This window comes from Adiantum capillus-veneris, chromosome 17, assembly GCF_014529385.1.
Source record: "Adiantum capillus-veneris isolate H3 chromosome 17, ASM1452938v2, whole genome shotgun sequence".
In the NCBI taxonomy this organism is placed as follows: domain Eukaryota; kingdom Viridiplantae; phylum Streptophyta; class Polypodiopsida; order Polypodiales; family Pteridaceae; genus Adiantum; species Adiantum capillus-veneris.
In genome coordinates, this window is record NC_140947.1 from 8,183,205 (window position 1) to 8,471,562 (window position 288,358).

The window sequence follows — 288,358 nt, forward strand, 5'->3', positions numbered from 1 at the left end:
TCAATTAGAGTGCGCCTCTCATCGGCGATCACTCTTACCCTTTTCCTATTGGACCGACAAGCTCGGTACTTGACTCTACAATAAATAATACGGTGTCCGTCTTAGGTGATAGGAATGTGCGTGAGGGTTAACATTTAGACATGAAGCTTCAACTTCCCAATCAAGGGAGTAACAGAGGCTTGTTGTCCTTTGAAAGCTGTGCCATCAATTACAATATCTCCCATCTCAAAAGCTTGAATGCCCAACTTGGTGGCCAACTCCATTGATATGAAGTTGTGAGTAGAGCAAGGGTCAAACAAGATGAAGCCATCATTCTCCCTCACTTTTTCCCAAGCATAGGAGAGGAATGAGCCTTTGCAATGAGTATTCTCTTTTGGAGTTTCAACCATGGAAGCTCTAGGAGTGTCATTGGGTACATTTCTTTTGGGGCAAGAACAATAACCATGTCCTTGCTCCCCACACTTAAAGCATTTATGGTCTTTATGAAAGGCCTCTAATTCTTTGAGAGAGAGCTTATTTTTACCTTTGTAAGCTCCCTTCTCCTTGGACCTATGTTATTGTAGTTGTTGTTGTAGGAAGTGCCTTGGGAAGACTTTTGGACATTGGATTTCCAAAATGATAAACAAAGTGAAAAACTACATCATAACCTGAGTGTATAGGCTCCCAATGTTAGCTATGTGCTAACATTTGCACCCCTCCTAGACTGGGTCGTTCGTGACTTAGCTTTGAGGGATTAGGTAGTGCTCTGGCATGCGGGCCTGTCTTTGCTTCTTTAGGGCTTCAAGAGCATCATAGTACTTGATTCTAAATTTCTTGTCTACTTTGGCTGGGAACTGCAAGTCAATAGGAGTGTTGAGCTCCATTGTTGTGTAGCCCACAAACTTGGCGCGAAGGTTTTCCACCATAGGGCCGAAGATCTTTGATCTAAAAGTGAAGAATCCTGTGTAGAAGCCTCCTCAAAGGTTTGCATATAATAGGAGGGTAGAAACATGATGCGAGCATAAAATCCATAGAGTACTTCGTCTGGCATCCGATCTAATAGATCATAACAGAGCCCTTGATTTCTCTCGAGGAAGGCCATCCACGGCACATTAGTCTGCTCTCCGTGATGAAAGGTCTGGATGCATGTCACGAGCATCTTGGCAATTTTTATAAACATGATACATGATAGGTCTGAAATCCTCCTATAGATTGCGACTACTTTTGAGAGTGTCTCGACCACGTAGTCCTGTGTAGGTCTGCCTTTGGGTGGACTTAGTCATGGGTAATTCAGTCATGTTGGATGTTTCCTTAAGATTGGATGATGGCTACCCCAACTCTGCACTCTAGGCACTGGATAAAAGGTGGGGTCCTTTTGGATTTTTGGTGGAGCCTAGATGTAGAGGAGTAGATTCTTCGGATGGCGTTTTAGCCAATACATCCTCCAAGCTGGGTGTGGATTGATGTTGTCCGCAAGCTTGATCTTTGACAAGTCTCTCCTTTACTTTGAGGATTTTGTAATTGATAAGTGGAAGTCGGAGGGACTGTTGGTGCCAGTTTCTATGATTTTCTTGGATGTGAGTTGGGCAACATTCTTAGAGTGGTGAATCCTCTGTTCCCACACCATAGCTTCTTTCTAAATATCTTAAGTTTTTGCCTCTATGTTGACTTTGAGTGCTTTTTTGCCTTCAACAGTAAAATGTTCTAGCTCCACTGTAGAGGACTCTGGGGCCATTGTAGCTAAATCTGTCTCTTCCTCTAGCTATAAGAAGTCTAGTGCCACAGTATCCTTTGGCAGTATGCTAGGAATTTCTTCTTCCTGGAGCTTCTGCTTTCCTTTGAGTTGCTCATGAGTTTCTGCCAATGATGCTTGTAGATCAGCCACTTGCTTTTGGTATTGTTCTTCCTTGGTTATGAATGAGAGAGATAGTTCACTCCGTTGCATTTGTTCCAGCTTCAGCTCTGTTTCTAGGTCTTTGGTCCCTTCTAAAGTGATTGGTAGGCAAGGTCAGAGCCTTGCAGTGTCAATACTGATGGATTAGCTTTCAACTTGTCCAAGAGCTCATTTTGGTCTTTTAATATAGCCTTAGCTTGCATGACTTGTGAAGATTAGCAACTTCAAGTTGGGTTTGCAACCACTGAGCATGTGCATTTGTACCTAAGATGGTGGCTTGGGCCTCCTGTAGCTTATTTTCTTGAGCTTCACTTGCAGTTGTCAATTGTTCCAGAAGCTCTGTCATGGTCTTCAATTCTTCCAACTATTGCTTGTTGGTCGTATTGGACCAACAAAGTCTATACCCCACTTAGCGAATGCGCATGCTCCCATCATAGGTCGCAACATCATAGTTGGCATTATTTCTCGTTGACAAGAATCGCATCGTCAAACAAATTCCTTCGCATCAGAAAACAGAGTTGGCCACTAAATACTTGCCATCAATATAGCTATGGTTGTGGTTTCGAGGGGGATCAAACTTGAGAATGAGGTATTCATGTAGTTAGCAATAACACTCATCTTAGGGGAAGTAGTCGATGGCTGTGCTCGATCATAATTGGGGAAAAGGCACCGGTGACCTTGAAGCAAGGATGACTATAGAACTCCCATCGGTTGACCCTGGAAGATTGAGTTCAAATTTAGCCTGATGACTTTGAATTGAAAAGTCGATTTGATAAGGAAGTATTTCTTGGGTTTGAGGGATCCTTGTAGGAAAAGTGAATGTTAGCACCCCCTTGAGCTGGCTTTCTTCTTTAGTCGAATGCACACAAAGTGTGAGGCGAGCTGGAGCATGTGTGAGTGCGAGTGTAGAAGGAGGAGCGTGGCATTGTGGTGGATCTCTGAGTGGATAATCATCCACAACCCCTTATTCCTTTTTATGTATTATAGAATGAATAAGGTAAAGTTAGTAATGGGTGGCGCCCAGCCAGTATGGCCTTCACCTTGGACCATCTCGCACTTGAAGGCCATAGTGACCCAAGTGGCCTATGTTAGTACAAAAATATACAAATGTGAAGCATCATGAGGCTTCACCTTATGCCCATCATCTCAATGCAAACCGCTCTATGTCGAAGCTCTTCATAAGAGCATCTGCATGGTTGTCATTCCTGTGAACTTTGGATAACTCAATGCGTTTGCTAGCCAAAATATCCCATATCACATAATACCTGACCTCGATGTGTTTTGACTTGGAATGAAACACGAGGTTCTTTGCTAATGCAATTGCACTCTCGTTGTCACATTGTAACATTGGAGTCTACTGTTTACCAAGGTCTCCAACTAGATGAGATATCCATACAACTTCCTTGTAGCACTGGAAACTACAACATACTCAACCTCAGTGGTGGTGAAAGACAAAGTGCAATGTTGGAGACATGATCTCCAAGAGAGTGTCGCTCCAGCAAACAAGAAAACATAGCGAGATGTGGGTCTTCTAGTGTCCATACAACCCACATAATCAGAATTAGTGTATCCAAATATCTGGTCGTGTGCTAACCATGGTGAATACGAGACTACCAACTATCAAAGAATATGTCACCTCCACCTCTGCCTTTTCAACATCCAATTTGGGGCAATCATTCTTGCTAAATTTTACATATGAGATCCATTGGGGCACTCAATGTCCCCCCCCTCCCCCTTGCATGTCAAAATGTTGCAAGACCTCGTGAATAGACTCTTCTAGTGATAGTTCAAGTATTCCACGCTTACAATCTCTCTTGATACGTATACCAAGAAAATGATGTGCATCAACCAAATCTTTCATTGCAAACTACTTGGTTAAGGCATCCTTGAGAAGTGCAATCTCATCTTTGGACTTCTCGGCTATAAGCATATAATCCACGTACAAGATGAGAATGATGAGGGAACCATCATTCAACTTCCTTGCGTATAAGCAATGATTTTCTTGGCTCCGTACATAATATTGGGATTGAATGTACTTATCAAACTTGATGTACCATTGCCTTGAACCTTGCTTAGTCCATACAAAGCTTTCTTGAGTCTACACACCATTTATGCCCTTGTTTGCTTTTCAAGCTTGATCTCAAAACCTTCTGGTACTTCATGTAGACATCCTCTTCAAGATCCCCATGGAGAAATCATGCCTTCACATCCATTTGGACAAATTCCATGTCCTCAATGGCTACTAAACCAAGCACAAGATGTAGTGTAGTCATCTTGACTATTGGAGAAAAAATCTGGTTGAATTCTATGCCTTTTTTATGCTTGAAGCCTTTTAAAGCAACCAATCTAGCCTTATTTCTTAGGCTCGAGATCTTTTGCCATGTACAAGGAACCCATTTGCAAGGCAATGCTTGTTTACTGTCTAGTAAGTCTGTCAATTCCCAAGTCTCATTGGCTAAAATCTAGTTATACTCAGATTGCATAGCTTGCTCCCACTTCACATTATCTTCCATTTAAATGGATTCTTTGTACAAGTGGGCTCATCGTAATCAGTGACTAACACATAGTCCAATCCTAGCTCAAAACTCTCACTGCACGAGATACATGCGTAGATCTCCTCATTGCCTGACTGCTGGATTCTATTCTCTCTGGAGCACTACTAGTGGTAGGACCTTCACATAGACTGAGTTGGGCTTCCCAAATTTGTGGAGGCTACATCCTCAAATTTGACTTTTTTATGTTCGGCCTCTTTAAGGGTTGTCTATGCATTTTAGACTCATTGAATATTACTTGTGAGCTGCAAATAACCTTTCTAGATTTTGGGTGGCAAAGACAATATCCCATCTCTCCATCTGCACCATTTCCAATGAAGATGTACTTGTGTGACTTGGGATCTAGCTTCTTGCAAAGTTCTTTGGGAATGTGTGAGAATGCTTCACAAACACACATAATATATCATAATTTGGATTCTTGCCAGTACATCTCCTACGAAATATTAAAATTCAATGGAGTACTAGGCGATCTATTGATGATGTGTACAGCTATCATAACAGTCTCTCCTCAATACTAAGGATGTAAATTCGCCATACATAACATGGTTGTGACTCTTTCTTGAATCGTGTGATTCATATGCTCAAACAATTCCATTCTAAGCAGATGTGTGCGGCACATTAAATTGTTGTTGAATCCCACGTTTGTTACAAAAAAGTCTTGAATTCTGTGGAGACATACTCTCCACCATTGTTAGTTTGAAAGCTTTTAGCTTTCTACCATGTTGGTTCTTAACCATGGCTAAGAATTTCTAGAATGTAGCAAACACTTTGTCTTTTCCCTTCAAGGGGTAGACCCATACCTTTCAAGTAGAGTCACCTATGAATGTCAGGAAATATAGTGCCCCCCCTAGAGATTTGTGTGGCATAGGCCCACATAAATCGCTATGAACCAAAACTAGAGGGTTTCCCAACTCTCGATGTAATGGCAAGGAAGTTTGTTTAATTTGCTTGCCATAGATGCAATGCTCACATAAATTGAAAACAAAATATTTTAACACATGTAAGTAGACTAAAAATTGAAGGATTTTCATTCCTTTCTGGCTCATATGGCCTAGCCGGCTATGCCACAACTCAGTAGAAGGCTACTCAGCTACATAGTTAGAACTCTCTTTGACTGAAGAGACGTATAAAGAGTACCATGAACCAGATTTGTGACCTTTTATGACAACCAAATTGCTTTATGCACCATCCAAGAACCATTGCCAAAAACAATAGTATAGCCTACTCCATCAAGCTGACCAACTGACACCAGACTCTTAGTCAATTTAGGAAGATGTCTGACTTCGCGAAGCATAAATTTAGTGTCATTTGTCATGCATAACTTGACATCTCCCATACCGCATATATCAAGCTGATAGGAAGCTCCTAGCTAGACTGAACCATAGATAGCTGTATATGTGGAGAACCATTCCCTATGGGGAGTAACATGGAAATTGGCACCTGAATCAATGATCCAATTTTGGCATAGCACTCATCAAGAGCCAATAACACATTTGGACTCAAATTGGCAGTAAAAGCAAGCACATCTGACGACTGCTCCATGTCAAAAAAAACCCTCTGGAGGTGGAGATTCAACCACATTGATCTCCTCTATCTTTACAATGCTCTTGGGACCGTCAGACTTCACAATAGCCTTGCCCTTTTCACGCTAGAAAACACGGCAATCTTCTTTGAATGGCCTTTCTTACCACAATGATAGCATTCTACATTTCTCAAATCACGGCCTCAACTCTTGCTACGATTATGGTGATCCTTACAATCCTGTGAACAACCGCAGTTGCGACTATGTCCACCTCTTTGCGTATGGCGATTATGGCCACTTGCCATATATGCATCTCCATGCCCATCGCTATCGAGAGACTAACATCTAGTCTCCTCAATGAGCAATGCACTAGTAACTTCACCAAATTTCAGTTTACCTCTTGGTGTGGAGTTACTAATCGCAGTATTGAATGTGTCCCAAGAAGAAGGCAAAGACCATAGCAAGAAAATGGCCTTTGTTTCATCATCAAAATTCAACGCTTTTGATGTCAGCTAAGAAAAGATGCTATTCAACTCATTCAAGTGTGAACTAGCACCGCTACCTTCTTTCATATTCAAATGCATAAGTTTATTCATCAAAAAAACTTTGTTAGAAGCACTTTTTCCATCCCAAGTTGCGCATAGAGAGTCCCAAAGCTCTCATGTTGTTGTCTTGTCCATAATTGTGAAGAATATGGTTTTGCCAAGATGTAATCTAATCGTGGCCATAGCACGGACATCTAACTCTTCCCCCTGATCATCAGTGTGAGAATTCTCTCTACGCTCTTTCAATGGCGCTACCAGGCCCTTGTTGACCAAGACATTACGCATATATTGCTTCCAAATCATAAATTTTGTGCCATCAAACTTCTTGTAGTCATCCCTTTTTGAAGCACTACTAGCAGCCATAACTCAAGAGAATGTGACCAAAGATTTATGGCAAAGTGTCTGGGAGAATTTTGACAGAGTTTTCCCTAAAACAGGAGCAATAACTCAAGACAAAATGCAGTAGAATCACTGGTTGTAAGCAGTCAAGTGAACCAAGAATGCACATGGTCGACTTGCGAGAAAAATCCAATAGAGTCTCCTCTACACAGGAAGCAAAATCTCAAAAACCGAACATGACAAAATCAATGCATAAACTGACAAAAGCAACCACTAGGCATAAGGTTAACGTAAAATGCTCAAAACAAATTGTCGTCTGACTACCAACTCAGTATCAAAAGCAAAAATGTCCATCCAGATATATAGCCTATGGCAAGCAACATGTGTCATCAAAAGTGTCTCAAAATTTGAGAACACCTCTGCTCAAGAAAACCTCACGCAAACGACCCTCATAAGGCTAAGCAGACTCAAACAGTCTTAGAAAGGGGTCTTGTGATACGAGTCTCAGAAACGACCAGGCAACTACTAAAAATCAAGTCAAATTGGCTCCACACACAACATACATAGGTAGTAACCTCAATTCAACATACATGAGTAATTGCACACAAACAGGAACCAAGAACTACTGCATGCAGTAAACAAAGTCCCTATGGAGATAATCTCTCAAGAGAGCTCACATTAAAACACATATGCTGTCAAACAACGCATAAATCTGATATGCAAAACTTCCACTAAAATTGAGTAACACTGCAACGTGTACATGTATACCTATGAAACATGTAGGAAACTCCACCTGTAGTGTCGATGCAGAATGTGACGCCTTGATTGAAAAACGATCTACGGTCGAATCTCCAACGCTAACTCCACCTATAGTGTCAATGCCGAATCTACGTCTCCAAGTAGTGTGCTCAAGAAACAGTGTCTCTCTCGAGATCGCTAGCATAGAGAGTACCTGCTCTTTGTGTCCCACTAATCAAGAAAATGTCTGTCTCGCAATGGAAATCATGGACTTGAGCAATATCACTGGTGTATACATAAAAAATGACAAATAATAAATAAATATCCAATCTCTGTGTGTATCTGAGTGTGATGTCGATGTCCAAAAAACAATGTCAGAGATGTCAAAGCTAGAGAGGATGATGCTAATGTCAAAAAACCAAATGCGCGTGCACACACACACACACACACACATCCATGTCGATGTCGAAGTCCGAGTCAAAATTGAAGAGGTTGGAGACAATGTCGTAGAAGCAGGAGAATCGCACAAGAAGCCGGAGATGTCGAAGAAATTGGAGAAGAATCTGGAGATGCACACACGCTATGTGTGTTATTGACTCTCTCTCTCTCTCTCTCTCTCTCTCTCTCTCTCTCTCTCTCTCTCTCTCTCTCTAGTTGTTGTACTGCTACAGTTGGAGCCCAAGGACTCCAACATTTTTCACCTTTTGCTATTTCTGTACGTTGCAATAAAATCTTCCGAGCTATGTAGCAATATAGCCAGCGTAAAAAATTATAACGCTAATCTTTGATCTTCTAGCATTATCTCCTAAGGCCTTTAACACTATGCTCTTTTGACATAAAAACTTCAGTGTTGCCATCGTTGCTACAAAAACACTTTTTTGTTGCAAAGTGTCGAGCTCCCCCAAAACTTAGTGAATGTCACCTTCTTCTGCTAAAGCTCTGAGCCTTAGCTCAAATCAAAGCTCATGCACACATCGAGAGCGGGTCGAGGAGGCACCATGGCTCTGATACCACTTGTGAGGCGAGCGGGAGCGGGCATGAGTGCGAGTGTAGAAGCAAGAAAGCAGTTTGTGGGTGGAGCTCTGAGTGGATAATCATCCATAGCCCCCTATTCTTTTTTATGTACTGTAGAATGAATAAGGTAAAGCTAGTAATGGGCGACGCCCAGCCAGTATGGCCTGCACCCTTACACAAAGATCACCCATGTAAACTTTTAGAAAATCTCATAGATACTCCTTGAATGCATGGCTCATTAGCTGTTGGAATGTTGCTGGTGCATTGGTCACTCCAAAAGGCACGACCATGTTTGAAAAAAAATTCCATTCTGTGGCAAAAGCAGTTTTATGTTGATCTTTTGGATCTATGGCTAACTGATTATAGGTCGAGAATCTTGTTACCATATACATGTGGTAGTGATGTGTGTGAACACACTAGGACCGCCGGGGCATTTTTTCCCTCTTCAGGAGGTTTTTTCCCCTGAGCATTGTATATACGCCCATCACTCTAGGGCTATCTATCTTTCCATTGCACACTAAGTAATACACTCTCTATTGTGTGCCTTGAGGTTCCTTCGTCTTCTCCAAGCTATGTGTGTTTCTCTGCAACCCTAATTCCAACAATTGGTATCAGAGCAGGTTGTGTCCTCCCGGGCTTAGTCGCCAGCTGCTCCAGTACACGCCTGCTTACTTTCTCCAATTTCAGTGAGCTTTGGCGAGCGTTCGGAGGTCGACCTTCGTTTCCACTACAGGCAGGTCTGCACAGGCAATTTTGTCAATTTGTGCAGAATTTCTGTCAGTGCCGTTTTCTGCATAACAGGTGCCTTATAGTCTTCTACGGTTTGTGCTATATAGCACGTGTTGTTCCCACTCCATTTCTCCTATTTTCGGGCAGTTTTCACATCAGGTGCAACATTTACCATGGCTGACAACAACAACACAGATGTGTTCAAGATGTTTGCTGCTGAGGACAGGTTGGATGGGGACAACTACCCTATGTGGGCTTATATGATGCAACATGTTCTTGTATCAAAAGGCGTCTGGAACATTGTGCAGGGCATTGATGTACGTCCTGGTTTTGAGGATGTAGGCGATGTTGAGGATGTTGCAGCTCTTGCTGCAAGGATTGTTGCTGTTAGAGTTGTTTTGCCTATGGTAGAACAAGCTTGTTGGGATGTTAAGGATGTGTAGGCTCATGCATTAATTGCGTTGTCTTTGAAGCACACCATTGTTACTCACATCCGTTCAGCAAAATCTGCAAAACAGGCTTGGGATCTTTTGGCTGGTCTTAATACAAGTCGCAATGAGGCTAAAATTGCTTTGCTGAGTAAAGAGCTGGAGTCGAAGATTATACATGAGGAAGATGATATGGACACTTTCCTTGCTAGTGTCAATGATATCAATGAGCAACTTATTTCTGCAGGTGAAGTTATTTCAGACAGTTTCCTTGTGCAGACTGTTCTTGATGCCTTACCAGATTCTTACCAGACTTTTGCTAGACTTAGAGACTTATGACCCAAGGAAATCCAGAAGTTGTCAAGTTTGATGCATTATGCACATTGCTGTTGCAAGAGTCACTTTCCAAAAAAAACAGGACTAGACAACATGCAGTTGAACAGGGTTTTATTGCTTCTCAAAGAAAGGGTGGTAACAGCAATGCAGCCACTTCTTATGGTTCTGCTGGGAGTGGCAAAAATTCTATTCCTAATGCTTCTGCTGGCAACAATTCGTTTGGAAAATTCTGGTGATAAGGGCAAAAAGAAGATGCGTTGCCATTATTGTAAAGCCAATGATCACTTGATCAAGTCGTGTCCTAAGTTGAAGGCCAAAGAGGCTAAGAAGAAAGAGGGTGGTTCCACTGCAAATGTTGGTTCCACTATAAATGCAGCCATTGTTGAGTCTTCTGTGAAAGGAGACTGTAATGCTGATGTTGATGCAGAATGGGCTTTGAGCGCAGAGTGCACTTACAATCCTGTTGTCCATGATGCATGCTTGTCAGTTGCTGCAGGTTCACATGTGTGGTATTTCGACAGTGGTGCTACAAAGCACATTACCTCACATCGTGAATTGTTTACCTCTCTCAAGTCTGTCCCTCATGGGAATTCAGTCACTTGTGCCAACAACGCCTCTTATCCAGTTCAAGGAGTTGGAAAGATTGTGCTCACTGCTGCTAATGGTAGCTCCTTCACACTTGTTGATGCACTTTATGTACCTGGGATCAAGAAGAATCTCTTGTATGTATCCGCACTTGCTACACTTGGAATTGTAGTCAAATTTGTGGATGACAGATGCACAGTTCATGATCTCGGGTTTGGTGATGAAATTGTTGCATTTGGCCTTTTGTGTCGTGGGCTGTATAAGCTCACTTTGTATGACAAGTGTGGATAAAATTTTGCAAATGCTGTTGCAGATTCAAGGGCTATTTCAGATGCAAAACTTTGGCATGCACGTTTTGGTCATCTGAATTTTGCAAGTTTGCTGCGTTTGCAGAAATCTAATATGGTTGCTTCTTTGCTGCCTCTTGAAGCACCTGTCAAACATGTTTGTGAAGGCTGTATTTTGGGAAAGATGCAGCGTTCTAATTTTCCAAAGGATGGTTCAGTTCGGGCCACATGCAGGTTGCGGCTTGTGCATAGTGATGTTTGTGGACCCATGCAAACTCCGTCCTTGGGCAATTACCTGTACTTCGTGACTTTCATTGATGATTACTCCAAGCATGCATGGGTATTTCCGCTTAAAGCGAAGTCTGAAGTTTTTATGTGCTTCAAACAATTTTTGGCTATGGCTGAAAATGTCTCGAAATGTACTATGGGCACCCTCCGTTCCGATCGAAGGGGGGAGTATATGTCTCATGAATTTAATGCATTTCTGGCTAGTCATGGGATAAAACACCAATGTACAGTGCCTTATACACCTCAGCAAAATGGTGTTGTTAAGAGGAAAAACATGTCACTGACGGAAATGGCACGATGTATGGTCAAAAGTCAAGCTTTGCCACATTCTTTTTGGCTTGAGGCCATCATGTGTGCCACTTATGTACTTAACAGGTGTCCTACGAAATCTTTGCAGTCTATTAGTCCATATGAAGCATGGCATGATAGAAAGCTTTCTATATAGCACATGCGTGTTTTTGGTTGTTTGGCATATGCTTTGGTGCCACAAGTGCAACGCAAAAAATTGGATGATAAGGCTGTCAAATGTATTTTTGTTGGTTATAGTGCTGAAAGCAAAGGTTACATGTTGTATCAGCCGCAAACAAAACGTATTCTAGTTTCATGTTTGTGGAAGATTCTGTTCAGCCCTTGCTGTCATGTACTATAGACAGTAATGTAAGCTCACAGGACATTTATGAGACTTTGTTGCCTCTCTTCAGTGGTGGAAATACGAATGTAAGTTCCAATGAGGCAAATGTACAGCCTATGGGGGTTTCTGAAAATGTTTTAGATCAGCCTATTACTGATGTAGATGTACATGATGTAATTGATGAGGAAAGGGCTGAAAATGAGGAGGCTAGAGGTATGCCAAAATGGCTGGTGCACACTTTGTGTGACAGTAAATTGGATGCACCTTTGTCTAGTCGTACTCATTCAGGCTCTCGCCATGCATCTTATGCATTAGATTGTTATGCTTTGGCTGTGTCTAGCTTACATGATGTTGAGGAGCCTCTGTCTTTTGATGAAGCACATAATTCAGAAAATTGGATGGCTGCCATGCAATCAGAATATGATGCACTTATAGAAAATGACACATGAACTTTATGTGATTTGCCTCCTGGAAAAAAGGCCATTGGTACGAAGTGGGTTTACAAGTTGAAACGCAAGCCGGATGGTGAGATCGATCGCCATATGGCTCGACTTGTTGCAAAGGGTTATGCACGGCAAAAAGGCATAGATTATGAAGAGACTTTTGCTCCCACTTGTCGTATGACTACTGTGTGTTTTCTATGTGCATTGGCAGCTCATTTTGGTTGGGATGTACATCAATTAAACATTGTTACTGCTTTCTTGAATGGTGATATATTTGAGGAAGTTTATGTAACGCAGCCTCACGGTTTTGTCATCAAGAAAGGACTAGATGACCAAGTGTGCAAATGTAAGAAGGCTTTGTATGGGTTGAAGCATTCTCCTCGTGCTTGGTATGAGAAAGTTGACACTCATTTGGTCAAACAAGGCTTTCATAACAGCCCAACAGAAAGCACATTGTATGTAAAGCGTGAGGGTGATGTACTTCTCATTGTGGTTCTTTATGTAGATGATTTGCTAATCAATGGACCAAATGAGAGACATATTGTTGAATTTAAGGCTGATTTGGATGCTACTTTCAAGATGAAAGATTTGGGACTGTTGCATCATTACTTGGGTATACAGTTTAAGTAGTGTGATGGTGGTATTGACTTGTGTCAGAAAAGTTACATATAGACATTCCCATGTAAGTTTGGACTTGAGGATTGCAAACCTATTGCCAGTCCCATGGAAACAGGTTTGAAATTGAGTCTTTATGATGATGGTGATCCTGCTGCCAGATATTCAGTTTGCAATCTCACAGGTCAGCAGATTTATGCATAGCCCATGGTCTAAGCATTGGCAGGCTGACAAGAGGATTTTTCGCTATCTTAGTGGCACTTTACATCTTGGCTTGTTTTATCCCAATGGGGGATCATTGCCGCCAAACTTACATGCTTTTTCGGACTCAGATTGGGCTGGTTGTTTTGACACGAGAGTGTCCACAAGTGATTTTTGTTTCATGCTTGGCAGTTCATGTATATCATGGTTGAGCAAGAAGCAACCTACTATGGCCACTTCGAGTTGTGAGGCTGAGTGCAAGGCAGTCTTCACAGCTACGGTTGAGTGTGTATGGCTTAGACGCCTTATGGCTGATTTGGGTGTTGGACAAGACACTGCCAACACTATCTACACTGACAGTCCGGGCGCATTGGCAGTTGCGAGGAACCCAGTTTTTCATGCTCGCACAAAGCACATTGAGGTGCATTACCACTATGTCAGGGAGAGGCTCTCAGTAGGAGAGATCAGCTTGGCTTATGTGCCAACACAGGACAACCTTGCAATCTTTTCACAAAGGCATTGTCTCGTGAGAAGCTTGAAGGTTTCCTCAAAGCTTTGGGCTTACTCCCCTTTATGGACTGATCATGTCCTTAGGGCGTGGCACTTCCCTTTACTCATGTGCCAGCTCTCGTTCACCGCATCACTCCAGGGGGGATTTGTTACCATATACATGTGGTAGTGATGTGTGTGAACACACTAGGACCGCCGGGGCATTTTTTCCCTCTTTAGGAGGTTTTTTCCCCCGAGCATTGGATATACACCCATCACTCTAGGGCTATCTATCTTTCCATTGCACACTAAGTAATACACTCTCTATTGTGTGCCTTGAGCTTCCTTCGTCTTCTCCAAGCTGTGTGTGTTCTCTGCAACCCTCCCTAATTCCAACAAATCTGTCCAAGAAGCGATAAGCCTCTTTCATGACCCGTTCTAGAACCTGATCGAAGATAGGAAGAGGATAGTTATCTCGTCTGGTAGCTGCATTCACCTTCTTGAGGTTTACACACACTCTGAGTTTCCTGTTCTTTTTTGGTACTACCACAGTAGGTGATACCCAATCAGTGTGTTCAATGTCATAGATGAACATGACTTGTTTGAGTTTCTCAATCTCTTCCTTGATCTTCTTAGTAAATGTCTCATTGTAGGTGTACGGTCTTTGTCTTCTTAGCTTAACATCATCTCTCTTAGGGATAGTATGCTGACATATTTCAAGATTCACTCCCTTAAGATCTTTGTAAGACCAAGCAAAGATATCCTGTACTCCTTTAATTTCCTAATAGGGATCTCTTCTTCTTCTTGAGACAAATATGTAGCCATGTATGCTAGCTTTGATTCTTCTCCACGCTCTGTGAGGTCAATTTGTTTGGAATTTTCAGGACTCTCATGGGATTTTCCTGGTTCCTTGGGTTGTCTCATCGTTGCTCTATTATAATCTGTTGATCTTGCAGAGTGTACTTTTTGTAGTGCAAAGGAACATTGATTGCCCCTCGTTTATTGCTCTCTGATTCCATTTTAGTTGTCCAAACCTTCTTTAAGGTTTGTTTCAACTCCCTGTACTTCGATTTCCGTTTCATTTTTTGTCATTGGAGGTTCCTTCCCTGGTTTCCTATGGCTTGCTAAGTTTTTGTTTGGTTTTGTTCCATTGATCATATTTTTCTTTTTCTTCGAGGTAGGATATCTCCCTGTTATCTTGTCCTTGACGCAATCTTTTGCATCCACCATCATTAAAAAATAAGTTTTGTCCCCTATCTCCCATTTTGATTGTTTCCTTCTCAATTTTTTTTCTCGTTTTCTGCAATATCTCTATTGGCGTCTACGATACTGATTTGAAAACTAAAAAAAATCTTTCCCTCCCTTGAGTAGTTGTTTGGCCTTTACATGTTCCTTTTTATAGTTTGATTCCTCAATCGTGAATGTTTCCTCTTCTAATTCATAAGTTGTGTCATAGTAGTGATCAAAGAAAATTTGTTATTCCTCAATCATTTCTATAGATACCATTTGAATAGATATTATGTCGTATTCCTCCTCATTATAAAATTGGGTGGGTGTGGATTCATTAACACATTTGTCCATATTGGCCAAAATCTGAGTCCACTCAAATGGTTCAAACAAATGTTTTGCAAAGGGTTCTAGTACATATTCTGCATCGTTTAACTCTCTCTCTAATACACAATCTTCTCTTTGTAAACTACCACTCTCAGAGGCTCCACACATCCAAATTGGCATGCCTTTGCGTAACCATGATGGCATTTTAGTTTTTGCTGAGGTTTTTGAATCCAATTTCTGGATTGGTATTTTCAAAACATCCTTGTAGAAATGATCCTTCAAGTTTACCCCTGTAATTGAATTAACTTGTTTCAAGTAAAGATAGTCATTTCTCTAATCTTAGATCAATCGTATTTGTCTCATAAAAGGTCTTTTCAAAATGATTTCATAGTTCAATTTTTTTTCCAAAATCTACAATGGGAAAAGTGTCTTGGTAGTCAAATCCACAAGAGATAACTATCACATTTTCCAACAACCCCATTGGTTTCTCAATATGCCCATCTACCAATTGCGATTTCATTTGTGTTTGCTTGATTGTTGGCTTTCCCTAGGCTTCCCATACCGCTTTTTGTTGCTATGGCTATACCTGCCCCGCTGTCTAGAATAGCCATGGTTGTCACATCATTGTAATGTACTTGGAAGGGTCATGCTTCCTTCGTTTCCTTCACAGTAATCTCCGACTTTATTCATGGGCGCGTATTTGACAATCTTTGCCCGCAATTCTTCCCTATGCAATTCTTCAAGGTTTTTCTTGGTTATTCCCATTAAGCCCATCTTTTCCATGGTTTTTTGCATATCTCTCCATCGATGTGGTCTTATCTTGACCAACTCACCCATTGTGATGGTACATTAGATAAGAGTCGACATTATTGATTGCAAATTCTCCACATCCAAAGTCCATCTCATTGCATATAATGAGATGGCACTTTGGCCTATGTATGGAGGTTTGACATGCTTACCACATGGAGTCATAGACGCGGGGGGAGGGAGGGGAGGGGGCAGAGTACTGTGGATTATAACTCATTGAACTTAATCCCAAGGCCCTAAAAACCTCACAAGTTATAGGATCTATGGGGATTAAGCAAGAATTGGGTTGGAAAGAAGATATGTAAGCATTTAGGAAGTAATCACCTCTATATTTAACTATGCATGAGCTTGAGTAGCCACATATATGGAGACTTGTGTGGGGAGGAGAGAGAAGGAGAGAGAGAGAGAGAGAGAGAGAGAGAGAGAGAGAGAGGAGATGGAGAGCTTTAGCATGCAAATAATTGGCTATGATGGAAATGACAGTTAGCCATTCACGGTGTGATTAGTGATATAATCATAAGAGATTAGAGAGAGAGAGAGAGAGAGAGAGATTTTATTATTGTCCTCGGAGGTCAAATATGACCTATGGACCAAAATTACATGTGCTGTAGTATGTGTATGGCTGATGATTGACTCCCGATGCTCCAAAATTGTGGTGATGAGAGTCGCAATGGAGAGGAAAGTGTGTAGGTCTAAGTCATGGCTGAAAATGTGAGAGAAGCAAGTTCGGATGTGACCAAAAGCTGAGGACTCTAGTAGTGTGTGATACTCAGACTCTCAAACTTGCACTGAACATAATCTACACAGTCGATTTGACTTTTCTCCATTGCCCCAACGCCCTGTCTCGCATTGAAGGAAATAGGAGCTAAGTCGAATGGCTGCGATAGTGCATATCGCCGACAAGGGGATAGGCTCAAGCATGTAAGTGTGAGTACGGTTTCCTCTTTCTACAAAGAACATCGTTTTGTAGGCAATATGGGTGGTGTAATGTATAAAGCGTGACCCATCGAATTTCTCCCAAGCCGTACTACATTGGCATTGTAGAAAAGCTTCATTCACTTGGGAGTCAGTTGAAGCATTATGTAGCAAGTGTAATGCATCCCATCTCCCAAACCACTTCTTTATGTCTTGCATCTATCCCGTGCTCAAGATCTTGATTTTATGCGTCTTTTGAACTTTGTTGCTTGCTTCCCATGCAATTGTAGGAAGTCGATGTGAGGCATTTTGATGCATCTTTATCATGTACTCCACAACCCTTTGTATGCACATAACCTCAATTGGAAGAGATCCCGACTAAAGAAGTAGGAGCGTATATCGTGTTTGTGTCTTAACTTGGAGAAAGTTTGTAAGAAAATGCTTTTGGACATTCTCAAACTCTTTCCAAGTAGACTTTGAATTGCTCCCGCCCCACACTTCAACTCCATAAAGAAGAACCAGTGTCACCAATGCATCAAAAAGATACTTCTTGAGAACCCAACACTTGATGTTTCCCGCATTACACATGTTCTCAAATGCATAATATGCTCTCTTTCCCGCTTCCAAATGACGCATAGCACATTCATGCCGCTTGTGATTGGACGGAACCTCAAGGCCAAGGTACTTAAAGCTCTCAACAACTTTAAGTGTCTCATTGTTGTACACAATGCATGGCTTCTCCAATGAGAGACGCACCACTTATCTTATTTTTGCAGTAGTTTTGCAACGATCGGTCACTGTGGGCGCTCATGTGTGAATGGGTCAAACTCTTATAAAAGGTCCATTTGACCTAACAGTCCTCATTCTATGAGGGTAAGCTAAGAAGTGCTCTTGCTCCATCTTTATCTCCTTCTCCTTTGTGTTCCACAGGTGTGTGTGTGTGTGTGTGTATGCTTGAGAGAGAGAGAGAGAGAGAGTGATCGAGCATTGTGATGGCATCGACAGTGAGGCGAGGTGGTGAGCGTGACATCGATGGCAACTCCTTCTTCTTTGCAGCACACGATCCTTCACGACGGATGCATTGAGCGGTGAGTGACACACCCCTGTCCCTTTGAGCTTGCTAGGCTCTTCTAGTTGTGTGTTTGCAGCCTTTCGAAGCTCACACAGTGCAAAGGCATGTTCCCAGCTTCGACACGTACGATAAAGGGTACATTTTTGGCGCTGCTGGGGAAAGCCTTGCATTAAGCTCTCGAGGAGCACTCAGTGCTACCTCTGGAAGCCTTTCTTCCATCTGTTTTTTGTTTTTGCTGAGTTCTGTGAGAACTCTTAAGTGGTCATAATGGGCAGATTAGCAGGTTTCTGCTAGATTTTGTTAAGTAATTGTAATGCACAATTTTGGCATCTTTTTGCCAGATTCTGTCAGTGGCTGTAAGCTCTGTTAGTGCTGCATTGTACTAGTTTTTGTTAGTTTTGCAAGATCTGTAATGTGCAGGTGTTAGTAAATCTGTTATTGAGTGTAGACAGCAAGAAGTACAGTAGACAATGAGCAGTAGACAATGAACAGTAGAGTTGACTGTCTGTGAGTGTGCAATTCTGTGTTAAACAATTAATTCGCTGTTAATTAGTTGCAAGGAGGTTAGACAGAGCTCCTAGGAGCTATTGTGTGCACGTGGGAGCTCGGCTTTCACACGGCAACATTATCCTCAGAAAATTAAAAAAAACACTTGAGAATATTGAGACCAAAATGAAATTCAAAAATTAAATTAAAAAAAACCTTATCCTTAGAGGAAGGATCGGGATCATTCCCCAAGTCCAAGCCCAAACAAGCCCAAGTCCAGGCCCAGGCCTCAGTCCTCAGTCTTATGATATACTATATACTCCACTTTATATATAAAGACTAGGACCTCAAGTGAAGGGAGGGCATACCGTAGTATCTAACCCAGGCATGGGAGATGGGATCAAAGGCTCCCATCACTTTTAGGCCATGACATTAGGCGCGCACCGTAGGTCTTGTCGCATAAGTAATCTCGAGCACCTGAGTTTACAAAAATACCCGAGTTTACTTTTTCTCGCCCCGATGCTTTTGCACTTCAAAACTCCATGGAAACGTGTACATTCTAGAGGTGATGGGCGCGGGCGAGATGGATAGGCCACATGGCCCTCAAGCCCTAGGTTGTGGGTTCAATCCCGTGGGTGGGGGGAAGGGGCGAAGTAAATTCGGGTACCCGAGTTTACATTTTTTCTGAGTTTACATTGCCCAAGATCTACGGTCCTCAATCACGAGGGAGGGCATGTGGAACAAGTTCCTCAAGTCCTCCACCATCCCCTTCACACTCACCCTTTGGACTTACTAATTCTAGCCCTCTCCCCACCTAGGAAAAGACTAGTTTTAGGATTCCAAGGGTTGTACGTAACCGAATCGGGGGTTGTAAAGCACGACACATCTCACACACCATATTTCATTGCTTGGTTTAAAAAAGGGACCAAAAATACAAAAAAATTAGGCTGTAACACCTACAAAACTAGGTGAGCGGCCTTCACGGACACTCACCAACACCTATAGAGTGTTGATGTCACATGCACCTATGCTCTGGTTGTGTACTAGAGCACGAGCACATTGAGAGTGTCTTCGTTTACGCAAGCACTCATTATTCCTCTACCTTAGGCTCTTGGCCCTCAGCAGGAACCCGAGGTAGTACCACTCAGGACCCACATATTGCATCTAGTGACTCTTCCTCTGACTACGACATCATGGAGGGTTACCCAATGCCTAATCCCGATAGCTCAAAGCCAGACATGCATGCCATGGGCCCACGGTCCGGGCTGTGTGTGCTTAGCCGCTTGAAGGAAACCGTTAGTAGAGCCACTCGCTCCGAACATGAGCTAATGATGTAAATGAGGGGGGTGGGGAAGTAAATTCGCCATTCATGACCAACGTAGACACCATGCTCCTAGAGAGTGTGCATGTGAATACTCAATTCATTGCACCCCCTGACTCTTCAGATCTATTCCCCTCAGAGGTTATATTACCTGATGGTAGAAGCCTTACCGAAGTGCAAGAGGTTGAGTAGTATATCATTACGGTGATAAACCACTTTTGGTATGTACAAAGTAGTGTATATATGCATGGTCATATGTACAAAAATATGTAATACATGCATTTAGGAGATTTACAAAGTGGTTTCAAGATTTAAAAATGGGGCAACGTGTGCACATTGTAAATATTCATGTTTGCGTGTCGGCAGTCGAGCATACGTACATGCCTAGATAGGGTATCGGGGCCTTGGATATGGTTAAAGGTGGATTATTTTGGCTCTAGATAATGTGTTTGAGCTTTCTAGAATGTAAATAATTCAAGTGAAAAGTGTGGGTACTCTCATCCTGCTCGAGAAGTTTGACACATGCGATAACTGTCTATTTGCGGCGCCTGATCTGCGGTGATATGTGCATCGCCCTAGAAGTGGTCAAAAATGTAATGTGGGGATGCGGAAATGTGCTTTGGGTATCGAGGATCAAGCGTACAAAATTTGGTGAATTTTGGAGTCCGTTTAGGGTTTTTCCTGCGAAAAATGCTCACCAGGGGTCAAAATTGCTAGCCAAAACTGGGCCAAAAAGGGTCAAAAAATGGTCAAAACAGGTGTGAAATGGCTTCAAATTGCCACATCACTCACGGTGGCGTGAGTGTTCCAGCGGAGGGATTACTTTTGAAGAGCAATATCAACACTTTCACCCCTCTATGTGTGGGAGGAAGCAGGGTTCCTACAGGTGGTCTAGTGCAGTCCCATTGCGTTCCCGTCCTGTTTTCGAGTGCATGGAGGAGTGAATGAGAGCTTTCTCTCTTCAATTTTGCACTTGGGAGAGTCTATGGAAGTTATGAGGTTTCCATGGATGTGTGTGTGCAAGGAATTGAGGGAAGAAGGTGCGGCTTTCTGCAAGACTATGTGACCCTATATCGGTGCCATTAGGGTTGGCGCTACTCCAAAGAGTCCAACAGAGTGGAGTTTGGTGAAGCTTTTGCAATGTTTTGAGCGTGGCTTTTTGTGGCTGGAGTTTTTGTTTTTTTGATGGTTTTTCTTGTATATTTTGGTCACCATCAAGCGTGATTTCAAGTGTTGATCACCTCGACTCACCTTGTAGTGTCTGCGGGTAGGCAAGGGCTTGTAGGTCGAGGCGTTTGGAGTTTGAATTGAGCTTGTGGGTAGAGTTTTCAGGAATCTTTTGAGTGGTAGTGAGTGAGGTGAGGAATTTAAGTAAATTCCTTGTGTTGTGTTGAATTGTCTGGGTGTGTGAGTGTGCGCACGACATCTTTTGCTCCATCAACGGCTAGGGAAAAGGAAACCGAGACCTTACGTAGAGTAGAGCAAAGGAGAGAGTTAGCAGTGAAAGCCCCTATGTCAACATCCATGCCAGGTGAGCAATCTAGTGCTCCTGAATTAGCGACCACTCAGGGTCAACCGATAGAGAGTCACATTGCACCTAGTTCAAAGAGGACACGCCTAGCACCTCAATCCTAGATGGAGCCTTCCTAAATGAGAACTGTGAGTACGAACTACAAACGGAAACTCTAACCGACCTATACACATGTCGCACCTATCACATGGGTTGGTTAGATGTCCTACAATCCACAATGGGTGCTACTAGTGTAGAGGATCAACAACAAAGAGTTTGTGAGATCATCCATTGGGTTATTGAGCTAGAGAGACAGAACAAGGGGATCCACATGCCTTCAACGCGTCTGATGAGATTCTTGGATATAGGGAAGGCTAAACAACCAACCTTATTGCAAATGGAGACTCCTTCGATAAGTTTGATGGATCCTCCATATATTGTTTCGCCAGGGGTCCCAATGCAATCTGAGCCCACAAGTGATAGCTTTACCTTTTCAAGTCTAGCTCATCTTTCCCTTGATGACACCACGGCTACCATGCCTAGCCCAATGATGGGCATGCCAAGGAACACGCCATGGACCTTATTTGTTAGTAAAGCACCGCTACATGGTAGCTCAATGCCGATAATAATACCTACAAGTGTGTGTCAATCATATGCACCTATAGATCCTCGTACTCATATAGCTCCTACCCCTCCCATTGTTTAATAACTTATGCTCCACAACCACAACACCCAAGCTCTTATTTCAATGGGACCATACCGGCTAGCATTAGCATGTCACATCCGACGTCTGCTATGCCTAGGGCCACACATATGAACTTTGGACCGCCACATGGCACAACACCGTACCAAACTTGGAACTCAAGGGCTTCCTATGCGCCAAGCCCAATGCCAATACCTACTCCACATGTAGTCTCTGGAGCGCCTTCACCCACGATGCCTACTCACTTAGGTGACTTGGAAACATTTGCTCAAGTTATTGGTCGACCTATTGCTGAGAATATGTGTTACACACGTGATAGGGAGCCTAGAAGTAATGTAGTACAAATAGCCAAGATCGTACAAAAATTTAGTGGAGAAGGGGATGTGAGAAAGCATATCAAAGTTTCTGAACAAATATACAATTCTCTAGGAGAAGACAATGACCTGCACCACTAGAGAGAGGGAAGGCTTAGCTATGATTTACGCAATGAAGAAATTTTGCTACTACCTTCTTGCCAACAAGTTCTTTTTAATGTGGATCATCAAGCATTGTTGTAACTAGTAAATAAACCTTGTTCCAAAGGAAAGAATTACACGATGGTTGATAATTCTTCTTGAGTTTGATTTTACCATTGTGGTGAGACCAGGTAAAAGACATGTCATGGTGGATCATTTGTCTCGCATACCCAATGGTGAAGCCCCTACAGGAGTAGATGATGAATTGGCCCGATACTTTCCTAATCCTAGTCGAGACCATGCTTGAATGGAGTGAGAAGATTGTAAACTTTTTTGTTAACTGTTTTTCACCCAAAGAGCTTCGTAAGGATATAGCTTGAAAACTGTTAAAAGAATGTGAACCTTATTCTCTAATTGTAGGAACTCTCTACAAGTTAGGGAAGGACGATATTTTTAGACGTTGTGCTTGTGAGGATGAGTATTTATACATACTACAAGAAGCCCACATGGGTATAGCCAGAGGACATTTCTCAGGGGAACTAACTGTTAGAAAGGTGTTGCAATCAGGCTATTGGTGGCCTACCTTATTCAAGGATGCATCTTTTTTTACAAAAGGATGTGATGAATGCCAACGTTACAAGATCACACAATGAAAGGATAAGATTCCCTTACATCCTATTAAAGTGACTCAACCATTTGAAAAATGGGGTTTAGACTTTGTAGACCCAGTTAGTTTGGCAGCTCGTAACACTTAATCTGGATATATTATCGTTGCCACTGACTATGTGACAAATGGGCGGAAGCCAAGGTGACACGTAAGGCTGATGCAAGGTCAACTGCCAAGTTTCTCTTTGAGAACAATATTACAAGTTTTGGTTGTCCCTTTGGGATTGTGAATGACAATGGTACTCATTTTATAAATGGAGTGATAAAGGAACTCACAAAAAACTTCATGATAGCTCACAATAAGTCTACATCATATTACCCACAAGCAAATGGCCAAGCTGAGAGCACTAACAAGACCTTAATTTCCATCTTGACCATATCAATCGAAGCTCATCGCACAGATTGGGATTTGAAGCTGACATCAGCTCTATGGGCTTATCGTACTTCTTACAAAGTGGCTATGAATTGTACACCATTCAAAATGGTATATGGCCAAGAAGCACTTATACCATGGGAGTTTGTAATCACTAGTCTGCATGTAGCTTCGCAAGAAGGTTGGGATGGTAACCCTTTAGTTGAGCGCTTATATATCCTTGAGAGGTTAGATGAAGAAAGGCAATTGATTGTGCAAAACGCACTTGTGGAGAAAGATAGGAAGAAGAAATGGTTTGGCCGTCATCTAAAGAACAAAGGTATCAATGTTGGTGATAAAGTCCTTATGTATGGAGTGCGAAACGAAAAGAAAAAGTTGAAATATGCTGGAAACGAACCATATAGAGTATGTGAAATCACCCCACAAGGTACCATTCATGTGGAGACGCTTGATGGAGTTGAAACCATTGGATTTCTCAATGGGAGTAAATTCAAAAGATATTATGATCCTTTAAGCCAAGAGGAGCTATGTGCCATCTATTAAAAAAAAGCAGCCAAGGCACAAACAGAATTGAAGAAGATACAAGCTCAAGCTGAGGCAAAGGAGCGACAACAACGTATAAGACACAAACGAGAGGCCAACCTTGGAATTACACATGCATTCCACATTGAAATAGAGGATGATTGGTTGGACTATGGTACACTTCTAAGATACCCTGTTGAACTAAATAGTGCCTATGGAAAAGTGCTATATAATGCCTTGTTAGACACATGTGCTAAATATAATATATTGTCATACGGAGTATGGTGTCATTTGGGAAAGCCATCCCTATCTAAGAGAACTATCCAACTCAAGGGTGTCAACAAGAAAAAAACTGTGATTTTTGGCATATGGCACACTTCTGTCAGTTATGACAACGGGGTTGTAGCTCAAGAATTTTTGGTCATGCCTATTGGAACTATGGAAGGTCATATAAACCTAGGATGCACATGGATGATAGCCACCAAATGCACTATTGATTGGGGGATTTGGAGTGTTACAACAAAGAAACCAACTCTTAGACTTGCCACCCAAGCCATAGTCCCTGAGATATTACCTCTTTAGGAAATTAAACCCAAAACCTTGCATGTCTAGGAGGTTGAACCATATATTCCCTATAGCCCAACTCTCTAGAGCTTCAACTTCTGTAGTTGAAACAAAGCTTGAGACACACAAGACGCGTCATAATATAGCAAAGAAAACATGCAAGCGGGTCCTTGAAGCTTCTTTAGCGACCATGGCTGATGTTAAAAAATAGGAGCCTTCTAAGAAATGCCCCACTCGCTCCCAGAAATGTAAGAAAATGTGGCGTTGGATTCCTAAACGAGTATTGGAAGCCCAAGGCTACTATCAAGGAAATAATCAAATCTAGGTGCCAAAACATAAATTGTGTTCTTATGTGTCACTTGACCCATGTGAGACAAATCCTGTGATGACAAAGCTGATGGAAGATCGTGGAAAAATAAAAATCACAGAACACTATACACCGGATCCGGAGCTAGTATGGGTTCCCAAGCGACAAAGGCTTGTTTCGCTCAGCTCAACCATATAAAAAACGTATGAAGCTTCTTGCTCTTCATGTAGTTCCTGTACGAAAATAGAATCTTTGACACAACCTCTATCTACCATTGTACATATCCATACAAACAAGAAAGAGTTTTCACCTCCTGTTGTAAATTCACCACCTACAACAATGTTGCAAATAAAATTAAGGGAAAGTATCTTACCACCCTTGCAACTAGATGAAATGCCTAGGGCGGTCGAAAACTATTGGTCAAAGTCTTCACCCAAGACAACTTGGGACAATTGGTTTCAAAAGGTGACAACATCATTCCAAAAGGTATGATCTACCCAAGGAAGGGGAGAGTGTTTGCTAAAATTCATCATTCACTTACTCCCCTCTTAACCTTCCTCCCTGACCTCTCAATTTTCCAATCTTAGGGAACGTATCTAAATAGCCTTATACTCACAAGAACAAAAATAAAAAATTAAAAGAGCAAGAGCCACCAAACAAAAATCTGGAAACCTACAAGTTCTAGTACATGACCCAAAATCATAAAAACACATTATGCACAAGGACACGACCTTTTGACACGACCATTATAATATTTGCACTCTAACCATCATCTATGCATGTGTACAGACATGGCTAGTACAATAGAGTCATCCAATCCTACCTTGGGTGAGAGGTACCCTCTTTACTTTGCATAGGTGTTTCACATAGTCTACCCGATGCTTGCATGTGAACGGGATTCGGTAGATACGTTAGCGTGTGAGAGGAATTTCGAGGAGTTAGAATGGCTAATACGTCTCTTGACCACGACTGATCCATACTCAGTAGAAGACGTCTCTCCGATTGCACAAACTTATCCTCTTGACCAAGTTGATTATAGACGTATAGTGATGTTTTTAATGAACATTTGTGTCTCTAATGATGAGAAAGAGTTACATGATTACACGGACGGCACATATGGTTTCACGAATGATGACTTCGTTTTTCTTGATGATGATGAGGATAGGGGTTTAGCCTTAGGTTTCCAATATCATGTTTCCTTGACTCTCTAGGAGGAGTGCAAATAATTAGGTTTGTGTTCCTTATGTTGTTTGATTGTGTTCAATGAGGGTTGGTACCTCTTCCCGTTGATGTGCCTCCTAGAGGTATTCTTTGTGTTTCCTAGTGTGTACAGGAACGTGTTGCTGTTGTTAGGATTTGGACCTTCATGGAATCTTTCTCTCGTTCACTCTTCAAATCAAGCGCAATCATCAACACAAACAAGTGTTTCTTGACCATTAGCATTGCCCCTTGTCTTTGTTTTTGCATTCATGTTTGTCTGCTTTAAATGTGATAGGTAGCACAATATTTTGCACATTTGCTTAGATTAAACATTAGATTCTATATAATTTTCCGTCATAATCCCTTGTCTAGGTTTTAGAATAAAGCAGTCTGACTAAGCTAGTTTGACCAAGTTAGGAGTTAGAGATCTTTTCTTAATACCATGGGGAATGCCTTCCTAATAATCAATGGTTACTTTAGGTTCTTAATCCGATTTAGGCAGCATTGTGTGCAATGTACTACGGCTTTCTAGTGGGCTTAGTCTCTATTGACCTTTAGCTTAAGTATTATAAAGGTAGTTTACTAGTGTGATGAGCCTGGGGAGGGTAACAGTGTTATATGACCCCTCAAAGTTACAAAATTAAAATGCTAAAAATGAACAAACAAAAAAATCAAAGTGCCACAATGTAAAATCTTAATTTGGAACTTCACTCACATGTATTACCTATGGTATTAGAGCCCTAGAGGTTCCCAGTGTGGGTGCTTTTCCTTGAAAAGCAAAAAACCCAAGGCATACAAAATAAGCATTCCCATCGTATTAATAGTTAACTTCTAGTGCCTTTCAACCCCAAACTTGTTTAATTTTCTACCTGTACAATTGTTTATGCGTTGATTATATTACAGTTTAATGTTTATTGCTGACAAATTGTTTAATATTATGTTACCAATCAATTTGTCTGCCTACAACTGCATATGCTTTTTAATTGTATATGAGAATGTAGTTACTGTGCTAATTTTGGTTGATTTTGTAGTGATTGAAGAAGGCTAAGGACATTCAATCTCAGATGCTCTTCCACCTCGACGAACGGGCTTCATCTCAATAGCTTTTGAGGATGGAATCTACATCAGGTAGGGGGGCATGTTAACCCTCACGGACACCCTATCACCTTTGATGGACGCATAATATTTATTTGATTGAGTCATGGACCGGAATTGTTAGTCCAATATGTGTGTAGGTGATTGCCAATGAGAGGCGCACCACTTATCTTATTTTTACGGTAGTTTTGCAACGACCGGCCACTGTGGGCGTCCATGTGTGAATGGGTCAAACTCTTATAAAAGGTCTATTTGACCTAAAAATCCTCATTCTCTGAGGGTAAGCTAAGAAGTACTCTTGCTCCATCTCTATCTCCTTCTCCTCCGTGTGCTCACAGGTGTGTGTGTGTGTGTGTGTGTGTGTGTGTGTGTGCGTGTGTGTGTGTGTGAGAGAGAGAGAGAGAGAGCATTGCGGTAGCATCGATGACGGCGAGGGGGTTGAGCGCAGCATCAACGGTGGCTCCTTCTTCTTTGCAGCACAGGATCCTTCATGACGGAAGCATTGGGGGATGAGTGATACACCCCTATCCATTTGAGCTTGCTAGGCTCTTCTAGTTGTGTGTTTGCAGTCTTTTCGAGGCTCACATGCAATGCATAGGCAAGTTTCCAGCTTCGACATGTACGGCAAAGCGTACAAATGCTTAGTTGCTTCTTCACATGAAAGTTCAATATATAAGGTCCAATTGTCGGATTTCGGGATCCATTGGCCAAACATAAAACTCTTTATGCGATACATGATGGCTTTGGAGAGTAGCATATAGTCAATCACACTATCCCCATTATATTTCCTACATGTAAATCCATTGGTTCCACTCCACAAAGATACAACATTGGCCATGAGCATACTTGTGCTATTACACATGTGTAAAAGTAACTTTCCATAATGATCCGGCTCCTTCTCATCCATTGAAGTACAAGCATACAAGTGAACTTCCTCCAACTCCCTTGAAATGTATGGCATATCAAATTGTTGAGTATCATGTTGCAATGTTTTTGTGCGAGCATTCATATCCCCAAATACAATAACATCACCTTCGCCTTTGAAATAAGCAATGTTCTCTTCTAAATCAAAAAATGGATGATCTCTATCCATGCAAGCATAAAAGGGGGAATCATGATGAGGAATGTAGCAACCGGCTACAAAAATGGGTGCTCTTTTTGGTGTCATAATTTTCAGCCATACATAACGTTTGTACTTGTCATCTTTCATAATTGATACAAAATCTTCCAATCCTTTCTTAGCCATACATGCTACCCCTCCTTGCCCTCTTTGTTGCTTGAGATTCTTTGACCACATCAATGAATGTACGTTGTAATCCTCCAAGCCGTTAATCCTTTGTGTATCATGCTCCCAAGTTTCAACAAGAAGGACAACATCGGCTTTGCATGTTAGTTCATCAATGCCAACCCCCGCATTCCATGTGTATCCATTACAATTCCAAAAGCATATTTTCAAATGTAACTCGGTCTCATAGGTCACGCATTCCTATTTTCTCGATGGACTTGTTTCCTCTTTGGGCACATTTTCTTCGTGAGTTTCTTATTCTTTTCCTCATATACCTTCCGATGCATATTTTGTTGCTTAATAGTGCAATCTTCACATACGAAACATTTTGCATCCCTCAAATAGATCCAACTATTATTAAGGATAATATTTTGTTTGGTCTCATCCAACCTTGTGCATACAATTGGCCGTTCTCTTGAGCGAGGACTCCTTGCTTACCCACTCTATGTGCTCCATAGACCATAACTCAGACATGCCAAAGTGGGTTTTGAAAAAATCTTTGATAACAATCGCAACAGGAGGGGTCTGTAACTTCTCTTCGGGAATTCCACAATTAACAATGTCCTTGGAACCTCGCTCCCATTCCTTCAACTCCTCCACATCCACACTCTCAACATTCTTTGTTTGAATCATAGCTTGCATGAGTGAGGAATTAGGAACCATATTGTTACCACATACATCAGCCGAAGAGCATGTTTACATTCCTTGACTTCCTCTTCAAGTTTTATCAAACATGTTGTTTGCATCTCAAGTTTCCTCTCGAGATTCTCATTCTCAACCACAAGTACCCTTAGTGTGCCATTCTCCATTACAAGTGCTCGTAAGTCTTCGCCTTGTTTGTTTACAGTCTCTTGCAACGATACCAAGTATGCTATGATCATGGTTTTTGATGTCGTTGGTTGGGTGGTTGTGTTTCTATCTCCACACTTAGGAGATTTTGGACCATTTTTCACAATGGTTGTGGAACTTGTTGAAGAAGAAGAACCCTTGCGAGTGCCGGAAGACATTGTAAGTAAAATAAGAGATGAGAGTCAAGTTTCTTGAACCTGGTCACTTCGGAAATTCTGCTACAGAAACGCCTTTCATAACTCTAAATTTTTGTCTTTACATCAATGGATAGTGCTCTTCAATTGAGGCTATAGATCATCCAAATTGGAGTTCGCATGAAGAAGTTATGATCAAAATAGTGAATTGTTGTCTACTAGGTCAAAAAATGGTTGTCGTTTTTGTTGAGGTCAGAGAGAGAGAGAGAGAGAGATTGACAATAAAAGAAATAACAAAACATGGATTTGATTAATGATGGATACAAATGGGCTCAAATGATGGGGCAAATGCTTGGATATATAGTGTGTAGCTAGGGCTTCCTATATAGGAGTAGAGAGAGAGAATTTAGTGGCATAAGCGATGATATCAAAGTTGTAGGCTTTCAAAGTATAGGGGTTTCCACAAGGTGATGGTGCAAAAAATGGGGTCAAATTATGGGACAAATGCTTGGATACAAAGTGTGTAGCTAGGGCTTCTTATATAGGAGTAGGGAGAGAGCATTTAGTGGCATAAGCGATGATGTCATAGTTGTAGGCTTTCAAAGTAGAGGGGGTTTCCACTAGGTGATGGTGGGAACGTCACACACATTAACAAGCCTCCCTGTGCGTGTCATAGTAGCACCCAAATAATCCAAAGTGTCTTCCTCTTGAGAATTCAACAATAGGGTGTGGAAGAAAAGTCAAAATATCCTTGCTAGAGATTGTCAATTGGGTATAGGATTAAAATGCTTATCCCTAAAGAATTTAATAGTAGGGTATAGGCCAAAATACACCTCCCCTAGGAAACTAGGTGGTTGGTCAGAAACACAAATGGTGCTTTCTCGGATGTTGAAGGTCAAAAGGTGAATGCCTACTTCACATCTTCAAGACATGTTTTCATTGTTGCCGATGTTAGCTGCAAAGTGTTTGTGTTGTTGATACTTGTTGTGGTAGATGCTTCTCCTCCCCTCAAATATGTGTGCAAAGTCATCAAAGTGGTCAAAGTAGATGCTGATGGCAGCATGGCATACAAAACAAAACACCCAGATTTTTGTCTTTGTCTTTGTTGTGGCTAGAGTTTGTTGGAGTTAGGGTTGCAAAGAAACGCACACAGCTTGGAGAAGACGAAGGAAGCTCAATGCACACAATAGAGAGTGTGTTACTTAGTGTGTAATGGAAAGATAGATAGCCCTAGAGGGATGGGCGTATATATCATGCACGGGGGGAAAAACCTCTTAAAGAGGGAAAAAATGCCCCGACAGTCCTAATGTGTTCACACACATCACTACCACATGTATATGGTAACAGATCCCCCCTGGAGTGATGCGGTGAACAAGAGCTGGCACATGAGTAAAGGGAAGTTCCATGCCCTGAGGATATGATCAGTCCACAAAGGGGAGCAAGCCCAAAGCTTTGCAGAAAGCTACAAGCTTCTCACGAGATGATGCCTTTGTGAAAAGATCTGCAAGGTTGTCCTGTGTTGGCACATAAGCCAAGCTGATCTCTCATGCTGAGAGCCTCTCCCTGACATAGTGGTAATGCACCTCAATGTGCTTTGTGCGAGCATGAAAAACTGGGTTCCTTGCAACTGCCAATGCGCTCTGACTGTCAGTGTAGATAATGTTGGCGGTGTCCTGTCCAACACCCAAATCATCCATAAGGCGTCTGAGCCATACACACTCAATCGTAGTTGTGAAGACTGCCCTGTACTTAGCCTCACAACTCGAAGTGGCCACAGTAGGTTGCTTCTTGCTCAACCATGATATACATTAACTGCCAAGCATGAAACAAAAACCACTTGTGGACACTTGCGTGTAAAAACAACCAGCCCAATCTGAGTCCGAAAAAACATGTAAGTCTGGTGGCAATGATCCCTGCTTGGGATAAAACAAGCCAAGATGTAAAGTGCCACTAAGGTAGCAAAAAATCCTCTTGACAGCCTGCCAATGCTTAGACCGTGGGCTATGCATAAATCTGCTGACCTGTGAGATTGCAAACTGAATATCTGGCCTCTTGTCGCATACATAAATGAGGCGTCCAACAGCAGTTTGGTAAAGAGTGACATCAGCAGGATCACCATCATCATAAAGACTCAATTTCAAACCTGTTTCCATGGGAGTGGCAATAGGTTTGCAATCCTCAAGTCCAAACTTACATGGGAATGTTTGTATGTAACTTTTCTGACACAAGGCAATACCACCATCACACTACTTAAACTGTATACCCAAGTAATGATGCAACAGCCCAAATCTTTCATCTTGAAAGTAGCATCCAAATCAGCCTTAAATTCAACAATATGTCTCTCATTTGGTCCAGTGATTAGCAAATCATCTACATAAAGAACCACAATGAGAAGTACATCACCCTCACGCTTTACATACAATGTGCTTTCTGTTGGACTGTTATGAAAGCCTTGTTTGACCAAATGAGTGTCAACTTTCTCATACCAAGCACGAGGAGAATGCTTCAACCCATACAAAGCCTTCTTACATTTGCACACTTGGTCATCTAGTCCTTTCTTGATGACAAAACCGTGAGGCTGCGTTACATAAACTTCCTCAAATATGTCACCATTCAAGAAAGCAGTAACAATGTTTAATTGATGTACATCCCAACCAAAATGAGCTGCCAATGCACATAGAAAACGCACAGTAGTCATACGACAAGTGGGAGCAAAAGTCTCTTCATAGTCTATGCCTTTTTGTTGTGCATAACCCTTTGCAACCAGTCGCGCCTTATGGCGATCGATCTCACCATCGGGCTTGCATTTCAACTTGTGAACCCACTTTGTACCAATGTCCTTTTTGCCAGGAGGCAAATCACATAAAGTCCATGTGTCATTTTCTATTAGTGCATCATATTCTTATTGCATGGCAGCCATCCAATTTTTTGAATTCTGTGCTTCATCAAAAGACAGAGGCTCCTCAACATCATGTAAGCTAGACACAGCCAAAGCATAACAATCTAATGCATAAGATGCATGGCAAAAGCCTGAACGAGTATGACTAGACAAAGGTGCATCCAATTTACTGTCACGCAAAGTGTGCACCAGCCATTTTGCATACCTCTAGCCTACTCGTTTTCAGGCCTTTCCTCATCAAGTACATCATGTACATCTGCATCAGTAATTGGCTGATCTGTAACATTTTCGAAAACCCCCATTGGTTGTACATTTGCCTCATTGGAATTGACATTTGTATTTCCACCACTGTCATAAATGTCCTGTGAGCTTACATGAATGTCTCTAGTACATGACAACAAGGGTTGAACTGAATCTTCCACAAACACTACATCCCGTGAAACCAGAATACGCTTTGTTTGCGGATGATACAACCTGTAATCTTTGCTTTCAACACTATAACCAACAAAAATATATTTGACAGCCTTCTCATCCAATTTTCTGCACTATGTTTGTAGCACCAAAGCATATGCCAAACAGCCAAAAACATGCATGTGCTCAATAGAAGGCTTTCTATCATGCGATGCTTCATATGGAGTAATAGACTACAGAGATTTCGTAGGACACCTATTTAGTACATAAGTGGCACACATGATGGCCTCAAGCCAAAAAGAATGCGGCAAAGCTTGACTTTTGACCATACTTCGTGCCATTTTCATAAGTGACCCGTTTTTCCTCTCAGCAACACCATTTTGCTGAGGTGTATAAGGCACTATACATTGGTGTTTTATCCAGAAATGCATTAAATTCATGAGACATATACTCCCCCCTCGATCGGAACGCAGGGTGCCCATAGTACATTTCGATACATTTTTAGCCATAGCGAGAAATTGTTTGAAGCACATAAAAACTTCGAAACTTGCTTTAAGCGGAAATACCCATGGATGCCTGGAGTAATCATCAATGAAAGTCACAAAGTAAAGGTAATTGCCCAAGGACGGAGTTTGCATGGGTCCACAAACATCACTATGCACAAGCTGCAACCTGCATGTGGCCCGAACTGAACCATGCTTTGGAAACTTACAACGCTACATCTTACCCAAATTACAGCCTTCACAAACATGTTTGACATGTGCTTCAAGACGCGGCAAAGAAGCAACCATATTAGATTTTTGCAAACGCAGCAAACTAGTAAAATTCAGATGACCAAAACGTGTATGCCAATGTTTTGCATCTGAAATAGCCCTTGAATCTACAACTGCATTTGCAAAATTTTGTCCACACTTGTCATATAGAGTGAGCTTATACAGCCCACGGCACAAAAGCCCATATGCAACGATTTCATCACCAAAATTGAGATCATGACCTATACATCTGTCATCCACAAATTTGACTACAAGTCCAAGTCTAGCAAGTGCAGATACATACAAAATATTCTTCTTGATCCCAGGTACATAAAGTGCATCAACAAGTGTGAAAGAACTGCTATTAGCAGCAGTAGGCACAATCTTTCCAACTCCCTGAACCGGATAAGAGGCATTGTTGGCACAAGTGACTGAATTCCCATGAGGGACAGACTCGAGAGAGGTGAACAATTCACGATGTGAGGTAATGTGCTTTGTAGCACCACTGTCGAAATACCACACATGTGAATCTGCAACAACTGACATGCATGCATCATGGACAACAGGATTTTAAGTGGACTCTGCACTAAAAGCCCATTCTTCATCAACATCAGCATTATAGTTTCCTTTCACAGAAGACTCAACAATGGCTACATTTATAGTGGAACCAACATTTGCAGTGGAACCACCCTCTTTCTTCTTAGCCTATTTTGCCTTCAACTTAGGAAACTGCTTGATCAAGTGATCATTAGCTTTACAATAATGGCAATGCATCTTCTTTTTGCCCTTATCACCAGAATTGCCAAACGAAGTGCTGCCAGCAAAAGCATTGAGAGCAGAAGTTTTGCCACTTGCAGTAGAACCATAAGAAGTGGTTGCATTGCTGTTACCACCCTTTCTTTGAGAAGCGATAAAAGCCTATTCAACTGCACGCTGTCTAGTCCTGTTTTTTCTGGAAAGTGACTGTTGCAACAGCAATGTGCATGATGCATCAAACTTGACAACTTCTGGATTTCCTTGGGTCATAATCCTCCAAGTACTAGTAAAAGTCTGGTAAGGCATCAAGAATAGTCTGCACAAGAGAACTGTCTGAAATGACTTCACCTGCAGAAATAAGTTGCTCATTGATATCCTTGACACCAGCAAGAAAAGTGTCCATATCATCTTCCTCATGCATAATCTTCGACTCTAGCTCTTTATGGAGCAAAGCAATTTTAGCTTCATTGCGGCTTGCATAAAGACCTGCTAGAATATCCCAAGCATGTTTTGCTGATTTTGCTGAACGAATGTGAGAAACAATGGTGCGCTTCACAAACAACCCAATCAATGCATGAGCCTGCACATCCTTTACATCCCAACGAGCTTGTTCTGTCGTAGACAAGAAAACTCTAATAGCAGCAATCCTTGCAGCAAGACCTGCAACATCCTCAACATCGCCTACATCCTCAGAACCAGGATGTACATCAATGCCTTGCACAATATTCCAGATGCCCTTTGACACAATAACGTGTTGCATCATATAAGCCCACATAGGGTAATTGTCCCCATCCAACTTGTCCTGAGCAGACATATATCTTGACCACATATGTGTTGTTGTCAGCCATGGTAAATGCTGCACCTGATGTGAAAACTGCCCAAAAAGAGGAGAAACGGAGTGGAAACAACACGTGCTATAGTACAAACTAGAGAAGATTGTAAGGCACTTGTTATGCACAAAACGGCACTAACAGAAATTCTGCACAAAATGACAAATTTGCCTGTGTAGACCTGCCTGTAGTGGAAACGGAGGCCGAAATGAGCCTGAAATGAGCCCGAATCAGAAAGCTAAGTAGACTAAGCTCTACGAGCATTCCCAAAATATTTTTCGACCTGCGAACGCTTGCCAAACCTCACTGTAATCGGAGAAAGTGAGTAGGCGTGTGCTGAAGCAGCTGGCGAATAAGCCTGAGAGGACGCAACCTGCTCTGATACCAATTGTTGGAGTTAGGGTTGCAGAGAAATGCACACAACTTGGAGAAGATGAAGGAAGCTCAAGGCACACATAGAGAGTGTGTTACTTAGTGTGCAATGGAAAGATAGATAGCCCTAGAGTGATGGACGTATATATCATGCACGGGAGGAAAAATCTCTTAAAGAGGGAAAAAATGCCGCGGCAGTCATAGTATGTTCACACACATCACTACCACATGTATATGGTAATAGAGTTTTCTTCTTGTTGTTGTTGATAACCCCTCTATGTGCTTGAGGTTCTTGCAATGATTCGGTCTTCTTGTATTTCATTATTGCTCCCAATTCTAAAGGGAGAAAATTCATTTAAGTAGACCAAAAATGAAATTTGATGACATAAGAAAGCCGAACTTGACCTTGGATATGGAAAGAAGTAATGCAAGAGCTCTCCAAACAAGAAATGATGTGAAGCATCCCCAAAGGCAATGGCTGGGTGTCTCCACAATCCTATCTATACAACAATGCATACATGATCAAAGCCCAGTTGAGCACTCCAGAGCCAATTGAAAGGCCACCATGAGTAAGCACGCAATGGGAATAAGAAATCCTCTAAGCCACACACAAATCCCACAACACAGTCCAAAATTGATATATAAAAGCATGTGATACACCTGCATGTAACTGCTCTCTTTGTCATTTGGGCATTTGAGACTGTTTATGCATAAGCAATGTGCGACCTATCTTGATAGAATACTCAGAAAAGGTGACTAGTACATGTCCTTGTACATACGTTGGCCACTGCCAATAGAGCTGAGATAAAGGCTGAATCTCTCTCTCTCTCTCTCTCACACACACACACACACACACACATGGATGTAAAATTTTGGTCTCATAGGTCATTTTTTCCTTTTGAAGATGTTAATATAACATTTCATTTCATTTCTCTCTCTCTCTCTCTCTCTCTCTCTCTCTCTCTCTCTCTCTCTCTAGATGTGCAACCCTAGCCTTCTCTCTATTCAGGAGTCTCCCCAAGGGAGAGGGAGAGCCCTATGGGGGGGTGTTAAGGCTCAGACTTGTCATGCCCATGCCCTAGACCTCGCATGCTTCAACAAGTTCTTCTCCAATACAGGACCTCAATCGGTCTGTCAAAGGGCACCTTGATGGTGTTGTGCCTCCATGCTCTACCACAAATCAATGGTGTTGTGTTGTCCTTGTGGGCGCACCTCCCATAGATCGACACCTTGTTGCTTGTGGTCGATAGAGTTGTGTGCCTCATTCGACTTCAATTCAAAAGATTGAAAGGTCACAAGAGTAGTGTCTCAAAGCTTTACACACAGCAAAGCTTCAAAGGTTTTCAAATAATTCACACACCAATATCAAGGTTTACCCGAGTCATGTCTTCCTTCAACACACTGATTAAGAGCACACACAAGAGTTTTCTTGTTGTGGTAGCTACGCTCAGGAAGGATTCCGTCGCTCACCAAGACGTGAGGATCACGACCCTAGAAGCTCAGATCCAAGCACTTGTTTTGGAGAATGTTGAACTCAAAGAACGTTTGAGTAAGCTCAAGGATGCGGCAAAGGAGAATGAAAATCTCCTCGCAAAAAAACACGAAGTCAAAGCTTCTCTCACTGAGACTATCAAGGCAGCTCAGAAAGAAGCCAATGAGGCAGCACGTTAGAAGATCGACAACAAAATACAAGCAGACTTACCAGAATGCCGGCTACAAGAATCCCTTGCCCTCAAGATTAGGATTGGAGGACTCTCCCCACATGGTGCACTAAGGAGGACACCCTCGAAGAAGCCATCACCAAGCTCAATGGCATTCTTCAACCAATCAACATCAAGCCTGACATTGTCTCTTGGATCAACGACAGCATAGGCATGTGCCACCTGGTCAATGCATCCTCACTTTCAAGAACAAAGAAGAACGAACAAGGCTGCCAGGCCAATCCTATTGCCTTAAGGGGACAAAGCTTTGGATCATCGAGGAATTGACTACAAACCAACTCAAGCGTAAACCAAGCGAGCTCATGAAGATGCATGAAGCTCGTAAACAAGGTAAATGGGTAGTCTATTGTGGAGTGTGATGTTTTATTTTGGTCCCATGGGTCATATTTGGCCTCCGTGGATGTTATTAAATCTATCTATCCCCCCCCCCCCCCCCCCCCCCCCTCTCTCTCTCTCTCTCTCTCTCTCTCTCTCTCTCTCTCTCACACACACACACACACACACATGGATGTAACCTTTTGGTCTTCATAGGTCATTTTGACCTTTTGAGGATGTTAATATAACATTCATTTCTTTCTTTCTCTCTCTCTCTCTAGATATATATATATATATATATATATATATATATATATATATATATATATATATATATATATATATATATATATATGCATATGTCTCTCTCTCTCTCTCTCTCTCTCTCTCTCTCACCTTTTCTCAATGTGTGTGTGTGTGTGGAGGAGGGGAGGGAGCTTACTGCATGCAGGCTTTCTTCTCTTCTCTGTGGAAGAACCCGTGGGAGCAAATGGCTCCCTGCGGCTTCTTCGTGAAATTTTTTCCAAATTGCAGGCATCACTTATACAATGCCAAGTAGTTTGCGAACGTCACTACAAACATCGCAAAAACTACATGGCAGAAGCGATGCCATTTGCGATGTCGCTAAGACGAGATTAGTGACATTTTTATTCATTTAGTTGGGAAATTATCTTCATCTAAATCTTCATAGGAGCCATTGATGAAGGCAATTACAACACAAGCAATCTCTAAAAAATTGCCATCAATTTCAAGAGCTATAGATTCAGTATTCATTTGTATTAAATTGCCCAAAACATGATCCTTTAGGATTAGGTTTGCGACTTTAAGGTTGTAATTTCCTTCTTCCTTGGCTTTAAGGTTTGCACAAATTTGTTCCCAAATTTCTTCATACCACCCCGATTTTTGCAATAGCCCTTGATCTTCTTGTTCATATTGAACATTTGAATAACAAAGTCTTATCCTATTTATGAAACCATATGTCGATCACCAACTTGTACAACAACTTGCTCAAAAAAATTCAGCTATCTCTATGTGTGCTGATAAGTTTTTATTTCTGCTCACACAATCATGGACATACTAGCTGTTCAAATTCTTTGATCAGGCACTCAATCAAAACGCCTTGAAGTTCCATCTCTGACCTATAGCATGTAAGATATCCCTCACCATCATACCCATCAAACATACCTCTTTCAACATAAACCTTATCTAATGCTTACTGCTTTGTTCACATTTTCCAATGTTGTCTTGGCTTCATCATACCCTTCAAACATACCTCTTTCAACATAAACCTTATCCAATGCTTACTACTTTAAGCATATTCCTTGGATTTCCTAGACTATCTTTACAAATATTTGACAACATTGAGTATTTAATCAAACTTGTTTTTCCAAATCCTTGCAATTACTCCATCCACTCTGCTTGTATGTGCTCATTCAAATGGATTGGCTAGTGAATAACCTGTTGTTGTTGCTTCAGGAAAGCAACAAATTGATGCATCATCTCCTGCATCACTACCATCTTCTTAATCAAGCATTCCCACCCCAAATCATTTCACATCGGGGTCCCCAAAGATGTCGTGGGATTAGGGGGTTGGAGAGGTGAGCCTGGAAGGCACGGAGCGTCTTGCTGTGGAAAAAGAGAGAGAGAGAAGATGCTCGACACAAGAAAGTTTGCACATAAGACACTTTGAAACCCCAAAAATTAGCATACTAAACAAATTTTGAAACCGAATACAAAAACTAGCCACAAACAAGTATTGTGCGATCTTTAACTTCTTTGTGATCGACACTGAAAATGAGAGAATCTAAGTTGCTTGGCAAAGGAGAGCGTGGGCCTTTCTCTTCTTTTTTTTTAATACAGTAGTTCTCTCTTTTCTCTTCCATGCTTGCCATACTTACCTTTTGCATGCCTTTTTACTTCTTTTTTAAGCCCTTTACCTAGTCACTCAAGGCAACATGGTGGGAGGGCAAGGCAATAAAGGTACCGTAGTTGCCCTCTCTTGATCTTTTATTTGCCCCAAAATTGCTTTGCTTGGCTCTCTTTCTTTTAAGCCCCAAAATTTCCACTTCACCGAAATATTTATCATTTGCAAAAAAAATACTATTTCCCCCAATGGACCGTGAATTGGCCCCATAAAAACCAATCAAGCCCTCTTTTTGCGACCTACTTCTGAAGACCAACTTTGGACCCGTAAATCATAATCCACTTCATCATATTGCATGCTTTTTGGACCTATGAAACCCCATTGCTAGTAAATCAAAATTTACCATATCTTTACCAGTGTAGATTGAACTAAGCCCGGTAAAGCCTGGCTAGTACCCGATCTTATCGTCCACATCCAAATCCTCAAGCTAGTCACAAATCTTTAGCTTGTACACCCTTGCACTACTTGTTTCCTTGTTAATGAAACCCAATATCCACAATGATCACACAATGTCAACTTAGAATGAGCATAACTGACTCAATTGGAATCTGATTTAAGAGTTCTAAAGCACATCCCGTAGCTCATACTTGCTATCAACGGAAATCCGATAAAATTCAAATCAATCACCCGAAACACATCTCGAGGCCAATCCAAAAATTGTAGATCTAGACTTCGAGAAATTTTTAAGTGCCGAAAAAACTCATTTGCTAGCCCCAAAACCCCCATCATTGCACAAATAACACATAAATTCAAAACATGCATAATTTGAATTCACAATTACATTTGCCTCTCATCATGCCCCATCATTGCACAAATAATACATACACTTCAAATAGACATGTTTTGCATTTTTTTACCCTTGTTCCCATCATGGAAGTAGAGAGACATGACACCGCGATGGACGTCTATAGCATAGCTATGTGGCACTAATAACCGAATGTTAGTACCTAGGGAAGCAACCAAGATTCATCGGGCTATCAAGCACAATGGAGTTACTGCTGCAAGAAGATGCACTCATGAAGAAAACACAAAATATCTCCAATAGTCCATCTATAAGCATACAATTGATCCTCACTCCTGCTAACTACTTGATAATTCCTCAACTAAATGAGCTCGAAATGTTGAAAATTTTGTGGATACTTTAAGCAAGGGCTCATGGAACCTATCTGAACCCTGACTCCTCATTTTTGAGAGGCACATGAATCATGACCCATCATTTTGCATTCATCCAAACATGAACAAAATTGGTCTAATACCATCTTTTAAGGCCTAGGATCAATCTCCTATCAAAAAGTTGGCATTATCACTTGAAAATATAATCAAACACTAGATTTAAGCTTAGATAGCATAGAAGCAAACTTTAGCCAAATTGACAATGTACATGCTCAATAGAAAAAGCAAGAGGAGAGAAATGCAATGCACTAGTTGGAACTTGGTTTGGAGTACTAGAGAGAAAGATACGATGATTACAAAATATCTATGTGTTGTTGTAGCTTCTCCCATACATGCTTATCCAAAAAACGCTCTCACTTTAATTTGACCTTTAAACCTAAGTTTTCTTAAAAATAGCCGTGAGCTCTAGTTCCCATGGGATTATACAATTACAATGAGAGAAAAATCCAACGCTTACAACTCTAGAGAAGAGCTTCTGCAATATCTTTAGACAATAGGGGTTTTCACATCAGCATCTGCAAATAGTTAAAGTACTCCACCACCCACACATCTTAGAATTGAGGTATAGAGGGCTCATTAGCACATACATAGAGCTTACACCCAAGAGGGTAGAAATGCTAGTGATTATTTTTTTTGTATACACATCATGGCATATTCTCATACAAATAGCATATTGGTTATCCACAAACACCCGTCACACCATCGCTTCTCCTATCAAAATATATCAAAGGCAAATTTATGGACAAGGATGGTAGAATAGTGAAAATGAAAATCTTCCCTCATGACCTATTTGCAACCACAACTGCTCGAACACTTGAAGCACCTACACATACATAAGTAATTCCAATTGCCATTTGCTATTGCTAGACATCAAAGTGGACAACTAGATCTGCAAGCACTTCATCCAAAGGCAACAAGTAGGATTTAGAACTATAAGCACATTACCTGATAAAGAAAAGGAAAATGACTCTTTGGAGCCTTTTGAATGCGAGAATAGTAATACTGAAGAAGAATCCAACAAATCTAAGGATCAAATTCTTTGTAGTGAGAAACAATGCAAGCTAGAAGCACCTATGGAAAGATTTGAAGAAAGGAAAAAGAAGACCATAGATAAAGCAAAACACCCAAATGAAGATGAAAAGGAAGAAGATGAAGGTGATACCTTAGTCACCCAGGTGCAAAAGAGAAGAGAGCATTAGGAAAAGAAGCAAATTGTAGAGGCTACCATGGCTTGGGGGCATCAAGAGGAGGGGCTAATTGAAGAACTTAAGAGGGAGGCTAATGCCGTTGGGAAAGAATCCCAAAAGAAGCAGGAAGATGACAATTGAAGGACCCCTACCCTACACAACACCCCACCACCTTCTCCTCATAGAGGTTTATGTACTCCAAAAACTGTTGTGCCAAGAGATTAACCAAAAGCTTATGTGATTATGGAAGAGCCAAAGTAAAAGGAAGATGTGGCTACTAAACATCTGATGAAAGATTGGCTCCAAAGATAGTGTGGATGTTGGAATTAGGGTTGCAAGGAAACACACAGTTTGGAGAAGATGAAAGAAGCCCAAGGCACACAATAGAGAGTATATTTAGTGTGCAATGGAAATATAGATAGCCCTAGAGTGATGGGCGTATATACAATGCACGGGGAAAAGAACCTCCTATCAAGTGAAAAAATGCCCCGACGGTCGTAAGTGTGTTCATGCACGTCACTACCACATGTATATGGTAAGAAATCCCCCTTGGAAGTGATGCGGTGAACAAGAGCTGGCACATAGAGTATAGGGAAGTGCCATGCCTTAAGGACATGATCAATCCACAAAGGGGAGTAAGCCCAAAGCTTTGTAGAAAGCTTCCAACTTCTCACAAGAAAATGCCTCTGTGAAAAGATTTGCAAGGTTGTCCTGTGTTGGCACATAAGCCAAGCCGATCTCTCCTGCTGAGAGCCTCTCTGTAATATAGTGGTAAGGCACCTCAATGTGCTTTGTGCGAGCATAAAAAACTCGGTTCCTCGCAACTTCCAATGCTCTCTGATTGTCAGTGTAGATGGTGTTGGCAGTGTAGATGGTGTTGCCAGTGTCCTTTCCAACACCCAAATCAGCCATAAGGAGTATGAGCCATACACACGCAATCGTAGCTGTGAAGATATCGCTGTACTCAACCTCACAACTAGAAGCGGCCACGATAGGTTGCTTCTTGCTCAACCATGATATGCATGAAACAAAAACCAATTATGGACACTCGTGTGTCAAGACAACCAGCCCAATCTGAGTCCAAAAAAGCATGTAAGTCTGGCGGCAATGATCCCTCCTTGGGATAAAACAAGCCAAGATGGAAAGTGCCACTCAAGTAGAAAAAACTCCTCTTGACAACCTACCAATGATTAGAACCTGGGCTATGTATGAATCTGCTAACTTGTGAGACTGCGAACAAAATATCCAGCCTCATGTTGCATACATAAATAAGGCAGCCAACAGCAATTTGGTAAAGAGTGACATCGGATCACCAACATCATGAAGATTCAATTTCAAACCTGTTTCCATGGGAGTGGCAATAGATTTGCAATCCTCAAGTCCAAACTTACATAGCAATATCTCCATGTAACTTGTCTGACACAAGGCAATACGAACCATCACATAGCTTAAACTATATACACAAGTAATGATGCAACAACCCGAAATCCTTCATCTTGAAAGTAGCATTCAAATCAGACTTAAATTCAGCAATATGTCTCTCATTTGGTCCACTGATAATCAAATCATCCACATATAGAACGACAATGAGAAGCACATCACCCTCATGCTTTTCATACAATGTGCTTCTATTGGACTGTTGCAAAAGCCTCCTTTGACCAAATGAGTGTCAACCTTCTCATACCAAGCACGAGGAGATTTCTTCAACCCATACAAAGCTTTCTTAGTTTATCTTCCTAGTCTTTAATGACAAAATCGTGAGGCTGCATCACATAAACTTCCTCAAATATATCACCATTCAAGAAAGCAGTAACAATGTATGACTGATATACATCCCAACCAAAATGAGATGCCAATGCACATAGAAAATGCACAGTAGTCATACGACAAGTGGGAGCAAATGTCTCTTCATAATCTATGCCTTTTGTTGTGCATAACCCTTTGCAACAAGTCGAGCCTTATATCAATCAATCTCACCATCTGGCTTGCGTTTCAACTTGTAAACCCACTTTGTACCAATGGCCATTTTGCCAAGAAGCAAATCGCATACAGCCCATGTGTCATTTTCTATAAGTGCCATCATATTCTGATTGCATGGGAACTATCCAATTTTTTGAAATTTTTGCGTCATCAAAAGACCTAGGTTCCTCAACATCACATAAGCTAGACACAGCCAAAGCATAACAATCTGATGCATAAGATGCATGGTGAGAACCGGAACGAGTATGACTAGACAAAGATGCATCCAATTTACTGTCACGCAAAGTATGCACCATCCATTTTGGCATACCTCTAGCCTGCTCATTCTCAGTCTTTTCCTCATCAAGTACATCATGTACATCTGCATCAGTAATAGGTTGATCTGTAACATTTTTTGAAACCCCCATAGGTGGTACATTTGCCTCATTTGAATTTACATTCAGACTTCCACCACTGAAAAGAGGCAACAAAGTGTCATAAATGTCATGTGAGCTTACATTATTGTCTCTAGTACATGACAACAAGGGCTGAATAGAATCTTCCACAAACACAACATTCGCAAGATACGCTTTGTTTGCGGATGATACGACCCGTAACCCTTTCAACACTACAACAAAAAAATGCATTTGACAGCCTCATCCATTTTTTTGTGCTACGTTTGTGGCACCAAAGCATAAGCCAAACAACCAAAAATGCGCATGTGCTCAATAGAAGGCTTTCTATCATGCCATGCTTCGTAAGGAGTTACAGATTGTAAAGCTTTTGTAGGACACCTGTTAAATACATAAGTGCACACATAATAGCCTCAAGCCAAAATGATTGTGGTAAAGCTTGACTTTTGAACATACATCGTGCCATTTCTGTAAGAAACTTGTTTTTCCTCTTAGCAATACTATTTTGTTGAGGTGTATATGACAATGTACACTGGTGTTTTATCCCACGACTAGCCAAAAATGCATTAAATTCATGAGATATATACTCTTGATCGAAACAGAGGGTGCCCATAGTACATTTCGAGACATTTTCAGCCATAGCTAGAAATTTCTTAAAGCACAAAAACACTTTAGACTTTGACTTAAGCATATACACCCATGCATAGCTGGAGTAATCATCAATGAAAGTCACGAAGTAAAGGTAATTGCCCGAGAATGGAGTTTGCATGGGCCCATAAACATCACTATGCACAAGCTGCAACTTGCATGTGGCCCTAACTGAACCATCCTTTGGAAACTTCGAACGTTGCATCTTACCCAAAATACAGCCTTCACAAACATGTTTGACATGTGCTTCAAGATGTGGCAAAGAAGCAACAAAATCAGATTTCTGCAAACGCAACAATCTGGCAAAATTCAGATGCCCAAAACGTGCATGCCAAAGTTTTTCATCTAAAATAGAATGAGAATCCACAATTGCATTTGCAAAATTATGCCCACACTTGTCATACAGAGTGAGCTTATACAACCCACGACATAAAATGCCTGATGCAACTGTCTCATCACCAAAACTGAGATCATGAACTGTACATTTGTCATCCACAAATTTCACAACAAGACCAAGTCTAGCAAGTGCAGACACAGACAAAAGGTTTTTCTTGATCCCAAATACATACAAGGCAACAACAAGTGTGAAAGAACTACCATTTGTAATAGTTAGCACAATCTTTCTAACTCCCTTGACCGGATAAGAGGCATTGTTAGCACAAGTGACTGAATTTCCATGAGGGACATCCTCGAGAGAGGTAAACAAATCAACATGTGAGGTGATGTGCTTACCACACATGTGAATCTACAACAACTAACATGCATGCATCATGGACAACAAGGTCATAAGTGCACTCTACATTAAAATCCCACTCTGCATCTACATCAACATCACAACCTCCTTTCACACAAGACTCTACAATAGCTGCATTTGTATTGGACAATCTTTCTAACTCCCTTGACCGGATAAGAGGCATTGTTAGCACAAGTGACTGAATTTCCATGAGGGACATCCTCGAGAGAGGTAAACAAATCAACATGTGAGGTGATGTGCTTACCACACATGTGAATCTACAACAACTAACATGCATGCATCATGAACAACAAGGTCATAAGTGCACTCTACATTAAAATCCCACTCTGCATCTACATCAACATCACAATCTCCTTTCACACAAGACTCTACAATAGCTGCATTTGTATTGGACCCTGTAGTTGATCCAACCTCTTTCTTCTTAACCTCTTTTGTCGTCAATTTTCGACGAATTACTACAGGTAGAAGCATTAGGAACATGTGATTTACCACTTGCGGAAGAGCCATGAGAAGTTGCTGTTACCACCTTTTCTTTGAGCAACAATAAAGGCTTGCTCAACTGCACGCTGTTTAGCCCTTTTTTTTTTTCTAGAAAGTCACCCTTACAATAACAATGTGCATAATACATCAAACTTGACAACTTCTGGATTTTCTTGGGTCATAAGTGTCCAAGTACTAGCAAAAGTCTGGTAAGAATCTGGCAAAGCATCAAGAACAGTCTGCACAAGGGAGCAATCGGAAATGACTTCGTCTGCAGAAATAAGTTGATCATTGATATCCTTGACACCAACAAGGAAAGTGTCCATCTCATCTTCCTCATGCATAATCTTTGACTCCAACTCTTTACGTAGCAATGCAATTTTAGTCTCATTGTGCAACTTGCATAAAGACCATCCAGAATATCCCAAGCCTGTTTTGCAAATTTTGTTAAACAAATATGAGGAGTACTAGTACGCTTCACAGACAACGCAATCAAAGCATGAGCCTCCGCATATTTTATATCCCAATGAGCTTGCTAAGCTGTAGGCAAAACAGATCTGGCAGCAGAAATACTGCCACCAAAACTTGAAACATCCTCAACATCGCTTATCCCAAGCCTGTTTTGCAGATTTTGCTGAACAAATATGAGTACTAGTATACTTCACAGACAACGCAATTAAAGAATGAGCTTGTGCATCTTTTACATCCCAAAACAACTATGCCAACAACAATCCTGCCACCAAAACCTGCAACATCCTCAACATCGCCTACATCCTCAGAACCAGGACGTACATCAATGCCTTGCACAATATTCTAAATGCCCTTTGACACAAGGACATGTTGCATCATATAAGCACACATAGGGTAATTGTCCCCATCCAATCTATCCTCAACAACAAACATCTTGAACACATCTGTGTTGTTGTCAGCCATGGCAATTGCTCGACTTAATGTGAAAACTGCCTGAAAAGAGGAGAAACAAAGAGTGAACAACAAGTGCTACATAGCACAAACCGTAGAAGACTGTAAGGGACCTGTAATGCAAAAAATGGCACTAACAAAAATTTTGCACAAAATGACTAAATAGCTTGTGTATTGCCTGTAGTGGAAACGAGGGCCGAAATGAGTCCAAATGAAAATTTTGAGCAGATCAAGCTCTACGAGCTTTCCAAAGTATTTGTTAACCTGCCGACGCTCGCCAAAGCTCACAAAAATTGAAGAAAGCGAGCATGCATGTGATGGAGTTGGTGGCGACTAAGCTTGGGAGGACGCAACCTACTCTCATACCAATTGTTGGAATTAGGGTTGCAGGGAACCACACACAACTTGGAAAAGATGAAGAAAGCTCAATGCACACAATAGAGAGTGTATTACTTAGTGTGCAATGGAAAGATAGATAGTCCTAGAGTGATGGACGTATATTTGTAAAATGCACAGGGGGAAAAACCTCATAGTGAGGGAAGAAATGCCCCGACGGTCCTAAGTGTGTTCACACACATCACTACCACATGTATATAGTAACATTGGAAGACAAAGGTGATCATGGAGAACAATACAGGAACGATGGCGGTGAAAATCACGGAGGGGGGAGTTTGCATAGTAACAAGGACAAAGCGAGGGAAAAACTCAAGAGATCAAGGCAAAGAGGTTAAGAAAAGGGAAAAGACAGATGATAAAAACACTAGGGAGAGAGACAAAGGAAAGAAGCCTATCGAAGAGCCAAACTTATTTGGGAATTCAATATGATGGTATCTTAGCAAGGCATGATCCATTACAGATTGTAGCAAGTTTATGGAGTAAGAGGTAAAGATCCATAGCCTAACCAAGACACTAGAGGCCAAGGAAAAGAGTGAGAGGGAGATAAATGCAACCAATGAGCAATTGCAACAAGAGCTAGAATATAACTAGGCAAAATCACAAATGTCCATTGAAGCTAATGTTGAGGTCTCCATTGAAATGTCAAGAGTGGAAGACAAATTAGAAGCATATTCAAATCTTAGAGACTTCATACGATTCTCTCAAAAGAACTCTCTCTATTGTGCTTGCTAACCCCATATATTTTGCCGCATCATCTACATAAAGGGGGTCATGAGCATCGTAGGTAGAGCTTACAAAGCTTCAACACATCTGGAGGAGGAAAGGGTAAAAAGAGAGGCTAGAGTCACGCACTATGAAGACGATGAAGTGGCTGTTATGAATACTTAATTGGCTCTTATTAAAGCTCAAGAGGTTGACTTTGCTAAGCTGAGAAGACCAGAGCCACTGGAGTGACCTTCACCTATAAATTTGGGCCTAAACATGTATGACTCTCAACTACATGATACGAGTGTGGGTGACACCTCTATAGGAGCCAAAAAAAATTCCTCAACATCCACTCTTCTCACCACAGCAATAGACACAACACTTACAAATCTAGAGAGATGAATTGAGCAAGAGGAAAGCCATACTTTTAAGAAATATCAAAAAAGGGCTCATCAGTTGTTTTGAAGTACTTAAAGCGTGGAAATTCCATCACAGCCTTCAAAGAGCTTACTGCCGATGAAGATGAAGAGTCGGATGATCAACATGTTTGCAATGCCCTTGTGCCTGTACCTTTTGCCCCATTTTCTCAAAGTCAACAACAATAGCACAATAATCAGTCTACACAAGATTTTGAAGAAATGCTTGAGGGGCATCAACAAAATACTAAAAATAATTATGAGCCCCCTCTACATACCTGGCAATGTAGAGCATGTCATTTCTCAGAGCCCCCAAAAAGAAAATCGTTGGCAAGATGAATATTGTTCGAGATTTTCTCACACGAATTCGTTATAATGCTTATGTCCCCACTCAACCGGTAGAATCTAGAATGTGCACCTCGGTACATAGTCTATTTCCTCAAGGGATAATAGCATCTCGTCCTTGTAGAGTAGGACCTCAAGCTTTAGCAATGTCAGAGGAAAGATGGGGTGTTTGGGATGGAGGCAAGACATCAAGAAGTGGCTTGGAAGATGGGATGCATTCCAGTTGCTTCATGACGCCTTGATAGACTCCACAGTGAATGAGGCTTTTTTACAGCGCATATGTTGCCTGTAACTACAAAACCATCTTGTTCTTCGAACAAGGGAACCACACCCACCTTTATATGCTCGAGCCCATCCCCCTAAGTGCGAATTACAATATCGTTTCTATCTATCTCATCCCTCGTTCTCTACGATGCGAGACACGACATTGGAGCACCTGAGAGCAGTCTCATCGACTATGCACATAATGCCCCTAGAAAGTTACGAGTCTGCGCACCTCACGCTACTTGAGTGCTCAAAATTTGATCACATAAGAGCTTGCTTTCTCCACATTTTCAGCCATGTGCTCTCCCTCACACACTCCTCACGATGTGAACTCTCAATTGCGACACTCGTTTCTATAATTCGTGAGCATCGAGAGTCACTTATCAGCTCCACGCATGATAATGAAATCTCTCTTCCCCCCCCCCCCCCCCTCCAGCTCACGCACCTCATGAAACAATGTGCTGCACTCGCTTCTCAAGGTTTGCATGTTTGATTGCTCGTGCATATGCTATTTTGCAGGGTTGCTATGTTCTTGCTTATTACAACCCTCGTCCATGTCAAGGTACACTATCATAGTTTATGCCTAATCCTCGCTTTCTGCCGAGCCCAGCAACGTAATAAAAATTCTAGCGGCGCGCTCGCGCGCGCACACGCACTCTCTCTCTCTCTCTCTCTCTCTCTCACACACACACACACACACACACAGCACACGCACGCGATCGCGCTTGAAAGAATGAGATGAACTTTGAAGATGAGGAAGAATGGGACCTGGAGCTGCTGGACAAGCTGGTGCAATCAGAGGAGCAGGCCATTGCGGCTCGACGTTCGGTCTCTGCTACTCCCCTGCCTTGCTTACCCTCCCCTGCTCGGCCTCCTCCTCTGTCTCACACGTTGAGACGAGGTGCACCTCAGACTCCTTGCAAGCAGGATGACCGTCGTCCTTCCGTGTTTGAGCTTCAGCAGCGCTTGTTTCAGGTTCTTTTCTCGACTCTTCCTATGAAAGAGGTGATGTAGGCTCCAGTTTGTTAGCTGTGGCTTATGCCATAAGATTTTCCCACGGGTATTCAAAAATGTCAAGCTGCGAATGCCCAGGATTTTGCCGCATGTCGGGATGCCAAACCCACTAAAAACAAGTGCATAATTCAGGATTCTGCAACTTGTTTTTTGAAGCAATCGTATGAGGAGGTGGGCGATTTGCCAACTCTTCCCCAGCAACAACTCAGTGGCACATGGCACACTGAATGCCATGCCATCAGTGTGAGATTTGGCCCAAATGCCACAAAATTGTAAGAAGTGACAGTGGAGGATGCCTGTGGGTGAGGCAAAACAGGCTGCAAGTTGGAAACAATATTCTCAATGGACAGCCAACCAACTCTCGGTGGGAGCCCGTTGGTGTTACTGTCTACCTCTCTACGTGGGAGCCCGTTGGTGTTACTGTCTACCTCTCTACAAAAGCCCGTGTCTCCTTTGCCTTCAGCCAAACAAAACCATCCAAGAGTCTGCCTACAATAGGAGGGAAAGAAAGATAGAGGGGGTCGCAAGATAGAGAAAGAAAGAACTCGTCAAAATGGCAGCAAAAAACTCGAATTGGATGATGAATGGGGCAGCAATCAATGATGACAACCCTACTCTACAAATGGATAGCCACCTTGCCTCGAACGTCTTGCTGTAGATCTCTCTTTGAATCAGCCAGAAGCAATGGGCAATCGCACGTTGGTGTAGATCTTTTGCAAGGAATGGGTAGGCAACCCAAAGACATCACGTCACCAGGAGACAAAACTGGCTCGTACATCCTCTGTCACCTAGTCCCAACTTGCAAAGATAGAAAATGTAAGGGGAGAGAGAGGGCAATCTGCCAAAGGGAGTGATCATAGGGGACAAAGAGACAAAGATGTGGTGCGTGGATGCATGCTGAAGGCGTTGCTAAGGCAAATACATATTTATAGACGCCCCATTGTCCTTTTCTCACTGCTCACCCTTCATTCGTTGTTTGTAGAGGATTTGGGTGAAAATGAGGAAAGGCCTAGTTCGACAGCTACCTCGGACCTTAGAGGAATTTGACATCAGTCATTGATATGGAACCCTCTTTTTGTGACTTGGGACTCACTTTGATTGGGTTGGTTGGGATAGAGAGCTTGCAGCATCCCTTATTGAGTGGTCAAATTCTCTGGATGTAAAGTTCATTGTTGATGAGTTTGCTCCTTCCTTTGGTTTTGTGAATCAGGCAGTGTATCCTTTATGTGGTTGATGGTTCTTGCTGGTTTGCTAGTGGAGACATGGGTTGGCAATGTTGGCTATGAAATTATGAATGGACTTGTTCACGCTCCACCTTACATGTAATGGGACTGTTAGCCACTGCCTTTCAGTCTGCCCACATGCGCATATGGTCTTGTGTGTGGAGCGGGCTCTATCGACAAGAGAGTCACCAATCACATCATGCATACTACCAGAATCAAACAAGACCACCATGTGTTGACCATTCACATGACCATAACACTTCATGAGAGACTCATCAATGAGAGGATCATGAGAAACTTGGGGCACGCAAGTGTTCTCATTTATGGCATTTATAGAGGATGTGAGTTCTGTGGGTTCTTAGGTTCGTTGGATGGGTGCTTAAGACATGTGCTCTTTATATGATCTTGGACGTGACATTGATAACGACGACCTTTCTTCGCATAAATGACTTGTTCTTCTGCAGTTATGTATCCTCCTATAATTCTTTTGTGCCTTTTTCTTCCGGGGTTAGCTTAGGTTTAGCAGGTGTTTTAGCTTTACCCTTAGATTCATTTTGAGAGTTCTTTTCCGAAGGACTAGAGGAAGATTGGCTAGAAGAGTTACCATTCTTACCGTTCTGAGGAGTCTGAGAGGTACTGTGAGAAGACTTGTTCTCCTTGGGCTTTCCTTTGTTGTGCTTTCTCTCTTGTGCGAGACCAATTGCTACCGCCTTGTTGAGATCTACGGGGTCGAAGACTTCTACATCAAACTCGATATATTCGTCCAACCCGAAAAGAAATACCTCTTTGCGCTCATGATCCGATTTGCGTAATTGGGTGCCGAGCTGCAAAACACGGTTAGAAAAAGACATGACTGGCATAGCATTTTGCTTGAGACCGCACCAATCGTCTCTCAACTGTGCTAGGTACTGAGGTGGCATAAAGCGTGCCTTGAGCGTATCTTGGAAGTCGGCCCAATTGAAGGAAAGGGGCCTGCCTTCTTGGGCTTCCTCTAGGTGTGCGGTCCACTGTGCCGCTTGCCATGCGTGGTACCAATTAATGGTATCATTGGCAAGGTACATGTCTGTCGTCAAAACCTTGCTATTTTTTGTCTTCTTAGTTGTCGCAAAGTAAGCTTTAAGTTGATGCAACCAAGAATGAATAATAGTAGCATCTATCTTACGGTCATACTTACTGAACGTCAACTTCTCAGTGAGGGGGTTGTTGGAGTGCGAATCTCTGCTTGTGCTACTTGATGAACTATCAACATCTTTGACCGGCTCGGGCTTCGAGGTGAGTACCTGTAGGACCAACTCTTGCATGCGTTGGTCTCTCTTCGCCTCACGCTCTAACTCCAAGGTCGCTCGTCTTTCTTCGGCCGCCTAGCGTGCTTGCTCAAGCTCACGCTCCAAGGCTACCCTTCTGTCTTCGGCCGCCAAGCATGCTTGCTCACGCTTGCGATCCAAGATTGCCTTTCTTTCCTTGGCCGCCAAGCGCGCTTGATCACGCTTGCGATCCAAGGCGGCGCGTTGCGCCTCTTGTTGTAGCATGATGTCCATCGTCGTCTTGATCAAAGCCTCCATACGATTTGATGCAAACCGTGGCGTAGATAGAGAAGGCGGAGGGTCGGAAAAACCTCCTGGTGGGGAAAATTCTTCTTCGCCACTTCCATGCTCATCACCTCCATGCAAAGTATCCAATCCACTTCGGGTGATGATCATACACTGAGAGCTTGGGTGCTTAAGTTCACGAGGCACTAAGGTTCTTGAGGTTCTTGAGTCCTTGAAGTTCTTGAGTTCTTGAGGTTCTTCATTAGTTTGCAACTTGTGTCAGAGAAGGCTTTTCTCTTACGTGAGCTCGACTCTTCCCTGCGGGCGCACCCCTTGGCGGCCTTGCGCTCACACCAAGGTTGCTTTTTCCCACCTCACGTCGATTGGCCGGCCGCTAAGTGCAGGGTACGCTCTCAATGAGTGAGAGGAACAAGGGGAGGCTGGCCAAGCCCTTCTTTCTTGGGTTACCTGTCACTCTTCAAAAACATGATCAGGAATTGACACGCCCAAGTGGACTTGGGTTACGTGCGACCGCAACAAGCAAAAAAATTTCTTGTGGTTCTTTCCTTGAGTGATAAAGAACACTGCAAAAGCTGTGATACCAATGTAAGGTGCAGCGGAAGTGAATGTTGAACTTTGCTCAAGAGGTGCTCCGAACTGTGCTCAAGGGTTCCTTTTACTTACGAAAGGGAGAGCCTTCCGTTCCTTTAGTGAGAGAGTGCAAATGATCACAACAAGGTGAATGTGTCACATGACACATCTAACCCTATGCGCACGTGGACAAGCTGCTTCACGACATGGGTTGAGTTCAATCAGTTAGCCTAGCTTAGGAAGTGATGGAAGGTGCAACGGACTGAGTGTTTGAACTTCGCTCAAGATGAGTGCTCTGAACTGTGCTCAAGGTTCCTTTTTATTCTTATGGAAGGGAGAGCCTTCCGTTCTTAATGAGAGAGTGCAATGGAAACGAACAAAGTGAATGGACACTGTGTGTGAAAGTGTATGAGACTGAGAGATAGAGAGAGAAGAGAATACGACACCAGACGACGTAAAACCCTCCTCCGAAGGCCCCACTCTCGTTGGCGAGAGTGGTCTACTATTGATTGCACAAACTCGTACAAGTGGATGACTGTGAACTGATGCAATTCTAGGCTATGTCGAGGTCGACGCTAAGGCTGAAAACTGATGCAAATTCCGTGCCGTCCCAAAACGCTAATGGGCTGAAACCTGATGCGACCTTCCTGCTGTCCAAAAAATGCTAATGGCTGAAATCTGCTAGGACCAAAAACGCTGATTTGGGCTGATTTCTGCTGGCTGAAAATCGCTGGTTTTTAGGCTGTCAAACCGCTGAAACCGCTGATGCTAGGCGATGCTGAAAACGCTAGACAAGAGGGGGGGCGATTTGGGGTTTTTGCTAACGCTAGGGCTGAGGTTGTCTGGCGATGAAGTCTTGATGAAAAACGCTAGCACTAGGGAGGCTATGGCGATGGGTACTGCTGAAAACGCCAAGGCTTGGGAGGTCTTGCTTGAGAGGAAATCACCATCCAAGGGAGGATATCATGCTTGAGAGAGGGGGGGGAACTGGCTGCCTGTGGCCTGTGTTCTCCTTCCTTTTCTGCCAAATAGTGCTAGCCTTGGTTTGCTTATATGTTATCTTACCCAATTTGCCCTACTCAGTTCCCAACAAAAGTCACTTAAAATAATAAGTGGAAAATGTCAAAAATAGGGAAAATAGGTAAAATACACTGGAAAATTCCCCTGAAGGATTCTGATGGGAATGCTTATGATCATGCTGTGTGCAACCAGAGGATATGCATCTATACTAAGTGCTTGGGCATGCAGGGTCTGCGAACAGACTCACAAAAGTGTCGCAACACTTGCTAATCTAGACTGACTAGACTGACGGAACCCTTTTTATGAAGTAGCTTGTCTACGGACACATAGGGTTGGATGTGTCACGTGACATCCCCTCCTTTTTAAAGTGAGGTACTGGTACCGAGCTGCATGGCTTCCTTGTAGTTGGCCAACAACTCTGGATAGTCCTTGAAAAACTTTTCTGTAAGGTGCAGCGGAATGAATGTTTGCGCTTTGCTCAAGATGAGTGCTCCGAACTGTGCTCAAGGTTCCTTTTGTTCTTATGGAAGGTAGAGCCTTCCGTTCTTAATGAGAGAGTGCTATGATCACAAACAAAGTGAGCTGACACTATGCGTGCAAGTGAATGAGACTGAGAGATAGAGAGATAGGACACCAAAGACGTTGTAAAACCCTCCTTCGAAGGCCCTGTTCTTGTCGGCGAGAGTGGTCTACTTATGATTGCACAAACTGGTACAATGGGAATGCATGTGACTGATGCAAGTCTAGGCTATGTCGGCGATGACGATGGGGATAACGAAGTCGACCTAAGGGCTGAAATCTGCAATTTTTTTACTGCTGTCCAAAAACGCTATGGGCTGAAATCTGCTGCAGGTCCAAAAACGCTGATTTGGGGGCTGTTTTCGGTGGGGGTCTGTCGCTGAAAATCTGCAGGTTTAGGGCTGAAAACAGAGGTTTTTTAAGGCTGAAAACAGATGGTCTTTCCGGGCTGAATTTGCTACCTTCTTAGGGCTGAATCTTGCCGGTCTTCTATTGCTGAAAATGGCGATGTCTGCAACCGATGGGATCTTCAAAAACGCTAGGCTGGTGTGTTTGTGAAAAACGCTAGAGAAGGTTCCTAAAAATCGCTAGCTGGTTGGGTCTGTTGGCGAGGATGTTGATGCAAAAACGCTATGCACTGGGGTCTTCTGGCGATGGTGTTGAGTGAAAACGCTAAGGGATGTTGCTTGCTTCTGTTGGCGATCCTTGCTTATGCAAAACGCTAGGTAAGGCTTGTTGAAGAAAACGCTAGCATGGGGGGAATCTGCTGCTTGGAGGGAAAGTCCACCAAGGGGTCTTGCTGAGAAGTTGCCTGTTCAGCTTGGCTCCTGTTGCCTCTTCTGCCATTTAGTGCTAACTTTGGTTTGCTTATATGTTTTCTTACCCAAATTGCCCTACCTACTTTTGTTGGAAAGTCACTTAAATTAATAAGTGAAAAATGTCAAAAATAGGGAAAATAGGCTAAAATCACTGGAAATTTTCCCTGACTGATTCTGAGAATGCTTATGATCATGCTGTGTGCAACCAGAGGATATGCATCTACACTAAGTGACTAGGCATGCACGGTCTACGAATAGACTCACAAAAAGTGCCAGACCACTTCTAATCTAGATTGACTGGACTGACTGAACCCTGATCATGCTGTAGCTTGTCCACGGACACATAGGGTTGGATGTGTCACGTGACATCTTCGTCGATCCACACCGCTTCGTGGGTCCCTCGATCCTTGAACTTTCAAAAAGTATTGTCTCACTTGCTTCGAACCATGTCGAAACCGATGCAACAACACCTGCTTCGGCTTCATGACTTCAGCTTCATCGATGATCTCCGGTTCTTCTTCTTCCGAAATGTCCTTTGGAGGTGTTCCCTGAAACTCTTTCAACCAAGAAACATGGAAAATGTTGTGCATTGACCACGAGTTAGGCAACTGTAATTTCATTGAAACCTCATTTATCTTTTGAATGACTGGAAATGGACCATACATACGAAAAGACAACTTGGGACACTTCTTTCCAACTTGCTTAAGACGTTGCTTCATGATTCTTAAATACAGCCAATCCCCTATCTTGATCGAAACATCCCGACGATGCTTATTAGCCTGTCGTGAATAAGATTCCTTAGCGTTGCTTAGCCGAAGCTTCACACTCTCAGAGATCTCATCCAATGATTGACTTTCAACATTGGCATCAGGCATTTGACTGATAGAGCGAGTCAAAAGTGACTGGAACGGACGGCCAAAAGTTGTCTCATACGGAGTTCGACCAATGGCAGACGAAAAAGAGTTAGCCTGAACCAATGGGAGATAGAGCTCCCACCGAGACTGCTGATCATGCACATATGACTTTAACACATCAAAAGCCAATTGATTGTAAATCTCTGTCTGACCATCTAATTGTGGATGAAAAGCCGATGAAAAATTCAACTTAGTGCCAAAATTTTCAAAGAGTGTGCGCCAAAAAATGATGTGAACTTAACATCCCTATCTGAAACAATTGATTTTTGCAAACCACAGAGGGGGTACCAATGCTTAATAAACAACCGTGCTACATCTTGTGCAGTGACTGTGGCTTTACAAGGAATCAACATGCAAAACTTGCTGAACGATCAACAATTGTTTAACATTGAGTGTTCCTTGAATGCAAACTTGGTGGAAGGTTAGTCACAAAATCCATGGAAATATCTTGAAAAGGTTCATCGGGAATAGGCAGCGGAAGCAAGAGGCCTTGCTGCTTACCCCGAGGAGCTTTTACCTTTTGACCCATAGTGCATTGAGTGACATAACGAAACACATCCTTTCGCATTTTAGGCCAATAAAAGAATCTTTCAAATTTTTCCAAAATGGTGTTCATTCCCCTGTGCCCACCCGTGAGAGAATCATGTGCATCATGCAATATGGTTGGCCTGAGAGAGGGCAACACACATAAACGTTGACGAAAATACAACAAACCATCACGAATGAGATAGTTGCTAGGCCTTTGGGAAGCAAGAGCCTGCAACCAATGCTTACCAAACTCGGAATCCACATACTGATTCTTCATGCTGTCGAAAGACACACCCTGTATAGAAAATGTTGATCTTGACTCAAGAGCCAAAATCTGTCCTTTGCGACTCAACGCATCTGCAACAAGGTTAGCTTTGCCAGTCATGTCACGTGACACATCCCAACCCTATGTGTCCGTGGACAAGCTACACCACAGCAGGGTTCAGTCAGTCTGATCAAGTTAGATTAGCAGTGATCTGGCACTTTTGTGAGTCTATTCGTAGACCGTGCATGCCCAGTCACTTAGCATAGATGCATATCCTCCGGTTGCACACAGTATGATCATTAGAATTCCCATCAGAATCCATTCGCATCAGTTAGGGGAATTTTCCAGTGCATTTAGCCTATTTTCCTATTTATTGGTATTTTCACTTTTTATTTTTAAGTGACTTTCCAACAAAAGTAGGTAGGGCAATTTTGCTAAGTTAATATATAAGCAAACCCAAGTTAGCACTTTCTGGCAGAAGAGGCAGCAGGAGCACCTTGCTCAACAGGCAACTTCTCAGCAAGACCAACCCCCGCGACTACTCTGGCGTTTTCTCCACAGAAGACCTAGCGTTTTTGCATCAGATCAGCCTTGGCGATTTGTGCACAGCAGATCGGCCCCGGCGTCATCACGACACAGCAGATCAGCCTAGCGTTTTTGCATTTGTAGAACCCCGACGATAGAAGGACCAATTTCAGCCCCTGGCGTTTTTGGATTTCAGCAGCAAATTAAGACCGGCATCATTCACCTAAAGTGTAGCAGATTCAGCCCGTAAAGACCATCAGTTTTCAGCCCTAAGAAACCTCATTTTTCAGCCAAGAAAACGCAGCCAAAACAGTCATCTTCAGCCACCGAAACAGTCCCGAAATTCAGCGATTGGAAGATCTCAGATTTCAGCCATCGTCGTCGTCGTCGTCGTCATCGTCATCGTCATCGGCATAGACCAAGTTGCATAGTCCATTGCATACGCATTGTACACCTTTGTGCAATCAAAGTAGACCACTCTCGCCGACGAGAGTGGGGCCTTCGGAGGAGGGTTTTACAAACCTCTTGGTGTCGTATCTCTTCCCTCTCCTTGTCTCAGTCTCATTCATTTGCACGCACAATCCACTCACTTTGTTCGTGACCACAACACTCTACAAGACGGAAAGCTCTCTCTTTCCCTAAAGAACTAAAAGGAACCTTGGGCAATAAAGATCACTAATCTTGAGAAAATACAACATTCATTCTGCTGCACCTAACATTGGTATTAGAGCTTTGGAAGTGTTCTGCATTACTCAAGGAAAGAACCACAAGAATTTGTTTGCTTGTGATCGCACGAATCCAAGTTTACTTTGGGTGTGGCGATTCCTAATCGTGTTTTGTTGAAGAGTGACAGGAATTCCAATAAAGAAGGGCTTGTCCAGCCTCCCCTTGTGTCTCTTTTCACTCATTGAGAGCGGACCGTGCACTTAGCGGCCGGCCAATCGACGTGAGGTGGGAAAAAGCAACCTTGGTGTGAGCGCAAGGCCGCCAAGGGGTGCATCCGCAGAAAGGAGTAGAACTCGGGTGAAGAGAAGATCCTTCTCCAACGCGATTTGCGAGCGAAAGAAAACCTCAAGAACCTCAAAGATCCTCAAGAACCCAAGATTCTCACGAATCAAGGACCTCAAGAACCAAGACCCCCAAGAACCCACGTTCCTCGTGAACTTAAGAACCCAAGACCCGTAAGAACCCAAGTTCCTCGTGGACTTAAGAACCCAAGACCACCCAAGAACCCACAAGAACCTACGATTGCAGAATGATCATCACTCGAAGCGGATTGGATACTTCGCTTGGAAGTGATGAGCATGAGAGAGGCGAAGAAGAATTTTCCCCACCAGGAGGTTTTTCTGACCCTTCCCCATCTACAACACTGATTGCACTAACTCCAATGGAGGAGTTGGAACTGTTGTTTATGGAACAGACTTTACAACGCAAAGCAAGAAATGCCAAACGAAAAGCAGAAATAGAGCGTGACTACGAAGAAAAGATGGCAGCCATAGAGCGTCAGTCCCAAGAAAGAATGGCAGCCATAGCACGTAAGAGCGATCAAGCATGCTTGGTAGCCAAAGCAAGAGAAGCAGAAATGGAGCGCAGACACGCAGAAAGCAGAGTAGAAATAAAAGCACTACAAGAACAGAGCGACCGACAAAACAAAGAGTTCTTGCGACTTTTTTCTCAAGTACAGGCGTACTTTGCACAGAGTCACGGAAAGGAGGATACACAGGATTTGCATGATTATGTGAAGCATGATGATGATTTGATTGATAATGATTTGCATGATGATGAGAAGCATGATGATTTGGATGCCAATGATTTGCATAATGATTTGGATGACAATGACAAGCATGATGAGTTGCATGAAGAAGATGTGATTGTTCACAAGAATGATGTGTTAGTCGATGCTTTTTCTCGCGAAGCTAACCTCGTTGTAGATTCGCTCAATCACCAAGAATCGATCTTGGCTTTCGAGTCGAGGTCTACAGATCCCCCACAAGAAGATGCGATAGATCCCGAAGAACCGATCTTGGCTTTCGAGCCTTGGTCCAAAGAACCATCACAGGAAGTATTATGTGTTCGCATGATTGATATGCACGCATTGTTCGAATGTTTCATTCGTGAAGGTTTCCTGTATTTTAGTCAACATTGTTATGTGATCCCTTTTCCTAGGCATGACATATGGTATGTTGAGCACGTTTCTCTCATGGATGAGCACGAATGTATGTGGATTGTTCATGAAAAGTTGAAAAGTTTGTATGTAAGGAAGTCACATTCCATGTCTCTTCCTTGGCATGACACAGTTTTCGAAAGAGCACATGATTGTATGAGCACCAAGCATGGGCATTTCCATTGTGATTTGCCACAGTTGATTGATCTCGATCAAACAGAAAAGATTCGATCTCATTGTTTGCATGTGTTTGATGAATGGGTTGTCACTCCGTCTCTATGTTCATCAACATTGCATACACAGTCTTTAGAGAAGACAAGATTTTTTTCCTTCACTTTACATGGAATAGGTATGTTCATGGTTTTGTGTTGGAGATTGTTTTAGGAATTTTCAGCCATGGAGATTCTTGAAGACGAAAGAAGCAGATCTCTAGACGAACTTGAAGCAAGGAAGGAGATTCAGAAGACTTTGTGTCGCTTTCGGCGTGGCCCAAAGAAGCAAGCATTGCAGACCTTTATGAAGTTCAAGTACCGCACGACCCACACATCAGAGTGGGCTGGCGAAGAGTCCCTTCCAGGATTCCGGATGCTGTTGGCGATCTCCCTCGACGCCATACAGTTCGGTACCAGTACCTCACTTTGAAAAGGAGGGGATGTCACGTGACACATCCCAACCCTATGTGTCCGTGGACAAGCTACACCACAGCAGGGTTCAGTCAGTCTGATCAAGTTAGATTAGCAGTGATCTAGCACTTTTGTGAGTCTATTCGTAGACCGTGCATGCCCAGTCACTTAGCATAGATGCATATTCTCCGGTTGCACACAGCATGATCATCGGAATTCCCATCAGAATCCATTTGCATCAGTTAGGGGAATTTTCCAGTGCATTTAGCCTATTTTCCTATTTATTGGTATTTTCACTTTTTATTTTTAAGTGACTTTCCAACAAAAGTAGGTAGGGTAATTTTGCTAAGTTAATATATAAGCAAACCCAAGTTAGCACTTTCTGGCAGAAGAGGCAGCAGGAGCACCTTGCTCAACAGGCAACTTCTCAGCAAGACCAACCCCCGCGACTACTTTGGCGTTTTCTCCATAGAAGACCTAGCGTTTTTGCATCAGATCAGCCTTGGCGATTTGTGCACAGCAAATCAGCCCCGGGGTCATCACGACACAGCAGATCAGCCTAGCGTTTTTGCATTTGTAGAACCCCGACGATAGAAGGACCAATTTCAGCCCCTGGCGTTTTTGGATTTCAGCAGCAAATTAAGACCGGTAGAACCCCGACGATAGAAGGACCAATTTCAGCCCCTGGCGTTTTTGGATTTCAGCAGCAAATTAAGACCGGCATCATTCACCTAAAGTGTAGCAGATTCAGCCCGTAAAGACCATCAATTTTCAGCCCTAAGAAACCTCATTTTTCAGCCAAGAAAACGCAGCCAAAACAGTCATTTTCAGCCACCGAAACAGTCCCGAAATTCAGCGATTAGAAGATCTCAGATTTCAGCCATCATCGTCGTCGTCGTCGTCATCGTCATCGGCATAGACCAAGTTGCACAGTCCATTGCATACGCATTGTACACCTTTGTGCAATCAAAGTAGACCACTCTCGCCGACGAGAGTGGGGCCTTCGGAGGAGGGTTTTACAAACCTCTCGGTGTCGTATCTCTTCTCTCTCCTTGTCTCAGTCTCATTCATTTGCATGCACAATCCACTCACTTTGTTCGTGACCACAGCACTCTACAAGACGGAAAGCTCTCTCTTTCCCTAAAGAACTAAAAGGAACCTTGAGCAATAAAGATTACTAATCTTGAGAAAATACAACATTCATTCCGCTGCATCTAACAAGTCACATACTCAATCAAACCTCCAAATTGCTCAAAAAATTGTGACCACCGTGCTTGGCGATCACTCCAATGTGCACTAGACATAGACTGAAGCCACTTGAGGGCTTGATGATCTGTGGGTACTGTAAACTCTCTACCATAAAGAAAATGCTTTCAATGCTTAAGAGAGTGAATGACAGACAAAAGTTCTTTATTATTTCTTTTCCGCACTATTGAGCTTCCGGCTAAGGAAAGCTACTGGACGACCATGTTGCTGAAGCACAACGCCTATGGCGACATTGGTGACATCCGTCCATACCTCAAAGGGATCATGCCAAGAGGCAAGGATAAAACACGGTGCTTCTGTCACACCGCAACCTTGAGAGCTGCGAAAGCCTCAATGGCTGCTTCGGGCAAGTCTACGTGCTGACGACGAGTCTTGATCCCCTTTCAAAACATCAGTCATAGGTGCAACAATGCGTGCAAAATTCTCTATGTGCGAACTATATGCTTGACATAACCCAAGAAAAGAACGCACATCATATGCAGTTTTGGGCAAATCCCAATTACGAACTTGTTCCACCTTCGCGGGATCTAGCTTGATGCCTTCTGCAGAAATGATATAATCCAGATAAGTGACTTTAGTACGAAAAAATTCAGACTTCTTAGTTGCAATGTACAACTGACACTCATCCAAACGGGTTAGTACCCTTTCGACATCCCTTTCATGTTGTTCCACGATGTAGAAAAAATGAGAATATCATCCAAAAAGATGAACACACATACACCGACCATATCGCCGAAACGACCTACCATGAGACGATTAAATGTACCCACGGCACCTGTCAATCCAAAAGGCATAACAATATACTCCCATTGCCCTCGCTCGGTGCGAAAGGCGGTTTTGAAGATGTCGCCTTTGAATACCCGTACCTGATGGTATCCACTCTTGAGATCGAGCTTGCTGAAAACCTTTGCCCCATTGAGCCTATCAAGGATATACTCAATGCGAGGCATTGGAAACTTGTTCTTGACGATCATCTTGTTTAATGCCTTGTAATCAACACATAAACGAGACGAACCATCCTTCTTGCGAACAAACAAAATAGGAGCAGCAAAAGGACTTACACTAGGACGTATGAATCCTCTAGCCACCAACTCCGTGAGTTGTCGCTCTAACTCTTCCTCCTGTGTCTTGTTCAAACGATAGGGAGCCTTACTGACAGGCTGTGCCCCCTCCATAAGCTCGATGCAATGGTCCTACGGCCGCTCGGGTGGGAGACGAGGTGGAAGATCATCCTGCAAAAAGAGATATTTAAACTTGGTAAACAAATCTAAATACTTAGCTGGAGCCTGAATGCTTTGGGAAACTGGAGCAGCATAGATGAATGCCGCTTGCGCTCCTCGTCATAATTCACGCTTTACCTGCACATGAGAGATGAGAGGCAAAGAATGCAAGCCCTCCTCGGCACGAATGATGAGGGGGAATCAATTTTGGCGTTTAAAGTGAGAGTGTTAGCCTCCCAATCAATGAGAGGGTTATGCTCACGAAACCATCTTATGCCCAAAAGCATATCACATCCTGAAAGAGGAGACACAAGAAATTTCCTAAGGAAAGCAGCTTGTTGAACTGTAAGCATCACATCAAGACACTCTTTCGTGATGAGAGAGTCCATAGCAGGAGCGAAGCCAGAAACCTCGAGAGGAGATTTTTGACTAACCTCTAGACGGGCTCTCTCAACAAGAGAGACACTAATCACATCATGCATACTGCCTGGATCAAACAATATGATAAAACGCTGACCCTTTACATGACCATAACACTTCATGAGAGACTCATCAATGTGTGTGTCAGAGACATGAGAAGATTCAGCTTGGTTCATTAAAGTGCTTGTGGTTGCTGTGGGTGTCTTTGGTTCTTTCGGTGGGGCTGTCTTAGGACAAGCCTTCTTAATGTGACCCTTGACGTGACATTGAAAACATCTACCTTCCTTAGCATAAATCACTTGTTCTTCAGCCGTGATGTATCCTCCTATAATTCCTTGTGCAGCTTTTTCATCCGGGGTTAGCTTAGGTTTTGCAGGTGCTTTAGCTTTACCCTTAGATTCATTTTGAGAGTTCTTTTTCAAAGCATTAGAGGAAGATGGGCTAGAAGAGTTACCATTCTTACCATTCTGCGTGTTTTGAGAATTCTGAGAGGTTCCTTGAGAAGTCTTGTTCTCCTTAGGCTTTCCCTTGTTGTGCTTCATCTCTTGGGAGAGAGCAATCGCTACCGCCTTGTTGAGATCTGCGGGGTCAAAGACTTCTACATCAAACTGGATATATTCGTTTAACCCAAAACGAAAAGCCTCTTTGCGCTCATCATCCGATTTGCGTAATTGAGTGCCAAGGTGCAAAACACGGTTAGAAAAACACATGACTGGCATACCATGTTGCTTGAGATTGCGCCAATCTTCTTTCAATCGTGCTAGGTACTGAGGAGGCATAAACCGCGCCTTGAGCTTGTCTTGGAAGTCGGCCCAATTGAAGGAAAGGGGCGCGTCTCCGTCGGCTTCCTCTAGGTGCGCGGCTAGCTGTGTCTCTTGCCATGCGTGGTATCAATTGATGTCATCACCGGCAAGGTATGTAGCTGCCGTCAAAACCTTTTGCTATTTCCTGTCTTCTTAGTTGTCTCAAAATAAGCATTAAATTGATGCAACCAAGAATGAATAACACTAGCATCCATCTTACTATCATACTTACTGAACGTCAACTTCTCGGTGACGGGGTTGTTGGAGTCCGAATCTCGGCTTGCGCCACTTGATGAACCACCAACTTCTTTGGCCGGTTCGGATTTCGAGGTGAGGACATGTAGTACCAAGTCGTTCATGCGTTGTTCTCTCTGGGCCTCACCCTCTAACTCCAAGGTAGCCCTTCTTTCTTCGGCCGCTTCCCTTCTTGTGTCGGCCGCTAAGCGCGCTTGCGCAAGCTCACGCTCCATAGTAGCCTTTCTTTCTTCGGCCGCTTCCCTTCTTGCGTCGGCCACCAAGTGAGCTTGCTCCAAGTCGCCTTTCTTGCCGCTTTTTTTTCTTTCCAGCCTCGGCCGCCACGCGATCGCGATCCTGTTTTTCTTGGAGGTCACGTTCCGCGGCATCGTGTTTGTCTTGGCGGTCACGCTTCGTGGCATCCTGTTTGTCTTGGCGGTCATGCTCCGCGGCAATGCGAGTCGCCTCTTGCTTTGCCATCATGTCCATCATTGTCTTAACCAAAGCTTCCATGGAGTTTGGTGCAATTCCTGGCGTAGATGGCGAAGGGGGAGGGTCAGGAAAACCTCCCTGTTTACTGAAATTCTTCTTCACTACTTTCTTGCCCATTACTCTCATGCCCGGTATCCATTCCGCTTCGGGTGATGACCATGCACTGAAGTTGTGGGTTCTTAAGTTCTCGTGAACTTAAGAGGAACTTGGGTTCTTGTGGGTCTTGGGTACTTGGGTTCTTGAGGGTCTTGAGGTTCTTCTTTTGCTTGCAATCTGTGTTAAAGAAGGATCTTCTCTTCATCCGAGTTCTGCTCTTTTCCGCGGGCGCACCCCTTGGCGGCCTTGCGCTCACACCAAGGTTGCTTTTTCCCACCTCACGTCGATTGGCTGGCCGCTAAGTGCACGGTCCGCTCTCAATGAGTGAAAAGAGGCACAAGGGGAGGCTGTACAAGCCCTTCTTTCTTGGGATTCCTGTCACTCTTCAAAAACACAATTAGAAATCGACACGCCCAAGTGAACTTGGGTTCATGCGACCGCAACAAGCAAAAAAAATATTCTGTGGTTCTTTCCTTGAGTGATACAGAACATTGCCAAAGCTCTGATACCAATGTAAGGTGCAGCGGAGTGAGTGTTTGAACTTTGCTCAAGATGAGTGCTCCGAACTGTGCTCAAGGTTCCTTTTTATTCTTATGGAAAGGAGAGCCTTCCGTTCTTAATGAGAGAGTGCAATGGATACGAACAAAGTGAATGGACACTGTGTGTGAAAGTGTATGAGATTGAGAGAGAGAGAGAGAAGAGAATACGACACCATAGACGCTGTAAAACCCTCCTCCAAAGGCCCCACTCTCGTTGGCGAGAGTGGTCTACTATTGATTGCACAAACGCGTACAAGTGGATGACTGTGTACTGATGCAATTCTAGGCTATGTCGAGGTCGACGCTAAGGCTGAAAACTGATGCAAATTCCCTGCTGTTCTAAAACGCTAATGGGCTGAAATCTGATGCGACCTTCTTGCTGTCCAAAAAACGCTAATGGCTGAAATCTGTTGGGACCAAAAACGCTGATTTGGGCTGATTTCTACTGGCTGAAAATCGCTGGTTTTTAGGCTGTCAAACCGCTGATGCTAGGCGATGCTGAAAACGCTAGACAAGAGGGGTGGCGATTTGGGGTTTCTGCTAACGCCAGGGCTGAGGTTGTCTGGCGATGAAGTCTTGATGAAAAACGTTAGCACTGGGGAGGCTATGGCGATGGGTACTGCTGAAAACGCCAAGGCTTGGGAGGTCTTGCTTGAGAGGAAATCACTCCTGCTTAAGAGGGGGGGCGGGGGGGGGGGGGATTTGCTGCCTGTGGCCTGTGTTCTCCTTCCTTTTTTGCCAAATAGTGCTAGCCTTGGTTTGCTTATATATTATGTTACCCAATTTGCCCTACTCAGTTCCCAACAAAAGTCACTTAAAATAATAAGTGAAAAATGTCAAAAATAGGGAAAATAGGTAAAATACACTGGAAAATTCCCTTGAAGGCTATGATGGATTCTGATGGGAATGCTTATGATCATGCTGTGTGCAACTAGAGGATATTGTATCTATACTAAGTGCCTGGGCATGCACGGTCTGCGAACAGACTCACAAAAGTACCAGAACACTTGCTAATCTGGACTGATTGGACTGACGGAACCCTTGTTATGAAGTAGCTTGTCCACAGACACATAGGATTGGATGTGTTACGTGACAAGTGCTCTGGCACTTTTGTGAGTCTGTTCGTAGACCGTGCATGCATGATCATCAGATTTCTATCAGAACCCATCAGGAGCATTTTTAGAGTGCATAGACCTATTTTCCCTATTTTTGACATTTTTCACTTATTATTTTCAAGTGACTTTTGTTGGGAACTAGGTAGGGCAATTGGCATAAGGCAATATATAAGCAAACCCTAGCTCTAACATTTCAGGCAGAAGCAGGAAGGAGAGCACAGGCACCCAGTGCAACAGGCCCTATGGAGCATCTTCTCAACAAGAACCAAGACCAAAGAACCTCAGCGCTTTCAGCATAGGTGCATTAGCGTTTTCAGCCCATAGACCCGACGTTTTTAGCATTGAAGACGTCAGCCAATTCAGCGATTCAAAAGACCAACAAACCATCGTTTTTTTGCATGATAAAATAGCGTTTTTTCAGCAGGTCAATCAGCATTTTCCAGCCCTGCATTGCAGCGTTTTTGAAGACAACAACCAACGTTTTTCATAGACAGCAGTCAGCGTTTTTCATAACCAACGACCATCATTTCAAGACAGCAAGACCAGCGTTTTAAGGACAGCAAGGATAACGTTTTGTTGCAGCAGATCAGCCCCGTCATCGTTGACAATTGCAGATTTGCAAAGCATTTCCAAGCATTCAGTTATCAGCCCTAGTCTCGTCATCGTCGGTACCACCGTCGGCCTCGACATAACATCGCTTAGATTTGCATCAGCATCTTGTACCAGATTGTGCAATCAATAGCATATACTGCTCTCGCCATCGAGAATCGGGCCCTTGGAGGAGGGTTTGACAACTTATTTGGTGTCGTATTCTTCTCTCTCTATCTCTCAGACTCATGCACCTTCATTCATTGTGTCTATTTAGTTAAGGAACGGAAGGCTCTCCCTTGCGTAAGTAAAAGGAACCTTGAGCACAGTTCGGAGCACTCATCTTGAGCAAAATTCAACATTCACTTCCGCTGCACCTCACATTGGTATCAGAGCTTTGACAGTGTTCCATATCACTCAAGGAAAGAACCACAAGAACCACATAATTTTTTTGCTTGTTGCGGTTGGATGTAACCCAAGTTCTCTTGGGCGTGTCGATTGTTTTTGAAGAGTGACAGGAAAAAGAAAGAAGGGCTTGTCCAACCTCCCCTTGTGCCTCTTTTCACTCATTGAGAGCGGATCGTGCACTTAGCGGTTGGCCAATCGACGTGAGGTGGGAAAAAGCAACCTTGGTGTGAGCGCAAGACCGCCAAAGGGTGCGCTCGCGGGAAAGAGAAGAACTCGGGTGAAGAGAAGATCCTTCTCTAACACAGATTGCAAGCGAAAGAAGAACCTCAAGACCCTCAAGAACCACAAGCACCCAAGTTCCTTGTGAACTTAAGAACCGAAGGCTTCAGTGGATGGTCATCACCCGAAGCGGAATGGATACTTCGCATGAAGGTGGTGAGCATGGGAGTGGCGAAGAAGAGTTTTCCCCACCAGGAGGTTTTTCCGACCTTCCCCCTTCCCCATCTACGCCAAGGATTGCACTAACTCCTATGGGGGCTTTGGATCAGATGTTTATGGCCAGGAAGTTAGAACGCGAAGCACGACAAGCAGAAAGAAAGGCCGACTTTGAGCATGAGCGCGAGCAAGCACGCTTAGAGGCCGCAGAAAGAAAAGCAGAAATACAACGTTAACACGAAGAAAGAATGGCAGCCATAGAGCATGAGCACAACGAAAGAAAAGCCGCCTTGTTTCGATTTTTTTCTCAAGTGCAGGCATAGATGCAAAAGATTCGGAAAAAGGACTCTCTCGCAGTCTCTCTCCAAAGCATGACACACAGGATTTGCATGATGATAAGCACGATGAATTGAATGATAATGATAAGCATGCTGATTGGGTTGACAATGACAAGCATGATGATTTGCATGATGATCAAGATGTGATTTCTCACGAGCATGATGATTTGCATGATCAAGATGTGATTTCTCACAAGCATGATGATTTGCAAGATAAAGATGATGTGATTGTTCACAAGGATGATGTGTTAGTTGATACTTTTACTAGTGAAGCTAACCTCATTGCAGATTCGATCAATCACGAAGAACTGATCTTGGCTCTCGAGTCGAGGTCCAAAGAACCCCCTCATGAAGAACCCTCTTAAAAAGAACCCCCTCAGGAAGAATCGATCTTGGCCCTCGAGCCTAGGTCTCAAGAATCCCCACAGGAAGTATTGTGTGTTCGAATGATTAGTCAGCATGCATTGTTCGAGTATTACATTCGTGATGCTTTCCTGTATTTTAGTCACCGTCCTTATGTGATCCCTTTTCACAGGCATGACATATTGTATGATGAGCACCATTCACTCATGAATGAGCACGGACATATGCGGATTACTCATGAAAAGATGAAATGTTTACATTCAAGGAATTCACATCCCATGTCTCTTTCTTGGCATGACACAGTATCTGAAAGAGCACAAGAAGGATTGAGCATCAAGCATCGGCATTTCCATTGTGATTTGCCATAGTTGATTGATTTAGATCAAAAAGTCAAGATTCGATCTCATTGTTTGCGTGTGTTTGATGAACGATTTGACACTCCGTCTCTATGTTCATCTACATTGCATGCACAGAGTTTACAGAAGACTAGAATTTTTCCAGTCACTTTACATGGAATGGGTATGTTCATGTTTTTGTGTTGGAAGTGGTTTCAGGAATTTTCATCCTCGGACATTCTTGAAGAAGGTAGAGGCATGACTCTAGACGAAGTGGAAGCATTGAAGATGACTTTGTGTCGCTTTCGGTGCGGCCCAAAGAAGAAGACCTTGCAGACCTTTATGAAGTTCAAGTATCGCACGACCCACACATCAGAGTGGGCTAGCGAAGAGTCCTTTCGAGGATTCCGGATGTTGTAGGCGATCTCGCTCGACGCCATACAGTTCGGTACCAGTACCTCACTTTGAAAAGGAGGGGATGTCACGTGACACATCTAACCCTATGTGCACGTGGACAAGCTACTGTTGGGGTATAGGCGTCTGTGCCTTGCCTGGCCGCCCAGAGTCTGGGCGCCCACTGACTTGTATACCTTATACATAGCATAAGTGTATAGGGGGCTGCTCACTCTTTGAGTCTCCCCAACCACATCGTGTCTGTCTCCTTCTCTCTCTCTCTCACTCTCCGTCTGTGGTGCTCCCCGATCCCCTTCAATTGGTATCAGAGCGTAGGTGCGGAGGGAGCGCGTGTGTGCACAGTCACGACGATAGCGGAGGGCCAGTTTCATTCCCGAAATCGCGTCCGCGCGCGCGCACTTTCAAGAGTGCAAACAGGGTTTCGACTTCGGCATCGGAAAATTCAGCTTTCCGAGAGTGTTTCCGCTAGGTGTCCTGGCGTTTTACCCCCCTTTCGAAGCCATTCGAGCCATCAAAAACTTCATTCGAGCTACAGTTGAGGAGCTGCATTTTTCAGCCCTCTTTTGGCAGTTTATGTTGTGTTTTTGGGTCGAAACGAAGGTTTTTTGGCATAGCTTTCACACCCGGACTCGGATACATGTGATCCAGGAGTCTACCTTGGGGTTTTGGAATGCTCCGGATGCGATCGTCATATCAGAATTTTAAAATTCTGAACGCTGAATTTTATGCAGCAGCAATTGTTTATTGTGTGTCGAGGATTCCACACATGGTTTGCTCTCAGATATGAGAGTGATATTTGCTGCAAGTTTCCTCACAGGTGGGAGGATACGATGTATGCCTTATGTGGTTTGATGCTCAGGGAGACTAATGTGATTGCATTTTGAGCTCGGCAATGTATGCCTCGAGTATGTTTTTTGGCAGTCACATGTAGAGCAGATATTTGTGTACTAGATTTGCAGGTGTTTGCAATGATGTATGCAAAGTGTGGAGATTTGGTGCATGCATTTGGAGTACGGTTTGATGCGCTTTGGTTGCTCATGTTTTTGAGCGTGCAGTCAGTTTGGTTACTGGTTTTGTGGCCGTTTTACTGACGAAACTCTGACGAAATTTTCCCAGGAGTTTTATGCGCATCGTTTATGCGATCTAGGTAGAGATTGCGGGTTGCACTCAGCATTTGCGTGCGGTGTTCTCTGCAGGTGGGAGATTTGTGCGTGTGTATGCATCGATACCGCACATTGTGGGCTTGGTGATTAGCTCACGGGTTTGACAGGCGTACAGTTATCTTGGCACACTCACAGGAGTGAGTATTGTGATGTATGCTTGTGTGGCTACGAGCTAGGTAGTCGGATTCGAGCACTAATGGCTTGAGGTTTTTCAGCAGGTTTCAGCTACAGGTTTACAAGTTTACAGGCAGGTTTGAGGGCTTATTTGGGTGCTGAATTTTCAGCCATTGTTTCCTCTTTGCAGGTGTCCATGTATGGCTCAGTTGTAGGCTGATCTGGGACACGTTTGTGACTTGTTTATGCAGCTGTTTAAGAGCTGAATTTTGGGGCTGATTTGCAGCCATATCTTACAGCCATATTTGCAGACTTTTGTTGATGCGATTCGAGCCAGTTTAGGGCTGATTTGGTTGACATTTGCTACTCATTGTTGGTTGCTCTTTTGCGAGCATTATGGTTGATTTTTCATTTGACTTCTAGCGTTATGGTCTGACACAGTTTGATGGTGTAGATTTTGTTGCTTGGAAGGAACATATGCTTGTTGCATTGGTGGATTTGGGGCAGGATAAACCCTTGCGTGGTTTATCGGCGAAGCCCAATTCTATGCGTGATGATGATTGGCAGGATCTTGATGAGTTAGCCATGTCTACGATTTGTTTGCATCTGGTTGAGTCTGTTTACTGGCAGGTCTCGAGGGAGACTACAACTCATGCTTTATGGCAGAGTTTACATGCTATATACGCGACATCCATGTCTACAGGGAAGTCTAGTCCCACTTCTATGTCCATGGGAGAGATTGATCCCACACGTAAGTCTCGACGGCATAGAGACTTGACATGTTGGATCAATCTCTCCCATGGACATAGAAGTGGGACTAGACTTCCCTGTAGACATGGATGTCGCGTACATAGCATGTTAACTCTGCCTGTAGACATGGAAGTCGCGTACATAGCATGTAAACTCTGCATTGTGGACATAGAGGTCACATTAGGCGTCGATGTTTCAGGCGTTTGAGACAACGGAGGCGACAGATGCGTGATGCAGATTTTGGCATGACAGATGCTAGTGAGATCAGTACGGTGGTTACTGAGTATGATTGCGACGGCGATGTCACATTTACATCTAGCTTGTCTTCAGACGATCTTATGTCTACGGATTGCATATCGGATTGCACATTGTCTTCACATTGGTTACTAGATTCAGATGCTACTTTCCATGTCACGTCACATCGTGAGTGGTTTAGCACGTTTTCTAGTGGGAGACTTGGTTGTGTGCACATGGCTGATGGTGCTGTGTATGACATTGAGGGTGCAGGAGACGTATGTTTGTCCTTGCCCAGTGGTATGAGATTTACCCTGCGTCATGTGTGTTATGTGCCAGATCCGAGACGGGATTTGATCTCAGTCAGACAGTTACGGGATAGTGGATGTCAGATTTTGCTACGAGAGCGAGATTTTGTGATGCATTTGGGTTCGCTAGTGATTGCGAGAGGTGCCAGGAGTGGTACAGGTTACCCATTGCATGTCGATCACGGGAGAGACGGTGTTGTCTCTGTGATCATGCAGCCAGGTAGAGAGCGAGAGAGCAGGCGAGTCTCTTTTGCTCATGGGTTGCAGGGTACTTTGCATGGAGTGTAGAGTAGTGAGCTCGTTGTGCACACAGTTGGGGCACGACTTGAGCAGTCACATAGAGAGGTGACAGAGTCAGACATGCATGCTTTGCTAGTGACTGAGCAAAGCAGAGAGTCAGTTGTGCGAGATACTTCTATGCAGGATAGATAGGTAGAGCGGTCTTGCTCTAGTGAGTCACAATAGAAGGACGTTGTGCAAGAGTCTATGCATACGGAGTTAGAGCATGAGAGCTCTAGTGAGTCACAACAAATTGAGTGGTCATGTTTGCAGTGGATGATTGCAGAGGAGACTGAGATGTCAGCGATTATGCAGTCATTCCTTTCTATGCTCGACAGTGAGCATGGGGATATAGTTGTGCAGGATATGTCTTCTAGCAGACACCTAGAGCAGCTGGTTTGCTCTGAGGTTGCACGACATGTTGATGCGTCTTTTGCGGACAGTCAGGAGATGCATGTGGTTGACACGCCTTGTCAGTCAGAGATGCCTATTGCCAGGGATATATATGTTGATGCATGCTCCGTAGAGCTAGTAGGGCCCGCTAGCATTGCATCAGCATTCGGTGGTCTCATGTATGAGATGTTGATCTTGAGACCGGATATCGCAGCTGCAGTGGGAGCATTTGCAGTTGGGGTTGTCAGTCGTTTGTTGACTAATGATGGCATAGTGCACGAGGGAGATATGCAGGTATTGCGTACATACTTGTAGTACGTGTGCGGTACGTCTGGTGGTGTATGGACTTACACGGGAGCAGGACAGCCGGATGCACACGATCACAGCCAGCCAGTGGGCATCGGTTGAGAGCGGTTTTCTCTTGCCTTTTGTAGTCTTTAGACTAGGTTCTCTTGCTTAAAGGCACAGTCGCCTTTAAGTGGGAGGTTGTTGGGGTATAGGCGTCTGTGCCTTGCCCGACCGCCCAGAGTCTGGGCGTCCACTGACTTGTATACCTTATACATAGCATAAGTGTATAAGGGGCTGCTCACTCTTTTGAGTCTCCCCAACCACATCGTGTCTGTCTCCTTCTCTCTCTCTCTCACTCTCCGTCTGTGGTGCTCCTCGATCCCCTTCAGCTACTGCACGACATGGATTCAGTTCAGTCAGTTAGCCTAGCTTAGGAAGCGATCTGGCACTTTTGTGAGTCTGTTCGCAGATCGTGTATGTCCATACACTTAGAGTAGATGCATATCCTCTGGTTGCACACAGCATGATCATCAAATTTCCATCAGAACCCATCAAGAGCATTTTTACAGTGCATAGACCTATTTTCTCTATTTTTGAGATTTTTCACTTATTATTTGTAAGTGACTTTTGTTGGGAATTGGGTCGGGCAATTTGCATAAGGCAATATATAAGCAAACCCTAGCGCTAGCATTTCTGGCAGAAGCAGGAAGGAGAGCACAGGCACCTAGTGGAGCAGGCCCTCTGGAGCATCTTCTCAACAAGAACCAAGACCAAAGAACCTCAGCGTTTTCAACATAGGTGCATTAGCGTTTTCAGCCCATAGACGTGGCGTTTTCAACATTGAAGAACCACTAGACATCAGCCAATTCATCGATTCCAAAGACCAACAAACCAACGTTTTTTTGCATGATAACCCAACGTTTTTTCACCAGGTCGATCAGCGTTTTCCAGCCGTGCATTGCAGCGTTTTTCATAGACAGCAGCCAGTGTTTTTCATAACCAGCGACCAACATTTAAAGACAGCAAGACCAGCGTTTTAAGGACAGCAAGGACAACGTTGTGCGGCAGCAGATCAGTCCCGTCATCGTCGACAGTTGCAGATTCGCAAAGCATTTCCAAGCATTCAGTTTTCAGCCCTAGTCTTGTCATCTCGGCACCACCGTCGGCCTCGACATAACATTGCTTAGATTTGCAAGAGCATCTTGTACCAGATTTTGCAATCAATAGCATAGATCGCTCTCGCCATCGAGAGTGGGGCCCTTGGAGGAGGGTTTGACAACTTATTTGGTGTCGTATTCTTCTCTCTCTATCTCTCAGACTCATGCACCTTCATTCACAGTGTCTATTCACTTAAGGAACGGAAGGCTCTCCCTTGCGTAAGTAAAAGGAACCTTGAGCACAGTTCGGAGCACTCATCTTGAGCAAAGTTCAACATTCACTTCCGCTGCACCTTACAGAATGACACTGTGAATGCAGGTGCTGAGACTGAGGGAGAGAGAGAAAAGAATATGACACCAGACGGTTGTCAGACCCTCCTCCAAGGGCCCCCCTCTCTATAGCGAGAGAGGTCTATGCTATTGATTGCACAAATCTGGTACAATGGTCTAGATGCAATGGACTTGCCGACGATGTCGAGGACAATGATGACGACGACGGGCTGAAATCTGAAAACGCTAGGGGCTGAAATCTGCAAATCTGCTAACTGCTGAATTCTGACACTACGTTGGCGAGGACGGCGATGGCGACGATGTGACGACGATGCGCTGAAAACGTAGATGCTAAAATCTGCGGACATCGGGCTGAAACTGAAAACGCTAGCTGATCTGACCGTGGGGCGAGGATCTGTTGCGGGTAGGTGAGATCTGCGAGGCTAGGGGCGGGATCTGTTTTGTCTAAGTGCTGAAAACTGAAAACGCTGATGCTAGGGCTGATCTGACGCCGGGAATCTTCAAAATGCTAGAGCAATCTGCAAGCTGTAAAAACGCCAGGGTACCTGCAACAAAAACGCTGGTCTTGATCTGCAACTGCTAACGCCAGGGCTGGTCTGGTACTATTGAAAACGCTAGGCTGAAACTGTAGCCAAAACGTTGGTCTTGATCTACTGTTGGCTGGAAACGCTAGGCCTCCTGCTGGTCTTGCTGAAAAGGTGCATTGTAAAGTTGGTGGACTTCTGTTGCCTCTTCTGCGAGATAGTGCTAGCGCTAGGTTTCTTTTATAGAACTTAGCAAATTTTGCCCTACCTAGTTTCCCAACGAAGTCACTTATTAATATTAAGTGAAAAATGGATAAAATAGGGAAAATGGGTTGTGTGCACTATAAAATGCTCATGATGGGTACTGACTGTCATGCTGATGATCATGCTGTGTGCAACCAGAGGATATGCAACTACTCTAAGTGCCTGGACATACACGGCCTGCGCACAGGCTCACAAAGGTGCCATAACACTTCATAAGCCGACCTGATCCCTAGACCTGAGATAGCTTGTCTATATGCACATAGGGTTAGATGTGCACGTGACACTTCCACTTCTGGTTGTTCCTCATCAAGCATATTCTCTGGCACATCACCAACAAAGGGCCTTAGAAGGCTGACATGAAAAGCATTATGTATTTTCTAGCCTTCTGGTAGCTTGAACCTATAAGCTACATTGCTGATCTTTTCTGAAATCTGAAAAGGATCATAATATTGCATATTGAGCTCAGGAAACAAATGTTCCTTGCCTTTCCTTATGCGGACTCAGGAGTCAAATTGTCATAAACAGGTGCTCGCAAGAATGGTGACAGGATATCTATGCGTCGTACGAGCCATGGAGTCGACAATCTTGTTTTTTCAATCTAGCACTTGTACACCTTCACTCTCCCTGCATAATTGGAGCCTCGACTATTGATTAACTGTTTTAAGGTGGGTGTGTGTGTAGCATTCATGATGTGTGCATATTGTAGGTGATTAGCACTAATCACACACACCACAAGCAATGGAGAATGAGCAATTGAGCATACGCAATAGAGAGATGCAAACTAGAATACTAGGATTGTTTGCTTCAGCCAAATTGTGAGTACAAGAGGGGCTCTTTTATAGAGCAGATCAAAGGGTATCTTGGTGACATCATCGGTGATATGTTGGGCAACCTCTAGAGGTGTTAATCAACCAGGTAGCTCATGGATGCTCATATGGGGGTGTTTATGGTGGAGACAAGGGTCAAAAGGTAGTGTATGCAAGCATATACTAAGGCTAGTCAAAGTAGGTAGTCACAGGCTCAATGTATCTGGTCATAGTGTGCAAGAGATGTCTCCCATGAGGAGGTGTAATCAAGGCACAAATCCTAACAAGCCTCCCCTTTTGTGTCTGAGAACACCCAAGTCGAATGTCCTTCTAGTGGGGTCTAAGTCTCGCATCTAGATAGGCTCACATAGTAGCGTACCTCCCCTCGAGAACTAGTACTAGTAGGGTGTAGGTAGGTCAAATATCCTCCCTGGAGCATTGTCAACCAAGCTGAGTTTCCTCCCCTTGAGATTAGTGGTCAACAAGGTGGTAGGACAGAGCAAAGTCAAATGTGGTGACAAATACAAAAGTCAAACGTTGTGTTTGGAGAACATATTTAGTGCCAAATGGTGCTAGTGTATTTGTGTAGTAGGAGGGTTGGTCCCCCTTTGCTTGCTTTCTTGTTGTTATCAAATTTGCCATTGTAGTCAAATGTATCTTCTTGGTCTTTATGAACTTCATTTTTGTAGTATCTCTACCCTTGACTTGGAGCTATCCAAGCGAGTTGTTTGTGTTGATGCCTGTGGTGTAGGCATGGCATTCATATCAATGACTGTGCTACTGATGAAAGCCGACAAGAGAGGTCTTGCCATGTTTTCAATGGCATTGTCTAGCTCTTTTTCAAAAGGCATACGCATTGTGTCCATAGTGCACAAATAACTAGATTTTGTGTATTTACAAGGAATTGTTATGATATGTGAGTTCATTTTACACACAAATCTTTACCCGATGATGGCACTTGAGTAGCTCGAATGGGAAGCCGTTGAGCGAAATTTTGGTTGTCTTTTTCTAATGCCCAAAAGTTGCTTGCTGCCTACAAACTCCTGTGGGAATGAGCCCTCTACTGAGCCGAGGGAAGGAGGTAGAGCTGATGCCGTGGGAGTGGTAGCTTTGTTGAGCCGAGCTTCGCTACCAAATGCTTTTAGCGTGGGATGCAGTGCCTACAGAGCCGAATTTTCAAAAAAATTGGGCTTCACAGCCTTTTGAAGTCCGCCCGCATCTACACACAGTGGGAGTGCCCCTTTATCGGACCCGGTCGCCTTTATGTGCTCCAATTGAGCGCCTCACTAGAGATTCACCCAAGACTCCCAAAATGGAGCGCAAGGTTTGACCCACCACCTCCCCTATCCAAAGATAGGTGTGTAACCACCTAGCCAACCCGCCTTTCTCGCTTGCTTTTCAGGAGAGCTAACTTTGCAACTATTAAGCTCTGTATAGCAGTGAACCCGAGACCATAAGAGCTCAAAAGAGCTCCAAATTAAGCATGAAAGGGCTCTTATGAAAGCTATGGGAAGGGGCTTTCCAAACATGCATTTTTTTTTGCAAAGAATCAAGTACACACTCAACTAATCAATCCTAGGATTATTATGCAAAAATTCTTTATGCAAATGGAAGAGTTATGGATAACAATCATCCAAGCAAGAGAGAGAGTGCTTAGATGATATAGCAGTGAGGATTATGCACCCACACACACACACACACACACACACACACTTTTTTTTGTAAATCTGCTTTGATTAATTTACAAGTGGGAAACCTCAAAGCGAGGAAAACCCACGAAAAGAAATGGATACAAAACACGGAGCACTATGAGGCTCCGAAGGCTAGAAACAGTCAAAGTAAATCATGTAGGTATCAAGAGTGATGTCTCCAACGTCATAGGCAAAATGCAGCACTTGACCAAGAGATAATTTGAAATAGGGAAAGGGGTCAACAAAAGTGCCCTGGAACATTAAGGCGTTTTTTTTTTTTCCGAGAAAAAGATCCTTCTATTAGTTACTGAAAACTGCCCATAGGGCTACATCCACCTCTGCAAGAGAGGGCTACAACAAGCATGATGGGGAGACTCTCCCAATGAAAAAACAACATATATACAATGAGGCTAAATCAAGAGATGGGAGGAGGGAAGAGCCACACAGGTGGACTGTAGTGCCATCTGGGCACCCCCTGGACTATGGTGTAGAAAGGCCCAGGGCGCCAGAGTCGAAGGAAAGCCTCGCGGCGCTCCTGCATGCGGTCGGAGCTGCCCTATAGTCCCTCGAGCTGTCCTCTGAGAGTATGGATCAGCTCTAGCCAAAAGTCACGAACAGTCTTTGCTGGTGGCACAGGGCGAGCCTCAAAGATGCGGAAACAGCGGGCCCGCCAGATGAACCAGAGAGCTAGGCCACTGATGAGCTCCCAACACTCCTCTCTCTCACTGCACCACTCCTGTGGAGTAAGCTCTGTAGCAGGCTGGAGTGTAGGTCGCCCCCCCTGCATCACTATCATCCTGCTGGTGGAAGATAGCTCAAACTGAAGTGCCGGGCCCGTGAGGGTGGACCAAGCCGCTGCCCCCCAAGTGTACTGTCGAGCCGTGGAGAGGGCAGGCATCAACGGAAGAACTCGTAGCCACACCTGCTGGGCCGAGGGAGTCCCAAAGACAGTGACGCTGACTCTCCACCAACTGGTCACAGGCTGCACATGCGGCCGAGAGACCACTATGCACAAGCCAGCTCCCTACTGCTGTGGCTCTGTGTGCAACCAGCCACTAGAACAAAGTGACGCGCCTCGGCTGTTTGGAGTCCCACAGCCTCTGCCAAAAGGCTGCCAAGAACTCGACTGTGAAGCCCTCCTCCTGCCAATGACGTGCTGCAGCGGGGCGGGCCTCTCTCTGTGCTGCAAGTATATGACGTCCAAGCCGAACAGTGTACTGAAAGAAGGGGACTCCTGGGCGGTCTGCAGAAGAGAAAGGGTCCCTCCATAGCCACTCACCAGGATCCCACTGTACTCGTGCCAGTGGACAACACTCCCAAGCCCATAGCCTCCAGTGTCCAGTCTCAAGAGCTGCTGGGTCAGGGTCTATGATGCAAGTCCTCCCACAGATGCCGGAAACAGCACTCTGCTACCTGCGGGGCCTCTATTGCAACTCGCTGTAATCGTCCCCCACTCTGAAGCTCGAAGAACAGGGCTGGGACAGTCTCTGAGCAGGCCCTGACTGAAATGAGAACCTCCAGTCGTGTGAAGGCTCCCATCCACCGGGGTGCTACAGGCTCGAGAGGTGTGAGCCACTGAGATGTCCTGACACATGCTCTGGACCCCTCTCATGCCCTGTAGCTGGACACCTTGCGCCTCCGCAGACAAACCTGTGAACTCAAGCCAGTCACCTAGAGAACGCGCTGGACCTGCTGCCATGGGACCCCAAGAAACATGAGGCCGACTCCCAACCAAGTGGCCTCTCTGAGTGCTAACCATGGGGTTCCAGACGAGGGGCTGCCGTAGGCGCTTCTCCGTGCACGTCGGCTGTCTCTGCTCTAGGCCACGCCATAAGGGCTCCCAAGATCGAAGCAGACTCACAGCGAATCGGTCCTCCAGTCTCCTGCTCAAACGAACTTGGCGCAACTCTGTAAAGATCCATCTGGTCGAAGGTTGCCAAGGGCCTCCTGACTGAGGCACCCTGGCACGAAGCCTCTGCAGCAAGAACTCCTTCGAGGGCTCCTCGCTTGGAAGAAGTCCTCTGACGACGAACTTCCCAAGAAGGGCTCTGCTCTGCTGTGCTGGATCAATGATCCCAAGCCCTCCCTGAGAACAAGGAAGTGTGATGACCAACCAAGCTACCTTGGCTCGGGCAATCTGAGTGTCACGACCTGACCAAAGGAAGTTCCTGATCAGCCTCTCTACCTGGCTGATACAAGAACTCGAGAAGATCCAGCAAGAAGTGATGTACCACATAGTCGCCAACAACACCTGGTTGGCAACTACTACTCTACCAGCCAGCGAAAGTCGTGCTGAGCTCCAATGTAACAGCTTTCTCCTGATGGACAGGAGAAGAGGAGCAATCTGTTGCTTGGGGGACAAGTCCAAACCAACCTGACAACCCAAGTACCGAACTGCAGTCCCTGGAGGAATCCACCTGAAACCCTCTCCTGGCATCCAATCTTGCACAGGAGCACTGCCAATCGAGAAAGCCACTGTCTTTCTCCAGTTGATTAGTGCGCTCGATGCACAGCAGAAGGTCTCCAAAGCCTGCTCACATCTGTGTAGATTGGCCTCTTGGCCCTCTAAGTACAAGGCTGAGTCGTCGGCAAACTCAGCGTCCAGAAGCTCATCTCCCCGTATAGGGAGTGCTAAGCCCCTCAAACCAACCTGCTGTGACACCAAAAATCTGCTCATTGCCTCCACATAGAACAGAAAGAGAAAAGGGGCAAGAGGACAACCCTGTCTGGCAGATCGTGTGAGCATGAAGCGCTCACCTCTACCTCCTGCCAAAAGCACCTGACTGTGAGCCTGTCTGTACAAAGCTGACACCCCTCTGATCCAAGCATCTGAGAAACCCATCCTGCGTAGAGTGCCCTCTAGAAAGTCCTAGTCAACTCTGTCATATGCCTTCTCAAAATCGAGAAGAAGAATCACAAGGTCCTCCCCACGTAGCCGTGCCAGGGCAGAAGCCTCCCAGAAAGTGAAGATGTTGTCAAGGATACTGCGTTCCTTGACAAAACCTGTCTGAGTCCCATGTATAAGGCTCTCCAAAAGTGGCTGAATCCTCAAACTCAGAGCCTTGGCAAGAATTTTGTAGGCTGAGTTGAGGATGGTGATGGGGTGCCACTGTCGAATCTCATCCAAGGAGCCACCCTCCTTTGGAATGAGGTAAATCAAGCCCTCACTCATGCTATCCGGCATCACTCCTGTGTGCAGAATGTACTGAAAGGCACTACAAAGATATGGGCCAAGCAGGTCCCAGTACTCCAAGAAGAAACTGGGAGTCAGCCCATCCTCACCTGGATAGCTACCACGAGGTAGGGCGCTAAGAACCGTGTGCAGCTCCTTAAGCTGAAGAGGCATCTCTAGTGTCTGGCGCATCTCCTCAGTCACAAGACAAGGCATCTGTGCCCAACCTGCTCTCTGCATGCATCCTGCCGCTCTGACTGGGGCTCAGCCGACAGTAACTCACGGTAAAAGTCAGTAGCAATTGCACGCATATCCTCTGGCTCACAAAGAACTGACCCATCGGGTCTCCTCAACTGATTGACCTTGGCATGCGAGTGCCGAGGTCCCACTGTCTCAAAAAAAACACCTGTCACTCTGTCACCCACCTGAGTCCATTGAGATGCCTGTTGGTGAAAGGCAAACTCATGACGCCTCTCCTCTGTGCAAGCAAGCTCCTGTTGAGCCTGCTGTAACTGCTCCTCCAACCATGGACTGTCTGGATGCTGCTCCTGCATCCTCTGTAGTGAAGCAATGCCTCGTCTGAGACGCTGCTCCTCCTCTCTCGCTGCAGCCCGTCGAGCCAGCGACTCCTGGAGAAAAAAGTGGCTAAGCTGAGCTAGGCCTAAGGCCACTCTGTCTGCAGGTAGAGCCTGGCTGTCCATGCCCTCTGTCCAAAGAGCCTCTACCCTCTCTCTGAGTGCCAAGTCCAACAAGACCCGCTCTGGGATGCGAAGCATCGTGCTCCCACTCCTCTGCCTGTCTGCCACTGTGAGGATCACTGGTGCATGGTCCGAGAAGGATGTCCCTGCCATGATGCCCACTGATCCCCCCAAGTCACTGAAGTGGTCACTAGTGTAGAAGCGATCTATCCACGATAGATTCACTCCACCCACTCTGCGGTCCGACCTAGAGAAGGCAAGACTCTCTGGAGGCCTCACAAAGCCAGAGTGCTGCCATGTATCCGAGACCCTCAAAGTCATACACAACCTCTCCCAAGCTGCTAACTCGACTCCATGCACAGTAGCATGGCTGCCTCCAATCCTGTCAGAAGGGTCCTCCAACATGTTGAAGTCCCCCCCTACACACCAATGGTCAACCTGTGGCAAAGACTCAACAATCTGTGACCAAAACTCTGCACGAGCACTCGCCACATTGGGCGCATAGATGCCCACAAGGCCACCCTGAACCTGCATAGTAATCCACTGAGCCCTGCCTGGCACAATAATCCCTCTGCCCACAATGGCCTGCTGCAATGAGTCCGCAATAGTCATACATACCCCACCCTGGATGCCTCCAGGTCCAAAAGCATCTGACCAAAAGATATCATATCGTCCACGCAAAATCTGACCACATCGCCGAATGCGGCTCTCAGACAAATGGTGCTCCTTTAGCATAAGGAGATCAATCTCTCCTCCCACAAGGCACGCTGAAGCTCCCGACGTAATCGGCCCCGCTGTCGCTGAAACTGGGGCCCACCTAGTCCTTGCACGTTCCACGAGACGATCCTCATGGGGAGCGAGAGAGAACAGATGCTGCCGCAGGAGCAAGACGGGCTATCTTCGAGGCTGGCTTGGATGGGGAGTAATCCGCATTCGAGCGTCCTCTAGATAGGTGAGACTGTAGTGAGTGCCTAGTCCAAGCCCAAGCAGAGCAAGCCGTGCGTAAAGCAACCTCCTCTGTCCAGGAGTCCTCATGAATGTATACATAGCAAGGCAAACACTGCGTATCAGCAAAAAAGTACACCACAATGTGCCTACATCCTATTGAGTCTGGGGGTGTCACCGCAAACTTGGCCAGTGGCCACAATGTCTGCAGTAAATCTGTAACTCCAAGTTCTCCCATGTGGTGAGAGAACTCCAGAATCTGTGTATGCAACCATCCCACCACTGAGTCGAGGGACCACTCTGTCTCGGTCCTACCACAGAGGGGGAAGGAGAAACCAACTGCTGAGTCCAAGGCCTCTGGCCCCCTAGCGGCGAGGAACAAAGCATGGACCCTGAAGCAGGCTGCCTCGTGGTCTGTTGCGGAATCGCCGAGAAAGCGAGTGAACCCGTAGTCGAAGAAATCCCTGCGGCATCGGAGGTCAATGCTCGTCAGACCACGAGGGATAGCTGCAAGGGAAGATGTCTAAATGTACAGAGGGGGCCGCAAGAAGGGCTGACCCTCTCTCGCTAGGCGACTCGTGGCAAAGGCGCTGCCAAGAGATCTCCTAGCCGCTGGTGAGGGGCCAGTCTCCTGAGTCGACCTTGGAACTGGAGCAGGAGGGGGGGGGGGGGGGGGGGGGGGGGGTGGTAAGGAGCTGAAGGGGGTGGGGGGGAGGAAAAGCGGGGTGGGGCGAGAGAGGTAGAGCGGCCAGGTGGGGAGTGGACGGGAGCAGAGGGCGGGGAATGAGGAGGAGGAGGGGAACTCTGAAGGAGGGGCGGCTGGCGAGGGTGAAGCGGAGGTGGAGGTTGGCGTAGGGGGCTCCTCCTGCTCAAGAGGACCAAAGCGGTTCCCCGTGGGAACCCTTTGTTGCTGAGTAGGCACCTGAGGGCCACTTTGAGTGTCAGGCTGTCGCTGTGGCCCTTGGCGTCGACGGCCACGGGCCTGCTGCCACCCCTCCTCCGCTGGAGCCCCAGGCTCGGAGGGTGACTCTGAATCTGTGTGTTGTGCCGCTGGCTGTGGCTGTGGCTGTGGCCCAGCCTTGGCAGGCTGGGGCTGAGGCTGAGGTGCAAGTCGTGGCCTCCTCCGTGGACAGGCCTTCGCTAGGTGGCCCATCTGTCTGCAAATGAAGCACTTGTTTCGGAAGACCCGAGTACTCCACACTCTGTCTAAACCAACCCCCACTCACTGGAGGCAAAAGGATGACCTTCGGGAGCGTGTGGGTATCTCTGACCAAAACTCGAACTGAGGGGATGCCAGCCGCCTTGGCAGCTACTGATGCTGCCGTACGAGGTGTCTCCAGGACAGTCCCGATGGCTGAGCCAATCCTGGAGAGAAGTGGTAGGTATTCCCTCCGTAACCCGGAAAGCAGACTGAGATGCGAATGTCTGCCTCCTCCACTAGCACATCCGAAGTCGGGTCAAAACCATGTCACCACTGTCGAAAGTGGGCGCGTGATGCTCGGATGGCCAGTGGACTCATAGCTATGACCTTGGAAGCCATCTCGGAGGTCTCGAACTCGATCTGGTAGTACCCCCGTCCGAGAATCTGGACATCCAAGATCTTGCCCACCTCTGCGAGAAGGCGGGCCTGGAGAAGGTCACGCAGCTCTCCTCTGCTGGGTCGGGTGCCGAGAATCTTGCAAATGACCGAGGTCGCCTACAGACGCTCTACCTCTGCGGCTAGGCTCGCTTGCTCTGTCTGTGAGAGAGCAAGTCGAATGGTGGGCTCAGCGGTGTCGGGCGAGGGGGCTTGGGAGGAGTCCCTCTGGGGTGGAGCATGAGCCTCCATTAGTGTCTGTTGCTTTGAAGGAGAAGGGCGGACGAGAAGGCTAATGCTTGAGAGCTCAGCAAGGAGAAACCAACTGAGAATCCACTGCTAGGCAATTCAAACGAGGCCTTCGGAGGGGGGGGCGTGAGGATAAGGGGCTGGAGCGGCGAGGGCAGCGGGCAGCGAACAAGAGGGGGGGCAGCGGGCAGGGCTGCACTCTGGCTGGGCTGTGCGCAGGCTGAGGGCGAAGGGGGGGGGGGGGTATGGCGTGTGGGAGCAGGAGCAGGCGGGGGGGGAGGGGAACGCGCAAGAGCTGCAGCGAGCCGACGGTTGGTTTTTGAGAATTCTTCCACTATTTTCTTTTAACATTAAGGAGTTCCTATGATGCCATATGGCCCACATAGTCCAAATCTGACCTAGGTGAAGAAGACCGCAAACTGAGATTGTGGTGACCGAAGCACCCCAAAAAGCCAAAATCGTATGTGAAAAGAGCCGGAAGGAAAACGCAGTTGAAGAGCAGTCGACACTTGCCGAATGAAGGCTTTGGAGTGACGACAACACCACAGTAAGTGTGGCATAGTCTCCTCAGCCTCAAGGCATCTGGGGCAGCGGGAAGGCGCAATATGCCGAGCATGCAACACACTGTCAACAGGTAGAGCTCCCACCAAGCTCCGCCACAAGAAAAACACGTTCCTTCAAAGGCAGATGACTCTGCCAAATGCGAGACAATGTGTGTTGCCACCACAAGGATGACTCGGAAAGCGACCACAACTGATTACCCCAATGCACAATCCATACATCAGACTGAAGGATGGCATTGACACTGGCAGTTGAGATGCAATCCAATCTAGTAGTAGCCAGATTCCAATCAGAGAAGCGAGAGTCCACATCCAGAGGAGAAATGGGTGAATGAGCAACAAGCATGCTTTGAATCTCCCGCCAGAGAGGAGAATAGTGAAGGCCCAACCGAAAGCGGGAGACGCCATCAGCGAAAGAAAGAACATAACCCGAATCATCAACCACCTGATGCACGTGACAGATTCCTTTTTGGGAAAGAAAATAAGCTTGGCGAGGAGACCGTTGAACCAAAGTCGAAGCAAAAACCTTGCTCCAATGCTGACTTTCCAAGCTAAGAGAGTCGCCCCGAGAGGATTGTCGACCATCCCAAGCCAAATGCGAAGTGACAACCTTCTAATCAACAATTAGAGAAGAAGTAAATGGACATCCAGGAATGTGTCCTTCAAGATTCCCAAAAACAACATCCCGATAAGTCGGTTTCCAACGACCAAAAGAAGGGGTGACAATGTGCGCACACAAGTGTGTTACCATGAGAGCCCAGGGTTGTTGCTGCTCCACCAAAACTGGCAACAACATAGCTTTCCGAGCCAGAAGATGACGTCTCAAGTCCAAAATATTCAACCCTCCTAGCCGCTTGGGAGAACACAGCTTGTCCATAGATAGAAGCCGAAGGCCCCTCTTGCTAGACAAGGTCCGCCAAAAATGCTCTAAAATATTGGACATGAGGGATTGCAAGCGCAACCGAGGCCAGGATAACAAAGGCAAGTAAAACTGCACATAAGCCACAAGGATGCATTGGACAACAATCCTGAGACGCACATGAAGTGGCCACGTGGACAATTTCCAATAATTCAACTTGGAATGCAGACGTTGGATCACCCAATCCAGTTTCTGCATAGCCGATACATTCCAACCCAGTGGATAACTCAAATGGCGAACCCAAAACATGCGAAGGAACAATCTCCCCATGCCACAATATCTTATGCCAGTCACACTCTTTCATAGGCAATAGCTTGGATTTGCAAAAGTTAACTTTGAGACCTGCTGCCAATCCAAACAAGTGAAGAGTATGCATAATCTGTTGTACATCATCATAGCTATTACGAGGCATGAACAAAGAGTCATCCGCATAAGCATGACCAGCAAACTGTCGACCAGAAGGTAAAGTCAGGCCATGTAGCCTACCAGTAGAGGTCAAGGAATCCACATACATAAACAAGGGATGAGTAGTGATCGCATAAAGCAAAGCACTTAGAGGGCAGCCCTGCCTTACCGACCGTCCAAAGGCCAAGATTCTGTGAGAAAACCATCCAACAAGCCTGCAGAAGTACTGTATGCATACAAGAAAAGCACGACACGGGATAGCCTAGGCCCAAAGCCCAAACATCTCATGGTATCCGCAATGTAATCCCAAAGAACAGTATCAAATGCCTTTGTAATGTCGACCTGCATGATTAAGACATCCTGTCGAGTATATTTTGCATATTCCATACCAATGATGACATTCGCGAGGTTATCAGTAATTTGACGTCGCGGAATGAAGCCATATTGAGATTGATGCAAGCCTTCATGCAGAAAGCACTTGAGTCGGTTAGCAAGTATTTTTGCCATTAACTTATATACCGCAGGCATATGCGTAATAGGCCGCCAATGCGAGAATTCTTCACACAATGCATGCTTAGGTATCAGCTTGAGCAAACCTTCTTTCCAAGAGGAGGGCAGTTCCTGTTTTTGCCAAGCTGTATTCATCATGAACAATAGAGGCACCTTCAAATACTCCCAGAAGGACATGAAAAATTCCACAAAGAGACCATCCCAACCAGGAGCTCTCCATTGACCTAAATCAAGCAAGCTGGCATACAATTCCGCCTCAGTGAAAACAGCTTCCAAGTCTTGAGCCTGTCGCATCGAAAGAATGGAAGTAACATGCGATAGAAACATGTGATGTGCTTGGCGAGCTTCTCTCGTAGGAGGAGAAGGGGCCTCAAAAATCTTGCCATAATGAGAGTGTAGGGCTAGTGCTAGCTCTTGGAAAGTGGATGTCCACTCTCTTGACGGTAATTTAACTCTCCGTATAGCTGAGACTGCCTCGAGTGATGCAAATGCTGAAAGAATTGTTTAGAAGCACATCCTTTATCTACAAAAGCCTGTTGATGAGCTCGAGTCTGCCATTTGGCCAATTTTCTCTCATCATTGTGCCTTAATATAGCGCGAGCAGAAAACAACTCAATCATTTGAGCGTCAGTAAGAGAAGTATGATTAGCCAAGTGCATTAATCGGCTACAAGCATCCTTTGCCTGGTTAACATGATCCCTTAATTGTGACAAATAATCCCTGCCATAATCTTGTATAACTGATTGAACACGCGTAACAAAACGGAACCAGGCTATGTCCATGTCAACATACATCTGGGAGAGCAAAGGCGGGATGATATTCACAATCATAGTGCGAAAAGGCTCATGCTTGAGATAAACATTATTGATATGTAAAAGTCTCTTCTTGGGTAGGCGATCATTGACATCAAAAGAGCCAAAACGAAGTTTCAAGCATACGGGAAAATGATCCTAGAGACACATAGCATAATCAATCCTCATCTCGCATACAAAGTCATCATACTGTTGCATGTGAAAAAGATACCAGTGATCCAAGCGAGCGCGATACATAGATTGAGCATTGTGCTGAAAAGTGAATCATGGATCAGTTGGATGCAAAAAGGGCCACAAATCAAGCCCATTACAGGTCGACATAAATTGGTCCCATGATTGTCGTTCCATATGAAGCATGTGAGAATGGCCAGTAGTATTATCTGCAAGGTTTCGTGCATTATTAAAATCCCCGCAGAGAAAGGCATTGGAACGCCAACAATAAGAAGAGATAGTACTCCACAACCGTGCCCTGTCTGCAGAAGCTGTGTATGCATATAATCCTTCAAATTCGAAAACTTCTCCATTAGCAATACATTGGATGACCATCCATCTCCCAACCGGGTCATTAAAAATCCAAGGTCGGTAAGAGTTAATGTCGAACAAGCATAAGCACTCCAGAATGGCCAGCTGATCCCGCATAAGCTATCTAGTAGCGTGCAAAGTAAGAAGTCTGTCTTGCAAATTGATGCTGGTTATGCTCTTGAAGAACCACAATGTCTGCTTTACATGTATGTACATAGTGCCAGGTAAGCCGCCACTTGTCTTGATTACATAACTCACACACATTATAGGAGATGCAATTCAAAGAACTTTGCATTCTATATGGTATATACAGTGGACGAGGAAACAAGGAAAGAAAGGGGGGAGCCAACTCAAGTACCAGTGCCCATCGACACATCCTCCCCAGCTATAGGTGCCTGAGGAGGTGGGTCAAGACCTGGACCTGGATAATTGAAAGTAAATGCACCTTGCGATGAAGAAGCTTCTCCGGTAACAACTTCCTTGTAAGAGCGAACCACCTTGTCCCAGGCTTCAGCCAAAGAAGTGTTGTCATTACAAGGGAGTTTTTTCTGAGCAACATTCTTCAAAGGAGGCACATAATTACGAGAAGATGCCGGAACACGAGCTGTAGCAGCTTTGGTGGGTTTCTTGGGTACTAGCCAAGTTTGAGAGGTCGAAACCTGTTCTTTTCCTTCGTCTTTAATATTTGGAGAAGCAGTAAGTGCAGACAATTGTAATTGTTTCCCCTTGCCTTTAAACGCCCTAGCTGAGGGGGAGGAGGGTGAAACTCCTTCAGTTTGAACCTCAATAGAAGATTTCGGAGGCGAGTGAGGTTGAGGAGCAGGGACGGCTGAAGGAGGTGGTTGCAGATTTGGTTCCGGACATTCGGACTACTTATGACCTGCCACATCGGAAGCAAGAATTTGCAAACTTGCCCCATTTAAGCTTAAATGGGCACTTTCCAACCTCTGCATCCTCGGAATCGATCGAAATACTTGCTGGAGTGGGGATATCCGTGTCCCACAAAATACAAAAACGATTTGTGTTTGCTTCCAGCTTAGGAGGGCAAATGACTTTGCCGAGTTGAGCAGCCAACAAAGGAAGAAAATGACACCAAGTGCGAGGAAAGTCGACCACCTCAATCCAGATGGGACACTTGTGACGAATGAGACTTTGATAGTCCTTGGTAAGAGCCCAGGGTAGCACATGAGTCATCTGCGTATTGAAGAAAAGAGGAGACATTTCCAGCAGAGCATCCCGAGCATCCATGTCAACCAGCAAGACTTCGTAGAACCCTCGCGCGCCAAAGTAAACCCCTCACACTGCTTGCCGTTTGAGTAGGAAATCAACCCATTGGCCTACATCCTAAGCCGTAGGCATTCTACCCGGGAAAAAAAGAATCACCGCATTAAGTGCATATCGAGCAACAGGATCCATTAGCTTCTGTATAGGGATGCGCACTTCCATGACAGGAGCGGATCCTTCCCAGGCTTGAGGTGCATCCTCGAAGTCCTCATGCAAACATTCTTTGATAAGACTCAAAGCATCCATCTCCGAAGTTTCCATGGCTTTCCGACGCTTATATATACACTGCTTAGTCGAATCCATATGAAGCTCTCTCACACACACACTCTTTTTTTTGGGAGGTTTTCGATATATGACTGCTATAGACATAGACAGACACACGCACCGGCTAGCTGTACAGAAACACTCACACCCCTCTCTCTCACACAAGACGACGGAAGGACCGCGTGCAGGTGAAATCAAACTTCAACCCCCGGCGCGCTGTAAAGGGCCTGCACAGGTTAGATGGTGTGCAGAACAGAGTCGTGCGACAGACAAGTGGCCGAAGGATTCGCCACACCCAAATCCCCCACGAACGTACACACACATGCACCAGACATAGACACACCCACACACGCAGGCTGGCTGAATTGCTGTTGGTCTCTCTCACACTCACACACTCACTACGCAAACACACACCACACACACAGACCCACACACACAGCTAAGTGAGCACCAGCAGCTGAAATCAGGTCGTAGGGTCTAACTGCGCAGAACTGGAAAACACGCAGGTTATGCACTGCGCAGGACAGGGCAGCGCGCAGGGGCTGCAGGGCACGGAACAGAGCAGCGTGCAGGCAGGCAGAATGTGCTCAGGGGGTGCAGTGCACAGAACAGGGCAGCGCGCACACTCTTTCACGTCACCAGAACTTGGTCGCGAAATCACACACCAGGCGCCTGCAGACACAGGGGCGCAAAGCTTGAGCAGCGTGAGGTACTTCCCTGGCTAGCAGAGCCGACAATTTCCTCCAATTCAAACCCCGCACACACACACACACACACAAAACCAAGATCCAAATGAAGCTAGGAAATGCTAGCCCTTATTAGGCTCTGATGCCACTTGTTGAGTAAGTGTTTAAGGTGGGTGTGTGTGTGTAGCATTCATGGTGTGTGCATAATGTAGGTGATTAGCACTAATTACACACACCACAAGCAATGGAGAATGAGCAATTGAGCATACACAATAGGGAGATGCAAAGTAGAATACTAGGATTGATTGCTTCAACCAAATTGTGAGTACAAGTGTCAAGAGGGGCTCTTTTATAGAGCAGATCAAAGGGTATCTCGGTGACATCATCGGTGATGTGTTGGCAACCTCTAGAAGTGTAAATCAGCTAGGTAGCTCGTGGATGCTCATATGGGGGTGTATTTGGAGGTGCCAAGGTTCAGAAGGTAGTTATGCAAGCATATACTAAAGCTAAACAAAGTAGCTAGTCACAGGTTCAATGTATCCGGTCATAGTGTGCAAGAGATGTCTCCCATGAGGAGGTGTGATCAAGGCACAAATCCTAACATTGACACCCCCATTGTACTCATGAGTACTGGGTTTGGAGCTGAGTGTGCTTCCAGCCAGAGTTTGTATTGGTTCTATGAGTTAGTCGAGCTTCCTTTGGGTTTGGAGTTTGTTGTTGTGTCATTTGAGTATAGTCTTGCTTTGTTCCATATTGCTCTACAATGTTTGTTTCTATGTTTGGAGTGAGATTGCTTGCATATTGCTCTGAGGCACAATAGAGAGCACGATGTAGATTTCTTGCTACATATAGGGCGCACCACATGAAATGAGCTTCTGGCCCTTTTATTGTTCCTTGTCTTTTAACCTTTACACATATACACATGTCCCAAGTCTGTTTGATGTCATAAAGTTTCTGAGCAGGTCAGATTTTGGTTATCCAAGGCAGGCTATGTTCATTTCTTACCTTGTTTCCTTTTGGATTATGGATTCCTCTTTGTTCACATAAGTCTGCCAACCTTGGCAGGTCATGGTGTAACTTGTATTGTCTAAACCTGCATTGTTGGGTCAAGTACTAGGTATTTTTGTGCGGTAGTGCTTGATTATTTCCTTGGGTGTTGCTAGGCAGAGCAAGAGCTAAGCGAGCTACGTCAAAATGGACGGCAAAATACGACTGCTGTGACATCTTCTGTTGGAGAGGTCGTTATTAGTTCAGTTTTGTAAAATCTTGACAAAAGAGCATACTGATGGATCGGTGTGGTTTCTCATTGGTATCTGTTGGCTGCAGGAGTTACGACGTTTACAGGCAGAGGTTCTTTTCAAGGTTTGTCATGCTAAAGTGTAATAAATGTACAGCATAGTTGTATTTTCTCTATTATTTCAAGACAGTTAAAATTAATTGTGACGATTTTATGTTTTGGATTAACATGGATATGAACAGGACATCATTGACCTGCTTCAATGGGAGGAAGGTTACTAGTATCATTTGTAAAAGATTTCAGAGCGCTTTGCAACCCAAGTTCATGACATTGGTTCTTATTGAATCAAAAAGGACAAGCGAGTTAGTTGTCGTAGGTTTTGCATTGATATGTATTATTTACATGACTATTGCATGGTAGACTACGGTGTCTGTCCCCAAGTCATGTATGAAAGGTCAAAAGAGTTCAAGAAGACACGTTAAGTGCAGCCTTTAGGCTTGGAAACACAGAGTACGATTTTGACTGTCTTTTAGTGGCATATAACTCCATGAAAGGGCACGGAAGAAACCCTCTCCATGTAGTGAAAAGAATTTGCTCAAAGACTGAGCTGATCAGGGGATGTGCAATGCTTCCGGTTGTACAGAAGAGGACGACATGGCCCTGGAAAAGCAGAGCAGGGGTGGGGATTTCTGTATCTTTCTTTGGAGTAGAGGAGGCTAAGCTCCATGCACGAGGCTTGACAGAAACTCTGCCTTAGACAAGCTGTAGGGCTTAGGGTGAATTAGCAAGGGTAGCATTTATGGTGTGTGTGTGTATAATCAAAGAGAGATAGAGACACAAAGTAAACTCTAATTGAACTCTTGATTATGCATTAGAAAAGAAAGATTACAAGCCTCTTATATAGGCACTCATAGAGGGTGACATCATGGGGTGAAAGCTCACCATATACATCAGCATCTTAGGTGGAAAGCAATCACATGGTACATCATTGATGTATGACTATACTGGCTCATCATCATGGGGACATTGGTTATGGATGCATAATGGTCCCTTATTTCATCACCCTAGCCTATGTAGATCTCTTTTTCCCAGTTTGAAACTGTGGTACAATTGTTGAGTGAAAAATTGGTCAAGCTTCATTCAATATGTATGTTGGCATGATTAAGTTTTTTTTTTGTCTTTGCTCTAAATAATGCGTGCATACCTTTATGTAGGATCAAGAGATATTGGAAGCAAAAAGGGCTTGTACGGAAAAGTCGGAACAGCTCAAGAGAATTACTACTGAAAATGAAGAACTGCGAAAACAATTTGAAGAAGTAAAGCGGGCAAAAAGGTATGTTATGTCTTTACATGCAGCTATGTCTTTCGGAGCAGAGAGAAAAATCTTACCCAGCAGCATTCAAGATTGTGCGTATTGTAGAGATTAGGTTGACCTGTGAGACCAGAAAATTATATCATCGTTGTATTACCCAAATGTCCAATACAAAAGACTAAGGAACAAATGAAAAAATTGAAAATAAAGAAGTGAGCCAATAGGACCAGCTGGTAACATGTCTCCTAAAGCGTAATCTCCTGAGTAGGCTGAAGGAATGAAGAGTCTTGTTAGGAGAGGGAGAGGGAGAAGAAAGAGAGGCACAAGCATATAAGCAACCTTTGTTGTTCCCTCTTCTTTGGATTTTTCTTTGCATCTTTTTCTTAGGTTCCTTGGATTGGGCTTTATTCTTCGCAATCATCTTCTTGAAGAGATCACATTTCATAAAACTTCTCTTCAAAATGACCATTCTCTCCACATTGTGCATTAACGAGAATCTTTGGTAGGTATGGAAGCTTTGTTGATTTTCGGTTCTTTCAAGAATTTACTTTTTCCTTGTTTGTGTTCCCTTAATTTTGCACACGAGAGCATTGTTTTACTTGTTCTTTCTCTTGTTGAGGCATTTGTCATTCAAGAGAGATAAATTGTTTATAAGAGAGAGAGGAACCCTCGAGAGTAAAGTGGAAGGAAGCTTACGAAGGAGCTCTTGGACTGGTCACTTGGGAACCTCACTCCTTCATTCCCAGGCATCAGAACTCTCCAATTTTCTCAATGATGTTGGAGCTTTTCGAAGTGGTTAGCTTCTTTAATTCTTTATGATATCTATGCTTTTTATGGATCTATCTTATCACCAAGCTCTCAAAGCTGGAGCCCAAAGTTGACGAGCTGTGGTAGTGATAGATAGAAACCGAGGGGGAACAGGAGAATGTGTAATGGCGCGAGAGTTCATGAAGTCTTTGAATTACAGGGAGATAGACTGTGGATTGGCCACAATCTTGCATTGCACAAGTGAAACCACATAAAAATAGACCAATCACGATCATTATGAGGTGTTAGTTTGAGTATTACAGAGTTGGGAGATTGAAAATGAAATGAAATGAAATGTTATATTAACGTCTTCAAAAGGCCAAAATGACCTATGAGACCCGAAAGTTACAAAGTGGTGGATCTGATACAAAGTCAGAGTAACAAAATAACCTAACAACAGTACAAAACAAAGATATATACTATGGGGTCCTAAGTAGGTCGATGTGAGTCAGGTAAAAAACTAAGCAGAATAATGGGCGGCTTGTTGGGATAGCTGAATCACAAGAGATCTAGCATCGGTCGTTGGCGAATCTCATCAATTTCCTCCATGGTTAGTAGTCTGACCGGGCGTCGTGTATGCCTGGCCAGCGTGCTCCGAATTTTCTGTCGTAGCCTTCGTCGATGCTGTGTAGTTCTTCGCAGTCGCGGGCGCCTGGATTTTCCCAGTTCAATTGCTCGGTCAATCATTGAGAGAATGGATTAAATGAAGCCGGCATAGGAGCAAAAGTTAGAAGTAGGGTTAACACCACCCAGAGAAGGATTGATTAAAGAATAACTCAATGCATTGGTTCCATAAATTGGAGTAGTCAAAGAAAAATTGTCATAGCAGCCATGTAGTAAGGCTTTGTAGATGTTGCCCTAGCAAGATCAACATCTAGAGGAGAGTCTCCTCTCAGAAAAGAAGGGGCACCTTGAGTGGTGCCTTGCATAGAGTCCCTGACAGAGAGCCATACATACCCAGTAATGCTGAATCTGCCGAAAGATGAGGATCAGATTGTTTACGAGAAGTAGGTTTTGCTTTGATGAGGACATTATAGATCAAGGGCTAATTTGGTACTGCCGTACAAACCCAAAGAGTCTCTGCTGTAGAGGGGGTCACCATGGGAGCAGAATGCAGGTCTGGGAAAGCTCAGATTCAAGAGGCAAAAATGCTGATGGTTGTTGTGACGGGTTTTAGGGTTAGTGTTTCTGCATCTGGACCAGACACGCAACTGATCACTACGTACGTCTGACCAGTCACTGACTCTCTCTCCCTGGAAGGGTGGTCCATGCCAATTGCTTAAGTCACAACGATTGCTGTACGGAGCAATCCAGATCTCCCCCATCAAATTCCTACATTTTAATTGTTATAACGCCTGTTTTTGTTTTTAGTTTGGAAGCAACCCAGAGGATTATTTACTTTGCCAAGAAGATGTACAAGGCCATAAGGCAATGCCTGAACATGGATGGATTACCTCTAGCAAATATAATGAGCTATGCCTTCTCAAAGAAAGAACTTTAGTTCTTCAAATTTGATCAATTTCTCCAACAAGGCCTTGGGATGTGAATTTTTCTGTTGAAAGCCCCTTGTGTTGTGATATAAGGGTGGAATTACTGCATATTAACAGGTATAATTTCTGACTGATGGTGGTTGCCAGGCAGGGAAAATTTAATGTGGAAACAAGGGAAAAGACAGGGAAAGAAAGTGCACCCAGAATCTTAGCTGTTAATAATGTAGATGTCTCTGAGAGCCAAAAATCAACCGATCAAGACCTTTGGTATCCTCCGTGGACTCCAACCGTGCCTCTACAAGACGGATCCATGTCCAAGAACTCGTCTCCCCAGGATGTGCAAATACAGTGCCAAACTCTTCGCAGAGAAGACTCAACGTCAGTCATGGAGCTCAAGACAAGAGTTCTTCATAATGGTGATTTTTTTAAAAAAAATTCTTTTCATGACTGGAGCATCTGTATAACCTTCACAACAATTTCATAGTAGTTGGAAACTTCTGGCCCTGGTCTAACCAGTGGCAAGGCAAACTTGCATGATAACAGCAAGATATGGTCTTGGCAGGCTGCACATCCTCATTTGACAAAGAAACTAAGGATTGCAGCAATCAGTTGCAGGTAAATAATTTAGAGATGGTCTCTTTGAATGCTTCATATTTATCCAAGTCTTTTTGTGAAAATTTGATTATTGTTTCCACAGGAAGCGAAGACCTTCAAGATACCAACCAGCCTTGGCAATGTGCAAGGGGAGACTGTGAATGAAAGGAGTTGGGAGCCTCTGTTTCTGAGGAATCTAGTCAATATATGGTGTCCAAGAAACATACAAGAAGCAAGCAAAGGAATTGTTTTAAAACTTCTGGCATTATGTGAAACAGATGTGGAAATTCTCTCGTCAGCGATGAGTGGAGGAGCTGACATTGGTAAGCAACTCAGGGATGGCCAAAGCTCATGCGAAGCATTTTCAAGTGATCTTAAGAAAAGTACTTCAAATCTCTATATAAGCAGTGTGGAAGGAAGCTCTGCAGCTATGAAAACAAACAGTTTTCCCTCTATCCTTGTTAAGGTTGGTACGTGGTTTCTTGTGACTGCAGCTGATTGTAATTGCACTCAAAGACTTGTGTAGTTTTGCACCTCGGGTCTAATATGTAGGGAAGTCTATATTGACAGCGAAAAATGCCTTTCTGCACCTCCAGTCGAATAATTAGGGAACTCCATATTGACAGTGAAGGATGCCTTATGTGCTGAAATCACCATATTTTAGATGGCTTCAAGGATTGCCTGCTTTATGGTGAACTAGTTTTGTTTTTGGACTCCCAAAAGAGTTTTCTGCAACTTTGCTCCAGTGGTAGGTGAGACCTTGGTTAAGTGGTAGAGACGGTAAGGAGTGTTTTACTGGAGAGGACCAGTCTTCCTGATGCTTGCAGGTAGACAAGGGGAACGTTAAGCTGGCAACAAAAGGTTTTCGCTCAATTCTGTGTGGTTATGCAAATGCTTCATGTGTGGCTCTCCTTGGCTTCTCGCTGTGCTGGGTTTGTCCCGATTCTTCTTGTATATCCATTTTGTTGCATTTATACCTCCCCTGGCTTAGTTTGAGAGCACTTGGCTAATGTCAAGTGTGCTGGCAATGCTGGATTCTCTTGGGCTTAAGCTCTTATTGACTTGGTGTATCATTTCGAGCCTCTGTTGTGAGGTGGTTGCAGGAAGATAGTTAATGTCAGTGGAGTATACAGATGCTTACACTTACCTTGGGGTGGTCTTTAGTGGACCAGCATTTTCATTGAGGAGAGCAGTAGAGACTGGATTGACCAGAGCCTATGCAGCATTGGGTAGATTGGAGAGGGTGTGCTCACAGGTTCAGTTTCAGGAGCCTCAGACGAAGCTCTGGCTCTTTGACACTTTGGTGGCTTCCGCATTGCTCTATGGAGCTGAGATATGGGGACCTTCTTTGGACCATCATGGGAGGTCGGGTCGCACTAATGGATGGGGGGACATGGAGAAGCCTCTGATCCGTATGATCTCGCGGCTTCTTAGAGCCAAGGCTTCAGTACCATGTGACATTATCCAAGCAGAGCTAGCTGCCCCCCACTAGTGGTTGAGGCGCTCACCAGACCAGTCTTCTTTATACACCGCACACATGCCATGAGTAGCAGCCCCTACTCACTACACCTTTACATGGGAGATGGACTTTGTCTACATAAACGGGATCTACAGACGCATGTACACTGAGGAGCCTTGGCGACCTCTGGAGGAGCTTACTACTATATTGACACAGACATTGCATGATGCAGCAGCAGAGCCATACCCACACACCCAGCCTGAGTAGAGACGACGTTCTGGGAGCATGCCCCAAAACAACTGGTATGATGAGGAGTGCCGCAAGATGAGAGTCAAACTTCAGAGGGAGGTGCTTTTGGGGGACATCACTGACTGACAGTCTTGGATTACCTTGCGACGCCTAGCGCGGCGGAAGATGTCACCAGCGTGTGACTACTATCTATCCTTTTTGTTGATTTCTTTCTTATTATCTATTTACTTTCACTTTTTGGAAACACCCCTTGGGAAATCTAACTGCCCTGCATTGCATAGCTAGTGTGGAACTGTCCAGAGGGAGTCCAGGCCTGAGGGCAAGAGATCATCTGATGGACAAGGACTATGGTTAGCCAAGTGGGGTCATTGACTAGCCAAAGTGGAATCCTTTGCTACAGAGGCTACATTTCAGTTCTGGATGTGGCCGCAGTGTACAAAGAGGGTCGGATGACCTAGAAAGATACAATGGCAGCATCTCCTAAAATTTAGGGAACTGTTATTTTGGGACCTGAAAATGTGTTGACGTCATTACCTCCGGAATGACAAGGGGAACATTTTCTTACTCTGCCGTGAAGTCAACTGGGCAACCGGTTGGGATATTTTTAGGCGGCAATCCCGAAACGGGAAAATGCTTGTAAATGTGCCAAGTGGCACATTCTGGTGCACTTGCCTCATGCAACAAGAAGTGGCGCTGAATTTAGGAGGGGGAGAGCCTCATTTTCAGATTTTGTCACAGGTTAAGAGCTATGGAGTGCTTGCTTTCCCTCTTATGCACAGTGCGGTGCCAGGAGTGATGCCCTGCACGCTACGCACTGCCCTCTCTCTCCCCTTTGGCAGTATGTTATGCCCCTCTAGTGGGCTCTTCATTTGACCAATGTACAGTTGTGTGGGTTCATGCGCGATTGCCAAGGCAAGAGCCTCTTGTACAGGTACTGGATTAGCTAGCGGCTAATCCCCCCGCAGGTACAGGTGAATTCGGAGAGGTTTTACGCTAGAAATCTCGTCCGATTCAAAGGGCAAGTAGCCCTACAGGTGCGGGAGCTCGAGGACTTGCTACGGATGCGACCGGCACGCGAAACGGAGCCCGAAACAGTAAATTACAGCCTGCTGTGTATTTTTGCAGGTTTAGGGTTTTGGCCCTAAACAGACCCTAATACCCCCAGGAGGTTCGGGGACGCAAGGGGACCGCTGTACAGGTGATCTGGCGCATTTTCAGGGATGAAAACAGAGAATTCAGCGTGCTGCAGATTCTCGCCAGGTTTTGCAAAGTGCCCGTATGCGTCGGGAAAGTCAGTCAATGCGTGGGATACTGACTGTGAAGTGTTCTAGTACAGTTATGTTGCCGAAATCAGGCCGGAACAGTGGAAATTCAGCCGAGTTTGTGCGGGGCAGCTTGTAGGGAACCATAGCGTTTATTCCCTCTTTTGAACAATAAAGAAATACCGAAAGGGGCGCCTAAGTTAGGGGCCAATCTGGTGTCGGTCTACTCATACAGGTGCAATCTAGCAGCCTGTATCCCTCTCCCCTTTGTTGTGTCTTGAAAGTACATGTAAAATAGACGACTAATAATGGGTGAAAGCTAAATCAAGGTTTAAAGTAAAGTCTACCGCCCTTTTTGGATTGTACAGGCCGGTTTCATGGTTCCGTCGACGGGATTAAATCACTTTTTCCCATAGAAGTGAGCCTTGGTCAGTTTTGGGCTTGAAGACACAGGGGATCATAGACCAGACACAGGGAATTGCAATTATGGCTGACAGACCAGATGATGTGACTGAAGAGGTTTCCTCTTCACAGGGTCAACAGACACATGAAGTGGGTGAGTCCTCAAGACCACCACAGACAGATGACGATATATTCAGGACCCAGTTGGCTACTGTTGTGGCTATGTTCACACAAGTAATGCAGAACCCAAGGTTTTTAGCCTTTCTGCAACCTCCTGTTCCGTCTCAGCAAGTTGGGTCACTGGATCATATTCAAAAGCCTGTTAAGGCTCGAGCACAGGTGATTTATACCGCACAGTCAATGGAAACACCTGTACACTTGACGGAGAACATGCAGTCTCCACAACCTGTGCCTAAAGTGCAAGAACAGGTGGCTGAGATGCCAGTTTTTTAAGCTGTACCAGTTCAGCCCGCCATCTTTCAGCAGCCTATAGCTGGTTCTAATGGGCAGGGAAGCAACCTACAGGCTATGCAACAGGTCTTCCCACCACCTTCAGTACACCCTGGTTATTTTGGAGGTGGATCGGTATTCCAGAGCATGGTTGGTCATGCACCTGGAAATCAGTTTTACACGCCAGGAACAGTGTTTGGGGGTGCTCAAACGATGATGCCTAACCCCATGTATGGTGTCACGGGTATGCTACCAGGATTTCAAAGCACTCAGGGCCAATTTGGGATGCCACAAGCAAATTTTGGTATGGCTGGAATTACAAATCAGCAGCCAAATATGGCATTTCCAGGTCAAGTTAATAGCGGTCAAGGAACACAGATGAACCCTAATAGTGTTCCCATGTTTCAGTCACTTCCATATGACAATTTAACGTCGCTGGAGAGGCCAACTCCGTACAAAGAAGGTGGCAAAGGTGTGTCATTCACGACCTTTACAGGGTTTGATGACAGGAAGAAGGCTCTCTCATTCCTCCAGCAATTTGACAAGGCCTATGCAGGGGGAAACTTTACAGAGGCTTCAAAGGTCCGCAAGGCAGCCACTTTCTTGACAGGGAATGCGGGACAATGGTGGACAACTTTATTGCTTCAAGGGCAAGCTCCGTCCACATGGATTTACTTCAAGCAGATTTTTGCAGCAGCATGGTTATCTGATGACTTTGAAGCAGATGTCATGACAGAATGGCACCAGCTAAATGCTGCCACTTGTAGAAATCTGGATGATTACAATCGGAAGTTTTGGAAAGCTCCACTTCCAGTAACTTCCTATAGGTTTGTGCCATTGACAGAACAGATTGAAAAATACTGTTGTGGCCTACCTAAAGGATTGAGAAAGTACTGTACGAAGACAAAAGTCACTACTTTGACGCAGCTCATCGAGGTAGCAAACACTGGCAATGGTTTGCTCAAGGGAGAAGATTGTGAATTTAACACTGGCGTCAAGGCAAGATCAGGCAAGAAAAATTCAGCCAAGAAGCACGTTCCCAATGAGGCTCCTAAAGGGACTCACGAGTCAGCCAACGCAGGGAAAGATAAAGCTGCGGCTGAATCAGAAAAAGGACCAGCAAAGAAATGGAAAAGACGTTTTCCTCGCAAGTCAGAAGAGCAAAAGAAGGTCCTGAGGACAGAGAACAAATGCTTTATATGTGAGCAGCCTGGCCACATTGCTTACAACTGTCCTACAAAGAAAAGGCCAGCTGATTCTGAAGACAAGGAGGACAAGAAAGGAAAGAAGCCCATGGTTGGTCTAGTGCCAGATATGGTGGGCGACAAGCCAAATTCAGATGCAAGTGAGCTTTGCAGAGCATGGGGAAAGGTCAGGGATCAAACATTGCTCTTATCTTCTTTGATCCAAGTGCCAAAGCCAACTTTATTTCCCCAGAATTGGCTTCAAAGTTGGGAATCAGACCTGAAGAGATGGGGTATACAGCAGAGGCAGGTTTGGCATGTCCTGGCCATACAGAGGCTGTGACACCCATCATTGGAAAGTTGCGTCTACATATCCAGTCCTATGTAGATGCTGAAGAATTCTACATCATGCCACTGGACGGATGTGATGTGTTGTTAGGTATTCCTTGGTTATTTCGTGTACAGGGAATCATGGATGCCTACAACAAAAAGATCACTGTACAGAGCAGGGGAAAGACTCACATTCTGGATGTAAAGCTTAAAGGGGAGTCTATTCCCACTGTATCAGCTTCTGCTATTACTTCTGTAATGAAAAAGCATCTTTCTGCGTACTTGGTTTTTGCACGTGAAGTGTCAGATTGTGATGAATCAAATTTATCTATGCTAGATAAAGAAAGGTCAATGTTTTTACAACAGTATAGTGACTGTTTTTCCGATTCATTACCGTCTCAATTACCGCCAGAGAGACCCGAGGACCATGCGATAGATTTGGTGCCAGGCAGTAGCCCACCAAATAAGCCTCCGTACAGGGTTAGTGCGGCTCAGCAGAAAGAGATAATGGGCCAAGTACAGGAGTTGTTAGAAAAGGGGCTGATTCAGCCCAGTTCATCTCCATTCTGTTCTCTAGTGTTGTTGGTGCAGAAAAAGGATGGCTCATGGCGTATGTGCATCGACTACCGTGCACTGAACAAGAATACCATCAAGAATAGGTTCCCTATACCTAGAATTGATGATATTATGGACAAATTAGAAGGAGCAGCTATGTTTAGCAGGATAGATCTAAAGAGTGGGTACCATCAGATCCGCATTAGATCAGAGGATGTGCACAAGACTGCTTTTAGAACAACGTTTGGCCTTTACGAATTTTTAGTGATGCCCTTTGGTCTCACAAATGCTCCTGCTACGTTCAATAGGATGATGGACAGAATTTTCCATCCACACCAGCAGTTTGTTGGTACATTCTTTGATGACATGATAGTCTACTCAAAGAATGAAGAGGAGCATAGGCATCACTTGGCCATTGTGTTCAAAGAGCTACGCAGTCATAGGTTGCTCATCAATGCAAAGAAAAGTGAGTTTTTTCTGGAAGAGATTCACTTTCTGGGATACATTGTCTCAAAGGATGGTGTCAGAATGGATCCTGCAAAAGTTGAAGCGATCAAGTCATGGCCAAATTTGAAGACGGTGCATGATGTCCGAAGCTTTTTGGGACTATGCTCCTATTACAGAAGGTTTATCTGAAATTTCGCTGAGATTGCTTCACCTTTACATGATCTTCAAAAGAAGGCAGTCACCTTTAGATGGACACAGAAAGAGATTTCAGCTTTTAATCTCTTAAAGGAAAATATGACTTTAGATCCAGTCATTGTGTTGCCAGATCTTAGGAAGTCATTTGTGGTCCAGTGTGATGCCTGCGGTAGTAGCATTGGTGCAGTGCTAATGCAAGATGGCAGGGTAGTAGCCTATGAGAGCAGAATTTTGCAAGGGCCAGAGATGACCATGCAGGTCTATGAGAAAGAGTTACTGGCTGTGATTCATGCGCTCTTAAGTTGGAAACACTACCTGCTAGGTGCAGATTTCGTTGTCCAAACGGACCATCAGACCTTGCAATACTTCTTGACACAAACAAAGTTATCTGAGAAGCATATGTGATGGGCAAATATCTTGTCCATGTTCCATTTTCAGATTGTGCATGTGGAAGGCAAGAAGAATGTTGTGGCTGATGCCTTGTCAAGGAAGCCACAAATTTCAGCTGTGTCGATTCCTTATCATCATGAACTTGATGATATGAGAGAACAGTATGCAAATGATGAAGATTTTGCAAGGGTCTTCGAGCAACTAATGGATGGACAATGTCATGAACACTATCTTCTGAAAGACCGGTTCATGATGATGCATGGCAGATTGTGTGTCACAAAGCCATTGCGACGCAAAGTGATGGAAGAGAGTCATGTCCCACTGTATGCAGGGCATCGTGGTATCGTTGCTACAGTTAAAGCGGTTGAGACATTCTTCTACTGGCCTACATTGAGAAGAGATGTAGATGCCTTTGTGCGAGAATGCCTAATATGCCAAAAGGTCAAGTTTGACAGGCAAAAGGCACTAGGGTTATTGCAACCACTACCTGTTCCAGATAAACCATGGGAAAGTATTGCTATGGATTTTATCTTTGATCTTCCGAGAACGCAGACAGGAAACGATGGTATTTGGACCATTATTTGCAGATTCAGCAAACAGGGTTTTATTCCTGTCAGGAAGAAGATAAAGCCAGATCAGATGGCACGCTTGTTTATGAGCAATATTTTCAAGTATCATGGCATGCCACAGTCGATTGTTAGCGACCGTGATCCACGCATGACAAGTTTGTTCTGGAGAGGCTTGTTTGAGAATATGGTCACCACGCTCAAATTCTCTTCGTCATTTCATCCTCAAACAGATGGGCAGTCAGAAGAGGCCAATTCTACTGTCCTAGATCTGCTGAAGTGTTATGTGTCAGAGCATAAAGGAAAGTGGGAGCAGTATTTGCCATTGGTGGAGTATGCATACAATAATACAGTGCATTCATCAACTGGCAAGGCACCTTTTGAGATAGTTGAAGGTGGCAAGAAAGTTCCTCCCATACTGCATACAAAGGACAAGATATTTGAAGCAGATAAGTATGTTCAGGACATGGATGAAATGTACAAGAAGGTCAAAGTGGCCTTAGAAAGGACTCAGGCAAAACAAAAGAAAGCAGCTGATCGTCACCGTCGTGAAGTGGTATATTCACTTGGTGATTGGGTGCTTTTACGCTTTGAAAAGGCAAGGTTAAAGAAGATGAAGGGCAAGGAAAGATTGTTTCCAAAGCTCAGCATGCGTTACTATGGGCCTTTTCAAGTATGCGACATAATCAGTGATGTTGCATATAGGCTGAAATTGCCTGACAGTTGGAAGATTCACAATGCGTTTCATGTGAGTCTTCTCAGACCCTATGTGGGTGATGTGCCAGAAGATATACCAGTTGAAGATCACCCGGAAGTCGAGGAACTTGACGAGATCTTGGTCCCTGAACAGATTTTGGCACACAAAGAAAGGAAAGTGAAAGGCAAGGTTGCTAGGCGTTACTTGGTAAAGTTCAGAAACTATCCACCAATGGATGCTAAGTGGATGGAAGAAGGTGAACTTGCAGAGTCACCAACTGTGTTATCACTTTACTTGGAAGCCTTCGATTTGCAACCTACCTTGACCCCTTGAGTTTCAAAGCTAAATGGATTGTCAGTGTGACAATGGCTTCTGAAACAAATGATGTACATGGTATTTAAAGTGAGCTCAAATCAAATACCTGTTACATGAATGTTAGAGCTGTACAGATTGTCAGTTTGGCAATTGCTCTTATGGAATGTCCAAAAGTTTGGTTAGTGCTATAGAAGTGAGTATTTCTTGTCAGTTGGTCAAGGATAAAGTGATTGCTTCTATTGAAGAGTACACGTGTAACTGCATTCTTAAACTGTCGGTTTGGGTATGCTCGAAAGTGTTACGGGATCCAACGTGTACTATAAGACAGTGGCAAATTGGTAGCTACCATTTTGTCATTGGAAAGTTAGTGACTCAAAGCAATGGCACAGTGCGCAGCTACCACTATGTCATTGGGACAGGGTTCACACGCAGGCAATACATGAGTCAACAAGGTGTTGAATACAGCAGGGTTGACAATGAGCATATATGTGTCGTATATGTGTCGACAGGTGTTGAATACATCAGTGTTGACAGTAAGCATGTACGACATAGATGCAAACAAGGACGTTTGAGATTTCAAGAGGGGGGTATGTCACCAGCGTGTGACTACTGTCTATCCTTTTTGTTGATTTCTTTCTTATTATCTATTTACTTTCACTTTTTGGAAACACCCCTCGAGAAATCTAACTGCCCTGCATTGCATAGCTAGTGTGGAACTGTCCAGAGGGAGTCCAGGCCTGAGGGCAAGAGAGCACTAAGGTTGGACAAGGACTATGGTTAGCCAAGTGGGGTCATTGACTAGCCAAAGTGGAATCCTTTGCTACAGAGGCTACATTTCAGTTCTGGATGTGGCCGCAGTGTACAAAGAGGGTCGGATGACCTAGAAAGATACAGTGGCAGCATCTCCTAAAATTTAGGGAACTGCTATTTTGGGACCTGAAAATGTGTTGACGTCATTACCTCCGGAATGACAAGGGGAACATTTTCTTACTCTGCCGTGAAGTCAACTGGGCAACCGGTTGGGATATTTTTAGGCGGCAACCCCGAAACGGGAAAATGCTTGTAAATGTGCCAAGTGGCACATTCTGGTGCACTTGCCTCATGCAACAAGAAGTGGCGCTGAATTTAGGAGGGGGAGAGCCTCATTTTCAGATTTTGTCACAGGTTAAGAGCTATGGAGTGCTTGCTTTCCCTCTTATGCACAGTGCGGTGCCAGGAGTGATGCCTTGCACGCTACGCACTGCCCTCTCTCTCCCCTTTGGCAGTATGTTATGCCCCTCTAGTGGGCTCTTCATTTGACCAATGTACAGTTGTGTGGGTTCATGCGCGATTGCCGAGGCAAGAGCCTCTTGTACAGGTACTGGATTAGCTAGCGGCTAATCCCCCCGCAGGTACAGGTGAATTCGGAGAGGTTTCACGCCATAAATCTCGTCCGATTCAAAGGGCAAGTAGCCCTACAGGTGCGGGAGCTCGAGGACTTGGTACGGATGCGACCGGCACGCAAAACGGAGCCCGAAACAGTAAATTACAGCCTGCTGTGTATTTTTGCAAGTTTAGGGTTTTGGCCCTAAACGGACCCTAATACCCCCAGGAGGCTCGGGGACGCAAGGGGACCGCTGTACAGGTGATCTGGCGCATTTTCAGGGCTGAAAACAGAGAATTCAGCGTTCTGCAGATTCTCGCCAGGTTTTGCAAAGTGCCTGTATGCGTCGGGAAAGTCAGTCAATGCGTGGAAATACTGACTGTGAAGTGTCCTAGTACAGTTATGCTACCGAAATCAGGCCGGAACAGTGGAAATTCAGCCGAGTTTGTGCGGGGCAGCTTGTAGGGAACCACAACGTTTATTCCCTCTTTCGAACAATAAAGAAATACCGAAAGGGGCGCCTAAGTTAGGGGCCAATCTGGTGTCGGTCTACTCATACAGGTGCAATCTAGCAGCCTGTATCCCTCTCCCCTTTGTTGTGTCTTGAAAGTACAGGTAAAATAGACGACTAATAATGGGTGAAAGCTAAATCAAGGTTTAAAGTAAAGTCTACCGCCCTTTTTGGATTGTACAGGCCGGTTTCAGAAGAAGAGGGCTTTCTTGGCTCGACTAGAGCAGGATCTTTATCAGCCATTCTTGAGTGAGGACTCCGGTGAGGCATGACGACTCTTTCATGAGCATTCTCCCCCGTCCTGCCATTACTTCTACAGAGGCATGGGGCCAATATGCATCATCTCTGGACACAGTTTCTTGGCAGCTGCCTCTTTCCGACAAACCCCCCCCCTTCCCCCACGTGATTTTTTCACCGCTGAGATGGTGAAGAAGGCCATTGATAGGTTGAGGATTGGGAGAGCATATGATCATGATGGCTTAGTGGCTGAGCATTCTGTAATGCAGGGATCTGCTCGCAGAGCTTCTAGCAGTGATGTTCAACGGTGCCATGTGTGAGGGCTTGCCTGATATTTGGAGTTTATCTCCTATTGTACTTATCTTCAAGTCAGGATACCCTATGGAGCTTGGAAATTATCGCACTATCATGATTGGACACACATACGGTTGTACGCATCCATTCTTGAGCAGGAGTTGAGTAGATGGGCAAAGAGTGTTGCTAAATGGACTATTTTCTTATTTTTTTGAGTAATTTCTTTTTATGGACTTAATGGGTAGTCTTTACTGGGCTGAGATTTTCTTTGAGAAGAGCAGCAGAGACTAGACTGACTAGACCTTCTGCGGCTTCGGGAGGATTGGAGAGGATGTGTTCGCAGGTTTAGTTCCAAGAACGTAGGACAAAGTTATGGCTCTTTGATACTTTGGTTGCCTCTACTATGCTATATCGGGTGCAGGTTTGGGGACCTTCTGTAGGCCAGGATGGCTGGAGATGTATGGAGAGGCCCTTGATATCTATGATCTCTCGGCTGATTAGAGTAGAGGTGGGCAAGACCATCGACGTTCACCTTCTCGGGCTCGGCTACTATCAAATCGAGTTTTGAGACTTCTGAGATGGCGTCCAAGGTCATTGCAATGAGCCCCTTGACCATTCGAGTAGTTAGAGCTCACTTTCGGCAGTGGCGCCATGGATTTCATCCGGCTACCGATGTTCTTGGCGAGGAGGCAAACCTTCCCATCTTAGTCTGCTTCCTAGGCATACGGAGAGAGTGCCTCCCGCTCCTTTCTAGGATTGGTTCAGAGATTGGGACTGTCTTGGAGACACCTCGCACAACAACTTCTGTAGTTGCCAAGGCAGTTGGCATACCTGCACTACGCGTTCTGGTTTGAGACAGCCACACCCTACCGAAGGTTTTTCTACTACCTCGGGTGAGTGGTGGTTCGCTCCGCCAGAACGTGGAGTATTCAAGCCTTCCGAATCAGTGCTTCATTTGTCGATAGATGGGCCTTCTAGCGAAGGCCTGTCCTTCAGCACAGACATAGACCCAGCCTCCTAAGGCTGGCTAGACACAGTAGACAAAGACACAGGGAGGTCCCTCCTTCGAGCCTAGTGCCCAGGCAGAGGAGGGATGGCAATAGGCCCGTGGGCGTCGTCGCCAGGGACCACCACGCTAGTTCGCCCCCCCTGTTGGTCGTTCTATACCAGGCCAACAACGGTGGGTTCCCACAGGGAATCGTTTTGACCCTCTACAACAGGATGAGGCCATAGATACCCCCTCCATCTCAACTTCGCCACTAACAGCCCCTCCTCTCCCCATGCCACCCATTGTCGTGCCCCGCCTCCATCTCCTCCACCTCCCCCCATTCCTCCCGTTATCGCCCCTTCCCCTCGTATTCCACCCACTAGCCCCCTTGCTCCAGCATCTTCTTCCGCTCCTGCCTCACAACTGGCTCAGGAGATTGGACCTCTATTGTCTACTAGGAGGTCTCTTGGCAGCGCTTTTGCCACGAGCCACCTGTGAGAAGAGCAGACTTTCCTGCGGACCTCCCTTTTGGTGTAGACGTCCCCCTTTGCTGGAGTCTGTCGAGGACTGATGAATTTCGACATTTCTTGCCAGTAGGACTTCTTCGCCTACGAGTTCACATGTTTCCTCGACGACTCTTCTCCAGACTTTGAGGCGGCTTGCTTCAGAGTTCATGTACTGTTTCTTGTAGCCAAAGGGATAGAGACCTTGGACATAGCAGTTGGTTTCTCTTTCCCTGTGTGTGGTAGGGACTAGTGTGAGTGGACTTTGGACTCAGTGATGGACTGGCTTCAGGCTTAGGCTTGAGTTCTCTCATCAGACGGGAGACCTCGAGGTGACAGATTTGGTCTAGACTCTCTGGCCGCTGGCCAAATTCTCGAGGACACCTCCGGACACAGCAGGATGTAGGCACATTGTGGTGCACTTTTTTGCTGACATGCAAAGTCCACCATGCTATGTATATATACATGAGGACTCCTGGATAGAGGAGGTAGCTTGATGGACGGCACACTCTTTCTTGGGCCTGGGGTTAGACAATCTCTATAGTCACGTCTATCTCTGGGTCGCTTCGATGCGGATTACTCCCCATCCAAGCCGGCCTCGAAGATAGCGAGGTTGGCTACTGTTGGTGCATTGGTTTTTTCTCACTGATTTCTAGGATTGTCTTATGGAAAGTGCAGGGATTAAGTGGGCCGCAGTTTCATCGCAAGCGGGGTCCGTTGCGTCAGAAGCTTAAGCGATGTCTTGTGGGTGGTGTGATTGATATTCTTATGCTTCAGGAGCATCATCTTTGTGAGAGCCGCATTGGACGATGTGGTCACATTTTGCGTGGTCGCTATGAGACTTTTTGGTGAGCTGCATTTGGACCTGGTGGTATCCTGGGAGGGGTATGTATGACTATTGCGGACTCATGGAAGCATGCCATTATGGGTAGAGGTATAACCGTGTCAGGCAGGGTTAGTGGATTACTATGCATGTTCAGGGTTGCCTCATGGGCTTCCTGAACATATATGCGCCCAATGTGGCAAATGCACAAGCAGAGTTTTGGTCACATATTGTAGAGTCTCTGCCTCATGTAGAGCAGTGGTGTGTTAGGGGAGACTTCAACATATTGGAGGACCCCTCAGACAGGATTGGAGGTAGCCATGCTACTATGCACGGGGCTGAGTTGGCAGCTTGGGAGGGTCTATGTGTGACTTTGTCTCTGATGTTTGGCAGCATTCAGGCTTTGTGCCGGCCCCAGATAGCTTGTCTTTTTCTCGCTCTGATTGCAGAGTAGGAGGAGTGAATCTATCTCGGATTGATCGTTTCTACGCCAATCGCCACATCAATGACATGGGTGGATCTGTTGGCATTCTGGCAGGGACTACTTTCTCCGACCATGCGCCAGTGATTCACACTGTGACAGACAGATAGAGGAGGGGGAGTACGATGCTGCGCATCTTTGAGAGGGTCTTGCTAGATCCCGAGCTTAGAGAGTGGGTGGTAGAGTTTGGACATGCAGGATACCCTTGTTGGTAGAGTGGCCTTTGGCTTAGTCTGTTCTTCCTCCAGGAGTCGGCAGCTCGCTTGGTTGCAGCTGGGGAGGAGAAGAAGTGTCTTCGACGGGGCATGGTTTACTTGCACAGGATGTAGGAGCACCACCCAGACAATCCTTGGTTGGAGGAGCAAATGCAGCAGGCTCGACAGGAGTTGACTAGCATTGAGGAGCGGCATCATGAGTTTGCCTTCCATCGACAGACATCTGAATGGACCAAGGTGGGTGACAGAGTTACTGGAGAGTTCTTTGAGACGGTGGGGCCCCGTCATGCGCATATGTGTCAACCAGTTGATAAGACCCGACGACTTAGTTACCTCAGCGCTTGAGGATATGCTTGCAGTAGCGACTGATTTCTATCGTGATTTGTTGTCAACTGAGCCTTAGTCAGAGCGTCAGGATGCATGCAGAGAACAGGTTTGGGTGCAGATGCCTAGCCTTGTTACTAAGGAGATGCGTCAGAAACTAGAGCTTCCTCTCCATCTAAAGAAGCTCCATGAGGCCCTTATAGCACTCCCCTGAGGTAGCTATCCAAGGGAGGATGGTTTGACCCCCAACTTCTTTTCAGAGTATTGGGACTAGCTTGGTTCAGATCTTTGCAGTGCATATGAGTATATCTTGCACACTGGAGAGATGCTTGACAGCATGAGTGAGGGCTTGATCTCCCTTATTTCCAAGGCTCCTTGGATGAGATTCGGCAGTGGCAACTCATCACCGGAGCTCGTCTGTAGCCTGACACTCTAGTTCATTTGGCGGGCCCGTTGCTTCCGCATCTTCGAGGCTTGCCCTCTCTCACCGGCAGAGACTGTTTGTGACTTTTGGCTGGAGCTGATTCACACTCTCAAGGGTCAGTCCGAGAGACTTCAGGGCAGCTGCGACAGCATGCGGGAGCGCAAAGAGGCTTCTCTACGACTCTGACGCCCAGGGCCTTTCTTCACCATGGTCCAGGGTGTGCCCAGATGGCACTACTTGCCGCCAGTGTGGCTTTTCCCTCCTCCCATCATCTTGTGATTAAGCCCTCATTGTACATATTTTGTTTACTCACTGGGAGAGTCTCCCCATGCTTTTGATGTAGCCCTCTCTAGTAGAGGTGCTTTGTAGCCCCATCTGATAGAAGGATCTTTTTCTAAAAAAAAAGAGAAAGAAAATAGTAGTCAGTCAGAGCAACGAGCGTTATAGTGAAATTGCCTTTCAACAGGTGTACTTTTTGGGATCTCAAGTGAACCCCATGGGAGAAGAGAAAACATGTGAGTAAACCAACAAGAGAGGCCGGGCAGAGGAGAGAAGTTGCACAGCAAAGATAGGGCAGGGATAAATCAATTGGCTCATAGGAGCATGAAACTGGACAGAAACTAGCATGGCTTTCATGACTAATGTTGTGGTTGTGCTAATGATTGCCCAACTGACTACTTTTGTTACCAGATAGGCTATACTTCGCTATGTGATGCTTAATGAATTTTATTACAATTGTTCTCTGGTTCCATTAGCTGACACCTGAGTTTTTTCTAAGGTCGCAAATGGACTTGTTTCATCTTGGAGTTTGTTCCTGGCATTGTTGGAGTTATCTGAGGCTGAAAATGTAAGTGCCTTCAAAAGAAACTTTGCCAATTCTAGTCAGGTGTGCAGACTGCATGCATACTAAATTAATCTGAGTTTATTTTGCACCTGGATGTTGGTGCGATAAGTCTGGCAGAGTGGTGATTAGATTGGTGGAGGAAATGATTTTTTTTTACATGAAGCTTTTTACACACCAGAATGAGGTCTTTCTGCTTGAATGTCCTACTGGAATGTACTAGCGGGTGTCGGTTTGTAGGTTTTCTGTATGGAACAAACTACAAGATTTGACTCTTTGTGTCAGTGTGGAAAGCATTTCATGCATGCTTGAACCAAGTCACTTGAAAAATGTAAGGTTAACATTCAGTGCAGATTGAATATAACACGTATAAGATGAATGAGTGTCTACTAAGGTTGTCTGTTGCTGTTGAAAGGGGATTGTGGAACTGGGAAAATGTCTGGAGTGTTTAGAAGCTCTCACCAGATAGTATGACTCCCTTCTTTCAGTGTGTAAATTATATCTATTGAGTTTTTACTGAATGATAGATTTGCACTGAAGGTAGGTAAGAAAAACTATTAGTCTGCTGTAGGGTTAGGAAAAATCTGCACACCCAAGGTAGTGGATTTTCTCCCAAATAGAGGATGAGTCCAGGCGGGTTCAATTAGCTGAGTATTTGGTTGGTTGCCTCCAACTTTATGCTTTCTGTTTTTCATGGTACTGCTTTGATTACTCTACTTGCTGTGTGGCATTTTCCTTCTTCATTGCTCTTAATCAAGAATTGTTTGTCTAGGTTCTTGTTGCTGAAAGCGCTTTGCGGGTACTTCATTGTATGTTAATGCAAGATGAAGGCTGTCATGAACATCTTTTTGGAAGGTAATCTGTTCTTGTCTTTTTTCGATGTTTGATGCGTTCTTTCTGTTTTCTAATGCATGACAATTTGAGAGTCTACATGCAAGGTGTTATCACGCTTGATATATGACGTACTGGTTGTGGTAGTAAATGTATTCTATTGTGACAGAAAGATTTTGAGTCCTCAACCTGAAAAGGAGCTTCTGAAAGCAGCAGGTCTTCAAGTTGTTTCCAAAGAAAATTCCTGCAGGCTCTTTGAAGGTTTAAATGGTGATTGCTCTTCTGCGAATGTATTGAAAAGATATTTCTTCTCTCCAAGAATCATCTGGCACAATAAGCTTGTTCCTCAATGTCATCATAATGGACAGGGTGTGTCCCTGCAAGAGAATGCTTGCCCTCAGATTAACAACATCCATGAAGGTGTCTCTCGTGGAAATCGCAATGAAGGTTCCATGATTGGTAGAATATTCAAGGGGGCCCTTGGTAAAGCAGTTAAGGGCTGCAGTGAAGCTATTGGTGTCACGGCAGTGTCGATTTTGGTTACTCTTGTAACCAATACAGAGCCATACAGCGGAAGAGAACAGTAAGCTTCATCTTTGTGAATTGCTATCAACAAGGATTTGGGCTTAACAATGAAGCAAGTAACAGAAGTTTACCTTGCATTTTCCGTTGTTAGCTCTGATAAGCAAGATAATGTGGAAAGAAGTTTCTTATGTATTGATGTCTAATGTATACAGCATCATAATTTAGTGATTCTCTGATGGTGCTGCTTCACACAGTTTTGGGTTCATATTATTCGATGGAAGCCTAGCAAGCCTTTTAAGAATATCTGCAAGTCTGGATGTGCGACTGCAAGCTGTTCGGATTTGTCACAGCCTGCTGCACTGTAGGTCCAATAAGCGTTTGTAGCATTGTGACTGCCAATGCATAGCTTATAAGTTCTCTCTCTTTTGAATCTCTCTCTTTTGAATTAATTAGAAAAGATTTGTTAAATTGCTTGGAATGCTTTCTGCAGGTCGTCCTGTCCTTGCAAGATTTCTTAATTTTCAAGAGCAACAATCTAATCAAAATGTGGCTGCACCAGCATCAAAACAATCAAGTGAGCTCATGCAGGAAATAGATTGTGATGGTAGGAGTGCTGAGGAGAATGTGTTTTTGCAAAATGGAGAAGATGTCAGTGCCCAATCTGAGACAGCAAGAGCTTTCTGCAGTGCTGAGGAGAGAAGCTGCTTTGAAGTGTTAGAGCGATTGATATTTTGTATATCATATGCTGGTTTCAGCAGTCAGGTACATGAGCAGTGTGCAATCTACCTGTATTCAAACACTATATGAGTTTGTCTTGCTGTCGTAATGTATATCCCATTTTTGTAATGCAGGCATATTCTTTGAGACGCAATGCACTTAGAATTCTTACATATATTGCCACTTCAGGTCAGAGAGGTGCAGCCTTTCTGCTGGCTAAGGATACTGCTCCCCTCAAGGCTGTAGGTGTGAAAAAGACTGGTGACAGCAGCAAGGAGAACATGTCTGCTGCTTTCATGCCAGCAGGGAGCTTACCTGTGCACTTGATTGCTCTTCTTGATCAGGAGCTGAAATTAGAAGAAGAAGATGGGTGCCATCCAATGACAACAGAGCAGACTGAAGAGAGGTGAGATGTTTTGCCGTGATTTGTCTCACTTTGCAAGTAGGATATTCTGGTTGATACTTGGTGTATTGTCATGCAAACTGTATGCCAGTAATTCTTGCCACGATAATGATCAAACTAGATGGCAGTATGCATCTCCATGGTGGCTTCCATTGCACGTGCACACATTCTCCCATAAACCATGTATGTCAATATAAGAGATGTCTGTCATAGTTAAATAGTTAAAGGTAGTTAAGCGAGCACACAAATCATCTGGTATACAGCTATTTTGTAGGTCACAACTACTATAGTGGCTCTTTCCATGAAAAACAAAGACAAAAAACTACAAAATTGTGAAAGAGCTCCATTCTTTATCATTTGAAACGACTCTCATTACCAGGCCTGACCAGCTATCCATAAGACGAGGATATTCAGCATCATGAGAGGCTCGTAGGCTGTGTTATGGCTAGTTGGACACGAGTTCCCAATGTTGAGTACAAAATAAAATGAAATGAAATAAAATAAAGACTAAATGGCTACTGTCATGAATCTAAGCAGCTCAGAGCAGCGTAGCACTATGAAGTGTGTGACGGTGAAACAGTGGGTAGTACAATCTCAGTGTATGAACATCAATGTCCGATGATGTCCGGCATTAGGCACTGTCCGAGGATGCACTGCATTGGTCGCTATAGAATACCGTCGATGTCCGCCATGGTAAGTACTTGTACTGGGCATCTCGCATGTCGAGCTAAAGTGATCCGTATCTTGTGTCGTAGTCTTCGTCGATGCTGTGAGGTACCCCGTAGTCACGGGCCCTAGCTCAATAGCTCGATCGATCAGCGTGTCTCTAATGTGGGGTAATATCTGGGCTCTGTTGAGTGGTCTGCCCTCTGTCTGCACAGTAGGTGGTCTAAAGAAATCTGTAATCTGCCTCTGAGACTCTCTCTCTGCTGGTCTCCGCAACAGGGGCTCTCTGTGTTTACGTAGCTCGAGTAAAAATAACCCGACATCTCTAATCTAGATATGACCTTGGATAGTGGTCTAAAACCCTCTCTGAAGAGACAATGAGATCACGTACACTGGACAGCAACATAGGTAATGTAGCTTTGTCTCAGGCTCCAAATGGCATAGCTGGCATATCCTAGCCTCTGCAAGTATCTCCCTGAATCTGTCAGTCTCGACCTCAAGCTGATGTGAAGAGGTGCATAACTGACCAATAGCGCCCCATGTCCCCCAAGATAAATGTGTATCCATGTAACTAGGTCTATCACAAACCCGTCTTCCGTGACTCGAGCTAAGCAAGCATATATTTGTCTGGGGATGTCCCATAAACTGTGCATAAAGGAGACTGATCTGGTGAGTGCCTCGACCACGAGTGGAGATGCAGCCAGCTCTGCTTTGATAATCTCACTGAAGCCTTAGCTCTAATCATCCGAGAGATCATAGAAACCAAAGGCCTCTTCATACATCTCCACCCATCAGTTCTACCGGATCTGCTGTGGTGGTCCACTGAAGGTCCCCATATCTGGACTCCATAAAGCATGGCTGATGTCACTGAAGTATCAAAGCTCCGAGGTTCCTGGAACTGAACCTGCAAACACATCCTCTATAATCTGCCTTGGGCAGCATAAGCTTTGGTCAATCTAGTCTCAGCTGCTCTCCTCAATGAAAACAGTGGCCCATCGAAGACTATCCAAGGTAAGTGTATGCATATGTATACTCCACTGACCTCTGGCCATAGAAAATGTGGGTGCTGATCTCCTAACCCACTGTGGTGTGGTATTAGATACCATAACCTTGGTTTTGACAAGGTTAACAGACAATCCGCTATCGTGGGCAAACGCATGTAAAGATCTAAGTGACGCTGCAACCTCGTTGGGGTATCAGAAAGCAGCACAATATCATCAGCGTATAACAACGGCGGAATCCACGTCCCGGCCAATTGAGCTCGTTTGTTACCTCCCCTGTCAATGTAATCAGAAAGCTCATCTACAGACATGCCAAAGAACATTGGAGATAGTGGGCATCCCTTCTTCACCCTGATAGTGGAATGAACCACATCAGATAACCCCTCCCAGGTGCGAACATGTCCTCTCACTGATCTGTAGAGTGCCATAATCCCCCAAATCAGCTTTGTGGGCACCCCCATCACTTGTAATCTGCACATCAACATGTTTCTAGGCACTCTGTCAAATTCTTTGCGAAAATCCACAAAGCTACGATAAATCCTCCTCCCATGTGATCTACCCTCCTCAATAATAGCCCATTGGAATGTGATCAAGAGTAAAAAACCCCGTCGAAAACCTGCCTGTCGCACTGCTCGCATGCCAGCTCTTTCTGACCATCTGCTCAATTGCTGCTCAAGAATGGATGCATACAACCGTACCAATGTGTGCCCAATCATAATACTACGATAGTTCCTAGGCTCCATAGGGTCCCTTGCCTTGAAGATAGGCACTATAGTAGACAAGCTCCAAGTGTCAGGTAGACCCTCACACATTGCACAGTTGAGCGTCACTGTTAGAAGCTCTGCAAGCATTTCCGTGGCATGTATAAAGTGTTGTGCTACTAAGTCCTCATGATCATAAGCCCTTCCAATCCTCATCCTGTCAATGACTTTCCTTACCATCTCTGCAGTAAAGGAAGCACAAGTATGTGGGCATGGTTCTAGGGGTTCTAGAAGCGGTGGCTATCCAAGAACCGTGTACAAAGATGTCGCACTCTGACCCCAAGTCTCCTTGGCAGTGATGCCAGGAGGAGGTGATTGAGTCCTGGCTCAAGAACAACCAGTAAAGATCGTGCTCTAACCGAGCGAAGAAAACCCTCTTCTTCCGTCGCACTAGGCACCGGAAGGCAATCCGTGACTGTTGATAGGTGATGACTCCCAAGAGTACCTCTCTCTGGAGCCATGCTCTCATGTCTCTGCACTCCTCATTGCTAGTTGTATGGGACATATTCCCAGAAGGCCGTCTCTGCTTAGGCTAAGTGTGCGCGTATGCCTATCGTGCTGCATCATGCATAGTCTTTGTCACTATGTAAGTGAGCTCATCTAGAGGGTGGCCCGGCTCCTCAATGCATAAGCGTTAGTAAATCCCATCAATGTAAATAGAATCAGTCTCTGAGGTAAAAATATATCGAGTAGGTGCTGCACCTCGTGGCCGTTGGGTAGTAGTGAACTGAAAGGAAATGGTCCATGTCAAGAGAGCATGAGTCACTGCTATGCCAATGGGCGTGGGTCCAACTGTGAAGTCATTTATATATGGGATAAAGCTTGGCTAAGCCATGACATAGTCCACTGTGCTAGCTCCATGTCTATGTGGGAAGCAAGTAAACCCAGCTGCTGCAGGAAATTGCCGTACGCTATTAAGTATGGCCAATCCATGTGAGGCCCCCATCTCCATTAGATATGTCCCATACTCAGTGTACTCGTGAGCGAGAGAGAGAGAGAGAGAGAGAGAGAGAGAGAGAGAGAGAGAGAGAGAGAGAGAGAGAGAGAAATGAAATGAAATGAAATGTTATATTAACGTCTTCAAAAGGCCAAAATGACCTATGAGACCAATCAGTTACAAAATAGTGAATCTAATACCATGTCTGGGTACAAAAGAACTAGAAAAGAACTAGAAGTGGAACAAAATACTACTACTACTACTACAATCTAAAACTACGTGGGTGTAGCAGCTGATACAATAGGTACCCGGTAAACTGGATGTAACAGTGTGTGAAACAAAGATGGATCCTCGGGTCTTCGCGGGTCTTGCGTTCCGGGTCCCTAGCCCCACGTAGCCTCAGGCTCCGCCGCACTGACGGAGGGTCATAGCGTGCCCCGGGGAACCTTGCGTGGAGTCCCCACGGTGCGCGAGTGCGTGGAGAGAGAGAGAGAGGATGTGAAATGTTATATTAACGTCTTCGAAAGGCCAAAATGACCTATGATTTGATACCAAAAAGTTACAATTGGTAAATCTGATATTATGTCTGAGTACGGAAAGTACAAAGAACTAAAACTGAAACACTAAAACACTAAAGGAATGAATCTGAAGCCGATCTGGAACTGAAATGAGATAGAGGGAGGGGGGGTGGTGGGCTCAATTGAAATCTCTCATCAGTCGCTGTTGAATCTCATCAATATCCTCTATGGTCGGTACTCTGACTGGGTGTCTTGCATGTCGAGCTAGAGTGATCTGGATCTTCTGTTGCAGCCTTCGTCGATGGTGGGAGACCCCCCGAGGTCGTGGGCATCTGGATCTGCCTAGCTCAATGGCTCGATCACTCAACATACCTTTAGTGTGGGTGGGCTCTGAGATCTGCTGTGATGACTGCTCCTCTGGCTCTCCCTTGGCTGGTGTAAAGAAATATGTGATGTGTCTCTGAGATTGTCTCTCCGCTAATGTCCTCAGCAAGCTCTCCCTAAGTCTGCGCAACTCTAGTAGAAACAATCCGAGACATCTCTGATCCTCGTATCTCACGACTCTAGAAAATGGTCCAAAGCCGTCTCTGAACAGAGAGTGGAAGCAGCCTAGTATCTCATAGTACGCCGGGCAATGACATGTGTAGTGCAGCTCTGTCTCTGGGTCTAAGCGACATAAGTGACATATCGTGGGCCCTGGCCCTGCTGGTACTCCTTAAAATTGGCCAGTCTCAATCGGGAGCTGAAGTGAGGATGTGCGTATCTGCCCAATAGCACATTGTATCCCATGAGATAAGTGCGTATCCATGTATGCAGGCCTAGTCACAAAACTGTCCTCCGTGAGTTGGAAAAGATGCTCTCTGTAGAAGGCTATCTTTGTGCCCAACTCCTGTGTCGGATGTATCCATGTGCTCCTGGTATCTAGCTGAATCAGATCCTGACACATGAGTTTGGTGATCTCTGTCCGTGTGAGAGATAGGGACGGTGCATCCAGAGAGTATTGAAAGGGAGGCAATTTATCCATGCTGAAACCATGTGACTGAAACCATGTTGTCATCTGTCCATACCAACATGCTGTATCGTCTTGTAGTGCTAGTTTAGATGACTCCAAGGCAAAGCGAGCATATCTGTGTATGGGGAGGTCCCATAAATTGTGTATAAAGGATACTGATCTAGTCAATGCCTCTACCACAAGAGAGGGGGGGGGGGGGGGGGGGGGGGGGGGGGGGGGGGGCTAGCTTGGCTCGGGTAATCTCATGCGGCACTGAGGCCTTAGCCCAGTTATCCGAGCGATCATAGAGAACAAAGGCCTCTCCATATATCTCCATCCATCTGTGCTACCAGATCTCCCATGATGGTCTACTGAGGGTCCCCATACCTGAACTCTGTAGAGCATAGCTGAAGTCACTAGAGTGTCAAAAAGCCAGAGCTTTGTTCGCGGTTCGTGAAACTGAAACTGCGGACACATCCTCTCCAATCCTCCCAAGGCTGCATAGGCTCTCGTCAGTCTAGTCTTTGATGCCCTCCTCAGTGAAAACACCGGTCCATGAAGACTACCCCAAGATACGTGTATGCATCTGTGTAATCCATAGTCTCCTAGCCAGACGTAAATGTGGGTGCTGATCTCCCGACCCACTGTAATATGGTGTTGAACACCATAACCTTGGTTTTCCCCAAGATTGACAGACAATCCACTGTCATGAGCAAATGTGTGCAAAGCATCTAAATGACGCTACATCCCCTTTGGAGAGTCAGAAATCAACACAATATCATCAGCATATAGTAACAAGAGAATCCATGTCCCTGCTAGCTGAGCCCCTCTGTCTCCCTATCGCTCTACATAGTCTGAAAACTCATCCACATACATCCCAAAAAGAGTCGGAGATATGGGGCATTCGTGCTTCGCTCCAATAGTGGAGTGGACCATGTCAGACATTCCCTCTGTAGTGTGTACTCGCCCTATCACTGTCCTGTATAAAACCAAAATACCCATATCAGCTCTGTAGGCACACCCATGTCACGTAGTCTACGTATAAGTCTGGCTCTCGGCATTGTGTCAAAAGCTTTGCGGAAATCCACAAAGCTACAATAGATCCTCTTGCCATGGTGTCTACCTATCTCAATAATAGCTCTGAGCGTCATAATTTGGTCAAGTGCGGAGAAACCTCTCCTAAATCCTACCTGCCCTGGTGCTCGTATGCCCTCTTGCTCTGCCCATCTACTGAGCTCCTGCTCAAGAACGGATGCATACAACATCGCCAATGTGTGACCAACCATGAAGGTGCAATAATTCCCAGAAATCATAGGATCTCCTCACTTGAAAATAGGCACAATCATGGACATACTCCAAGTCTCAGGAAAGCCGTCATACATGGCTCGATTAAACATCATAGCAAGAAGCTCTGCAAGCATATCTTTGGCATGGATGAAGTGATTTGCTACTAGACCATCATGATCATGTGCTCTCCCTGTCTTCATCCTGTCAATGGCTTTCCTTACTCTCTCGGCAATAAAGAAAGTACATGTCTCTAGTGGGTCCGACAAAGGTGGCTGCCCTGATGCTGTGTAGAGAGATGTGGCATATTTAGTATTTACCCCATGTCTGTGTGGAGGTGATGGTTGGTGGTGGTGAATGCTCATGGAATAGCCTCCATGCTCGAGTCTTGACTCATAAATAGCTGATACAGATCCCACTCTAGTTGAGATAGATAAGCCCTTTTCTTTCGTTGCACTAGGTGGCGAAAGATAGTCCGTGACTGTCTATGTTTTGGCCATAACTTGAGCTCCGGTCTCGGATTCAAAAACTTTTTTTTTATCAAAACGAAGCTCCAAAGTAGCTCTATGACTTTCTGTGTAAACCGTGAACAACAATGAAAGACCTCTACGAGGTCATTCATTGTTGGTCAGCACCCGAAAAAACGTCTTTTAAGGCCTCAAAATTCATCTACAAGTTAGGGGTGTCCAAAAGCGAGAATTTTGAGAAAACGGTCACGGTTTTGGACATAGTTTCGACTTCCCTAACCAAGGCACTTGAACATAGTGGACTAAGTCTACTTACATCAAGCTAGAGCTCTTAAGCCCGGAAATCATGTACACTTTAGATTCAAACTCAGCTTACACGAGCTTCGAGATCCCAACGATAGATAAGCATCCGTCCACAATGGATCCTTCAAACTTGCAATTGATAAAGACCGAGCTTGTTGAGAGATTTTGGATGACAAATCATGAGAGTGAAGGACTGTATAGATACATTGACGACAGAGAGGTCAATCTTTATAGGTGTACACAACCATACCCAGAAGAGCTGACAGATTACAAGCTCTTATATGTCTATACATACGGAGCCGACTATCAATGGAAGTCTATAGTTGTTGACGAGTATGAACGAGAATACAGAGCTGTAGAAAGCACAAACCCACGAATTGCATTAAAAATAGGTGGATATTTGGTTAATGAAGGACCACAAATATCTCCACCAAACACGTGAATTCCTACGAGAATTCCAAAGAGGGAGCCATCTGGATTCCTTTCTAGAGCGATCACGAGAGATGAAGTGAATCTGCCTAATGGACCAATCTCCAACAAAACGACTAATCCCTTCGAAGAAGAACCTAGGCATAGTGGAAGAACGGAAACGCGAGAAGCATTGGGAGAGTCTATGGTTAGACTTGTAGACAATCGGCGAGTTAGACCGTCCCAAATCTAGAAATGGGTAAACAGAAAATACTCCGGAGATAAAGATCCGAGAGAACACGTAGCGGCTTTCAGGAGAGTAATTAGAGCAGAGGAAGTTTTGTATTTTGCAACACAATTTGCGGGATTCGGGCTAACTCTGGAAGATGACGCGGCTGCATGGTTCGACTCAGTGGAAAGATGTGATTTTGAGACTCATATACAAGCTGTTCGAAGAATTCTCACAAAAAGGCATAGCTCACAATACGGTCTCGCAAATTCACAGATTCCAACAAAAAGAGGGTGAATCAGTACGCAAAGCGGCATTACAACTCAAAAGGTATTTCAAGTTCTGTCCAAGAGCGGAACTTCCTACGTAAGCACGATTGATGCTAATTTTTATTCAGGGAATGAGACATGCGGGTCTTCAAAAGGATCTGCATATGATAAGGAATTTGACACTAAACGAATTGATCAAAAGAAGCTCTTTATTTGGTGGATAACTATGAGAAATATAAAGAAAACGATTGTAAGAGTCAAGAGGACGACACACCCTCTCAGCATAGTGATTCAAAAATGAGTGAGTCCATTGTAAAACCAACGGCAGCTATCGATCAAGAAAAGTTTATCGACGAAATGGTCAAGAGGTTAGTTGCACTTGTAAATTCTGATCCGAGGGAGCTTAAGTGGTGCGGAATTGAGAGAAGATGGACCATACGAGAGAAGAGTGTTACTATGGCATGGAATATGCTAGGGAGAGGTATGTACAACCTAACCCAGTAGCACATACTCCACCTAGATACGTTATGGAGAATGCACTAGGTCCAGTAGGAGTTTCAAGGCCACAGCCTGTCTTAGGACAACAACCTCCGCTACGAGGTGCTAGAATGCCTATAGACATGAGATACACGCAGATGATGGAAGCATCTAACAAACAAGCGCTAGTGCCATCTACAATGTATTATAACAACCAAAGCGGGTATTGCCCTTTGAAGCGGCAGAAGATAAGAGAAACAAATGAAGTGGTGAGGCCGGTACAACCTCCACCTCCTGCGTTTCGATCTGAAGAAAGAAGGTATGAGATGGACGAAAGGACATTGCGGTTCATTGTGAATAGAGGCTTAGCTAGGTTAGAGCTTGTTTACAGCCAAGAGGAATTGCAAGAAGAAGCTCCTCAACGAGATTGTCACCAAAGCAATGGCAACCACTTGGTCAAACAATGTCCTCAGACGGAGATCGCACAAGTAAATGCCTATTGTCTTGATTATTGCGTCATTCACTTGATCCAAACCAAGTCAGAAAGATTTTAACGAATGTCTCAGGAATTGTTCAACTACCTAGTAGCTCAGAAAATGAAAATGTCGTACCAGTTCAAGTAGTTACGAGAGCGCAAGCTAAAAAAGAAGCTGAGAACCCAAAGACAGAAAAAATTGAAACTGACGCAAGTCCAGAGATAGGTGAACCAAAGACCGACGCACCTAGTGAATAAACCAAGAGCAAACGGAAGGGAAAGATCACTATCGATGCTATCGAAACCCAAAGACAGAGAAAACTGAAACTGACGCAAGTCCAGAGATAGGTGAACCAAAGACCGACACACCTAGTCAATGAACCAAGACAAGGTGGATCTCAAAAACTATCTTCAAACTTAACGAAGCAGGGCAAGTATGGGTTCCCAAACGAGCAGCATCAACAAAACAATCGGTAATCACAAAGAAGTGGGTCTCAAAGGAAACCAATAAAACTATTGTCACTTCACCGTCGCTCGAATTCTTTAAATTCCTTCTATAGTTACAATACAGTTAGAAGAGAGCTCACTTTAAGCCAGAATCCAATACTGCGGAACAATGCCAAATACGAGAACCAACCACAAGGCTAAATTGGATTCCAACGAAGCATCAAACAGATAAGTTAGCCTTCAAAAATCTCTACAACCTTCAATCAAGCAAACTGCACAGAAGCTTCAAAGACCATTATATTGCTTAGAATAGGAAGCCTTGCTAGCAAATGCCAATAATCAAATTGCTTATATTTACATCTTGCACATCATAAATCTTTTCCATGCATTGACTGTGTATGCATAATAGGGCTACATTATAAGGCCTGCATAGGCACATTTTTTTATTGCCCAAGCACAACACATACCCTTGATGATACCCTGTCGTCAAGGAGGACTCCAAATAGGAGGGGGGGAAGCATTCTAAATGCGGACCTAATATTATGAATATTAGAGGGCAATGTTTTGTCAGTTGTATTGAATTTTGCGTTTGATTGTGATGCTTTCTTGACAAATTTTAGAGTATATGCCCTCATAATATCTTTACAGAGGAGTACGGGGACAAAAGCCATATATGAGCCCCTAGGGACATGTGTACAGTGTACATAGCATTTAGAATTCTATTAGAATGATTTTGCTTTTTTGGTTGAGTTGATTTTTGGTTTATTTTCGTTATTTTTGCGATTTTCCAAAAGAAAAGAAAAAAAAAGAAGGAAAAATCTATAATCCAGATAAGAAAAAGTTGAAGAGATGCCTAAGCAGTACAAAGAAGAAGACGATACATGGAAATGACGACACTTCACCAAGCATGTCTCAAAAGCCATATGCACCAGGGTGGTCTCGTACGATCTCGTACGTTTTGTCCACGTACGAAGACGTACAATACTCATCGAACTAGAAAATTTTATGTCGTACGACATGGTTACGTACGTTCAAAAATAAAAACATGCAATTCTTAACCCTAGATTTTACACTTGGGACAATTAGACAATTGGTTATCAGAGTGGGGATGTCGTGGTATTTAGTCAATACGATGCAGGATGGAGCTGATGGTTATATTGTCTTATGGGTGACTACCATGGGTCTATACCTTGCACTTTCCTTTAAGGCTTATCTTGGATTCATTGAGCCATTGAGCAATCTCTCATGACTCATGAGAGAGCTTGAGAATGACTCGTGAGCTTGAGCCTTGAGTTGGAACATTATGGAGAAGAACAGAAAGAGGGCATCCATATATAGATTTAGAGTGTAGATACTTGCCCTTGAACAAGAGAGAGTTAGATGAGAGGATGAGAGAGAGAGAGAGAGAGAGAGAGAGAGAGAGAGAGAGAGAGAGAGGAGGCTCATGGCATGTGGGAGGGGGGGGGGGGGGGGGGGGGGGGGGGGATCCTAGGCTAGGTGGGAGGGATCCTATGCCAAAAGGTAACCCAAAAACCTCCCAAAAAAAAGCACAGTCAACGGACTAAAAACCCGGTCAAACGTACTAAAAACCACCGGACGCAACGGACGCCTTGACCGGACGGGACGCCACCGTACGCCTCGTTCCGTCCGACGGACGAGAACAACCCTGATATGCACGATGGGTAATGTGAGAGGTAAGAAAAGAATACTGGTCAGCCTTCCACAACAATATGCGGCCAACACTCCTAGATGGCCTTCAACGACAAAGAAAGGTGGTGATCGACTAAGCGAAAGCACCCATCAAGTGTAAAGTTGTCGTAAGACATTTCATGCGACCACAAGGCCATATATAGGAAGTAGATCTTTATACTGTAAATCTTAAGATCTACTGTAAATCTTCTATCTTGTATGTGACTTAATGAAGCCTAACAAACAAAAGGGACTAACAGTACTGACAAAAACAAAGGGGGCAGAAATGACAATTCTGTCATCTATCGTGATAGATGTCTGCAGGAGCAACCAAGGGTTAAGCCAAATTTTGGTCATCATCATTGGTTCTACATGTGTTTGGTAGCTAGAAGGTGTCAAAGATGCCCATCAATCATTCTCGAGATTGAAATTCAAAACAAGTAAGCTTGGAAATCCAAGTGCAAGTTTGAATCAAGCTAAACTTTGTCAGAAATCTATAAACAGCGAACACAAGCTAAGGGTTTCAAAAAAAGAAAAAGAAAAAAAAAGAACCCTAGCTAGCTCAAGCTGCAATTTTTTCAAATCTAAAGCCATGATAGCCATCTACATACCCTATACATCATGTATATGAGTTTTGGAGACAAAGGGACAATGATAGCTCATCGATGATGAATGATGTTGGAAAAGCCCTTTTATGAAGCAAGTTAGTAAGTTGGGGAATTAACTGGGGTTTGCCAGGCTTTAAGTAAGTCATGTATCAAGTAGAAGCAGTATAATGATTTACAAATCACACGGAAGCTAACAATGGCAAATGCGGGCTTTGATCACCTTGATGCAGGAACAAAGAAGTCCCTAATGAAGAAGAGCAAACATAGAAGTAATCAGAGGATCTCAAAAGCTTGTCCCTGATGAAGCAAATCGAATGCTGAACATGTGTTTGAAACCTCAAATCAGGAAAATTATCTCCCAGATTCGACGTGGCAGACAGATTCGCATTGGCCTAAAGAAGTTGAAGGTTTAGCCATACAATTTCTACAAAATCCTTACAAAGTTGTCATTGGTTCACAAGATCCGAAAGCCAATCATTCAATTCTCCAGATTGTAGAAGTTGTTTCTAAGAATGAGAAAAATTTAAAATTGGCAAATTTACTGGACCGTTTCATGGATGTGAAGGGGACATAAAGTTCGTCATCAATTATGATTTTCTTGAATCATGTGAAGACTGTACGTCGGATTGGACGAACAGGACGAGCTCGTGTAAAGGTTGTAGCCTATACTTTCTTTACATCAACAAAACGACAACAAAAACCGCACCGACATCGACAACCAGGTCATGTCAGGGACAGGGGGGGAGTGTTGACTGTTGGGTCAACAACACAACATGACTCAACAAAGACTTATTTTCTGACATCTATGGAATGCTAAGGATTATGGTTATAAACATCATTTGTAACAAGTAGGTAGTCTAGTTGCAGAAGCCGGGGTGCAATGGCACTTCCAGATTGTAAATACCAAGCCATTTTACCCCTCAAACTCTATTTCTGGTTAACCTAAGGTAGCCTTAGTATATAAGGTACCTAGGTCACTTTTGTAAATACACTAAATCATAATTGAAGTTTTGTGTTGCCGTCTACTGGGTGTGAGAGAGAAAGAGAGGAAGCGAGAGCTTCATCCTCACGCTACGCTTGGCTAGCTCATCGCATTGGAGATCCGACTGCACCATTGCTGTAGGCTCGAGAAGAGGTACGCAACAATGCCAAGCATTCCACGCGAGACGAAGCACACACATCGACGCAGCTACGGGCTATTTGTGGTCGTAAGTGCATCAAACGGTGTATGTTTTCTACGTGCAAGTAGTCATTAGAAAAGAGAGAGAGAGAGAGAGAGAGAGAGAGAGAGAGAGAGAGAGAGAGAGAGAGAGAGAGAGAGAGAGAGAGAGAGAGAGAGAGAGAGAGAGAAATGAAATGAAATGAAATGTTATATTAACGTCTTCAAAAGGCCAAAGTGACCTATGAGACCGGGAAGTTACAATGTGGTGTATCTGATATCAAGTCAGATTAACAAAATAAATTAAACTAGACTAGGGATAACAAGATATAAATACTGCGGAATCCTAAACTAAGCGGATAGGTGTGAGAGGCGAGAGGCGTGGAATGTGTGAACTGAGCTATACAATGTGTAGACAATTTGGGAGGGAAGTAGAGATCTATCTGCATAGAGATCCATCTTCATCTGCACTCTGGACAACGAAAAAGTATGGCTCGAATCCTTTGCTGTAGCCTCCTTCGAAACTATGTAGCTCCTCTTCTCCATCGGGGTCGTCTAGATCTCCCTAGCTCCAATGCACGGTCTATGAGGATGCCAGTAGTGCGGGTAGACCTCTCCCCTGTTGGTTGCTCCTCTGTCTGTTCTTCTGGGTGTTCAGTATCTAGTGTAAAGAAATCTGTGATCTGTCTTTGGGGTTGTCTCTCTTCAGCTCTCCTCAGTAAAGTTTCTCTATGCCTGTGTAGCTCAAGTAGATAAAGCCCAAGACATCTCTGATCCTCATAACTCATGACCCTAGATAGTGGCCCGAAACCTTCTCTGAATAGACAGTGAAAACGCCCACGTATCTCATAGTACACTGTGCAATGACACATGTAATGTACCTCTGTCTCTGGCTCTAGATGGCATAAGCGGCATATCCTGCTATCTGCTGGTGTCCCTCTGAATCTGCCAGTCTCAATCTCGAGCTGATGTGAGGACGTGCGTATCTGGCCAATGGCACATCGGACACCATGAGAAAGATGACTGTCCATATAACTAGGCCGAATCACAAACCCATCCCCTGTGAGGTGGAGAAAATGCTCTCTATAGAAAGCCGTCTTTGTGCCCAACTCCTGTATCGGCTCTATCCATGTCCTCCTTGTGTCCAGCTGAATCAGATCCTGACGAATGAGTATATTAATCTCTACCCGCGTCAAAGACCTCAAGGGTGCCTGTAGAGAGTATCGAAAAGGAGGCAACCTGTCCATGGTGAAACCATGTGTCTGAAACCATGATGCCATCTGTGCATACCAGCATGATGTATCCCCATTAAGAGCTAATTGTCTAGAGGACTCTAGAGCCACCTTGGCATATCTGTCTCTGGTAGTATCCCACAGACTGTGTACAAAAGAAACTGATCTAGTAAGTGCCTCAATCACCATAGGGGGAGCAGCTAATTCCGCTCGAATGATATCATGTGGTACGGAAGCCTTGGCTCTAATCAGCCGAGAGATCATAGATACCAGGGGCTTCTCCATACGCCTCCAACCCTCCTGGCCTATAGAAGGTCCCCAAACCTGCACCCCATATAACATAGTAGAGGCAACCAGAGTATCAAAGAGCCATAACTTTGTCCTAGGTTCCTGGAACTGAACCTGCGAACACATCCTCTCCATTCCTCCCAGAGCCGCACCAGCTCTGGTTAGTCTAGTCTCTGCCGCTCTTCTCAAGGAAAATCTCGGCCCAGTAAAGACTACCCCCAGGTAAGTGTATGCATCTGTATACTCCACAATCTCCTGACCATATTTGAAAGTAGGTACCGATCTCCTGACCCATTGCGGTGTGGTGTTAAACACCATAACCTTGGTTTTACCTAGGTTTACACACAATCCACTATCCTTTGCAAAACTGCGTAGTGTATCCAACTGTCGTTGCATACCTTCTGGTGAGTCGGATATCAGCACAATATCATCAGCATATAGCAACAGTGGGATCCACGTCCCTGCCAGTTGTGCACCTCTGTCACCCTCTCTGTCGATGTAATTAGACACCTCATCAACATACATACCAAATAGAGTAGGAGACAATTGGCATCCCTGTTTCACTCCAATAGTAGAGTGAACTAGATCAGATACCCCTTCCAGAGTGCGTACATGTCCATTCACTGATCTGTACAAAGCCATAATCCCCCAAATCACCTCTATGGGCACCGCCATCTCCTGTAATCTGCGCATCAATCGAGCTCTTGGTACCATGTCAAATGCTTTACGAAAATCCACAAAGCTACAGTAGATCCGTCTCCCATGTGCTCTGCCCTCTTCAATGATGGCCCTGAGTGTCAGAATATGATCAAGAGTGGAGAAACCCCTCCTGAAGCCGGCTTGACCTTTCGCTCGTACACCCTCGCCCTCTGCCCAATTACTCAAGTGTTGCTCCAGGATAGATGCATACAACCGTGCCAATGTGTGTCCAACCATAATAGTGCGGTAGTTCTCGGGCTCTATAGGGTCACCAGCCTTGAAGATGGGCACAATATTAGACAACCTCCAAGTCTCAGGTAATCCCTCACACATGGCACGATTGAACAACACTGCGAGAACCTCCATCAGCATATCCCTGGCATGTATAAAGTGCTCCGCTACTAGACCATCATGATCATATGCCTTTCCGGTCTTCATCCTGTCAATGGCCCTTTGTACCATCTCACGAGTAAAGAAAGTGCTCGTAGCTGGGCAAGGCTTGGTAGGGTCTGGAAGGGGTTCCTGTCCAGGGACCGTATATAATGATGTCGCATATTGGCCCCACACTTCAGGTGAAGTAATCACTGGGGGAGGGGAGTGTTCATGGAAGAGTCTCCATGCCTCTCCTGAGTCGCTACTCAAGAACATCTGATACAAGTCTCGCTCCATCTGAGCTAGGTAAGCTCGCTTCTTCCGTCGCATAAGGCGTCGTAAAGCAATCCGAGACTGTCTGTAAGTGATGACTCCTAAAAGAAGATCCCTCTGAAGCTGGGCTCTCATCTCTCTGCACTCCTCATCATACCAACTATTCTGAGGCATGCTCCCAGAATGTCGTCTCTTGCCCGACTGAGTGTGTGGGTATGCCACTGATGCAGCCCCATGCAGTGTCTTAGTCAGTAGAGTGGTGCACTCTTCCACTGAGAGGCATGTACCATTTGTGCTAGCTGTGCCTTCCAATAGACGGTCCCAGATCTCCTCTGAATAAACGAAATCAGTCTCTGGTGTAAATGTATAGCGGGTGTGTGACCTGCCTCCTGATTTCTGGGTTGTACTATACTGAAATTTAACGGATAGTGTCAAGAGAGCATGATCTACTGCTATGCCCACTGGCCTGGCTCCCACTGTGAAGTCCTGAATGCAGGGGACAAAGCTCGGTTGTGTCATAACATAATCCACTGTACTGGCCCCATGTCTATGTGGAAAGCATGTGAAACCGGCTGCTCCAGGAAATCGCTGTAAGCCATTAAGTATGGCTAATCCATGTGTAGTCGTCATTTCCATGAGGTATCTTCCATACTCCGTTTGCTCTCTGTCATCTGAGCATCTGTCAAGTCCCAACTCGCCCACATCCAGCTCTCTAAGCATCTCATCTGAAGTGTCGTAGAAGACTGTCTGCGAGTTGCCCGTTCGGGCATTAAAGTCCCCTAGGAGAATGATATCACCATCCCTAGAGAACTCCCAAATGTCATCATCTAGGATAGAGAAAGGCGACTGCCCTCTGGATGCGGCATACACTGATGTACTGGGAGGAAAGTAACATATGGCAATATATAGGAATCGACCTCTGTCAGCTCTCAGTCTCACTCACATATATCTAGCATGATCATCTCTTCGTACAATATGCAGTAATGGTTGTAGTTCCTCTCTGAATAGCACTGCTACTCCTCTTGAGCCTCTACTCCCATGCTCAGATCTCGCATTTGTTGTGTGAGTTGTTTCCCATCTGTATCCCACCACACGTGGCATTACCTGTCCAGGGGCCTGATGAGTCTCTGAGAAGAACACAATATCCTTGTCTTTGAAACTCTCCTCAAATGCACCCACGTCCAATCTCATAGACCCATTACAATTCCAGGTAGCCATCTTCAGTGTGGTCCCATATGTCTCACACCGCCATGCAGTACGCCGCTCTAAAATCACCACCCGTCCATCTCTGTAGAAGGCTATCTTTCCCTTCTCCCTTGCCACTGTAATCTCTGGCATTACCTCTCTCATATGTGCGAGCTGTGAGAGAGTCAGGTCATCATCGAGAAAAATACCTGTCTTTTTGAGAGTAGGCCTCTTCCTCAAGAATTCCTTCTTCTCTGCCAACGAGGGGAAGCATAGTATGAGAGCTCTCCCCTTTGAAGACTCTCCTGTGCCATCACTTTTCTCTGCCAACGAGGGGAAGCATAGTATGAGAGCTCTCCCCTTTGAAGACTCTCCTGTGCCATCACTTTTCTTCCCTACCCTCCGTGCCTTTGTATGCAAAGGCTTCTCCATCCCCATCATGGATGTAAGGCTTGTGACCTCTTTCTCCACATTGTTTATGTCCTTGAGACCGGTCACTCTCACATGCAGTGCTCGCATCCGCCTTCTTTGTTCCTCTTCGAGAGTCATGTTGATAATCGTCGGTGTACAAGGAGTTCCTTGACCTTTCCCTTTCTTGGCGACCTCAATCCATTTTTCAGCCTCGTCCGCCTTTTTCTGTGTCCTTGTTATCATCTCCGCCCATGAAGATGTCTTTGCCACACTCAGTTTCTCTTCCTCTGTGATCATCCTTACTTGTTCCTTAATTTCCTTGATTTCATCTATTATCGAGGGTTGAAATTCGCCTTCCTCTAGTCCATTGCTTACTCTATCAACAAACTCCTGTTTAAGGGCTGAGACTTCTTTTTTGAGTGCCCGTATCTCGGCGTTTGGGTTCTCCTCTTTGAGGGCTGAGACTTCTTCTTTGAGTGTCCGTATTTCTGCGTTAAGGCTCTGTTTCTCCTTCTTCCATTGTGCGCCTTCATTGAAGACCATCTGAAGGAGGTTGGCCTTCTCCTTCCACCATCCTTCCATCTTTGTTTTCCACTCCTTCATTTCCCTCTCCATCAGCACCATCCGCTTATTCGTGAGCATGAAGGTTGCCTTTGCTCTTGGCTTGCAAACAGGTGAGACATTGGCGGCTTCCGTTTCCTGTGCAGTGTCTTCTTCAAGTGTGACAGTTTGTGCAACATCCATCAAGCATTCATGGCCTTGACGTTGATCCATTCCGGTGTGGCTCAAAGAATCATTTTCCATTATAAAATTATAAAATTCAAGCTGACCTGCCGGGGCTGCGCGCTCTGTACGTCCTCAGTCATTGCAGTCCGCCATGTGTACAAAGATGGGCGCGCTACTGCACAAAGAGAGGGATTAAAGTCCTGAAGATGCTCCTGTTGTGGTGCCGCGAGAACAAAGGGAGGCTGGGCTGCTGCTACATTCCCGCAAGGGAGGTTGGGCTAGCTGCTACAGTCCCGCGAGAGAGAGAGAGAGAGAGAGAGAGAGAGAGAGAGAGAGAGAGAGAGAGAGAGAGAGAGAGAGAGAGAGAGAGAGAGAGAGAGAGAGAGAGAGAGAGATGAAATGAAATGTTATATTAAACGTCTTCAAAAGGCCAAAATGACCTATGAGACCAATCTGATACAATCCTTATGGATCTAATCCAATGTTTGGGTACAAAAATAAAATGAAATGAACTAAAGTGAAAAACTAGAACTAAAAGACTAAATAGTCGGACTGAAATCATCATCATCATCCATGCTCGAGGATGCCCGACATCGGACGTTGTCCGAGAAAGTATTGCATCGGTTGTTAAAGAGCTTTGTCAATGTCTGCCTCTCTAAATAGTCGTATTGGGCGTTTGCCATGTCGTACTAGAATAGTCTTGATTCTCTGATGGAGCCTCCGTCGATGTCGTGGTCGCAGACGTGGGCCTCTAGCCCTCGCGAGCTCAGTGGCTCTATCGACTAATATATCTCTGGTACAAGTGGGCTCTGAAGTCTGCTGTGAAGCATGTGCATCTTGCTGCTAGTCCCTCCGATAAAGAACTCAGTGATCTCCCTCTGTGAATGTCTCCCATAGCCTTGTGTCCTCAAGAGACTCTCCCTGTGTCTGCGCACCTCTAGCAAAAACTACCCCTGAGGCATCTTTGATCCTGACATCTCATTACCCTAGCCAACGGTCCAAAGCCCTCTCTGAATAGACAGTGAAAGCGGCCTCGAATCTCATAGTATACCGAACAATGACAAATGTGATGTAACTCTGTCTCTTGTTCTATATGACACAACTGGCATATCTTGACTTCTATCTTTCTATCTTTCTATAGTAGTCTCCCAATGATATCCCGCTACTCTAGGTAATGTGCCGTCAGGAGTTTGATTTGTTTTCGAGTAAAAAATAATCTCTCTTCCCATAAAGCTATCCTCAATGTGTCTACATCTAGCTTCATTGATCCGTTACAATTCTATGCTGCCATTTTAAGGTTGGTCCCATAGGTCTCGCACCTTTATGCGGTGCGTTTTTCTAACACCACTACTCTCCCTTTCTTGTAGAGAGCAATTTTCCTTTTCTCCCTCACCGCCTTGATCTGTGGCATCAGCTCTTGCATGTGTGTTACCTGTGTTAGAGTGAGGTCATCACCCAAAAATTTCCCAGTTTGCTTGAGTGTTGGTCTCTTCTTCAGGAATCCCTTCCTAGCTTCCAGCTTAGGGAAACGTATAATGAGTGCTCTTTCCTTGGGCCTTCCTTTCTCATCACTTCCCTTCTTGCCAACTCTCCAAGCACCTGTGTGTGTGGGTTCAGAAATACCCATGCGCTTCAAGAGCTCTTACACTTCTTCTACTTTTCCAGTTTCTTTGAGACTTGTAACACGCACATGGAGGGCTCTAGTCTTTCTCTTTTGCTCCTCTTCAATTGTCATATTGATGATATTTGATGTTGGTGTGGCTTCAAGCATCTTATCTTTCCCTTTCTTTGCGTCCTCGTTCCAGTTTTCAACTTTATCACCTTCTCTTGTGTTTTCATTAGGTGCCCCGCCCATGAAGAGGTCGTTCATGCCTTTTGCTCTTCCTCCTCTCGTAGAGTTTTCACATGCTCCTTAATGCTTTCGAGCTCCTTGATCATTGAGGGTTGATTTTCTGCCTCCTTTGCGGGGGTATTTTTTCAAGCTGCAAGGTCCCCCTTAAGTGCTTCAATCACTGCATCCTTTTCATTCATGCGTTCTTTCATTTTTTATTTCCAAGATTCATACATAGCAAGTGCATCCTCTAGTCTTTTCTACATCATACATTCCATTACATTTTTTTATGCCCTCACAATCGTCTGCATTTCGGCCTTCAATGATGTGTACATCTCGTAACGCTTACTAAGCATTTCTTTGTCCAATTCTTTCCTCTTATTTGCATACATAGCTTTTTTGTAAGTTTCCGCATTTGCATACATCTCTTTTTCGATGTCACCCCTCAAGAGGCCAGCTCCGCGTTAATCATCACTGTACCTTCTCATACATTAAGTCATCTTTGACTCTAGATAGTTTCTCTGCTCTCACAAAACCTGGTGATAGTGTGCTCTCTCAAAACCTATGCCTAAATGTCGCTTTTGATTTAGGCGGAGTTTCATAAATGCTGTCATCCCGATGTCTAGTTGGTCCATCTTCAAGCACCCGAACAATTCCTTGCAAAGAGAGATCAACACCAAATGGGGTCCCCAACCCCCCTCCAAGGGCCCTCCACTCCATTGCTGGAATGGTATTTGCCTTTAGATTGCATGTATCTTGCTGTGTCTGAATGTAGGTGCAGCACTGGGCTGAAAACAGATTCTGAATGAAGGGTTCCTTGCGATGGAAACACGGGGAACTGGATGCTGTGGTGCTGGGGTACTGCAATGAAGAAGAAGGTACTGGAAGGCTGAAAATTGATGGTACTGAGGGCTGTAGGCTGAAATACTGTAAGCTGAAAACTGAAAACTGACGTGCTGTATGGCTGAAATCTGAGTGCTTGAAGGCTGAATATTGAGCCTTGCTGGTACTGATGGTACTGCGGCTGATACCCTGTGAAAACGCACACAGCAACAAGTAGGCGATGGCTGTGGAAGATGGCTCGCGATCTCTTGGGCTGCTTTAAAACGTAAGGGTACTTACCCCTCACGCGCACCCTTCCTCCTTGCGACGCGGAGAGAGAGAGAGAGAAATGAAATGTAATGAAATGATACAATCCTTGTGGATCTAATCCAATGTCTGGGTGCAAAAATAAAATGAAATGAACTAAAGTGAAAGACTAAAACATCAGACTGAAATCATCATCATCATCATCATCCATGCCTGAGGATGCCCGGCATCGGACGTTGTCTGAGAAAGTATTGCATCGGTCGTTGAAGAGCTTTGTCAATGTCTGCCTCTCTAAATAGTCGTACTGGGCGTCCCCATGTCTGAGAAAGTATTGCATCGGTCGTTGAAGAGCTTTGTCAATGTCTGCCTCTCTAAATAGTCGTACTGGGCGTCCCCATGTCGTGCTAGAATAGTCATGATTTTTTTATGGAGCCTCCGTTGATGTCGTAGTCACCCCCGTAGACGTGGGCGTGAACTCTTGCGAGCTTAGTGGCTCTGTCCACTAATATACCTCTCGTAGAAGTGGGCTCTGAAGTCTACTGTGAAGCATGCACATCTGGCTGTTGAGTCCCTCCTCTAGGAAGTCAGTGATCTCCCTCTGTGAATGTCTCCCATTGCCTGGTCTCCTCAAGAGACTCTCCCTGTGTTTGCGCAGCTCTAGCAAAAACTACCTGAGGCATCTTATATCTCATTACTCTAGCCAGCGGTCCAAAGCCCTCTCTAAATAGAAAGTGAAAGCGGCCTCGAATCTCATAGTATACCGAACAATGACAAATGTGATGTAACTTTGTCTCTGGTTCTATATGACACAACTGGCATATCCTAGCTTCTGCTAGTTCTCTCCTAAATCTGCCAGTCTCAATCTCTAGGTGATGCGATGATGTGGGCATTTGACCAATAGCACATCGTATCCCATAGGATAAATGAGTGTCGATATAGGCCGGTCTGATCACAAATCCACCCTCTGCTAGTTGGAGAAGATGCTCTCTATAGAAAGCCATCTTCGTACCCTACTCTTGTACCGGCTATATCCATGTGCTTTTGGTATCTAGTTGAATCAAATCCTGACGTTTAAGTCTATTGATTCCTATCCGTGTGAGAGAAAGGGAGGGTACATCCAAGGAGTGCTGGAATGGAGGCAGCCTATCCATGCTGAAGCCATGTGACTGAAACCATGATGTCATCTGCTTATACCAACATGCTGTGTCCTGTTGTAGCGCTAGCTGTCGGGATCACTCAAGGGCTAGCCAAGCATATTTGTCTCTGGGGAGGTCCCAAAAATTATGCATGAAGGAAACTGATCTAGTAAGGACCTCAACTACGCGAGGGGGGGGCAGCTAGCTCAGCTCGAATAATCTCATGTGGCACTGAGGCTGTTGGACGGGAGCGACTCACACACCCATGAAGTGCATGCAAACACTACCTAGATCAACATAATGTCAATCGAGGACACAAATGACACGATAGGCACACACAGGAAATCTCTTAAGCTTGTCAAGCTGAGACCATCCTACACATACAACACTCAGGAAGGCCAACTAAACCACAATCAAGAACCTCACTGCTCTCAACTACACCACCTAGCCACATACACACATACGGAAGGTAACTCACCTAATCATGCCAGATTCGTACGAAACTTAAGGAACACCATCCCCTCACTAGGATACACTTGTCCCTAAGCTTCTACACTCAAAATCCTCACTCTAAACCCATCTGCGGAAAACGCGTGGGATGACAGAGCAGAATTTTGAAAGTGCCCGAAACTGAAATTTATGAGTACCTATGCGTAGCTTATGTCGCCACGATTCTATAGACTACTAGCACGCAGAAAACAGACTTCGTTTGATACACTTACAGCCACAAATAGCTCGTAGATGCGTCGGCGTGTGCGCTTCGTCTCGCGTGGAATGCTTGGCGTTGTCGCGTAGCTCTCCTTGAGCCTACAACAATGGTGCAGTCGGATCTCCAATGCGTTGAGCGAGCTGGGCGTAGCGAGAGGATGAAGCTCACGCTCACTCTCTTTCTCTCTCACACACAGTAGACGGCAGCGCTAAGTTTTGATTATGATAAAAGTCCTCTTTACAAAATGACCTAGGTCCCTTATATACTAAGGCTACCTTAGGTTTAACCAAAAATGGGGTTGAAAGGGTCAAATGGCTTTGTATTTACAATCTGGAAGTGCCATTGCACCCTGGCTTCTGAAACTAGAATAACTACTCATTACAAATGACGTTTATAGCCATAATCCGCAGCATTTCATAACTCGCAAAAGATAAGACTTTGGTACGAAACTTGAGTTATGTTGTGTTGTTGACCTAGCGGTCAACATTCCCCCCTTCCGCGTTCATGTCGTCCCCGACATGACCTGATTGTCGATGGCGATGTGGTGCCTTCGTTGTCGTTTTGGCTTCATCTGTTGCACTGCTTGTAACTTTGTCGAACCACAACAAGAACTATGATCCATTAGAGCGGACATCTATCATCATAACCATTCATCTTTTGAGATCCTCTGATTACTTTTATGTCTGCTCTTCTTCATTGGGGACTTCTTTGTTCCTGTGAAATCATGTTGTTAGTGTTGTTTGCAGCTTTGTCATTGTAGGCCATTCTTCGACTCGCCATTGAGGAGAAGTATGCTATGATCTGAAATTGGTGCTCCAATTCATTTGTCAATTGATTTGAGTAGCATTTACTTATTGTTAATGTAGAAGGAATATGTACAAGAGGATGGTGATAGGTGTCTTTAGATTAGGGTTTGAAACCTGGATGACCAAAGAGAAAAAACCCGGTGGGAAAAAAATGCCTTTGGTATACGCTCTTATTGGAGTTGAGCAGTTGAACGTGAAGTACATGTTCATGAAAGGTGAGTGCTTGGGTGAAACACGGAAAGAGTGCCTGATGCAAGTGCCAATTATGGGACACTCTATATGCATATGAGAAATTTGTCAACAAAAGCATGCAATGTGAAAGGAGTTGATGGGTGTTTCGAGGAATAAATGTAGCACATGTGACATCAAAAGATGTCTCAATAGCTTCCACCTTTCCAAGAAGGGTTTTCGATGTAGAAGTTTCTCCACTCGTATCTCACTGTGCTCAATACGTGAGTGTCTTTTGGACCTTCTCCTTCACTTCACCAGACTTAAGTACTTAGACTTCGACTCTTTTGCTCACTTATACCAGCATGAGCGACACAACGTAAATATGCTCAACTCTTCCAGCTTGAGCAGTACCTAGAATAGCTAAGACGCTTAGACCACAGAGAATATTACTTGAAGCTTTGGGACTAGCACCTCACTCATTTTGTGGCTTAGCTCGACTCTGACTTGTATGACTTGTCGGTTGCATGTTGACACTGCTTTGTGACAAGTTCTTTGGCTGTTGTAGTGGCTGCTGAGACATACTTCGTGAAGTTTCATCGTTTTCTTGTACCTTCTTCTCTTTGTAGTGCTCAGGCCTCTCGTCAGTCTTTTCTTCACGAGGATTATGGATTTTTTTATTATTTTTTCTTAATAATAAACAATGAAAATCCTAAAACAAACTTAACAAAAGAAAAATCATTCAAATAGAAATCTAAATGTTATGTACACTATACACATGTCCCTACGGGCTCATATATGGATTTTGTCCCCATACTCCTCTGTAACACTACTATGAGGGCATATACTCTAAATTACTTCAAAAAATTATCACAATAAAACGCAAAAATCCAATGCCTCTCACAAAACATTGCCCTCTAATAGTCATAATGTTAGGTCCGCATTCAGAATGCCTCCCTCCTTCCTATTTGGAGTCATCCTTTACGACAGGGTATCACAAAGGGTATGTGTTGTGCTTGGGCAATTAAAAGTTGTGCCTATGCAGGCCTTGTAATGTAGCCCTATTATGCATACACAGTCAATGCATGGAAAAGAGTTATGTTGTGCAAGATGTGGGTATAAGCAATTTGCTTATTGGCATTTGTTGGCGAGGCTTCCTATTCTAAGCAATGTAATGGTCTTTGAAGCTCCTGTATTGTTGCTTGATTGAAGCGACTTGCTCTCTTCTAACTGTAGTGTAATCGTAGGAAGAATTGTAAGAATTCAAGCGGCGATGCACTGACAACAGTTTTGTTGTTCTTCTTTGGGACCCATTTCTTTGCGATTATTGGCTGTTTTGTTGCTGACGCTCGTTTGGGAACCCATACTTGCCCGTGCTTCATTTGTGTTTGAAGAGACTTCTTTGGGATGCACCTTTTTGTTGTGTGAGTCGACAGTGGTCTTTGCTTCAGCCTTTGTACGCTTGGTTGGTGACGGGATTCAGGCTTTGAAAGTTGATACTGTGGTTGTTTTGGAATCCAAATGAATTCGTGACTTTTTTGTGCTTGAATCAACTTCTTTGGAGCCCAAACCTGAGTTGTGAAAGCTTGCGACTTTGTGATATTCTTACCCGTTCGTGCACGCTTTCCTTGTTTTTTTTCTGGTGTTGGATCTTGTGATTTTTCATTAGAGATCTTTGTCTTCTTGATCCATATCTGTTTTTGGCCGATCTGGCTTTTTGGTATCCAGATTTGTCGATCTTTTTGGCTTTGACTTTTTGTCCTGTTCTTTTGACCTGTCATGGTTGTTGCTGAAGGGGTTGGTGATAGTGATGGCCTGAGTTGATGATAGGGGATGTCGTAAGATTCATCACTATCGCTACTATCCTCAGCAAGGTTGACTTCTTGTACTTTCCCTTGATTTTTTGGCTGGTAGTGGAAAGTTACTGTCTGTTTGCTCGTGGGTGGTAGTTTCTTGGAGGACTTTTCTAGCCCAATGATTAGAGCATTGCTAGCTCGTTGCTCTGGTCGTATTCCTCCTAGGTGAGTCTTTGCATCCTTATTAGGAGCCATGTATGAGGATGTTTGTGGTGGTTGTGTCTTCACCGAGGACTTTGGAATCCACTTTTGATGCACTTTACTCACGTAGCGATGACATTGATTCCCGGGTCGTTGATCTTTTGGAAGCTCGAAGTGTTCTACAGAGTCATAGAACTCGTCATCTTCTTCATCTTTTGATTCTCCAGATTTCTTTGTTTGTTCCTTATTTCGAGAGATTGTTGATGTCTGGATCTGTTCGTTTTCCTGGATTACACTCACTGCAAAATAAGGAACGACATCATAGCCATTTTCATCACAAAACTTTGTTGTGGGAGCATCCTCCACGGTGCACACGTCCAGAGTAGCCAAGATGTGTTCCCATCCAACTCTTCTTCAGGAAATGGTTCTGGGATATAGTCCTTATCCTCTATAGCTCGCTCTAGGATACATTCCTCACGTTTCAAGCTACCACATTGTGAAGCTCCACACATCCACAGTTCTTTAGGCTTACCTAACCAAGCTGGAAGTTTTGATCCTGCTACTGGGGCGGAATCAAACTCCTCAACCGGTGTTCTCGTCACATCCCTATAGCTATGGTCCCTCAAGTTTATCTTTGTTATGGTTTCCATATGTCTCAGGTATATATGGTCATAACCCCAATTTTGAACCATTTTCAATTGTCGCATGAATGGTCTTCCCAGAATGATGTCATAGTTGTTCTTCTTGCCAAAGGCAACAACAGCAAAAGTGTGTTCATATTCAATACCACAAGAAGTAACAAGTACTTTTTCTAGCAGTCCTAGGGGCTTTTCCTTGTGTCCGTCTGCAAGCTGCAGGGTCATTCGTGTGGATATCAAGGCAGGTTTTCTCCATTTTTTCCAAACCTCGTTGGTTGCAATGGCCACACCAGCTCCACTGTCAAGGATTGCCATGGTTTTTACATTATTGAATTCCATAGGAAGGGTGGTGTTTCCATCTTCTCCCTCGTAATACTCGCCTACCTTGTTTAATGGCACTCATTTCAAGCTCTTTGATGCCTTCCTCGATTTGAGTCATTGGGGTTTTTACACCAAATTTCTCTAGACATTTACCCACATTAGCCCACATGTTTGGTCTTATTCTGAGCAACTCGGCTAACATTATTGTACAAGTGACTGGGGTAGATAGAATATCTACTAGCCCCTTTGAATCGATGGCCTTGTTGGGAGACAGTCTCTGTGATGGGACTGCAACCACATCTGACTTGGTCTCGTACTCTCCCATGTAGGACGGTAGTGTTCTTAGCGAATGGGGTTGACTATCCATAGATTGTACAGATCCTTTGTCGCCCCAATACGATCGCACGTCTATATTCATTTGAGATCCAGTCTCAAATTCCTCTATTGGTGGTAGAAACACTCCTCGTTCATCACTTGTCTTGTCTACTCGTCTTCTTAGGTCATCGGCTTCATTGGCCTCTCTGACTTGTTTCCACAATTCGTCAAGACCATCTATCTCTCTACAATCCTCAGGTATAGCTTGGTGAAATCCCTCGGAAGAGTTATCCGTGGTATTCAATACTATCCTTGGTTCTAATGCTAGGTCTTTGAGGTTTGGTCTGTGCTTATGACTAGAATCTGGCTCTTTTAGTTCTTGGTTTGGTGGGATTACTTGTGTAGGCATGACACGAATCACATCCTCAGGTTTTGCAACTGGTGGTTCTAGTAAAGCTTGGGCTGTTTGAATCATTTTCTTGCACATTTTAAACCTTTGCTTTTCTAGTTCCGCATCGGGATATGTCATCCACCTGTATTCTTGGGTTTGGTTGCTTTTGAGCTTCACATCATAGGCTTTCAAGAGGGCATCTAATGTCTCATTAACCTTCTTTGCCAACACAGATCCTCCTGAACTAGCACTTCTCGGTTTCTCATCCGTGGATGGTTCTTCTAGAGGTTTAACCATCTGTGTAAGAGAAGGTGCCTCCTTTTCCTCATGTTGTTTTATCTTCTCCTCAGCTTCGGTAAGCTTCTCAGCTAGGGATTTTTGCTCTCGTTCCCTGCGTGCTTTCATCCTAGTCTTTCTAGCTTTCCAACTATTTCGTTTGCTCTTGGTTTTTTGACTAGGTGCGTCTGTCTTTGGTCCATCATCTGTCTTTGGACTCGTGTCACTTTCCATGTTCTTTGTCTCTGTATTCTCATCAGCTTTCTTTTGAGCTTGTGCTCTCGTAACCACTTGAACTGGTACAACATTTTCATTTTCTGAGCTACTAGGGAGCTGAACAATCCGTGATACATTTGTCATGATTTTCCTGATTTGGTTTGGTTTTTTCGGGCAATCGGGGATCAAGTGAGTGATGCCACACTCAAGACAATAGGCATTTACTTCAGTGATCTCCGTATGAGGACATTGTTTGACCAAGTGGTTGTCACGACTTTTGTGACAATCTGTCTCTGGTTTAGGAGATTCTTTTAGCATTTCCTCTTGGCTATAAGCAAGCTTTGACCTAGATAAGCCGTTATTTGCAATGAATCGCAATGTCCTTTCGTCCATTTCATACCTTCTTTCTTTCGACTGAAACCCAGGAGGTGGAGGTCGTACCGGCCTCACCACTCCATGTGTTTCTCTCACATTTTGTTGCTCCGAAGGGTAGTACTCACTTTGGTTGCGATACCACATTGTAGCTGGTATTGGCATTGGTTTATTTGATGCTTCCATCATTGGCATGTATCTCATGTCTACCGGCATTCTAGCACCTGGCAGCGGAGGTTGTTGTCCTAAGACAAGTTGTGGCCTTAAAACTCCTACTGGTCCTGGCGCATTTCCCGTAATGTATCTAGGTGGAGTAGGTGTCTCTGGAACAGGTTGTACATACCTCTTCCTAGCATTTTCCATGCTATAATAGCCCCGTATGGTTCGTCCATTTTCTCTCAATTTCACACCACTTCGGCTCTCCCAAATCAGACCTTACAAGAGGAATCAACCTCTTGACCAAGTCGTCGATAAGCTTTTCTTGATCAATAGGTGCCGTTGGCTTGTCAATGGACTCACTTATCTGTGAAACACTGTGCTGAGAGGATGTGTCATCTCCTTGACTCTTTAAGTCCTTTTCTTTGTATGCCTCACAGTTATCCACTAGATAAAGAGCTTCTTTGATCAACTCGTTTAGCGTCATCCTCCTTATCATATGCAGATCCTTCTGAAGGCCCGCATGTCTCATTCCCTGGATAAAGATCAGCATCAGTCGTGCTTGCGTAGGTAATTCTGCTCTCGGACAGAGCTTAACATATCTCTTGAGCCGTAATGATGCTTTGCGTAGTGATTTATTCTCTTTCTGTTTGAATCTATGGATTTGCGAGACCGTGTTGTGAGCAATGCCTTTTGGCGAGAATTCTTCAATAAACTCTTCAAACAACTCATCTAGGGTCTCAAAATCCCATTTTTCCACCGAGTCGAACCATGTAGCTGCATCATCTTCTAGAGTCAATCCAAATCCCGCGAACTGTGTCGCAAAATCTGAAACTTCCTCTGCTCTAATCACTCTTCTAAAAGACGCTACGTGGTCTCTCGGATCTTTATCTCCGGAGTATTTTCTGTTTACCCATTTCTGGACTTGGGATGGTCTAACTCGTCGATTGTCTACAAGTCTAACCAGAGACTCTCCCAATCCTTCTCTCGTTATCGCTCTTGAAGGGAATCCTGGTGGCTCTCTTCTTGGAACTCCCATAGGAATTCTCGTGTTTGGTGGAGGCATTTGTGGTCCTTCATTGACCAAATATCCACCTCTTTCTAGTACAATCTGTGGATTTGTGCTTTCTACAATTCTGTATTCTCGTCCATACTTGTCGACAACTATAGATCTCCATTGACAGTCGACTCCATATTTGTAGACATATAAGAGCTTGTAATCCGTTATCTCTTCTAGGTATGGATCTGAGTACCTATAAAGATTGACCTCATTGTCGTCAATGTATCTATATAGTCCTTCACTCTCATGACCAATCATCCAAACTCTCTCAACATGATGGATCTTTATCAATTGCAAGTTTGGAAGATCCATTGTGGAAGGATATTCCTCTATCGTCGGGATCTCCAAGCTTGTGTAAGTTGCGTTTGAATCTAAGGTAGACATGATTTTTGGGCTTAAGAGCTTTTGCTTGGTTCAAGTAGACTTAGTCCACTGTGCTCAAGTTCTTTGGTTAGGGAAAAGTCGAAACTATGTTCAAAACCGCAACCGTTTCGTCACAATTCTCGCAAATTGTCGCTTTCAGACACCCCTAACTTGCGGATGTATTTTGAGGCCTTAAACGATGTTTTTTTCAAAGTTGAACTAAATGGGTTTCGTAGGCATACATTTAGTTCAAGTTTTGCTTTAAGATTTGTAGAGCCGCTCTCAGGTTACGTTTTGATATAAAAACTTTTCCGATCCGATACCGTTTGTGAAAGTTATGGCCAAAATAGTGAAATGCAGTTTAGAATGGTCAAAATGAGTCCAAATTCAATTTTAAAAGAAGATTTGGGATCTCTGTGACACTGTGAACACTTTTGTATGGTCAAAATTACAGTTGGACCCTAAAACTGGCCTAGAGACATCCTACGCGTAGGATGTCTATATGCTCAGAATTTAACAAAATTTGGTCCATAGACTCCCCTTAAGTTCAGCAACACAATGGTATGCTCGGAATTTCATTTGGACCTAAAAATGGCCTTGAGACATCCTACACGTAGGATGTCTTTTTGCTCAGAATGGCTTGAAATTTTCACCCCAGCTTCTCCTTGATGTGCTGATCACAGTGGTGTGCTCATAAGTTGGTTTGGAGTCCTAAATCAAGCTGGAGACATCCTACGCGTAGGATGTCTAACTGCTCAGATTTTGTCCAAACTTGATCCCAAGATTCTCCTAGTGCTCAGCAACACAATGGTATACTCAGAATTGATTTTGGATGCCAGTAGGTCAAGATTTAGGCTGCATAAGCTTCTAGTGCACTCCAATGTCTGACAATTCTTGTCTTTGCTTGGTAGATAGGCCAAACAAGGTCCAAATTCACTTTTGAAAAAAAGTTCTGGAATCCTTGAGACACTTAGAACCTCCCTATATGGCCAAAGTAGAATTTTGACCACTTTATGACCCTGGAGACATCCTACGCGTAGGATGTCTTTTTGCTCTGTTTCAGCTCAAACTTGCATTGTAGCTTCCCCTTGATGTGCTTAACTCACAACTACTTTTACTTTTTGATTTTGACACCTATAGGTTGGTCAAATGATCAAGAATCTGTTCCAAAAGCCTGATGTTTGTCCTGATGAATTCCTAAGTCCAAATTGAACCAAAATTGACTAGGAGGCTTGCCTAAGGCTATACAACACCCTGCTATGTCCACAGTTTGAATTTGGCCTCTAAATCATGCCTTAGACATCCTACGCGTAGGATGTCTAATTGCTCAGAACTGCCCCAAATTTGAACCACATACTCTCCTTAAGGTGCTGATCACTGTGGTATGCTCAGAAATGTGTTTAGAGTCTTAAATCACACAGAAGACATCCTAGGCGTAGGATGTCTTTTTGGCCTGTTTGACCCCAGACTTGTCCCACAGCTTCCCCTTGATGTCAGCAACCCAATGCTATGCTTAGATTTGAGTTTGGATGTTAAAAGACCCCAAATTTTAGCTGTTCTTGCCTTTTTTCAGTCAGAAGTGCTAAAGTCCGCTTTGAACCCAATTTTCTCACCCAAATGAGGTGAAACCCCTTTCAATCATTCAAGACATGTTCATGCAGCCATATTATGGTTTTGGTCTCAAAATAATGCTTTGGCACAAATTGGGTAGGATGTCTGGCAATTTTAGTCTATCTGGCCTTATCCTGTCAAGATATGGTCAAATTTCCACTTTCCAGTTGAAAATAGGGTAAAACCTACCTTCTGAACACACTGGTCAACTCAGAATTGCAAAATTTCCACCAGATCACCCTGTAGACATCCTACGCATAGGATGTCTACTGCTGATTTTTTGAGATTGAAGTGTCCCTGATGCTTCCTTATACTCTCAACAAGTGCAAGTATGCTTCACAATTGCAAAAACATGCAAAAATCACTCAATTAAGCCTTTGCTGAAATTTTACGTTTTCTGACTCCGCCTTTTGGCTTTTGGTCAACAAAAATAGGGAAATACACCCAAGTCAATATGAAAATACGGTAAAACCTACCCTCTGAACACACTGGTGCAGTCAGAATTTTCAAATTTAGTCTCCAGAACCCCCTTGAGACATCCTACGCGTAGGATGTCTATGTTTACAGAATTACAGGTTTCCTTCACAGAACCCTTGCAAATGCTCTTTTATATGCACAGCATCAGTCAGTCATGCAAAAATATCCACAAAAGCTTGTTTAATGCATTTTTACCCTCAATAGCGCACTTTTCCGTGATTTCAAATGCAATCAAGCACTTTAGCAAATAATTCAATGCTGAATAGCTCTAGATCAGAATCGGATCACTTACCTAAGCTACTCCTACAAATCATATGGGGTTTTGCATCTCTGAGTAGAAAAACGCTTCACTGCCACACACGGACTAGTAAATGCTTTTATCACCTCACAAATCACTCGACCACCAACAACTACTCTAATCCACAGCTCTTAGCTAAACCTATCTAGTCGCAGACCCTCGGCAAGACACACGCGTCCTGGCTATCCACTTGATCACGGAATATCCTCTTCCGGATCCACTTAAGAAAAACGCTTTCTTTAGCCGAAACTAAATCAAGCAACCATCACACGAGTGTTAGTAGGAAACCTACTTAGGTCCTTGTGTCCCCGGCAGCGGTGCCAATGTTGGACGGGAGCGACTCACACAGCCATGAAGTGCATGCAAACACTACCTAGATCAACATAATGTCAATCGAGGACACAGATGACACAATAGGCACACACAGGAAATCTCTTAAGCTTGTCAGGCTGAGACCATCCTACACATACAACACTCAAGAAGGCCAACTAAACCACAATCAAGAACCTCACTGCTCTCAACTACACCACCTAGCCACATACACACATATGGAAGGTAACTCACCTAATCATGCCAGATTCGTACGAAACTTAAGGAACACCATCCCCTCACTAGGATACACCTGTCCCTAAGCTTCTACACTCAAAATCCTCACTCTAAACCCATCTGCGGAAAACGCGTAGGATGACAGAGCAGAATTTTGAAAGTGCCCGAAACTGAAATTTATGAGTACCTATGCGTAGCTTATGTCGCCACGATTCTACAGACTACTAGCACGCAGAAAACAGACATCGTTTGATACACTTACAACCACAAATAGCTCGTAGATGCGTCGGCGTGTGCGCTTCGTCTCGCGTGGAATGCTTGGCGTTGTCGCGTAGCTCTCCTCGAGCCTACAGCAATGGTGCAGTCGGATCTCCAATGTGTTGAGCGAGCCGGCCGTAGCGAGAGGATGAAGCTCACGCTCACTCTCTTTCTCTCTCACACACAGTAGACGGCAGCGCTAAGTTTTGATTATGATAAAAGTCCTCTTTACAGAATGACCTAGGTACCTTATATACTAAGGCTACCTTAGGTTTAACCAAAAATGGGGTTGAAAGGGTCAAATGGCTTTGTATTTACAATCTGGAAGTGCCATTGCACCCTGGCTTCTGAAACTAGAATAACTACTCATTACAAATGACGTTTATAGCCATAATCCGCAGCATTTCATAACTCGCAAAAGATAAGACTTTGGTACGAAACTTGAGTTATGTTGTGTTGTTGACCCAGCGGTCAACAGAGGCCTTGGTCCGAATATCCGAGAGATCATAGAGACTAGAGGCCTCTCCATACATCTCCATCCATCAGTGCTACCAGATCTGCCCTGGTGGTCCACTAAGGTCCCCCAAATCTGAACCCCATAGAGCATAGCTGAAGCCTGAAATTGAACTTGCGAACACATCTTCTCCAAACATCCCAAGGCATAAGCTCTTGTCAATCTAGTCTCTGCTGCTTTCCGCAATGAAAACGCCGGTCCACTGGACGCTACCCCAAGATAGGTGTATGCATCTGTATACTCCACCGTCTCCTGGCCATATGTAAAAGTGGGTGGTGACCTCCTGACCCACTGTGGTGTGGTGTTAAACACTATAACCTTCGTTTTCCCCAGGTTAACATACAAACCACTATCGTGGGCAAATGTGTACAAAGCATCTAAATGACGCTATATCCTTTCCGGGGAGTCAAAAATCAACACAATATCATCAGCATATAGCAATAGTGGGATCCATGTCCTTGCCAACTGTGCTCCTCTATCAACATCCCTCTCAATTTAGTCAGCCGCCTCATTCACATACATGCCAAATAGTGTAGGAGATAGCGGGCAGCCCAGTTTCACCCCAATTGTGGAGCGAACCAAATCAAAAATTCCCGTGCATGCCCCACTACTAACTTGTATAGAGTCATGATCTCCCAAATCAACGCTTTGGGTACCCCATCTCCTGTAGTCTGCGCATCAATCTACTTCTAGGCAACGTATTGAAGGCTTTGTGGAAATCCACAAAGCTTCAATAGATCCGTCTCCCACATGATCTCCTCTCCCCAATAATGGCTTTGAGTGTCAGAATATGTTCAAGAGTAGAGAAAGCTCTCCCAAAACCCACCTGGCTTGCTGCTCGTACACCTCTCTCTCTGCCTATCTACTCATCTGCTGGTCAAGGATGGATGCGTACAACGGTGCAAATGTGTGTCCAATCATGATAGTGCGGTAGATCCCAGCATCCATAGGGTCCCCTGACTTGAAGATAGGTACGATAGTGGACAAACTCCAAGTATCACGTAGGCCCTCGTACATGGCATGGTTGAACATCACTGCTAGATGCTTTGCAAGCAGATCTCTGGCATGTATAAAATGCTTTGCTAGTAGGCTATCGTGATCATATGCTCTCTTGGTCTTCATCATGTCAATGGATTTCTTTACCATCTCAGAGGGAAAGAAGGCACCTATGTGTGGGCATGGCTCTGGCGGGTCTGGAAGAGGTGGCTACCGGAAGACTGTGTAGAGGGATGATGCATGGTGATCCTATACTTCCGTAGAAGTGACAATTGGTGAGGGAGAGTGCTCATGGAAGAGTCCCCATGCCTCACCTGAATCCTGGCTCAAAAACATAGTGACTCCTAGAAGTACCTCCCTCTGAAGTTGGGCTCTGGTCTCTCTGCACTCCTCATCATACCAGCTCTTCTTGGGTATTCTCCTAGGGCGTCCTCGCTGCCCAGGCTCAGTGTGTGGGTATGTCTCTGCTGCGACACCTTGTAGTGTCTCTGTTAATGTATAAGTGAGCTCCCCTAGAGATCTTCCTGTATCCTATGTGCATAAGCGTCTGTAGATACGATCTATGTAGACAGAATAAGTCTCCGCAGTGAAAGTGTGTCTGGTATGCGTAGATATATGTGCTAGTCGACCTGTGTCGAACAAGAATGAGATGGTAAACGTGGAAAGGGCATGATCTACTGCTATCCCAATTTACTTGGGCCCGACTATAAAGTTCTGAAGAGAGGGTATGAAACTAGGTTGTGCGAAAACATAATCCACTGTGCTAGCCCCATGTCTATGAGGAAAACAAGTGAACCCACTGGATGATGGAAATCTCTCGAGGCCATTCAAGATGGCCAGTCCATGTGAAGTCCCCAATTTTGTCAAATACCCCCCATATCCAGTGTGCTCTTCATCTTGCGAACACCTGGCCAATTCCATATCACTGCTGTCCAATTCTCATAACATTTCCTGTGAGGTATCGTAGAAAGCTATCTTAGACTGCCCGTCCTGGCATTAAAGTCTCCCAGAAGAATGACATCTCCATCCCTAGAGAACTCTCATATGTCCTCATCCAATGTCATGTAGGGCGACTACCCCTGGGTGATGCACAATGAGAATTGCTAGGGGCAAAAATAGCATATTGTAATGTAGAGTGGCCTACCTGTCTCCGCTCCCACTTTGACCCACATATATCTAGCTTGCTCACCTCTCTTAACAATATGAACGAGCGGTTGAAGCTCCTCCGCGAATAGGATTGCTACACCTCTTGACCCCGGTTCTCTATGCGTTGATCTGACATTCTGCCTACAAGTAGTCTCTCAATGGTATCCCGTCAATTTCGGTAGTGTGCCGCCAAGAGTCTGACGCATTTTCGAGTAAAAAATAATCTCTCTTCCCTCTAAGCTATCCTTAAATTCGCCTACATCTAGCTTCATTGATCCATTACAATTCCATTGCTGCCATTTTAAGATATGTCCCATAGGTCTCAAACTGTCATGCGGTGCGTTTTTCCAACACCACTACTCTCCCTCCCCTGTAAAAATCATACTTCCCTTTCTCCCTCGCCGCCTTGATCTTTGGCATCATCTCTTGCATGTGTGCTACCTGTTTTAGAGTGAGGGCATCACCCAAAAATATCCCAGTTTGCTAGAGTGTTGGTCTCTTCTTTAGGAATTCCTTCCTAGCTTCTAGCATAGGGAAACTTATAATTAGTGCTTCTTTTCCTTGGGCCTTCCTTTCTCATCACTTCCCTTCTTGCCAACTCTCCAAGCACTTGTGTGTGTGGGTTCAATAATACTCATGTGCTTCAAGAGCTCTTGCACTTCTTCTACTTTTCCACTGCCTTTGAGACCTGTAACATGCACATGAAGGGCTTTAGTCTTTCTCTTTTGCACCTCCTCAATTGTCATATGGATGATAGTTGATGTCATTGTGGTTTAAAGCATCTTATCTTTTCCTTTCTTTGCGTCCTCGATCCACTTTTCAGCTTTATCAACCTTCTCTTGTGTTTTGAATAGGTGCTCCTTCCATGAAAAGGTTGTTTGTGCCTTTTTCTCTTCCTCTTCATGTCTGTTTTCACCTACTCCTTAATGCTTTCGAGCTCCTTTATCGTTGAGGGTTGGTTTTGTTCCTCCTTTGCGGGGCTATTTTTGCAAGCTGTGAGGTCTCCCTTAAGTGCTTCGATCAATGCATGCATGTGTTCTTCCATTTTTTATTTCCAAGATTCAAACGCAGCAAGTGCATCCTCTAATCTTTTTTGCATCATATATTCCATTACATTCTTTTCTGCCCTCACAATCGTCTGCATTTCGTCCTTCAATAATGTGCACATCTGGTCACGCTTACTAAGCATCTCTTTGTCCAATTTTTTCGTCATATTTGCATACATAGCCTTTTTGTAAGTCTCCGCATTTGCATACATCTCGTTTTCAATGTCACCCCTCAAAAGGCTCAGCTCAGCCTTAATCATCATCTGTACCTTCTCAAAAATTAAGTCATTTTTGTGCTAATTTTTTCGATTTAATGCTTCTTTTAGTGCTAGGCTTCATTATGGCTGAGTCTGCCCTTGATCTCCAGAGTCATGATAAAAACTGAGTACGCTGAACTTTGTGTTGACGTATGCTCGTGTGTGTGCGGGTGATGTGTGTTGTGTTTGGGAGCATATGTTAGTACTCAGTTCTACACCCTCTATTGGGCAATGACGACGTTAGTGGGGATGTCATGGTATTTAGTTAATACTATGCATGATGGAGCTGATGGTTATATGGTCTTGTGGGTGACTACCATGGGTCTATACCTTGCACTTTCCTTTAAAGGTGAATCTGGGCTTATCCTGGATTCATCTAGGTATATCATTTTTTACTCTAGTAAGTTTCTCTGCTCTCACATAACCTGGCGTTAGTGTGCTCTCTCGACTCCTTCGCCTTAATGTGGCTTTTGATTTAGGCGGGGCTTCATAGATATCGTCATCTCCGAGGTCGGCTAATTGGTCCCTCCTTAGGCACCTCGTGTGAGGCTTCTGTCCTGTTGTTGCTTTTGTGTCCTTAAGTGACCTGCAGGCACCACATAGCAGTGTCAGGCTGCCCCGTTGAAACTTGTGTACTCCTCAGCAACGGTGTGTGCTGCAGTTGCTGCAGCTAGTCTTGGCAGAACTTTCTCCATGTTGGGCACCTTGTGTTAGAGTTTTGGCATCTCAAGTGAACTGCCCAATGTGATCCCATTATTTCTTTTGGCTTTTAGGTATTTAGTTTACTTATTTGTCAAAGTATGGGTAGGGAAATTTACTGAGGTTGCTATACAAGCAACCCCTTGCCTCCATTGTATACACATTCAGTTATTGATTGCCAAGGTTGATTGGTTCAGGAGAGACTCTCTCTCTCTCTCTCTCTCTCTCTCTCTCTCTCTCTCTCTCTCTCTCTCTCTCGTGCTCACTCCCCTTGGTCTCTACGCTTCCGCATTGTCGACTTTGACATGGTATCACAGCCGTGTCGCCATTGAAGGCCTTGGCGTGGAGGAGTAGCTTCCAGAGAAGAGAAGAAGAAGGCCTCGTCACCGGCGTTTACTCCCCCCACTATCGTTGCCCTTCAGCCTTTTAAAACGCTCCAGCGTTTTCCCTCTCACTCCCGGCGCTGCTGTCCCATGCGTTTTGAAACGCTACCAGGCAGTGCGTGCTAGGCGGTTCCCCTCCCTGCCCGTGGTGTTGTGAAATGCTCCCTGCGAGACAGAGCCTCCTGCCCTCTTGTGCCGCCAAGCGTTTTGAAACATTGCTGCCCTGATCGGCCCTCTCCCCTTGGCAACAGTTATTTGTTGCGTTTTGAAACGCGCTGCGACAGTGGTCCCCCTCTTAGCATTAAGCTCAGCGTTTTAAAACACTATGGGCCATGGAGGGCATCTTTCAAGGTGCAGAGTTGGAGGGATTTGGTAGCCTCGCATTCAACAGCCTTGGACAGTGGATTATGGAGCCTAGGTGGCTTGTACAAGGGAGTAAAGAGGCGCCTTGGAAGTCAAAGTAGGAGTGATTTGAGAGCAGCCTTGCAACTGGAACGAGGTTTTGGAGGATTGGCCTGCGGAATAGCCGTGGAGTGGAAAAACGGCTTGGAAGAGGCGAGGAGATTGGAGATCTTGCGGCTTGGGATTTGTTGCGGCCACCCTTGGAGTGCGATAAGGTACAAGATTACCAGATTTTGCAAATTCAACATGGGCCCCCCTTGCTCGAGCGCCCGCTACGACAACGACCAAAACCAACAAGTGGCTATGGATAGCGGATCCACCATCGAGTTAGTGGCATATGCATCGACACAGTTCTCAAGGAACCCGAAATATTGTTTGTGTCACGTGACACATCTAGCTCTATGTGTCCGTGGACAAGCTACAGCATGAACAGGGTTCAGTTCAGTCAAGTCAGTTTAGAATAGGAAGTGATCTGGCACTTTTGTGAGTCTGTTCGCAGACCGTGCATGTCCTGACACTTAGAATAGATGCATATTCTCTGGTTGCACGTAGCATGATCATCAACATTCCCATCAGATTCCATCAGGATCATTTTACAGGGCAGAAGACCTATTTTCCCTATTTTTGACATTTTTCACTTATTATTTTTAAGTGACTTTTGTTGAGAACTATGTAGGGCAATTTTACTAAGATAATATATAAGCAAACGAGAGGTAGCACTTTCTGGCAGAAGAGGCAACAGGAGCACCTTGCTTAACAGGCAACTTCTCAGCAAGACCAACACCCGCAGTAGACCTAGCGTTTTCAGCCATCTAAAAACCTAGCGTTTTTGCACAGCAGATCATCCTCGGCGACAACAGAAGACAATAGATCCTCTAGCGTTAGCAGATTCCCTCGCAAAACAGGATTCAGCCTAGCGTTTTTGGAGCAGAATACAGATTCAGCCAAGCGTTTTTGCATCAGCATGATCCTCAGCGTTGCTGCAGATCTTCGCGTCAAGGACATCAAGAACACCAGCGTTTTCAGTTTTCAGCAGTCAGTACCCACAGAAGAAGTCCCAAACCTTGCAGATCTCACTTCCCGCTGCAGATCCTCGCCGCACGGTGAGATTCATCAAGGTTTACAGTTTCAGCCCGGAAAACGCAGATTTCAGCATCTGTGTTTTCAGCGCGTCGTCATCGCATTGTCGCTATCGACATTGTCATCGACATAGAGTCCGAATTCAGTAGATAAAGATTTGCCGATTTCAGCCATTAGCATTTTCAGGTTTCAGCCCGTTGCGTCGTCATCGACATCGTCGGCAAGTCCAAAGCATTGTAGAGATTTGTGCAATCAATAGTTGACCGCTCTCGCCATAGAGAGTGGGGCCTTCGGAGAGGGTTTGACAACATTCTGGTGTCGTTTTCTTCTCTCTCTATCTCTCAGTCTCAGTACCTTCATTCACAGTGTTTATCCACTTTGTTTGTGTCCATTGCACTCTCTCACTAAAGGAACGGAAGGCTCTCCCTTCCGTAAGTAAAAGGAACCCTTGAGCACGGTTTGGAGCACTCATCTTGAGCAAAGTTCAACATTCACTTCCGCTGCACCTAACAGTTCGGCTCAAGATTGTGAAGTCAAAAGCAAATGTACGAGATTTCTAGAGGACAGCGGCAAAGGAAAGCTGGACAAGGATGGCAATACTTGTACTCAATTAGCTACCTCGGTACTCATGAGGTACGACTTCAGTTGTCATCAATGTGACTCGACGCTTTGTTTGGCTCGGGAGTTTGAAGCCAAAGGCAAGTTGGACAGAGATTACGGTAATAAAGATTTGACAAAGGAGATCGGCGTGGCACACGTGGCGGCAGCCAAAGTGGCCTCGACGTCAGATTTCTAGTCAAAGTGCAGACGCCACCACTAGCTTCAACCAGAGAGAGGCCTGTGAGTGGCAGAGAGGGGCAAGAAGTGCTCCCTATAATTAATTTGGACCCTTGTGTTCGAGTTCAAGTTATCGGTCTTTGGACGCGTAGGTCGGAGTTCAATGCACATGCATCTGGCAGGAAACCAATCAGACGTCTAAAACACTATGGATGGGCGTGCCAATTCATTGTTGTTGGTCGGATCATGGACAGGATGTGTTCCAGAGTTCATTATCTTGGAGTTTTATATATTGGACGTGATGTGTTCATAGTTTACGAATGGGGATTATTGGACGTAGTGTGGTCTACAGTTCAAAGTTTCTACAAAGGCAACCGATGCTCAAGATGGCATTATTTTCAGGTACAAAGTTGAGGGTAGCAAAACTTAGGTGTATCCAATATTCCGGCCGGTGCTGGGGTGTCCATGGTAGCTTCGACATCAACTTGGTCTCACTATTGATGTCCACTATGAGCTGCAGATAGGGTGTTAGAGTTTTGACATCTTGATTCTCAAGTGAACCGCCCAATGTGATCCCATTGTTTCTTTTGGCTTTTAGGTATTTAGTTTACTTGTTTGTCAAAGTCTAGGTAGGGCAATCTACTGAGGTTGCTATATAAGCAACCCCTTGCCTCCATTGTATACACATTTAGTTATTGATTGGTTCAAGAGACTCTCTCTCTCTCTCTCTCTCTCTCTCTCTCTCTCTCTCTCTCTCTCTCTCTCTCTCTACGCTTCCGCATCGTCGACTTTGACACCTTGCTCTCGCCGAAACAGTCAACCGTCAAGTCTTCTCTTGCGGAATCCTTGCTGACCTTCGCATTCAACAGCTCCTGCGCGTTCAGTAGCCGTGCCCTGTGTGCTCAGCCCCTGTGCAGGTTTTGCGATAGAAGACATTATAGAGAGAGAGAGAGAGAGAGAGAGAGAGAGAGAGAGAGAGAGAGAGAGAGAGAGAGAGAGAGAGAGAGAGAGAGAGAGAGAGAGAGATGATGAAATGAAATGATATATTAACGTCTACAAAAGGCCGAAATGACCTATGAGACCAACTGATTACAATGGTGAGTCTAGTACCAAGTTTGGGTACAAACAAAGAAAACTACAAACTAGAAACTGAGATAGGAGTGCTACCGACTCCTATGGGTGGCTGGTAAGCTGAGCAATGGTATAATGCCACAAACGTACAAAATGGGGATAAGTGTCACCATTAATACAATATAGCAGTAGCATGAAGTCTATCCTGATCGACAGTAGCATGAAGTCTATCCTGATCGACACTCTGGGTCTCGTGCTAGAATCCTGTGGATCCTCTGCCGCAATCTCCGTCTGTGCTGCGTGGCTCCCCTCCTTAGTCGTGGTCATCTCGATCTCCCGAACTCTATAGCTCGGTCAATGAGAGTACCACTGGTGTGTGAATGGGTGGGAACTGAGCTTTGTGGTGGTGGTGGCCCCTCTGCCTCTGTGGAAATCGGACTGAAGAAATCTGAGATGCGTCTTTGGGACTGTCTCTGTCTATGCCCTCCCCAACTCTATAGCTCGGTCAATGAGAGTACCACTGGTGTGTGTATGGGTGGGAACCGAGCTCTGTGGTGGTGGTGGCCCCTCTGCCTCTTTGGAACTCGGACTGAAGAAATCTGAGATGCGTCTCTGGGACTGTCTCTGTCTATGCCCTCTCAATAGAGAGTCTCTATGTCTATATATCTCAAGTAGAAATAATTGGAGACATCTCTGATCCTGATATCTCATGACTCTATCTAACGAGTCAACCATCTTTGAATAAACAGTGAAAGCGTCCCCGTATCTCATAGTAGAGTGTGCAGTGACATATGTAATGAAACTCTGTCTCTGGCTCTACATGACATAACTGACATATCCTACTGTCTGCTGGTATGCCTCTGAATCTACCTGTCTCAATCCCAAGCTGGTGTGAAGATGTGCATATCGGGCCTATGGCACATCGTAAACCATGAGATAGATGTGTGTCCATGTAGCTGGGCCGTGTGACAAATCCGTCTGTCATGAGTTGGAGAAGATGCTCTCTATAGAAAAGCCCTCTTTGTACCCAACTCTCGTGATGGCTCTATCCATGTCCTCCTGGTATCAAGCTGGATAAGATCTTGCCGAATGAGTCTAGTAATCTCCATCCGTGTAAGAGCCAAAGATGGTGCATCAAGAGAAACTGGAAAGGGGGCAGCCTGTCCATGCTGAAACCATGCCTCTGAAACCATGAGCTCATCTGTGTACACCAACATGATGTATCTCCCTGTAATGCCAGGTGTCTGGATGACTCAAGAGCAAGCCTAGCATATCTGTCCCTGGTGGTGTCCCATGACTGTGTAGAAATGATACTGATCTGGTAAGTGCCTCAATCTCCATAGGTGGGGTAGCCAGCTCCGCTTGTATGATGTCATGTGGAACTGAGGCCTTGGCTCTAATCAGCCTAGAAATCATAGATACCAAGGGCCTCTCCATATTACTCCATCCAGCACTGTCAACAACAAATGGTCTCCAAACCCAAGACTCGCTTATTGAGTTTTCCCCAAAACCGTGAGCTCTCTCCCTCTCCCTCTTCGTTCTGCTAGCGCTTCCCTGCTACAGCATAGTGCCTCCGCTTCAAGCCTCAAGGCCTGCACATCTTCGCGTGCTCTATCACTTGCACACACCGCCGCGCGCTCATCAACTTGTATCAGAGCCCAATCAGGGTTTGCTCCCAAACCTGCAAACGCTGATTTTCAGCCAAGGAGGTCAACTTTCACGCGAGAGTTTGCAATTTCATCGCCAAAGGACTCGTCCCCGGACACTAGAGAGCTCCCGGCAAGTCAAATTGACCTAAAACATGCTGAAATTAGGTCAAAATCAGCAAATTACAGGTTATGACAGCAAAATACAGGTTTTGCAAATGATGTATTAAGGTGTGGGGATACTTTTGCTAAGTCCCCGCTCCCCGGAAACACTAAAATTGCCGAAAAACAGGTCCTAAAACAGGTGTTTTCAGCAAATTTCAAATTTACACAAGTATTTTTATGATGCGACTACATTGGGGAAAGTGCAAATTGATGCAATCTAGGCACGTTTGACAAGGTTTGGCTATGTATGACCATTTGTGGCTCAATTTCGTGCAATTTTGATGCTACAAATCGGGGCTTTTGCTCACATGCTTCTAAAGGCTGTGCATTAGCCTTATGTATGTTCTGAGAGGTTAAAAACAACTAAAATTGTTGTTTTTTAGCACAAATTCGCTCGCTGAAATTTCCTGCACATAAATTTCAGAAATTGTTTTTTGTGCTTGAATCGACCTATTTTGCCCCAAATTGCTCCTATGACCATTTGGAGCTGTAGTGCAGACCTCTGTGAGGCTATACTCCGGTTTTTGTGCATTTTGCCCAAAAATTCAGCGTATTAACCCTCTTATTCGTGCAACTATGGCCTCATCTTCTTCGGATGTGAAGAATCTCTTCGAGATTAGGAGGTTCGATGGAACAGGTTTCGATCTTTGGAAAGACAGGATCCAGGGAATCCTATTTCTTAAGGATTGTGAAGGGACACTTGAACAGGTAAAGCCATAGAATATGACGGATGAAGCATGGGTTAGCCTGAACAGGAAGGCTGTTACATACATTAAAATGGCCATGATCGATGAGACAGTCATTGATGTGAAAGGTCTCACAAGTGCTTTTGAGGTGTGGGAGAAGTTAAAGGGAATGTATGAGAATACAACGCGTGTCAACCAAGTGCATTTGATGCGAAAACTTGTTGGCATGCAACTAGATGAGTCCAAGAGCGCTGCAGAGCACTTGTGGTTGTTTGCAGGTACTCTGTCGCAGTTACAGGATTCAGGCTTGCCCCCTTTTGATGATAAGCTGAAAGCTATCTTCTTGCTTATGACCTTACTTGAGTCATGGGAAACATTGGTGGTTTCATTGTCCAATTACCCCAATTTGACCTTTGATGGTGTTAGGGGTTCTATCTTGAATGAGGAAATCAGGAGGAAAGCAAGTGGAGAGGGAGGCAGCTCTGCCAACATGGTTAGAGGCAGGACAGAAAAGAAGAATGCCTATGCACAAAGGAGTAAGAGTAAGAGTAAGGAAAGGAGAAATGGCAGCAAAGGCAAGGGTGATGTGACTTGCTATCAATGTGGCAGGAAAGGTCACAAGAAACCCGATTGCAGGTACTATAAAGCCGAGTTAGAACGGAAAAAGAATGGCGGAGACAAAAAGAAAGAGAAGAAGGAAGTCAAGACAGATGCACAGGATAGCTCAAAGGACAAAGAGAAGGCCAATGTGGCTTCTAGTGTTGTGATTGAGGAGCTGTCAGATGTAGAGGACATCTTGTGTGCCACTTTGTCAGATGATGATGCTTATGACATTGATGCCTCTCTTAATGTTCATTCACAAGACATGGAGATCACCAAGAGTGATCTTATTGATGCTTTGTTGACTGTCAATGATGCATTATCCCAGACTTGGATTTTTGATTCCGGTGCTTCATTTCATGTGACTCCTATCAAGGAGTGTTTCTGTACTTTTGATGCAGGCAAGCATGGCCATGTATACCTTGGAAACAATCATGCATGTTCCATTGAGGGTATTGGCATTGTGTATCTCTCCATAGATGGCACAAATGAGCTTGTCTTGCATGATGTTAGATATGTGCCGGGAATCAAGAAGAGTCTGCTTTCTGTTGGTCAGATGGATATGCATGGTCACATCATCTTGTTTGAGAGAGGATCATGGAAAATGACTAAAGGCTCAAGGCTGATTGTAAAGGGCACAAAGAAAGGGACACTTTACTGCATGCATGGAAAGGCTGTGTTGGGCAAGTTTATTGCATTGGCTGAAATTAACTCTCACACGGAGTTGTGGCACAAGAGGCTTGGCCATATGAGCCAAAAGGGCCTTTCTAAACTTTGTACTTTGAACAAGCTTGATGCTAAAGGCACAAAGCTTGACTTTTGTAATGAATGTCAATATGGGAAGCAAGTAAAGCGTTCTTATTACCCTCGTGTCTCTCGTAAATCTTGTCTGCTTGATCTTGTACATTCTGATGTATGTAGCATGCCTACTAAGTCTATGGGAGGTGCATGCTATTTTGTCTCCTTTGTTGATGATCATTCTAGGAAAATTTGGGTTTATTTGCTTAAATCTAAGGATGAAGCCTTTGCTGCGTTTAAGAGATTTCATGTATTTGTGACCACCCAAACAGGTAGAAAGCTAAAATGCTTGCGTACGGACAATGGGGGGGGGAGTTCACAGGTGCTGAATTTAACAAATTTTGTGAAAATTTGGTCATTAAGAGGGAGCTTATTGTGCCATACAGCCCCTCTTTTAATGGTGTGGCTGAAAGATTCAATAGGACACTTTGTGAGAGGGTAAGATGCATGCTGTCCACAGCTAATCTCTCTCATGGATTTTGGGGAGAAGCTTTGAAAACTGCAGTGCATATATGCAATCGATCCCATCACATGTCTTTGAAAGGTGACATCCCTGAAGAGGTTTGGTCTGACGAGCCTGCTTCATATGATCACTTACGCATTTTTGGTTGCGAGGCTTTTGTGCATGTCAGACCCGAGTTGAGGAGTAAACTAGATGCCAAATCCATTAAAGGCCTTTTCATGGGATATGGTGAAGAAGGCGAAATGGGTTACAGGATTTGGTTACCTCAGCTCAAAAGGGTTGTACGCAGCCGAGATGTTGTTTTTAATGAGGCAAGGCTGCCTCAAAACAATTGTGCCTCAAAGCATGACCATAAAAGGGTCAAATTTCAGCATGACCAGCCACCTGTTAGGCCTATCTCTGACCCTCAGGATGCACCACATATGGCTGAAAATGTAGATGATCCAGTGTTGTTTGAGCCAGATGATGCTGGACAACAAATTGAGGCTCTTGAAGGGCATTTGCAGCCACGAAACGATGCTGAAAATGGTGCTGAAAATGATGTACAGTAGCCCATTGTTGATGATTTCAGCATGACCAGCCACCTGTTAGGCCTATCTCTGACCCTCAGGATGCACCACGCTGAAAATGTAGATGATCCAGTGTTGTTTGAGCCAGATGATGTTGGACAACAAATCGAGGCTCTTGAAGGGCATTTGCAGCCACGAAACGATGCTGAAAATGGTGCTGAAAATGATGTACAGTAGCCCATTGTTGATGATTTTATTATGCCACTTGATGTAGACCCATTACCGGATAATGTGGATCATTGGGTGAGGCGGTCTACTCGTCCAAGACGGAGTGTGAGTAGATATGATCCCTCTTTGCATTACATTATGTTGACAGATGAGGGAGAGTCTCTTACGTATAAAGAGGCAAAGACATGTGAGTCAAGCAGTAAATGGGAGCTTGCAATGCAAGAGGAAATGAAATCCTTGTATACAAATGATACTTGGGATCTTGTGTCATTGCGTAAAGGGAGAAAGGCTCTTCCTAACAAATGGGTATACATGATTAAGATTGTGAATGAAAAACCCAAGTACAAGGCAAGATTGGTTGCAAAAGGATATGCACAGAAAGAAGGAATTGATTTTCAAGAAATCTTTTCTCCCGTTGTAAAGCTTACAACTTTACGTGTCCTTTTTGCTCTCGTTGCGGTGCTTGATTTGGAATTGAATCAAATGGATGTAAAGACAACGTTTTTGCATGGTGACATTGAAGAGGACATATACATGAAACAACCTGAAGGTTTTGTAGTTCCTACACGTGAGGAACTTGTATGCAAACTGAAAAGGGCTCTGTATGGTTTGAGACAATCATCACGGCAGTGGTATAAGAAGTTTGACACTTTTATGTTGTCTCAAAGCTTTAAACACAGCCATGCAGATCATTGTTTGTATACGAAAAGGGATGAAGATGGTAGTCCTATCATACTTGTTCTCTATGTTGATGACATGCTGCTTGCCTGGAAACATAAGACTAGTCTTGATGCTCTGAAACGTAAGCTAAATTCAACATTTGCTATGAAGGATTTGGGTGATGCAGAGCATATTTTGGGCATGCGTATTAAAAGAGATAGAAAGCTGAAATTGTTGTTTTTATCTCAAGAAAAGTACATTGCAAAAGTACTTGACATGTTTAATATGGCTGATGCTAAGCCTCTTGGAGTACCTTTACCTCCATACACTAAGCTTAGCAAAGCAAATTGCCCAAAGGATGAGGTGGCATTGAAAGCAATGAAGGGAATCCCTTATGCATCAGCTTGTGGTTCTCTTATGTATGCTATGGTTGCCACTCGTCCCGACATTGCTTATGCAGTGGGAGTTGTTAGTCGATACATGTCGAATCCTGGCAAAGCGCATTGAGAAGCTGTCAAATGCATTCTGAGATATTTGAAAGGTACACAATCAAAGTGTATCTGTTATGGCAAAAGTGACTTAGTTGTAGGGATATTGTGATGCAGACATGGCACGTGACATGGATACCAAGAAATCTACCAGTGGATATGTATTTGCCATTGTATTTGCAATTGCTGGTGGTGCAGTCTCTTGGTGTTCTAGGTTACAGAAAACTGTGGCATTGAGTACTACTGAGGCTGAATATATTTCAGCCACAGAGGCTTCAAAAGAGGCCATTTGGTTGGGCAGACTTGCTGGCATGCTTGCTCATACACCCGTGTTGGGTTGTGATAGCCAGAGTGCTATCTATTTAGCCAAAAATGCCATGTTTCATGCGCGTACCAAACACATAGATGTGCGGTACCACTTCATACGACAGGTATTGGAGGATGGTCTAGTGAGCTTGACTAAGATCCATACACAAGATAACCCTGCAGATATTCTCACCAAGAGTCTTGCTAAGGCTCAACATGAGCATTGCATACAGCTGGTGGGAGTTGGTTAACTTAAAGGCGTCATTTATGCCTTTAAGTGGGAGGTTGTTGGGTTAAAGGCCTAAATAACCCCTTTTTGTACATTTTTATACTTTGTCCAGGTTAATATTGAACCTGGACACATTTTTTTAAGGTCACTTATAATAAAAGTGGGAAAACCCAAAACTCACTTATTGAGTTTTCCCAAAAACGTGAGCTCTCTCTCTCTCCCTCTTCGTTCTGCTAGTGCTTCCCTTCTGCAACACAGTGCCTCCGCTTCAAGCCTCAAGGCCTGCACATCTTCGCGTGCTCCAAAGTAGAATCCGTACGTACGTACGATACCTTTCCGTACGGTACAACCGTACGGTACAGTACAGTACGGCATAAAAAAAAATTTGGGCATTTTTTGCTCGGACAAATTCCGCTAGGGAGCGCTTCCAGTTAGGCTTATTAGTGTGAAGGGGGGAAGCCTTAGGCTTTTTTAATCGACCACTGTAGCAAAAGAGTCTCTGTTCTGTTACAGAGAAGTCTGCAGAGCAGTGCACAGAGTCCTGCAGAGCCGAGCTACGCGTGTGAAAAGGTACTGCTTCTGCCACCATGCACTCCGTACTCTTCTCTCGCACTCCGTACTTCTCATGTGCGTGCACTCTTTTGCATTTGCAATGTGCAGGATTCATTATGCCGCGTAAAACCAACCCCAACTGGTCGCTCCACACCAATGTTTTGAGGATCATCACGACCACTTCTCAGCAAGGTTCTGGTACATGCTTATGGCAATGCAAGTATTGTGGGGACCAATACACCAGTACTATTACGCGAGTCAAAGGCACTTGACAGGCATCGGGTGCACTGATCAGATTGGTGCATGTGAGAAAATACTACCACCTTTGAGGGAGTAGCTTATTCAAGAGTATTTTCTTGTTGGTGCTCCTGCTTTGAGAGGTGCTCCCAACACACAGGATGCTTTACATGATGCTTTTGTTGGAGAGCTGGAGTCTTTAGGTGCGGAGACAGAGGTTGGAGGAGGTTCGACCTCCATGCAACCCCCTACTTCCAGGAAGAGAGCACGTGTTGGTGGTGAAGGTGAGGATTCCTTGCCACGTGAAAAAGGTACATCTGAAACATCAACGCAGACCACTTTGCCTAGTCGCATCTCTTCTCAGGCTTGGGTGAAAGAGCGTCAGAGGGTGGCAGAGATGGACATATGTCGCACTCTTATTGAGTGCAACATATCTTTCAATGTTTTGCGCGCAGATCAGTGGAAAAGAATGGTAAAAGCCATTGCACAGGTGGGGCCTACTGAGACATGGACAGGTCTTGATTACACAAAGATGCGCACCACTATGTTAGATGAACAAAAGGCCTTAATTGACAAGGCGCTTACGCCTGTGAAAGCTGGATGGAAGGAGTTTAGATGCACCATTAGCTCAGATGGTTGGGCAGACATACGCAGACGACACATAATCAATATTCTTGTGTCTTCTGCTTTGGGCACCTATTTCTTGCGTGCTATGGATGCAGGAAAACTAGGGGAAAAGATCACGGCTGAGTTTATTTTTGGTCACATCAAAACAGTCATAGAGGAGGTTGGCAAGGAGAATGTTGTGCAGGTGGTGACAGATAATGCAGCTAATTGCAAGGCAATGGGATTTATGGTGGAGCAACATTTTCCTGGCATAGTGTGGACTCCATGTGCTGCACATTGTTTGGATTTGCTCATGGAGGATATTGGCAAACTTTCATGGGTGCAGCCCATAGTTGCAGATGTAGTCAAGGTCACCACATTCTTTCGCAAGAAACATCAGGCTCTTGCTATCTTCCGCAGCCATAGCACTTTGGATATGGTTCGACCTTCAAAAACCAGGTTTGCCTACATTTACTTGGTTTTACAGAGGCTCTACAAACTTAGAGATCCACTACTACAGACAGTGGTGGATCCAAAATGGCGAGGCATGTCAAGATCGCAGGATGAATCTACAAAATACTTGCAGAGATGGATCCTTGATGAGAGCTTTTGGCAGGAAGTGCACGCTCTTTCAGTGGCACTCAAGCCAGTCTACGTCCTCCTTCGATTGACGGATATGGAGGGATCGACCTTGGGACTAGTCTATCATCTGTTTATGCAGATGAAAGACCACATTTCCAAATGCGATCTGTTGACTATTGATCGGTAAGGGTTCCTCATGTTCTAATGGTTGTAACTTGTCTATTTTAACCATCAAGTCTAAGTTATAACAGTTAACTTGTATTGACAAGTTGTTTTGATATTTCAGCCGATCAGATTTATTGGGATGTGTTGAGAGCCGCTGGACTTTCATGAGCCGTCCCATACATGCGATGACTGCCATGCTTCATCCTCTCTACAGGTCGCCAGAGCTATGGAGTGATACCTTGCTTAGCACAAAACAATCAGAGTATGTTGGGCTCATGTTTTCAGAGGATGATCAGCTTGGGATAGACAAGGAATTCACCAACTACATGAATGGCATTGGCGCTTCTTTCACGAGAGCAGTTTCTTTGAGGAAGGAAGCCACAAAGTATCCTTTGACGTGGTGGCACTCGTATGGGAGAGTTGGTCTTTCCAACCTCTCATGCATTGCTCTTCGTATCCTTTCCCAGGTTAGGAAACTGCCATCCATGATTACATTGTATATATCATTTTAAACTTCTAACTTCATCTTTATATCACTTGACACTTGTCACTCTCTTGCTGATGATTGCGCTCTTGCTTGATCACTGAGCAGGATTGCTCGGCTGGAGCATGTGAGCGCAATTGGAGTGCTTACTCTCTCATACACACGAAGATTCGAAATCGCCTTAGCACTTCTCAGTTGGAGAAGTTGGTGTATTGCAGAGCCAACATGAGGCTCGTGCGGAGTTACCATTCTTTGGGGCAACCCAAACAGGTAATTACCTTGATGTTGGCCACTGTAAACTCAACCTGCAAGCATATGCCATTAATAAGTCAGTTTAACTTTATTTTACTCTTCAACAGGTTGATGCGACAGAGCTGAAAATGGTAGATGATCCTAGACCACAGGAGGTGGACCGACAGATTAGAGACGAGCAGGAGCAGATTCTCAGAGAGCTGCATAGAGAGCTCGAGAGCGTGGATCGTCGTGTGACTAGATCACGTGCAAGAGCTCTTAGCCTTCCTCTACGCACGGTGGGAGGAGATCCAGACACTGTGAGACGAGAGAGTATTCGCAGGGGGAAGCTTCCTATTCGCTCCATTCGCAGGCGAGCGAATGAAGCTGTCCGGCTCATCCATGCAGAGATTGCTGATATGCCTGAGGAGGCTTGTGGTGCAGAGGTGCTTGTACCAGAGTTGACATATGCTGAGCCTGACCCTGAGTTTGATGAGGAGGGCAATGTCCTTGATGATGGGGGCTTGCTCTCTACCGACGATTCATCTTCTGCATCTGACACAGACTTTTGAGGCCGCACGTCTTAGTGCACACTGGTGACTTCATGCTTTGGAGGACAGGCTGCAGCAGACTTTTATTGTTATTATGGCATTGTAGTATTTCACAGTACTTTGTTTTGGATCTTGATTCAGTTTGTATGGTATATGCCCACTTCTGGCTAATGCCATGGACATGATGTTTGAACTTTGTAGTTGTTATTTGGTCTTATGATTTATGGTCATTGGTTTTCTCATTGAGTATTGAATCTTGAGTCATTAAGTTTTTTGATCAATATGTTCATTTTAAGCATTGCATTGTTAATGAGGCTGAATTTTGAAAGGTCTGTGAACTTAAATTTAGTGTAATTGTCTTTTTTTACAAATGGTACGTACCTATCACGTACCTAAAGGTTGGTTCAGTACGGAAGTATGTTCCGTACGTACCTAAACCGTACCGTACACTACGTACCTTTCCACCTTGGCGTGCTCTATCACTTGCACACACCGCCGCGCGCTCATCATCTTGTTGATGATGTCGGGTGTAGCCGGAATGTCCTTGCCCTTCCCCTTGACAACTTCAATCCACTTTTGAGCCTCTTCCACCTTCTTTTGCGTTTTGGAGAGAACCTCCACCCATGAGGTCTTCTTTTCTCCTTCCTCCTTTTTGTCTTTGACTTGTGCTTGTATAATATTCAGCTGATACATCATTGATGGCTGAATTTCTCCATCTTCAAGGCGTCCTCTCTTCAGTTTCGGCAAGTTCCTTTCGAAGGGTTGAGATGTTACCTTTTAGAGCTTGAATTTCAGCCCGGAACTCTTTGCGCTCTAGTTTCCTCGCCTTTTCCTCCCTCTTTTTCCATTCAAGAAGTGAGCTCTTCTCTTTCTTCCACTCTTCCATGTGAACTTTTTGCATTCCTTCAACTCTCTTTCAATGGCTGTCATCCTCTTGCTTGTGACCATGAAGTGCGCCGCCATCTTTCTTGCTTGTTTGTTTCACTTCCACACACACACACACACACACACACACACACACAGATGAAATGAAATGAAATGTTATATTAACGTCTTCAGAAGGCCAAAGTGACCTATGAGACCAGAAAGTTACAATGTGGTGGATCTGATACAAAGTCAGAGTAACAAGATGACAAAATGACAAAATAAAAGCCTATGAATCCTAGACTGCTGGGTGTGGACTAAGCAGCTAAAACAACTAGTTGGGATAGCTAGATCACAGGAGATCCAGCATCGGTCGCTGGCGGATCTCATCAATCTCCTCCATGGTCAGTAGTTTGACTGGGCGTCGTGCATGTCGAGCCAAAGTGACCCGGATCCTCTGATGCAACCTCTGTCGATGTTGTGTAGTCCTTCGCAGTCATGGGCGTCTGGATCTCCCCAGCTCAATCGCTCGGTCGATCAGTATGCCTCTGGTGTAAAGCAACGAGCTTTGCTGTGGTGGTAACTCCTCCGGGTGTTCAATGGCAGCTCTAAAGAAGTCTGTGATCTGTCTCTGAGATTGGCTAGTCTTTCCTCTCATCAAGCTCTATTTGTGTCTGCGCAGCTCGAGCAAAAACAAACCCAGGCATCTCTGATCCTCGTACCGCATGACTCTAGAGAATGGTCCAAAGCCCTCTCTGAACATGCAATGGAAGCGGCCTCGTATCTCGTAGTAGACGGGGCAGTGGCATGTGTAGTGCAACTCTGTCTCAGGCTCGATGTCACACAGGGGGCATGTCCTGGTCTCTGCTGGTACTCCGTTGTATCTCCCAGTCTCGATCCGCAGCTGGTGTGAAGATGTGCGTACCTGGCCAATAGCACATTGTATCCCATGAGACAGGTGAGTGTCCATGTATTTGGGCCTCGTCACAAAACCATCCTCCGTAAGCTGGAGGAGATGCTCTATGTAGAAAGCCACCTTCGTGCCTAGCTCTTGTACTGGCTGTATCCATGTCCTCTTGTTGTCTAGCTGAGTCAAGTCCTGGCGAATGAGCCTGGTGATCTCGGACTGTGTAAGAGTCAGAGAGGGCGCATCCAGTGAGTATTGGAAAGGAGGCAATCTGTCTATGTTGAACCCATGTGCCTGAAACCATGACGTCATCTCCCCATACCAGCATGTTGTATCCCCCTGCATGGCTAATTGTCGAGAGGACTCAAGTGCAAGGTGTGCATATTTGTCTCTGGGAAGTTCCCACATGCGGTGTATGAAGGAGACGGATCTGGTGAGCGCCTCAACCACCAGTGGGGGGGCAGCTAGCTCTGCTCGTATAATAGCACGTGGTACTGAAGCCTTGGCCCTAATGAGCCGCGAGATCATAGAGACCAGAGGCTTCTCCATGTCCCCCCATCCATCACTGCAGCCTGTCCTCCTGTGATGGTCTAGTGAAGGTCCCCAAATCTCAGCTCCATAGAGCAATACAAAAGCCACCAGAGTGTGAAAGAGCCAGAGCTTCATCAGAGGCTCCTGAAACTGAACCTGTGAACACATCCTTTCCAATTTACCCAATGCTGCATGGGCTCCTGGTCAATCTAGTCTCTGCTGCCCTCCTCAATGAAAATGCTGGCCCACTAAAAACCACTCCAAGGTAGTGTAAGCATCTGTATACTCCACCTTCTCCTGGCCATATGTGAAGGCGGGCGCTGACCTCTTGATCCACTGTGGGGTGGTATTAGAGAGAGAGAGAGAGAGAGAGAGAGAGAGAGAGAGAGAGAGAGAGAGAGAGAGAGAGAGAGACCTGAAAAGGAATTTAATGCAAACTATTGATGCGTTGTGTCTGCTCTTGAAGGCTCAAACCCCTTCCAAAGCAGACGACCACCACTTTAAAGGTGCTATCTGCAGTCAGATAAGGAGCTTTTCTATCATCTGGATAGCTTTCAATTGCTTTGCGCGATTCATCATAAGAGCTTCCTACTCCCCAAACTTCATATATGCCTTTGACCAAGAAACATCTGGAGAGAATAGAGCGCGCAATGTCCTCTGAAGGAAGGTTGACAAAGTAGAAAGGAGAGTCAGATGGTGGTGCTGGGGTTGAGAGAGAGAGAGAAGAAGAAGAAGAGAATTTTAACGTCGTAGGAACTATCCACACACCCACACACACACACACACACACACAGAGAGAGAGAGAGAGAGAGAGAGAGAGAGAGAGAGAGAGAGAGAGAGAGAAGAGAGAGAGAGAGAGAGAGAGAGAGAAAAAATGAAATGAAATGTCATATTAACGTCTTCAAAAGGCCAAAATGACCTATGAGACCAAATTGTTACAAAATTGTGAATCTGATACCATGTCTGGGTACAAAAAGACTAGAACAAAAATACTACTACTTCTAGAATCCATCCTCATATGCACTCTGGATGTCGAGAGAGTATGGCTCGAATCCTCTGCTGTAGTCTCCGTCGATGCTGTGTAGCCCCTCTCCTCAGTCGTGGCCATCTGGATCTCCGTAGCTCCAGTGCTCGGTCGATGAGAGTGTCGGTAGAGAGAGAGAGAGAGAGAGAGAGAGAGAGAGAGAGAGAGAGAGAGAGAGAGAGAGAGAGAAATGAAATGAAATGTTATATTAACGTCTTCAAAAGGCCATAGTGACCTATGAGACCAGAAAGTTACAAGGTGGTGGATCTGATGCAAAGTTAGAGTAACAAAATAACCAAATCAACAGTACAAAACAAAGATATATATTATGGGATTCTAGATAGGTCAATGTGAGCTAAGCCGAAAAATTGAGCAAGAATGGGCGGCTAGTTGGGATAGCTGAGTCACAAAAGATCTAGCATCGGTCGTTGGCGGATCTCATCAATTTCCTCCATGGTTAGTAGTCTGACCAGGCGTTGTGCATGCCTGGCCAACGTGCTCTGAATCTTTTGACGTAGCCTCTGTCGATGCTGTGTAGTCCTGCGCAGTCGTGGGCGCCTGGATTTCCCCAGTTCAATCGCTTGGTCAATCAATGTGCCTCTGGTGTGAGACGGGGGGGGGGGGAGCTTTGCTGTGGGAGTGGCTCTTGCGGCTGTCCCGTGTCTGCTCTGACGAAGTCTGTAATCCGTCTTTGAGACTGGTTAGCCTCGCCATTCATCAGGCTCTCTCTGTGTTTGCGCAGCTCAAGCAAGAACAGGCCCAGGCATCTTTGATCTTCGTATCCCATTACTCTTGAGAGTGGTCCAAAACCCTCTCTGAACAAGCAATGGAAGCGGCCTCGTATCTCGTAGTAGACGGGGCAGCGGCATGTATAACGCAACTCTGTCTCAGGTTCCATGTCACACAAGGGGCATGTCCTGGCCTCTGCTGGTACTCCGCTATATCTCCCGATTTCAATCCGCAGCTGGTGAGATGATGTGCGTAACTGGCCAATAGCACACCGTATCCCATGAGACAGGTGGGTATCCATGTATCTGGGTCTCATCACAAAACCATCTTCCGTAAGCTGGAGAAGGTGGTCTCTGTAGAAAGCCATCTTCGTGCCCAGTTCTTGTGTTGGTTGTATCCATGTTCTCCTGGTGTCTAGCTAGGTCAGGTCTTGGCGAATGAGCTTGGTGATCTCTGACTGTGTAAGAATGAGAGATGGTGCATCCAATGCATACTGGAATGGTGGCAGCCTGTCTATGCTGAACCCATGCACCTGAAACCATGATGTCATCTCCCCATACCAGCATGTTGTATCTCCTTGTATGGCTAACTGTTGGGAGGACTCAAGTGCTATGCGAGCATATCTGTCTCTGGGAAGTTCCCATGTGCGGTTTATGAAGGAGACTGATCTGGTGAGCGCCTCTACCACTAGTGGGGGGGCCGCCAGCTCTGCACGAATAATGGCCCGTGGTACTGATGCCTTGGCTCTAATGAGCCGCGAGATCATAGAGACGAGAGGCTTCTCCATGTTCCCCCATCCGTCTGTGCGACCCGTCCTCCCGTGGTGATCCAATGAAGGTCCCCATATCTCAGCCCCATAGAGCAATGCTTAGGCCACCAAGGTGTCAAAGAGCCAGAGCTTCGTCCGGGGTTCTTGAAACTGAACCTGCGAACACATCCTCTCCAATCTACCCAATGCTGCGTGGGCTCTAGTCAGTCTGGTCTCTGCTGCTCTTCTGAGTGAGAATGTGGGTCCAGTGAAAACCACTCCAAGGTAAGTGTAAGCGTTTGTGTACTCCACAGTCTCCTGCCCGTATGTGAATGTAGGTGCTAATCTCCTGATCCATTGTGGGGTGGTATTAAACACCATAACCTTGGTTTTACCAAGGTTGACAGACAAACCACTTTCGTGGGCAAACGTATGCAGAGCATCCAATTGGCGTTGCATTCCCTTTGGGGATTCGGAGATCAACACAATATCGTCCGCATATAACAAAAGTGGAATCCATGTCCCTGCCAACTGTGCACCTTTATCCCTATCCTTGTCAATGTAGTCAGAAACCTCATCCACATACATACCGAAAAGAGTAGGAGAGAGTGGGCAACCCTGCTTCACCCCAATAGTGGAGTGAACCGGTATTGAGAGTCCCTCCGGGGTGCGTACATGCCCTACTACTGATCTGTATAATGCCATGATCCCCCAAATGAGCTCTGTGGGTACTCCCATTTCCTGTAATCTGCGCATCAGTCTAGCGCTGGGTACCGTGTCGAAAGCTTTGCGGAAGTCCACAAAGCTACAATAGATCCGTCTCCCATGAGATCTGCCTTCCTCGATGATGGCCCTGAGTGTTAGGATATGGTCAAGAGTAGAGAAGCCTCTCCTGAATCGTGCCTGCCCAGTTGCACGCACTCCTTCCCTCTCTGCCCATCTACTCAGCTGTTGCTCAAGAATGGATGCATACAAACGTGCCAGTGTGTGCCCGATCATAATAGTGCTCCCTGGGGTCTCCTGATTTGAAGATAGGTACTATCGTAGATAGGCTCCAGGTGTCCGGTAGGCCCTCACACATGGCACGGTTAAACATAACTGCTAGAAGCTCTGCTAGTAGGTCTTTGGCATGCATGAAATGCTCAGCTACTAGGCCCTCATGATCATATGCTCTCCCAGTCTTCACCATCTCAATGGTGAAAAAGACACATGTATGTGGGCATGGGTCGGGGGGGTTGGGGAGGGGCAGCTGTTCAGGTACTGTGTACAAAGATGATGCGTACTGACCCCAGGTCTTTGTGGAGGAAATAGCGGGGGGGGGGGGACGGACTGCTCATTAAAGAGCCGCCACACCTCACGCGAGTCTTGACTCATGAATAGCTGATATAGATCCTGCTCGAGTCGGGCCAAAAAAGCCCTCTTCTTCCGCCGCACCAGGCATCGAAAGTCCATCTGTGACTGTCTGTGAGTGACGTCCCCCAACAACACCTCCCTCTGAAGTTTGTCTCTAGTCTGGCGGCACTCCTCATCGTACCAGCTGTTCTGAGGCATGCTCCCAGATTGGCGGCTCTGCTCAGGCTGGGTGTGTGGGTATGCTTCTGCTGCTGCCTCATGTAATGTCTGTGTCAGTATAGTAGTTAACTCCTCCAGAGGTCGCCCCGGGTCCTCAATGCATAGGCGTCTGTAGATTCCGTCCATGTATACAGAGTCCATCTCCCTTGTGAATGTGTAGCGAGTAGGGGGTGCTACTCGTGGCCTGTGTGCTACACTGAATTGGAAAGAGATGGTCATTGACACTAGAGCATGATCCACTGCCACCCCAACCGGTCTGGGCCCAACTGTGAGATCTTGGATACTAGAAATGAGATTCGGTTGTGCCATGACATAGTCCACCGTGCTGGCTCCATGTCTGTGTGGGAAGCATGTAAAACTTCCCGCAGCAGGAAATCTCTGTAGGCCGTTCAAGATGGCCAATCCATGTGCAGTGCCCATGTCTATCAGGTGTCGCCCATACTCAGTATATTCCTTATCGTGTGATAGTCTGGAAAGGCCCGTATCTGCCACATCTATCTCTCTTAGCATCTCCTCTGAAGTATCATAAAACACTGCCTGGTGATGGGCAGTCCTAGCATTGAAGTCCCCGAGGATGATAATGTCACCGTCTCTAGAGAACTCCCATATGTCGTCATCTAAAATAGAGAAAGGGGATTGTCCCCTAGGTGGTGCATAAATTGATGTACTCGGGGGAAAGTAACAAATAGCTAGATAGAGGTATCTGCCTATCTCTGCTTTCAGTCTCACCCACATGTACGTGGCCTGCTCGTTCCTGCGGGCTATATGTATCAGTGGCTGCAGATCCTCTCTAAATAACACTGCCACTCCTCCCGAGCCCCGCCCTCTGTGCTCTGAGCGTGTCTCCTGTCTGTAGGCTGTCTCCCACCTATATCCACTGATGTGAGGCATGGATTGCCCCGGGGCCTGGTGTGTCTCAGAGTAGAAAATGATGTCTCTTCCAGTAAAGCTATCCTCAAAAGCACCCACATCAAGACGCATAGATCCATTGCAATTCCAGGCAGCTACTTTGAGTGTGGTCCCATAAGTCTCGCACCGTCATGTGGAGCGTCGCTCCAGTATTACTACCCTTCCGTCTCGGTAGAAAGCGATCTTGCCTTTCCCCCTTGCCGCTCTAATCTCCGGCATTACTTCCTGCATATGAGCGATCTGCGAGAGGGTGAGATCGTCCCCGAGAAAGATGCCAGTCTCCTTAAGAGTTGGTCTTTTCTTCAAGAAAGACTTCTTTGCTTCCATAGAGGGAAAACGGAGGATGAGTGCTCTTTCTTTTGAGGTTTCTCCATTGCCTCCATTTTTCTTTATGTTGCCCACTCTCCATGCCCTTGTGTGTGTCGGCTCATGAATCCCCATCAGGACTGTTAGTTCTTTTACCTCTTCGTCCACATTGCCTTTGTCTTTAAGACCGCAAATTCTCACATGTAAAGCGCGCACTCTTCTCCTCTTCTCCTCCTCTAGTGTCTGGTTAATGATGTTGTTGGGTGTGGATGTGGGCGTTATCTCCTTGTCTTTCCCTTTCTTGGCCACCTTGATCCATTTCTCGGCTTCGTCCGCCTTCTATTGGGTTTTGGTAAGAACATCCACCCAAGAAGTCGTCATTTCTTTGTGCTGTTCTTCTCCCTCTTTGATGGCCCGTACTTGTTCCTTGATCATGTTGATTTCTTCAATTACTGAGGGTTGCAATTCGCCCTCTTCCAGTGTGTTTCTTGATCGGGCTTCGGCGAGTTCTTTCTTGAGTGACGCGATCTCTTCCTCTTGGGTTGTCACTCGGTCTTCCAGCGTGCTTATCTTGCTCTCTTGGATCAGCACACGTTCTTCGAGAATGTTTATTGTGCCCCAGAGATTGCGGTTCAACTTGGTGATGGTCTCCGTCATTTCCTCTTTGCATTTTCGAATGGCATCCTCTAGGGGGTCGGCTTTATCGTTATGATATATTAACGTCTACAAAAGGCCAAAATGACCTATGAGACCACCTGAGAGAGAGAGAGAGAGAGAGAGAGAGAGAGAGAGAGAGAGAGAGAGAGAGATATGAAATGATATATTAACATCTTCAAAAGGCCAAAATCACCTATGAGACCAACCCGTTACAAATTTGTGAATTTGGTATCTAAGTACAAAAAAAAGAGATACTAAAATGAATCTAGAAGTGCTACTGGCTGCTATGAACTTTGAAAATGTACATAGGTGGTGGCTTATATAGCCCCAATGATGTGCATGTGACATCACTAATTGGGTCAGTGAATAGTGACATAATTAGCTATGTAGGTGGAGAGAGCTAAGCTAGAGAGGTATCCTAGAGAGCTAACACAATAAGCCTTTCAACCAGTGTGACATAAAAGCGTGTTTCATGCAGATGAAACCCCGAAACCTATGAAACGTTTTGCTGAAACGCATGAAACGGACAGGCATTTTTTATGAAACGTTTAAAATTGGGGCTTTTTTTCCATTTTTTTGAGGTCTAGCTCTTGTTAACAGATGATTGTGGTCCCTAAAACTTATGGTTTGTGACATTGAATTAAGTTTGAACTTTGTTCAATATAAGTACTTTGCTAAATGAATCAATGATGCATCAGTTATGATTCATGAAACTAGTGGCTGTGTTTTAACTTTCATCAATACCAAACATCTCTTTGATCGTGCTCGCTTGAAGTCGCTTCTCAGCAGTGAGCATCTCTCTCTCTCTCTCTCTCTCTCTCTCTCTCTCTCTCTCTCTCTCTCTCTTGCGGACATTAAAGTCTAGAGTCATGTGTGCTACATTGTATACATATTTATCATATGTTATTAATATATAATTTAATGTAGTTTATGAAACCTGTTTCATGTTTTTGACGCTATGAAACGAAACGTTTCAAAACCTCGAAACCCCGAAACGACCGAAACCACGAAACGTTTCATGTCACACTGCTTTCAACATTCATAATTTAAAGCACAAAAAAACGCAAATTCCTGCCAATACAAGAACCATATCAAACTCGTTGTTGGAGCAGTTGAATGCAATTACAACTGTAGGTAGGAGGTTGGTATATTTGGGAGTTCTTTGTGTCCATAGCCTAGTTGTGCATTGCACAAATTGTCTGGTTTTTGTAATGGCTCATGAAGTATGAGTTTTTTGCACCAGAAGACACAAGAAATGCTTGGTAAAGGTAAAACGCTTGAATTTTGATCACCTTCAAGGTGTGCGGTTCATGTTCTCAAGGTTTTCTCAATGTAATAATGGAAGTTTTCTTGTGCACTTGTCAACTGTGCCTATTACATGACCCCAACTGAGGATGTGTGTATCATTCAAAATTTTCTTCTAGATAAACAAATTGGTTTCTTGGAAATGTTGATCGCAAATGCGTCGTCATGCTGGTAAGATCGGTTTTGTTTGTATTTCCTTTATGCAGGGAGTATGTACTATGTGAGACATTGACTCTCGTTTGCCGGCTGGCATCTCACTCTACTCAATCTTCCAAAACAGTCGGGATTCTAACGTCTGACAGGAATATAGCAAGGTTGAGCATCTCTGTAATTAACAGGTTGATGAGCAGGGATGTCCTATCAGAAACACAAAGATTGCAAGGAAGAAGCTTGGCTTCCCCTGTAAATGTAATCGAGTTGTGTAGAGGTTTAAGAAGAAGAATACTATCAAGCATCTCCAATTTGTGAGAAGTTGCTTTGCAGAGAGCCCTTTTGCTGCCACGCTCAGGTTTTTAGGTATCTAAGTTCAAAATTTGCATGTCATTCATTTTTGTTAATTTGTATAAAAACACAATTTATGTGGAGAGTCAACATGAGTGTGGGCATGCTGTGGAACAATGCATACATCTCCACATTGCACATTGCTATCGTCACCTCCATTTGTGTCTAGCAGTAAGCTTCCTAGTGGGACCTTTTGAAGTCGCCGAGTACCTTGAGTAATATTGTTGAAAGTTTCTGTCGAGTGATACAACAGTCGAAACGGTAATTAAGTTTTAATAATCTATTGGGCGACTCTTTCCCTGTATATACCATGCTGAAATGCTGCCTTTCTACTTTATTTTCGATCAAGATCTCAATAAGAGGTGCCCCAATAAGCAGTGTCATCAATGGATCTGTTATCATCATCACTTGAAAGGCTGTACCCCAGATGGACAATGTTATGTAGATTTTGGGAGAGGCATGGCTAGCTTCATATCAACTATGTCGTTGTTGAAAGGATGCAGTTAATTCAGGTTCCAAACATGAAAGATTGTTTGTTTGACTTTTTTCCCCTTTCAATCTTCATCTTTTTCAGAATCATTTTTTCAATGTGTTTTCATGTGTAGAAGCCTAAAGTTGCAAGCTCCTGCAGCCTCCTGATGATGAAGGTCAAGCTCTGACAAGATGTCACTTTGGAAGCATCAATACCAAGTTGTGAGGTGTTCTCATGTCAATGTTCCTCCATTCAAGCGAGGTGCAAGATGTGAAGAAATTTTACTGTGCGCATATTAAACCACTCTGAGTTTTTTTTTTTTTTTTTTGGGGGGGGGGGGGGGGGGGGGGGGGGGGGCAACCCAGAGGACACACATGTATACCGACTTTGGCCTCTACAAGATGTCTAAAGGCTTTCTTTCTTGCGCTTGCCCCCCCAAGTCGCATCTAAGCCAATTTAGCTGAAGACTCATTGTGCATGTATTTTCCTTGTGGGAGCAAAAGACAAGCTCAAGTCTCAATGTAGTGCTAAATTGAAAGCTGATGGCTCATAAAAGCGTACTACAATACATGCATTTCAAACAACTTGGGGTGCTTATACAAGTCTAAAGCAACACATGGTAGGCTTGACAACGAGAGTGCACAACAATTCCTACAGGCGGCAATATTTTAACCACATTGAATTTATTTCTATCTTTTGAAAATGATGATCCTATTTCATAATGTCATCTATTACATTAAAGCAAATAACGTAGACTTTGAACATTTTGAAATTCTTCAGTGTCAATCAGAATTTGGAAAGATTCCATGTCTAAGATGAGACCGTGGGAGTTAACATTTTGGAAAAGATATTGTGGTGGATGTCTTAAGCAAATTTCCCATTTTCATGGATGATGTTTGTTAAACTTCTTAAAGCTTGCCGGTTGACTAAGTGCCATGAGCACCCAAATTTGGAAACTCATTCATTGCAAAATTCACTAATAATTGTGCCAAACGTTAAGCTTAACTTTCCAAAGTTATTGTGAAAGTGCATTATTATCGTAAAGAGAGAGAGAAGACAAGAGTTTGAGCTCTTGCAAGCACATACAAACAACAGGTGAGCACATATAAAGATGGGAGGTTAAAATCTTTTTCTTCTTCGCTACTCAAAATGGTAGGATAGCCCTACAAACAATTGGCCAATGTAAAATTGCTAGAGGGTGATGGGGCAAGATAAGTTTTCTATCACTCTTGGTAGGTAGACCATGTTGTTGCTCTTGCTATAGTATCATTGGTGATGATTCTCGTTCAACTATCTCGTGCTAGTGATGAATGTGGGTGAGGAGTCACCCAAGCGAACAATGTGTTGAGCTTGATAACTCAACACTCTCTCTTAAGGTCAATGCCATCTTTCGTACTTTGAGCACCACTTGAAATCATCATAGCTTCTCTGCGCTCCAAGTGCCTTTGTAAAGATATCCTTGGATTATTGAGGATTCCATTATTGTGATATGTGAGTGCAAAAGAAGGGGATCTTACAAGGGAGGAAAGGTGTATCTTTATAGAAAATGGTTCCATACATAGGGGCAAAAAATTGACATTTGGTGCACGAGGTAATGTCTCTTCTTAACTAGTAGGGAATCCCACGGGGAAGATATCTACAATATGATGATTCGTTCGTGTACTTGAGGTTGATGTCACAGATGTGCATTGTTGCTAAGGTTGTAGCACTAAAAGAAAACCAACCTCTAAACATGTATTCCCAACTCTTCAAGAAAACATGTGCAACCATGAATATCAATTTTGACCACCTGCATGTCTCTCTTCGGATATTATTGTGTTGCTAGAGATTTGATATCATCAAATGGTGGCGTCTTGGGGGGAGGGGGGGGGGGGGGGGGGGGGGGGGGCAACCTTGAGGACACACATGGATACCGACTTTGGCCTCTACAAGATGTCTAAAGGCTTTCTTTCTTGCGCTTGCCCCCCAAGTCGCATCTAAGCCAATTTAGTTGAAGACTCATTGTGCATGTATTTTCCTTGTGGGAGCAAAAGACAAACTCAAGTCTCAATGTAGTGCTAAATTGAAAGCCGATGGCTCATAAAAGTGTACTACAATACATGCATTTCAAACAACTTGGGGTGCTTATACAAGTCTAAGGCAACACATGGTAGGCTTGACAACGAGAGTGCACAACAATTCCTACAGGCAGCATAGCCTTGAATATTTTAACCACATTGAATTTATTTCCATCTTTTGAAAATGATGATCCTATTTCATAATGTCATGTATTACATTAAAGCAAATAACGTAGACTTTGAACATTTTGAAATTCTTCAGTGTCACAATTAGAATTTGGAAAGATTCCATGTCTAAGATGAGACTGTGGGAGTTAACATTTTGGAAAAGAGTTGCATTTCTACAATACAACATACTAATAAGCTTGAGCGCAAATTGGGGAGGTGTGAGTATGGAACAACATTAAGTATTGAATGGAGATAGTTCCACAGTGAGTGGCAATTTTATAGCCATGTTATATGTTGGGTTAAAGGCCCGTGTGCCCGGCTGCCCGTTGTTCAGCCGCCCATGTACAGCCATTCATTTACTCATTCATAATAACTATACTCATAACTACACATTGTAGTGTGAGTACCGCCCCGCCACACACTGTGTCTATCTCCTTCTTCGTGTTGGCTCTCTGTGTGTGTGCTCTCCGATCCCAACAAGTGGTATCAGAGCTTGGTAGTGAGAGCATTGAGAGCTTCATCATCATTGTTGAGTGTGTTGAAACTTGCTGCTGTTTCATTGCCGTTTTTCGGTTTCGCGCACGCGCGCATTTCTAAAGAGCAGAAGGTTTTTCTGAGCTTAGCATTGGAAGGTTCAGCACTCCGCGAGTATTTTCACCAGGCGTCCTAGGGTTTAACCCCCCTTTCGGAGCCATTCGTGCCATCAGAAATCCCATCCGAGCTACAGACTAGGAGCTGCGTTTTTCAGCTCTCTTTGGTAGCTTTCTGCTGTCAAAGCTTCCATAGCCATTACAGGTGCCATTGTTGTAGTGTCTTCCACTTACGTGAGCCCACAGCTCATTTGAGAGTGTGTAGCCTCTTCTTGGAGTGGCCTCATACACACAGAAAGAGTGGGAGTTTTGGCGACGTTGTCTTCTTCGACTACAGGTACAGGTACAGGTGCAGGTACAGGTACAGGTACGGGTACAGGTTACAGGGAGCTTTGGATACAGGTCTCTTCTGTGGTTACAAAACATGTATTTTGACTGTGGGACACCCATGTATATGGTTGTGGTTTGAGTGGGAGCTTCTACTCTTCTCGGCAGTCTGTTTATGCGTGTTCTTGAGCTACAGGTTTACATCATCTATGTATGTTGATGGATGTGGATATGGCAGTTTGACAGACACTCTTTATGCATGATATTGTGGAGATTTGGTTCACTTATACATAGAGCGGGTTTGCTCTTGCTTGCAGTGTTGCGGTTTGAGTATGGATAGGTACTTGGTTGACAGTAGAGATTGGACTTCGTTGAGCTTGTGCATTGGTTATATGCTCACTTGGATCCATTTATGCTCACGGATTTGTGTAAGCTTGGTCAGCTTATGTCTCTATTGTGGTTATTCAGACATGGAGTATGTTTATGCCTCTATGACAGCTCATTGTTGATGCATTTTGTGGCACAGTTTGCCTAGGCCGGTTGAGTTACAGGTGTCACGGGTTTATGCATTTGTTTGTGGATTTCTACGTACGTTTTTTTGACCATATTATGGGCTGATTTATACTCTATGCGTTTGCTCTTTGATTGAGCAGCAGGTATTGTCAGATTTGCAACACTACTTTGTTGTGGCAGTTTGTTGGTTGGTTACAGGTTTCTCATTGTTGCATTCTTGTTGTAATGGGCACTAAAGAGGACACAGTTTTCAATATTGAGAAGTTGGATGGTGCTAACTTCTCATATTGGAAAGATCAGATTTGGGATGTCTTGGTGCAGAAGAAACAGATTCGACCTCTAAAGTTACAGGGAGTTAAGCCACAGAACATGGAGAGGGATGATTGGGAGGAGTTGGATGAGATGTGCAGGTTTACCATTAGGCTTTCCCTTTCAAAGTCTGTTTATTACAATGTGAAAGATGCACAGGGTGGAGCTTATGAGCTATGGCAGCGGATTTGCGATATGTATGATAAGCATTCGGCTACTTCTATGGTGTATTGGATTAAAAAGCTTATTGATTTGCGAATGGAGGAAGGTGCTTCCATGAATGCGCATTTGAATGAGTTCAATACAATTTTCAGCCAACTTGCTACGCAGGAAATTACGTTTGAGGAAAATGTAAAAGCTATGTTTTTACTTGTCACGTTGCCTGAGTCATGGGACACATTTAGGACAGCCATAAGTAACTCGGTTCCTGCGAATGAGTTGACAAGTACTAATGTGGAGTCTAGTCTTCTCACGGAAGAGATTAATCGAAAGAATAATGCAGGTAGTAAGTCTTCTAGTGCAATGGTTGTCAGAGGCAGGACTATGGACAAGTATAAGTCCAACAGGGGTAAATCTAGAAGCAAGTCCCGTGCAGGCACAAGTAAAAAGGATGTGGAATGTTTTCATTGTGGTAGAAAAGGCCATTTCAAAAAGGATTGTTACAAGTGGAAAAGGGAAAATGGAGATGGTAAGAAGAAAGACCATGATGCTTAAGGACAAGCCTAAATCCAATGTCAAGATTGAGGAGTTAAATGCAACACAGGGAGAGTGTAGCTCTCAAGATGACCATGTATGTGCTCCGACTAGTGCTACTAGTGAAGAGCTTGGTGATGTGTTGCTTGCATCCTATTTTGATGACGCTTTTCTTCTCACTCATGAGCGTAGTATGCCTATGGATTGGGTCATTGACAGTGGTGCTTCTTTTCACGTTACGCCTCATAGGTCGTGGTTTCATGACTACGATGCTTCGAGCACAGGTACTGTCAAGATTGTCGATGGGCGTTCTATGCAGATTCATGGCATTGGGGATATTCATTTGGCTATGCCAAACTCTACTACGTTTGTCTTGCAGCGTGTGCGTCATGTGCCGGCTCTTGCAAAAAGCTTGATTAGTGTGGGTCAGTTGGATTCACTTGGTTTCAATGTATCTTTTGGTGATGGAGGTTGGAAGATCACTAAGGGCAGCTTTGTTTTGGTTAAAGGTGCTAAGAGAAATACGTTGTATTCCCTTTGTGTAGCTAGTGTGGCTGATCACATTGTGGGGATCACTGAGCAACCTCCTGCTTCTTTATGGCATCAGCGTTTGGGGCATATGTCACTAAAAGGTTTGAAGTTGTTGGCACGTGCAGATTACATTTCCGTTTCAGATTTTGGTGGTTTTGAGTTTTGTGAGCATTGCCTTTATGGTCGACATGCTCGGTCTTCTCATAAGAAAAGTGTTCCACACAGATCTTTGGAAAAGCTAGCTTTGGTGCATAGTGATGTATGTGGGCCGATGCCCAATGCTTCTCTTGGAGGTGCTATGTACTTTGTTACGTTCATTGATGATGCTAGCAGGAAGGTATGGGCATACCCCATTCGTAAGAAGGATATAGTGTTTGATATATTTAAGCAATGGTTGGCTCTTGTTGAGAACCAATCAGGTTGTAAGTTGAAGTGCTTACGTACGGACAATGGGGGTGAATTTATGTCTCATGCTTTCACAACATTATGTGTTGAGAAGGGTATACGGCACGAGCTTAGTGCTCCCTATACACCTCCTCAAAATGGTGTGGCAGAGCGCATGAACAGGACTATACAGGAAAAAGTCCGTAGTATGCTTTCTATGGCTGGTTTGTCAAATGGATTTTGGGCTGAAGCTGTTGCCACTTCTGTGCATTTGATAAATCATTCACCTAGTGTTCCTTTGGGCTTCAAAGTGCCTGAAGAGGTATGGACAGGTTTGCCACCTTCGTATGGTCACCTTCGTGTTTTTGGCTGTGAAGCTTATGTACATGTACCTAAGGCAAAACGCAGCAAATTGGATCCAAAGAGCAAGAGATGTATCTTCTTGGGTTATGGTAGCTCTGGTGAGATGGGTTATCGATTGTGGGATCCTATTGACAGGAAGATTGTGCGCAGCCATGATGTTGTTTTTCATGAGGACTCTATGTATAGAGCATCACCGCGAACGGTTGAGGTTCGGCGTGTGATATTTGAGGAGGATGGTCATCGGTATGATGGTCCCATGGCTGCTCGTGGGCAGCCCATTGACCCTCAAGTGGGAGATCAGCCCTTGTTGGGAGATCAGTAGATGTGGGACAGCCAGATCAGCCCTTGTTGGGAGATCATGTAGATGTGGGACAGCCAGATGCACCTCCTGCACAGTCTTTGAGGCGTTCAGAGCGGCGTGCAAGACAGCCTCAGCGTTTTGTGCCTTCTATGGATTATGTATTGTTGACTGATTGCGGGGAGCCATCATGTTATGATGAGGCCATGTCTAGTGTTGACAAGCTCAAGTGGGAGCAGGCTATGCAGTCAGAGATGGATTCGTTGATCCAAAATAAAACGTGGGAGCTTACTCCTTTGCCAAAGGGTAAGAAGGCACTACCATGCAAGTGGGTTTACAAGATAAAATTGTGTTCAATGGATGCAAAGCCTAGGTACAAAGCAAGGCTTGTGGCTAAAGGATTCAAGCAACAGAAGGGCATTGATTTTGACGAGATCTTCTCCCCAGTGGTGAAGATGTCTACTTTGCGTATGTTGTTTGCCTTGGTAGCTACAGAAGACATGGAGTTGAAGCAAATGGATGTAAAGACAGCTTTCTTACATCCGGACTTGCACGAGGATTTGTACATGGAGCAACCAAGTGGGTTTGTTATTCATGGTTCAAAGAAGATGGTATGCCGGCTTCTTAAGACCTTGTATGGGCTGAAGCAATCATCTCGTGAATGGTATCGTAAGTTTGATGCATTCATGAGTTCATTGGGTTATGTATGCAGTTATGAGGACCCATGCCTCTATACTCGCAAGGCTGCAGATGGTAGTCTTATTGTTTTGGTTTTGTATGTGGATGACATGCTGATCGCAGGGAAGTGTATTTCTGATGTGGATGCCTTGAAACATAGGCTACATGAGACCTTTTCCATGAAGGATCTTGGGGATGCCAGTCATATTTTGGGTATGCGGATCACTCGTGATCGTTCTCGCAAGATGCTCTTTCTTAGTCAGAAAGAGTACATTGACAGGGTGCTTGAGCGTTTTCATATGGAAGGGGGGAAGGCCATTAGTACCCCGTTGCCTCCATATGTAAAACTCAGCCATGATGACTGCCCTCAGACAGATTTGGAGACTACTGAGATGTCTCAGATTCCCTATGCGTCAGCTGTTGGTTCCTTGATGTATGCCATGGTGGCTACGCGTCCAGATCTTGCTCATGCAGTTGGTGTGGTTAGCAGGTACATGTCTAACCCGGGCAAGCAACATTGGGATGCAGTGAGAGGTATTCTCAGATACCATTGTAGAATCCCGATCAAACATTTCAATGAGCTTGAACCACATATCGTTGGCAGTCTTCATGGGGCTCTGAGCCGTCGACAACATCCATAAGCCTTTCCGTGAGAAGTCATATGATCAAATTGCAATGAGCGTAGTTATTTTCATTCAATTTGTCGCTAGCGCTCAAGCAAGGATGGGCCATGATGAAGTTGCAAGATCTAGAACTCTGGGAATTCTTCTCACAATCCAAGGGTGTCCGCACGTACCAAGCCGCAAAAAAATCCTCCAAAATTTCCCTCTCTTAAGCTCCAAATCACACCTCTTCGTCTCCCAAGATGCACCAAGTGTATCTCCTCCAATGCCCCTCTCTTGGGCTCCGGGTCATTAAAGCACGGGGCCATCGGCTCCAAGGACTTGCTCGGCTTTAACCCTAAGCAACAAGTTGTTGTCCCACTCTTACTGGTCGACATCGTTTTAAAACACTAGGTCGTGGGCGCTTGTCGTTGCCAAAGAAGGAGGTCCGCTGATGCAGCATTTTAAAACGCTAGATTGTGAGGGGGTAAGAAGCACTGCAGGGTCCAATGTTTCAAAACAATTTAGGTCGGGTGTTGTCTCCCTAGAGGGTTGTAGACTAGTAGCATTTTAAAACACTGCACACAATGGCAAGTGCTCTCGGTGACACCAATGGAGACACTTAGGAAATGCTAGCGTTTTGTAACACTAGCAATAGTCCAAGCTTCTCTCTTTTGCAGCATTTCACAAACGTCAAGGACAATAGTGCTGCCTAAGGGGGCTCACAATAGGGCAGCGGTTGAACACGCGGGTAGTAGCAGGGGGGTTGAGGGATTAAGGGCTGGAGACAAGGTAATCCTCTTCTTCTCCGCTTCCTCTTCTACGCCAAGAGTGTTCAAGCACATAGCTTCACCAAGAGCTCTGATACCATGTCAAAGCGGACGATGCGGAAGTGGAGAGAGAGAGAGAGAGAGAGAGAGAGAGAGAGAGAGAGAGAGAGAGAGAGAGAGTCTCATGAACCAATCAACCTTGGCAATGAATAACTGAATGTATATACAATGGAGACAAGGGGTTGCTTATACAACAACCTGAGTGAATTGCCCTACCCAGAATTTGACAATTAAGCAAATTAAATACCTAAAAGCCAAAAGAAATAATGGGAACACATTGGGCACTTTACTTGAGGTGGCAAAACTCTAACAAGCGACTGCTTGCACCTGATGCGAAAATTTCCAAAAAGAGGACGAATGAAGCGGGACTAACACGTGCTATATAGCACAACTCAAAGAAGAGTTAGGGACCTATTATTCAAAAAATGACACTGACATAAATTTTGCAGAAAAAGACAAAATTGTTTATGCAGCACTGCTTGTAGTCAAAATAGAGGCCGAAATGAGCTCGAATGGAAAATTTGAGCAGATAAGTCTTTGGGCCTTCCCAAAGTATTTGTTGACCTACTGAAGCTCACCAAAGCTCACCCAAATTTGACAAAGTGAGCAAGCGTGTGCTGGCGATGTTGGTGACTATGCCCGGGAGGACGGAACCTGCTTTGATACCAATTATTGGAAATATGGTTGCAGGGAAACACACACAACTTGGAGAAGATGAAGAAGCTCAAGGCACACAAGAGAGAGTAGTATTACTTAGTTTGCAATGGAAAGATAAGTTAGCCCTAGAGTGATGGGCATCTATACAATGCACTGAGGAAAAACTCTCCTAATGAGGGAATATATGCCACGACGGTCCTAAGTGTGTTCACACACATCAATGCCACATATGTATGATAACACTAGAATCTGTCGCACAAGGTTGCATTATATCATTAGCTTATGGAGAATGGCTTCGAGGTTTCTCATGGTGATTGTCGGAGGCCCGGATGGTAGGGTTGCTACATGGACCACAACCCCTTCTCCAAATGGGATTGATAGAGGTGTGCATTGCGATGACCATGAATTGACCAAGATATGAGTTGCCCTCAACATTTTTTGCATATTATTATGTCTCTTCCATGTCTAATTGCATGACATGCCACCTCCTCCCTCACTGACACGTAGCATCCTGTGGGATCCAATCCAACTTCGCTTCTAGGCTCCTCTCCTCCATCTTGGTCCTTTTTCATTCCAGATACTATTCGTGATGCAATATTTGTAAACACATTAAGTGCAAGATATCCCCAGCATCAAAGGGCCATGAAGCAATCTTTAGGAAGCATGGTGATTTGTCTCATGTTTTACTAAGGTCCATGAAAATAAATTTAGTTGCAACGTATAGGAGCCCGTAACTTGCGTGTATTACTCCATCTTCAAAAGCATGACCTTGGCTCTCTCTATCCTGAAAATGTCTTCTTCTTCTCTCCCGTCTCGAAGATGGGTTCATACATTGAGGGGGGTGAAAAGCATGTGTGAGGATATTACAGAGGCTATACCAACTGAGTGGCATACCCCTCTTGAGGCAACAACTCCCAGATGGATGGGTGCCTTCACGCACCTGGAGTTCCTCATTGTCGTTAGGGCTTGCTCGGAGACAATGCCCGCATGTTTTTTGAGATTCTGGGAGAGGGTCGGCTTAACAAAGTCTCAATAGAGGTGTTACAGGCCCGGGGCAGTCACTTATCAAAAGACCCCTATATCACGTGCGTTCAAGAGGTAATTAATAATACCCCAATATACATACTATTTTTACACTGTGAGCCTATTTAAAAAACCCCCACCCCCCTCTGTATGTACACATTTTTATATATTTTGGTCTTTTAATAATCCTCTCCGGTTAACTCACGTGATATCATACACATTCTAAAACGTGACCGCCCCGGGGTTACAGGTTGCAGAGTGCTGCTTTTAGAGGATTAGAGCTGTGAGCATCTGCGGGAGGACTTGTGTCATTGATCTTGACCCGACAGTTTTGGGGTTGGAAGATCCGCCCTCTAGTATGAGCACAGTGGGACCTCAGAGTGTGGTTCTGGTGGGATCCTTTCTCTTTAGCCGATCACCCAAGTACTCATTTCTTCTAGTACACACCTCGCTTGGAGCGACACATACAAAAAGCACAGAGAAAGGCTCGCATAGCTGCAACACTTCCCTAGCAGGAGGAGGATCTCAAAGACGAGTTCTTGCCAAGATTTTGGGCGCGGTTGTGGGACAACAAGAAGCTGATGAGAGTTACTATGTTTTAGTGTCTTGTAGCGTACAAGGCTAGTTGGTTGGTACACATCGGCTTCTTAGCAGCATGTGCAGCCTGCGGCCATTCTTTGGAGAGTCAGCGTGATTGTTTGTGGGACTGCCCCATGGCACAATAGGTTTGTCTTTGGGTTCTTCGGTTGATGCCAACCCTCTCCACAGCCCCGTGGGGTGCCCCAACTTGGTTCACTCTCACGGGCCGAGCACTCCACTTTGAGTTGTCTTCCACCAGCAAGATGATAGTAGTGATCCAAGAGGATCAACCTACACTTCAGCTTACCGCAGAGCTCATCCCCCATGGGTGGTGCAATGCTAGAGAGCGGTGTTGTGAGCTTATTTGTCGCTTGATCTGGGGGGCCCACTGCTTTTTCATCTTTGAGTCTTGCCTTGTTTCACTAGCAGAGATTGTTTGTGACATTTGGTTGGAGCTAAAACATACACTTAGGGGTCAGTTTGAGAGACTTCATGGCATCCCGAACCGCATGCAGGAGTGTTGAGAGGCTTTCTTGCGACTTTGGCGCCTAGGGCCTTTCTTCACCATGGTAGCATACCTTTCATAAGTCAAGGTCATGAATCCCACTTGTAATCCATGAGTTATCATCTCCCTCTTTACTTCCAAACATCATTTGCAATTACCTCCTCAAGTGAAGGAATCAAGGCACTAGATTTCCTATATAAGAGGACTCATTAGGTCTCCCCAATCTCAAAAAAATAAAAATTCTTTCAAAACATATTAAGTGCATAAGTGAAGGGTGAGTTTAGGAAATGAAAAGACACATGAAGGTGGAAAGTCAAAAGACGGATGAAGGTGGAAAGTCAAAAGACCTTTTGTGTTCATATAAAGAGGTGTTTCTCTTCTTTTTTATTTTCCCTTTAGTGTTTTCTTCTCTCTCTCTCTCTCTCTCTCTCTCTCTCTCTCTCTCTCTCTCTCTCTCTCTCACACACACACACACACACACACACACACACACACACACACACACACACAATGTTGTATGTGTCCTTCCCAGCTAATACTAGTGCAAATTTATGTGCTATAGACTAGCGCATTGTTTTTGTTTTTGTTGAGAGAATCTTTGAAATAGGAGAAAAAAAAGGAATACCTTTTATTTTTTTGAAGCCATTAGGAATACGTATAAAAGAGGACTCATTATACTTAGTTCTCTTTCAAATCTTAATCAAGAAAAGTGTTCTAGGTATCAATTACATGGTTTTTATTCTCACACAATAAATGCAACCCCAATCAAACCTATTTATACTACAACAACTATTATGAGACACGGGGCATGTAGGACCCAAAACCCTGATCCTAATTTTCAATTAGTTTTTCTTTGTTAGGATAGCTTTAGTATAATTAAAAGGTATTCCTAATTAGGAATATCTATATAAGAGGACTCATTATACTTAGTTTCTTTCAAATCTTAATCAAGCAAAGTGTTCTAGGTATTCATTACATGTTTTCTATTCTCACACAATAAATGCAACCCCAATCAAACCCCTTTATACTACAACAACTATTATGAGACCCGGGGCATAGTAGGACTTAAAACCCCGACCCTAATCTTCAATTAGGAATTCTTTGTTAGGATAGCTTTAGTATGATTAAAAGGTCCCAAAACCCTGACCCTAATCTTCAATTAGTATTTCTTTGTTAGGATAGCTTTAGTATAATAAAAAGGTATTCCTAATTTGGAATACCTATATAAGAGGACTCATTATACTTAGTTCTCTTTCAAATCTTAATCAAGCAAAGTGTTCTAGGTATTCATTACATGGCTTCTATTCTCACACAATAAATGCAACCCCAATCAAACCCCTTTATATTACAACTATTATGAGACCCGGGGCATAGTAGGACCCAAAACGCTGACCCTAATCTTCAATTAGTATTTCTTTGTTAGGATAGCTTTAGTATGATTAAAAGGTCCCAAAACCCTGACCCTAATCTTCAACTAGTATTTCTTTGTTAGGATAGCTTTAGTATAATTAAAAGGTATTCCTAATTTGGAATACCTATATAAGAGGACTCATTATACTTAGTTCTCTTTCAGATCTTAATCAAGCAATGTGTTCTAGGTATTCATTACATGGCTTCTATTCTCACACAATAAATGCAACCCCAATCAAACCCCTTTATACTACAACAACTATTATGAGACCCTGGGAATAGTAAAACCCAAAACCCTGACCCTAATCTTCAATTAGTATTTCTTTGTTCGGATAGCTTTAGTATAATTTAAAGGTATTCTTAATTCAAAGATTCCTTCAACAACAAAAAAGATGCACTTAATATGGCTTCAAAAACATATTAATTGCTTAAGGGTGGGTTTAAGAAATGAAAAGACATATGAAGGTGGAAAATCAAAAGAATTTTCATTTTTCTGAGATTGGGGAGATCTAATGATAGGGTCTCTTAAGCAAAGTCTCTTGGCCTTTTAGCTTTAGTAAATTAGTGAGCACCGAATTGGGTCATCAAGCTTCAAGTCAAAGTCCTCCTATTTGTGCTCCTAAAAGCATCATTGTTCCACCAAGCAGTGTAATCCTTACCATGCTATGTAGAAGCCAAATTGACTCGTCTCATTAACTTGGGAATAGTAAAAAGTCTCACGGTGCACACCCTTCCACCTCAATGCGTCATTCAATGCTCCATTGTTTGACATTTGTTCAACGCAATCATTTTCAACAGTAGCAAGCATTGCAAGAGGATTATTCTTCACTTTTTTTCAATTGTCGGAATTCTAAGGGTAAAGCTTTTCTTTTGAGCACTCTTATGAACCCTAGGAGTGAGAGATTATACATGGCTTTTACATAGAGATCTAGGCTTGCCAATGATGCACTCTACGATTCGTTGTCATTTCCAAAGAAGGCCAATATGGGAAGCTTATTTTCAACAATTATTTTGTCAGAATGAAGAGCTTCATTGAAGACATTATTTTCACCAATCTCAAGTGCATGCAATACTCTATAGTGGTTCGATTTCACTTTTCAAATAAATCTCAAGAAGAATATTTTATGGTAGATTTGGGTAAACTTATCACCTTACTTTCATCTTGGTATTTCAAGTTCAGTTCATCAAACTTCGTTCTTGTGATTATATTGCTTCCTAATCCATTAATCTTTTTCTAGAAATTTATGATCACTATCATTATCCCTGAGGAAATTGTCACACTACTATTTAGCAATGTATGTTCTCATGGACCTATAAGGAACATATATGACCAATGTCAAGTTGTAAAGGAGTGATACAAGTTTTGGTACATACACTTGGGTACATGGGTAGGGGCATAACACAAAAAATTTTACAAAGATTTCCCAAGTGCAGATGTAGATGTGTATTCATGATTAGAACCTACTCTATAAACCAATGAACTAAGTTAATCGCACTTTGGAGGTGATAAGCATGCCTCTTATGTAGCTGCTAAAATGTGGATAGACTTAGTACACTAATGTTTGATGCGGCATGTATGTAGCAACAAAATCATTTTTACCTTCAAAACAGGGTGAATTTAGTTACAATCAAAACTAGTACATAGAGCTAAACAAATCTAATAAATCATCTATAGGATCTAGGCTTCAAACTAATTAAAGAGAGAGAGTGAGGCACAAGCAATGTAAGCTACCTATGCAGTCCCTGCTTCTATGGGCTTTTTTTTTCTTATATTCCTTGGATTTGGAATTTGTTCAACAATCAATTTCTTGAAGAGATCTCATTGCACTTACAAGGTTTTTTTGAGTCTTTCGTGGGCACGTAAGCTTTGTTGGTTTTACATTCCTTTGATAATTCACTCTTTTCTTCAATATTCCCTTTATTATGAGCAATAAGAGCATTATTTTGCTTGCTCTTACTCTCATTCAAGCATTTTTGCAATTTAAGAGAGGGATGCATTGTTTATAAGAGGGAAAGGAGGGAAGCTTTCTTGCCAAGGAGCTTGTTGACCGAATTGCTCACTTAGAAATCACACTCCTCTATTTTTTTCTTGATCCATGAGAACTCTCCAATCTTCCAAATGATGTTATTGCTCTTTGCATGGATAGCTTATCCAATTACTTCTCAAGCTTTGTAAGCTTGGTGGTCTGTTTGATTCATAAAGAGATTGAGATCATCCTAAAGCTGATGAGCCATAGGGAAATGATGGATATAGATCATCCCAAAGCTGACAAGCTGCTATAGTGAAATTGAAAGCACACATATGGAACCATATCATGAATCCTAAGTGTAATAGCTTGAGAATTTATGGAATTTGCAAATTGTAGGGAGATAGTGGACTCTGAACGGTAGGGCACATGTGCATTGCTCAAGACAAAGCACATGAAAATAGACCACAACGTCGCTAATCATGTGGTGGCATTTTTTAGCATCAAATTGAGTAGGGAGATTGAGAGAATGCATTGAGTAAATTTGGCATACAAGAAAAATATTGATGGTGCAAACACCACTGAAAGTAGTGTGTGAGAACAAGGAACCTTACGCGCACGTTACATGAATTGTAATAGTCCATAAAATTGTCATATGAGCCATGTAGAGAAGCACCCTAGGTGTCAACATAGTATCTACTACCAATGGTTTGCTTCTAGCAAAAAGTACCAAAAACAGCAAGATCAACACCCGAAGCTCGTAAGAGAAGTAGCACCATGTTTTGTGCCATTATAGTTTTCTTAACGAGAGAGCCATACATACCCAAAAATGGTGAATCTCATGGAAGTCGAGTATTGGTTTCGGTACGAGAAGTAGGAAGGGCTGAGTGCAGTCCTCCTTAGAGGAAGTAATAATCAAAGGGACTTTACCTTTGAGTTCTTGATCTTTAGCAGACATGATGATAAAACCAAGGTTACAGAGAGACAATCCACAGCAGAGAGACCATATAAAAATAAAAGGATTGATGGGAAAAAAATCAAAGTATATCTCAATAAGAGAGCTTGCTAAATGTGATCCAATGCGATTTACTATAGTTAGATGAAGAATATCACCATCAACAACCAATAACAAGATCTACAACAAACCAATCCGCGAGAGCTTGTAGAATGCCATTCTTTTGGGGTTGAAATTTGCAAATCTAGGGGTTAGTTGTAGATTTCAATGGAACACCATTTGTGTAGGAAATCTTTGCATATGGAAGGTTGCAAAAGGCTAAAAATAACAAGTCCAATGCACTCAATCTAAAACACAAACACAATGTGCACAAAAGCAAGAAAAGTTGCCTACTATGATATGACTTGGGCTTGTAAAAGGTAAGACATATCAGAAGATGCCAATCAAAAACTCAAATGGTGAATCACAAAACACAAATGAAGGCATTTTAATGTACGTGATTGCTATGATAGCAAGGAGGGCATATCTAGGCATGCCTTGCACAAACACAAAGATATAAGTGATGTACACACACAAGGTCTTCATCAAATTGAGAAGGATGTGCCAATGAGAGGGCGGGCTAATTTGCAAGCTATGTGCAAATGAGAGAGTGTAGATCTTGCGCAAAACAACCTCAGGTTGGTTGAAAAACTACTAAAGAAAAGGACATTTGATGTGATTTCTCACGATAAAAGTCTCCACAAAATACAAGTGAGAACATGTCCTGTGTAGATGGATGCAAAGAGGTTGTCTCTTGAAACTAAGGGCTACTATCAAAACAAGTTACCATGATGAAATCTCTTGTACAAGCCTCCCAAAGAGTGTTGTGGGCTCTCCAAGTGGGCCTCTACCTTCTTTCCCTAATACCATAAAGAATTAAAGAGGTGAAAGCTGATAGAGAAGATGTAGTAGAGAGAGAGCACCAACTCGAGTGCCAATAAAAGCGGATGAATGAGAATGAGGGGGCAAGGGTCAATTTTATACTAAAATAAGTGACTTAGAATCCTTAAAATAAGGTGCACCCAATTTTCACATAACCTAGCTCTAATAGATAACACACCATCAAAATAGTGACAAATGACATAAAAAGCTACTAAATGAGACGCCCCAACTAAAATGCTAATAAATGGGTTCAAAAATGCATATGTAGGACCAATGTTGCCATATAACCATGACATACAACCTAGGATGCCACCATTTGATGATATCAGATCTCTAGCAACAAACTAATCTCCAAAGAGAGACATGCAAGTGGTCAAAATTGATATGCTTAGGGTTTAGGAGCTCCATTTTCCTCAGAGTCCATCAATTCAAAGGATATCTTTTTTCTCGACAAGACAACCCTTTGATGGGCTTGAGGCAGCCTCTGACATGGAACCATTATAAAATTCTAAAAATTTATTGGTTGCGATGCAATTTGAGTATGATACTATATAATGTTGGGATCGGAGAGCACACACACAGAGAGCCAACACGAAGAAGGAGATAGACACAGTGTGTGGCGGGGCGGTACTCACACTACAATGTGTAGTTATGAGTATAGTTATTATGAATGAGTAAATGAATGGCTGTACATGGGCGGCTGAACAACGGGCAGCCGGGCACACGGGCCTTTAACCCAACAATCTCCCACTTAAAGGCAGTGTGCCTTTAAAGTGGCCAAAGTACAGCAAAAGAAGTCAAGCCATACCCATCAGCGATCTGCAATGTGCAAACCGCTGTGAGGCTAACGACTTCGTGAGTAGATCAGCAGGGTTATCGTCAGTGTGTACCTTGACAAGCTCTATGCGCTTGTCCTCTAGCACCTCTCGTATGAAGTGATACCTCATCTCAATGTGCTTTGTCTTCGCATGGAAGACAGGATTCCGTGCCAATGCTATGGCACTCTGGCTATCACAATGTAGAATCGGAGCATCACAAGCCATACCAAGATCTCCCACTAGTCGTGAGAGCCATACGGCCTCCTTGGCAGCCTCAGTGGCAGCCATATATTCAGCCTCTGTAGTGCTCAAAGCAACGCATGGCTGTAAACGTGATGCCCACGAAACCGGTCCACCTGCAACTGTGAACACATAGCCGCTAGTAGACTTCCTCGAGTCCACTGACCCTGCATAGTCTGAATCTGTATATCCGCAAACAGACATATCCTTCTCACCATAACATAGGGACAACTCTGAAGTCCCTCTCAAAAGTCACCCTGCTTGGACAATTATTTTCCATCCAGTTTCCACGAGGAAGTTCCATGCAATCATCTCTTATAAAGGCTAATGTTATTCATGATCAAGTATCGATTATGAAAAGTGCACTGACGAGTACTTCATTAGCTGCTTTGGTTCTCACGAAGTTGCCTTAGGAGTATGAAATGGTGTATAGGACACTTCGGCTACAAGTCACGAAGGAAAAGCTAGAATTTGATGATCTCAGCTCTTTTCTTATTGAGGAGGAAGTTGTGTTGATAACTCAGGGAAAAATTTAGATTTCTGAGACAACAAGTGAAAAAGCACTTATTGCTTCATATTCCAAAAAGAGGACCAAGAACGTTTGTTTCAATTGTGGAAAGCGTGGTCATTTGGCCAATGATTGCAGCTCAAAAGGCAAAGATAGAGATTCTACAAAGGACAAAGGTAAGCAAGCATCGAGAGGAAAGCAGTCATAGTGACTCGGGGAAGAACGGCAGACCGTCGGGTGTTGCTGGTGTAGTGGAATCTACAATGGCAAGGTCTCTCACTTTCAGTCACATGGATACCAGTGCCACCAGCAGCTTCAACCAGAGAGAGGCTTGTGAGTGGTAGAGAGGGGCAAACAATGCTCTGTATAATTAATTTGGACCCTTGTGTTGGGAATTCAAGTTATCGTTGTTTGAACCCGTAGGTGGGAGTTGTTCAAGGCACGTGCGTCTGGCAAGGAACCAATCAGACATATCTAAAACGCTATGGATAAGTGCACCAATCCATTGTTGTTGGTTGGATTATGGAAATAATGTTTTCCACACTTCATTATCTTGGAGTATTATTTTTTCGGTCGTGATGTGTTCACTGTTCACGAATGGGGATTCTTGGACATAGTGTGGTCTATATTTCAAATTTTCTACAAAGGCAACCGATGCTCAAGATGGCATTCTTCTAAGGTAAAAAGTTGAGGGAAGCAAAACCGAGGTGTATCCAGTAGTCCAAGGCCTTCTACTGGGGTGTCCATGGTTGCTTCTGCATCGACTTGGTCTCACTACTACTGATGTCCACTATGAGCTGTAGAGACAGTGTTAGAGTTTTGGCATCTCATGTGAAATGGCCAATGTGTTTCCATTATTTCTTTGGCTATTAGACATTTACTTTAGTTATTTGTCAAAGTTTGGATAGGGCAATTTACTGAGGTTGCTATATACGAAAACCCTTGCCTCCAGTGCATATACATTCAATTATTCATTGCCAAGGTTGAATAGTTCAAGAGACTCTCTCTCTCTCTCTCTCTCTCTCTCTCTCTCTCTCTCTCTCTCTCCCCCCCCCCCTCTAGTCTCTACACTTCTACATCGTCGGCTTTGACATCGCCATGGCTGACAACAACACAGATGTGTTCAAGATGTTTGTTGTTGTTGTGATAAATTGGATGGGGAAAAGTACCCAATGTGGTCTTACATGATGCAACATGTTCTTGTGCCAAAGAGCGTTTGGAATGTTGTGCACGGCATTGATGTACGTCCTAGTTCTATGGATACAGGCAATGTTGAGGATGTCGCAGGTTTTGGTGGTAGGATTGCTGCTGCTAGAGCTATTTTGCATATGGTTGAGCAGGCTCATTGGGATGTTAGAGATGCGTAAACTCATGCATTGATTCCATTATCTGTGAAGCGCATTATTACTCCTCACATTGGTTCAGGTAAATTTGCAAAACATGCTTGGGATATTCTGAGTGGTCTTTATGCAAGTCGTAATGAGGCTAAAATTGCATTGTTGAGTAAAGAGCTGGAATCGAAGATTATGCATGAAGAAGACGACTTGGGTACTTTTCTTGCTAGTAGTCAAGGATGTTAAGAAGCAACTCACTCTGACAGTTCCCTTGTGTGGCATACTATTTTTTATGCTTTACCAGATTCTTACCAAAGTTTTGCTAGTACTTAGAGACTTATGACCCAAGGAAATCCTGATGTTGTCAAGTTCGATGCATTATGCACATTTATGTTGCAAGAGTCACTTTTAAGAAAGAACTGGGTTGATGCTCAAAGAATAAGTGGTGACAGCAATGTGGGCACTTCTCATGGTTCTTCTTCGAGTGGAAAATCACATGTTTCCAATGCTTCTGCTGCTGGCAACACTTCATCTAGGAATTTTGGTGAAGAAGATGTACTGCCATTATTGTAAGGCTGATGATCACTTGATAAAGCAGTGTCCTAAAATTGAAGGTAAAAGAGGCTAAGAAGAAAGAGGCTAGTTCCACTACAAGTGCAGCAATTGTAGAACCTTCTATGGAAGTTCTATGCAAGGATATTGTGATGCTGATGTAGATGCAAAGTGGGCATTTAGTGCAGAGTGCACTTATGATCCTTATGTCCATGATGCTTATATGTCAATTTTGGTAGATTCTCATGTGTAGTACTTTGACAATGATGATACAAGGCACATTACCTCTCATAGTGACTTGTTTATCTCTCTCGAGGATGTCCCTCATGGGAATATAGTCACTTGTGCCAACAATGCCTCTTATCCGGTCAAGGGAGTTGGAAAGATTTTGTTGAGTGCTGCAAATGGCACTTCTTTCACACTTGTTGATGCACTTTATGTACGTGGGATCAAGAATAACCTTTTTTCTGTATCTGCACTTGCTACACTTGGTCTTATGGTCAAATTTATGGATAACAAATGTAAAATTCATGATCTGAGTTTTAATATGAAATTGTTACATCTTGCATTTTCAGTCGTGGGTTGTATAAGTTCACTTTGTATGACAGGTGTAGGTAGAATTTTGCAAATGCGATTGTGGATTCAAAGGCTGTTTCAGATGTAAAAGTTTGTCATGCATGTTTTAGGCATTTGCATTTTGCCAATTTACTGTGTTTGCAAAAATTTGAGAAGGTTGCTTCTTTGCCACCTCTTGAAGCACCTGTAAAGAATTTTTGTGGACACTGTATTTTGGGTAAGATACATCGTTCAAAGTTTCCAAAGGATGGTTTGGTTAGTGCTACATGTAGATTGCATCTTGTACATAGTAATATTTGTGGACCCATGCAAACTCCATCCTTCGGAAATTACCTTTATTTTGTGACTTTCATTGATGATTACTCTAGGCATGTATGGGTGTATCCGCTTAAAGAGAAGTCCGAATGTATGTGCTTCAAACAATTTTTGGCTATGGGTAAAAATATCTCGAAATGTACTATGTGCACCCTCTGTTTCGATCGAGGGGGGGAGTATATGTCTCATGAATTTAATGCGTTTCTAGCGAGTCATGTGATAAAACACCAATGTACAATGCCATATACACCTCAGCAAAATGATGCTGCTGAGAGGAAAAACAAGTTACTTACGAAAATGACACAATGTATGGTCAAAAGTCAAGCTTTGCCGCGTTTGTTTTGGCTTGAGGCTATCATGTGTGCCACTTATGTACTTAATAGATGCCCTACGAAATCTTTGCAATCTATGACTCCTTATGAAGCATGGCATGAAAAGAAGCCATCTATTGATCACATGTGTGTTTTTAATTGTTTGGTTTATGCTTTGGTGCAACAAACGCAACGCAAAAAATTGGATGATTAGGCTTTCAAATGCATTTTTGTTGATTACGGTACTAAAAGCAAAGGTTACAAGTTGTACCATCCAAAAACAAAGTGTATCTTGGTTTTACAGGATGTTGTGTTTGTGAAATACTTTGTTCAGCCCTTTATATCATGTACTAGAGACACTAATGTAATCTCACAGGAAATTTATCATAGATTGTTGCCTCTTTTCGGTGGTGGAAACTTGAATGTAAATTCCCATGGGCAAATGTATAGCCTATGAGGGTTTCAAAAAATGCTATAATTTAGCCTATTACTGATGCAAATGTACATGATGTGGAAAGGACTAAGAATGAGCAAGCTAGAGGTATGCCAAAATGGTTGGTGCATACTTTATGTGATAGTAAATTGGATGCACCTTTGTCTACTCGTACTCGTTCACGTTCTCGCCATGCATCTTATGCATCATATTATTATGATTTGGCTGTTTCGAGCTTATGTGATGTTGAGGAACCTCTGACTTTTGATAAAGCACACAATTTTGAAAATTGGATAGCTGCCATGCAATGATAATATGATGCACTTATAGAAAATGACACGTGGACTTTATGTGCTTTGCATCCTAAAGAAAAGGTCATTAGTACGAACTGGGTTTACAAGTTAAAATGCAAGCCGCATAGTGAGATTGATCGTTATAAGGCTCGACTTGTTGCAAAAGGTGATGCACAATAGAAAGGCATAGATTATGATGATACTTCTGCTCCCACTTGTCATATGACTATCGTGCGTTTTTTATGTGCATTGGCAACTCATTTTGGATCGGATATACATCAATCAGACATTGATATTGCTTTCTTGAATGGTGACATATTTGGAGGAAGTCTATGTAATGTAACCTCACGGCTTTGTCATTAAAGAACAAGAAGATGAAGTGTGTAAATTTAAGAAAGCTTTGTATGGGTTGAAGCAATCTCCTCGTACTTGGTATGAGAAAGATGACACTCATTTGGTTAAATGATGCTTTCGTAATAGTCCAACAGAAATCACTTTGTATGTAAAGCGTAAGGGTGATGTACTTCTTCTTGTTGTTGTTCTATATATGGATGATTTTGTTGATGCCTGGTTCGAATGAGGTACATATTGCAGAACTTAAGACTAATTTTTTTGATTTAAATGCTACTTTCAAGATGAAAGATTTGGGATTGTTGCATTATTTCTTGGGCATATAGTTTAAACAGTGTGATGGTGGTATTGCCTTGTGTAGAACACGCTACATAGAATCATTACTATGTAAGTTTGGACTTGAGGACTGCAAGCCTATTGCAACTCTGGAAACAAGTTTGAAATTGAGTCATCATGGTGATCCTGCCAATGCCACACTTTACCAAATTGTTATTAGATGCCTTATCTATGTATGCAACACGATGCCTGATATTCAGTTTGTAGAATCACAGGTCACCACATTTATGTATAGCCCAAGGTTTAAGAATTGGCAGGATGTCAAGAGGATTTTTTGCTACTTGAGTGGCACTTCACATCTTGAGTTGTTTTATCCCAAGGGGGGGTCATTGCTACCATATTTACATGCTTTTTCGGGCTAAAATTGGGCTGGTTGTTTTGACACGCAAATGTCCACAAGTGGTTTTTGTTTCATGCTCAATTGTTCATGCATATCATGGTTGAGAAAGAAGCAACCTATTGTGGCCACCCAGTGGTGAGGTTGATTACAGGGCGGTTTTCACAGCTACGGTTGAGTGTATATGGCTTAGACGCCTTATGACTGATTGGGTGTTGGACAAGACACTGACAATCAGAGCGCATTGGCAGTTGCGAAGAACCCAATTTTTCATGCTCACAAGGAGAGACTCTCATCAAGAGAGATTAGCTTGGCTTATGTGCCAACACAGGACAACCTTGCAGATATGTTCACAAAGGCATTGCCTTGTGGTTTTTTGCTATGAAGGTCTTCACAACAATTGTTCCAAATGGTATCAACTACTACTTTTTGTTGTGCGCCTTGAGCTTCTTCATCTTCTCCAAGTTGTGTGTGTTTCCCTGCAACCCTATTTCCAACATTCAGGAGGTGGTAGAGTGGCTTCTCAAGCCACCATGTGGGATGCCCTTTTAAGGTGCCTCGTGGCAGTTCTGAGCTTTTAACATGAGCTTGTCTCCACGTTATAAATTTTAGATTAGAGCTTCTTGAACCTTTTCTATTTGAATATAGCCTCTGATCAAGAGTTGGCACTCATTAAAAAAAAATTGTGATTTAAAAACTAAACCAATACCTGACTACATCTAGATTCAAACCATGGATCTACATTTGCTCAATACATGCAATACTTTGCATTCGTTTAATAGCAAAAAGTAATGTGTTGTTGTACACTGACATCTCACATAATGACACGCCTTCAAAACGTAGAGCCAAACAACATTTTACAGTAGGTCCACACTGACAATCATAGCATGAAAAATGTATGCTTACATCGAAGTTGTGCATAATGCCACGGGCATCTCAAGAGAAGCCTTCGCTACCCATTCAATGAAAACAATCAAGAGCTTCCTCGCCCTTCTCTTGCAGCGCTAGAGAGAGAGAGAGAGAGAGAGAGAGAGAGAGAGAGAGAGCAGAGGTGGAGATGGAGATGGGGGCATCAACCAGCAGAAGATTGAACAATGACTGAGAGAGAGGGGGGACGGCTCCCCACAGTGTAGCTCGTGATGGGGAGATAGAAAAAGACATCCTTTCCGTGACGGTTGCCATTATAACCATTTTTTTTAAAATTTAATACTATCCATTCAGAGTTGGCACGTTGTTGCCTCCATCAAACACGTGGCACCTTGGAGGAGCCCCTCTTTCCATTATAATCAGTGTTAGAAAGAACCGGGGTGCAGTGTATTTTAACCGGCTAAAATCATAAAATCCCGGCTAGATTTTGAGCTTGCCTTGAAGAAAACCGGCAAATTTACAAAAGTTCTAGTGTATATACCGGCAAAAGCTTCAAATTTTGACCTAAAAACTGGTAGGATTTCAAGTTTGCCCTTATTTTCTTCGGTTAGGAAAACTGTATTTTTCTAGCCCTAATTATAATATTTAGAAGATTGGTTTTTTTCGTCTCTCCAAAGTCGATCAGAGTGCAGATCTTCACCACACATCAAAGTTTCACACTATAGCCTTAAGTTTTGCCAAACACTCTCACAACAAATTGAGTTTAATGGATGGCTCTTGTTTCTCAAAGTATCATTCAACATCTGCTCGTTTGTCAAAATTAGAGTTTTCACGGGTGCGATATGCAGAAGGGTGCACACACATTTTCCAGATCCCTTTTTTAGGTGCGACATTGCTATGGGCTCCAGGTTCATTGATAATTTGGATCTTATGACAGACATTTGCATAGTAAGAGTCACAGTGTTAAGACTTATTTGGTAGTCCAAGAATACGCTACTTTTTCAAGGGTGTGTGATCCTTTGGACTCAAATGTAGTTCTAGAAACGTGTTGGTGGTGACTACACTGGAGTAAGACCTGCAAGTTAAAGATGTAAGCTTTGATCGCCCTCTAATGTATTCTTTCTTGGTTATTCCTTTACAAAGGATATGCCAAGGCTCTTTGTAATTTTCAGAGTTTTAAGCAATTCAAGGTCAACCGAGCTTTTTTTTTTTTCTTAGTCCAGTTTTCTAACTCCATAGTTTTATTTCTACCTTCTTTAAATTGCATGTTTTTGCAGAATCAATGGAGACAAGGGAATCAACACTATCATAAGTGCTTTATGAACTCAAGAACGATAGCTCAAAGGGAATGAAGTGAGGTCCGGGGGTGTATACCCCATTTACAACTTGGGTTTTCCTCTTGCTCCAATATTGTATGCGAATATACATCCAAGAGTGGGTATTGCTTAGTGGAAGAAAGGTCTTGAGCTAATTGCTAATGGGCTAATTGTATTAGATGATTTTATGTTGCATTCATAGCATCACTAAATCACTGGCAGAAAATGCATCATTAATGGGTTGATAGCATACTGCCTTGACCTAGAGCACATATGCTATTTTGAAATTGAATGAGCCATCAAGTTGGGTGAGACCATGAGGAGATGCCTCTATAAATGTAGGAGAGAGCACCAAGCTATATTTTGCCCCTTGTTAATGGAACCAGAAGGTTTAGGTAGCCAATGTGAAAACCCACTCCCAAAATAATAAAAGGCTACCTAACAACAACATAGTGTACATGGTTGCGTACTACAATTAGAATGGATGGAATCGACTTCAACTCTAATCATGTAATCTTTGCATCCTCATACTAATTAGGCCTCCATAATAATTATTTTAGCCATCATAGGATGCAAGACTAAATGACTAGATGTGAATTCATGGGTTAACGAAGGCTAGTCGCTTATCCTAAGTTCTAAGGCCATTACAGCTCTCATGCAAAGGTGACTAATAGATAGAGTAGGCTTCGATGCCATGTTAAAATGTGTGTGTGTGTGTGTGTGTGTGTGTGTGTGTGTGTGTGTGTGTGTGTGTGTGTGTGTGTGTGTGAGAGAGAGAGAGAGAGAGAGAGAGAGAGAGAGAGAGAGAGAGAGAGATAAAATGTTATATTAACGTGTTGAAAAGGCCACAATAACCTATGAGACCAAAAGGTTACATCCATGTGCAACTAGTACAATGTCTAGGGAACATAAAAGTAAAAGTACCTAGAGTGGGTAGGTATGCAAGCCCGCCCTACATCCTCATCACCACATAATACATCATCTCAAAACATATGGGGAAGTGTATAATCACATGAGTGCTAATGAGATGTACAATGGAGAGAGAACTCTCTCATGGGTCCCTATAGTATGGCCTCAAAGTCACCCATAGTCAGTTCTTGAAAAGAAGGGGGGGGGGGGGGGGGGGGGGGGGGGGGGGGGGGCTCGATGTCGCTCAATGATTCTCCATAGTCTCCAATGTAGACCTCGCCTACGATGTGAAGATCCTTGCATCCTCGACCATTGTGAGCAACCACGCTAGATGGCTCGATCAGGAAAAATGTCCCAATGAGGGTGTGACTTGGTAACCTATGGTGTGCCACCTTGAGTAGTCCCTTTGTAAAAGGTACCGATATGCCTCTACATGGATCCTTTGTTTGTAGTTCCTCTCTCTGCTCCTAAGAAGGAAGTACTCTCGGCTACCTCATCCCAAATAAGGTGGGGGGGAATGGCAAAGAGACTAACAACACTAAGGACTAACAGAATGAAATCACTAAAATGTTACATTTACATTGAGCGTAGGCTTCTATACTCTTATGCAAGTAATACAAATCATCCCTACTTATGTCAATGGAGAGGGTAGCCAACTTACAAATTGTTCGCAGTAGTTAGAACCTCTTGATAGGGAGACTATACCTAACATATTGCTGGTTTGAGGATTTTCAAAGAAGAATATAACATATACTTGTCCAAGGTCCCTACCAAAAATTGAAGGCCTTTCTTCAATGTAGCTGCTCGAATATATTGCCCTTACAAGCCCATTGCTAGCATCAAAAGTGTTAAGGTTCTCTCTCTCTCTCTCTCTCTCTCTCTCTCTCTCTCTCTCTCTCTCTCTCTCTCTCTCTCTCTCTCTCTCTCTCTCTATGTGTGTGTGTGCGCGCGCGCACGAGCATGTGCGCGTGTGTGTGGAATTGCAATGGCCCCTTGCGATTGGATGCCGAAGCATTTGAGGATTCCTTCAGAGGAGGGCAATCGATTTCTATGTAGAGATTCATAAGCGCCTAGAGAGCACACTCCCGAGGGTGATTGGATACAAATGAGACAGCACATGCACAGACAAATGACCCGTAATGAGCATGGTAGTTTAGGATCACAAGGAGTAGCAATGTTATTTAGGGAGGAGTTACACCCTATCATCCAAGTGGTTGGCAAAGATGAGAGTGCCCGTTAAGAGTAGATGACGACAGAGCTCTCTACATTGCCATATGTTACTTCCCTCCAAGCACATCTCATTATGCTTCGCCTAAGGGTCAATCACCATACATGATACTAGATGAGGATATTTGGGATTTCTCGAGGAGTGGAGTTGTCATCCTAATCTAGGATTGCAATCCTAGGAAGCATGTCATTAGGCTTCCTTTGACACGTCCGAGGAGATGTTGAGAGTGCTAGACTCCAAAGAGAAAGGTCTCTCCAGGACCTCTCAAGATGTTGAGGAGTTTAGAGAGTATGGGAGATGGCTGATTGAGATGGGTACGTCACATAGATACTTCCTCTTTAGGCAGGATCACTTGCTTCACTCATAGACGTGGTGCTAGCAGTGTGGATTATGTTTTTCCTCTGACATCATTTATCACGACTTATCATTCTCGCCCATACCTATTGGAGTGGTTGTAGATCATGCTCATAAATCTTTTGCAATATATTTTACTTGCACTATAAATGGAGTGTATACAGCGAACCCTTTAGTCTCATAGCAAGGGAGAACCCCATAGACCCTTCTCAAAGCTCACCCAGATATTGGCAGATATGACACTCAACGATAGCCACAACTTTTCTCCCCTCAATTTACCGGGAGACCATGGTTTGGGAGCATGCCTCAATATAGTTGGTATGATGATGAGTGCCCGGCTACAAAGAGAGATGGCTTTGCGAGACATCACACATTGTTGGCCTTCATGTTCGATAGGGCCATGTCTGCGGTTTCCACAAATTTGGAGTATGTCTACAATTGTACCACTACTCAAGTTTGGAGATCTAGCCTAGCCAACTAACTATCGCACTATCATGATTGGCCACTCATTGGCCAAGCTACATGCGTCCATACTTGAGTATGAGTTGAGTAGATGGTCAGAGAGGCAAGCTAGATTCAGGAGGGGATTCCCTACATTTGATCATATCTTTACGCTTAGAGCGAATCATTGACGAGTGTCGAGCACATGGGAGGATGTAGCTTTGTGGATTTTCACAAAAGCGTTTTAACACAATTCCAAGCAAGATTGATACGGAGACTACATGACTTGGGATCCCCACAAGAGGTTGTACGAGGCATCGTAGCACACTATGAGAGAGAGTACAGATCGCAAAGGGCCTTTCAAAACTGCACGCTCTACTATTGGGGTGAAGGAGGGATGCCCACTTTCTCCGACTTTTTTTGGATTTATACTAATGAGATATATGAATATGTTGAGACTGTAGGGGATTAAGGGCATGGCGTAGCTGTTAGGTTTTGTGGGACTTATATGAGGTATCATGGCACACTATGAGGGAGAGTACAGATAGCAAAGAGTCTTTCAAAACTGTTCACTCTACTATTGAGATGAAACAAGGATACCGCTTTCTCCGACTTGTTTGGATTGTATATTGATGAGATTTATGACTATATTGAGACTATCGCAATGGGATGGCTATGGGATACTCTAATCACATCCACTATGATGTCTGCATGGATTATTGGACTTGCACTAAGCCTCATGGTGGCACACACATGAGGTAGGCTTAGATAGGAAGGCCACATATCATGATACTTGCGTATCATCCACAACATACCCTCACTTCCCCATGATGTGTCAGTTGCCCACCCATGTTAGTAGAGGCCCTATTTGAGCAGGTGAGCTTTATTCAACGAATCAAAGAGCTGCACTAATCCACGCTAGGCCACAGATACAAAGATAGTCTACTGAGGAAATCTGGAGAGAGACGATCCCAGACACAGATTACTGATTTCCTCATACCAAACACTGGTCAGTTAGAGGAGTTGCCACCAATGCTAATCTCCACTCATACTCACACTAGCGGTACCCTCATTGATCGAGCATCAGAGCTAGGGAGGTTGAGACGCCCATGGAAGAGGAGAGGAGCTTCACAGCATTGACGAAGACTACATCAGAGGATTTGAGCCATACTAGCTCGATATCCAGAGTGCAGCTGAGGATGGACTCATTACCCATTATATCACCCTCTTGTATTTGGCACACATTGTATCAGAGATAAAACATGCCCTACACAGTTCTAGCTAGTGAACCTCTAGTGCAAGGAAGCCTCTGTGACAAAGCAGTACCACAAGTTTTAACTTGGGCCTCTCTCTCTCTCTCTCTCTCTCTCTCTCTCTCTCTCTCTCTCTCTCGACCATATCTTGACACTCAAGGCCATCATTGAGGAGGGCAGATCCCATGGGAGAAGGATCTATTGTAGCTTTGTGGACTTCCGCAAAGCATTTGACACAGTTGCCATAGCTAGATTGATGTGCAGATTACAGGAGATGGGAGTACCCACAGAGCTCATTTGGGGCATCATGGCATTGTACAGATCAGTAGTAGGGCATGTACGCACCTCACAGGGTCTAACTACACCAGTTCACTCCACTATTGGGGTGAAGTAGGGCTGCCCGCTCTCTCCTACTCTATTTGGTATGTATGTGGATGAGGTTTTCGACTACATTGAGAGAGATGGCGATAGAGGTGCACCGTTGGCAGGGACATGGATTCTGCTATTGTTATATGTTGATGATATTGTGTTGATCTCCGACTCTCCGGAGGGGATGCAATGTCACCTGATTGCTTTGCATAGGTTTGTCCATGAAAGTGATATGTCTGTCAACCTTGGTAAAACCAAGGTCATGGTATTTAATACCACCCCACAGTGGATCAAGAGGTCAACGCTCGCATTCACATACGGCCAGGAGGCAATGAAGTATACAAATGCTTACACTTACCTTGGAGTGGTTTTTAGTGGACCAGCATTTTCATTGAACAAAGCAGAAGAGACTAGATTGACCAGAGCCGGCATTTGGTAGATTAGAGAGAATGTGTTCACAGGTTCAGTTTCAAGAGCCTCGGACAAAGCTCTGGCTCTTTGACACTCTGGTGGCTTCTACATTGCTCTATGGAGCTGAGATATGGGGGCCTTCATTGGATCCTCACGCGAGGACAAGTTGCACTGATGGATGGGGGACATGGAGAAGCCTCTGGTCTCTATGATTTTTTACTTTTTACTTTTTTGGGCTAGAGCCGGCAAGCCAGCAAGGAACTGCCTTTGCTTCGCGTGCACGCAAACGAGTCAAAGACAAATTACCTTGCGGACTTGCCGACAAAGGGAAAAGCGCTTCCATGTCGTATCGTGGCATGTCAACGGGGAATGGAAGCAAGTTTCCCCCTCGGGGGAGTAAAAAGTCTTTTCATGCCATGTTAGTCAGTCCATGTTCCCTTGTTAGTCACGCCACCCGAGGGTAGCGTCGGGAAATCACCAAACAAATTCAGTGATGCATTTAAGGACCAAGGCTGAGAGAGAGGGATAAACCCTTGTAACTCACAGACCGTATTGAATCTTGCCCAGGTACTCCAGGATTTTCGCCTGGTAGAAAAAGGCCCCCGTCCAGCGGATGTCCGGTAGGACTGCCATAACCAAGGTGGGCGTCGGCTCAAAGGAGGCATCCCGATCCGGCCAACCATGGTCACCAAGGCCCGCTCGGAAAGCCCCAGGACCATGTTAGGCGAGACCGCACCGTACGCAATAACTACAAGCCCTACGAGCTTTCAACACCCTCACGGGCCAGAGCATTGTAGTATCGCGGTACGGCCCCGCAGAGGAATGCTGCAACGTTATCCGCATAGGCACTCCTCAGTTGCGGTCCACGACGACCATTATGGGCCCCACGGGGGACAACCCAACCTGGCAATCGCTTTCCGCTAATCTCCCCTCCCAGGAGTAACACTTCGGTCTCTATGATCTCGCGGCTCATTAGAGCCAAAGGAGCTTCAGTACAAGGTGCCATTATCCGAGCAGAGCTAGCTACCCCCCCCCCCCCCACTAGTGGTTAAGGCGCTCACCAGATCTGTCTCCTTCATACACCGTATGTGGGAACTTCCCAGAGACGGATACGCCCGCAGCCTTGCACTTGAGTCCTCTCGACAGTTAGCCATGCAAGGAGATACAACATGTTGGTATGGGGAGACGACATCATGGTTTCGGGCGCATGGGTTCAATATAGACAGATTGCCCCCCTTCCAGTACTCTCACTAGATGCACCTTCTCTGACTCTTACACAGTCCAAGATCACCAGGCTCATTCGCCAGAACCTGACTCATCGAGCACGCGAGGAAGTGCAGTGTGTGTGCAGAGAGGGGAGGCGAAGGCCTGCAGAAGAGAAACCGCTAGCAGAAGAAGAAGAGCACATAACTTTCTTCAAAGGGGATAAGTGAGTGAGTTGTTTTAAAACTCGCTTACCCTTTATTATTTTTATAAGGACCAATTTAATAAGTTAGTGGCCAAGTTCAATGTGAACTTAGCCAAAGCTTAGTAAGCTTTAAAATGTACATTAAAGGGGGCCATTTGGGCCTTTAACCCAACAATCTCTCACTTAAAGGCATAAATGGCACCTTTAAGCTACGTGACTCCCACCATCTCTATGCATAGATGATGTTGTGCTTTGGGTAAGCACTTAGTGAGAGCATCGGCTGGATTTTGTGATGTATGGACCTTAACCAATGTAATAAGGCCATCCTCAAGCACTTCACGTATGAAGTGATACCGCACATCAATATGCTTTGTGCGTGCATGAAACATGGCGTTCTTTGCCAGACATATGGCACTCTGGCTATCACAACCAAGCATAGGTGCCTTGGCAGGCAAACCAAACTCACTGCATAGTCGTGCTTAACCAAATAGCTTCTTTGGAAGCCTCGGTGGCTGAAATATATTCAGCCTCTATCGTAGACAATGCAACAATCTTTTGCAATCTAGAACACCATGAAATAGCACCTCCCGCAAGAGTAAATACATAGCCACTTGTGGATTTCCGTGTATCCATATCACGAGCCATGTCAAAGTCACAAAATCCCTTCAACTCCATTGGTCCTTTACCATAGCAGAGGCATTTGTTTTTAGTCCCTTTCAAGTACCTCATAATGGACTTTACTGCATCCCAATGCAACCTGCCTGGATTAGCCATAAATCGGCTCACAACTCCCACTGCATGCGCTATGTAAAGCCTAGTAGCAACCATAGCATACATAAGTGAACCACAAGCTGAAGCATAAGACACACTTTGCATGTCATTGGCTTCTTCCTTTGACTTGGGACAATCATCCTTGGAGATTTTGACATATGGCTGTAATGGCACACCTAGAGGCTTTGCTTCAGCCATGTTAAATCTGTCCAGCACCTTTTCCATGTACTTTTCTTGCGACAAATACAATAGGCGCTTGTCTCTTTGCCGTGTAACACGCACTCCAAGTATATGTTCAGCTGCCCCAAGGTCTTTCATTGAAAACGCAGATTTCAGTTGCCCTTTAAGAGCATCAACAATGCTTCTTTTCTATGCAGCTACAAACATATCGTCTACATAGAGCACAAGAATAATAGGACTATCATCCTCATCACATTTGGTATACAAACAATGGTCTGCATGGCTTCTTTTGTAACCATGTGTAAGCATGAAGCGATCAAACTTCTTGTACCACTGTCTACATGATTGTTTCAGCCCATACAAGCTTCTATTGAGCATACATACTAAATGTTCCTTGCTAGGGATAACAAAACCCTCGGGTTGCTTCATGTAAAGCTCTTCTTCCACATCACCATGCAAGAAAGCAGTATGTACATCCATTTGGTCCATTTCCAAATCAAGAGCAACTACAATGGCAAACAATAGACGCAAAGTGGTCATCTTCACAACAAGAGAGAACACTTCCTGAAAGTCTATGCCCTTGATTTGAACATATCCTTTTGCAACAAGCCTTGCCTTATACTTGGGTTTTGCATCAACAGTCTTCATTTTATACACCCATTTGTTAGGAATAGCCTTCCTTCCTTTGGGCAATTCAACCAAATCCCAATTATGATTAGCATGCAAAGCTTTAATCTCTTTCTGCATAGCAAGCTCCCACTTGCCGTTGTGCTCACATGTCTTTGCCTCTCTATACGTAAGAGGCTCTCCCTCATCTGTCAACATAATGTAATGCAAAGATGGATCATATCGACTCATAAGCCGTCTTTGACGAGTAGACCGCCTCACCCAATGATCCACATTATCCGGCAATGGGTTTACATCAGGTGGCACTACAAAATCATCAACAATGGACTGTTGTACATCATTTTCAGCATTGTTTCATGGCTGCAAATGCCCTTCAGGAACCTCAATTTGTTGCCTCAATTTGCTGCCCAACATCATCTGGCTCAAACACCACTGGATCATCTACATTTTCACCCATTTGTGGTGCATCCTGAGGACCAATTTAATAAGTTAGTGGCCAAGTTCAAATTCAGGCCAAGTTCAATGTGAACTTGAACTTGGCCAAAGGTTAGTAACCTTTGAAATGTACATTAAAGGGAGCCATTTGAGCCTTTAACCCAACAACCAGGAGGATATGGATATAGCCAACACAGGAGCTAGGCACGACGATGGCTTTCTATAGAGAGCATCTTCTCTAGCTTACGGAGGACAGCTTTGTGACAAGGCCCAGATACATGGACACCCACTTGTCTCATGGGATACTATGTGCTATTGGCCAAGTACGCACATCTTCACACCAACCGCTGCGGATCACGACTGGGAGATACAACGGAGTACCAAAAGTGGCCAAGACATTCCCCCTGCGTGACATGGAGCCTGTGAGAGATGCACTACACATGCCACTGCCCCGTCTACTACGAGACACGAGGCCGCTTCCACTGCTTGTTCAAAGAGGACTTAGTCATGAGATACGAGGATCAGAGATGCTTGGGTTTGTTTTTGCTCGAGCTTCATACCTCATGACTTTGGACCTCTCCAAAGTCATGAAGTACGAGGATCAGAGATGCCTAGGTTTGTTTCTACTCAAGCTGCACAGACACAGAGAGAGCCTAATGAGAGGAGAGGCTAGCCAATCTCAAAGACACATCACAAACTTCTTTAGAGTAGACATTGGACATCCGAAGGAGCTACTACCACAACAGAGCTTGTCACCTCACACCAAAGGCACACTGACCGACCAAACGACTGAGCTAGGGAGATCCAAACGCCCACCACTACGAAGGACTACACAGCATCAACAAAGGCCACATCAAAGGATTCGGATCACTTTGGCCCGACATGCACGACACTCGATCAAACTATTGACCACGGAAGAGATTCATGAGATCCACCGACGACGGATGTTGGATCTCTTGTAATTTAGCTATCCCAACTAGCTGCTTAGTTCACACCTACCAATTTAGGATTCCATAGTATTTTTATTTCGTCACTTTGAACTTTGTATCAGATCCACCACATTGTAATGTTCTGGTCTCATAGGTCACTTTGGCAGTTTAAAAACATTAATATAACATTTCATTTTATTAAATCTCTCTCTCTCTCTCTCTCTCTCTCTCTCTCTCTCTCTCTCTCTCTCTTGAGTTCAACTCTAAGGTCTCTTGGGATACTTTCCTACGACGTTAAAATTTTGTTCTCTCTCTCTCTCTCTCTCTCTCTCTCTCTCTCTCTCTCTCTCTCTCTCTCTCTATGCAAATCCAAACGCCCACGACCTCGAGGGGTCTCCCACCACTGACAAAGGCTGCAACACAAGATACAGATCACTCTAGCTCGACAAGCAAGACGCCCAACCAGAGTATTGACCATGGAGGAGGTTGATGAAATCCGACAACGACCGACAAGAGATTTCATCTTAACCCACCAACTCCCCCCCCTCCCCCCATCTCGTCTCAATCCCGAATCAACTGCTCCTTAGTGTTTTAGTGTTAGTTCTTCGTAACTTTGTATTTCCCATACTCAGACATGTTATCAGATTCACCTTCACCAAACTTTTTTGGTCTCATAGGTCATTTTGGCCTTTCGAAGAAGTTAAAATAACATCTCTCTCTCTCTCTCTCTCTCTCTCTCTCTCTCTCTCTCTCTCTCTCTCTCACACACACACACACACACACACAACACACATGGTAGATCGTGTGTTCGATAACTACAAGCAACAAAAAATGTAGTTTCCTCGGGGCATTTCAAAGTTTTCAATAAAGTCAAGGCAAAAAACGTACTTTTCCCGGGGCATTTCAAAATTCACACAACACGAACACCTGCTCTCTCCTGGAGAGGGCATCACTATAAATAGTTCATCATTAATTCTCTTATATTGAAAAGGTTTTTATCTGAGCAATAAATCCTAGTGATGTTGCCGTCTTGATGAACATAACTAAATGCTGCACACTAAACTAGGCTTTTTGCACATTCTTAACTCCACTGCTACCATTTTGATACCAATGCAAGGAAACCTCTGTAAACATGCAAGATTCCCAGTATCCCAAATTTTGATACCAATGCAAGGAAGCCTCTGTGACAAAGCAGTATCACAACTTTTGGTACCAATGCATGCACACTCTAACGAGCACTTCGAATGAAATCCCTGAGCCCTTCACTATGATTCACCAAGAACAGCAACATTCCCTGATAAGTTGTAACATGGCAGTCTGTCAAAATCTGATACCAATGCAAGGAAATTAGAGTCCATAGCCCTTATCATTCTTAACCATTGACCACGAAAACATGTAACATTCCAGCTATAGATCCGGAGTTATAGTTATGTGGCTCATGCCACAGTCAGTTTTCTACATGGTCACCCGTTTTACGAACAACTTCATTGTGCATATGATCAGAGCATTCAATGGTGCAACAACTCTTATGAAGCACAGATAATTAATTAGAAATAATTTTCACTAAGTTCAAGGCTGATGTGAGTTGCAGCAAATCATGATTCTGTCACAATCAACGAGTGCTAGGCACACCAAAAAATTTGTGAGTTTCATAGAAAACCTGATGTTCACGTATAGCCATGTGAAGACATCTGAGAGAGATTGTCTCACTCCAATTCCTAACCACACTCTACAAAGGTAAAAAGCTTTGTGTGGCTCAAAGTATCCTAAGGAGCTAATTTGAAGCGAAGAAAGCACCTGTTTACAGTCTTACAAAAGCATATGTTCTAGACAAAGGTAAGAGAAGGCATATATTTCCTCCAAGCTCGAAATAGAAATGCTCTCACCTCTTGTAATCTTGTAGGTTGACGCGGTAAAAAGAACAAGCCGGCTTCAGAACTAGAAACACTCAAGCCCTGAGGAATAAAATCACTACCAAGATACTTCAAACAGGAGAGGCCAGGCTTCCATGTGATCTTAATACAAAAGACTCCGTGCTCATCTTACTGTTGTTTGCATTCTGGAGGCTGCTCTCCCTTGGGCTGCGCTGATGAGGGTTTCTTTGACTGTGCACCAGAGACCATCATATTTAGATTCATACTCTCCGGGATGTAATAACTCAATTTTTTTGGCTGCGAGCAGCCATTTTTACCTTTGATTTGGAAGCAGGCTTCTGCAACATCACAGCACAGGCTCACAATCATACCTGCTCTTTTGAATATGAATTTTAACATAATAATTGGACTTGCTTATCTTACCTTGTTGGTTTTCTGTTCCTCCTCTTCGTCGTCATCTTCTTCCTCGTCCTCATCTTCTTCATCCTCTTCATCTTCCTCTTCAGCTTCATCTTCATCCTCTACGTCCTCGTCTTCACCTTCCTCAAATTCATCCCCTTGCAATGCTTCTCCTGTAAACCAGGACACTGCATGCGGGATGATTTTGTCTTTTATCGTCGTCCTACACATCCACAAGGTTGAAACAGTAAGCAGCCACATCACAAATCACGGCCGATTGAAACAAGATATCCAGTCTTGCAACACACCCTATATCATAATCCTGTTCCATTAGATCCTGCAAGCGTTCTGCCTGGAATAAAGAAGCAATAAAATTTAAATCCGTAGACAAACGGGCCCCAAAAGCCGAGTTAACCAAGAAACTTTTGAGTTGATGATTGTACCGATTCTTCATCCAAATCCTCATCGTCCTCTGGTACCTTTGGTGGGTCAAAAAAATTAAAAAAACTTTCACAATCTTCGACCTTCGTCACAGGCTTCGCATTTTTGGATCCCTTTTTGGGCTTTTTCTGCAAAACTTTCTGGGTCACATTCTTTCCCGGATGCCATTCAATTTCAGTCCTGTACACACAGACCGATCTTGAGGTAAGTTCCTCCAGTAGAAAGCGGACTAGTATACAACAACTTACCCTGTTGCACGCTCTAGGATAGGATCTTCTTCTTCAGCCATGTGGTACACCTTTGTCAACTGCAAACATGTAACGCATTTAACTGCTTGAAATGCTGACCACACACATGTAAACAACACAAATAGCCATCATCTATCATGTGTAACCGGCTTGAGTTACTAGCCAAGTAATGACAGACAGAAAACCTTGAACTTTCAGCACAATACACACACACACACACACACACACACACACACACACACAGAGAGAGAGATGAAATGAAATGAAATGAAATGTTATATTAACGTCTTCAAAAGGCCAAAATGACCTATGAGACCAAAGCGTTACAATGTGGTGAATCTGATACAAAGTCAAGAGTAACAAAATGAAATGACAAAATGATAAAATGATAAAATAAAAGTACTATGGGATCCTAAACTGGTAGGTGTGAACTATAAGCAGCTAGCTGGGATAGCTAAATCACAAGTCACAAGAAATCCAGCATCGGTCGCTAGCGGATCTCATCAATCTCCTCCATGGACAGCAGTCTGACCGGACGTCGTGCATGTCGGGCCAAACTGATCTGAATCCTCTGATCTAGCCTCCGTTGATGCTGTGTAGTCCTCCGCAGTCGTGGGCGTCTGGATATCCCCAGCTCAGTCGCTCGATCGATCAATGTGCCTCTGGTGTGAGGCAACAAGATCTGCTGTGGTAGTAGCTCCTCTGGGTGTCCAGTGTCTGCTCTAAAGAAGCCGTGATGTCTCTCTGAGACTGGCTAGCCTCTCCTCTCATCATGCTCTCTGTGTCTACGCAACTCGAGCAGGAACAAACCCAAGCATCTCTGATCCTCGTACCTCATGACTCTGGAGAGTGGTCCAAAGCCCTCTCTGAACAAGCAATGGAAGCGGCCTCATATCTCGTAGTAGACGAGGCAATGGCATGTGTAGTGTAACTTTGTCTCAAGCACCATGTCACATAGGGTGCATGTCCTGGCCTCTACTGGCACTCCGCTGTATCTCCCATTCTCGATCCGCAATTGGTGTGAGGATGTGCGTATCTGGCCAATGGCACATCGTATCCCATGAGACATGTGGGTGTCCATGTGGATGAGCCCGGTGGTCTCGGACTGTGTAAGAGTCGGAGAGGGTGCATCCAATGAGTACTGGAAGGGGGGCAATCTGTCTATACTGAATCCATGTGCCTGGAACCATGATGTCATCTCCCCATACCAACATGCTGTTTCTCCCTGCCTAGCTAACTGTCGAGAGGACTGAAGTGCAAGGTGGGCGTATCTATCTCTGGGAAGTTCCCACAAGCGGTGTAGGAAGGAAACAAATCTGGTGAGCGCCTCAACTACTAGTGGGGGGGCAGCTAGCTCTGCTCAAATAATGGCACATAGTACTGAAGCCTTGGCTCTAATGAGCCGCGAGATCATAAAGACCAAAGGCTTCTCCATGTCCCCCCATCCATCAATACGACCTGTTCTCCTGTGATGATCCAATGAAGGCCCCCATATCTCAGCTCCATAGAGCAGTACAGAAGCCACCAAAGTGTCAAAGAGCCAGACCTTCATCCGAGGCTCCTGAAACTGAACCTGTGAACGCATCCTCTCCAATTTCCCCAATGCCGAATGGGCTCTGGTCAATCTAGTCTCTGCTACTCTTCTCAAAGAAAATGTTGGTCCTCTAAAAACCACTCCAAGGTAAGTGTAAGCATCTATATATTCCACTGTCTCCTGGCCATATGTGAATGCGGGCACTGACCTCCTGATCCACTGTGGGGTGGTATTAAATACCATGACTTTGGTTTTACCAAGGTTGACAGACAAGCCACTCTCATGGGCAAACCTATGCAAAGCATCCAAGTGATGTTGCATCCCCTCCGGAGAGTCGGAGATCAACACAATATCATTAGCATATAACAATAGCGGAATCCATGTCCCTGTCTACGGTGCACCTCTATCACCATCTCTCTCAATGTAGTTAGAAACCTCATCCGCATACATATCAAATAGAGTAGGAGAGAGCGGGCATCCTTGCTTCACCCCAATAGTGGAGTGAACCGGTGTAGATAGACCCTATGAGCTGTGTACATGCCCTGCTACTGATTTGTATAGTGCCATGATCCCCCAAATGAGCTCTGTGGGTACTCCCATCTCCTGTAATCTGCGCGTCAATCTAGCTCTGGGTACGCTGTCAAATGCTTTGCGAAAGTCCACAAAGCTACAATAGATCCGTCTCCCACGGGATCTTCCTTCCTTCATGATGGCCCTGAGTGTCAAAATATGGTCAAGAGTAGAAAAACCTCTCCTGAACCCTACCTACCCAACAGCACGCATTCCCTCCCTCCCTGACTATCTACTCAGCTGCTGCTCAAGAATGGATGCGTACAACTGTGCCAATGTGTGTCCCATCATGATAGTTCGATAATTTCGAGGCTCCATAGAGTCTCCTGACTTGAAGATAGGTACGATCGTAAACGGGCTCCAAGTACCAGGCAAGCCCTCTCACATGGCACGGTTAAACATAACTGCTAGAAGCTCTGCTAGTAGATCTTTGGCATGCATGAAATACTCAGCCACTAAGCCATCATGATCATATGCTCTCCCATTCCTCATCCTGTCAATGGCCTTCTTCACTATCTCAACGGTGAAACAAGCACATGTGTGTGGGCATGGATCGGGGGGGGTCGGGAAGGGGCTTCTGTCCAGAAACTATATACAAAGATGATGCGTACTGACCCCAGGTCTCTGTAGAGGTAATGGCAGGGGGGAGACTGCTCATGAAAGAGCCTCCATGCCTCACGCGAGTCCTGACTCAAGAATAGCTGGTATAGATCCTACTCTAGTCGAGCCAAAAATGCCCTCTTCTTTCGCCGCACTAGGCGTTGGAAGTCAATCTGTGAATGTCTGTGTGTGATGTCCCCCAAAAGCACTTCCCTCTGAAGTCTAGCTCTAGTCTGACGACATTCCTCATCATACCAGTTGTTCTGAGGCATGCTCCCAAAACGGCGTCTCTACTCAGGCTGTGTGTGTGGATATGCCTCCGCTGCTGCATCATGTAATGTCTGTGTCAGTATGATAGTAAGCTCCTCCACAGGTCGCCCCGGCTCCTCAATGGATAGGCGTCTGTAAATCCCGTCAATGTATACAGAATCCGTCTCCCGCGTGAAGATGTAGCAAGTAGGGGCTACTACCCGTGGAATGTGTCCTACATTTAATTGGAAAGAGATGGTCAGCGACACAATAGCATGATCCACTACCACCCAACAGGTCTAGGCCCAACTGTGAGATCCTGTATACTAGATATGAGGCTCGGTTGTGCCATGACCATGTTGGCTCCATGTCTGTGTGCAAAGCATGTGAAGCCTCCCGCATCGGGAAAGCTTTGTAGGCCATTCAAGATGGCCAATCCATGTGCAATCCCCATGTCTATCAAGTGCCGTCCATACTCAGTATGTTCCCCATCCTCTGATATTCTGGATAGGCCCGTCTCAACAATATCCATCTCTCTCAGCATCTCCTCTAAAGTATCATATAATACCGTCTGATGATGGGCAGTCCTAGCATTGAAGTCCCCTAGGATGATTATGTCGCCATCTCTAGAGAATTCCCATATGTCATCATCCAAAATAGAGAAGGGGGATTGTATTGACGTACTCGAGGGAAAGTAGCAAATGGCAATGTAAAGATATCTACCAGTCTCTACTCTCAATCTCACCCACATGTACCTAGCTTGCGCATCCCTACGAGGTATATGTATCGATGGTTGCAATTCCTCCCTGAATAACACTGCCACTCCTCCTCAGCCCCGCCCTCTGTGCTCTGATCATGTCTCCTGTCTACAAACTGTCTTCCATCTGTATCCATCAATGTGAGGCATAGATTGCCCAGCGGCCTGATGTGTCTCGGAGTAGAAGATGATGTCTCGCCCAGTAAAACTCTCCTCAAAAGCACCCACATCAAGACGCATAGATCCATTACAATTCTAGATAGCAACTTTGAGTGTGGTCCCATACGTCTCACACCGTCATGTGGAGCGTGGCTCCAATATCACGACTCTTCCATCTCGGTGAAAAGCGATCTTACCTTTTTCCCTTGCCGCTCTAATCTCCGGCATTCCCTCCTGCATATGAGCGATTTGTGAGAGAGTAAGATCATCCCCGAAAAAGATGCCCGTTTTCTTAAGAGTTGGTCTCTTCTTCAAAAAGTCCTATGCTTCCATGGAGGAAAAACGAAGGATGAGTGCCCTTTCTTTCGAGGTTTCCCCCTTGCTTCCATTTTTCTTGTTGCCCACTCTCCATGCTCTTGAGTGCATCGACTCATGAACCCCCATCAAAGCTATGAGTTCTTTTACCTCTTCGTCCACATTATCTTTGTCTTTAAGGCCGCAAATTCTCACATGTAGAGAGCGCACACGCCTTCTTTGCTCCTCTTCTAGTGTCAGGTTAATTATGCTGGGTGTGGACGTCATAGTAACAGGGAATGGCAGTTTTCATGACTCCGTGCCCCGTTCCGCGTTCCCATTTCCCGTTCCGAACCCCGTTTCCTGTTACGAACGTGAGTGCTCTAAACAAGGAATGGCAAATTCATGGGCGTTCCCGTTCCCCGTTTAGCGTTCCGACTGCCGTTCCTGGTAACTATGGTGGACGTTGTTGTTTCCTTGCTTCTCCCCTTCTTGGCAACCTCAATCCATTTCTCGACCTCATCAACCTTCTGTTGAGTCTTTGTGATGACGTCCACCCAAGAGGTCGTCATTTCTTTGTGGTTGCTTTTCCCCCTCTTTGATGGCTCGCACTTGTTCTTTGATTGTGTTGAGCTCTTCTATTACTGAAGGTTGCAATTCTCCTTCTTCAAGCGTGTTTCGGGAGCGTGCCTTGGCGAGCTCCTTCTTGAGTGATGCAATCTCTCAGTCTTGGGCCGTCAGCCGACCTCCCATTGCCGCGATCTTGCTTTCTTGGGCCGAAACACGAACCTGAAGCATTCTTATTGTCCCTAATGGTTGGCGGTTGATATTGTTAATGTTTTCGACCATTTCTTCTTTGCACTTTGAACTGCATCTTCTAAGGGGTCGGCCTTATCACTTTGCTTCCTCATGTTTGATCAATGTCAGAAACGAGGAAAAATTGGCCTACACGCACAGGTGCTTCCACATTATGCGTACATGTTCCACACTGAGCATACACGGCGCATTTCCTGCAATTTCTGCAAAATACGACCAAGCGACAAAAAACCCCGTTTTATGTAATTTCTGCAATTTGTCAATTATGCAATTTTGAATTTCTGCAGTTACTGAATTTCCTGAATTCTGCAATTGTTTGAAGGCCTGAATTTCTGATTTTTTTATTTTGGGCGGACTGTCTGCTGCTGCTGTACCTGCGGTGCTACTGCTGTACCTGCCGGGGAGGGGGGGGGGGGGGGGGGGGGGGGGGGGTGCAATGTGTGTGTAGAGGCAGCAGCAACAAGGGGGGATGGTGGCAGGGGCAGCACCTAGGTTGCAGGCCGATCAGTAATACAGCAGCTATAGGCGAGTGGGGCTGCAGTGGAGCAACAGCAAGAGCAGGAGGAGCAACAAAAGCAACGCTGTGGGGGGCTGGGGGAGCAACACGCAATCGATGACTGTGCAAATACTATCATGCCCATTTTGAGTCTTAAGAAGATCAAAAATAAAATCCATGGCAATGCTTTCCCGACAACGGGAGCGTATGGGTAAAGGCTGTAGGAGTCCTAGTGCCTTCTGCATGTCAAACTTGACCTTTTGGCACTAAATTCATCGTCCCTGAAGATGGACGATCTGGAAATGAAACTGCCGATAATAGGAGCGCAAACCCAAAAAGCTTCAAACTTCATGAACATTCTTCAAATCGAGCCAATCACGAATGGTCTCAACTATGAACGGATCCATCTTCACACCTTCTATTGAGATGATGTGTTCCAGAAAGTGTATCTCTGGCAAGAAAAACTCGCTCTTTTTCGCATTTATATTGCCGCAGTGCCTAGAAACCTGTAGAACATGGTGTCGGTGCTCTGCCTCACTCTTGGAGAAGACGATGATGTCGTCAAAGAAAGTGGCCACAAACGATCTATACTCTTTGAAAGTCCTATCTATCATGCGGTTAAATGTAGCCGGAGCATTTGTGAGGCCAAATGGCATCACCAAATATTCGTAAATCAAACATATTTGACCTTTGTTCATCATTCAGTTCTTTCAAGAAGATCAAGTAAACAAATAGGCTGGATTTCATTAATTTGGAAACAATCGAAGCCGATACAAGTGGGACGGACTCGCCCTTCAATTCTACATCAAGTACAATCTCCTTGCCCTTCTCATTCTTCAAGATGGCCTTCCTTCCCATATACTCGACCATTGCGTTGTTCTTGTGGAAGCAAGGGATTCGAATCTAGGAGGACGTCACATCCTTCCAACGACATGATGTAAAAGTCCTCGAGCCCTAAATACCCCTGACAATGCAACCAAAGTTTGCCAATGACAGGTGTAATGGCAACATCTCGACCGGGTGCCGCTAGAACAGCCTCAACCTGTGGCCTCATGTCCTCGAGCGTAATTCCAAGTCGAGCCACCAATTTGGGTGAAATAAAGTTGGCCTTCACTCCTCCATCAAAGAAATTTAGGGCTTCTTGGTCTCGTGCTTTGCCCCACGCTGGGCAAAGCTCAGTGCTTTCGTTTATCTAATCAAGGTCGATCCCCACAGTGAAGTACCAGTCCAGCTTTCATCTTTCCTTTCTTTCCGCGCTCTTCAACTGCTCTGAAACTTTCTGGCTTGTTTTCTATTTGTCCTCTGGGTGCTTTGTGTGGGCAGTGTGCCAACACATGCCCATGCTCTCCACATCCAAAACACTTCCCCTCTTTGAGGTACTCAAATCACTCTTCGTTTGTTATCCCGGGAGGTGTCTTTCTTTTTCAAAAACTTTCTTCTTCTTCTGAAACCATTATTCAAATTTTGTCTCGTCCTTGTTATCATGAGTTGATCATTGGATACGTCAATGTACCCGCATGCATTGCAAACCCTTGCTTAGCATGTCCCATCAGTTGTTGTATGGACTCGGACTTCTACAGTAAACAGTAATCTTGTATCTCTTTGGGTAGGCCGCAGCAAAATCGCTCAATCTGTTGCTTATTTAAAAGAAGAGGCCAGTACGAAAGTATCCCAAAATCTCTGGCAGTAGATCTCTAAAGTATCTTCTTTGGTCATCCAAGATGATTCCAAGCAGTAACCACATCACGTTCGTACTCCTGAATGAGCCTTGAAGAAGTAAAAAGTCGCTTGAACTCTAGCCATTTCAACGGAGCTTCCTTTCACAACAATAGGGTGGACCACTATGTCAGTGCATTTCCTTTCAAATAAGATGCAGCCCCCCTGACCTTGGAGTGCTCTGAATAGCATCCTCCAAAATAAGCTATGTTGTATTGTTGAATAAAGGCGAGGGCCTTATGAGTATTCTCAAAAGCCCGAAAAAGTGTGAAACTTCAAGGCTTATCGACCTCCCTTAAAACCTTTGGTCTTCTTGCTCTTGTCCTCGAGAAAGTCATATTGGTTGCCTCTGTAGAAGTCCTTCCTCTTAGAGAAAAACATCTGGCTCATCAGGGTTCGAACTCTCAAAAGAGGATGAATGATTTTCGAGATCTTCGGTTGGATCTGCTCTTCTTAGCCTTCTTCTTGTTCTTGCCGTGTCTTTTGCGTCTTTCTTCGTTTTCTGCTCTTTTTGTCCTCATCACCGGAATAACAGGAGGAAGAGCTATCAGAACTATCCGAAGAGGATGAGGATGAACTCAAAACACCCTCAGAGCATACGTGCTTCATTGACTTTCGTGCATTTGGAAAAGGAGACTTGTGATCCAAGTAGCCAGGGTAGTCTACTCCTCGACTGTGTCTAATCGGTTTCCTCTAGAGTCAGTTGACTCGTCTCTCTAGCACTTCGTCAAGTTCATCTTCTTTATACACTTGCGGAACACGTGTTTTCTTCAAAGGTGAGTTCAGAGGTGAGTTGATAGCCGTACGCCATCGAGAATGCCCCGCGTCAACTAGATGTCTGGTCAAAAATTCGCACACTGAGGATCCATTGAATATTGGAGCATCTGTTGAGCACAGGTATCAACATGCTCGACTCTGCATCTACATTCATTCGTATGCCCTGGCCGGGAATGGCTGCACTCTGCCCTAGAGTCGTCAAAAGGTGGCCGTCATCCATTTGCATCTTCTGTGTTCTCACCCAACCCGCAGTTGTCAGGTGAATTCGTCTAATTCTTGCAAGATTCGTCACCTGAATCAATGTGTGTCGCAGTAGAAGGCATAGAAGGAAAATCAACTAAGCTCTGATACCATTGTAACAGACTTTGACACCCCAAGTCGGAAATTTGGCATGACGCACGAGAAAATACTTAAACCCACTTCACACAATCTTATCACAATTCAATAGAGGCGACACGGCCCGGCCTAGTTCCGTGCCCAGAAGTATTGGACCCAAAGTCTAGCGTCCCTTTCAGTATTTATTTTTATATATTAATGCTTGAGCAAAGTACAAAGTCCAAGGGTCCTCTCGCTCAATGCTCCCAAGCAAATCTGAGAGACAAAGCGTCCCCAATTACAACTTTATAGCTCCATGGCCTTCCAAAAGTAGTACATGAAAAGCTTCAAGTTCTAAAAGCATCCAGGCCCAAAGCCAACACTCCCACCAACCTGCGCTATTCACGAAAATCCGTGCGTTGCTATGTCAACAATCGACAAAAATCGCAAGATTGTACAGACAGCCTGCCACATCAACATCTCTTACGCCTTCTGGGCTTCTAGCATTATTTTTTAGTGCCTTGTGTCCCCTGGGCCCCATTGGAAGGGGCCCCATAGGTTGAAACACCTTATAACTTTTAGTTTGTCAATTTCCATTTGGATTTATCCAGGTGGTCATGCCACGTCATCACTTTGTGACACACAAAGCAGATGAGAGTCTCTGTTTGCTTAGATAGTATGGAGTTTGGAAGATGTGTGTGTGTGCGTGTGTGTGTGTGTGTGTGTGTGTGTGTGTGTGTGTGTGTGAGAGAGAGAGAGAGAGAGAGAGAGAGAGAGAGAGAGAAATGAAATAAAATGAAATGTTATAATAACGTCTTCAAAAGGCCAAAGTGACCTATGAGACCAGAAAGTTACAATGTGGTGGATCTGATACAAAGTCACAAAGAGAGAGAGAGAGAGAGAGAGAGAGAGAGAGAGAGAGAGAGAGAGAGAGAGAGAGAGAGAGAAATGAAATGTTATATTAAACGTCTTCAAAAGGCCAAAATGACCTAAGACCAAACTGATATAATCTTGGTGGATCTAATACAATATATGGGTACAAAAATAAGATGAAGTAAAGTGAAAAACTAAAATCTTAACTGCTAGATGTGAACTAAGCAGCTAGCTGGAACTGTGTAGGATATGAGTGGGGGGGGGGGGGGGGGGGGGGGGGGGGTGGGTGGGGGTGAAAGTAGTGACTGGAGGCTAATACAACACAATGTGGGTGGGTGTGTGGGAATATAATGGGTGAGTTGATACAAGATGAGCAAGATGTACAATCCTCAAAAGAGCTAAATCATAAGAGATCCATCATCGATCGCTGGGGGATCTCATCAATCTCCTCCATGGCAATAGTCTCACCGAGCGTCGTGCATGTCGGGCCAGAGTGATCCGAATCCTTTGATGCAGCCTCTGTTGATCTTGTGTAGTCCTGCGTAGTCGTGGGCATCTAGACCTCCCTAGCTCGGTTGCTCGATTGATCAACCTGCCTTTGGTGTGAGGAGGTAGCTGCACCTCTGGCTGCCCAGTGTCCACTCTAGAGAAGTTTGTGATCCGTTTTAGAGACTGGCTAGCCTCTCCTCTCATTAGGCTCTCTTTGTGTTTGCGCAGCTCGAGCAAAAACAGACCCAGACATCTTTGGTCCTCATCCCCATGACTCTAGAGAGTGGTCCAAAGCCCTCTTGAACATGCAGTGAAAGCCGCCTCGTATCTCATAGTCAATTGAGCAGTGGCATGTGTAGTGCAACTCTTGTCTCAGCCTCTCAGGCTCCATGTGACATAGGGGACATATCTTGGCCTCTGCTTGTACTCCGTTGTATCTACTAGTCTTGATTCGAAGCTGATGTGAAGATGTGCGTATCTGGCCAATAGCACATCGTATCCCATGAGATAAGTGGGTGTCCATATATCTGAGCCTCGTCACAAAACCATCCTCAGTAAGCTAGAGAAGATGCTCTCTATAGAAAGCCATCTTCGTGCCCAACTCCTGAGCCGGCTATATCCAAGTCCTCCTAGTATCTAGCTGAATAAGTCTTGGCGGATGAGCCTGGTGATCTCGCATTGTGTAAGAGTCAAAGAGGGTGCATCTAATGAGTACAGGAAGGGGGGCAATATGTCCATGTTGAACCCATGTACCTGAAACCATGATGTCATCTACATATACCAGCATGATGTCTCCCTGCAAAGCTAATTGTTGAGAGGACTCAAGTGCTAGGTAGGTATATCCGTCTCTAGGGAGGTCCCACAAGCGGTGTAAAAAGGAGAGAGAGAGAGAGAGAGAGAGATCTTTTACATCTATTAGAGGCTGAAGTCAGCTTATGAGAAAAATCAAATCTATCAAGAAAGTACAAAAAAAACAAAGTAAAAAAATGTAGTCCTGTGGTAAGGGGGAGGGAGTGATCCACGAGAGGCTAGGATATAAGATACATGGTATATGAGAAGCCAAGTGGGGCTATATCTCTAGGGGATACCGGTGCCCAGCCATATGCTCAGGGAAGTACAATCCTGAAGTGCATCACATTAACTAGCTCCATCCTATGTCAAACTTGGGGTGTACGATCTAGTACATGGATGGGTGTGGTGTAAGGGTTGCACGTATAATTGCGTCTAGGTCCGGTGGTGAGTATGGATGTCCTCAATTTGCATGCAATGGAGTCTCAGAGCTATGTATCCTAGAGCTCAGGGGAACCTCCTAGCTCTGACTGTCTCAGCCTGCTGTGTGGTGACCCCTCTCTGTGTCTGTGTGACAAGTGGCAGTAGAGTTGTGGCCCTCTGGAAGAAGTCTATAAGTTGTGGTTGTCTACTCTAGGTGTAAGTGGTTTCTCTCTATGCCTATGTATCTGAAACCGGCCTATAGCCTCACTAAAGGGAGGTAAACGTTAGCTTTCACCTGTACATAAATCAGCTAACTTTCCCTGCACTATGACACCAAGTAACTTTACAAATGAACTTGCGACTTGAGTTTCACCACTTTAAAACAATTCACAACTTGGTAGCTAGAGTGCTCCCAAGTAGACAATGAACCCTGCTGGCCCAAGAGGATCTGCACCCCTTTCGGTATTTCTTTATTCTTATTGAACTTCAGAGTACCTATAAACTTCTACAAGTTGTCCCACTTTTATTGGGCTGAAACTGAAACTTCCCTACCCTAGCCCAATTTCGGTAGTATAATGGCAGTAGAAGTCATCACGGTCAATAACCCAAAGTAACGGTGATTTCCCACGCACTTTAGAGCACTTTCATAAACCTAGCAAGAGTTTATAGCATGCTGAATTTTCTGTTTTTGGCCTCTAATTTGTACCAAAACACCTGTTTGATGATTCCCTAGCTTCCTTGAAGCTCCTGGGAGTTTTAGGCATGAAAATTGACCAAAACCCTTAACCTGCAAAAATTACAGCAAGCTGAAAATCCCTGTTTTGTGCTCCAATCTAAGTCGTTCACTCCTTTGGGTAGCCCTCGAGCTCCCGCACCTATAGGGTTACTTGCCCCTTGATTTAGACGAGATTTCTTTGATTTAGACGAGATTTCTCACGAGAAATCTCTCTAAATCAGCTTGTTAGCACGTGTACCTGCTTTGAATCAATCGTTAGCTAATTCAGTACTTGTGCAACAGGCTCTTGCTTCAGCAATCAAGCATAGAATCCCCACAACCGTACATAACAAATGAGAAACCCTTGAGCTGGGCATCACAAATATGTATTGAAAAGGGGAGAAAGATGCACAAGAGCAGAATCGTCGTGCGACATAAGACAGAGGAGAAGCTTTCCATTAAAGTTGTGAACATGCACCGACTACTCACACACACACACACACACATATTGTAGTTCACAATGAAGCCTCAAATCAGCCCTCAACTCAATTCCTTCTTAGCATGCAGCCCCTGAACCTCCATTTGTAACGATAGAGCGAATGAAGTAGAATGAAAGAGAGAGAGAGAGAGAGAGAGAGAGAGAGAGGGGGGGCCCAGTTCCCCTCTCATGTGTGAGAGGGGCACTGACCCCTCAACAGGCACCCCTGGCGGTATTTCTTTATTGTATTAAACATTCAGCAAAATACAATGAACCTCTCCTGGAGATATGGCACCCCAAAGCATAACCTACAATCCATGTGCTTGAGACCTTTGAATAGGTGTGGCTGAATATCTGAGATAAAAGTGCCATTTGGCAATTGGTTGCCCATGCAGCTAAGCCACTTGGCTGGTTATGCCTTCTACAACTCAATCCCTTAGCATGCAGCCCCTGAACCTCCATTTGTGCATACTTGCCTCATGTACGCATTGGTTGGCCGTAGGTGTCCTCTTGCTATGCATGAAGGGCACATGTGTTTACTTTCAATGGAGATAATGCCTATGCATCCTCCTGCCATGCATGGAGGACTCGCATGTCCACCTACCATGCAAATAATGCCCGTGCGTCCTCTGGCCAAGGATGGAAGACTCATGTGTCCACCTGTCATGCATAGAGGGCTGGTATGTCCCCTGCCATGCAAAAAGCGTGTGTGTGTCTGCCTGCTCTGCATATACTGCCACCTCTACCTGCCAAGTCAGCAAATCTCCTCTCCACCTCGTACGATAGTGAAGGCTCTTTGCCACATCATCAAAATCAAGCTCCTCAACAAAAGTCTGCTTAGTCAGCAATTTGTTACATTATGTCAAGCCTGTTCCTCCTTGAAGAAGAATATGCTATTATATACTCAAGACTAGTGAAGATGAGACATCAAACTCTTCTATTTACAAAACATGTCGAGAAATGATAAAAAGAGACAGGAGCTTGTATCATCTTCATCGGACTATTCCCTCCATATCCTGTCCAGATACAAAGTTCACTCATTGCCTAACCTAGAAACGAGATGTCACATCCCTCCTCAAGGTATCCAAGCCCGATATTAATCATTACAGCACACCGTTAGCCCTGCCTGCCCCACAGTCGACATCCCTAGATAAGAGTCAAAAGTGAAGATCCATTCTTCAGTATGCGACATTGATGCAAGAGAGTCAACCGGTAGTGTACAGGAATTTTGACTGCACCTTTTGTGGTAGGATTTAGTGAGGTTTTTCTGGTGATTGTGTACAGTAGCTGACTCAATCCAGCCTGCTGTGCACAAAAGAGCTCTTTTGAAAATTTCTCGCCAAATTGGAGCTTACTTCACAATACAACAGACCGAATACAATCAACCTCATGAAGTTAAAGGGAAAATATAAACATGATGCCAGAAATAAGAGCAAATGAAGCAACCACAATTGCAAGGAATAAACATAAAGCAAACATGGCGCAAAACAATTATACCATGAAATGCAACTAGCCAATAAGTGGGTTTCTTGGGCTCCCCACTTACATTCAGATTATTACTTACCACAATATTCTTGAAGTAAGGATTTTCTGCAAAATGAAACTCAAGTTTGAATCCTTTTTCATCCTCCAAATTAAAGCTTCGTATGTCTTTTAAATACTTGAGGGGCCCTTCATCACGCTTAGTAATCTGGAAAGCAGTAGCCTGATTCTCAGATCACAAGTCAAACATGCATTCTACCTAAAGAAAAAAGGAAGTACAGGAAGGCACCTCATCACTCAAAACATCATTTGTTTTCATAGCTGTGAGCCAAAACTCAGGAATGCCTTTCTCTGCCCCATTAAGCCAAGAAACAAAATAAGCACCAGAAAGATAAACATTGTATGCAGAATACACAGTGTTCAAATACTTAGACAGGCTAAGACACTCTATCCCCAACAAAATCCATGGACATACCATTTAATGCACCTAAGAAGATGAAATCAATGACAACTTCATACAAATGGTTCCTATACACCACCTACGGCTCGTCTGCAGAGAAAGACAAGCGAACCCAACAGGCCATCCACTAAAACCAATACCTTCAACAGCATTTGTATCACCTGCAGTAGGTGTTTCACCAGCTACAGGTGTGGCAGAGTCAACATCAACAACCCCATTGACAATCTCATTGCGCTGCAATTAACAATCGACACATTAAACACGGATTAAAATTCAAGCCATCAAATTTACAATCAGCCTGCAAATGTGCACACACAAGATAAACACATTCATGTTCTTTTCCTCAAAAAAGATATGCTAATCCCACCTAAAAAACGTAACTTCGAGGAGTGCTCTGTTTTCATTAGAGGTGATCTACATCAACACACATGTAGTAAAATTTTCATGCATTATTGGCTTTCAGGACACTAAAAACCTCGCTACTGCTCTTGATTAATTATGCCATTTGAATTAAAATTGGCTCGTTATCTTCATTCATGTGTGAGCCACATTACAGTCCACACACAGATTTTCAGTCTCTCTGAGATGATTTTCAGTCTCTCTGAGATACCACCCTGAATTCTATGAACTGAGAGGTACAAACAATAATATACTGACAATCAACTTTGACTACTGTTTTTTTACTCTGACTGAGAAATTTTCCCTCACAATAAGTGGTGAAAGCAATTTGTCACTGCTGCAACTCAGATTCTGTTAGTCAATAACCCATCCACAACTCCGTACGTACTAACAATTGAGAAGACTGTGTTGTAGACAAGTCTAGTCTTGTATTTTACTAAAAGAGCAAGAATCCACTCAAAGGTGTTTAGCAAGGTAAGCTGTGTTAGAAAACATGATAAACTAAAATTGGCACTATCATACCTCTTGAATTAACACAACCCCACAAGTATTTTACTTGATAGTTGAGTTGTTAACGGTATTTTGACATTTCTAAAGTTTTTGAAATGTGTTTAGTGGAAATTCACATCAGCAGGGTCGAAGAAGTTTACTCCAATGATTCTCTAAAACCATGCCCAAGTTCACTTTAACAGCAAGTGCATGAGTACCCGCTCGACAGAAACAGTGCAGCCTAACTTAGACGATGGGGTTTCTGAAACCCCTGATGTACAAACATAGACAACAAATGTTGTAAGAACATTAAGGGGTAAGATTATTAAAGGTTATCATGTATTAGAACTATCGAGCTTCTTATGTTTAGAGGTATTTACAACAGGAGGGAACTTTTATTTCCAAAACCACCTTCCATAATCCATAGACCTTGCATCCAACAAATATTGAGCTAGCAGAATTCCCAAAGCCTTTCATAACCTATAGAGCTTGTACCCAGGAACTTTTGAGAGATACGCTTCCCATCATTGCAAACATTACATACACAAACCCATCTAACATGGCATTTGTCCTAGACACTTTCAATGATGTAGCATATTGTCTTCATTAAGTACACGAAAAACACCACACATGACGGCAGTAAAAACACAAGAATCTGTTAGAGCAAAGCCACAGCATCAAAAGCAAAGATGTGACCACATATCACACTAAAACAACTAACAAGAAGAACTTTAAAAAACAGTTTGATGGAGAACTTCAAAAAACTTTCAAGCAACCCAGTAGTGAAAAACAAGGACAAACCTTTTCATATAACGGTTCGTATAACTTTTGATATTTCGCAACCAATGCTGCTCTTTCTTCAAAAAAAATTGATTCATGCTCACCATGTTGTTTCTGCACTTGTAAAACTCTCTCTAACTCTCTCTCTCTCTCTCTCTCTCTCTCTCTCTCATTTTGTCATCTTGTTACTCTGACTTTGTATCAGATCCACCACATTGTAACTTTCTGGTCTCATAGGTCACTTTGGCCTTTTGAAGACGTTAATATAACATTTCATTTCATTTCTCTCTCTCTCTCTCTCTCTCTCTCTCTCTCTCTCTCTCTCTCTCTCTCTCTCTCTCTCTCTCTCTCTCTCTCTTTTTGGAAAAAGTCAAGGCTGTATATTACTGAGTACAATATAATCCCCAACAAATGCCAAAATAACCTATCACGTGGGGTGTACAAGCTGAATGTAAGGAGGAGAGCCACTATAGTGACAACTCGACTAGAACAATCTCATGTGGTCGGTGTGATGAGTGGAGGAGAAACCACCGAGGAGGGGCATAATGCCACGTAATCTGGCCACCTGTAAGTGTGAAGAAGAGTGGGAATCGGGCCCAACGCCGAAGGAAGGCAAATCGGCGAGCCTCGGCTGCTCGAGATGTACCTGAGGAAGAATCCCACTGCCAAATAAGGGTGTGAATGATGTCCAGCCAAATGGAAGTGCGGGTATCCTAAAGGAGCTGTGGAGCCGCACTTAGAATGTGGAGGCAACGAGCTCTCCAAACATTCCATAGTGTAATACTAGTGATGACTGAAAAAACTTCATCACGTGTCTGAGAATCCCCCTACCAAGCAATCTCTGGTAGCATAGCCAAAGTCCCTCGTCGATAACCAGTCGAGGTAAGCATAAAGGCTGGATTTGTGTCTGAGCCCTCGTAGAAAAGATGCGGGCCGGGCATCGGCATCAACCATGAGAAAGATCCCCAAGTAAGAAATCCATGCTGAACACCTGCTCTGCTAAGTAGAAAGCAAACTGCAAGCCACACTACATGGGAAGCTGAGCATGACCAAAGACAGTGTGCAGGTGACTCAAGTAGTCGCAAAGGACAGCGAGTACATAACAGATCATGACCCATAGTAGCTAGCCAAGTCCCAACTGGAAGTCCCGCATATGCAATCATCCACATGAAAAAAGAAATACGATGAGCCGCATGTAAATCCCACATGGCGGACCAAAACTACTGCAGATAGGCATGGGAGAGGCCTGAATGTAACCAAAAATGCATACGAGTGGGCTGCTCTGGTTGCTGTCTCATCAATGCTAACCGTCCAATCCTGACAGTGTACTCAAAGAAGGATACAGGTGCACCGGTGGGGTCAGAGTGAGGCCAATGCCACTCTCCTCGGTCCCAATAAAGCTGAGATAGGTCACGACCCTCCCACACCCAAAGCCTCCAAAGTGCAGCATCAGCGAAAGCGCCTCCCACCGAGCGCCGAGGAAGACCAGGTGCGGAGAGGTGGCATCATATGTCAATCTAGCATGAATCCCCTGAGACAAGTCAGTATCAACTGTGAACAACATGGTGTCTAAACGAACTAATAAGAGAGTGCTCTAAGCAAAGAGGCCTTCCTAGCCACAATGGGGAGGCATCTGAACCGTGCCTCTCATGACTCCATCCCACTGTGAAGGAACGGCGGAATCAATCTCAAGCAGTATGACTGTCACCCTGCGACCAATGTCATAATGTTCTGCCACAAAATTAGCATCCAGCATACGTGTCTCATGAAACAACCGCATAGAGGCAGCAGGGCCAATGTCCCAAGCAACCCAATCAATGTGAGTCCTCTCTCCAAGCTGAGGGGGTGGATTAACCGAAGAATCAAGAACTGCAGCATTCCAAATGAGCGGCTGGCGCTCAATCTCCTCACAACATGAGGGAGGTGAGCGTATGATAGCCCGTCGCATGGAAACCCAAATCTGAAGGAGCGATCGGATGAAGGGTGAGAGGGTGGTGGTGGACAAGGGGGCATCCGTAAAGAGAAAACGATACCATGTATGCCAAGTATGACCATCTCTAGTGCCAAGTCGTGGAGTCACTGCGCAAAGAGCGACCTAAAGAAGCATCTTCCAAGGTTCTTGGCCGAGAAAAAAACCCCGAACAATAAGCTTGGTAAGAAGGGCGTGGCTCTGTAACTCTGGATCAATAATGCCAAGGCCTCCCTCTGACCTAGGACAAATAATCCTGGACCAACGAACTCGAGCACGAGTACCAGTAGTCCCATCTATGCCACTCCATAAAAAGTTCTGCACTAGTCGGCGGAGCTGAGCTATCACACCAAAATGTAACATCCAACAAGAAGCCATATACCATACTGTAGCCAGAATGACCTGGTTGGCGACCAATGCACGGCCAGCCAACGACAGATGACGTGAAGACCAATGGCATAGCTTCCTGCGAATAGACTGTAGTACGGGTGCAAATTGCTGTTGTGAGGTAACATCAAATCCAACCTGAAAGCCCAGATATCTGCATGTCTGACCCGGCTGCAGCCATGTGAAACCATCAACTACCCCCCAAGTACGTATGTCATCACTGCCAACCAGTAACCCATAGGATTTATGCCAGTTAATGCGTGCACCACTGGCAATGCAAAAAACCTCTAGGGCCTCCCACATGGCATCAAGAGCAGCTAGCAAATAGCATAACATGAGCATAGTGTCATCAACAAACTCCTGATCGATAAGGTCTAGAGTTGTAGGTACTGGCATGGTCAAGCCACGAAATGCATGACTCTGAGCACGAAGAAAGTCAGACATAGTCTCTCCTACAAACGGATACAGATATGCTGCTAGAGGACATCCCTGACGGACAGATCGAGAAAGCTCAAAATTGCGACTGACACGGCCACCAATAGTAATAGCACTGCTGACAGTCCTGAAGAGAGCGGAAATGCCTGAGATCCATCTCGAAGGGAAACCCATCCTAGCTAAAGATCCTTCGAGAAAGTCCCACTCAACACGATCGTATGCTTTCTCGAAGTCAAGGATGAAAAAAGCGAGAGGCTCTGAAGATGATCCGGCCCAATCTACTGCCTCATAAAAAGTGAAGATATTATCCAGGATGCATCGATCCATGACAAAGCCTGTCTGAGAAGGATGAATAATATCTGGTAAGAACGGCCGCAAGCGATGGCTGATCAGTAAAGCTAATATCTTATAGACCGAAGGGAGAAGGGTAATAGGTCTCCACTGTCTGAACTGAGTGGTGTCACCCCCCTTCGGAATAAGAGATATGAGACCTGAACACAAAGATCCGGATGCATATATCCTGATGCAAAGATGTCCTGACAACCGCAAAGCAGTGGTATATGCAATACATCCCAATACGTCAAAAAGAAAGCTCTAGTGAGGCCATCCTCTCCTGGACAGGAGGATGGATCAAGACTCTCTATAGCAACATGGAGCTCTGCAAGTGTGAAGGGTGCCAACAAGATCTCTGCCATAGTGTCTGTACAACGGTGTCGCGTGTAATGCCAGATCTACTCACGGGCAAGTAAAACCTCAGTAGTGCATACATCAGCTGTGAACACTGTCTCAAAATAATCTGCAGAATATCAAGTATAACATCAGGATGCATATGTAGTGTCCCCTGAGCATCGCACAAAGTCCGAAGGGTGGTGCCAAGAGGGCGCTCTTTATGCGCAGCGAAGAAGTCTTTATTCATTCGATCAACTTTAGCTATCCAATGAGATATTGAAGCATGATGAGTGACCTCAGACCTAGCCTCCTGTACGCGACGAATCTCCTCTGTGAGCTCTGTCTGTCTAGCAGCGAGATAAGCATCCTGAGGCCACTCCTCAAGCAAGCGTTGAGTGGAACCAAGAGGGATGTGAAGATCAGACTCGCGTACTCTCAACTGACGATGAATAATATCAGTCTGATCACGGAAGTAAATACTAGACTGAGTAATGCAATGAGCAAGGAACTCTCAAGGGGGTCCAAAATAAGCAGCATCCGTGAACCATAAGTCACAAATCTGCTGCTGCAATACTGGAGTGAACACTGTCAGGGATGCGACAGCCTCGTCTCTGTGCAGAGGATCTAGTGCAGGAGATAAACAATGAGATGGGTAAATGATCCGAGAGGCTGGTCCCTCTCCATATAGTAGTAAATCCGCCTAGAGCTGCTGTCCAAGGGCAATGTAAAAACGATCAAGTCGCTCTAATAATCTCCCCTGCTGTCTCTGAAACCCCCAAGAGTAATGAAGTGTAGCAGGGTGGTGACCAAAAGAGGGTATGTGCCAAGCGTCAACACCTTGAATAGCTAGAAGAAATCGATCCCAAGCTAGCTGCTCATCGGGAGAAATGGATGATAGAACTGGAGGTGTGATGGCTCGCCAATCAGAGTCGCTCTCAACGTTGTTGAAGTCACCTCCAACAACCCAAGAGTCTACACCAGGTAGAACAGCAGCCAAAGAGGACCAAAAAGTAGCCCTCTCCCGAGGAGTAGTGGGTGCATAGACTGACATAAAACCAATGATAGATTCCCGAATCCGAATAGAAACATAAACTGCTCTGCCAGCGACAAGGGTGCCATGCTGCTGAACTGAGGCCAAATAACGTGGCCCCACTGAGATGCATACACCGCAACTCTGTCCATGAAGGCCCAGAGCAAGCTCCCAAAAAGTGCGGGCGCCCGAGGGCATGAGATTGCCAAAGGGAGTGGCAATCTTATGCTCCTGTACTAGTAATATATCCACAATGCCCACTACATGAGCGTGTAAATCTCTGCGAAGTAAAAGCATAGTTACCCGGAACGCGGAACGCGGAACGGTGACGAGATCCCTGCGGAACGGGGGAACGGCTAGGGGTCCGGAACGGGAACGGCGCGGAACGGGAGGTATAAAAAACACCCAAATAGTGCATTTTTTAGCTCCTTGTGTTTAAATACAAGGAGTATTAGAGTGCTTTGATTGTAATACTCACAAAAAACTCGTTTTGAAGACCATTCAACCTTGCTATGACTAGATGATGATGATGATGAGAGAGAGAGAGAGAGAGAGAGAGAGAGAGAGACTCGAGAGAGTGAGAGGGAGAGGGAGATATTTGAGAGAGTGGGAGGGAGAGGAAGAGAGCTGGAAGGCATGAAGCCTTGAGCCTTGAGAGAGTGAGTCTTGAGAGGGAGAGATCTTGAGAGTGTGAGAGGGAGAGAGCTTGAGCCTTGAGGATTAGCTTGTGGAGAGAAAGGGGGAGGGGGGTGCATTTTATGAGTCCTTGAGGCCTTGCACACTTCAAAAAGAAGCCCAAACATTTACTTCAATTTTTTCAATTTTTGCCAAATTTGTTTGTAGCCGTTGGCCGTTCCAGGGGCATTCCGGAACGTTCCGGGGGCGTTCCGGAACGTTCCGGAACACCCGTTCCGGTTTGCATTGGCCACCCGGAACGTCAAACGTTTCGGGACGTTTCGAAACGTTCGGGAAGGGAACTGCCCCCCCGGAACGCCGGAACGGGGGCTAGGGGGTGTTCCCCGATAACTCTGAGTAAAAGCTTACGGGAACCTTTTACCCGAGAAGTCTGTAAACCATTAGCATTCCAAGAAACTACATGTAAATCCATAGACTGCATGAAAGAGTTTGAATAGCATCTGACTAACTGCGCATCTTCTTGGAGGCAACTGGGCCATCCAAGGGGTGAGCTTCAGGCGGTAGGAAAGCTATTTGCGAGCCCTCTCTATAATATGGTGCCTCATTGCACCAACTGCGGACCTCAGCTTGTTTACATTGCATTGCCGATGTTGCAGCTTTGACACCCCAAATGCGCATAGACATAGGAAGCACCACATCTAAGGATACATGAATGACCATAGGCAATGAATAGCAAGCATAAACATCACTCCACTCCATAGCACCAATACATGAAGGGTAGTGAGGAGACAAAACATCAGGAGCGGAAGTAGACAACCATAAATGAAGCTGAGCCATAGTCTGTGCGCGCACAAAATGTAGAACCTGATCCTCGGACCATTCCTGAGCAGCGTGGGATGGAAGGAAAAAGGAATGGGTAGGCTGAGAGCGACTGCCTATTAAAGAGGGAACACAACCTGTCTTGTGATGCATAAGATAGAGCTGCACCCGCAATGGCCCTTCTGAGTCACCGCACATCTCAGCCCGATGAGTGCCCCAGGAAAGAGGGCAAGAGCTGAGGAAACTGCGTGGGACGTAAGTATGAGCTACTGAGGTAGAGGGAGGACCAGAAGGCGGAGGAGGGAGAGTAGGGGCGAGAGGAAGAGGAGGAGAAGGGAGAGGTAGTAGCGGTGAATGATCCATCTGCATGGGAACAGGGACCTCGAGAAGAGGGGAAGGAGCGGGCGGGGGAACTGCAGGTGAAGGAGGAGTTGGTGGCAGAGGTAAGTGATCATATGGCGAAGAAGAAAAATGGCGAGGAGATGCAGGGGGTAAGGGGGTGGTGGAAACTTGAAAGGGGGCAGGAGAGGTAGCACTGGGAGCTGGCTGCGTTGTTGGTTGCTGACGAGGACGGAAGGAATGATTACGACCCACTGTCTACCATCCTGCCTCAGTGTGAGCTGAAGCGGAGGGAGGAACATGGAGGGTCGGAGCTCGAGGAGCGCCTGTAGGCTGCTGAGGTGCTTGAGCAGTAGATGGGAAAGAAGGAGGAACCAACTGTTGACACTGACCACGTGGCTGAGCATGATTGCCACGAGCCAACTGTTGTTGCCGCCGATGTCGAGGCAGGGTGGGGTAATCTCGCACCAAGTGTCCCATCTCGTGACAACGTAAGCACTGTCCTGGGCGGACAGTGACTACCATACAGAGAGAGTAGTCTCAATCGCGCACAGCCACAGTAACTGTATCTGGTAATGAAGTATCCCCAAACACCAAGACCTGAATGCGAGGTGGGCCAGATAAGAAGATGCAGGATCCTGGAACTACCGTGCCAAAATGAGCAGCAATCGTCTGAAGGAGATGCTCATCAATAAAATGGAGAGGCATATCCGGGAAGGAGAGCGCCAGAGGGAATCTGGGAATAAGGTGTCGTTTGTCAAACTCCTCCGTGGAAAACTCGAGGTACCACCTCGTCAAGTATATCATCCTGCGATCAGAGAGTATCGGAGAGCAAGCCAGGAGAGCTGAGGCGGTGGCGGGATCTGAAAGACGTACCATGAATATGCCTCTGCCAAGGAGTGTAAGCTCCGAGATCCGTCCCTGAGTAGTGCCCAATGCACTCCGACACCAATCACGTAAAGAAGATCAGGGTGGAGACTGTCCAATCATCCAGCCAACCAAGGCATGCTAAGCCAAGTGTTGTACTTTGGAGTCAATGCGTGTCAATAGGTCGCCAGTGCAGTCCACGCGACAGGCAAGTGGTGATGGAGCGCCGTGTGTAGCACTCGAGACCGGCAAAGCCGCCATGAAGAATGGGCGAGACTAGCAAACGGTAAAAGCAAGACCCGAAGTGAAGCTTGGACTCTCTCTCTCTCTCTCTCTCTCTCTCTCTCTCTCTCTCTCTCTCTCTCTCTCTCTCTCTCTCTCTCTCTCTCTCTCTCTCTCAGACAGTAGGTAGATGCGTGCAAGCCACAGTTAGGGTTTCGGGCAGTTAGGGTTTCGTGCAGTTAGGGTTTCGCATTGTTTAGATTTCGCACAGTTAGGGTTTCGGGCAGGCAGCAACATGTTCGCGCAGGCTGCAGGCGACATTTAGGGTTCGCGCAGGCAGGCAGGTTTGCGTAGGCAGCTCCAGGGTCGGCATGGCAGCAAGGCAGAATCGTGCAGCACATGGCAGATGCAGGTTCGAGCGCAGGTCGCGGCAGCAAGCAAGCTCTCTCTCTCTCTCTCTCTCTCTCTCTCTCTCTCTCTCTCTCTCTCTCTCTCTCTCTCTCTCTCTCTCTCTCTCTCTCTCTCTCTCTCTCTCTCTCTCTCTCTCTCTCTCTCTCTCTCTCTCTCTCTCTCTCTCTCTCTCTCTCTCTCTCTCTCTCTCTCTCTTTTTTTGGAAAAATCAGGGCTGTATATTACAGAGTACAATATAATCCCCAGCGGATGCCAAAATAGCCTATCACGTGGGATGTACAAGCGGAATGTAAGGTTGAGAGCCACTATAGTGACAACTCGACTAGAACAATCTCATGGTGGTTTGTATGATGAGTGGAGGAGAAACCACTGAGGAGGTGCATAATGCCATGTAATCTTTCCACCTGTAAGTGTGAAGAAGAGTGGAGATCGGGCCCAACGCCGAAGGAAGGCAAATCGACGAGCCTCGACTACTCTAGATGTACCTAAGGAAGAATCCCACTGCCAAATGAGGGTGTGAATGATGTCCAGCCAAATGGCAATGAGGGTATCCGGAAGGAGCTGTGGAGCCGCACTGAGAACGTGAAGACAACGAGCTCTCCAAACATTCCAGAGTGCAGTGCTAGTGATGACTGAGAAGATTTCATTACGTGTCTGAGGATCCCCCTGCCAAGCAATCTGTGGTAACATAGCCAAAGTCCCTCGCGGTAACCAATCGAGGTAAGCATAAGAGCTGGATCTGTGTCTGAGCCCTCGTAGAAACGATGCGGTCCGAGAATCGGCATCAACCAGGAGACAGATCTCCAAGTGAGAAATCCATGCTGAACACCAGCTTTGCTAAGTAATAAGCAAACTGCTAGCCACACTACATGAGAAGACGAGCATGACCAAAGACAGTGTGCAGGTGACTCAGGTAGGCGCAAAGAACAGCGAGTACATAACGGATCATGACCCATAGAAGCTAACCAAGTCCCAACTGGAAGTCCTGCATGTGCAATCATCCACAGGAAAAAAGAAATACGACGAGTCACATGTAAATCCCAGATGGCTGACCAAAACTGTTGTACATAGGCATGGGAGAGACCTGAATGTAACCAGAAACGCATACGAGTGGGCTGCTCTGGGTGCTGTCTCATCAATGCGAATCTTCCAATTCTGATTGTGTACTCAAAGAATGATACATGTGCACCGGTGGGGTTAGAGTGAGGCCAATGCCACTCACCTGGGTCCCAATAAAGCTGAGATAGGGCACGACCCTCCCACACCCAAAGCCTCCAAAGTGCAGCATCAGCGGAAGGGAAACGCGGGTCAAACCAACAACGCTTCCCGCAGGAGCCAACTACTCGTATGGCCTCCCATCGAGCGCCGGGGTAGACAAGGTGCGGAGAGGTAGTAGCATATGTCAATCTAGCATGCATCCCCGGAGAGTAGTCAGTATCAACTGTGAACAGCATGGTGTCTATACAAACTAATAAGAGAGTGCTCTGAGCAAAGAGGCCTTCCCAGCCACAATGTGGAGGCATCTGAACCGTGCCTCGCATGACTGCGTCCCAGTGTGAAGGAATGGCAGAGTCAATCTCAAGCAGTCTGTCTGTTACCCCGCGACCAATGTCATAATGTTCTGCCACAAAATCTGCATCCAACATACGTGTCTCATGAAACAACCGCATAGAGGCAGCAGGGCCAGTGCCCCAAGCAGCCCAATCAATGTGAGTCCTCTCTCCAAGCTGACGGGGTGGATTAACCGAAGAATCAAGAACTACATCATTCCAAATGAGAGGCTGGCGCTCAATCTCCTCACGGCATGAGGGAGGTGAGCGTATGATAGCTCGTCGCATGGATACCCAAAGCTGAAGGAGCCATCGGATGAAGGGTGAGAGAGTGCTGGTGCACAAGGGGGCATCCGTAAAGAGAGAACGATACCCTGTTTGCCAAGTATGGCCATCTCTAGTGCCGAGGCGTGGAGTCGTTGTGGAAAGAGCGGCCTGAAGAAGCATCTTCCAAGGTTCTTGGCCGGGAAAAAGACCCCGAACAATAAGCTTGGTAAGAAGGGCACGGCTCTGTAACTCTGGATCAATAATGCCAAGGCCACCCGCTGACCTAGGACGAATAATCGTGGACCAACGAACTCGAGCACGAGTATCAGTAGTCCCATCTGTGCCACTCCATAAAAAGTTCTGCACGAGTCTGCGGAGCTGAGCTATCACACCAGAATGTAGCATCCAACAGGAGGCCGTATACCATACTGTAGCCAGAATGACCTGGTTGGCGACCAATGCACGGCCAGCCAACGACAGATGACGTGAACACCAATGACATAGCTTCCTGCGAATAGACTGTAGTACGGGTGCAAACTGTTGCTGTGAGGAAACGTCAAATCCAACCTGGAAGCCCAGATATCTGCATGTCTGACCTGGCTGTAGCCATGTGAAACCATCAGTTACCCCCCAAGTAGGTATGTCATCACTGCCAACCAGTAACCCGTAGGATTTATGCCAGTTAATGCGTGCACCAATAGCAATGCAGAAAACCTCCAGGACTCCCCACATGGCATCAAGAGCTGCTAGCAAATAGCGCAACATCAGCATAGTGTCATCAGCAAACTCTTGATCAATAAGGTCCGGAGCTGAAGGTACTAGCATGGTCAAGCCACGGAATGCATGACTCTGAGCACGAAGAAAGTCGGACATAGTCTCGCCTACAAACAGATACAGATATGCTGCTAAAGGACATCCCTCACGGACAGATCTAGAGAGCTCAAAACTGCGACTGACACGACCACCAATAATAATAGCACTGCTAGCAGTCCTGAAGAGAGCGGAAATGCCTCAGATCCATCTCGAAGGGAAACCCATCCTGGCTAATGATCTTTCGAGAAACTCCCTCTCAACACGATCGTATGCTTTCTCAAAGTCAAGGATGAAAAAAGCGAGCGGTTCAGAAGATGATCTGGCCCACTCTACTGCCTCATAAAAAGTGAAGATATTATCCAGTATGCATCGATCCATGACAAAGCCTGTCTGAGAAGTATGAATAATATCTGGTAAGAACGGTCGCAAGCGATGGCTGATCAGTAACGCTAATATCTTATAGACCGAAGGGAGTAGGGTAATAGGTCTCCACTGGCGGAGCTGAGTGGTGTCACCCCCTTTCGGAATAAGAGATATAAGACCTGAACAAAGATCCGGATGCATATATCCTGATGCAAAGCTATCTTGAATACCACGAACCAGTGGTATATGTAACACATCCCAATAGGTCAAAAAGAAAGCTCTAGTGAGGCCATCCTCGCCTGGACAGGAAGATGGATCTAGACTCTCAATAGCAGCATGAAGCTCTGCAAGTGCGAATGGAGCCAACAAGATCTCTGCCATAGTGTCTGTACAACGACGTCGGGTGTGATGCCAGATGTCACCAAGAGGTGTATTTTTCTTGTTGCCTTCCGTAAATAAGTATTAGATATATTTATTTTATTTTTACTTGTTTGTCCCGGAACCCTTGAAAAGGTGCAAGTGGACATTGCATGGCCAATGTGAAACGATTGCAGCCAAATGGGTTTCTCACATCGGGGATCTAGGTCGGTCAAACAGGGACTGCCCGGGCCAGTTAGCACTGAATTCTGATGAGTATGGAAGCTCGTGTGCGCCAAACTGGAATTTGGGCCACTCGTCAAGTCACTGCAACTTTATAAGTTGAAAGGGGCCAATAAATTAACCCACATTGTAGATGTTGGTCAAATGGTAGTCTTCAATGATGGTCAGGAGACCGATAGGGACGCCATGGAAGCATCTCCTAAAATTTAGGGAACTGCTATTTTTGACCGGAAAATGTGTTCGAGTCATTAGCTCTGGAATGACAAGGGGAACATTTTATTGCTCTGCTGCCAAGTCAACTGACGCACCAGTTGAGATATTTTTAGCAGGGAAAGCCCAAACTCGGAAACTGAGCGACGTGTCAGCCTGTGAGCGATTCTGCCACTCTGGGAGGCAAAAACGAGTTGCATATCAACAAAGGGGGCGCCATTTTCAGCCTCAGGTGGATTGTAGCAGGTACAGAAGCTATGGAATGCTTACCTTGCCCTCTATGCACAGTATGGTGACGGGAGTGATACCCCGCACGCTACATACTGCTCTCTTTCTCCCCTACGTACAGTATGTTATGCCCCACTAGTGGGCTTCTCATTTGACCTATGTACAGCTGTGGGGAAATATGCTTTCATGCCGAGGCAAGAGCCTCTTTGCACACGAACCGGTGTAGCTAGCTGCTGCACTAAAGCAGGTCCACGAGAGGGTGATAACCTCTCGATTGCGCAGTAAATTCAGCACTGTTTGCTTGCTGTTTTTTACTCTGTTTTGAGACTGTTTTGTGCCCGGGATGCTTCCAGAATCAAGGGGCACCAAGCCCAAGGTGCAGGGAACAGTGTAGGGACCGTCGTGTGCCCAAATCGGGTCAAAAACAGGACTGAACCAGAAATTATAGCGACCTGGAATTTATTGTTTTGTGCTCCCGACTGAGGGATAACGCCAGTGGGATAGAGTCCTGAGCTTGGAAACTGATTCGGGTTAGTTTCGGTATCGTTATGCTGCCGAAATTTTGCCGAATCTGGAGCGTACTAGCTGGATGCAGGTGTTATCTTCCAAGGACTCTCTTTTTTGTAATTCCCTCTCTCTAAATTAAAGAAATACCGAAAGGGGCGCCAGTCTTTGGGGCCTACAGGGTGTCGGTCTCGTGTGTGCAGTGACATTCTAGTAGCTGGACGCAACTGTGTTCTCTTCCCTTCTCAGTGCTCTGTGTAAGTTAACAAGTAATTGAAATAGTACCGCCCTCTACGTTGTATAGGCCGGTTATATGGTTCCATCGACGGGATAGTCACTTTTTCTTCAAAAAGGGCAGCGTGGATTGTTGTGGGTGAAAGCAACACAGAGCTTGTCGATATGGCAGAGAAGAGAGACCAAGTACCTGAAGAGGGATCTTCCTCACATGGCACAGAGAAAATTCCTTCAACTCTTCAAGAAGAGGACAGGTTGTTTAGAACTCAACTGCATTGTTGCATGGACATGTTTCAGCAGTTGGCTAACAACCCAAGGATGCAGGAATTCTTACAGGCTCCGACACAGGGTTTTCAGCCTCCTACACAGGGCATGACTGAGCCGTTGCAGGAAAAGGAGATTTCCAATGCGCAGAGAACTCATGATGCTCGAGGGAAAGCCCATGTGGTTGAGCAACTAGCGGTGTCCAATGATCCAAAGCAACTTGCTTTAGCTGGACAGGAACCGTTCGTGAATGGTCAAGGGAGCAATGAACACGCTATGCGTCAGACCCTTCCATTACCTAATACTTATCCTGGTTATTTTGGAGGTGGTTCAGTGTTTCAAGCTATGGTTGGACCTTCCACAGGTTATATGCCAGGGAATGTGTTTGGGACAATGCAAACAGGCATGGGTAACCCTATGTACGCGAACATGGGTGTCCAAACAGGTTTTCAGGGTGCCTATGGCCAGTTTCGAGTGCCTGGAACACAATCTGGTATGGCTGGTTTTTCGCAGCCATACATACAAGATGCAGATATGACAGGGAAACAATTGATGCGAGTGCTGGAATGAACACTCATGGAGCACCACTGTTACACGCACCTGTTTATGATAATGTGGCTCCTTTGAATCAGCCTAAGGATTACAAGGAAGGTGGGCAGGGAGTGAAGTTTGAAACTTTCAGAGGAACTGAGGACCAATTAAAGGCTTTGACCTTCATACAGCAGTTCGATGCAGCTTATGCTGGAGGCAACTTTACGGAATCTTCAAAGATACGCAAGGCTGCCACTTTCTTGAAAGGGAATGCGCTTCAATGGTGGACCGCATTGTTGAACCAAGGTCAAGCCCCAACAACGTGGGTCCAATTCAAACAACTTTTTGCGCCTGCATGGTTGACAAACACTTTTGAAGTGGATGTGATGACGGAATGGCACGAGTTGAATGCTAAACAGTGTGAAGATCTGGAAGAGTACAATAAACAGTTTTGGGCCGCACTGTTGCCAGTCACCTCTTACAGGTTTGTGCCTTTGTCAGAACAAATTGAGAAGTACTGTTGCGGATTGCCCAAGAAAATCAGGGACTACTGCACAAAGACTACTGTCATGAATATGTTTCAGTTGATAGAGAATGCAAGAGTGGCCAACAATCTGTCTAAGGGAGATTCCGATGGATTTAATAGCCACAAGAAAGGGGCCCAGGGCAAACAATTTCAGCCAAGGGCAATGTTGCAGCAAAGCCTTCTGAGTCTCCTACAAAGAAGCCCTCCACTGAAGAAGCTGATACGTCCAAGAAGCAGTCTAAATCTTCTTCGGAACGAGGACAAGGACAAAAAAGGCATTTTTCTGGCAAAACTTTTCAAGAAAGGAAAGCTCTTAGGGAGGCCAAGAAATGCTACATTTGTGAATAGGAAGGACACTTTGCAAATGAGTGCCCACAGAAGAAGTCACAGGATAAGGATGACAAGTCAGACCATAAAGGGAAGAAGCCAAAGCCGAGTGCAGGACTTGTTCCAGATTTGGTTGGAGATCAGCCAAACACAGATGCCACGGAGCTGTGCAGAGCTTGGGGCAAAGTTAGAGACCAAACAGTGCTGGTTTTCTTTGATCCAGGAGCCCGTGCAAATTTCATATCACCAAAATTGGCATCAAAGTTGGGCATTCGTGCAGAGGAGATGGGTATGACAGGCGAAGCAGGTTTGGCATGCCCAGGACATTCAGAGCCTGTTACTCCCATTCTGGGAAAGCTTCGTCTACACATTCAGAGCTATGTGGATGCGGAAGAATTTCATATTATGCCGCTTGAGGGCTGTGATGTGTTATTGGGTATCCCATGGTGTTACAGGTTGCATGCTATGGTGGATACTTACAACAAAAAGATTACCCTTGTACATAGAGGAAAGACTCATGTCCTTGATGTAAAGCTTAAAGGCGAGTCTGTTCCAATTGTTTCTGCTTCTGCTATTTCATCTGTAATAAAGAATCATCTTTCTGCGTACTTGATCTTTGCAAAAGAAGTACCTCAAGTTGTATCTAATTTGTCTACCTTAGATAAAGACAGGTCAACTTTTTTGAGTGGTTTCAGTGATTGTTTTTCGGACTCTTTGCCAAGGGAGTTACCTCTTGAGAGACCTGAGGATCATACTATAGATCTTGTGCCAGGTTCTAGTCCACCGAATAGACCACCATACAAGGTTAGTGCAGCCCAGCAGAAAGAGATTATGGGTCAGGTCAACGAGCTTTTAGAGAAGGGGCTGATTCAGCCCAGTTCATCCCCCTTTTGTTCGCCTGTACTCTTAGTGCAGAAGAAGGATGGTTCATGGCGCATGTGCATTGACTATCGCGCCTTGAATAAGAATACCATCAAGAACAGGTTCCCCATACCGAGGATAGATGACATTCTTGATCGGCTTGAGGGAGCGTCATTGTTTACAAGAATAGACCTAAAGAGTGGGTACCATCAGATACGCATTAGGCCAGAAGATGTCCATAAGACTACGTTCAGGACAACATTTGGTCTATATGAGTTTCTTGTCATGCCATTTGGTCTCACAAATACTCCTGCCACGTTTAATAGAATGATGGACAGAATTTTAGACCACATAGAAACTTCGTGGGTACCTTCTTTGATGACATGATTGTCTATTCGAAGTCTGAAGAGGAGCATAGGGATCACTTGACTGTAGTTTTCAATGAGTTACGTAAGAACAGGCTACTCATTAATGCGAAGAAGAGTGAATTCTTTTCGCAAGAAATTCACTTCCTTAGGCACATTGTTTCAAAGGATGGGGTACGCATGGATCCCGCTAAAGTGGAAGCAATTAGCTTGAAGTCCATACATGACATTCGAAGCTTTCTAGGCTTATGTTCCTATTACAGGAGGTTCATCCGAAATTTTGCTTAGATTGCTTCTCCACTCCATGCACTGCAAGGAAAAGGAGTTACTTTCAAGTGGACAGCCAAGGAAATTTTAGTGTTCAAACACTTGAAAGAGAAGCTGACTTCAGATCCGGTAATTATTTTGCCAGATCTTTCTAAACCTTTTGTGGTTCAATGTGATGCGTGTGGCCATAGTCTTGGTGCAGTTCTAATGCAAAATGGCCGAGTAGTCGCATATGAGAGCAGAATTCTTGTGAAGACTGAAAGAAACTTGCAAGTCTATGAGAAAGAATTGCTCGCAGTAATTCATGCTCTCACTAGTTGGAAACACTATTTGCTAGGGGCTGATTTTGTTGTCCAAACGGATCATCAAACCTTGCGATATTTTCTCACACAGACGAAGTTGTCTGAGAAGCACATGCGATGGGCAAACATCTTGTCAATGTTCCATTTTCAGATTGTGCATGTGCCAGGGAAAAAGAACGTGGTGGCTCATACGTTGTCACGAAAGCCCCAAATTTCAGCAGTGTCAATTCCGTACCATTGTGAACTAGAAGAAATGAAGACACAATACGCTGAAGATTCAGATTTTGCAAGGATCTATGACCAGCTTGTTGATGGGCAACATCATGAGCACTATATGCTTAAGAATGACTTTCTCATGATGCATGGAAAGTTATGCGTTACTAAACAGTTACGGCCAAAGATTTTGATGGAAAGTCATGCTCCACCTTATGTTGGGCATCGTGGAATTGATGCGACAATGAAAGGGGTTGAGGCATTCTTCTATTGGCCAGCTTTGCGTCAAGATGTTGACACATTTGTAAGATCATGCTTAGTATGCCAAAAAGTCAAATTTGACAGACAAAAGCAACCGGGATTGTTGCAGCCATTGCCGATCCCTGATAGGCCATGGGAAAGTATAGCAATGGACTTTATCTTTGATCTTCCAAGGATGCAAACAGGAAATGATGGGATTTGGACTATCATTTGTAGGTTCAGTAAGTCCATTTCATTCCTGTTAGGAAGAAGATAAAGCCAAAACACATGGTCAAGATATTCATGAGCAATATCTTTAAATATCATGGGATGCCTCAGTCAATTGTCAGTGACAGGGATCCACGTATGACGAGTCTTTTCTGGAAGGCATTGTTTGAGAACATGGGCACTACGCTAAAGTTCTCTCTTCTTCGTTTCATCCGCAAACTGATGGACAGTCAGAAGAGGCAAATTCTACTGTCCTGGACCTGCTCAAATGCTATGTCTCAGAGCACAAGGCAACTTGGGAAAACCATCTCCCATTGGTTGAATATGCTTACAATAACACTGTGCATACGTCAACAGGTAAGGCACCATTTGAGATAGTGGAAGGAGGAAAGAAAGTCCCTCCCATTTTGCATACTAAGGACAAGATATTTGAGGCAGACAAGTACGTGCAAGATATGGATGAAACATAAAGGAAGATAAAGATTACTCTTGAGAAGACTCACGCTAAGCAAAAGAAAGCTACTGATCGTCACCGTCGTGAACTTGTATTTTCAATTGGTGATTGGGTACTTTTGCGCTTTGAAAAGGCCAGGTTAAGGAAAAGGAAAGGCAAGGAACGCTTGTTTCCTAAGCTCACTATGCGATATTATGGTCCTTTTCAGATTTCAAAAAAGATCAGCGATGTAGCTTACAAGTTAAAGCTATCAGAAGGCTGGAAAATACATAATGCTTTTCATGTCAGCCTTCTAAGGCCTTTTGTTGGTGATGTGCCAAAGAATATGCTTGATGAGGAACAACCCGAAGTGGAAGAATTGGATGAAATCCTTGTTCCTGAACAGATATTGGCACATAAAGAAAGAAAGGTTAGAGGAAAAGTTGCAAGACGCTATTTGGTGAAGTTCAAGAACTATCCATCTTTAGATGCCAAATGGATGGAAGACTCTGAATTGGTTGATTCACCTCAGCTATTGGAATTGTATCTTGAAGCCTTTCAGATGGAACCCACAGTGACTTGATGCAACCTTTTTGGAGCAAGGCAAGAGCATGGTTCATGATGCTCAAAAGACTAGTTAAGCAATTGTATCTACTCTTTCCATACAGAATTTAGCTAGAGAAGTTTGTGCTCAAGAGTACACTAAAAGACTTCTATGCTTGATATATGTGTCGTAGCCAGGTTGGTGGGATTGTTTAATCGTCCAACGCTACATTACCGGAAGCATGTATATCTTGGATTCCCATCATAAAATATATGTGATATCAGGAGATATCCGCATGTATTATTGGCATGCAAGCGAGGTCGCTTGCAGTATTTCAAGGGTGGGGTGTGTCACCAGGAGGTGTATTTTTCCTGTTCCCTTCCGTAAATAAGTATTAGATATATTTATTTTATTTTTACTTGTTTGTCCCGGAACCCTTGAAAAGGTGCAAGTGGACATTGCATGGCCAATGTGAAACGATTGCAGCCAAATGGGTTTCTCACATCGGGGATCTAGGTCGGTCAGACAGGGACTGCCGGGGCCAGTTAGTATTGAATTCTGATGAGTATGGAAGCTCGTGTGCGCCAAACTGGAATTTGGGCCACTCGTCAAGTCACTGCAACTTTATAAGTTGAAAGGGGCCAATAAATTAACCCACATTGTAGATGTTGGTCAAATGGTAGTCTTCAATGATGGTCAGGAGACCGATAGGGACGCCATGGAAGCATCTCCTAAAATTTAGGGAACTGCTATTTTTGACCGGAAAATGTGTTCGCGTCATTAGCTCTGGAATGACAAGGGGAACATTTTATTGCTCTGCTGCCAAGTCAACTGACGCACCAGTTGAGATATTTTTAGCAGGGAAAGCCCAAACTCAGAAACTGAGCGACGTGTCAGCCTGTGAGCGATTCTGCCACTCTGGGAGGCAAAAACGAGTTGCATATCAACAAAGGGGGCGCCATTTTCAGCCTCAGGTGGATTGTAGCAGGTACAGAAGCTATGGAATGCTTACCTTGCCCTCTATGCACAGTATGGTGACGGGAGTGATGCCCCGCACGCTACATACTGCTCTCTTTCTCCCCTACGTACAATATGTTGTGCCCCACTAGTGGGCTTCTCATTTGACCTATGTACAGCTGTGGGGAAATATGCTTTCATGCCGAGGCAAGAGCCTCTTTGCACACGAACCGGTGTAGCTAGCTGCTGCACCAAAGCAGGTCCACGAGAGGGTGATAACCTCTCGATTGCGCAGTAAATTCAGCACTGTTTGCTTGCTGTTTTTTACTCTGTTTTGAGACTGTTTTGTGCCCGGGATGCTTCCAGAATCAAGGGGCACCAAGCCCAAGGTGCAGGGCACAGTGTAGGGACCGTCGTGTGCCCAAATCGGGTCAAAAACAGGACTGAACCAGAAATTATAGCGACCTAGAATTTATTGTTTTGTGCTCCCGAGTGAGGGATAACGCCAGTGGGATAGAGTCCTGAGCTTGGAAACTGATTCGGGTTAGTTTCGGTATCGTTATGTTGCCAAAATTTTGCCGAATCTGGAGCGTACTAGCTAGATGCAGGTGTTATCTTCCAAGGACTCTCTTTTTTGTAATTCCCTCTCTCTAAATTAAAGAAATACCGAAAGGGGCGCCAGTCTTTGGGGCCTACAGGGTGTCGGTCTCGTGTGCGCAGTGACATTCTAGTCGTTGGACGCAACTGTGTTCTCTTCCGTTCTTAGTGCTCTGTGTAAAGTTAACAGGTAATTGAAATAGTACCGCCCTCTACGTTGTATAGACCGGTTATACCAGATTCGCTCACGGGCAAGTAAAACCTCAGTAGTGCATACATCAGCAGTGAACAATGCCTCAAAATAATCTGCAGACATATCAAGAATAACATCAGGATGCATATGAAGTGTTCCCTGAGCATCGCACAAAGTCCTGAGGGTGGTGCCAGGAGGGCGCTCTTTATGCGCAACGAAGAAGTCCTTATTCATTCGATCAGCTTTAGCTATCCAATGAGATACTGAAGCATGATGAGTGAACTCAGACCTAGCCTCCTGTACGCGACGAATTTCCTGTGTGAGCTCTGTCTGTCTAGCTGCGAGATAAGCATCCTGAGGCCACTCCTCAAGCAAGCGTTGTGTGGAACCAAGAGGAATGTGGATGTCAGACTCGCGTACTCTCAATTGACGATGAATATTAGCAGTCTGATCACGGCAGTAAATACTAGACTAAGTAATGCAATGGGCAAGGAACTCTCCAAGGGGACCACAATAAGAAGCACCTGTGGACCACAAGTCTCGAATCTGCTGCTGCAAAACTTCAGTGGTGAGAACACTATCAGGAATGCGGCAGCCTCGTCTCTGTGCAGCGGATCTATTGAAAGAGATAAACAATGAGATGGGTGAATGATCTGAGAGGCTGGTCCCTCGCCAAATAGTAGTAAATCCACCTAGAGCTGCTACCCAAGGGCCAATGTAAAAACAATCAAGTCGCTCTAATAATCTTCCCTGTTGTCTCTGAAACCCCCACGAGTAATGAAGTGTAGCAGGGTGGTGACCAAAAGAGGGTATGTGCCAGGCGTCAACACCTTGAATAGCTAGAAGAAATCGATCCCAAGCTAGCTGCTCATCTGGAGAAATGGATGATAGAACTGGAGGAGTGATCGATCGCCAGTCAGAGTCGTTCTCGACGTTGTTGAAGTCGCCTCCAACAACCCAAGAGTCAACAGCAGGCAGAGCAACAACCAAGGAGGACCAAAAAGTAGCTCTTTCCCGGGGAGTAGTGGGTGCATATACTGACATAAAACCAATGATAGAGTCCCGAATCCGGATAGAAACATAGACTGCTCTGCCAGCGACAAGGGTGCAATGCTGCTGAACTGATGCCAAGTATCGTGGCCCCACTGAAATGCATACACCGCAACTCTGTCCATGAATGCCCAGAGCAGGCTCCCAAAAAGTGTGAGCGCCCGAGGGCATGACATTACCAAAGGGAGTGGCAATCTTATGCTCTTGTACTAGTAATATATCCACAGTGCCTACTACATGAGCGTGTAAATCTCGGCATGACGCACGAGAAAATACTTAAACCCACTTCACACAATCTTATCACAATTCAATAGAGGCGACACGGCCCGGCCTAGTTCCGTGCCCAGAAGTATTGGACCCAAAGTCTAGCGTCCCTTTCAGTATTTATTTTTATATATTAATGCTTGAGCAAAGTACAAAGTCCAAGGGTCCTCTCGCTCAATGCTCCCAAGCAAATCTGAGAGACAAAGCGTCCCCAATTACAACTTTATAGCTCCATGGCCTTCCAAAAGTAGTACATGAAAAGCTTCAAGTTCTAAAAGCATCCAGGCCCAAAGCCAACACTCCCACCAACCTGCGCTATTCACGAAAATCCGTGCGTTGCTATGTCAACAATCGACAAAAATCGCAAGATTGTACAGACAGCCTACCACATCAACATCTCTTACGCCTTCTGGGCTTCTAGCATTATTTTTTAGTGCCTTGTGTCCCCTGGGCCCCATTGGAAGGGGCCCCATAGGTTGAAACACCTTATAACTTTTAGTTTGTCAATTTCCATTTGGATTTATCCGGGTGGTCATGCCACGTCATCACTTTGTGACACACAAAGCAGATGAGAGTCTCTGTTTGCTTAGATAGTATGGAGTTTGGAAGATGTGTGTGTGTGTGTGTGTGTGTGTGTGTGTGGGTGAAAGTAGTGACTGGAGGCTAATACAACACAATGTGGGTGTGTGTGTGGGAATATAATGGGTGAGTTGATACAAGATGAGCAAGATGTACAATCCTCAAAAGAGCTAAATCATAAGAGATCCATCATCGATCGCTGGGGGATCTCATCAATCTCCTCCATGGCAATAGTCTCACCGAGCGTCGTGCATGTCGGGCCAGAGTGATCCGAATCCTTTGATGCAGCCTCTGTTGATCTTGTGTAGTCCTGCGTAGTCGTGGGCATCTAGACCTCCCTAGCTCGGTTGCTCGATTGATCAACCTGCCTTTGGTGTGAGGAGGTAGCTGCACCTCTGGCTGCCCAGTGTCCACTCTAGAGAAGTTTGTGATCCGTTTTAGAGACTGGCTAGCCTCTCCTCTCATTAGGCTCTCTTTGTGTTTGCGCAGCTCGAGCAAAAACAGACCCAGACATCTTTGGTCCTCATCCCCATGACTCTAGAGAGTGGTCCAAAGCCCTCTTGAACATGCAGTGAAAGCCGCCTCGTATCTCATAGTCAATTGAGCAGTGGCATGTGTAGTGCAACTCTTGTCTCAGCCTCTCAGGCTCCATGTGACATAGGGGACATATCTTGGCCTCTGCTTGTACTCCGTTGTATCTACTAGTCTTGATCCGAAGCTGATGTGAAGATGTGCGTATCTGGCCAATAGCACATCGTATCCCATGAGATAAGTGGGTGTCCATATATCTGAGCCTCGTCACAAAACTATCCTCAGTAAGCTAGAGAAGATGCTCTCTATAGAAAGCCATCTTCGTGCCCAACTCCTGAGCCGGCTATACCCCAGTCCTCCTAGTATCTAGTTGAATGGTGACGGGAGTGATGCCCCGCACGCTACATACTGCTCTCTTTCTCCCCTACGTACAGTATGTTATGCCCCACTAGTGGGCTTCTCATTTGACCTATGTACAGCTGTGGGGAAATATGCTTTCATGCCGAGGCAAGAGCCTCTTTGCACACGAACCGGTGTAGCTAGCTGCTGCACCAAAGCAGGTCCACGAGAGGGTGATAACCTCTCGATTGCGCAGTAAATTCAGCACTGTTTGCTTGCTGTTTTTTACTCTGTTTTGAGACTGTTTTGTGCCCGGGATGCTTCCAGAATCGAGGGGCACCAAGCCCAAGGTGCAGGGCACAGTGTAGGGACCGTCGTGTGCCCAAATCGGGTCAAAAACAGGACTGAACCAGAAATTATAGCGACCTAGAATTTATTGTTTTGTGCTCCCGAGTGAGGGATAACGCCAGTGGGATAGAGTCTTGAGCTTGGAAACTGATTTGGGTTAGTTTCGGTATCGTTATGTTGCCAAAATTTTGCCGAATCTGGAGCGTACTAGCTAGATGCAGGTGTTATCTTCCAAGGACTCTCTTTTTTGTAATTCCCTCTCTCTAAATTAAAGAAATACCGATAGGGGCGCCAGTCTTTGGGGCCTACAGGGTGTCGGTCTCGTGTGCGCAGTGACATTCTAGTCGCTGGACGCAACTGTGTTCTCTTCCGTTCTTAGTGCTCTGTGTAAAGTTAACAGGTAATTGAAATAGTACCGCCCTCTACGTTGTATAGACCGGTTATACCAGATTCGCTCACGGGCAAGTAAAACCTCAGTAGTGCATACATCAGCAGTGAACAATGCCTCAAAATAATCTGCAGACATATCAAGAATAACATCAGGATGCATATGAAGTGTTCCCTGAGCATCGCACAAAGTCCTGAGGGTGGTGCCAGGAGGGCGCTCTTTATGCGCAACGAAGAAGTCCTTATTCATTCGATCAGCTTTAGCTATCCAATGAGATACTGAAGCATGATGAGTGAACTCAGACCTAGCCTCCTGTACGCGACGAATTTCCTGTGTGAGCTCTGTCTGTCTAGCTGCGAGATAAGCATCCTGAGGCCACTCCTCAAGCAAGCGTTGTGTGGAACCAAGAGGAATGTGGATGTCAGACTCGCGTACTCTCAATTGACGATGAATATTAGCAGTCTGATCACGGCAGTAAATACTAGACTGAGTAATGCAATGGGCAAGGAACTCTCCAAGGGGACCACAATAAGAAGCACCTGTGGACCACAAGTCTCGAATCTGCTGCTGCAAAACTTCAGTGGTGAGAACACTATCAGGAATGCGGCAGCCTCGTCTCTGTGCAGCGGATCTATTGAAAGAGATAAACAATGAGATGGGTGAATGATCTGAGAGGCTGGTCCCTCGCCAAATAGTAGTAAATCCACCTAGAGTTGCTACCCAAGGGCCAATGTAAAAACAATCAAGTCGCTCTAATAATCTTCCCTGTTGTCTCTGAAACCCCCACGAGTAATGAAGTGTAGCAGGGTGGTGACCAAAAGAGGGTATGTGCCAGGCGTCAACACCTTGAATAGCTAGAAGAAATCGATCCCAAGCTAGCTGCTCATCTGGAGAAATGGATGATAGAACTGGAGGAGTGATCGATCGCCAGTCAGAGTCGTTCTCGACGTTGTTGAAGTCGCCTCCAACAACCCAAGAGTCAACAGCAGGCAGAGCAGCAACCAAGGAGGACCAAAAAGTAGCTCTTTCCCGAGGAGTAGTGGGTGCATATACTGACATAAAACCAATGATAGAGTCCCGAATCCGGATAGAAACATAGACTGCTCTGCCAGCGACAAGGGTGCAATGCTGCTGAACTGATGCCAAGTATCGTGGCCCCACTGAAATGCATACACCGCAACTCTGTCCATGAATGCCCAGAGCAGGCTCCCAAAAAGTGTGAGCGCCCGAGGGCATGACATTACCAAAGGGAGTGGCAATCTTATGCTCTTGTACTAGTAATATATCCACAGTGCCTACTACATGAGCGTGTAAATCTCGGCGAAGTAAAAGCTTACGTGAACCTCTTACCCGAGAAGTCTGTAAACCATTAGCATTCCAAGAAACTACATGTAAATCCATAGACTGCATGAAAGAATTGGTAAAGCATCTGACTAACTGCGCATCTTCTTGGAGGCAGCTGGGCCATCCAAGGGATGAGCTTCTGGCGGGAGGAAAGCAACCCGCAAGCCCTCTCTAAAATATGGTGTCTCATTGCACCAACTGCGAACCTTAGCTTGTTTACATTGCATTACCGATGCTGCAGCTTTGACACCCCAAATGCGCATAGACATAGGAAGCACCACATCTGAGGATACACTAATGATCATGGCAATGAATAGCAAGCATAAACATCACTCCATTCCATTGAACCAATACATGAAGGGAAGTGTGGAGACAATACATCTAGAGCGGAAGTAGACAACCATAAATTAAGCTGAGCCATAGTTTGTGCATGCACAAAATGCAGAACCTGATCCTCGGACCATTCCTGAGCTGCATGGAATGGAAGGAAAAAGGAATGGGTAGGCTGAGAGCGACTGCCTATTAAAGAGGGAACACAACCTGGCTTGTGGTGCATAAGGTAGAGCTGTACCCGCAATGGTCCTTCTGAGTCACCGCACATTTCAGCCCGATGCGTGCCCCAGGAAAGAGGGCAAGAGCTGAGAAAACTGCGTGGGGCGGCTGAGGGAGGGGGTGGACCAGAAGGTCGAGGGGGGGGAATAAGGGCGAGAGGGAGAGGAGGAAAAGGGAGAGGTAGTAGCAGTGAATGATCCATCTGCATGGGAATAGAGACCTCAGGAATAGGGGAAGGAGCGGGCAGGGGAATGGCAAGTGAGGGAGGAGCTGGTAGCAAAGGTAAGTGATCCTGGGTTGAAGAAGAAGAATGGCGAGGAGAAGCTGGGGGTAAGGGAGTGGCGGAAACTTGAGAGTTAACACTGGGGGTTGCATGCGGGGTGGGTTGCTGACGAGGACGGAAGGAATGGTTACGACCTACTGTCTGCCATGCAGTCTCAGTAGGAATTGAAGCTCTGGGAGCACCCTTAGGCTGCTGAGGTGCTCGAGTAGTAGTAGTAGGAACCGGCTGTGGATGCTGACCACGTGGCTGAGCATGGGTGCCACGAGCCGGCTGTTGTTGTCGCCGATGGCATGGCTGAGTGGGGCAATCGCGTGCCAAGTGTCCCATCTCGTGACAATGTAAGCACTGTCCTGGGCGGCCAGTGACTACCATTCGGCAAGAATAGTCTCGATCACGCACAGCCAAAGTAACTGTATCTAGTAATGATGTATCCCCAAACACCAGGACCTGAATGCGAGGTGGACCAGATGAGAAGATGCAGGATCCTGGAACTACTGTGCCAAAATGAGCAGCAATCATCTGAAGGAGATGCTCATCAATAAAATGGAGAGGCATATCCGGGAAGAAAAGTGTCAGAGGGAATCTGGGAATAAGATGCCGACTGTCAAACTCCTCAGTAGTAAACTCGGGATACCACCTCGTCAAGTATATCATTCTGCGATCAGAGAGTATCGGAGAGCGAGCCAGGAGAGCTGAGGCGGTGGCGGGATCTGAAAGACGTACCATGAATATGCCTCTGCCAAGTAATGTAAGTTCCGAGACCCGTCCCTGAGTAGTGCCCAATGCAGTCTGACACCAATCACGTATAGAGGAGCGAGGTGGAGACTGTCCAATCATCCGGCCAACCAAGGCATGTTGTGCCAAGTGTTGAATTTTGGAGTCAATGCGTGTCAACAGGTCACCATAACAATCCACGCGACAGGCAAGTGGTGATGGAGCGCCGTGTGTAGCGCTCAAGACCGGCAAAGCCGCCATGAAGAATGGGCGAGACTGGCAAACGGGAAAAGCAAGACCCGAAGTGAAGATTGGACTCTCTCTCTCTCTCTCTCTCTCTCTCTCTCTCTCTCTCTCTCTCTCTCTCTCTCTCTCTCTCTCTCTCTCTCTCTCTCTCTCTCTCTCTCTCTCCTTCCCTTGCAAGCAGTAGAAAGATGCACACGGTGAAGGTTTGAAACAAGTAGGGTTGGCGGATTGTTAGGGTTTCGGGGAATTAGGGTTTCAGGGTATTAGGGTTTCACAGAATTAGGGTTGACAGATGGGACTGTTAGGGTTAGGGTTCACGAAAGTAGGGGTTGAGGAGGGAGACTGCCAGGCTGTGACGCGCAAGGCAGCTGAGCGCGTGGCGGCAGACTGCAAGCAGCAGAGCGCGTGGCGGCGGGCTGCAGACAAGAGACGCGACGACAGGCTGCAGGTAGGGGAGTACGCAACGGCGGCAAGATGCAGGCAGTAGGGTTCGCGGCAGGCTGCAGGTGGCAAGGTTCGCGGCTCTCTCTCTCTCTCTCTCTCTCTCTCTCTCTCTCTCTCTCTCTCTCTCTCTCTCTCTCTCTCTCTCTCTCTCTCTCTTCAGAGAGGGCTTTGGACCACTCTCTAGAGTCATGCGGTACAAGGATCAGAGATGCTTGGGTTTGTTTTTGCTCGTGCTACGCAGACACAGAGAGAGTCTGATGAGAGGAGAGGCTAGCCAGTCTCAGAGACAGATCATAGACTTCTTTAGAGCAGACACTGGACACCCGAAGGAGTTACTACCATAGCAGAGCTCGTCGCCTCACGCCAAAGGCACATTGATCGACCGGGCGACCGAGCTGGGGAGATCCAGACGCCCGCGACTACGGAGGACTACACAGCACCGACGGAGGCTGCATCAGAGGATTCGGATCACTTTGGCCCGACAAGCACGACGCCCGGTCAGACTACTGACCATGGAGGAGATTGATGAGATCCGCCAACGACCAATGCTGGATCTCTTGCTATCCCAGCTAGCTGATTAGTTCACACCTTGCAGCTTAGGATTCCATAGTAGTCATTTTGTCATATTGTCATTTTCATTTCATTTTGTTACTTTTGTTACTCGGACTTCGTATCAGATCCACCACATTGTAACTTTCAAGTCTCATAGGTCACTTTGGCCTTTTGAAGACGTTAATATAACATTTCATTTCATTTCATTTCATATCTCTCTCTCTCTCTCTCTCTCTCTCTCTCTCTCTCTCTCTCTCTCTCTCTCTCTCTCTCTCTCTCTCTCTCCTTCCCTTGCAAGCAGTAGAAAGATGCACACGGTGAAGGTTTGAAACAAGTAGGGTTGGCGGATTGTTAGGGTTTCGGGGAATTAGGGTTTCAGGGTATTAGGGTTTCACAGAATTAGGGTTGACAGATGGGACTGTTAGGGTTAGGGTTCACGAAAGTAGGGGTTGAGGAGGGAGACTGCCAGGCTGTGACGCGCAAGGCAGCTGAGCGCGTGGCGGCAGACTGCAAGCAGCAGAGCGCGTGGCGGCGGGCTGCAGACAAGAGACGCGACGACAGGCTGCAGGTAGGGGAGTACGCAACGGCGGCAAGATGCAGGCAGTAGGGTTCGCGGCAGGCTGCAGGTGGCAAGGTTCGCGGCTCTCTCTCTCTCTCTCTCTCTCTCTCTCTCTCTCTCTCTCTCTCTCTCTCTCTCTCTCTCTCTCTCTCTCTCTCTCTCTCTCTCTCTCTCTCTCTCTCTCAGAGAGGGCTTTGGACCACTCTCTAGAGTCATGCGGTACAAGGATCAGAGATGCTTGGGTTTGTTTTTGCTCGTGCTACGCAGACACAGAGAGAGTCTGATGAGAGGAGAGGCTAGCCAGTCTCAGAGACAGATCATAGACTTCTTTAGAGCAGACACTGGACACCCGAAGGAGTTACTACCATAGCAGAGCTCGTCGCCTCACGCCAAAGGCACATTGATCGACCGGGCGACCGAGCTGGGGAGATCCAGACGCCCGCGACTACGGAGGACTACACAGCACCGACGGAGGCTGCATCAGAGGATTCGGATCACTTTGGCCCGACAAGCACGACGCCCGGTCAGACTACTGACCATGGAGGAGATTGATGAGATCCGCCAACGACCAATGCTGGATCTCTTGCTATCCCAGCTAGCTGATTAGTTCACACCTTGCAGCTTAGGATTCCATAGTAGTCATTTTGTCATATTGTCATTTTCATTTCATTTTGTTACTTTTGTTACTCGGACTTCGTATCAGATCCACCACATTGTAACTTTCAAGTCTCATAGGTCACTTTGGCCTTTTGAAGACGTTAATATAACATTTCATTTCATTTCATTTCATATCTCTCTCTCTCTCTCTCTCTCTCTCTCTCTCTCTCTCTCTCTCTCTCTCTCTCTCTCTCTCTCTCTCTCTCTCTCTCTCTCTCTCTCTCTCTCTCTCTCTCTCTCTCTCTCTCTCTCTCTCTCTCTCTCTCTCTCTCTCTCTCATTATATGAGCAGAGCTAGCTGCCCCCCCACTAGTGGTTGAGGCGCTCGCCAGATCTATCTCCTTCATACACCGCATCTGGGAACTTCCCAGAAACAGATATGCCCGCCTTGCACTTCAATCCTCTCGACAGTTAGCCATGCAGGGAGATACAGCATGCTGGTATGGGGAGATAACATCATGGTTTCAAGCACATGGGTTCAGCATAGACAAACTACCCCCCTTCCAGTACTCACTTGATGCACCCTCTTTGACTCACATAGTCCAAGATCACCAGCCTCGTCAGCCAAGACCTACTCAGCTAGACACCAGGAGGACATGGATACAGCCAGCACAGGAGCTGGGCACGAATATGGCTTTGTACAGAGAGCATCTTCTCCAGCTTAAGGAGGATGGTTTTGTGACGAGACCCAGATACATGGACACCCACTTGTCTCATGGGGTACGATGTGCTATTGGCCAGATACGCGCATCTTCACACTAGCTGCGGATCGAGACTAGGAGATACAGCAGAGTACCAACAGAGGCCAGGACATGCCTCCTATGTGACCTGGAGCCTGAGACAGAGTTGCACTACACATCCCACTGCCCCGTCTACTACGAGATACGTGGCCGCTGCCACTGCTTGTTCAGAGAGGGCTTCGGACCACTCTCCAGAGTCATGTAGTACGAGGATCAGAGATGCTTGGGTATGTTTTTGCTCGAGCTGCGCAGACACAGAGAGAGCCTGATGAGAGGAGAGGCCAGCCAGTCTCCAAAGGCACAGTGATCGATCGAGCGACCGAGCTAGGCAGATCCAGACGCCCACGACTGCGGAGGACTACACAACATTGACGGAGGCTGCATCAGAGGATCCGAATCACTTTGGCCCCACATGCACGACGCCCGGTCAGGCTATTGACCATGGAGGAGATTGATGTGATCCGCCAGCGGCCGATGCTGGATCTTTTGTGATCTGTGATTTAGCTATCCCACCTAGCTGGATCTTTTGTGATCTGTGATTATAACAGAGTTCATACATCTACGGGGAAGGCACCATTTGAAATTATCGAGGGTGTCAAGAAGGTTCCACCTATTCTAAGCACCAAAGATAAGATTTTTGAAGCAGATCAATATACACAGGATCTGGACACTGTTTTGGCCAAGGTACGAGAAGTCTCAGCCATAGTCACAAGGGACGCATTCCGGGACGGGGAACGAGGGACGGGGCTCAAATGGATTTTGTGTGTAAAAAAGAAGACGGGACGGCAAGTGGGGACGGGAAGCCAAAAAAAGGGCGTCCCCTGTTACTATGGTCTCAGCACAGCATAAGAAGGTAGCAGATAAGCATCGACACAACTTGCAACTGAGGGAAGATGATTGGGTGCTACTACAATTCGATAAGGCACACCTACGAAAACGGAAGGGTAAGGAGAGGCTTTTTCGAAAGCTAAATATGCGATACTATGGACCTTTCAAGATCCAAGAAAAGATCAATGATGTATCCTTCAGACTAAAGTTACCCGATACTTGGAAGATTCACACTGCATTTCATGTGAGTCTATTGAGACCTTTCAAAGGTGAAGTGCCAGTGAGAGGAGTAGCCCGAAGTGGAAGAGACAGAGGAGAATCTCATTCTAGAACAGGTCCTGGCTCACAAGGAAAGGAAAGTGAAAGGTAAGCTAACACACCGGTATTCAGTCAAGTTTAGTAACTACCTAGCTTTGGATGCTAAGTGGATGGAGGAGGAGGACCTAGCAGATACTTCACATTTTAGAGCTTTACCTTGAAGTTTTTGGTTTAGCACCGACTACTCCAAGTGTATCGATAAATCAGCAGATTGAATCTGGTGCGATGCACACTACACTAGAGGGGAGTTACTCTGCACCTTTGTCAAAGGTTACCTTGATGAAATAAAGTCACTAATTTCTTTTAAGATTTCAGAGATACTGTCACAAGACGGGCACCACGTGCCAACAGAAAAGAACAGACTGAACAGACTTTTAACACCTCAATAACAATTGAACTGAAAGAGAGACGACACGCGACACGGAGTGGCGGAATTCCACCCCAGAGAGTATTGGCCCCAAACCTTGGCGCCCCTTTCGGTATTTCTTTATATTGCATCAACACAATACAAGCCGGTACTCCAGACTCTGCACCTTCTCTAGGAAGCATGCCAGAGAATGAACCCTAACCTCATATTTGAAGGCCCTTGGCATAAAAAGCAGTTTACAGTAAAAAGCCTTCAAACTTAAAAGCATCTGGTCCAAAAGCAAAGCCAAAAAGCTGCCAACGTAAATCACGGAAATCCGTACAGCATGCCACGTAATCAATCAACACAAAACGCGAAAATCCGTACAACCTGCCACATCATCATGCCAGTGCAATTTTCGAAAATCTGCCACGTCATCAATTTTTGCGTGTGTGCGAGTCCTGCTTTATTTTAATCCTTTATGTCACTTGGGGCCCCATCGGACAAGGTCCCCACAAGTTGGGAGGACTTCTTCTGTTATTTGTTCTTCTTAGGATTTAGGCCCCTCGATCGGCATTCGTAAGTTGGCTCCATTCTTTAGGCTTTGACACGTCAACAGTTTCTTACAAATACTGACGAGCTGACAGTATTCTGCCAAATGACTTTATGTAAAGTAGTACTTTGAAATGATAATTCCTGAAATGAATTTGTTAATGTGCTCTCATGTGTGTATTGTTTGAGTGCATGTTTGAAAGGCGGAATGACTGCAGCATTTTGTCGTATTCACCTAAGGGGTGATATAAATATGATAGTAACGTGATTGCTAAACAAGTTACAATGACCATGATTTTCATCTAAGATCTCGACAATCTCGACGGGGACGGTGATGTAAATATTCAGATATTGACCTCTTCGTGCAACTACTAGATGTATGTGGTCTAGTACATTGGTACTTAGAGTCAATGTTTGCTGAACTAGTTTTTGTCCTATGTCTCTTTTGCAGGCGTAATCAAGGGCGATTACAATTCTTTCAGGAGGCTGCTCTATCACAAAGTGATGACATGGCAAGGCTTGAACGATAAAGGCCGAACATAAAGGACCAACTGTCACCAGCATGTGACTACTATCTATCCTTTTTGTTGATTTCTTTCTTATTATTTATTTCCTTTCACTTTTTGGAAACCCCCTCGGGAAAATCTAACTGCCCTGCATTGCATAGCTAGTGTGGAACTGTCCAGAGAGAGTCCAGGCCTGAGGGCAAGAGAGCACTAAGGTTGGACAAGGACTATGGTTAGCCAAAGTGGGGTCATTGACTAGCCAAAGTAGAATCCTTTGCTACAAAGGCTACATTTCAGTTCTGGGTGTGGCTGCAGTGTACAAAGGGGGTCAGATGACCTAGAGAGATACAATGGCAACATCTCCTAAAATTTAGGGAACTGCTATTTTGGGACCTTAAAATGTGTTTACGTCATTACCTCCGGAATGACAAGGGGAACATTTTCTTACTCTGCTGTGAAGTCAACTGGGCAACCGGTTGGGAGATTTTTAGGCGGCAACCCCGAAACGAGAAAATGCTTGTAAATACGCCAAGTGGCACATTCTGGTGCACTTTCCTCATGCAACAAGAAGTGGCGCTGATTTTTAAGCTTGGAGAGGCTCTTTTTCAGATTTTGGTCACAGGTTAAGAGCTATGGAGTGCTTGCTTTCCCTCTTATGTATAGTGCGGTGCCAGGAGTAACGCCCTACACGCTACGCACTGCCCTCTCTCTCCTCTATGGCAGTATGTTATGCCCCACTAGTGGGCTTTTCAATTGACCAATGTACAGTTGTGTGGGTTCATGCGCCATTGCCGAGGCAAGAGCCTCTTGCACAGGTACTGAATTAGCTAGCGGCTAATCCCCCCGCAAGTACAAGTGAATTCGGAGAGGTTTCACGCCAGAAATCTCGTCCGATTCAAAGGGCAAGTAGCCCTACAGGTGCGGGAGCTCGAGGACTTGCTAGGGATGCAACCGGCACGGGAAACGGAGCCCGAAACAGTAAATTACAGCCTGCTGTGTATTTTTGCAGGTTTAGGGTTTTGGCCCTAAGCGGTCCCTAATACCCCCAGGAGGTTCGGGGACGCGAGGGGACCGCTGTACAGGTGATCTGGCGCATTTTCGGGGCTGAAAACAGAGAATTCAGCGTGCTGCAGATTCTCGCCAGATTTTGCAAAGTGCCCGTATGCGTCGGGAAAGTCAGTCAATGCGCGGGAATACTGACTGTGAGGGGTCCTAGTACAGTTATGTTGCCGAAATCGGGCCGGAACAATTGAAATTTAGCCAAGTTTGTGCGGGGCAGCTTGTAGGGAACCACAGCGTTTATTCCCTCTTTTTAACAATAAAGAAATACCGAAAGGGGCGCCTAAGTTAGGAGCCAATCTGGAGTCGGTCTACTCATACAAGTGCAATCTAGCAGCCTGTATCCCTTTCCCCTTTGTTGTGTCTTGAAAGTACCGGTAAAGTGGGCGACAAATTAAATGGGTGAAAGCAAATAAGGTTTATGTCTAAAGTCTACCGCCCTTTTTGAAAGTACAGGCCGGTTTCATGGTTCCATCCCCGAGATCAAATCACTTTTTCCCATAGAAGTGAGCCTTGGTCAGGTTGGGCTTGAAGACACAGGTGATCATAGACCAGACACAAGAAATAGCAATTATGGCTGACAGACCAGATAATGTAACTGAAGAGGTTTCCTCTTCACAGAGTCAACAGAGACATGAAGTGGGTGAGTCCTCAAGACCACCACAGACGGATGATGATATATTCAGGACTCAGTTGGCTACTGCTGTGGCTATGTTCACACAAGTAATGCCGACCCCGAGGTTTTTAGCCTTTCTGGAACCTCCTCTTTCGTCTCAGCAAGTTGGGTCACTGGATCATATTCAAAAGCCTGTTAAGGCTCGAGCACAGCTGATTCATACTGCACAGTCAATGGAAACACCTGTACACTTGACGGAGAACATGCAGTCTCCGCAACCTGTGCCTAAGGAGCAAGAACAGGTGGCTGAGATGACAGTCTTTCAAACTGTACCAATTCAGCAAGCCACTTTTCAGCAGCCTATAGCTGGTTCTAATGGACAGGGAAGCAACCTACAGGCTATGCAACAGGTCTTCCCACCACCTTCAGTACATCCTGGCTATTTTGGAGGTGGATCGGTATTCTAGAGCATGGCTGGTCATGCACCTGGAAATCAGTTTTACACGCCAAGAACAGTGTTTGGGGGTGCTCAAACAATGATGCCTAACCCCATGTATGGTGTCACGGGCATGCTACCAGGGTTTCAGAGCACGCAGGGCCAATTTGGGATGCCACGGGCAAATTTTGGTATGGCTGGAATTACAAATCAGCAGCCAAATATGGCATTTCCAGGTCAACTTAATTGCGATCAGGGAACACAAATGAACCCTAATAGTGTTCCCATGTTTCAGTCACTTCCATATGACAATTTAACGCCGCTGGAGAGGCCAACTCCATACAAAGAAGATGGTAAAGGTGTGACTTTCACGACCTTTACAGGGTTTGATGACAGGAAGAAGGCTCTCTCATTCCTCCAACAGTTTGACAAGGCCTATGCAGGGGGAAACTTTACAGAGGATTCAAAGGTCCGCAAGGCAGCCACTTTCTTGACAGGGAATGCGGGACAATGGTGAACAACTTTATTGCTCCAAGGGCAAGCTCTGTCCACATTGATTTATTTCAAGCAGATTTTTGCAGCAGCATGGTTATCTGATGATTTCGAAGCAGATGTCATGACAGAATGGCACCAGCTTAATGCTGCCACTTGCGAGAATCTGGATGATTACAATCGGAAATTTTGGAAAGCTTTACTTCCAGTAACTTACTATAGGTTTGTGCCATTGACACAACAGATTGAAAAATATTGTTGTGGCCTACCCAAAGGATTGAGAAAATCCTGCACGAAGACCAAAGTCACTACTTTGACGCAGCTCATCGAGGTAGCAAACACTGGCAATGGTTTGCTCAAGGGAGAAGATTGTGAATTCAATACTGGCGTCAAGGAAGGATCAGCCAAGAAAAATTCAGCGAAGAAGTATGTTCCCAAGGAGGAACCGAGAGGGACTCAGGAGCCGGCCAACGCAGGAAAAGACAAAGCTACGGCTGAATCAAAAAAGGGACCAGCGAAGAAATGGAAAAGACGTTTTCCTCGCAAGTCGGAAGAGCAAAAGAAGGTCCTGAGGTCAGAGAACAAATGCTTTATCTGTGAGCAACCTGGCCACATTGCTTACAACTGTCCTACAAAGAAAAGGCCCATGGCTGGTCTAGTGTCAAATATGATGGGTGACAAGCCAAATTCAGATGCAGGTGAGCTTTGCAGAGCATGGGGAAAGGTCAGGGATCAAACAATGCTTATCTTCTTTGATCTAGGTGCCAAAGCCAACTTCATTTCCCCAGAATTGGCTTCAAAGTTGGGAATGAGACCTGAAGAGATGGGGTATACAGCAGAGGCAGGTTTGGCATGTCCTGGCCATACAGAGGCTGTGACACCCATCATTGGAAAGTTGCGCCTACATATCGAGTCCTATGTAGATGTTGAAGAATTTTACATCATGCCACAGGACGGATGTGATGTATTGTTGGATATTCCTTAGTTATTTCGTGTACAGGGAATCATGGATGCCTACAACAAAAAGATCATTGTACAGAACAGGGGAAAGACTCACATTCTGGATGTAAAGCTTAAAGGGGAGTCTATTCCCACTGTATCAGCTTCTGCTATTACTTCTGTAATGAAAAAGCATCTTTCTGCGTACTTGGTTTTTGCACGTGAAGTGTCAGATTGTGATGAATTAAACTTATTTGTGCTAGATAAAGAAAGGTCAATGTTTTTACAACAGTATAGTGACTGTTTTTCCGATTCATTACCGTCTCAATTACCGCCAGAGAGACCCGAGGACTATGTGATAGATTTGGTGCCAAGCAGTAGCCCACCAAATAAGCCTCCGTACAGGGTTAGTGCGGCTCAGCAGAAAGAGATAATGGGCCAAGTACAGGAGCTATTAGAAAAGGGGCTGATTCAGCCCAGTTCATCCCCATTCTGTTCTCCAATGCTGTTGGTGCAGAAAAAGGATGGCTCCTGGCGTATGTGCATTGACTACCGTGCACTGAACAAGAATACCATCAAGAATAGGTTCCCTATACCTAGAATTGATGATATTATGGACAAATTAGAAGGAGCAGCTATGTTTAGCATGATAGATCTAAAGAGTGGGTACCATCAGATCCGCATTAGATCAGAGGAGGTGCACAAGACTGCTTTTAGAACGACGTTTGGCCTTTACGAATTTTTAGTGATGCCCTTTGGTCTCACAAATGCTCTTGCTACGTTCAATAGGATGATGGACAGAATTTTCCGTCCACACCAGTAGTTTGTTGGTACATTCTTTGATGACATGATAGTCTACTCAAAGAATGAAGAGGAGCATAGGCATCACTTGGCCATTGTGTTCAAAGAGCTACGCAATCATAGGTTGCTCATCAATGCAAAGAAAAGTGAATTTTTTCTGGAAGAGATCCACTTTATGGGACACATTGTCTCAAAGGATGGTGTCAGAATGGATCCTGCAAAAGTTGAAGCGATCAAGTCATGGCCAGATTTGAAGGCGGTACATGATGTCCAAAGCTTCTTGGGACTATGCTCCTATTACAGAAGGTTTATCCGAAATTTCCCTGAGATTGCTTCACCTTTACATGCTCTTCAAAAGAAGGCAGTCACCTTTAGATGGACACAGAAAGAGATTTCAGCTTTTAATCTCTTAAAGGAAAAGATGACTTCAGATCCAGTCATTGTGTTGCCAGATCTTAGGAAGTCATTTGTGGTCCAGTGTGATGCCTGCGGTAGTAGCATTGGTGCAGTGCTAATGCAAGATGGCAGGGTAGTAGCCTATGAGAGCAGAATTTTGCAAGGGCCAGAGATGACCATGCAGGTCTATGAGAAAGAGTTACTGGTTGTGATTCATGCGCTCTTAAGTTGGAAACACTACCTGCTAGGTGCAGATTTCGTTGTCCAAACGGACCATCAGACCTTGCGATACTTCTTGACATAGACAAAGTTATCTGAGAAGCATATGCGATGGGCAAATATCTTGTCCATGTTCTATTTTCAGATTGTGCATGTGGAAGGCAAGAATAAAGTTGTGGCTGATGCCTTGTCAAGGAAGCCACATATTTCAGCTGTGTCAATTCCTTATCATCATGAACTTGATGATATGAGGGAACAATATGCAAATGATGAAGATTTTGCAAGAGTCTTCGAGCAGCCAATGGTTGGACAACGTCATGAACACTATCTTCGTAAAGACGGGTTCATGATGATGCATGGCAGATTGTGTGTAACAAAGCCATTGCGACGCAAAGTTATGGAAGAGAGTCATGTCCCACCGTATGCAAGGCATCGTGGTATCGATGCTACAGTTAAAGCGGTTGAGACATTCTTCTACTGGCCTACATTAAGAAGAGATGTAGATGCCTTTGTGCGAGAATGCCTAATTTTCCAGAAGGTCAAGTTTGACGGGCAAAAGGCACCAGGGTTATTGCAACCACTACCTATTCCAGATAAACCATGGGAAAGTATTTCTATGGATTTTATCTTTGATCTTCCGAGAACGCAGACAGGAAACGATGGTATTTGGACCATCATTTGCAGATTTAGCAAGCAGGCTCATTTTATTCCTGTCAAGAAGAAGATAAAGCCAGATCAGATGGCACGATAGTTTATGAGCAATATTTTCAAGTATCATGGCATGCCACAGTCGATTGTTAGCGACCGTGATCCACGCATGACAAGTTTGTTCTGGAGAGGCTTGTTTGAGAATATGGGCACAACGCTCAAATTCTCTTCGTCATTTCATCCTCAAACAAATGGGCAGTCAAAAGAGGCAAATTCTACTGTCCTAGATCTGTTGAAGTGATATGTGTCAGAGCATAAAGGAAAGTGGGAGCAGTATTTGCCAATGGTAGAGTATGCATACAATAATACAGTGCATTCATCAACTGGCAAGGCACCCTTTGAGATAGTTGAAGGTGGCAAGAAAGTTCCTCCCATACTGCATACAAAGGACAAGATATTTGAAGCAGATAAGTATGTTCTGGACATGGATGAAATGTACAAGAAGGTCAAAGTGGCCTTGAAAAAGACTCAAGCAAAGCAAAAGGAAGCAGTTGATCGTCACCGTCGTGAACTGGTATATTCACTTGGTGATTGGGTGCTTTTACGCTTTGAAAAGGCAAGGTTAATGAAGATGAAGGGCGAGGAAAGACTATTTCCAAAGCTCAGCATGCGTTGGGCCTTTTCAAGTGTGCGACATAATCAGTGATGTTGCATATAGGCTGAAATTGCCTGACAGTTGGAAGATTCACAATGCGTTTCATGTGAGTCTTCTCAGACCCTATGTGGGTGATGTGCCAGAGGATATGCCAGCTGAAGATCAGCCGAAAGTCGAGGAACTTGACGAGATCTTGGTCCCCAAACAGATTTTGGCACACAAAGAAAGGAAAGTGAAACGCAAGGTTGCTAGGCGTTACTTGGTAAAGTTCAGAAACTATCCACCAATGGATGCTAAGTGGATGGAAGAAGGTGAACTTGCAGAGTCACCAACTGTGTTATCACTTTACCTTGAAGCCTTCGATTTGCAACCTACCTTGACCCTGAAACCGGCCCGTAGGGCGGTAGGCATTGGCTTTCACCCGAAATTCTTTACTTTATACACACACACAGAGCACTTTGCAAAGAGAACCTGCGACGGGAGTTAACACTTGAATACACACACGGCTCGGCAGCTAGAATGCTCCGAGCAGACGCCGACAACCTGTAGGCCCCAAAATTGGCGCCCCTTTCGGTATTTCTTTATTCTTTAGGAGGGTAAATTACAAGGTAAGGTCCTGGGAATCCTTCACGTGTATCCACCTAGATACCATTTGATTTGGCCAAATTTCGGCAACATAACAGCCCCAAAACTTGCGCGAAACCAATTCCCCTGTTGGAACTCGCTTGCACTGTCGTATACCCTCTGATTCCTGTCCAAAAACAATAAATTCAGCACGCTGTATTTACTGGTTTTTGCCCTGTTTTCAGCCCCAAACAGTCCCCTAATTGTCCTTTGCCAGTGGGGCACGATTCCCAATGATCCTGGCGTCCGCACGGCTGAAAAACAGTGAATTTACAGCGCATACACAGCGCTGATTTTGCACCAGTTCGGTGAGGTTATGACCCTCACCAGTGCCTGCTTTGGAGCAACAGTTAGCTACCCCTGTTCCTGCTCAAGGAGGCTCTTGCCTCAACACAAAAGCATGAACCCACACAACTGTACATCAGTCAAATGAGTAGCCCTCTTGTGGGGCATCACATAACTGCACGTAGGGGAGAGAGAGAGCAATGTGTAGTGTGCAGGGCATCACTCCTAGCACCACACTGTACATGAGAGGGAAAGGAAGCACTCCATAGCTCTTAACCTGTGACAGGTTCTCAATGAAGCATCCTCCCAGCATAAATCGAGCGCCCCCTCTGCTACCCTTGACCTGTAATGCATCTATGAACTAATAGATGCAAAAAGGAGAAGATTTCCATGGCTGCCAAAACCTGTGTATCGCTGAAAACGCAGCAAAACAGCCCTGTAAACACGCATCTGATGCCTTCCAATGCTGAAAATGAGCTCCTTGGACCTAGGCAAAGTCATGGGAAGCTCAAAAATGGAGAGAAATGGCTGAAAATCCAAGTTAACAGCCTCCAAAACTGCTCTCAAAAGTCAGTTACGGGTTCTGTTCTCCCAAACTTGGTAAATTGACCACAAAGTGCCACTTGGCACTCATACATGCAATTTCCCCGCATTGGGTTTCCTGCTTAAAAATCTCTCAACTGGTGCATCAGTTGACTTTGCAGCAGAGTACTAAAATGTTCCCTTGGTCATACCGAAGGTAATGACGCGAACACATTTCACGGCCCAAAATAGCAGTTCCCTAATTTTTAGGAGATGCTTCCGTCGAGCTCCCGCTGGTCTTCTGACCATCTATCCTCATTGGGACCGCATCCAAAAGTGCAATATGACCCAACTGTCAGATACTTTCTGTTGGTGATCCCACCTTGACTTTATGCCTTTATTGAGTTCACTTCCTAGTATCCACCAACTTGCTAAGTGCGACGGGGGGGACCTGTATGATCTTGCTCTGAGCCTAGACATCCTCTTACTGTACGAATTCCAGTGCCGACCAACTTCCCGTCTGCGGGTGAAACTACCGTTCACATTGGCCATACAATGTCCGACCATTTGCAACTTCAAAAAGAGGGTCTCAAAAATAAAACAAAAATCATTGGAAAGAAACCAACAACTAAGGTTAGCAACTGCCACGTCCTCGTGACAGACCCCTTGAGTTTCAAAGCTACATGGATTGTCAGTGTGACAATGGCTTCTGAAAGAAATGATGTACATGGTATTTAAAGTGAGCTCAAATGAAATACCTGTTACATGAATGTTAGAGCTGTACACATTGTCAGTTTGGCAATTGCTCTTATGGAATGTCCAAAAGTGTGCTTAGTGCTATGGAAGTGAGTATGTCTTGTCAGTTTGTCAAGAATACAATAATTGCTTCTATTAAAGAGTACATGTGTAACTGCATTCTTAAACTGTCGGTTTGGGTATGCTCGAAAGTGTTACGGGATCCAACGTGTTGTCACAAAACGAGAGCGTACACGAGCACTTAGAAAATCTGAAAATTATAATACTTTGCAAACATGAGAGAAGAGAGAAGATCGACACGGTATTGGGGACCAGAAGATGGGTTGGTCCCCCCCTCCCCCCGTTAAGAGTATTCTTTTATTCAGGGAGAATTCTTATACAAGCACGAGAACCCGAGGAAACCCCTCCGTTCTGTAATCTTAGACCCGAAGGTCGTGCTTTCCCGTAAAGGGCTTGGGCACAAGGCCGTTCCTTCCCGTAAGGGACTTAGGCGTGAGGCCGTACTTTCCCGTAAGGGACTTAGGCGTAAAGCCGTACTTTCCCATAAGACGGGAGGTTCCTTCAAAACAAACCACACAAAGCAACAATTCTCAATGCGTATCAACATTGTATATCTGTCGCTCCTTACTCGGAAAAGCGACCTTCGTACTCAGTCGTCACACGAACACTTGCAGTTTCCGTCGCCGGTCTCTGCTCCAGAATCCCAACGCTAGTGCTTTCTGCTGCTTCCGGCATGTTTAGAAATTGAACGTTGACTTTCCTTTTATAGGCCTTGGCACCCGGCGGGAATAGGGGCCCAAAAAGCAGAGCCTGGCGCTCCTAGAGAGAGGAGAGAGAAAGATCGCAAATTCAGCCCCCCCCCCCCCCTGCGTAGCTTTTTAGCGCTGCTTTTTTTTTTAGGGACTTGCTTTATTTTATTAATAAAGGCCTGGTCACTTAAAAGTGACCGACCACTTTAATAAAATAAAGTGTGAACCTGTTCAAACTTTAAAAACTCACTTAGTTAATGAAAACAATGCTACACGAACACATTCCAGGCATCCCCGGGTGCAGGACACGACACAAATGCAATGCAGACACAGATTCCTCGCGGAAAAACATCTGTCCTCCCGCGACTGCTCCTGCTTTTCGTAAAAAGCTTCATTGAACCCATCTTTATTCTTGTGCTTGCGTTCTTACACGTATTTTCTTACTCAGTTCGAATTTCCTCCTTAGCCTACGGGATGTCCCCTTACTGATGCACCCGTCACCCATCATGTGACGCATCAGGGGCACTCGTAACCCGGCCCTTTCCACCGAACTTACGGAAACTCCTTCACGATGTTTACCGTCACCCATCAAATGACACATCAGAGTTTGTCCGTTCTTGATGGCAGTTCCTGTAGCTACAATCTTTTAACAATTCTTAGTGCACACAATAAAATATCCTAAAAAAGAGATTAATCATTAAAAATAAGAAAATAGTCCAATTAGCAACATCCCTCTGGCTTCTAAACAGTTGACCTCAACTGTAGTGCTTGGACATATACCTCCAGTATCTCGGGATAAGCTGCTAATTCCTCCTGCGTCATCCACTGAGCATCTAGATTCGAATAGTTCTTAAACTTAACCAGTTATCTTTCCGGATTTGAGAGGCCGCTCCTAATGACTTACTATCTGCTCCGGTTGGAGTATTTCTTCTGTTTCCTCAACCTCAGGAGGTTCCTCAACACTAGGTTGGCTCGGAGGCGGTCCCACATACGGCCGAAGTAAACTGACATGGAAAGCATTATGGATCTTCCAATTAGGCGGTAGCTCTAATCAGAAAGTGACATCATTCACTCGCTCAGTGATCTTAAACGGCCCATAATAACGGGTAGAAAGTTTTACCACTTTCCCCTTATGAGACGCTTGTTTCTTAAGTCTTGCCTTCTCAAACTTGAGTAAGACTAATTGTTCGATTGTTAAGTCTAGATTCCTTCTGTGCTTGTCTGCAGCTTTCTTATGCTTTTTCTGAGAGCGTAGAATAGCTCTCCTAACTTGCCCATAGGCTGTGTCCAAGTCCCGGACAAATTCATCTGCTGCAAAGATCTTATCCTTAGTTAAAAGGATGGGTGGAAGCAAAGGCTTACCATAGAGAATCTCAAAAGGTGCTTTTCCTGTCAATGAGTGTATGGTATTGTTATACGCATACTCGACAAGAGGCAAATATTTCTCCCAGTCAGATTGCCGGTTTGACACATAAGCTTTTAACATATCCAATACTGTGGAGTTGGCTATCTCACTTTGCCCGTCCGTTTGAGGATGGTAGGCAGATGAAAAATTCAGCTTCGTACCAAGATTATCCATCAAGGCACGCCAAAAATTTCCTGTCGTGCGAGGATCTCGATCACTCACAATAGACTTGGGCATTCCATGATGCTTGAAGATCTGTGCTAGAAAGACCCTAGCCATATGATCTGCTTTGATCGTTTTCTTGACTGGTATAAAGTGTGCTTGCTTGCTAAACATGTCCACAATGGTCCAGATCGCGTCATTTCCAGTCTGAGTTCTAGGGAGGTCCATGATAAAGTCCATGGCAATACTTTCCCAAGGTTCATTAGGCACAGGCAAAGGTTGTAGCAACCCAGGCGTCTTATGCCGATCATACTTCACTTTTTGGCAAACCAAGCATTCCCTGACATATTTATCAATGTATGCTTTAAGGCAAGGCCAAAAGAAATATCTTTCCATTGCTAAGGTCGTAGGGAGAATACCCCGATGACCTGCATAAGGCAAAGCGTGTGCTTCCTCCATGATCTTCTTTCTTAATGGTTCCGCCACACATATGGCCTGATGGTGGTAGAGATAACCGTCCCGAATGGAATAGGGAAACTCATTCTCTCCACGATGTAGCTTTCCCCAAATGGTGGAGAAGTCTGGATCATTCGGATACAAATCCGGTAGTGCTTCTAATTCTTGGTGATACACCGAAGTGATAGCGTTCACCCTTGGCCGCCTAGACAATGCATCCGCGACCACATTCTTACTCCCAGCCGTGTGAAGGATCTGGAAGTGGAACATAGACAAAAAGTTTGCCCATCTCATCTGCTTTTCAGATAGTTTCCTTTGCGTAAGAAAATACCACAAACTCTGGTGATCAGTCTTGATCACAAAATCCGCTCCTAGAAGATAGTGCTTCCAGTTGGATAAGGCGTGAATCACAGCCGTGAGTTCCTTTTCGTAGATTGATGCATGCAACTCTGCATCCTTAAGCCGTCGGCTTTCGTAAGCCACTGCATGGCCTTCTTGGTTTAACACAGCTCCGATGCAATTGCCAGAAGCATCGCAGTGAACCTCAAATGGTTTCCTTAAGTCAGGCACTATCAAAATAGGTCCATGGCTTAGCAAGTACTTGAGCCGATCAAAAGCTCCTTGTTGTCTCGATCCCCATCTGAAAGGAATCTTCTTCTTTGTCAAATCATGAAGTGGTCCTACTATATGAGCAAATCCTCGGACAAACCTTCGATAATATGAACATAATCCCAGGAAGCTACGTACATCATGTACCGTAGTGGGAATAGGCCAATCTTCTACCACTCGGATCTTGGCAGGATCCATACTCACTTGATTGTGAGAGACTATATGGCCGAGATAGTGTATCTCTGAGAGAAAGAACTCGCTCTTCCTTGCATTCACATGCAACTCATGCTTTCGCAATTCTTGAAACACTAAGTCCAAGTGCTTCCGATGTTCCTCTTCTGACTTAGAGAAGATGAGTATGTCGTCAAAGAATACTCCCGTAAAAGCTCGATACGGGCTGAAAATGCGGTCCATCATGCGATTGAACGTCGTAGGAGCATTGGTCAAGCCGAAAGGCATTACCAAAAATTCATATAGTCTAACGGTTGTGCGGAAAGCAATCTTATGGACATCCTCAGGGGCGATCCGTATCTGATGATACCCACTCTTTAAGTCTATGCAACTAAATACACTTGCACCCTGCAACTTATCAAGTATATCATCAATCCGAGGGATCGAAAAGCGATTTTTGAATGTGATCTTGTTTAAAGACCTATAGTCTATGCACATTCGAAACGTGTCATCTTTCTTCTGCACCAGTAGAACTGGAGAGCAGTAGGGTGAAGCACTTGGCCATACTAACCCTTTCTCTAGAAGCTCGTTGACTTGCTTCAAAATTTCTTGTTGCTGAGCAAGACTTACCCGATAAGGGGGTTGATTGGGAGGCGAGCTACCCGGTATGAGATCTGTGCGGTTATCTTCCGAGCGTACCGGAGGGAGTTCATCAGGGAGTGTTTCCGTGAAACAATCTTTGTACTTTTCAATAAATTGAAGACGCTCAATTTCCAGACTAGAGAGAGAGTCCCTACTAGTTTTATCTTGTGCAAAAATCAAGTAAGCAGAAACACACTTCTTCATTTCTTTCTTAATGGAGATATGGCTTACAATTGGGAACTGCCAATCTCCCGCATCAGCATGAATCTTTATTTTCTTACCCCCATGATCAAAAGTGAGGGTCTTTTCCACATAATCGGGAATAGGTGTCATGTGGAAGTGCCATGGTATACCCAAGATGATATCACATCCCTCGATGGGTGCCATCAAAAATGATTCGCGGTCCTTGTACTCGCCGATCCGAAGATTGAGTTGTCCTTGCACGGGAGTTGCATTGGTTGTCAACCCCTCGAATGCCGATCCGGATGTGAGGGTCTTTTCCACATAATCGAGAATAGGTGTCATGTGGAAGTGCCATGGCATACCCAAGATGATATCACATCCCTCGATGGGTGCCATCAAAAATGATTCGCGGTCCTTGTACTCGCCGATCCGAAGATTGAGTTGTCCTTGCACGGGAGTTGCATTGGTTGTCAACCCCTCGAATGCCGATCCGGATGTAACCGGTGTGCCAAGCTGAGCCGGTGTGAGGCACAAACGTTCTGCAGTATCCAGGGAGATGAAGTTATCCGTGGATCCTGGATCATAAAGAATCAGTACTCGCTGGTTGTTCAAAGACCCCCAACCCTTCAGAAGTTGACGCTTCTCTTTCTCCATTTCTGTGTTTCCTTGAACATCTGGGATTGAGTTCGAGCTTGGCGGTGCGGGTTCCTTCCTTGCTTTCTCTTGCCTCGTAGAGGCTTGTTCTTGTCGTTGCTGCTTAAGCGGGCAATCCGGTTTCATATGTCCTTTCTCGCCACAGTAGAAGCATCTTCCTTCCTCTCTAAAAGTTTGAAGTTGAGTAGGAGAAAGATACTTAGTTCGCTTGCCAGTGCCCTCTGGCTTCTTAGAATGATCATCGTCCCTAGATGGAGGACGTTTTCTTCCTTGGCCCCCTTGGTCATCGTAGACCCCTCTTTGTCTTGCACGGTAAGTGCTATGCTCCATCTTTCTCGGCGTCCCACTTGAGTGCAAATCATCGGCAGTGATTGCTGACTCCATCATCCTCTGAAGAGTATCATGCGCATACACCTTCATACTCTTTCGAAGCTGCGGGTTGGAGACCCGCTTCGAACTTTCGTTTCTTTTCCTCGTCGGCAATTTTCATGAAGAGAGTGACCTTCAGAAGAACCGACCAATACTTGTCCACATAGGTCGTTACTCTTTCATGTTCCTTCTGGGCAAGCCAGTCCCATTCCTTCCGTATGTCCTGCTCGAAGTCAGGTGGCAGAAATTGTTCATAAAATTCAGATTTGAAGCTCTCCCAAGTTCTGGCCTGTGAACCTTCCAAAATCTTGGCTAACCACCAATTACTTGCCGTTTCCTTGAGGTGCATCCCCACATGGCGTAATTTGGATCTTTCTGTGAAGTGCCCATTGGTAAAGACGACTTCAAACTGTCTGAAGAAGGACAGTGCTTTGGAGATGTCTCTCCGTCCGTTGTAGGTTTCGAACTTGATGTCCTTGTCGCCCAATTTGAAGACTCTCATGCGATGTTGAGACTTGCGACCATGCTTCTTGAATCGAGGCTTATCTTTAGGTTGATGTAGGGTAGTGGCAGTAGTAGCGGCTTCCTTCTTCTGTCGAGATGATCGAGAAGTAGAAGTATAGTCAGGAGAGTAAGATGGAGATGAGATAGAGATGTCCTTGCTCTCGTCTAGCTTTTCCTGGCCTTTCCTTGAAGTAGGCCGTTCATTCCGATCCGAAGATCCTTCGTGCACTTCGGCACGTTCTTCTCTTGCCTCTTGTGGTCTCACGCCAACAGTGTTGTCTGGATGCTTGGCTGCATCAGTTCCATTCGTTTTCTTCATTCCGCCCAAGAGCTTTTGGACGTCTAGCAACAGTAAGATTTGTTGCAAACCGCAAGCTGAGCTTGCACTTGTTGAAGCTCCTCTTCAACGCTTCTCCCTTGGCCCGACATGGTTCTTCCCGTTCTTCCCGGAATCGTCCTTCTTTGCAGAGAAAGAGAGGAGTCCGAGCTCTGATACCACTGTTACAAAACGGGAGCGTACACGAGCACTTAGAAAATCTGAAAATTATAATACTTTGCAAACATGAGAGAAGGGAGAAGATCGACACAGTATTGGGGACCAGAAGATGGGCTGGTCCCCCCCCCCCCCCCCCCCCCGTTAAGAGTATTCTTTTATTCAGGGAGAATTCTTATACAAGCACGAGAACCCGAGGAAACCCCTCCGTTCTGTAATCTTAGATCCGTAGGTCGTGCTTTCCCGTAAAGGGCTTGGACACAAGACCGTTCCTTCCCGTAAGGGACTTAGGCGCGAGGCCGTACTTTCCCATAAGGGACTCTCCCGTAAGACGGGAGGTTCCTACAAAACAAACCACACAAAGCAGCAATTCTCAATGCGTATCAACACTGTATACTTGTCGCTCCTTACTCGGAAAAGCGACCTCCGTACTCAGTCGTCACATGAACACTTGCAGTTTCCGTCGCCAATCTCTACTCCAGAATCCCAGCGCTAGTGCTTTCTGCTGCTTCCAGCATGTTTAGAAACTGAACGCTGGCTGTCCTTTTATAGGCCCTGGCACCCAGCGGGAATAGGGGCCTAAAAAGCAGAGCCTGGCGCTCCTAGAGAGAGGAGAGAGAAAGATCGCAAATTCAGACCCCCCCCCCCTGCGTAGCTTTTTAGCGCTGTCTTTTTTTGAGGGACTTGCTTTATTTTATTAATAAAGGCCTGGTCACTTAAAAGTGACCGGCCACTTTAATAAAATAAAGTGTGAACCTGTTCAAACTTTAAAAACTCACTTAGTTAATGAAAACAATGCTACACGAACACATTCCAGGCATCCCCGGGTGCAGGACACGACACAGATGCAATGCAGACACAGTCTCCTCGCGGGAAAACATCTGTCCTCCCGCGACTGTTCCTGCTTTTCGTAAAAAGCTTCATTGAACCCATCTTTATTCTTGTGCTTGTGTTCTTACGTGTATTTTCTTGCTCAGTTCGGATTTCCTCCTTAGCCTACGGGATGCCCCCTTACTCATGCACCCGTCACCTATCATGTGACGCATCAGGAACACTCGTAACCCGGCCCTTTCCACCGAACTTACGGAAACTCCTTCGCGATGTTTACCGTCACCCATCAAATGACACATCAGAGTTTGTCCGTTCTTGATGGCAGTTCCTGTAGCTACAATCTTTTAACAGTTCTTAGTGCACACAATAAAATATCCTAAAAAAGAGATAAATCATTAAAAATAAGAAAATAGTCCAATTAGCAACATTTGTACTATAAGACGGTGGCAAAATGTGTAGCTACCATTTTGTCTTTGGAAAGTTAGTGACTCAAAGCAATGGCAGAGTGCGAAGCTACCACTATGTCATTGGGACAGGGTTCACACGTAGGCAATACATGTGTTGACGAGGTGTTGAATACAATAGGGTTGACAATGAGCATGTATGTGTCGTACATGTGTCGACAAGTGTTAAATACATCAGTGTTGACCGTGAGCATGTACGACATAGATGCAAACGAGGACGTTTGAGATTTCAAGAGGGGGATATGTCACCAACGTGTGACTACTATCTATCCTTTTTGTTGATTTCTTTCTTATTATTTATTTACTCACTTTTTGGAAACACCCCTCGGGAAATCTAACTGCCTTGCATTACATAGCTAGTGTGGAACTATCCAGAGGGAGTCCAGGCCTGAGGGCAAGAGAGCACTAAGGTTGGACAAGGACTATGGTTAGCCAAAGTGAGGTCATTGACTAGCCAAAGTAGAATCCTTTGCTACAGAGGCTACATTTCAGTTATGGGTGTGGCTGCAGTGTACAAAGGGGGTCAAATGACCTAGAAAGATACAATGGCAACATCTCCTAAAATTTAGGGAACTGCTATTTTGGGACCTGAAAATGTGTTTGCGTCATTACCTCCGGAATGACAAGGGGAACATTTTTTTACTTTGCCGTGAAGTCAATTGGGCAGCCGGTTGGGAGAATTTTAGGCAGCAACCCCAAAACGGGAAAATGCTTGTAAATGCGCCAGGTGGCACATTCTGGTGCACTTTCCTCATGCAACAAGAAGTGGCGCTGATTTTTAAGCTGGGAGAGGCTCATTTTCAGATTTTGGTCACAGGTTAAGAGCTATGGAGTGCTTGCTTTCCCTCCTATGTACAGTGCGGTGCCAGGAGTGATGCCCTGCACGCTACGCACTGCCCTCTCTCTCCTCTGTGGCAGTATGTTATGCCCCACTAGTGGGCTTTTCAATTGACCAATGTACAGTTGTGTGGGTTCATGCGCGATTGCCGAGGCAAGAGCCTCTTGCACAGGTACTGGATTAGCTAGCAGCTAATCCCCCCGCAAGTACAAGTGAATTCGGAGAGGTTTCACGCCAGAAATCTCGTCCGAAGGGCAAGTAGCCCTACAGGTGCGGGAGCTTGAGGACTTGCTACGGATGCGACCGGCACGCGAAACGGAGCCCGAAACAGTAAATTACAGCCTGCTGTGTATTTTTGCAGGTTTAGGGTCTTGGCGCTAAACGGTCCCTAATACCCCCAGGAGGTTCGGGGACGCGAGGGGACCGCTGTACAGGTGATCTGGCACATTTTCGGGGCTGAAAACAGAGAATTCAGCGTGCTGCAGATTCTCGCCAGGTTTTGCAAAGTGCCAGTATGCATCGGGAAAGTCAGTCAATGCGTGGGAATACTGACTGTGAAGGGTCCTAGTACAGTTATGCTGCCGAAATCGGGCCGGAACAGTTGAAATTTAGCCAAGTTTGTGCGGGGCAGCTTGTAGGGAACCACAGCGTTTATTCCCTCTTTTGAACAATAAAGAAATACCGAAAGGGGCGCCTAAGTTAGGGGCCCAATCTGGTGTCGGTCTACTCATACAAGTGCAATCTAGCAGCCTGTATCCCTTTCCCCTTTGTTGTGTCTTGAAAGTACAGGTAAAGTGGGCGACAAATTAAATGGGTGAAAGCAAATAAGGTTTAAGTCTAAAGTCTACCGCCCTTTTTGAAAGTACAGGCCGGTTTCACCAACTCTAGTGAAAGAAGCACCAGAAGAAGTTTGTCTAACTTATGGAACCTAGCAGAGTGGCCTAAGCTTAAAAGAAACTAACTTAATAAGTTGTCCCAACTTATGGTACCACGGTTGAGGGGCCCAAAACCCTTAAAAATCAAGCTAGGACCAAAAATTACGTAGCGTGTGCTGACGTGGCAGACTTTACAATAGGATTTACAAAACCATACTAATGTGGCAGCTGCGTGACAGTCCCTAGGGCGCTAGCTTTTGGACGTCAGAAACTTTTGGGACTGGACCTTTTCATTGTAACTGCTTTTGAGTTTGGCCAAGGGCCTTCAAAAGTGTGCCAGGACCTTCTCCTCTCGCGAATTAGCTTGGGAGCACTGCGCAGAGAGAGGATCCTCGGACATTGTACTTGTTGAAGCATAATAATAAAGAAATTCTGAGAACGGGCACCAGTCTTTGGGACCAATACTTTTAAGCACGCTCTCTCAATTTTGTTTAGTTTCTTCAATTTCTCTTACAGTTGCATTAAATCTTTGGCTTGGGGTGTCCAAAACTATTACATGCTTTGCCTCTACCAGCCTCTATCTCACTACCCGTTTGTAAACAAGGATAGGTTGCCCCCCCCCCCCCCCTCTCTCTCTCTCTCCCCCCCCCCACCCACGCCATTTTTTAGGGTTTCGCCACTTTTTTTTTGCTCCTTTTAGGGTTTCGTCATTATTTGAGCAGCAACAATGTGAAGGTAACACCAGTTCAAAGTGTGGAGGCTATCATCCTGGCCAAACCCATCAGCTGTGATCATTGTGAGGAAACCAACACTAGAGAACCCCACTATAGCCACTCCCATGGGAGAAACAATAAGAGAAGTAAAAAGTAAAAAGAAAAACCCATGAACGCGCACACCACAAACACCCACACACTCTCTACACGCGCCAAAAAGTGGGGCTTGTACCCTTTTGCATAACGTTAATTTCGACTATTGGTCAATATACAAGAAATATGGGAAGATATAAGAGGGACAATCAAAGGATACATCAATGGATAAGTACAATCAATCATCAAAATGTTATAAAATACCATTCGTTGTTTAAAGCCTACCCAAATCTGTCAGAGGCTCTGTCCACCTCTAGCGGTGTAGTAAAACTGTGTAGTCAAAACACTAATGTCAAAAATGATCTCAAGTATGTGTTATAAAGAACCATCTTGTAGCAACTCATAAGCTCCATGGGACTAAGGACCCTAGATCCCTCTTGGCCGGAGCCGTGTGAGATAGTGACGAGCCCATCTCTCAAATGACTCAATGAGTGATAGGAGATATCCATAGGCCTACAGCATAAAATGAGCTGGCAGCCACATGGATAATGCAATGTCTGGTGGTGATACAAAGCCCACCAAATAGTCAAACTCCTATGAGACTCCATATCTTATTGTCTCATGGTTGTGCGTGAGAGAACTTGACCTCCAAGGAGTCAGCACACTGCTAAACTCGGCACTCCAAAGGCACCTCAAGTTGAACTTCGACTGCCAATCCAAATGCTCTAGATTGGCTCTTGGATCTCACTCTCAATCCATCTGCTCTGCTCAAGCTCAAGCTCCTAGTCTGGCAACATCTCTCATCAGGCGTCCTATTCGAAGGCTACTCTACATCCTCAACAGGCTGTCTCACTACCCATCTAGAAACAAGGAAAAGTTGACCATGACCCTGCCTTCCTCGTTGCCTCTCTGTGTCACTCTACTAACCACTCTGAAAAGACGACTCTGAAAGACGGTTGATGACTCTAACCCCTCTGCTCTCTGCCATGCTTGTCTGCAATAGTTGTTGATGAGCAAAGTCCAGACTATGTTTGGTCTGTTGTGGCTGAGAGGAGCCGGCTCTACTACGCCCACATTAATGCTGCTAGGAAAATGCTTCATGTGACCTATCATATGACATCTCAAGCACCAGTTTGGTTTATTCATGACCACAATCCTTTGTGAATGTAAAATAACCTTCCACTCATACGTAATAGACTCTGGAAACTCAATGGAAGGACGGACGACCACCTTCATAGATGGTAGCAATGTCTTGAGCTGCACTGAATACATAAAAGGACTACCAAAAATAGGTCCCATCAAACTAGAATGTGTCAGCAAATCTAGAAAAGGAATCTTTACTCCAAATCTCCGAACCTGACATCTGCCCTTTAAAGCAGTAATATCAAAATACAAATCACAAGGCACAAGACACATCAATCTGTAGACCAAGAGAGGAGAGTGGCCGATCATGGCTAACGCAAGCTCCTCTAATTCGAGAATAGCACTAAAGGTACCTCACCGAAAGAGGATGATCACCAACTAGCAGTCAACACATTAGTCAACTAATCCCTTCATATTTTGTGCCTCACCTCACTGAGAAAGCACCTAACCCTAGGACCCAATCTTCATCCATATTGAAGGAAGGGGCCATTGATCTGAAGAGTTCTCCTCTGCTTTTAACCTCATAGCTCTTCACAGTGTGCTGACAAGATTTCTCTCCAAAGATCTGCAAATTGAGAAATCCTAAATCCAAATCCCACACCCTTCACATGCCAGACCTTAATCTTTAACCCAATCCCTTTAGGTGAAATGAGTGAATCGTGCATGCACATGCGCGTGTGCGTGTGTGCACCAATGTAAGAGAACTCTTGAAGACAATTGAGTTAAAACATGTTTTGTTATCTGCTGCTCAACCTACTGAAAATCTTTTTGAGTTGGCTTTCATTTCGTTTTTGGGTGTGTCTCATTTACAGCACATCCAAAGGTGAATGTCATGAAAAAGATGTGTCCTATAGGACGAGTACGGCCTCTAAAGGACACTATTAAAGCTTTCTGTCTTTTCTTTTCTTTTTGTGCGTGCGTGTGTGTGTGTGTGTGTGTGTGTGTGTGTGTGTGTGTGTGTGTGAGAGAGAGAGAGAGAGAGAGAGAGAGCACGAAAATGTCTGCACCAAAAATTGGCCTGTTAAAAAAGCATACCTGAATTTCCTGCAGAGCAATTACTCGCTTCTTTATCTTTGGCGGAAGTGATTCAATGTAACCTGAGGACACTCCTGTCAAGGAGTGCAACTTATCCTGTACAGCACAAGAAGACAGCAAACCTGAGTCAATAATACCACCACAATAAAACCTAGATAGTTGGTTAGCTTGCTAGGACAAAAAGATAGCATGCAACCATGCACCAAAATGCCCTGATGTTAAATCACACAGAGAAAGTGAACATAAGACTTTCAGTGCCCTCATTCCAAGCTATGCAGTTCTGATGTATTTGATCGTCTTACACCATATATATTATCAAGGGGAAGTCATACAGAGCCTCACTAATATAAAAATCTGAAAAGCAAAATTACAATCAATCTCCAAGCCTGAATTCTGATAGAAAATAAGGCCTTGTACAAGCAAAACCACAACATTTTCTCAATATCTGGTAAATTTTTAGCCCTGCAGATTGACTGCACGATGCTAAGAAGTTCTCAGCCATTTCTCTCATATTCTCTCACTACAAGGAACCATCATCCGTACTAAGTAGTACACATCAAAGCAAGGAAAGAAGTAAGCTTTGTGGAAGCGTAAATTCTAGATCTTGTCACCATTTTAATTCCGTTGCACCTAACATTGGTATCAGAGCTTTGTGATTTTGCACTAATCAACTAATCTTTGAATATTTCTTTCTCTCTAGTAGCGTTTCGCCCAAGGCCACTTCTCTCACTCACGGAACTGCAAGACTTGCCACTTTGGCCTCTAAACGATGTTGATAAAACATTCTTCTTTCTTCTTTCTTCTTTTCCTTGCACCACACTCCCCACCCCCAACTAAAGATTGTGCCCATGCACTAATAATTCACAAACTTCTCCCTACCCGGATCTTAAAGTTCTGCCATCACTACTTCCATAAAACTTCGTGCTACTTAAAGGCTCGTGAGCATGAAGAAAACACAAGAAACGTAATGCAAGAAACATGAAAACTAATTCCATATCACACTCACGTGCATTGAATAAAGCTTGCATGAAGTTGTGTGCTTCCATCCCAATGATACCTTTCAAAAAAATAATTGAAGAGTATACCATGTTGACTTGTCTTAAGTCGACATAAGTGATGCTAAATCCAAATTGCCAAATTAAGATATAGTCAACACGCAGCAAAATGTGCAAAGTCCTATCTTCGTAGAAGGCAATGCATAAGGAAAGCAAACAAAACAACAGGATTTTAAAGGAATAAACAAAATAGAATCACCTTTAAAGCACTTGCTAGACCAGCTCGATCTGCTCCACTAAGACCTGCAAATTGATTGTGAAAGAATTATAAAGTGAATATCTAATGTTGTAATTTGACAACCACTGCTACGCACCCCAAAGCACTCCAAAACAACATATGAGATGATGAACGAGGAATAGAATCCTCGTTCATCCTTACGAACCTGATTTCCCCAAAACTCAACGTCATTCATCCTTACGCGTAAATGCAATTACTTAAGTCTTGGAGCATAATGCAATTACTTCAAGCCTCAAAAAACGTTGTGATGCGCTTTCTCCAAAGTCGCAATAAGATGTCTGGTGCTTGGTGATAGTTCATGAAATCGGCAACACTCACCAGAGCACGAACAACCAGAATTTGGGGCACATCTTCCTATAATCCATTCGTTTAGACCAATTACTTCTAATGTTCATTTTGACAACTTAACAGTATCTTTGCCAGTCTCCAAGAACTTTTGCATCTCGCGGATGCATGACCAATACCCTTAAGCGCTCTCTCTCTCTCTCTCTCTCTCTCTCTCTCTCTCTCTCTCTCTCTCTATTTGTGCGTGGAAGAGTGGATGTGGAGTACCTGGAAGAGAGGCGCCAAGGTCGGTCATGGAGTACGCAGGAGGCTGCTCATCCTTGCTCATCTCTTCCAGAGCGGGACGAAAGCTGCAACACGTTTCGAGTTGATTCAGGGTTTAGGTCGGGTTCAATCCCACAAGAACATTTCCTATATAGGAGTGATGGAAAATGGTATTAATAGATTTCCACCACTGAACATTTTTTTTCCAAAAATTTACAAATAGTTTTGGAAAATTATAACTAAGTTATTGAAAAAAAAAAATCCAGCTTCTTTGGGCAATTGTGGTGTGTAGGGAGTGAGCCCACCCAGACATTCCATGTAGTGAATATAAGGAGTTGCTAGCATGAGAGCTAGGGAGACTCATCTTGGCATATTCTTGTGCACACCACACAATTTTAACTAAATTATGAAAATCTGCACATTTTTTGGACAATTTTTACTAAGTCATAACAAATTTGTAGTTTTTCCAAAGTGAAAATTTTTATTTCATAGGTAAAAAGCAAAAACTAGCAGGTGCGTTATAGTTGTTTACACAATTTCTATAATAGCATTGGTATTGTGAGTTCGCTCCACTTTAATATAGCAATTTGGTGGTGACACTGAGCAGTTAGGAGTAGGAGTTCCTAATTTTGCATCGTTTCTTTGTGTAGTCATGGATATTTCACACGGAAAAATCTAAGCTCCCTCAATTTGCTCCCTTGCCCACCTTGTGCATAGATTTTACATGTATATGCTTTGTCATATTTTTCAAAAATGCTCAAGCCATTTATTCAACTTTTGAGATCTCCACATGCATGATCAGTGGAACGTTCGCAAGATGTCTAGGCAACCTCCTATAAGCAAATTTGCTTTAAAATCCCCAATTTCTTTTTACAAAAAGCAATGTTCTAATTTGTATATTATAGTAGCTTATTTATCCATCTATTGCATTCTAAAGATGCAATGGCAAAATTGAACATTGTCTTGGTGTCAATCGATAAATTGGCTTATGTTAAAAATACAAGCCTCAACTTTGAGTCTTAGATAAAGACTTGGTTATGGGATCCACTATCTTCAAACTCTCTCACAAAAATCAAGACACTGATCACCATCTGATTTTGGCACAAAAGTAAACTTTGCCAAAATTTGTTAACTTGAATCTCATCTTTAAACTCTTGGCTAAGTTTACTTGCATGAATGTATGTGCTTATTTGATTATCACCCAAAAAAAAAAACAAGAGCATGTTGGTTAGATTGAGTACCTTGGAGGGAAGAAGGGACTCTGGCTTGGAGGATTGTGATCAAGTTTCTAGAAGGTTCTTTTCTAAGGCATGAACTAAAGAGCAAAGATCTATTAGCAAACATGATAAGATAAGCTATAAAGTATATGACGTATAAGTGTGATGAACTTGGTTTTATTTAGATTAACTTTAAATAGCGGTTCAAGGAAATCAACTATTTATTTGAATTAACTTTAATTCAAATAAAAATAGTGGTTTAAGGAAATCAATTAATGGCACTTGCCTATAACACACACACACACACCATGCCATAATTGTGAATGATTTAGACAACAAACGATAAAAGACAGCAAATATTGAGGGCCAAATTTACTAAGCCAGTCCCCCTTATAAAAGACTATTTACTAAGAGTAACCAAAATGGATGCAATCTATGAGAGACCGGGAACTGACGCATGCAACTCTCCAACCATAGATGCCATATATATGCCCTTGGCTTGCTAAATATAGCCCCCTGAGACACATGAGAGTCTCAGCCCTTGGCCTACCAGCCAATCCTACCTTAGTTGAGACATTAACCACCCCCCTCCCCCCTTTTGGAGAAGCGTTTTTGTCCTTGAAAACAAAAGTGGCGATATCTTCGTAAGAATACTAATGTTTTCCACAGTGGCATCCTTCCCAAATCCAGCTGTTGATTTGACTAGAAGACGATGTAGTAGGAGGTTCAATGAAATCAAGAAGAACATCTTGATTTTCCACTTTGTTGTCCCTTTGCAACCGTCTTGTGCAACCAGCCATATCCAACATAGCATCTAAAGTCATAGAGTACTTTAAATAAGTTCCCACAATTAAGAGGTGTCCTAAAGAATACCTATGCTCACTTTTCATGAAAGAAACATGTTGACATAGAGTACTTTAAATGAGTTCCCACAATTAAGAGGTGTCCTAAAGAATACCTATGCTCACTCACAGTAAAGAATAAATTCTTTACTTATTATGATTTCTCATCCGTAAACGAACCCACCCTAATCGGTGATCAAGGTTAAGAACTGACCGAAACACGAAAGGAACTAGACTTAGTCGCAACACGCTTTTCCTCATGTTAAGCAAACTCCAACTAGAGAGATAACCTTCCTAATCGGATTGCTTTGTGCTAACGTACCTGCTTAGCATATCCTTTAGCACAAGATTAACCCTTATAAAGTACCTATCCAACTCTAGATTATTGGTAGTATTGAGTTGTGTTTCCTAATTGTTTGCAGTCATTCTTCCCAAAATGCTAATAAGCTTGGGGCACAAATACTTGCAGCATTGTTGAGTAATATTCAACAAATAATAAACAACCACCTTGGTTAACTTTGAAAGATTGAATAGTAGACTGAATAAATTGTACAAAGTTTATTCACTTATCTATAATTAATGTGACAGATATATGGCAGATAGAGTGCAAAATGCTTCATAAGCTACTAACTTCATGAATTTGCATGCCGCTCCAAATCAGCCTTTGCTAAACACTAGGGCCCACCTAGTGTGCATACATTTAGATCCAAATTTGTATTTTCATGACTATAATTACCAATTCTTATGGCGGATGTGATGCTCATAGCACACGTGAAAGAGAAAGTTAAAAGTTTCTAAAAAGAAACTAAATACTTCCTATTGAATCACTTGCAAGCCTTGCTAAAATGTTTGAACCGTAATAGAATGTGAAAAATAAATCACATCTAGGCACAAACAATGAAAGATTTTCATGAACAATACGTAGTCGTGTTATATGCATAATAAACCATCTGTTAATGTTGTTCGACAACAATTGTAACCTTAACGAGTCTTTGTAGGTACCCAACAATTTCTAACCATTGAAATTATTCCTAACACTACGTGCTTAAAATGGTATGTGAAACGGATTTGACCAGCACCTATGGACTCTGTTGCGACACATAATTAAGTAAACAAGCACCAGCGTCAGTCTCAGAGACTCATATGCTCCACATGTGGAATATGTTTCGTATAATGACGTCAAGAAAAACTACACCCAACAAGTACGAGATGTACTTGTGTATGGAGGTAATTATAAACACTCAGTGACATGAGTGAGAGGGACCCTCATAACTCTTGCTCCACACTAGCTAAGCCAAAATCCATGAGTTCCTAGACAATGTTGCTTCCCTTGTGACAACATGTGCCCAAAAAAACCCTACCATGTAGGTCTACAACTGCAGGGTGTAAAAATGTATATGTTACACTTCTGTCCAAAAATTATTTGCTCCTATATGACCTTGTCATGTGTCCAAAGAGAAAAATGGATGAAATCATTCTGGCATATACATCCTACCTGGAAAATTTAACCAAAGCATATGCAAAAATGAAATGGAACCAAATCATAGGCATGCATGGAGATTGAAAATAGCCTTTACTTACCCAGAGTCAAGTGCATCATGCAAACTATAAATAATACAACCTGAAAGGTACCTTACCCAAAAGCTAGCCTCAAAGAGCTAGAATGTCTTTGACCTGATAAACACTAAATCAAAGATTAGCAAAAAATAAATGAATATTTAACTCCTTGGCAATCCAAACCCCTTGGTTAGATTCTGGAATTCTAAACCTCTTGATGAGATTCTGCATTTATAAACCCCTTGGTTAGATTCTACGATTCTAAACACCTTGGCTACATTCTGCATGGAAACCATTGAAACTAGCAGTTAATGGTGACAAAGATAGTCTCTCGTTAGTCTATGAGTCCAATAACAATTGGAATCAACTTGCGGTGTTGAACTTGTCTACTATCCCTTGGCAGATTGTGGACTTCTTTCCTTGGAAGTACAAGTGATGAGATCCAATCATGACCCTCAACATGTATGGAGTGATTTTGTATTAGTTGGGGCATACCCTCTGAAAATACCACTCCTAGAGACACAATCAGTGCTACAACTAAGCAAAAAAATTGTTCAAGTTGGAACCTTATTCACAATTGGACCTTGAAATAATCTTTCTCCCCATTCAAAGAAGAGAAAGATTCCCAACACTCCATGAAAGGTAGTCATACTAGATTTCCTTTGGTGTTCAAACAAGAGATCACCTACTTTGGGGCTCTCTTAGGTTATTCATATCGTCCCATACAACCTTTCAGATCTTTTCAAAAAGCCATTGGCTCATTAGAAGTTCAAAGCTTTCCGCAAAGCTTTGGGCTTACTCGCCTTTGTGGATTGATCATGTCCTCTAGGCATGACACTTCTCTGTACACTATATACCAGCTCTTGTTTGGAAGTCCATTTGTTACTAGATCACCAAGAGGATCCTTATCTATTCTCTCTAGGTTATATAAATAGTTACATTGCATCATTTCTAGGGGAGATTTGTTACCATTTATGAGGTAGTGATGTGCGTGAACACGATTAGGACCATCGAGACATTTTTTCCCTCACTAGGAGGGTTTTTCCCCCCGTGCATTGTATATATGCCCATGATTCTAGGGCTAACGTATCTTTCTATTGTGTAAGCAATATACTCTTTGTTGTGTGCCTTGAGCTTCTTCATCTTCTCCAAGTTGTGTGTATTTCCCTACAATCCTAATTCCAATAGGATTCGTTGTAGTTGTTGGTAAAGTTGTAGGAGCCATACTTTGAGGCACCGTAGACGTCGCCATGGGAACAATGATAAAAAAGGTACAAAATTGTGTAGGATCTACAGTTTGAGGAGTAGAAAAATGACCGCTTGTCAAGCTAGGAACTTCGATTGACATGCCAAAGAGGGCATCTCCAATTTGAGAGCCATCGAACAATGGATAATTCCATGGAAGGTTAGTCTCGACGAAGGTAAAATCCTAAGTTGAGGGTGATGGAGTGACCTCACCTATAAGCCTTGCAATAATGGCAGCGCATCTT

The 288,358-nt window shown here is 44.7% G+C and overlaps 3 protein-coding genes across 6 annotated transcripts; 1 reads left to right on the forward strand and 2 right to left on the reverse strand.

Annotated features, from left to right (window-relative positions):
* The first annotated feature begins 49,646 nt into the window (after positions 1-49,646).
* LOC147436767 (uncharacterized) lies at positions 49,647-165,866 on the forward strand. Its single transcript, XM_086486192.1, has 16 exons — positions 49,647-50,049; positions 91,901-91,975; positions 92,064-92,099; positions 93,189-93,307; positions 95,731-95,999; positions 96,146-96,198; positions 96,281-96,643; positions 111,620-111,688; positions 112,455-112,537; positions 112,683-113,096; positions 113,293-113,399; positions 113,529-113,800; positions 113,890-114,161; positions 164,480-164,825; positions 164,951-165,112; positions 165,202-165,866. Exons 1-16 carry the CDS (start codon positions 49,813-49,815, stop codon positions 165,643-165,645), a joined length of 3,321 nt encoding a protein of 1,106 aa, XP_086342318.1. The 5' UTR covers positions 49,647-49,812; the 3' UTR covers positions 165,646-165,866.
* LOC147436768 (uncharacterized) lies at positions 127,110-132,081 on the reverse strand. The gene is made up of 4 exons (XM_086485840.1): positions 131,929-132,081; positions 128,138-128,622; positions 127,487-128,086; positions 127,110-127,451 (listed from the first exon to the last, which is right to left on the reverse strand). The coding sequence occupies exons 1-4, from the start codon at positions 132,079-132,081 to the stop codon at positions 127,403-127,405; spliced, it is 1,287 nt and encodes a 428-aa protein (XP_086341966.1). The 3' UTR covers positions 127,110-127,402.
* Positions 165,867-211,935: 46,069 nt separating the features above from the next.
* On the reverse strand, positions 211,936-283,402 carry LOC147436769 (nucleosome assembly protein 1;4-like). 4 transcript variants are annotated; one of them, XM_086486195.1, is made up of 14 exons: positions 283,256-283,402; positions 282,665-282,708; positions 281,411-281,506; positions 229,055-229,147; positions 227,527-227,599; positions 227,195-227,256; positions 226,988-227,113; positions 213,374-213,432; positions 213,128-213,305; positions 212,993-213,036; positions 212,709-212,907; positions 212,603-212,623; positions 212,458-212,516; positions 211,936-212,366 (listed from the first exon to the last, which is right to left on the reverse strand). In XM_086486195.1, the coding sequence occupies exons 1-14, from the start codon at positions 283,314-283,316 to the stop codon at positions 212,360-212,362; spliced, it is 1,122 nt and encodes a 373-aa protein (XP_086342321.1). In that variant the 5' UTR covers positions 283,317-283,402; the 3' UTR covers positions 211,936-212,359. The 4 variants fall into 4 exon arrangements, with proteins under 4 accessions (XP_086342321.1, XP_086342319.1, XP_086342322.1 ...); XM_086486193.1 differs by having other exon boundaries at positions 227,506-227,599; XM_086486196.1 differs by having other exon boundaries at positions 211,936-212,516; positions 283,256-283,401.
* Between the last annotated feature and the right edge of the window lie 4,956 nt (positions 283,403-288,358).

What these genes read in the sequence shown, in the direction of transcription:
- LOC147436768 (XM_086485840.1), bottom strand. Translation starts at nt 132,081, where the DNA reads ATGGATCAACGTCAAGGCCATGAATGCTTGATGGATGTTGCACAAACT. An exon ending in AATGGGGATACATCATGCTG is followed by an intron (nt 128,087 to 128,137) that starts GTATGCACAGAT and finishes CACCATGGACAG; the next exon opens with GTTGCCTCCTTTTCGATACT. An exon ending in ACTGAACACCCAGAAGAACA is followed by an intron (nt 127,452 to 127,486) that starts GACAGAGGAGCA and finishes AGAGGTCTACCC; the next exon opens with GCACTACTGGCATCCTCATA.
- LOC147436767 (XM_086486192.1), top strand. Translation starts at nt 49,813, where the DNA reads ATGAACTTTGAAGATGAGGAAGAATGGGACCTGGAGCTGCTGGACAAG. An exon ending in TGACATCTTCTGTTGGAGAG is followed by an intron (nt 91,976 to 92,063) that starts GTCGTTATTAGT and finishes TGTTGGCTGCAG; the next exon opens with GAGTTACGACGTTTACAGGC. An exon ending in AGTTATCTGAGGCTGAAAAT is followed by an intron (nt 111,689 to 112,454) that starts GTAAGTGCCTTC and finishes TTGTTTGTCTAG; the next exon opens with GTTCTTGTTGCTGAAAGCGC.
- LOC147436769 (XM_086486193.1), bottom strand. Translation starts at nt 283,316, where the DNA reads ATGAGCAAGGATGAGCAGCCTCCTGCGTACTCCATGACCGACCTTGGC. An exon ending in ACGAACCGTTATATGAAAAG is followed by an intron (nt 227,600 to 229,054) that starts GTTTGTCCTTGT and finishes TGTTAATTGCAG; the next exon opens with CGCAATGAGATTGTCAATGG. An exon ending in AGGATTTGGATGAAGAATCG is followed by an intron (nt 213,037 to 213,127) that starts GTACAATCATCA and finishes TCTTTATTCCAG; the next exon opens with GCAGAACGCTTGCAGGATCT.